This window comes from Acomys minous (genome assembly GCF_964271855.1).
Source record: "Acomys minous genome assembly, chromosome: 4".
Taxonomy (NCBI): Eukaryota; Metazoa; Chordata; class Mammalia; order Rodentia; family Muridae; genus Acomys; species Acomys minous.
Genome location: NC_140486.1, coordinates 43867308 through 44119205, shown reverse-complemented (window position 1 = coordinate 44119205; position 251898 = coordinate 43867308). Strand labels below are relative to the sequence as shown.

Here is a 251898-nt window from a genome sequence, read left to right as displayed (position 1 = left end):
GACTGAGGCTTTAAAACCAGAAAGAGCTGTGTAGAAGGTTCCATGCCAAGGCCAGACTGGGCTACATAGAAGACGTGTCTGTCTGTCTGTCTGTCTGTCTGTCTGTCTGTCTGTCTCTCTCTCTCTCTCTCTCTCTCTCTCTCTCTCTCTGTCTCTCTGTCTCTATCTCTCTCTGTGTCTCTCTCTGTCTCTCTGTCTCTGTCTGTCTGTCTGTCTGTCTCTCTCTCTCTCTTTCTCTCTCTCTCCCCCCCACACACGTGCGAGTGCGCGCCATTTTATCAGATATCATTGGCATCGTTACTGTCATAGTTTTCATAGCCACGGGCCTAGCAACTATTTTTATCATAGTGTCTACATAAAGTACAGCCAAGCGTTCGCCACTAAAAGGTTCACTGCTTTATTTTCAATTACTTTTCTTTCATTTGTCTGTGTTAAAGCAAAGTTGTATTGTTTCGTTGAACTAAGACTCGTGGGCAGTCATTAAATCAGTGAGATGCACTCCGAAGCAGTAACAGAACGTTGGAAAATATGCCCTCCTGGGAGCAGCCTTTGGACCTGGTGGGTAGAAAGCGGCATTTCTGGGGAGACGGACGGTTAGCAGTGGTTCTCAACTTGTAGGTAGCGACCCCTGGCAAACCTCTGCCTCCAAAGATAACTATATTACGATTCATAACAGTACCAACATTACAGATATGAACTAGCAATGAAAATAATTTTATGGTTGGGGGTCACCACAACATAAGAGACTGTATTAAAGGGTCGCAGCTTTAGGAAGCTTGAGAAACGCGGGGCTAGACGGTGAACACTGCCACCTGCAGGGAGGAGCGTGAACTGACGTTGAGTCACCGCAGAAGTGACTGCGGTTAGGACAAAGTGTTGGGAACTAAGCTACCGCCCCTCCTGGAAGATCACACACAGCCCTGAGCAAAGCTACCCAGAGGGCCCCTCTCCCAGGCAGAGTGTGCAGAAATGGGCAGAGTCAAGGAGGTGGGGAGCAGGCCTGGCAGCGACCAGCGGGCCAGAAGTATCCCTAGTCTAGTCCAAACCTCCTTCAACCTGTTCCGGCTAGCCGATCCAGGAAAATGTACCAAGGATGCCAATGTTTCCGAACACAAAGACTTCAAGTTTTCCAAAGTTTGTATTCATTTAGGTAGAAATCTACTTAAAAAGCACACAACTAAAACACAAATGTGCATCTTTCTCCGCAAACTGGACAAACAGACCATAAGGTTTTTTTTTTAAAGTCCCTTCATGATAGCAAAATAATAATAATTAATTGTTACTGTAAATCTAGACTCTATCCCTCCTGATGTCTCAGGCCTCATCCTGCTCTCTAACTAAGTTATATAGTAGTGAACTGAGGACACTGACATTGTTGAGGGATTGTGTCACATGACTTTAAGCATGTCTCCCATGTACCCTCATCACAACACTGGGAAGTACATGTTCAAATTATGTCCACTGTACACGTAAGATGTGTCCCAGGGTGCTGGAGGCCTATGCGATGAACTCTGGATTTGAACCCGGGGAAGTTTGTCCCAAGATCCTACGCTGTCAATCACATGCATTATGCAGCTTTGAATTGTAAATAAACTCCTACGTAGCCTAATGCCTGGGGATAATATAAATAGGTATTGACTAAAAAGTTCCAAACCTATTTATAGCAATGGGCACAGCTCTAAACATTGCTCCAAGCACAACACAGTGCTGGGACTAAAGCACAGCACCTCTATCACAGGAAAGTGGATCAAGGCCCTGAGAAAATAAAGCACAGCAGAGCTAATGCCATATCGCAAGTGGAAAACGGTCTTAAAGGTGTCAGATCCAAGCGTCCTGTTCATAGAGTCCAGAGCCTCTGCTGGAGAAATCTACATTGCCTTGTCGCTTTCTGACCCATCCCCCTCCACCGAAACTCAACTCCGTCTCTATCTCCCGTCTTCAAAACTCATTCCCTGTCATATATCAGAGCTGCCTCTGATGCCATCAAGAGATTGTAGGGCTATGGGGGAAAAAAAAAAGACTTGATTCTGAACCAAAACTACTAAGGGCTATACATTGAGCTTAATTGTAAAACTGCTGTATGGCTGAAGCAAGCATTCCGCCTCTTTGGGCCCTGTTTCTCAAAACGCTGTCTCTGAAATCTACCATCTGCCCCTGGTGGTGATGTGGGAGAGGCCAGGGATGGCTGTAGTGAAGCAGATCCCCTCCTCCCAGTCTCCGTTGTGATCAGTCAGAGATGCTTCTCCCGGGTAAGCACAGAACAGCTGCCTGGGCAGCAAAAGCCATCTGTTGCCCAAGAAACAAAATGGCCTGGGAAATGTTATAAAAAAAACTGCTTTGGGATTGGGGAAGTGCCACAGATTCACACCAAACAAGGAAAGCCACCGAGTCTGAGATCCCAAGTACTTTTCCCCTGTGGAAATTCTACAGCCTTTCCAAAGTGAGCCTGGCTTGGCTTACCCTGTGTGAGAAGTGCCACAGTGCGGGAAAAGCAGAGCACTTAAAGCTATGGGACAATGTCGTGCCTCACAGCCAGGGCCCTCCAGGCTTCCTCGTCAGGCACACACCCTACGCATCTCCATCAGCACTGAGGAAACCCAGCTATTGTGTCAGGATAGCAGCGCCTGTACCTGGATTCTGGCTGACAGTGGGCATGACCTCATCCTTGGAAATTATCTTTGGGCCTCAATTTCAGCATGTGTGAGAACACAAGGTTTGGGCTTGAGCTCTCTAGGTTTTCACAGTCAAAGGCCCCAGACACACAAGCACCTTCTCCTCCCAGGGGAGACAAGGCCACCTTTTGAGGTCTGCACCATGCTGTCGTGTGCCCACCCATCTGTCCCGCATTCCCCATACTCCTTGGGTGCCTCTCCCTCTGCTCTATGTGGAAGGAGGGAGAAGATAACCTTGCCTCGGTCACAGTCATTGGTTTGAAGTTAGGCAGAACAAAGCAAACACTTGCCCACCAAATGGCTTCCATAGGCCACCCTAGGCCGGAGCATCAGGCTGCTCGCCTACACGCTGCTCAAATGATCAAATGAGTCGGGGGGGGGGGGGGCGGGATGAGGGGGTGCACAGTCTTCAGGCCTTCTCTCTGTGGCTTGGGTTTTGAGTTGCATCCCTCCAGGCAAGTCCCAGTGTTCCGGCAGCTTGCCAGGCTTCTGTTCATGTCAAACCTAGAAACTTCCCACTGACCAAAGCAAGCAACAAGTCCAAGGTTAGAATTGGGAAGGAGGGAGTGAACAGGACAGTGAATACCAAAAGCATGGTTCTTGAGGGTCACAAATTAATCAATCCTTTCCTTTTCGTGACTAAGTTGGTTTGAGTTGATGTCACGTGCCATGAAATACCTGTAACTAATAGACTTAGTATTGGGTCTCCATCCAATTCTACCTTTGCGACTTTATTTCCTGTACAGCCAAAACGCTACTTGACTTATCAGAGATTCTATTTCTTTATTCTTAAAGTGAGGTTAATGCCCAGTTCAGATTACCATAATGCAAAATCAATAATACGTAAGACCCGAAAACATTTCACAAACCTAAGTGTCCTGTAACAAAACACACATCGTAGTCTTGATAAAGGAATGGAAAGCTGTTTTCTAATCCCTTAGGTCTATTACTTGTTCATTTCACAAGCATTTATAAGATTTTTACTGTGTGTATAACATACTCTAACTGCCTGGATGTGTAAGAAGTAATACCCAGTCCCTCAAAGAATGGAAAGCCCAGTGGGGAAGGCCTTATGCACACTTGTAACACAAATCCAAAAACACCCAACAAAGAGGTACCAAGAGAATAAGTAAAATATTATAGAGTGAGACAAAGAGATTGCATCCTTCTTAAGTGCACAGAGGGAAGGAGAAGACTTGACCTAGGCCATAGAGAGTGTGTTGGTTTCCACAGAGGGTGAAGGCACAGCACCTTCAAAGGAGCAGTCACTCACTCAGTGACTCCAACAGAGGCTTGGAGGCATACAGGAGGTGCCTAATGTTGTATACCAGATTCATGGATGAACAAGTGAAAGCCCCAGTGCTGAACTTTGCCCCAGTGTTTCTGATCAAAGAGAACTCAACAGGATATAGAGAGAGGCAAAGCTGGGGCAGGGAGTGGGGTGGGGGAAAGTAGGGGGGAGGGAAGGGGGCAGTGTAGACCCAGGCTCCATGAATCTGCTCCTGTGGCTTGGATGCCACACCAAGGATTTTGACCTTTATGCTGATAAGGAACCTTTTGTGGCTTGATTGCCAAAGGTCACCCACAGGTTCTTTCTGTGTTGGAATATTTGCTCGTTGGCAGGTGGCACTGTCTGGGGGGTTGTGGAAACTCTGGGGGGTAGGACATCTGGCTGGCAGAAGTACATCCCTGAGGGCAGGCCTTTGAGCCTCCCTTCCAGCCCCTGTGTTTTGGTCCTCCACCAAGCCACAAGCTCTCACCACAAACTTCTAGCCAAGCCACTCCACCATGCCTTCCACACTTAGAATGGACTGTGAAGCCGAGATAGGTCCTTTCAGAGTAAGGGTTCGATCTTTACTGCTTGTATTGTTCTTGGTTAGTGCAGTAATTAATAAAAATTTTTTTAAAAAGGTAAAAAAAAAAGATAGGCCCTTTCTTTCTTAAGTTGCTTCTGTCCACCATTTTGTCACAGCAATGAAAGAATAGCAGCACAGAGCCACCGAGGCTTCTGAAGTATAGGACCAGGCCAGAGCTATGTCCGCTAAAGGTCACTCTGATGTAATGAGTGAGCAGTGAACCTGCACTTGATGTCTCCATTTCTTCTTACAGAAGCACCCCTGGCCTGCTTCCTCTCTGTGATGGAGCCCCCATGTACCTGATGCCCCAACTTTCCCACCTGCTCCAGGGATAGCCCACTGATCCATCTTGGCCAGTGGTAGCATTTGCACCCAGTGGCTCAGCGTGGTCCTGGCCCCTGACTTGAGGCAGGCCAGTGAGAAGACTCCTAAATGAGAAGAAGTGCTTTCTCTCCCTACCATGCACTCCTGCCCCACCCACCTGCAAGCTCCTCAGTGCCTTCTGCTGTTAGTCCTGCCAGCGGCCTGTGGTGGCGATGAAAACCTGCCTGAGAAAGAAGCCGCCAGGGAGGACAGCAGACACAACAGGCACGCAAGCCAGGGGCTGATGGCTTCATTTACATTCCTGGATGGAGCTGCCCTTGGATTTCCAGGAGTCTTGGAAGCCATCCAGTCACATGGCTCTTCCACTCAAATTGGTTTTCTGTCTTTTTTTGTAACGGAATGGTTTTGGCTAAATATAATGAGACACTGTGTTGATGCCTTAGCGTTCATCCCTCTAATAAATATATTTAAGTGGCAGGTACGGATCAAGGCACCAAAAATGCATAGAACAGAAACTATCCTGGAGCTTATATTTGTTTTGTTTTGTTTCAAGACAGAATTTCTTGTGTGTAGCCCTGACTTTCCTGGACTCACTTTGTAGACGAGGCTGGCCTCGAACTCAAGGAGATCCACCTGCCTCTGCCTTCCAAGTGCAAGGATTAAAAGCATGCCCCACCACCACCACCCAGCTGGAGCTTACATTTATAAAAGTGACTTTTATTAGCCTGAATTAATTGCCATCTCTGAGGCTTACTGCCTCCGTCTGCTAACCTAGGCCTAGTCCTAGAAGCTTCTAGCCTCTGTACAATCTAATCCAGGCTTACAGTGTTTTCAGCCTGTGAGACTTACTGATGAATCAGCTCACCCTTTCTAACTCTTTCTCAACTCTGGCTGGCTGGTTCAACTCAGCTGTTCTGGCTCAGACTCCTCTCCAAGCTGACTGAGTCAATCTGGATCCTCTCCATTTCTCCCTGAATTGCTCAGCTTGGCCTCATACTAACTTTGGCAATCTGCTCTAATCTTCTGGCTCCTTCTCATTCTTTGGCTCATTCTGTCTTCACCTGTGTCTAGCTTGTCCTCTCTTCAACCTGGCTCTGTGAATCTCTCCTGTTAAAACTGCCTCTGAATTCCACGAACTGAACTGCCACAAACTCAACTCCACTGCACTGCCCTCAACTCACTGACTCCACTGAACTGCCTGAACATCACTGGCTAGAACTCAGAGATCTGCATGCCTCTGCCTTCTGATTGCTGGGATTAAAGGTGTGTATCACCATGCCTGAGGCTAAGCTTTTCTTTACCTGAAACTTGCTCTGTATCAGGCTGGCCTTGAACACAGAGATCTGCTTTCATCTATCTCCTGGATTAAAGGCGTGTTTGCATTCTAGCTGGATCACACAGACCTAGAAGGTCTTTGGATGTGATCTCTTGCCAGAACAGCGAACTTCTGAATTAAAATTCCTCTACATTCTAGTGGGGAGCTATGGCTTGAGGCAATAAACAGAACCATTAAGTAAACTATATAGTGTGTCAAAGGAGGACATATGTTCTGAGGGTGGGTATGGCCTGGGAGCTGATGCTGGGAAGGAACTCAAGGTCTTACACAGGATGATGAGGGGAGGCTTGACTGAGCAGGAACTTGCTGTGGCTAAGGGAGTCAGTTGTGATTAGGACAGAGTCTTCCTGGCGAAGGAACCCTCTTTCCCAAAAGCCTCTTTCTCTATAATAGATGGGGGAGCAGTGAAGAGAGCCAAATGGCTGAGGTTCAGTGAACAGTGAGATCAGCCAGGTGAAAGGAACAACGGGGAAGGGCAGGCATCTAGGAGGCCACCTTGAAAACTAACTTTGGGGGCTGCGTAGATGGCTCAGTGGTTAAAAGCCCTTGTTGTCCTTTGCAGAAAATCCAGGTTCAATTCCCAGCACCCACATGGAGGCCCGCAGCCATCTGTATCTCCAGTTCCTGGGAATGCAGTGCTCTTTTTTGGTCTCTGCCTGCACCAGGCCCACAGGTGGTACCAGCAAGCGTTCACACAATAAAGTAAAATAAGAATAAATTTAAACTAAAAAAAAAAAAATGAGTTTTAAGGCTGAGAGTGTAGGAGTGCTTCTAAGCATGCATGAACTACCGGGGCCCAGTTGTTATAAACAGGCAGTGTTCGTACACACTTGTAATCCCAGCACTCGGGAGGTGAGGGCAAGGGGATCAGAAGTTCAAGGTCATCCTCAACTACATAGGGAATACAAGACCACCCTGTCTCAAAAGTGCTTATCTCCCCTCCCCCCAAATATTGACCTTTCACCTTGAGAACCATCAAGCCATTGGAGAGCTTTGATAAAAGAGGGGTATTCACCAACACATTCAAGGATCTCACTTGACAAGAGTGAGATCGTGGGGCACTAAGGAAACTTCAGAAATGGGGGAAGGGCTGTCACCATTGAAGGTGGTGAGAACAGTCAGCCTCAGGATCTGTTTGTAAGGTGCTGGCTAACAGGTAACGCCAGGGACTGGAACACGGGACCGCCCAAGGAAAGAGAAGTGTTACAGAAGACTTTGCTTTCATGGGAGCACCTTCAAGGATGAAATTGTCACCAGCAAATGTGCAGAAGACAGTAAGCTGAGCAAATTTGAGAGAGAAGGCCAGACATTTGTTTTTATTTCACTGGGTTTAAAACACCTATTAGATTTGTAACAGGGGGACACAGGGTAGATGTTTGAATCAGAACCTCATGTCCACAGAGAACCAGAGCCATGGTTCCTTTCTTCTTCCTTCCTTCCTTCCTTCCTTTCTTGCTTGCTTTCTTCCTTCCTTCCTTCCTTCCTTTCTTGCTTGCTTTCTTCCTTCCTTCCTTTCTTGCTTGCTTTCTTCCTTCTTTCTATCCTGCCTTTCTTCCTTGCTTTCTTTCTTTCTTTTTTTTTCTTTTCTTTTCTTTTTGATATGGGGTTTCTCTGTGCAGTCCTGTCCTAGAACTGCTCTGGAGATCAGGTTGGCCTGAAACTCGGAGATCCACCTCCCTCTGCCTCTCAAGTGTTGGGGGATTAAAGGCATGTACCACCACCGCCCAGCCACACTCTACTGCTAAGCCTGCACCAACACCAGGGAAAGCTCAGAGCAGCTTGGGATATCCTTGTTGGTACTCCTTCCACGACACAATGTCCTTTCTCCACATGCAACTGTGATCACCTTGCAGGGCCATCAGCCCCTGGGCCTGTCATTCTGCCTCAGAGGTTGATTCTCAATCCCAACGATCCCAGCTAAGAAGTACAAGCCAACAAACTCTTCAAGAACAAAGATTCCTCCAGATAACCCAAAAATCTTGAGGACATGCACAGGGAGGCACAGGACAGGTGCAGACAGTAAGCAGCGCTGACAGGTGGCAGAGGCTGCAGATCCAGAATCCTGCGGGTCCCATCAGCTGACAGAACCAAAATGCTAGGAGGATCTTTTGCTTAAAATAGGAACAATGAATATGGAAAAAATCCTCTAAATGTTAATAGAAGCAGCGTTAAAGAAGAAAATTGGACCTATTGTTTTGCAAACAGCTGGATCTACTGGAGCAAATTCAGTGAGCACTTCTGAGGGCTCCTTTCAAAATACGCTTAATTATAATAAGCAAAACTCCAGGAGGCACACTCCAGGAGAAAGACCTGGGAATTTAAAATCAGGAGCTGTGGCTTCTAGCTCCAGTTCTGTGGCAGATTTCTGACTTCTGGGCATCATTCTAAACTATAGTTTCTGAAAATCACTCAAAATTGTAAAGCGAAGGAAAGGTAATCAATCCGTCTAATAAGGCTAGATACAGAAGCACAAAGGCTATCACACGCAGGCATCAGGTTAGACCTACGGCAGGCCCAGATCTGCAGGTTCTCTATCTGGGTGATGTGTGGGTGAAGCTGAGGCTTTGGAAGAAGGTTGCCTGGATTCAAATGTCATCTCTACCATCCTGTATCCTAAAGCAAGGTGTTCAGCCTGCCCACTTAGGAGGAATGCCTCCTACCTCTTGTAAAGGAGAGCATCAGATTACCTAAAGACAGCATGGTTCGCAACACTCTGTGGCAATTATTGGTAGTTATTGGTAGGCCACGCAATTCACGTGACAAGGCTACGAGGTTGAGATCGTTAGTGTTGCCACATTACAGCCATCCAATTAGAAGGATTGTGCATCCTGCACAAGGTCACATTGCTAATAAATAATAAGCACCATCAGTAAGTAGGGAGGAATGTAGAAGTGGGACTTTGTAGGGGATGAGGAGAAGGCAGAGAGATCCTAGAGGCTTCCTCTCACATTGCTTTCCTTTCAGGGCATCCATCCTCTTCCTTAGCTTGGATGCTTTCGACTTCCATCTCCGTGCAGCTGCCTCTGCCCAAATACCCAGCCAGTCACTCAATGTGCCACCATCTCAGAAAAGTCCTTCTCAATGGGCAGCCCATTGTCTGCATTCCCCTGACCACGAGGCAACATCCCACTGGGCTCTTTTGCTTTCTTTAAGGATTTTATTGGCGAGCTTGCTCATTTGGTCCCACAAATCTCCCACCAAAATGTGAGCTTTTTACAAACAAGAAATGTGGCTTCCTCTCTGTTCTACCTCAATTAGTGAATGACAGTTGACACTGACAGTTCTCACAGCCCTGATCTCAGCCTCTCGGCTGTGGCCTCACATTATTTCTCTCATAAATCCGTTTTATTAACCTTCGATTTTTGGCTCCGTTAACAAATAGCAGAAGAGCTGGAGAACTATCCCTGTGGTTTTTTTTTTTTTCTTTCTTTCTTCTTCCTCCTAAGCCGTTTTCCTCACTCATGCACATTTATTTACAAGGTGTGATGGCTCTCCTTGGTTGCCAACTTGACTATAGCTGGAATTAACTAAAACCGAAGCAGCTGGGTACACCTGTGAGCGATTTTTTTTTTCTTTCTGTAGTTAAATCATCTGAAGTGGGAAGGCCCCACTTTTAAGGCAGATCTTTTGATGCTGGGGAGATCCAGGTTTAGTCTGGGCCACACCTTCTGGTGGCCGACTGTCTAAGGACATGGAAGAAGGAGGCTCTTTCTCTTTGCCTGCTTTCTCTTGCTCATTCTGCCAAGTCCATTGGTTCAGTGGAATGAGAGCCTACTCCATCTGGATTCTGGAAGATACTGTAGGCCAGCTGAGACATCCAGCCTGGTGGACTGAACTACTACTGGATTCTTGGACTTTCCATTGGTGGACTGCCATTGTTGGACCAGCTGGACCACAGCCTACATGCCACTCTAATAGATCCCCTGCATCTACGAATTCTATCCATCCTCTTCCTCTAGAGAAGCCTGACTAATACACAGAGCTAACAACCAGTGTGATCAGCCAGGGTTTCCTCCTCTCCCAAAGGCTGGTGCTCAGTTCTGAGACTTAGCTGCATTCCTATTCATTCTCGCTGTCGTGCTGGGGCTGAGCCAATGTTGGGACGAACGTGACATGGGAGTTCACTTTGTCCCAACAGTGCTGTACCTGCAGACAGAGTTCTCTGGTGAGTTTGTTTTAATAATGAAATTCTATTGGGGAAAGGCCAGCTGAACTCACTACTAAAATCAGAACTGCTTGAACAGGCTAGGGTGCGAGAGGCTTTCTAGAAACTATCTTTTCAAACTCGATGTTCATCGCACACCGACAATCATGTGACTAGTTCTCTCAGCCAGGACCCCCAGATCACAACTTGACCTCTTATCTTTCCCCTTCAGGAAATAGGACTTGGTCATCTGGTATTTTCCTTCTTTTTTTCTAATACTTTTTGATAATTTTTTCGAATCACTTTTCCCCAGAAGTGATTAAAATGGCATAATTATTATCACATATATGCCAGCTCTGTATTGCCCACCTTTCTAGACCTAGAATACACCAAAGAGATGTGCAGCTGATCCTCCTACCTGCAGTCTAATCAGAGGATGACACAACCACATACACACACACACACACACACACACACACACACACACACACACACGTGACTTGACAGAGCTGTGGCCATTTTGTTCCTAATTGCCATTTTGCCTGTTAGGTTACCCATGCCAAGTCATCAAAAGAGTCAACCAAGTATGACATGCCAGCCAGCCATTTTGCTAACTGATATTAGTTCTGCTAATAGTGGTGTGTGTGTGTGTGTGTGTTCACAGAAATCTGCAGAGGCCAGAAAGGGGCATAGTATTCCCTAGAGCTAGAGTTACAGACAGTTATGGGTCACCCAACATGGGTGCTGGGAATCAAATTCCAGTCCTATAAAAGCAGTAAGCACTCAACCCCTGAGCCATTTCTCCAGGCTGTTAGCATTTTTAAAAGAAAGGCCAGGTGCATTCTGGTTAGCCACGGCTCATTTTGGCTAGCTAAGCCCATAGATCATTTCCTCTGCCCAGAGTGTGGCATCTATTCGCCTTGGCAGCTGCTTCTGTCTGCAAGTCCCAATAAATTTCACTTCATGAGATCCTGGGTCTGCCTGCTGCTTCCTTCCAAATCTCTACACCTTTTTCATTTGCCAGCTGGTTCTGGAGAGCAGGATCAAGTCTTCCTGAAATAGAACAATCATGACTTGTGATGAATGGCGTAAAGGATGTTCATATCGAGACAAAACTAAGAGAGGAAACCTATTTCAGGTAAAACAGTGAAATGCAGGCTAAGGTCAAAAGGATGAGACTGTCAGTCACAAACATGGGTGTTTCCCTGTGAGTAGCCACATCCCCCTTCTGTGGGTGAGGAGTCTTTGGCTCTGGTGAGATCTCCTACCAAAGGCCACCGACATGAGGCAGGAGGGTATGTGTGAGTGTTTGGTTTGCTTTGCTCTTTAAGACTAATAATAATAATAATAATAATAATAATAATAATAATAATAATAATAATAACATTATCATCATTATTATTACTTTACTGTGTGTGTGAGCATGAGAGGCATGAACACCATGATGTTCATGTGATAGTCAGAGGATCAGGTGGAAGTTTGTTCCCTTCTCTCACCACACAAGTTCCAGGGATCAAACTCAAGTCGTTAGGCAGACTCATCAGCAAGCATCTTTACCCGAGAGGCCATCTCCCCAGCCTGAGCTTTAACCTTAAAAGCTGCTTATTTTCTTCCCATTTTCAAACGAACACATAATAATTGCACTTATTTACAAGGTGCGATGTAGTAATTTTATGTGTAGCTATCACGTGTAATGACACAACCAAAGTAGTTAACATCACCCGTCTTTTTCGACACGTGTCATTACTTTGAACATTTCTCTTCAGGTTCTTTGCAAAATGCATAGTGAGATGAACGGTCATTTTGCTAAGCTGTAGAACACGAGAATCTATTTCTATCTGCGTTTAAGTACTTCTTGTCCAACCTCTCTCTCCGCTCCGCCCCCAAGTGCTTCCTCTAGTAATGTTATGGAGGGTTTGGAGAAGAAAACTCAAATGTGTCATAATCAGGGTTTATGATAAGCTGATTACATTCTATGTACTGGTTGCCACAGTGACATTAATGAACACATCCATCACCCCCCATAATTAGCATTTTTTTTCTCATTACTTTGCTCTTACTCCTGTTGCATAGTTTTTCTACGGTTCTTTTTTCTGCATTAAATAGGAGACAATGTCGGATGGATGCCCAACCAGAAGAAGGGGTCGGGTGTCAGCCCCTGATGTTACATGTACATGGCAGAGTGGCTACATGAGGTCCCCAGGTCTACACTTTGAAAGCAATTTAGGGAAGAAAGGGGCATGACAGAATGAAACAGAAAGAAGCCAGCAGGACCAGCAGGAGTTCTGATTTTTTAAAATGTGGCTGACAAAACAAACAAACAAACAAACCAAGGAAACACACAGAGGAAGAAAACTGGCCCAAAGCCAAGGCAGGCTGGGCTCACATGCACAGGTTTGCCTCTCCTCTGGGTCCACTCTGTGAGCAGTACTTAAACGCTGGCTGGCTGAATTTCTATGTTCATTTCTCATCTCATAACCAAACTGCTTTCTCCCAGTTCTGTTCTTATTCAGTCAAGAAGCAAATGCCAAGTGGGTCTGAATGCTCAGTCCCGTGTAATAAACGTTACTGGTAAATTGTCCTATGTTGTTTGCACTCACAAACCAGCTTGCTTGGGAAGAGGGCTTGGACCCCCTGCTTCAGACGGAAGCATGTTTGTCTCAAAGGATCTTCCAGTGGCCCCTGTCTGAAGGTGAGCTGTCACTGAAACTCTGGGACAGCGAGGGAAGAGACCAGCTCAAGAGCGAGGCCATTGTGTCCCTGGGAACCACTGAAAGAGCACACCCCAACAGAAGTTGCAATGGTTTATCCCACGCTACACCTGTACCTGCTGTGGGAAAGAGGAGCTGAAAGTACAGCCATGGGAAACGAGTACACGGAGGGAACGCGCAACCAGGAACTCCAGTTGGCTGCTTCAAGTTCCCAAGTCCATTTCCTGCTGCCGGTGTGAGCCTTGCTTTATGAGTTTATGGCCGTCTGCTGCTATCAGTTCAGTCATTTGAAAGGCTCACTCAGGGGTTCTCTGCTCCACGTAGGAAGCTCAGTCATGAAACCCAGTTCACTACCTCAGTGGTGCTATCCCAGTCCACTTCTGCTACATATCTTGTGCGCACAATTTGCTATCTGTCTATCTGTCTGTCTGTCTGTCTATCATCTATCTCTGTATCACCTACCATCTACCTATCCATCCATCTGATCTATTTACTTTTCTATATTTTTTTACTTTAGCTTCTTATGCACTTAATAAACACACGTTAAACCAAAAGTGTGGTTCTCATAGCCCATTTTCTGGAATGATATCACAGAGTTACAAGACAAGCATGAGCAAAGTGATGCATAACTCATCCCTAAACAAGCAAGTATCCAAGGTGGTGACTCTGGTGAGCTCCGTAGTGGTGATGGCCAGCTCCGGCCAAGTGTTGTCAGCTCAAGAAAATCATCCTGTCTACCAAAGCTCAAGGAGACAAGTCAACTGATGGCTAGAACCCTCAGAACAAGGTCTGTGTAGGTGGAGATGCCAAAAAGAAGACTCCTGACCCTACACGGGCATCAAAAGGCTTCCTGATAGAATATCTCTTCTTTTATCCATTCTGTGTGGACCCAGAAGCCACCCCAGGTAGTAAGGGGGGAACGGGAACTAACACTTGTGCCCTCCTGGAGCCAAAATCCCAGGGAGGAAAGAGACCCAAACAAATAAATAACAAGCAAACGAGTAGCTTACTAGTGGCTAGTGATAAGTGTTTGAGGAACACAGCTCAGAGGAAGGTGACATGGTGGAGAAGGGCAGGGCGCCTGCTGCAGAGTGAGCAGCAGCAGAGGTGCAGAAGAGCCTCGGATGCCACTATGAACAAAGCGAAACAAGGAAAAGGTCCCCAGGCAGGGCTGGTAGAAAGGCTTCAAGCAGATGGGTGCTCTGATCAGAACAAAAAAAAAAAAAAAAAAACTATAGGAAAGCCAGTGTGAACAGGCCAAGTAGAGAGCCGGGAGATGAGGTCAGGGTCACAAACATGAACAGTTATAAGAGCCTGGCACAGATTTGGGGTTTTTATCCACGGCGCCATGGGAAGCATTGGAAGGCTTCTGATGTCAGGCTTGTTGGAAAAAGCCTGTAACCCCAGCTACTTGGGAGGTTGATGTAAAGGATCAAAGTTCAAGGCCAGTCTGAGCCACTTAGAGAGACTCTGTTTCAACATGAAAAGTAAAAAGAGACCTGGAGACGTAAGCTCAATGGCAGAGCAACTTCCCTAGCATAAGTGAGGACCTGACTTCAAGGCCACTTCCCAAAAAGGATGCTGATGTAGCCTTGGATTGCAGGGGGGGGCGGGGAAAGGGGGTTGTTTTGTTTGTAAGCTGGGAATGGGACTCAGAGACCTTGAACATCATAAGCAAGCACAGTGCTGACCAGTAATGACAGACTTCAATTATATTATTAAAAGAAACTCTAGCCACATTGAATACAGATTACTGAACACACCTATTAACAATGGCTGTCTTTTTTTTTTTTTTTTTTTTTTTTTTTTTTTTTTTTGAGGCAGGGTTCAAGACAGAGTTTTTCTGTGCAATAGTTCTGGCTGTCCTGGAACTCACTCTGTAGACCAGGCTGTCCTCGAACTAACAGAGATCCACCTGCCTCTGCCTCTCAAGTGCTAAGATTAAAGGCATGTGCCACCACCACCTAGCCTGATGTCTGTCTTTTTAAATATTAAACTTTTTTCCTTTGGAATAATTCAAGACTATTAGGAAAGTGACAAAAGCAGGCCAGACACTTCCTCTAAGCTTGTTGCTGTCAACAGCTCTGTGGTAACACTTCTCACCCCAGAACGTTGGTGTGCGTGGATTAGTGTGACCCTGGTGGCAACACTGATTTTACCTATTTCTGTACATCCTTTTTCTGCTCCAGAATCCACTTTAGGATGATGTGATGTGCGCAGGGTTCACTTTTCTGGACAGCATCCTGATCCTGAAGGAAATGCCACTTCAGCTAAAATCCGACCCTTTCACGTAGAGCAGGAGTCCTCAACCTTCCTGCAGCTGCGGCCTTTTAATACAGTTCCACACATCATAATGACCCCAACCATAAACCTTGCTACTTAATAACTGCAACTTTGCTATAATTCATAACATAATTATGAACTATAATGTAAATATCTGTGTTCTCTGATGGTCTTAGGCGACCTCTGTGAAAGGGTCGTTCAACCTCCCCAAAAGAGGTTGCAACACACAGGTTGAGAACAACTGACCTACAACAGCCAGTCCTAGAAAAGAAGAGAGTAGCAGAGAGGGCAAGCAGCATGTGCAGGAGTGACTTCTATCATCAGGCTGGAGGTGAGGGCCTACAGAAGGACAGGTGATGCCCACCAAGTCAACACAGGCTTGCCAATTACTGACAACTCATATAATACAGGTGGTTTTAATATTCCAGACAATCTTTAGATCTTCACATCGAGTAAATATGGCTTTCTGAATTTTCTCATTTTTGTCTGAGAAGAAGGAAACTTCCTGTGACTATATATTGGTCCATGCCACAGATGCTCATTTAGAGAGATGGACCTTTAAGATCAAAAGTGGATTCATGGAATTACAATCAACAAACACTTCTGGGCATTTTCAATGTATCAGGCGCTAGGAAACCTACTTGTGAGAGACTCCTTTGCTGCCCTCAGAGAGGTCCCAGCCAGCATGGATGTCAGAAGCACGCTGGCTTCAGAAGCATTCTAAAGAAAGACCATATAGCAAATCAAATTGCTTGTTGCAGATTGGTGACATTTTAGGAACCAATGGAGCTGGTTAGGTTCAAAGCAATTTGATGTGTCAACACGGATGAAATATGAGCACAGCCGTCAGGGTAGATTGCTGAGGAGATCTTATCGAAACAGGCGAGACAGCCACTCCTCTTCTTGCAAACTAGGGACTTCCCACATGATTTATTCAGAGGAAACTGAGTTTGGAGATGCCGCCTACACAAGCAGCTTTCTTTCTAACCTGCCCTTGGTGCAGTTTGTCTTTCTTCCTCCTTTGCCCTCCTCAGTTCACTTGTTCTTCTAAGGGTCCCCTGGTAAGAAGATCTTAGAACAGGCAATAATCTCCATAGCCACTTGGAAATTAAAAATGAAAAGCAAACATTATTGAGCTTCTGAAAATACACACACACACACAGAGAGAGAGACAGAGACAGAGAGAGAGAGAGAGAGACAGAGACAGAGAGAGACAGAGACACAGAGACAGAGATAGAGACACAGAGACAGAGACAGAGAGAGAACAGAAAGGAAAGGCTGGACTCAGTCTTACTTGGCAGGAGCAGAATACTAAAACACAGTGACGGTGGAGGAGGAGAGCAGGGTCACAGGGCTTTGTGGCTGTTTGGGGCAAAGTCAACCACTGACCAACTGTGTCATTTGTTTCTTCTTCTTCTTCTTCTTCTTCTTCTTCTTCTTCTTCTTCTTCTTCTTCTTCTTCTTCTTCTTCTTCCTGGTGCTATACTCTGAAGATGAGTGGTGACTTTAAGCTGTGTCCTAGGAACTTCCATTAGGATGAGCAGAAATGCTTCATAAGATCTTAAAATCCTGGGTCCTTGTCCCAGACCACTGAATTGAAATTTCTAGGAGAGGTTTTTAGGATGGGGTCATAAGTATTCTCAGGATACTACCTGGGGAACAACTGTCCTCTGGGATTTTCCTATGTCCCCACGGAGGGTACATGAAAAAGAAGAATTAGCAGGAGCTTCAGTGAACTGGAAGGAATTCCTATAGGAAGACAGCAGTGAAAACAGACAAAGAGGATAATTTCAAGGAGGGCATTCCTGTCCTCAAGGAGGAAAGGTCATGTTTTGTAATGGTTCCTTGGTTTGGTGGTTGAAACAGGGTCTCACTATTTTTCCCAGGCTGGTCTTGAACTTGTGATCCTCCTACCCCACTCTGCTTCCCAAGAAGCTGATATCACCATCATTTTAGTAGTCTTAGACAGCCCAGATGCTCTGGGAGCATCCCCCCCTCTGGTTACTATGGTTGCATGGATTAACTGTTACCAAAATATTATGCAACTTGACTCTGCAGGGTCCTTTGGGCTGAAAACTTCAAAAACCAAAATTACACCCAACCTTTCTGACTTTCACACAGAGATATCCAAAAAGATCTCAAATGTTCTGGTTAAGAAGATCTGCTTTGGAGGAGGGAGTGATCAGAGGAAGGAAAGAGAATCGGGGAGAAATGATATGATTTTTATTTTATTTTTTCTTGAGGCAAGATCTCACTGTGTAGCTCTGGCTGTCCTGGAACTCACAATATAAACCAGGCTGACCTCAAACTCACAGCAATCCACTTGCCTCTGCCTCCCAAGTGCTGGGATTAAAACTGTGCACCGCTATGCCTGGCATGTATTTTATTTTAATGAGAGAGGAAAAAAAGATCAGCTCTAGAATGCAGGTACTAGAGGGCTATACATCCTTTGTGCCTCAGTTTCCTCATTTGACCATGGGGTTCTACCAGTCTCCATCTCTATCTAGTAGTGAATGAGAGTGTCTATTCAAAGTCCTTGATGTATGTCTTGGACAGAGAATGAAAGCAAGATGAGCATTCACACAAATGTGCAAGTTCTCAAAAATAGCTCAGAGACAACCCATCGCACAGTGACACAGAGTTCGTCCTGCAGAGGTGAGGGGTGAAAAGACATTGCCAGGGGGTGAAAAACAAACAAGCTTACTCCTGGGGGAACCAGTGATTTTTCTGTGGAGAACTCCAAAAAGCTGCTCCAGGCTGCGTGGGAGGCGTGGGAGGGAGGCGGGCACTACCCTGAAGCTCCTGGGTCGGCTGGAGGGAGTCGCATGTGACTGAAAGGAAGAGAAAAGAAAGCAAGTGACAAACTCTTTGTATGTGCCTCCGTCATGGCAGATGAGCAGTAGACATGGTAAGAATCCTCAAGGCAAGGCCATGTCATTCGAGTGGGGATGGAAAGGTCTCCTTATTAGAGAAATTCGATGCTATACAGTGAAGCCAGAGCTTTGAACAAAGCCCCTGACTGGCATTGTCCCTTGCTGGAGAAACTTGCTATACTGATGGTTGGTGACAGGCTTTGGGGTCTTGTGCTTTCTCTTATTTTGTTGTTTATCGCCACGTTTTCTTTACCAGCCCCCAGGTGGAATCCTGAGGGCGTGTATGAGGAAGCCCTTGGAGGGAGGGGAGGGGGGATGGTTTCGTGTCACTGAAAGCAGCCCTGCATTTTGAAGGGCTTGATTTGAACTGCTTAGAAAGTGCTTCAGTGCAACTCCTCATCAGCCCGTGGTACATTTTCAAAGAGCAGAAGACTGCGGGAGTTGGGTGGGGGTGGGGGTGGGGGTGGGGGGACAGCTCAGAAAGGGATGTTAAGGGAGCTGCCATACCTGAAGGTAGGCCAAGTTGAGTAGAGTGAGACTGGAGAAGTGCTTTGGGCCTTCTGGGTCCCCTTCCACATCTATGCAGTATTGGAAGAGATGCACAAATGTCATGCAGCAAGCCTTCAGGAAACTTGCCCAGGTATTATTATCATCATAGTTGTCACTGTCACTGCCAGCGTTGTTGTTACACCTAAGAGGTCATGGAAGCAACTTCAGGTCAAGCTGTCTGACCGTTAGAATCATAGCAGCATCACATGACACTGTTAACAATGGGAGCCGCCATCAGATTTATTTTGTGCATTCCCTGTTCATATTGAAAAACAAAACAAAAAAAAGCAGTGATTTTAGGGATGGGGATTCCCCAAGGGTCCACATCTCCTTTTAAGTCACATTGCTGTGTTGAGGCAACAGATTCCCTGCAGGATTTGCCCATTATTCCCACCCACCACTAGAAACTATTCCCAGGGTCTCTTTCCCTATCCTCAAGTCACGAAGAGCTCAGAGGAAAGAGCAATTCTCATTTCCTTGTCTCAGATTTTCCTGTGCTTTACATCCAAACATTTGAACTTCCGTATCCAATCTTCCGGGGCCGTGGATCACGATAGGGACACTTCAGAAAGAGTGCAGTTCTGAGAATGAGAGACAATGTGCAAACTACCAACAAGACCATAGTCCCAAGACAAGACCTCCTCCCAATGAGCCATCCTGCAAGCACCAAGGGTGCATCGGGAGGTATCTGGTCCCACACTGAGAGGACAACAGAGTGCTTTATGTAGAAGGTCACGGCCTGGAAGCCCTAGAGGCCTCAGTGGTGTGGAGAAAAGAGACCGACGATATTTCCTGCTGAGCTGATATCTGCAGACCCTCCTCAGGGCTGGGGTGTGAACACTCAATATATCTCATTCACTTTCCACCCCAGTGAAGGAGCATCCTAGGTTGAAAGCCACTGTCGCTTGCCATCAACCACGCCGAAAACCCCTGCCTCGGGTCTCTTAACAGAGCGTCATGCCTTATAAAAGGTTTCTGTTTAATGTCTGAGGGTAGACAAGCCATTTTGCTCTTGTCTTCTAGACGAGGGAGTAAAGGACTGGCCAGCAGCATCTGAGCTCAGAAGCATAAGAGCTCAGGGTGAACACGTATCTTCTGCCTAAGTGAAGCTATCAGCAAATCCATCTGAAGATCACCCAGCTTCCTGACCCCTGAGGCATGCTCTTTCCTCTCAAACGAAATCCTACAGGGCCCTGATGGAGGAAATAGATTTGGAGGAGTGCTCACACCCTGTACTGCACTCTTCAAAGAGCTCCGAGGAAGGAGGGTTCAGAGTTCTCACATGCTTCATTACCAGTGGCAGAGATCACCTCGGTCCTGAGGGCAGAGCAAAGGTCAAGATGTCCGGAGCACTGGGAACACTCAGTGGCTCCGGAATGCTGCCCACGTGTCCAGCCCCGTGCAGCCATTTCAGCGGCATCAGCGGATATCCGGACACCTTCTCCAACCTGTGCAACCTCAGCCTCCCTCAGCCTTACTGACTCCTGTCTCCGGAACAAGATGCCTTGTGTTCTTCATCAGTGTTTGCCTCTTGTCCATGTGTTCCTGTCAGAATTACCTTGTCCTCTCTCTTTTTGGGGTTTTGGGGGGTTTTGGTTTGGTTTGGTTTGGTTTGGTTTGGTTTGTGGGGGGTAGGGGTTTTGTTTGTTTTGTTTTGTTGTTGCTATTGTTTTTTTGGTTTTGGTTTTTTTTTTTTGAGACAGGTTTCTCTGTATATCCTTGGCTGTCGTGAATTCACACACTTTGTAGATCAGTCTGGCCTCAAACTCACAGAAATCCTCCTGCCTCTGCCTCCTGAGTGCTGGGATTAAAGGTGCATACCACCACCACCTGGCTGTGTGCTGTTTCTTATGGTCTCAAGCCCTGGAAATGGCACATAGAGTCGGGATCTCATCTGTCCTCACTGCACTACAGGGCACAACGCCATCTGCAAGCCCTTTCCGTACTTCTGCCTTATATTAGCCACCATGGTTATGGGCTACCCTTGCCACATCACCTGGGACTTAACTTGTGGCTCTAACACTTGCTTCCTAGGCACAAAGAATCTGTTCTTGGAACGGGTTGAGGCAGATTCTTCATAGAGCGTCCACCATCCATGTGTCCCCAGTCCTATAAAATGCAAGGTTTTTCTCTTCCAGCCCAAAGCCATATTAACAAGGCAAGGACACTAAAGGATCTGGGCCCTGCAAAGAAGCTGAACATTGCTGTATGTGTCTGGAAAAGAGGCAGCTGAGTCATGTGCAGGGTAGATCCCAGTAATGACGTCTTATACATCCTCTATGGTAATCTTTGTCCTTTAAAAAATTAATTAAAAATTTTTGTGTATATGTGTTTCTGTATACATGTATGCCACGTATGTGGTGTGTGTCCGTACGTGTAGAGGCTACATAAGGATATTGGCTTCCTTGGAGCTGGAGTTATAGGCAGCTGTGTACTACCAAACATGGGAGCTGGAAACTGAACTTAGGTCCCCTGAAAGAACAGAACAGGAAATGGCTCTTGGCTGCTGAACCAACCATCTCTTTGAGTCCTTTTTTTTTTTTTTTTTTTTTTTTTTTGTCTTTTTGTCTTTTTCTTTCTTTCTTTCTTTCTTTCTTTCTTTCTTTCTTTCTTTTTTCTTTGACTCCTAACATGCATAACTAATGAACACACCACTACTGTCCTCAATGACAGTAAGATCATGGCAGGCATGTTCTCTAAGACAGGAAGGGGAAAGTTCGTCCATCTTCCTGATCTTAGAACTCAGGCCCTTAACCCTGTCACAGCATTGTGACCGAGCCTTGCCCACCCCGGCTGCATTGACAGGGTTTGCAGATCCAGAGGATGTTTCTTGCTGCAGGATTTCGCTGAGAAACGATGACAAAGGAAGGTTTAGGTAACGGGTGGGTGGATGGTGGGAGTGGGGAGGAGAAGTCTGTTAATTTTAGATCTGTAATTCAGACAGCTCATTAAATAGCAGGGGTGTCACTGTACCCTTTTCTTCTCCAGTCACTTTCTGAACGAAGGAGTCAGAGCCTGGGATTTCTTGGGCAAGGAGATCTCTCCGTCCCATCCTTATAAACCCTGGCAATGGTGGGGCGTTTCCCAACTCACGCTGCCCTGTGAGTCTCCTGTCATTTACCCGGCTCTCCCCAAAGCATGCCTTCAACATCTAGTAGAGAGTTGCATTAAGCAGGACAGTTGACCAGGTGTCGTCTTTTACCCAGGCATTCTCATGGGGGCTAAATAGACAGAACTTCTCAGGTACTTGGTTAGCCAGGTGCCTCATTTCTACTTCCAGGTCGCTCAGACGCCCTTGGAAGTAATGACTGGTAATTCCTAGCTCCTCTACACACTAAATTACTCTTTATCCATGTTTGTGTTAGTTCTGCATACATTGAAAACCAAGTGATTACTTGCACAGCCAAAGTAAAGACCCCATAATCAGTATTACAACTCGGTATAGTATCTGTACCTCTGAAATATTATCATATTTTCTGTATGCCGGGCATATTTAAGTTGCCGTGGACTACCACAGGAGTGGCGCTTGACAGCTGCTCAGCATATTTATTCTCAGGCCATGCCCAGATCCTGAGTCACAACCCCTGCGGAATGGGCCCATGAGTGGGGACCTTAATAAAGCTTTCAAGACTGTTGTACCTTAAACTTGAGCGCCCTTATCTCATTATTGGGCATTACCGCTTACATTTTATAAAGAAGGACTATCGAGTCTTAAAAACATGGAGTGAGCTGCCCACAGTGAGTATCAGTAACTCCCAGGTGGGAACATAGTCCAAGTTCTTGCTTTCCTATTGGTGAACACTTGGCATGCCAAAGAACCAAGGAGACAAACAGCTATTTCTACGGAAACAACAAGAGTTTCAGCTCTTGTTGGAAGTAAACATTCACCAAACATGAGTTGTATGCCAGTCCCTATGCATCAAATGTCTGTGTCTCTTCAGATTCTTACATTGAAATTACAGCCCTCGAAGTAGTGGTATCAGATAGGAGATCATGGGGGTAGTTAGGGCAGCAGCCAGTCTTCATAAATGGAGTGAGTGCCCTTATTTGAAAAAAGTACTAGAAAGACTCCTCGCCCACTTCTTTCATCTTGTGTGGACAGCAACAAACTTCACTATGAATCGAGAAGCAGCTTCTTTTTGATCTCCCCATGAGATCTGCCAGTGTCTTGATCTTGGACTTCCAGCCTCCAGAACACTAGGAAAATACATTTTTGTTGCTTATAAGCCACCAGTTTGGGAGATGTTATAGTAACCTCCAAAGACCTTAAAGCACTGTGCATAGACGTGTCTTCTCATTTCATGCTTGTCATAGGCTGTGCCAGGTAAGCGTTTTGAAATCAGACCAGGGAGGACAAACAGCTCCCACTACTCAGTAAGTTGCAGAGAAGAAACTGAATCCTGCTTAGTCTCTCCCTAAACCCCTCACAGCTTCCCTGGGGCACATGTACACATTCAGCAAATCTATTCCTCCTTGTGGCAGAAAGGCCAGGAAGCCTAGGGTGAAGTCTTATGCATCAGCAAATGAGATCACTGTGCTCCGGGGCTGAAAGTCCATGTCTACAGCTCACCCAGCAACACCCCAGATTGTTCATCTTTCCCCTCCCTCTCCAAAAACACCAGCTTTCCCTTTTCTCCTCCTGAAACAGGGAAAACAAGTTCTTACCAAATTGGACATGTTGAGTCTCTCTCTTTTAATACCTTTCCAGGGAAGCAAGGCCTCAGTGCGTTGTGATGCCAGGAGAGAGATGAATTGCCAATTGGAAGCTTAGCAATATTCAATGAGGATTATCTTAATGCTATGGATGCCTTCAGCCAGCTCCCCATACAGAATGTGTACACACCCTCGAAACTGGCCTGGGATTACCAGCAACCATCCAAATCAATGGCTGAGTTGATTTGCAGGCTCTGTGTGATGCGTCATAAAATGTCTGGGAAGGCAGGCAGGAGAAGGCAAAAGACTGAGACCCATTTGTATGTTGTCTACAGTTAACCAGCCATCTCAATGTACTCTGTGTTTGTTAAATATTTTGCTATTTCTTTCCATTTAAGGACAGAACTTCTTTATGTCTTGATTTATAGATTCAAAGAGATATAAGGTAGAAACTCTAAGAATATTTATTGACATAAATATATAAGATGTGTTCAATCTAAAGGCAAGCTGTCACTCCCTAGTTTAAAACCTGTGAGTGGTTCTCAACTGCTTTTAGAATGGAGCTTGAAAGTCCCAGACTGGTTTACAAAGCATCTGTGGCCAGCCATCTTTCTGCCTCAGTGTCTGAGGCTCCTACTAGACACCTCTGCCCAGGTTAGGCAGTGCACAAGCATACCCAGAACATTCCAGATCTTCCCACACTCCATCCCTCTGCAACTGTTAGGTGCTCAGCCTAAAATCTGCCCTCCGCCCCCGCCCCTGCCTCAACTAACCAACTTCCTGTCATCCCTAAACATTTACCCCACTTGCCATTTCTTTCGGGAAGTATCCCTTGACTTCTATGGAGTATTCTCAAAAACTGACCCTTATAACACTACCTTTCACACTGGTTCCCAGAAGTCTACTTACTTCTGTGTCGCCTCCAAAGATAGGAGCTTCAACAAGGCCCACCACAGTGCTAGGCAAACAGTAAGTACTCACAGCATCATAGCTGCTGAATGAATGAATGAATGGTCATCTCAATTTGTTTGTTTATTGCACCATAGGGACTGAGTCCAGGATCTTGTGTGTTCTAGGCAAGAGTTATCCCACTGAACTAACATTTTATTTTTACCTTAGTTTGAGACAGTCTCACTAAGTCACCCACACTGCCCTGATACCTGGGACCCTTTTACCTCTGTTTATTCCCAGAAGCTAAGACTATAGACTTGGGTTACTTATGCTCAATATTTATATTCCCTGCAGGCTCTTGACAGAACCATGGAGATAAGAAATACATGGTTGTTCTCGCCAAATACTCTTGAAAAGCCAGTTCTACCCCCACAGACTCTTATGACTCAACAGGCTCAGAACATCTCAAGGTTTCCAAGCCCTTGTCCAAAACTTTATTTAGATGAGGCCATTTTCATTCTCTAGATAAGCCCAGCGATAGTCACCAGCCTCGAGGTTCTTGTGGTTAGTAATGAGGTTAGACCAAACTCTGGAATTAGTTCCAGGCTGGACCTGTCGGAAAACTCAGTTGTATTCAGAGCTTTCTAATATAAGACCATCTGTTCTGTATACTTGGACCCAGTGGGTGCATTACAGGAAACACAAAGGCAAATATAAACTAACAAAAATAGGTAGATGTGGTAGTTAGTGTTGATTTTCAATGGCAGGACCTGGACTTTTCTAGGTGACAACCTTCAGGCACCTATGAGGACTCACTAAGATTAGGCTAGTCTCTGAACAATCCTTTGAGAGATTATCTAGATTATTTGAGGTAGGAAGATTGACCCTAAAGGAGAGCAACAACACCCTGGGCTTGGGTCCTGAACTCCATAAAAAAGGAAGAAGTGACCCCTAAGGCTGGGGGAACATCACAGAAGAGGACATAGAAAGAACATAAGAGTCACCAGACAAAGATCAATGCTGTGAAATGCTGTCTTCTGGACACAGAATGGCCATTATACTCACGACCTCACTGCCGATATGGTTACCAACACCAAGCCAAGATCAGTCAACACTGTAACAGGCAGCAGTAATTGGACTCAGTGGGTCCAAGACAGATGGGGGGTTGGGGGGGTAGGAAGGGGAGGGGGAGAGACAGAACATGAAGGTGGAGGTGCCTAGAGGAATTGGGTAGATACGATCAAGCCACAATGCTTACATATATTAAATTGCCAAAGAATAAAATAAAGGGTGTTTTTAAAAGACAGGGAGGAGGCAAGATGAGCTTGAGGCACCGTTGCTCTCTGCTTCCTGATGATGGATGCAGTGTGAGCAGATCCTGTCACCAGGACTTCCATCATGGACCAGTCCTTCAAGCGGACGTTCCAAGTAAGCCCTTTCTCCCTTAAGTTGCTTTTGTCAAGATATTTTATCCCAGTGAGAAGAATGACTAACATGAACATGGAAGATGGTCCCCTAATACTGGCCACTAAGACAATTCTCCAGAGCCTGTTTGTAAGACCATCTTAGAATCCAGTATGAAGTGAGCCGTCAAGATAAAGCCATTTGCTGCTGACTACATACAAGGTATTATTTAAAATATTCCTATTTTAACCACTAAATAAACACTAAAGGTTTTCACATAACTGAAGGTCTTTTTGTGAGGCTTCCAGCTTCAGAGGTGACAGGGAAGTTAGCAGGCTATCACAGACCAAGAAATGAAAAGTTCTGTGGTTCCCAGCTGGTCTCAGAAAAATCTAAAGACCTGCCACTTCATTCACAATGATGCCTGAAACTGAGAGACGCCAGTCACTTGCCATGAAGCATGCCCTTAAGGTTCTCACAGTTCCAGCCCAGCCTACTAACAAAGCCAGTCTGGCCTCCATATGCTCCAGAATTTATAATTGCTGTGTGTGTCTTTACAAAGCTTTTCTAAAGGGCTGAGGAGATGGCCTAGATGGCTCAGTCAGTAAAGTGCTTGCCCTGAAACCATAAGGGCCTGAGTTTGGATCTCCAGGAACCACATAAATGCACATGTGTAGGTCTTCTGCATGCTGTCACAGAATCTGTGATGGTTCACGTGTGCATCAGTCGTGTTGCATTTATGTTGAAGTCAGAAGTCAATGTTCCTAAACCAGTCTTTTGATAGAACCTCTTTCTGAACTTGGAATTTCCTGGTTCAGCTAGATTGGCTAACATTAAAGATCCAGGGATCCTCCAGTCTCTATTTCCAAGTGAGGGGACTACAGGCATGTGCTGCTGTGCCCAGCTCTTTATGTGGTTATTGGGGATCCAAACTCAGGAGAAAGTTGGGGGGGGGTGAGAAGGAATGGAAGGATGAACAATCTGGGTTGTTGCTGGGTGAGCTGTAGACATGGACTTTCAGCCCCGGAGCACAGTGATCTCATATGCTGATGCATAAGACTTCACCCTAGGCTTCCTGGCCTTTCTGCCACAAGGAAGAGTGGATTTGCTGTGCATGTGCCCCAGGGAAGCTGTGAAGGGTTTAGAGAAAGATTAAGCAGGACTCAGTTTCTTCTCTGCAACTTACTGAGTAATGGGAGCTGTTTGTCCTTCCTGGTCTGATTTCAAAATGCTTACCTGGCACAGCCTATGGCAAGCATGAAATGAGAAGACACATCTATGCAGAGTACCTTAAGGTCTTTGGAGACTACTGTAACAGATCTTCTGAACTGGTGGCTTATAAGTTAAAAAAGAAAAAGTATTTTCCTGGTGTTCTGGAGGCTGGAAGTTCAAGATCAAGACACTGGCCGATCTCATATCGGGGATCAAAAAGAAGCTGCTTCTTGATTCGGTAGTCTCCGAATATTGTTTCCTTGGAATCATCCACCACCCCTAGCTTTTACAATCTATCTTTGTCTTCTTCTCCGTAGCTGTCTGAGCCTTGAGGGATAGGGTATAATGCAGATGTTCTACATAGGGCTGAGTGCTCCAAAGCCTCTCACCCTCTGCATGTTGTCCAGTTTTGGGTCTCTGTGTTAATTGTTATCTTCTGTAAAAAGGCGCTTCTCTGATGATGGTTCAATGCTGCCCTGGTATATAGGCATAGGAATATGTTATTAGGGGTAGTTTTACAGCTGTGCTCATTCAACAGAATAATAGTAATAGGCTTCATCTAAAACCTGTCTATTCTCAGGTTTTGAGCCTCATTAGTAGTGTCAGGTATGGTTTCCATGAAATCAAATCAAAAGGTGGTTGGTTACTTCTGTAACATCTGTGCCACTATTGCATAGGTGAGCACATCTTGCAGACAGGTCCAGCTTTCTGTTGTAGCTTACAAAGTTCATATCTGAATAATACTGAAGATTGCATTTCCCCTCTGGAGGCATGCATAGTGCCTTCCGGCACTATCAGTGCTGGTCAGTAGGAGTGAAGCTTCTAGTGGAGCACCCCCTTGACTTCTTCATGTTTAGTGACAAGTATGGGGCGTCTTCAGCAGTAGAATCTTGGTGTTATCTACGAAGGCCAATGACTCAAGAAGATGTAACCCATTCCTGTTACCAGGATTGTTATTTGGTACCATATGACGTCTACGTGGGGACATTGCCTCCCTCGTTCTATGGTGACTCTATATAAATTGCATTTGTGTGTGTGTGTGTGTGTGTGTGTGTGTGTGTGTGTGTCTGTGTGTGTGTGTGTGTCTGTGTGTGTGTGTCTGTGTGTGTGTCTGTGTGTGTGTGTCTGTGTGTGTGTTGTTGTGGTTGTGGTTGTTGTTGTTTTGTGAGACAGAACAAAATATTTTTGTAGCAGAACAAATAATTTTCGGACTTAAAGCTAAAAAGTAATTTACAGTAAACAAAAAAAAAATTAGACCAAAAAAAATGAGGTGATTCTGTTTACTTCTATAGGTCTATTTTTTAATTTAAAAGCAAATTAATTTTTTCCTTTTGTTTTTTGGGGAGTTTTTGTTTGTTTGTTTTTCAAGACAGGATTTCTCTGTGTAGCCTTGGCTGTCCTGGACTCGCTTTGTAGACCAGACTAGCCTCGAACTCATCGATGCACCTGCCTCTGTTTCTTGTAGTGCTGGGTTTAAAGGTGTATGCCTGGCCTAAAAGCAAATTAATTTTTATCCAAATGTATTATATCTACTAACATTTACTTTTCTGGCATAGCCCTCTGTTTTCTGAGACAGGATTTCCTGTGGTAGTCCTGATTGTCCTTTGACTCCCAGTCCTTCTGCCCCAGACTCCTGAGAGCTGAGGTGGCAAGTGTGCACGCCACACCCAGATATTCCTTCTGCATCCTCTCTCTTTCTCTTCCAGGCTTATTTCTCTTTCTTCTTGATATAAATTAACCTGAAGTTACTGTTACATTTCCATTTAGACTGAACTAAAATAAAAATCTGAGATCAAAGCTACTATAATAACATATCTTTTCATGTTACAGCTACAATAAATGGGCCACGGGAAGGTCAGGAGCACAAGCTGACTGGGTCTCAATTCTGGGTTCCCCTTTGCAGAAGCTGGAGCAACACACAACCTCTCTAGGACTTGAGTTCTAGATGAACTCCATGAAGTTATGATTCTTAGTTCAGAAACTGGCAAAATAATGATGATTGTTATTGTTTATTCTATCGTAACAGCCAACCCCACCCCTATGTAAGTTGTATAGAGTGCTGCAGTACCCAAGATCATGTAAGCCTCCAGGCAGCCACTCATTTGGCAAAGGCCAAATGAATAACAGCTTTGGTAAAAGCCAGAAGTTGGTCTCCATTTTAAACTGTACTTTAGATGTAGCATGATAAATAATAAGAGGCCAGGTATGGGGATAATGGGTAACCTTGACCGTGTGCTCACCCTGTGTCACAGTCTTTGAAGCACTTTATGAGCATCTTTTGTATGTATGTGCACAACAACCCCATAGGGTGTTATTATTGTCATCTTATATATCACACATGCCTGTTTAGACAGGGTCTCATGTAGCCCAGGGTGGCCCAGAGTTCACTATCTAGCCAAGGATGACCCTGGACTCCTAATCCTCCTACCTCTACCTCCAAAGTGCTGGCATTGCAGGAGTGTGCCACCGCACCCAGCTTTATGTCTCACTCTTATTTAATAAGATGGCCAGGGTCACCTGACTTGAGTGAAACACATGTGAGACAAAAAGAAAAACGCAGATGTCGCAACCAATATCTATTGAGCACTCACTATATGGTAGCTATTGCTCCAAGTGATACCAATACATATTAAGAAATGCGTTGCTCACAAGCCTGAGAAGTAGATGTTGTTGATTGCAACTTTTATGGGCAGGGCTTAGAAATGCTGAACACACAGGTCGCAGGGTGGTTGGTGGCAGATCGATGTATCCAAAGTCTCCAGATGCCCAGTCCTGAAGCTTCCCCTTAGGGATGCAGTGATATTAAATGTAGATGAGCCTTCCACAGTGCCCATCAGATAGTGATCTATTGGTGTGAGGCCTAGAAAGATCCACACAGCCATGGTTCCTGCTCCATGTTACAGAGACTATATAGGAGAAAAGTGAACACAGTAGCATTACTGAATGTTTAATTGGGACCACTAGGGAGCCCGTCAGAAGTATCTAATTGATTTGTCAAATGTTTCTTACATTCAGATATAGAAAAGTAATTTTATTTAATCTATAGTGTCCTTGAAGACCAGACTCAGGACAGACGTCCAGGGTTAATCATAGCATTCACCGTGACTCAGTTTTGCAGTTTCCCTGCCTATATAATCAAAACTGCAAGACTGTGGTTGCACAACAGCCTCGGCAAATCGTCAGCTTTTTGCATGAATCTGCTTATTGTATGAGTGAAGGCTGAATCCTGCTTGTGATTTTAAATCAAAGCATTTATTGATTTCCTCAGAAAGGAAACAGTGGAAGAAGAGAGAGTCCAGTTAGGAGTGGCGCGCCGGCCACAGCCTTTCCTTTTGCCAGGCGCTTACCAGTTCTGAATGGCCAGTGGCCGACTGTTCCTTCACAGCGCATGGGATTCATTATCTTAATGGTTATTTTACGTTGTATGGGCAGGCTGTTTGGACTTCCTGCTCCTCATTGCAAATGTTTTAGTAAATCTTTGATGATTTAAGCTATTTGGGGGACTTGGGGTGTGTGTGTGTGTGTGTGTGTGTGTGTGTGTGTGTGTGTGTGTGTGTGTTCATGTTCATGTGTTTTTAGGTGTACATGTAAGCATATATATGTAGTAGAGGCAGAAGTCAACTTTGCATATCACTCTTAAGAATAACCACCCTTGCTCTTTGAGACCGGGTCTCTCACAGGGATCAAGAACTTACGGAGTAGGCTAGGCTGGCTGGCCAGCGAGCCCTGGCAATCAGTCTCTGCCTCCTCGGATCTGAGATTACAAGCATGTGGCTCTTCAGATGGGTTATAAGGTCAAACTCAGGTCCTCATGTTTGTGTGCTAAGCACTCTACTATCAGCCCCTGTTTTGGCTTTTTGTTTGGTCAGTTTATTGGCTGGTTTGGGTTTGGGTTTGTTGCTTTTGTTTTGTTTTGTTTTTACTATTGTTTTTAGAAAAAACAGGTAGCTCAGACTAGCCACAAACTCACCATGTGTCATAGCTTGGCCTGAATTCATGATTCTCTTTGCTCACCTCCCCAAGAGCTTGTGTGTCACCATGGTCTGCTTTATTGTCAATATTAATATATATGTACACATACCATATATATCATGGTAGAACCATATGTTCATTATCTTTAAAAGATATAAAGATGCATAAGCAAACTAAAACCAATAAAAATCAACTAATAAGCTGACTTATCATTGTTAACTTTTGGCATATACTCTTCTAACCATACCACTGCATATCTGTGCACTTTTAAAAATAACCTGGACTCTGCAGGCATGGTGGCACACATTTGTCACCACAGCACTTGAGACACCGGGGCAAGAAGATTGCTACCCTGAGCTACAGTGTGAAACTCTGTCTCAATAAGCAAACAAAAGAACCCCTTCAAAAAAGAACAATAAATAAATAAAGTAAAACAGCCTGGAATCACATGACTTTCAAGTTTCTGTTCATGTGGCTGTGAATGTTCTTCATGACATAAAACATACCTCCCTCTATTACTGCTAATAGTCATATAGTTTTCACGTATCACATATGTTTAACCAGTTTCCCATTGTTTCATATTAAGGCTCTTCTTAACTGCTTGCTAGTGTAAGTAATGTGCTTGGGTACAAATGTTTTGCACCAGAATTAACTTTCTGGATGTGCTATAGCAGTGGGTGAACTGGGTATACTTATATGGCTATAACTATACATGGAATTTCTTTTTCACGAGAGTTTGCAGGAACAGCACAGAGAACTCCTTGCACACTTCCCACAGCCGCCTCAGTTACGGCATCTTATAAGGAATAACAGACATGAGACAACGGACATGGGCACGCAGTTGTCTGGGACTCAACAGCCGAGTCATTTTCTGCTATTGGCAGCATGGTAAGCTGCAGGCTTACCTAATTTTCCACGTTCTGCTCTCACAGGATGCCTTTAAACTTGCCTTCTGGTCTGTGGAGAAAACATGGCTGCACCTACCAAGCTGGTCTGCTGAAAATCAAGATGAAGACTGTCACCAAGATGGGCAAACCACTCCTGATGATACACAACGGGCAGGTTCCTTCAGTCACCCGCTTCCATACAAGGTGCTACAGTACAGAGTGTCCCGAAGCTGGATACCCTATCACAGAGTGGGTCTCTCTCAGTCTCAGGGTGACAAAGGCCTTCTTGCCTCATCCCTTAATTCCTGACTCTACCAAGGAAACTTCAGTCTAGAGTTAGTCTTTGACGCCATGCTAGAACTTGTCAACATTCCCCCTTTTTTTTCGGTCATAATTACACAAGCATTTGCTCTCACCTGTAAATTATAGCAAGTAAATCTGTTTGCAGAATTCTTTTCTGAAGTTTCCTTTTAAATGTAATTTTTATCAGAAAAAATGATTTAATGTCTTCAAAGTATATTACCATAACAAGAGGCATGAAAGTGGGTGTAACTGTGAGAACTGATAGGTGCATTGGGCATAGCATGCCAGTCGATAGAGAGCTGGCTGGTCACACATACTGGTGTGTTCTTCCTTTGGGTTAATTCCTTTGGGTTAATTCAGTTTAGAGTGAAAAGTCTTCAGCTCTCTCTCTCTTTTTTTTTTAATTTTTATGAAATCTGTTTACCAAAAAGGAAGGAAAAGAAGAGGAGGAGGAGAATCCTACATCTAGTAAGCAGTTGTTGTACGCATCAACAGACTCCTCGGAAAGAATTCATGAGGTGTACCCTATTAATAACCTCAGCCGATACATGAAGAAGAGAGGGATGAAGCAGGCTATGTGGTAACTGGCAGAGCTGGGACTCAAGTCAGGTCTGTAGGACTCCACAATCCTGCTCTTGACACGGATTGAAATTACCTCTCATTAAATTTAAGGACCGCAGGTCCTCCTGAGAACGTTAATAGTAACTCCTTGTCCTTGTCTGGGCCCTGGATCGTTTTACCTCATGCCTGATGATTCCATAGAAGGACCCTAAACTACACTCATCACCTGCAAACACCCTCTGATGGGAGACAAAATCCCTCAGTTAACTTCATTCCAGGCCTGCATCTTTCAGGAAAGACAGGCTGTTCAACAGCCAGCCAGACCACCCTTCTGCCTGCTTTCATGTCCACTGTTAGAAAGCTGCCGGTTTCCCACACTCAATCCACTCTCTGAAGCACACCAAAAGCTCCCAAGGACTCACTGGAAAATCAAATCGCAAGGGCTGACTCAACACCAGGAAACAGCAAATCTCTATTTAAATGTTTCAAATGCATATGCAAATTTATACTAGCCACTGAAGGAAGCCTGTGAGCAGTGTAAGCCTCCACCAGAATGCAGAAAGGTTGCCTGGAGTCAGGGCTCTCCTCGCTCGAGAGAGCTAGAGTTCATGGGAGCGCTCTTGAAGGATTTAAGGATTGATTATGAATGATTAGGTTTACAGTAGAGATCCTGAGATTATGAACGCCACGAGCAGAAAATGAAGATGATTTCCGTGGGTCAGTGAGATGGCTTCACAAACGAAAGCACTTGCTCCACAGGCCTGACCCCCTGAATCTAAGCCCTGGACTACTTGGTGGAAGAAGGGAATGGCTCCCAGGGGTTGTCTTCTGAGCCCCACATCTGTGCCATCACATACACACTTGCATCAGCACACAGACACACAGACACACAGACACAGAGAGACTATACCAAATAGTATGTTTTAGATGGCGTACCACTAAAATTATAATTCCAAAATTACATCCAAACCAACTGCACTTATTTTGTGATACAATTTTCAAGTTGGAAGAAACTCTCTTAATCTGAGAGAAAGGCTGGTTCCTCATAGGTAATTTATTCAGGGGCAGAAGTCAGAGGCACGCAATCTGTGTGGTGTCCCCTGTAGGTGAACCCTGCTCACCTCACAGGACTTTCTGACTCTCAGGAGCATCACCCTTGATAAATGAAAGAAGAGAGATGAGAACCTCCTCCAAAAGGTCCCTCACCTGAGAAGACTCCGGCTTCTGGGTCAGGTTGCCAAGGGTGACCCACATGGTACCACCAGACAACATCTGGCTCTGGGGGAAAGAAGTATATGCAAGATCTTGACTCAAGATACTGCCAAGTGGCATCTACCTGAATCTGGTGAAAATTCTTAGTGCAAATAAAAGGTGGAGCTCAGAACATTCAGTTTGACTCCAAAGATGCATCTGATCCAGTACAGGTTCGATGTATAGCGATCTAAATGTGATTTTGTTGATACAGTCTTTCAAGTTGAACTCACAACCCACAGCTTCTACATAGGCCACTATGCCTCAGTTCCGAGCACAACACGTTTCAAACGGTGTTTATTCATCCATACATTCATTCTTCCCCGCATAAGTCCATTCATACACATGTATCGGGCATCAACTACACACCGGGTCACATGGTTGGACAAGGACATGCTTTGCTCCCTTCTGCTTTGTGTGGGAGTATTAGACATTAATGGGTGGTTAAAATTCTGAGTTGCAACTGTGAAAGAAAAGGACAGGAGGACAAACTCGCTACTCACAGAGTCAAGACCTCCTCCCAGAAGAACGGACATTTGATCGAAGCTCAAAGTTACAGAGAACGTGGCCGGGGCAAAGAGGGAGCATGAGAGAAAGGAGGCTGAGGGGGAAAAGGCGATGCTTCTGGAATAGAGAGGGATGTGTTCGCACAAGCTCAGGCAGATAAGCCAGATCATGCACGATCTCACACGCCAGAAAAAAGACACTTGGATTTCAGCCTGATGCCAGAAAGAAGGATGTTGAGTAGGGGAACCAAACGATCAGATTTTCCTACATTTAGCATGAATTGACATGTAAAGGCAAGCAGCATAAACTCATAAGTACCGCACAGATATTAAACAAGCATGCAGCCTGGAGTGGTCTTGTAAAGAGTGTTGATGAACCGAATGCGGTCGGGGAGGGGGGGTGGAGGCTGGAGTCTGGGAAGGATGCAGAGGTCACCCTTCTGTTTGTTTTTTTAGGAACTGTTTGTCTGATTTGATGCCAAGGTAGTGTTTGGGAAAGCAAGAGTAAAATCCCCATCCAAATCCACCCATCTTCCAACAGTTCAAAAGAACAGGTCTACTTGAGACTTAACTCTCTGTGGGTGGTTAGGGACCACCTACAGGTATGTTTTGAGAGCCCTGCCCCCCACCCCCCACTCCTGGTTAATGTTAACTTTCTCTGTTCTACTCTAGTACCCAAAGCCTTCCATCTCACCCTGTGGTTTTGAATTGCCAAATGTACGAGGAAAGGGTAGCTCACTGCACTACCCTGCCTTCTTAGGGGAGCAGATGTGACTGAATTTTCTCAGGAATTGTGAGACCCCCTGACTCTGCAGAAATAGAAAGGGGCTGTGAGATCGGGTACACTGAAGAAGGTGGGAGTCAAAGCACCCCACTTTTCTTTATTTTTATTTTCATGGGCTGTTTCTGCAATCTGTTGATAGATACACAGCGGACTTCATGTGTAAAAGCATGTTGACTTACATAGTAAAAATACTTGAATAGACTCAGGGTATATAAAGGACTTTGTAACATGAAAAATCAGAATGAAGTCAAAAGTTTTGTAACTCTGAAAAAGTTACAGCACCTACCACCAAGAGTTCCTGGAAGACAAAATGAGACAATTTGCTTAAAGTTTTCTCACTGGTATCTGGCATACATTAGGTTGTCTGTAACATTTCTGTAATTGTTATACACGTATTATCTATGTACAAATGCTGTATACTTTTCTCATTCAAGCTTGTGTATGCATGTAGGTGCAGATGCAGGTTTGTCAGAGAGATAGAGCATGTTTAAGAATGAGAGAAGGGCATTCGGGAGGCAGAGGCAGGCGGATCGCTGTGAGTTCGAAGCCAGCCTGGTCTATAAAGTGAGTCCAGGACAGCCAAGGCTACACAGAGAAACCCTGTCTTGAAAGAGAGAGAGAGAGAGAGAGAGAGAGAGAGAGAGAGAGAGAGAGAGAGAGAGAGAGAGAGTATCAGAAAAGGCATTCCAAAGCCCTGCTACAGAAGTGCTATTGTTAAAGTGGTACTTTCTAGAAGGCAGGAGACTGCAGAGCAGTTCACAGAGGAGCTGAGCTTTCCTAAGAGGACATGGAAACGAAGACTCAGCAGAGACGTTCAAACTGACCCCATGGGCAGCACAGCAAAGTTGAATGGGATGGGATGCTGGTGAAGCTCAAGGGGCGATTGGCGGAGAGTTACAAGTGTTCTCTGAAATGAGCATGTGTGGAAATTAAGGCCTGAGAGGAGAAGAGGAGGCTGTGCCCGAGCCATTTAGACATCTCCTTCATTCTGAGCTTCATGTTTATTTAAATTTTTTTCTTTGTCTTTTTGGAATTGACATGGGAAAACACTGAAAGACAAAGCACCACAGGCTTCTAGATTCCCTCTTAAGATTTTCCAAGAAGTCATGTCAAAGTGACTTCCTCGTAGTAAAGAATTGTTATCAGGCAGATCGTTTAGGTCACTGATAAAGTCTTTTCTAGCAAGCAAGAAGCCCTAGGTTCAACCCCATCTCCCCTCCCCGCGAAAAGGAATTGTTACCCCTATGCTTAAACATACGAAGAGTAACTAGGTAGATAGACAGAAAGAGGGCAGGGGGGGGGAAAAAAAGAAAAGGAAAATTGATTTGTATTTAGGGTGGGGAGCAAAGTCTCACAATATAGCCCAGATAGATTCAAAGTCATGATCCTCCTGCCTCTGCTTTCCCACTACTGGGATTACAGGTGTGGACCACACACCCAGCCAGAAGATATAAGGAGGAGGAGGAACAGGAGGAAGAAGTAGAAGAGGAGGAAGAGGAGGAGGAGGAGAAGGAAAAGAAGGAGGAGGAGGAGGAGGAGCCAGTTTCTAGTTGCAGCTTTAAACTCACTCTGCAACTTGAGAGAATCTTTTGATCTCTTTAGGCATAGCTGCCTCATCTGCAAAGCATGCTGATTGGTCAGGCTAGGGCATTATCTTTTGACTTCTTGCCATCCTAGATAAGGGTGGGTGCCCTCAAACCCTCTCTTCTCTTAAAGCCTGCTCACTCCATGAGCAGAGTGCGTAGTTAAGAACACAGACCATCTACCTTCCATCTGATGCCACTTGTAGGGTGACCTGTTTTCCTGCCTGTCTTCGCGTCCTTATCTGAGTGAGTAAACCTTAGCTGCATTCTCATTGGTAAAAGGGAGAATGCAAATAAAGTATTTAGAATACTAGCTGACACAGACAGGGGCCACCCTGCTGTTATGTAACGTCATCACCTCCTTACTCAATCGACTGCCTCGCAACTTCACATAAAAAAAATTATTGATAAATCAGAAATGGAACTTTAGCATCATATAGATGTGTGGAATGTCTGCAGGAAATAAGACAGGTGCTGGGGGTTCATTACTTTGGCCTTTTTAAAAGATCTTCCTGAGCTTGGATTTTCAAAGTATGTGCATGTACACCCAACTCTTTTTTTAATTGGAAGAAACTGAGTCAAAGATTACTGAAGTCTCCCTTGTCTCAAAAATTCAAGGAGTGATTATCACTTTTAAGACCAGTATTTTACGAGAGACTGGCTTATCTTTGCACCACAGCTATCATTAATATGTTTGACCTTCTCAGGAAATCCTTATAAAAGTTTAAAAATAAGTAGGAGCACCTTGGCATGCTTCTAACTAAGCAAGTTTAAGCTGCCTGAATGAGGGCGAAAAATGAGGAGGTGGGTCCACAAACTCTTTGCTGCTTGGACCTACGCTGTGACATCAAGGATAGGTTAGCTGAGGTGTGGCTGACAGGCAGCAGCCGGCAGTGACAGTGTTAACAGGGCTGGGTAAGGTGATCCCTTGAAACTGGAAGTTTTCAAAGCTTGGCAGCTGTGCTGCCCAGCCCTTGAGAGGAAAGGAGGTTGGCCAGTTAGAAGGAGCACTCCCCAGCTGAGCCCAAAACCAGGAGAGCAGATTGCAACTGCAGTTATAGGCACCAGGTTAGTAGCCTCACGCACCTCTCCAGCATGCCAACAGCTCTGGAGAAGACACTCCCACCCCACCCCCACCGCCCCAACACTCTGGCTGTCTCAGTTTAGCTGTGCTAACTGCTGGGGGCCACAGGCCTTCCTGCCAAGTTCACAGGCCACTTCTGTCATCACTGTCACAGGAGCCTGGGCATAGCTGACTTTTACTGTGGGAAGACCTCTCCAAACTGGAGAGTTGGTTTCAGGCATCCGAAATGAAACTATTTCTAAAGCCAGGCTTGTTTTCGGAACACACACACACACACACACACACACACACACACACACACACACACACCCCTGCCTGTTCACTTATGCTGCTTCCTCTAAGTTTCTGTAGGCTGTGACCACAAGCCTGAACTCCTTTCTGCTTCAAGCAGAAACCCAGGACAATTGTCAAAGCAACTAAACAGGCCCTGGTAGGAGGAAAAGAAAGTCTCTGACACTAAACTACTCTGGAGTAAAGGAAGGCGGGGGGGGGGGGGGGGGAACAGGGGACAGAGTTTAGGGGAAACAATATTGGGGAGCAGGAATTTTTCTTATATATTGCGAGAACAAAACAGTGGAGGAAGCTCTACTGTGAGGGAAAGAAGTCTGCATCTGTATGGGAGTCAGTAAACATTTCTCCAAGCTCATCTGCTTAGGCGTAAGATAGGGGTGAGAGGAAGGGAAATTGCACTGTGAGGGCCTAAGTCTGAGCTGACAGACTGGGCTCCGGGAGGGAGAAAGGGCTCCTCCACTCTTTCCAGTAGAGAAGTAGCTCCCTGCCTCAGCGGGCCAGTCTTCTCTCCTTCGTAGGGCCCTCGGCTCAGAGGCAATGAGCAGCCAGTCACTGTGCAGACTTCCCGCGGATCCCTGCAGCAGGCACATTGAGCCTTCTAACCTCCTGTACTGAGGCAGAATGAGTCATCCGAAGCTCGCGGAACAAAGTACTTGCAGCTGCCTTTCAAGATACTGCCTCCATGTAGGTGGGACACACCTCTCAGGGCAGTCACACTTTTTTTTTTCCTCCTTCCTTCACACAGGCAAGGAATTCTTGATGCTCCCAAAAGACTGGCTCTACTCCTTCCGGGCTCGGCTGTCCCTACAATGTGGAGCCTGCTTCTTCAGGTCGGGACTGGCGTTTTAAAATAAAATGGATGATTTGACGTTACTTGATCTCCTGGAGTGCCCTGTGTGCTTTGAAAAGCTCGATGTCACAGCCAAAGTCCTCCCCTGCCAGCACACCTTCTGTAAACCATGTCTACAGAGGATTTTCAAGGCCCACAAGGAGCTGAGGTGCCCGGAATGCAGGACCCTGGTGTTCTGCAGCATCGAGGCTCTGCCTGCCAACCTGTTGCTGGTGCGTCTGCTGGATGGTGTGCGTTCCGGGCAGGGCCCGTGGAAAGGGGGCTCCTTTCGCAGCCCTCGAATACTGACCTTGCAGGACAACAGGAAAGCCAAAAGCAGCCCCAGAAGTCTACAGGCTAGCCCTTTCCGGCTGGTACCCAGCGTCAGGATCCACATGGATGGGGTAAGAGAAATCTTGCTTGCTGATATGATGTGCACATGGAAGTTGGCTAGGTGTATGCAGAGAGCGAGGGAACAGACTCCCACCGGAGTGCTGGAGACGATTCCCCAGAAATCAGATGGGTGAGCTGTGATGGCTTTACCAACACACAATGGGTACTCTCAGCCTATCTAACCGTCTCAGAACTTCAAGTGCGTGATACATTCTCTTTAGTGGTTGTCCAGAGGGAATTGAATGAGGAAAGGACTCGTAGATGATCGGTTTTTTTCGTTTTGTTTTTTTGTTTTGTTTTGTTTTGTTTTGTTTGTCTTTCATGTCTACTGCTAAGGGGCCAGACCAGTGTATGGGAAATTCCTCACCTGAGGGTGAGGAATAAAGAAAATAAATTCAGCTGCAGGTTGCTTTTGAGATTCCTGAGAAGCTTTCATATGGCAGGTGTTGCTTGAAATTTATCTACATCTGTCCTCCCATCCCTTGTCAGAAAGTGCTGTCATGATGACGCTCATTCAAAATCTGTACAAAGTAAATCTATCGAGATACACGTGACACCCGAAATCACTCAGGAGGGAAGTGTTTAGGTGGATGGACTGATTGATGGCAAAGGCATACAGATGTGTATAGGAACCCTGCTGGTGTGTGTCTACAAATCAAGAGAACACACAAAATACATGGTGTAGAGCCAGTCAAACCATACAGCTCCCATGCTCCTCTGTCTACCCCTGACAGCATATCCTGAGGAAGTTATCTGGCCTGCTATGTAAGAGCATGCCTCTGGAGGAGGACACAGTCCTGAGTCCACTGGGATTACGTGTGTTGTCATCCCTGGACCCTCAGAACCAAAATGGACACAAAGCCATGGCTTAGATTGTCAACATACTTAGGCAATCAAAGATGCAAGCTTTAATGCTGGCAACTGGGTCCCGACGCTGCCCTAAAGAGTATCAGTGGGTGCGAGCGTTTGGCACTGAGCTTCCTCCTCATACAGAAAATGCTTAAGGTGTACATTTACAACCCATTCCTAAGGTCTTTCTTTTAAGAGTTCAGTCTCTTGGGCGCTCAAGTCACCCATGTGGTAGGGTTGTGTGTGTAAACATTCAAAAATGAGAGCGGGAAGGTAGTGTAGTTTCTTCACTGAAGTTTTTCCTTTCTTTCTTTCTTTCTTTCTTTCTTTCTTTCTTTCTTTCTTTCTTTCTTTCTGTTGTGCTTGTGTGTGCACACACATTCCAGAAAAGGGATGGGCGCTCACTTCTCTGGAAGTCTCCTCAATCAATCAGAACCCACACAGGCCTGGGAAGGTAGAGTAGGGCGGAGCGCAAACTTTATTCAAACATGCCTTGCTAATAGAGAAAGCTATCCGTCTCTGGGTTGGCAAATCTCCCTTGAACTCCTAACACCTAGAAACCTCTTCTCCCCGCTTTCCTACAAAAGCCTGACTTAACCTTTCAGGAGAGGATCACCATTCACTACGGAACTGTTGCCTGGAAGAAGGCGGGTCCCCTGTAAGCTTTGCATATTTCTGTCCAGGTTTTCCTCTTTCCCCTATGCTGCTAAGAAAAGTGCATCGCTGGTTATCAGGGCATTGAACCATATGAGATTCGCAGAGTGCGCCTCCATGGGGTGGGGGAGCAGGGGGGATTGAGAGCAGATACGACAGAAGACATTAAGATAGTGGGTGTCCTTGGACCTCTTCTTGCGGACTTGGAACATGGGACAAGACAGACCCTGATGTGCCCAGTGCCCACTCACAAAGCTGTCGTGGACCTAGGTTTGTCATCCCACTGAAATAGACTGGAGGGCTTGTGCATTCAGACGGAATCCTAACTAATAAACATGATTTTCAAAGAGAGGAGCTGGCAGCCCACCACTGGCACCCCCTCCACTCATTCGTTTCTTTCTTTGAAGTGTTCACCTCATGCCTTTTGCCTCTTGATGTGGATTCGAACAAACCCATTCCCGGATGTTAATATGGTATCGTTCTGCAACGTGTTTCTGCTTGTAAAACTATAACTATCTTCCTGGTATGAAACCATCATGCCTCCCAGTTAAGGCATGGATGCTGCGCTCTGAGGATGGATTTGTAACATCAATCAAATCCCCTGGAGTTATTTGCCCTCTCTGCCTCAGTTTAGCCAACCAAGCCAACAGCTAGTAATATTTGCTACCCCCCTCCTTTCTCTAAGGCACTGTGAAATTATCTTTGCAGCATGCTGTATCACCATGGAAAACATCCGCCAGGGAAATGCAAAGCACCATCATTATCAGTAATTTAAACTCTCGGTGTGACTTTGGGCAAGCCACTTAAGTTAGCTGGGTCTCAATTTAAAATTCTGTAAAATGGGAAAATGTATTGTAAAAACAGAGAGCCGCCTTGACACCTAGCTAATTAGTGTTTGCAGAGCTCTCTGAGAGCCTCAGATGAAAGGCATTGGGAGATCGTTATCATAGTAAACATCACTATTGACTGTTTATTGTGCCCTGCCATTCTTGTGAGGCATTCTGCAAAACACAGGAGTTATAGCCCTTGCAGGAAAGCGGAGCAGGCATTGTTATTAAACATGACTCTGTGGTGAACCCAGACTGGAGTAATACTAAGCCTAAGTAGTCCCCTGAGCAGGGAAAATAATCTGTTGTCAGAGGGTAGCATTTTGTAAGGCACCTCTTTCATAGGCCTCCCTGATAGCCTGGCACTCTGAAGGAGTTCATTTAACTTCCTACCCACAAGTTGTTTAAGCCCCAAGTCTGTTCTGCTCGCCCAGGCTCATCCACCAAACAAGCTCATCAAGATCCTTCTTGTTGGCTCAAAGAGGCCTTGATGTCTGTTGTGCCAGCGAGTATCCTAGGGTGGAACCAATAGTCACACCTCACGCTGCCAGCCCAAGAGAGGGAAAAATTAGCCCATTGTGCCTACACATCTAAATCCCTCCCAAGCTGATTGTGTAAAAGAAAACCTGAGAAGTAGCTGCAGGCTTTTACAGCGTGCAATTCTTCCACCTAGATGACTGGCTCTGGTAGGCTCCTCGGAGTACAATTCCCTCTTCCTCACAAGTGCTGCCAACGCCAAGGAACTGGACCAGCCCTCAAAGTGCTATGAGTAGCTGAAGAGCTTATCTTTTCCCCCCTATTCTTTCAGTTTAAGAATATTTCTAAATTAGGGCAGGTAATAAAGGTTTTGAGAAACTGAAAATCCAAACCCGAGTCTGCTCAGTCAGTGGTTATGTACTTTGACTGAGTCACTTAAACCTCCGGGCCTTCAATTCTCCATCAGCAAATTGAAGATAATAGCAGTGCCTACCTCAGAGTGGTTGGTGAGATATGAATGAGATGATTCACACCCATTAACTCTTAGGGCGCTGACTGGCTCACGTTGGATGCTCAATAAATATTAGCTGTGATTGTTACTTAAGTGACTCAACACTTTCTACTCAAAATCACACGCCCTCTCTCGCCCCCTTGAGAATTAAGTGCCACCCCAAAATGATTCTTGGTGCCCTGGTGATCTGACTCCTCTGGTTTCCCCACCCCCACTCCCCAAAATGATCTACGTTATGGCCCATAATTCAGGTATGTGACTTCACAGTCTGTGCTGGCTTTGAAGTTCCATTTCAGACCCCCTTAGGGAGCTGTGGGTTGATGGTAGGAGAAAGCTCACAAACTTCACTTGTCTGAATAGTACAAGAAATTAATTAAAAATTTAAAACCACACATAGAAAGCAAGTATCTGGTTGACCTCCCAGGCAACACCAATTCTTCATTACCTTTGCAGTTTCTCTTTTCCCTGCCTCTCTCTCTCTCTCTCTCTCTCTCTCTTCCCCCACACAACTGTCACCAACCTCGGTCTCTCAGGGCTAGACTTTCTACCTGCACTGCTAAGCATTGTGACAATCGCACACCCTATCAGCGAGAACACACCTGCTGTCACCACACACAGACCAGGTGGCTTTGTCATAGAAACTCATTCAGCGGCTGTTGCAAGCACCTGAGGGGGGAACAAAAAAAGAGGTCAGAAAGCACTTGAGGGAGCTGAGGTCCAGCAGAAACCACGAAGTGGTTGTGCCCCTTTCTTGGGTCTCATGTGTGTTCCAAGCTGTAACACAGATGGTGGTTTTTGCTAAGTGTGCAAAGAGACTAAACTCATTCCAGGTCCTGAAAGCAGCAGGCAGGTGACACCTGGGACAACCATATGTAGCATGTAGAAGGATTCAAGCAGGTAGAGGCTGCGGGTGAGAAACGGGGAGAAAGGGTGGCCTTACTCATAGTTACTTGTAAACATCTTTGGGAAAACACAGGGCCCCGAATTTTACTATTGTCACCTACCATCAACACACCAATTCCTAGTTCTAGCCCACTCCCCTTTTCATTGCTGTGTTCCCAGATTTCAGGCCAGACGGAGCTGCCTTTGTGCTGGGATTTACTATTTGTTAGCTGTGAAGCTTTGGGCAAATTACTTAGCGCCTCCACTCCTCAGTTTCTCTATTGTAAAACGCAGATAATAATGGCATGCATACAGCGTAAGGTCATTACGAAGTTAAAATGTGATGATGACGCATATTGAGAGGTTAGCATATGCGCCTGGCATCCAACAGTAAATAATAAAGCACCGGGCATAGAAAAGTCTGCCGGTAGCAAGGCCCTCTAAAACAGCTGAGCAATGCTCATATTAACACAGAGACTGATGCAATCACAAGGTGTATGGGTCTGCATCAGGTCCTCTGCATATAAACGATAGATTTCAGTTTAGTGCTGTTATGAGACTCCCGAATGTGTGAACTCTTGTGCCTTCTCTTGGGGCTCTTTTATTCTTCTGTTGGCCTGTCCACCAACTTCGATATAATTTTTTTTTTCATTTTATCGTCATTCTTTATTTTGCCATGTTTTGATGTTACTGCCTAGAAGTGATACTGGAAAGGGAGTGCAGTCTGCACTTGGTACATGGTTCTTAGTGTTGCCCGATTCCCAGCTGGCCTCCTCTGATTTCCCTTCCCCTCAGTGTACAGATGGGAAGGACCCTGCCATCGCCTGCCTGATGATCAGAGTGATTCTTGCTAAGGGCTCCTCCCTGTTTTAGTGAGCCCAGTGTCCTGTGACCTGTTTTAAAGGTGTCTGGCTTATTCCCCATAGGAGGCCTCAGCTCTGAGGCAGGTGGGTGGGGCATGAAGTTCTCCCTAGCCAACAACAATTATCCACTGCCAGGGAAACACCACCTTGGGGATTAGCATATGCATATTTCTGGGTTGTTTTCCTTTCTGCAGATGAAAGGTTGCTACACCCATGTCTCATCATACTATAAAGAGGTTTGGGAGAGAAAGTATTCTAGTAGCTTGTGACCCGAGAAGAGCAGCCTCGTGTGACCCATTGCAGGGTTCTGCTCAAACCGGATAGAACACGCTACCAACCCGTTTCCTCCCCTATCTTTCACATTCTTTTCATCTTTGTTTACTTCGGAGACCAGCCTTTCACACTTGGGCACTATAAATCCTCAGTGGGTGGCCCACAGAGTTCCAGAGTCAACCCTCAAAACTATAAGCTTCTTTTCAGAACTCTATTGAGATTGCAGAAGACCTTAGCCTCTAATGGCCTGAGAATCTCCGAGTGGCAGATTGTACTAAAACCCGTTTCCCAAACTCTTCTTCCTCCTCCTGTTTGGTGCTGGGGATTGAACCTTGGGCTTGTACAAGCCTAGCAAGTGCTCTGTTACAGAACTACTTCCCCCAGCCCTTCCTGTTTCTTTCATTTTGTTTTTTGTTTTTTTTTTTTTAATTTGGGCAAGGGGATGGGGGGGGGGGAGGTCTTGATAAGTTGCCCAGCTTTTTTGAGTTTACTCTGACATCCAGATGGGCTGTGAGCATCAGTCCCCTTGCCCCAGCCTCCTGCTTTGGCAGCATTGTAGGCTTGTGGCTCTAGGGTAAACTCATTCCCCAAATCTCAACGACACTGCATCCCATTCTCCGGTCTCTTCTCAGGACTTCAGTAAGACAGCGAGTGCTGTCTCAGAGTTCACATGCTTAGTCATAACACAGACCTTATTTTTAAGCAACTCTGAAACCCGCTATCTCCATCTTCTGCAGAACTTAGTGTCTGCTGGTTTCTAGCCACAGTAACTATGGTAACCTACACAGCAAAGTAAGAATCTCACCTTCTCAGGGCTCAACCTTCAACTCTGACTGGCTGGAAACACAGCGATCAGCATACAAGATCACAAATCTGGGTATAACAGGTGTTTCTGTGTGTAGATCAGATATTGATTGTAATATGACATCATTAGAAGACATACTATCTGTGTGCTTATGACATATGGGGGGCAAGAAACATGGCCATATTGGCTACTCAATTGTAAGAAACATCTGACTTTAGGAATGTTGAGGTTTGCTAAAAGCAGCATCGCCCCGTTCCAATTATATAAAGCTCAAGAAAATACAAAATTATAAACTATAATTTGGAGGCTAGTGAAGATGTCTAATTTAATTGCATGTGAGTTTATCAAAATCCACAATCCTTTATACTTAAATGGATGAATCCCTATGTATGTTATAATCCAATAAAGTTGACTAAGACAAAGAAGACTTAGACTCAAGCATACTAGAAGAATGTGAGGTACTGGGTAGATCATTTTGAGGGGAATGAAGCTTGGCCAATACAAAGAAACTTTGTACAAGATAAGCACTTTTAAAGACTGAAAGTGGGTGGGGTCAAGGAACGGAAAGGGAGGGTCTGATCTGCGCATGGGCTACAAAGAAAGGCAGGAGAGAAGTGTGTTGAATTAGAACAGAAATTGGAATGGAGAAAACAGACAGGATGGAGGCCCAGAGTCCTGACTTCTTAGCAGGGTGGCTAACTACTTGGAAAGCACATGTCAGTTGCTCCCCGTAATAAAGCCACACCAAGAGCCATTGCAGACTGGCTACATGTCAGTGTGTGGCCTGTCAGCTCTATCGGTAGAGACTTGATGGACCAGTCACAGCTAAAGGACATAGGTGTGCTCCAAGGTGGTAACTAAGCACATTAGGAAGCAGAGAAGCAGCAGTCAGCAGAACCATTCTTTACCATCCATATGGGCAGGTCACCTAGCCAGCCCAGCACAGAGGAATTCCAGCCACAGCGCCCAAAGCAAGGGACAGAGCAGCATAAGACATGGTCCTTTGTAAGCAGCTTCCTGCAGCTTGGTCTTTGTTAGCAGTGATGCTGACAATACAACCCCAGAACCCCAGCTCGGTAGCCAGAGTACCCAATGCCTGCCACCCTGTTCCTCAGTGCCTGCCACACACAAGCCCTGTCCTGACAAGTCACCCCCAGGAACTTTTGCTGAATTCATGTCAGATATCTGTCAATCTTTCAGTCTTACTCCAAGACACTAAGAGAACACAGAACTCAGCTTTCAATACTGCACTCTGATCCCCTAGCCTATAGCCGAACCCATGCTAAGCTCTCCAAAATGTCTATTGAAAGGGTGAATAACTAAATGAGTACATGTTCCTGGTAGACTTCATGGAACCTTGGGCTAACCCCTCATGGGGCAGGAATGGCCCCTTTGTGAATTTAAACCATTACTGAGCTGTGTGGAATGACCTGCACACTATATTAGGGGCAAAGCACATGGTGCCTGAAATGCTCTTGACATGAGTCACCTCCTTAAATACCTTTTTGATGGATGAACATCTCTCTGCTAACAACATGGTGGGACAGGTTCACAAACCCTTGGGTCATGAATTGCTAATCCTAAGGCAGGAACCACCACCGTGCACAGAGCTAACCTCCTTTGTCAAGCACCACGAAGCCACACACACTCCTTGGTTCTTGGTAGGCACACTTGATCAGAGTTCATTGGCAGTTAGTCACAGACATGAATGGGTTCCAAAATGTTTTGCCTCCGAGTTACAAGCTGAGTTGGCATTACTCCCACTGTCACTGTGGACAGGAACATGGCTGGGGGACTCTGTTGCTGCCAAAATTCTAACTTCACCACATAATATTAAATCTGCCACGAGAGGCTTGCCGATGCTCGTTGCTCTGCTGCACTGAGTGCATTCATCCTTTGCCACTGTGATTACTGACCATCTCTAGAGCATTTTCATCTTCTCAACATGAAAATCTAGACCTGCTGCAACCTATGTACGTAGGTCTCCCCACAGTGTGTGTGTGTGTGTGTGTGTGTGTGTGTGTGTGTATCTGTCTGTATCTCTGTGTGTTTGTGAATAAAGGGAACAGATTCCTTTGTAGAGTTTTTAAAATATGTATCTCAACTTTCCTGCTACTTCTAATTAAACTTCCCATAAGATAAGCAAAGAATATAGTATTGTGACTCTGAAGAAAGGCCCCGGTTTGATATGTACTGACTGTGTGCTTCTGAGTAAGTTACTTAGCAACTCTGAGAAGTGTTGGTGTCAAGTAGAAATAGCAGGGCACACCTCACAGGATGGCTTGGAGAATTCAGTGAGACAGTAGTGTAAAGTATCCAGCCAGTGGTCTAGCTGCTGCACAGGTTAACCGTGTGCATACCCATCCAGGTAGCTGCACATATCTGCTGAAGAGCTACCCCACTTGCTGGTTCAGTGGCTATGTCCCTGCTATGAACATGGAAGTAAGCACTGTCCTGGAGGTTTAGGGAATGTTACATTTAGTAAAGCATTTGCCCTGCAAGTACAAAGTTCAATGGCCAGAACCTGTGTTGAAATGCTGAGCATGGTGGTGCACAGGGGAGGCAGAGGCACGAGACTCCCCAGGCTCACTGAACTGATTAGTGAGCTCCAGCCCATGAGCAGCTGTGTGTGTGTATGTGTGTGTGTGTAATTTTTACAGATTTTGTTTCCTGTACATTGTTGTGAGAATTGAATGCAGGTCCCCTGGAAGAGCAGCCAATGTTCTTAAACAGTGAGCCATCTCTCTAGTATAAGAGACCCTTTCTTAAAGGAAGTAGATGGCTTTCCTGAGGATGACACCTCAAGTTGTCCTCTGGCCTCCACATACATGCACAGGTACTCACCTGTACACTCACACATTAAATAAAATAACAATCCCTGTGCCACTTGGAGGATAAGTCAAGAAAAAGCCTAAGAATTTTCTAACGCAGGGCCTGTTGGATACTAAGTTCTTGTAGGCACTGGACTCTTTGTCTTCAGCTTCAGGGAAGATGAAAGCAAATGAAACATGACCTTTTTCCTCAAAGAGCCTTAAACGCTAACCACGAAGACGTGTTAATCAATCCTAAAAGTAGTGCAGTGTGCTAAGATAACAGGTGAAGGATGGGTCCACTCTGCCAACACAGTCCGTGTAGGGTGTGCCGCCTGAGCACCATTCTTGGGGTGAAACACTTCAACTCACAGACTCTGATATAGTGTGTTTTAAGTTTAAAAAACAAATTTACTATTATGTGCCTGGACACTTTACCTACATGTATGTCTGTGCACCATGGGCGTGCAGTCCCTACAAAGGCCAAGAGAGGCAATCAGATCCCCTGGAACTGGAGTTACAGACAGTTGTGAGCCACCATATAGGTTCTAGGAATTGAACCCAGGTCCTCTAGAAGAGCAGCCAGTGCTCTTAATCACTGACCCATCTCTCCAGCCCAAAGACTCTCAGTCTACATGCAGCCACTGACCTGAGTACCACTGGAATCTCCACGTTATACATAGCAGTCCCAGGCTCAGCTAGGGTTGAAAGTATTGTTTTGATAAGAGAATATGGTTATAGAATGTGGTTAGCATGCCTGTAGTAGCTGTGGGAGAGTTCGGGGAAGTGATTGAGTTGCATTTTTTTTTTTACATGCACATGGTCTGGGTCCCTAATCATCTAAGCATTGATGGATGACACTGAGCCTACACATTTCAGAATACACTGAGGCATACATGCTGAGTATTGAGTCCTGGACTCATGGCCCCAAGGCTGCTGATGGCTTTGGAAAATATATCACAGTCAACAGAAAGAGTCTCAGCAACTTAGAGTATTCAGTATCACCCCTTCCCCCAAAGGGCTACTAAGAGGACACTAGCCTGGAGAAGGAGACATAAAGCAGATAATCCCAGGGAGCTCGAAGCAGACCACCCACACTGAGGACATCCATCAAGGGGCCAGGCACAGGAAGGCAAGAATGAGGCAGTCTTCCTAAGCAGGAAGCTGGCCCCGCGTGGCTGGCTGAGACTCACTCTTGGGTCTGTGTTGCCTTCTGTCTTACACCCCAAGTCAGCCTTATGTGCTCCCTGAGATTCACAGGGTCCCCTCTTGCTTCTGACCCAGGCTCCATTAGCGCCTGTCAGCCTGCACTCTACTCTCTCCCATTGGCCCCTATCTCCATAGGGTAAGGAAGCGTCCGGTCTTCCTCTGTACCTAGCATAGCCTCTCAGCTGCAGCCAATACTTGCCAAATAGTTCTCTGAATGCCTGATATTTGCCACACTGTAAGAAGCCACAGTCAGATAAACCAGCTTCTGCGCTGAAGAGCTCCCTGAAGGCTGTCTGCGTTTCCTGAGGCCAGCAGAAAGTTAGCCATTTTGCTCCCAGAATCCTTGCCAGCCCCTTTCTGATTGACAAAGATGGTTCCTGACTTGGGGCCAGGTGTGCTAGGAATGGCATGTAAGCACTTGCAGAGGATTCAAAGGTAATTAGATTAGATTTCAGAAAGTAAAGAAGAAGAAGAAGAAGAAGAAGAAGAAGAAGAAGAAGAAGAAGAAGAAGAAGAAGAAGAAGAAGAAGAAGAAGTTGTTGAACCAGAATGGGGCAGATTGCAAGAAGAACGCCAGCCTGGCATGTCTTCTGAGTAGGTCATGCTGATTTTTTGCAGAGTTAGGAATGATACCGCCATACACATAAAAGTATTTTAATTGGTTACCAAGGCGATGTGACAGAATCATTGGGCACAGAACAAGAATAGAACCATGCAGAGCGGTGTTCAGGAACCGTGTTTATCTGAAATATTAACAAACTGCCTGCATATAAGAAAGCAGGGGTGACAACAAATTTTATTGGGGACTTTTGCTTAATAAATAAGAAATGGAGCAGAGACAGAGAAAAGCTCTTCTCCCTACTCTCTAGAGACGCAGCAGAGGCAGTCTTCCAAAACTCACGGGTCTCCTTGGAATGAGTTCCTGTGGACAGAGAAAATCCCAGGCGATCAGCTCTTTGCTTAAAGGAAGGTGGAAGTGGGTGAGAGTACGGAGAGAGAATGGAAGAAGACACCAGCACTGCCTTCCTCCTGAGAGAGAGGAAAGGATACAGGATACAGCAAAATGGTCCCATCCCTTCCTTTTGATTTTCCTTTATATTGGAAAAAGGAAGTATTTTTGTATTAAACACATTTCTTTTTTATTACCTCATTTTTGTTTTCTTTGAAGAGGAGAGAGTTCAAGACAAGGTTTCTCTGTGTAGCCCAGGCTGTCCTGGAACTTACTTTGTAGACCAAGCTAGGCCCTAACTCAGAGATTCGTCTAAGTCCGTCTCCGAAGTGCTGGGATTAAGGATGCCACCACTGTCCAGCTTCCTTTTTGTCATCCGTGGTCTGAGTTTCTTCCACAGCAAGCCAGGTTGCGGGTTGGGTGTGCTGCGTTCCTACAGTCCATCATTCACATCCCAGGACCTGGAGAGTAGAACAAAACTAGTCTAGGGGAGTGTTGGGTCTGATTGCACGAGCAACGGTAAGAGGGCCAGAAAAGGAAGCTGGGAAGGGGCATGGGCACCGTGATTAACTGTTACCTTGACAATGACTGGGACCACACAGCACGCACCGTATTCCAGGCAGTGTGCAAAATAAACCGATTTTTCTTTACTTCTTCCACTATTCCCTGGAGGCCTGCTGTATCTCTCTCTCTCTCTCTCTCTCTCTCTCTCTCTCTCTCTCTCTCTCTCTCTCTCTCTCTCTCTCTCTCTCTCTCTCACATGAAAACAAAACAAAACAAAAACAGCTAGTTAATGCAGGGCCAGGACTTGAACCTTATCTGCCTGAATCTAAGGCCTGGGCACAGGGCAGGGCAACCAAGGGGACCAGGACCAGGACCAGGATGTAACTCCATGGAGCCTGCACAAGCGGCTGTTGCTGGTCGCTTCCGGCTGCCGCCCATCTCTCCATGCCAATGATTCTGAGAAGCTCCCAGAGCATGGTTTAGCCCTCGGCTGTCTCAACTCCATAGTAAGGATGTGCTCCGTCTTTTTGTTTTTGTTTTGTTTTGTTTTGAGACAGGGTTTCTCTGTGTAGCCTTGGCTGTCCTGGACCCGCTTTGTAGACCAGGCTGGCCTTGAATTCACAGCGATTCACCTGCCTCTGCCTCCCAAGTGCTAGGATTATAGGCGGGATTGTCTGACCAGAAATTTAAGAATTTCAATCATTTTTTTTAATGAGTTTAGGTAAGTAGAGAAGGAGAGAAAAAAGGGAGATAAAGGAAAGAGAGAGGCAGGAAGAATACATGGGAGATATAGAGGTTGAGGGGCAGGGGAACACAGGCCTGAGGAGAGCAGAGAGAGAGAGACCAGTGGGAAATCAGATGTGCGCGGAGGGGAAATAGGCGGGCGATATTTTACCAGGAGTTATGACAAGCTGCGGTCCAGAACTAGTCTGCCTTCCCCCAAAATATAAACAGAGTCAGCGCGAAATATTTCCGTCCCATTCCCCGCAGAAACCTGTCGTCTGGGGCAGGCGGCAGAAAGCCAAGCCTGAACGTGAGGAAACTCAGTTTCCATCCGAGTCTCAGACGAGAAGCAACCGCGGACACGGAATTCATCCGAGTCCTTCCAAATCTTAGCAATGACTATGGCTCGGGGAAAAGTTTCAAACTCTCATTCTGAATATTCTAGCATTCCAAATTTAAGTTTTTCCCCTTCCAATTTTAGAGAATGTGCAGAAGAAACAGAAATATCCGCGTACATGTAATTTTAAGGAACTTTTTAATTTAAAGGTTCTCGGGGGCGGCGGGAGGGGGGTGGCGGGGGGAATAGCTGCCACCTCGAGGCCTTGAGGTTTTCAAGGGCCTGGAATGATTTAAGCCACAGAGCAATAGGGAAACTAAGGCTTGGGAGAAGGGAGAACCGTGTTCAAGGCCACTCACGTACGCTGACTCCAATGCCGCGTTCTACACAGGTGGTTCTCAACTGGTGGGTCGCGACCCCCTAACATCAACCCTTTTGCAAGTGTCGCCTAAGACAATCGGGAAACAGAGCTATTTATATTACCACTCATAACAGTAGTAAAATTACAGTTATGAAGCAGCGTCAAAAGTAGTTTTTTGTTGCGGGGGTGGGGGGTCAACACGACATGAGGACACAGCGTTAGGAAGGTTGAAAACCGCTGCTCTAGATCCTTACACAGGGTTCACAGTGAAGCCTGTCTGTGCAAATAGGATGCGTAGCACACAGCTGTTTACTTACCGTGCATTTATGTATTTCTCTCGTCTTGTTACTAGTTTAAATCTTGGTACCGTACTCCCAACCACACATTCAGGGTCTATGTAAGTCATCTTGTTCTTGTATTCTAGAATTTTTACATCTTAAAGGAGGTTTTGAGGGTCCTCTAACGCCCGGCTGGCTACCTGCCCCACACCTCAGTCCTCTCTTTGGCTTCCCAGAGAGAGATTCACCTCAGGGCCTGGGTGTCCTCTGTTCCCTCCACCTCTGGAGAACAATGGGAAATGTGTGACTGAAATCTAGTCACAAACCCCATCAGCCAGCCTCATCTCAAACAGGAGCCTGTGACTTTTTGAAGGCAACTCCAAGCAGGTGCGCTTTATTGTCAGCAATGTCTTAACTCTCAATCTCATTTTCCTCAACCCGAACGTTTCAGTGAGTTCACCCAAGGAGCAAGTTCTAAGTATTACTGACATGAGGGGCAGTATAGAGCAATGGTTAGAGCTGGGGGAGGGGGGAGATGCTTTAAAGTCATGATGGGCTGGGTTCACATTTCTGCTTCTCTTCCTCATTAAGAATAGGATGATACACACCCCACCACAAGTCGGTTCTCAGGAATAACCGATACATTCAAGGACTGATCCATGGTGATAATTTTTATTATTAGATTTTTAATGGCCATATCTCCTATAAAAGTATCCATCATGTTTTATCATGTGCAGCTGGCCTAAGGTCTAATTACTTACTGGTCAAACCACCCACACATAACTACCTGTGGTTTTGACTCCTGTGGCAACTCTGAGGTGGCCCCACACCAGGTGGAGCACACCGAGTTCCTCTAGCAAGAAGTGCCACACTCTTAAAAGGATCTTTCTTGACATCCTTTCCCAGGAAAGAGTCTCCAGCCATAACAAACTGTGCTAAGACAGCCCCTTGAGAGCAATGCTGTTCTTCAGAGCCTTTAAAGGGAAAATATTTTTAGCTTCCACTTTGGAAAACGTATTTCTGTGTGTGTGTGTGTGTGTGTGTGTGTGTGTGTGTGTGTGTGTGCACGCGCGCGCGTCTGCTCTAAATTAAGCTCAGTGAAATGAAGAAATTCTGCACTTCGATAACAGTAGCAACTGACATTCACAGGTTACAAAAATCTACACCGCGTACTCTCTGCAAACTGCACACGACACTTGGCACTAGGATGTAGCCACGAACGAGACAGATCGACATATGCTCTAGTAGGATAGGTAGAAAGAACGACAACAGTGCACACGCACGTGCGTGTGCGTGCACAACGCCTGTGGTCTTACTTGGGTCCTCGGGCACTGTCAGGGCAGTGGGGACATCAACTGGAAAACAGAGGATGAACAATAAGGATTACAGTGAGGCCAGCTGTCAGCTGGCACTGAAGCTTAGGCCTCCGGGTACAACTCTGGGAGATGGTTGGTAAATTCTAACAGGTGATAGATCTGGCGAGTTTACACCACCCCCACCACCCCCATCCCATCTATGAGCCATTGGTTAAGAGCCGTCTTTGGGAGCAATCCAGGTTCAAGAAAGAGAAGATTTCCAAGAACATCGCAGGTATTGGCCATAAAAAACGAGCTAACTCCTGCACACATGAGGTACAAGTAAATATATCTGGGACACAGACACATATGCATAAAAGAAATATTTGAAACAACAAATGTAATGTGAATAAAGTATGACTTTTAGTTAACAACTTGTAAATAGTGTTCCATTAATATTTATATTACTCTACCATCTGGATGTAAAACATTAGCCATAGGCGTAACAGGCTATACAAGAGGTTTTTTTTCAATTATCCTAGGTGTTTTTTATGAATCTAGATAGTAACAAAATAGAATATATAGAATGTAAGAAGATATAAATAAGGTATAAGCAAGAAAATAAGTGGCGTGGTGGTGGCACACACCTTTTATCCCAGCACTCAGCAGTCAGAGGCAGGTGGATCTTTGTTGAGGCCACCCTGGCCTACAGAGCTAGTTCCAGGATCCTAAACTTCTGTGTTAGGATTAAAACTTATTTACACAGTAGAGACTGCTATGCTGGTAATTGTTGACAGCTGTCAACTACGTTCTATTAATATAATTAATAATAGAATTTCCTCTACGTGCTCAAAACATTATTCTAAGCCTTTCTGATTTTCATTGGTGGTGTTAATAAATATGCAGTTGTCTGTTTTTATTACTCTTTTTAAGGTAACCTATATCTTCTTATCTGGCTCTATCAAATGTCACTCCTTTATATGTACTAGTCTGTGACTACTCAAGTGCTTGAGCTAGTGCAATTGTGTGTATGTGTGTGTGTGTGTGTGTGTTATTATCCTACTTAATGCGTATAGAGCCTCTTACATCTGTACATTGACATCTTTATCTCTGTAGGGAAGAAAATTTGCTACCCAAAGGTGTTCTTCTCTTCTTAGTCCCCTGTGGACAATCCATGTTAACACTGTAGATTAATTTAGGTCACTGATCAGATGACCCCATGTTGAAAAGATTGCCCTGGGATAGCCACGAGGACCTGATATAACCAACTGTTTACACAGTGGAAGAAGCAGACAGACAGGGGGTCACAATGACCTAGTGTTGAAAGCGAATAAAGGGGGCCCAGAAATGCAGGCAGCTCCTGAAAGCCGGAAGCTGCTGTGGAGATGAGTTCTCCCCTAACGTCTCCAGAAAGCGGTGCATGCTGCCCACATCTTGAATTCAGCCCAGAGATACTTTTGTAGAATTTCTGACTTCCAGGAACAGCAGACGCAAATCTGGTGCTCTAAGCCAGTAACTTGTTATGACAGCTACAGAGAGTTCACACAGTGCTTTCCAAGGGTCCTGGAAAATTCTTCAAATACAGTTCCTAAATACCAGCTTTTACGTGCATTCTATCCTTCATATCTCTTGACCAATTTTAAATATCTCATATCTTTTTACTTCAGGGTTTTTTAAAAAAAAAACTATTGGTGTTTGAGTCTACTGAAAGCTAACACATATATTTATCACTATTAACTAACTTGTCTATAAATGTAATTGAGTTATATTATTCATGCCTTTAAAAGAAATTTGTACTTCTACTCAGTATTTTATTTTATTTAGGCTTGAGGTTTCTATATTAGAGGTGCAATAAATTATTTTAATCAAAATTAAATTTTTATTTATTTTTTATACTTGTCTTGGGGTTACTGATGCTGTGATGAAATACCACCAAAACCAACTTCGGGAGAAAGGAGTTTATTTGGCTTATACTTACACATCACTGCTCATCACTGAAGGAGGTCAGGACAGGAACTCAAGCAAGCAGGAGCCTGGAGACAGGAGCTGACACAGAGGCCATGGAGGGTGCTGCTTACTGGCTTCCTCCTCATGGCCAGGGCCACCAGACCAACGATGTCACCACCCATAGTGAGCTTGGCCCTCATCCACAAATCACTAATTAAGAAAATACTTTATATCTGGATCTTATGAATGCGTTTTCTCAGTTGAAGATCCCTCCTCTCTGATGACTCTAGCTTGTGTCAATGTGACATAAAACTAGACAGCACAATAGTCATCTGTTGAAGTCACTTTTACTAGTTCTCTTCAGTCTATCAATCCAGTTCTGACTGAGCAAACATGCTATTAGAATCCTCTTAGGCTAACTAGTGTGATGCGTAAGGATTTTCTGATTATTGATAAATATGTATATATGTATTTATGTATATTTACTTAATTCTGTCTTGGAAACAATGACTGTTTGACTGGTTTTAATCTGATATTCCAAATGTCTCATGCTTTAGCCTCAATTATACTTCCATTAAAGTTAGTAGTTTTTAAAAAGAAAAAGAAAATAAGCTGACAGATGAAGGGCTCAAAAAAGATGTTAGTAGAACACCAAGAACATCACTTATTTATGTGCAAGCGCACGAGTGCACACATACACACATGCATGTGAACACACACACACACACACAGGAAATGATCACAACTTGTGATGTGTCTGCAGACATCTAGAGTCACAAAGTAGAAGACAAAAAGACTCTAGTTAAGAGTGGTCAAGTACATTTATGTTGACACCTGAGGAACGAGAGGCAAACAGCTCTATGAAGAGCAGAGAGCACGGGAGCAGAACTGCCTCCTTCAGGAAGAGCAGAGTGGCAGTGAAGTGAAGCCTCTCTCCTTGATCAGCTCGGGAGACTTCTCTCCAACGGCCTTGGGGGCCAGGCTATCTTCCAGGGAGAACTGGTTCAACCAAATTCCTCCCATGACTACCTGAGGCCCAGCCTACACTGAGTGTTGCAAGGGCAGTCTAAACCACATTCTCTGATAACTTTCCTTTAAAATGCACCTGATAAGGAGTCATAAAACATGGATGGTAAGAACGCTTAAAGAAGAGAAGGTAATAAAAAAGACATCTGCTCTGCTTACTCTACACATGTGGAGTATATGGTTTAATGAGCGAAACGGGGATTCCAAGGTCACAGCATTTGCAGCACATACAAGGAACAAACTGGAGGTTTTCCCACTCTCAGTCAGAGCTCTTCACATTTTCCAAACTGGCTTTGCCTCTTCCACAGAGGATTTGTTTGTCTCCAAAGCATGTGGCACCTTAGGGATATGCTTGAAATATGGATCTATGCAGATTATGGGTGACCCTTGGCAACAGGGTGTTCTCAGTCCTTCTGAGCTCAGCAAATAGGCGTTTATAGGGCCTTGTGGTTTGTACCAATTTTGAACCTCAAAGGGTAGTTTTCTAAGACTCCAGGAAAAGTGCAAGGGATAAGCTCCCCAGAGCAGCAGCAATAAAATTATCTTTAAAGTGTAATATAAGTGCCGGGAAGAAGGTAAACGTAAGCTGTTAGCGAATGCCTCTTTTTCTTCTAAATACACGCCTTGGTGATTTTTTTTTTTTAACATTTTAAATCATTTCCAAAGATTACAAAAAAAAAAAAGATGCAAAAGAGGTGAGCATTTTGAGACTTGGGACGTATTAATTTGCTTTCATTTCTGTTTGCCAAAACTCCTAACCGAAACCAGTTCAAAGGAGCTTATATGAATGTAGATATTTGCTAAGTGATCAAATAGAAAATTCAGTTGCACTGGTCTCAACGCCTTCAAGGACCCAAACAGTGGGAGAGGGTTAGTTTCCTGTGCCTTGACTCTACTTCCTGCACATAGGCACACCCTTCTCTCCCCTAGGCAGTCAGCTCCTCCCCCATTGAATCTGAGGACAGCAACTCTGCCAGGGTTTTTAGTGGAAAGTAAAAACCACTAGTAGAGGAGGAGGTTAAGCAAAGGCAGAATAAACAAAAAGAAGTTAGGCAGCCATGTGTTTTCAGGAGGCTTAGAAAACCTGTTTGGAGGCCACCCTATGAGGAACACTTGTTCCAAAAGACCCCTGCTGGCTTGCACGTGTGACCCTGCTCACATGGAGGACAAGACCGCCCTATGGTCCTCTACCCGCTGCTGTATTGGAGGCCAATGTGCTTGCTATAGGGTAGCATAGGGATGCAGTCCCCCCTGAAACTTCTTTTTTTTTTTTTTTTTTTTTTTTTTTTGCATCATTAGTTCCCATTTGAATGTCAAGCCAGGTGTATTGACACAGCCTAGATCCCTACCTAACAGTGACAGTCACGCAGTTGGCATGCTCAGCTTTTCAATACGGAAGCAGGTAGGTCCTACCAGCCACCAAAACATAGAAGGTGCTGGGTGAGTTACGGAAGCAAAAGAGGGCTTCCAGTGCCAGGCATTCAAAACAATCGCAAGCAAGTGAGAAAAAAAAGGGGGGGCATCAAAGGGCTGAGATTCACATGATTCCAGAACCACCACTCCAGAAAGGAAGCCTCATTCAGCATCGCCTAGCACTCCTTTGCATCTAAGACTGACAAAACTAAGAAGTTAAATCCTATCTCCCCAAGTTTCTTCATGTCTCTAATATCTGTTACTTAGACTCTTGATTCAAGATGGACAGCCTGACTCACCTCATTTGCATTTAACTTCTCTCATTTCTTTTTGTGAGCAGAAAACAAAATCAAAAACAAAAACCAACAAGTATATTATTATTATTATTTGTTGCTGTTGTTGTTGTTGTTGTTTTAAAGGAGGGGCACTGGTGTTTTTACCAAAGGAACTCTGATGAGATAGAAAATGAGATTCTTACCTTTGAAGAATAGTAACAGGATGTGAAATTGCTGTTGGCACTTAAAGATTCATTAGCAAGGTCAAAGCGTGGATCAAAAGAACCCAACAGGCAAAGCAGCTAGCAATACTCCATTTCGCTGGAAAACAGGGCAGGAATTTAAAATGCAATCCCTCAAAGAGCTTTCCCCAGGTAGTGTCATATTTGGTAAGCAGCAAGCAACTGATGGAAATTTTATTCAAATGCTGAAATGAATTTTGCTACCACATACTCCTACAGTGAACACAGCCCAACCTTGACTCTTGCCAAGTTGCCCATGGAGAGAAAATGAAGAGGGCAAATTGATAACATTCTTGAAGGCAGCGGGATTTTTTCAGGGACCGCTGACTTCCTGCATCCATTTTCATTTATTTACATCATGACAATCTCAAAGGAACTGTAGTGGGTGGAGCCCTGAGGGGTCATCTTCAGTTGTCACTGTGGCACTTTCCCTTTCTTGGCAACAGATAGAAGAAAGTAATGACTAGTTAGCAGTGTTTTGTTTCTCACAAACTTCTTTGTAAGAACCATTACCTCTTTCTGGCCTCGGGGAGACTAGAGAGCTTGAAGAGAGATGACATTTCGGAGGTGAAGTAACTATTCTCCGAATCTAGCTGTAGATCAGAAACTACTGGAGGATTCTTTGGAATGAAAGTTCTCGGATACCTAAAATACGGGGCACGGTCGGCATAATAAGTGGAAAGGAATCTTAGAAGCTCTGATTTAAAGAAATGTTAGCAGCTACTTGGACATAGACCGTAACCACAGGGGCTTTATCACGTTAACCGAAGTAATGAACTAAAGTGACCGATTCACACAGAAAGAAAGAAAAATCGTACAGGCCAGATGTTAATACCTATTAGGTCAACTTATGTAGAGACAATTTCTCTGTGTTGACACAGTTTATCAGCTCTATGTGGGAGGAATTTTTCTATTCCAATTCACAAAATTTCTCCTCAAGTTGACTTAAGGAGGGAGAAGATGGAGGAAGCGATCTTCAGATTGGCAGTTTCATGACATGGCTGAAGAACGGACCTTGGTTACATAATCTGGGTTCTGTCTGTCAGCTCCACCACTGTTGCTTTGTTCCTTCCCATCTGAGAACAAGATACCTACGTGTTCAAGTGTTTAGTTATAGAGAACCTGTGGTGTCTTCCAGGACAGCTCTACCAAGTGTCCTTGGGAGAGGACAAGTCTCTTTTTGCTGGGCTCTGTGCACTCTGGGAACCGTGCTGGATTTGAGGGGAATACTACGTTTTGTCAGAATAAAATCACCTGGTCACCTGTGAAGCTAAAATATGGTTTGTTAGTCCAACTGACACTCCATGAGCTAAATAGGACTTCTAAGAATAAATATAGAAAATAGTTCACAAAAGGAGGAAAGTCTGCACAGATGACCTCTCTCAGGAAAACATGGTTAAGTCCTGAATACGTCCAAGCGTTAGTAATACCGCAAAAGGAAACAGGACTTCCATGATGCCTTAACTGGCCTTCTATCCAACCCCTTTACCACCCCACAACTCAGTGCACTGAAATCCTGTGCACAGCTTTTAAGGTTCTGTGCAAACACCACCCAGCCAGAGAGGAACTCCTTTGGCCTGCCTGAGACGACTGTCTTCTCTCTCCTCAGATCCTAAAGCAGGAATCACCTAGTGCGTTGGCCTAGTCACTGCCCCGCCCTTCTTGTCTCATGCAGGTGTGGTTCTGCTCTTTGCCCTGACCCTCCCACCACCATCCATGTTATAAAATAAAATAGGGGAGCAACTGGAAAAAGAAAAAAAAAGGTCTGCCTGGGGCAGCATTTCTTCTATTGTAACAACTTATCTCCTTCTTATTTACTTTTTATTATGTGGTGTGGGGCCGGGAGTGGGAAGGTGGCTATGTTTCCACACAAACCATTCTGCTCTAGGGATGATTAGACTCCAGACCCTCCCAGCTGTAACTGGTTCCCATTCCTCCAAAGACACAGATCTGGCCTGTTGCCCTGGAGATGATTAGACCTCAGATTTATCCTACCGCCATTTGTAGCTGGTTTCCAATTCCCCCAAAGATGTGGCCCAAATAATGAGAAGGGGCTTACCCACCAGCCCTAGGGTTCCCTGGCGTTCATTCCCTTTACTTGCAGGGTTTTAGTATGCCTCCATATCACTAAGAAGCCCTGAAGTACAGTCTTCATTACATTGTGAGACTGTGAGCTGAGACACACCCTGGGCCCACTGCGACTGCGTCTCCTTCAGAGTCCACAGCAAACACACACACAAAACACACTCCTGTAAAAAGACATTTTCTTGTATGCTGGGAGAGCACTGAAAGAGAGTGGCAGACTCATTTTGTTATTTTGTTACTTCTGACAAGACTGTTAAAAATCAAACAGAAGAATTATCTTTCCATGACCAAGTGTATTGGTTTTTTAATATTTTTTTCCCAGTTTTCCTCCTAAAGATGGCATTGGCCTGCTTTGTCAGTGGTGTTTACCCTCAGGCTAAGTCTGATTCTGGAGACAGACATCAAACGAAGAGAGCTGTGGGCTCCTTTAGTTGTGTGGGTCTAAGTTAGCCACAGAGAAATGGGCAATTGACAGGTTGTGTTACAACGCAGAACTGTTCTGAGATACTGTCCTGTCACTGGCAGGAGCCATCATTGCTTTGGACTAAGGGTTATGGCAGTTTTCTATTAAACTAAGAAACAATAAAAATGGGGATTTGATTGTATTCATTTAAACAAACATTGCCTACTTTGTAAAGTGCTTAAGACTAGACATTGTGGGTTTTCAAAGTTGAAAAGTACTAAGATAATTATTATTTACACTAACTATTCTAAATGCCATTCACCTTTTTAACAAATATTTACTCATCAACCACCACCAGCTGCCAGACAGACTGTGAAGCCATGGGTAAACACAGAGAAAAGTAGAGATGTGGCTTGTCTCTGTTCTCATCATAGAACCACCTCATCATCTTAAAGTGTAGTTAGAAATGAGAAGGGAGTCAGGTGGTGGCAGCGCACGCCTTTAATCCCAGCACTCAAGAGGCAGAAGCAGATGGAGCTTTGTGAGTTCAAGGCCAGTCTGTCCTTCAGAGCCACTTTCAGGACAGCCAAGGTTACATAGAGAAACCCTGTCTGAAAAACAAAACAAAACAAAACAAAACAGAAAGTAATAGTAAGAAAAAGGGAAATGCCTGAGCACTCTGGTCTATTTCACAAGGAATATTTGGGGCAGGACTTAAGTAGGAAAGAATTAAAAGGTGAACTTCCTAAGGGATTGGGGATAGGTCAAATTGAGAACCAAAGAACTGGGCAGAAGTGTCCAAGACAAAGGGAGACGGAAAACAATCTCCAGGAATGGTACTGAGCTGTGAGAGGTTATGTCCTTCTGAAGAAGGAAAAGGGGTCATAGGGAAAGTGTGGGGCAACAAAACCTACATAGGTAAAAAAAAAAAATAGGGGTACCATTAAGTGGTTGTAAACATGAAGGCTATTACCCAATTTGCATTTTGTAAAGATCTTTCTAGTGACCTTCATGAAGAGGCTAAGTGTGGACAGGGAGACCTAGTGACATCTGAAGACTCGACTCTCAGCAGTGAAAATGGGAGCCCAGGGTTGTAGGAATAAGCCAACCAGGCATGCATGGCATTGAGCTCATGCCTGGCATCCTGTAAAACCTCCCGTAGATGCTCATGTTGGTGTTTTCAGGCCGGTGTGTATCACTTGCATAAAGTTTCACTTTTTCTCTTTTGAGAACCCCAAGAAATCAGTTCTAGTTCCTGAGAACAAAAATAGGCTTTCCTTATCCAGAACTGGTCCACCCACTGTGGGGGACCACGTGAGAGAGGGACGATGTGGTCTGGCACCCAGAACAACCTCAGAGAAACAAATAAAGAAACGATGGCTATTCTTTAGAAGCAATGATTTTCTAAGTAGAGACCCAACGAGCCATCAAAGCCTTTTGTAACTTAGTTCAGAATATTCTAATGTGACAGAAATTCTAATATGATCTGAGTACAAATTTAAGGCTTGTGTTTAGGTGGCTTCTTTAAAACAATGGGTAATGTGAAAAAAAAAAGGCTCTAAAAGTGTAAGTAAACTCCAAGTACATCTTTGATTCCTCTCGGCCAAACCTATGCATATTTTAATTTTTAAATTACTTTTTAAAATTTATTTGGGCAGTAAAGACATTTGTGTCATGACATACAGGTGGAAATCAGGTGAATTCTAGGGGTTAAATCCAGATCGGAAGGCTTGGCTCTGAGTGCCTTCACTCTTCAGAGACATCTCACTAGCCCTGTTTACATATTTTAAGTCAGTCTCAACTGTGTTCAGTTGACTCCATCAAGAAACAATGGTACAATGGGCGTGGTGGCACACATCTTTAATCCCTGTACTCGGGGAGGCAGAGGCAAGTGGACCTCTGTGAGTTTGAGGCAGCCTGGTCTGCAGATTGAATTCCAGGACAGTCAGGGCTGTTCCTCAGAGAAACCCTATATGGGGGGAGGGGAAGGTGCCTCAAGGGGGAAAAAATGACCAAAGTGCCAAAAAGGCAGCAACATTTACTCAGCATCTGTGGTGTGTGTGCCAGACCCCCTGAGGGAGGCATTTGTTCCTCTGCTTTAAGGAGGAGAAAATTGATGCTAAATGAGTCTTGGGTATGCCCACATGATTATAAGCACTGTGAGTGACAAGTGAGGATTGTGAGTCCATATTTGACAACTATACTATATGAGACTTGTTCTATCTTTTCTAGCCAATGATCATGTTACTTTTACAGTAAGATATTTCACTGGAAAAAGATCTTAACTGCTTTCAAGGTACCTCCTGACACCAAAGTCATGGAGAAGTTTGCCCTATGGCAGTTTCCTCAAAATACCCATAGTCTTCTTCAGAATTTCAAGATGGCCTATGTTCCCAAAATTTTAGAAAATTCAGTCTAATCTCTCAAGGCTTAAAGAATTTTACCTACTAATTTAGCAATGCCACTATGAAACACTAGAGAATGGTTTAGCAGGATTGTGCAAAGCCTTCACCATGACATTGCTCATGAAATAAAAAAGAAAATTTCAGAAGCATCCCAAGCCACATCTATAGGGATTTAAATAGTCTTGTATCTCTACTGCCATGTTCTAAATGAAGCTGACCTGGGTGTGCTATCAAAGTGTGTCCACACAGCACAGCTAAGCACAGAAAGCAAGTGTCAGGACACACTACAGATTGTTCTTCAAAACCATAATCATATGTGTGTTTGTGCACCTATGTGGGGTTTTCTGTCCATAGAGAAAATGTTAGAGCATGATTCTACTCTTAGTCCGTCACTGTGAGTCATTTGCATGATTTTACATTAGAACTAAAAAGATAGGCTGGGGAGATGGCTCAACCAATAAAGTATTTGCTATACAAACATAACCGGAGTGTGGATCTCAACACACACACACACACACACACACACACACACACACACACACACACACAATCCCAGCTCTGAGGAAACAGAAACAGACAGATTGAAGAGTCTTGCTGGGTGGCCAGCCTAGCTTCAAGTTTAGGAGATATTGGCATAAATTTTAATCTATTTTATTGGCTTCTTATATCACCTTTCTCCACCCCAATCCCTTCCAACACCCCAACATCAGGTAGGAGAGACAGAAGATTAGAAGAGAAAGGGGGGCTTAGGTCTCTTTAGACTACTTCCTGCTCATTAGGGTTGTCGGTTTCCTTGGGGGCAAGTCACATCTTTGTCCTGTCAGGATATCTCCAACTTCTTCTTGCCAAACAGCAACCAGGAGCAGCAGAGGGGGGCACCAGCCTCCTCCTCCTTCTTTGGAGCTCTCCCATCCCTCTCTGGGCTCTGGCATTTATTCTTTCTCCCAAATCCCCAGAATTAAGCTATCTGCAGCTGACACCTGCCTGCTAGTGCACGAGACAATCACAGTTACTGGCTGTAGACAAACTGAAGCAGCCCCATATCCCACACCTGGGGTTAAAGCAAAAATATATTCACATAACATAACCGGATGTTTAAAGAAACCAAAACTCTCACTACAAGGAGAAACCCTGTAACAAAAATCAAGTGGAGAGTGACTGAAAAAGACACAATACAAGTCTCTGTCTTTTACATGCACATAAGCACAAACACACAGTCACCTCCCAAATATGCACACACAGAGAGAGGGGGGAGGGACGGAGGGAGGGAGGGAAGGAGGGTGAGAGAGGGAGAGAAAGAGAGAGAGAGAGAGAGAGAGAGAGAGAGAGAGAGAGAGAGAGAGGGAGATCACTGGGCCCTATGCCTATAATCTCAGCATTTGGGAGGCTGAGGCAGGAAGATTGAGAGTTCAAGACCAGTCTGGGTATGTAGCAAGTTACAGGCCATCCTGGGATGCAAAGCAAAATCTGGTCTCAAACTAAGTAAATGTATAACCTATAGGAAAAAAGTGAAAGTAAGTTGTTGTTGTTTATTTTCATCAATCATACAAATAATTTTTCTATAATATCCCAGGGCAAACCGGTGAAACTTAGCAGTCCAGTTGCAGTGTGTGTGTAGGGGTCTGCTTCAGAGACCTGTGGGTCAGTGGCATTGGTGCGGAGTGCCAGGGTTCACAGTACAGCTTGTGACTCCATCATGCAAGTGGCTCTTCGTATGCATCACCAAGGGTCTTGGAGATGATGGGTGGGGTGGGGTGGGGAACTCCTCCTAGGCTTTAGGAAATTTCACTCTTCCTGATCAATGGTCTCTTTGGTCAGCAGGGTTTTCTTCTCCTGCGTCTCGGTTTTTTTTTTTTTTTCAGCTTGGCCTTATCAAAGCTGGCAATTTCCCCCATGTCTGGCTTGTCTGCCATTTTCTTGCAAACCCTGAAATCTCGTGCCGTGCTCATGCTCCAGGTATTCCCACTCACATTGATGCAGCAAGAGACCGTAAAATTAAATTTAAAGATATATTTTATTTCATCTGATTTGTCATGGTATTATTTTAACATAGAATCAATACAAAAACTATTAATGAGATATCTACTTTTTTTTTTAACCTTTAGTATAAAAATGCCTTCTGCCTTCAAAATCCAGTGGGAAAATTTCACCACAATACTGCAGTGACATGTGGTTGGCAGCCGCCATACTGGACAGTACGTGGCTAGAAGCACATGTGTCTAACTGTGGGTTCGGGTTGTCTCATGTGAGGATCATGAGATCAAAAGAAAAAAGCATCAGAGAAATCTCTTTTTTTCTGAAGCATTCTCTACCACAGTATTTCTCAACCTTCCTAATGCTGCAACCCTTTGACACAGTTCCTCATAGAATTAGGTTTGTTGCTACTTCATAACTGTAATTTTGCTACTACTACCATGAATCTTAATGCAAATGTCTGTGGTTTCTGATGGTCTTAGGTGAACCCTGTGAAAGGCTCTTTCAAGACACCCACCAAAGGAGTCACAACGCACAGTTGAGAACCAGTGCTCAAGTATCTAGTTTTCTTCCTACAGAACATTTTAAGGATCAGAAAGTGGAAGCTTAAGAACAGTCCATGGCTTGTTTCCTCACATTCCACTGCCTATAAGGGCTGACACTGGAATATCAACTGTGCCCTCTGTTCTACAAAACTGAAAAGATAGTAACTAAAAAAACAAGAAAATGTGTCTGCTTCCAGGCTACTACATGAATTCAGTGCTACAGGATAGTTTTTTTTTTCCGAAGGCAGAAATGAACAACATAGATTTGGGTGAATGTTAAAAAAAGTTCCAATGGCTTAAAAGTGTATAATTTTCACTGACATGGTTACAAATGCAATTTCATCTTCGCATTATTCCAAAGCAGTTAAAAATGGAAGAAAGCAATCTTGGGGTCATTTTGTAGTCATTGGGAGTATTAATGGATGCCATGTTCTGAAGCCTGTCGAGCCTAAGCACTCTGTAGCCTTTGGGGTTCCCTTAGATTGGACTGGTTCCTCTCTGGCCAGAGTTCGGCCTTCTCTGCTATGAAATTACAAATCCAGCCTAAAAGCAACCCGAGGCCATCACCTCCATTGCTGCCACATCCAGCATAAAGCAACCCGTGGCCATCACCTCCACTGCTGCCACATCCAGCCTAAAGCAACCCCCAGCCATCACCTCCACTGCTTCCACAGAGCTTGAAAGCTCTGCACATATTTGTTCTGTCTAAAAATTAAGGCCTTGGGCTTGGAATTTTTCTTTTCTACCACCAAAAGCAGACTGGTCAGGTTTATTGGTTTGTAAGAAGACGAAGCAACAAACCAAAAAACCAATAACCTGTCTACCACCTCCCTCCTGGATGACAGTGTCAGAAGCGCCCGCCCTGCTCTGGCTGTAGGAGCTAGTTGACAGAGGAGGTGAGGGATCAGGGAATGCACAGCATTTCACCTTCAGAATGGCAGCACCAAGATGGCAGGGAGGGAAACTGAAGTCTAGAGCAGACAGGTCGCCTTTCGTGATCTTCCAAACAGCTCCAAAGGTTGTGTTTATTATTGCTTAATACTGTGCTGATTGCTGGAGAGAGAGAGAGAGAGAGAGAGAGAGAGAGAGAGAGAGAGAGAGAGAGAGGCAGAAACAGAGAGAGAGACAGACAGAGACAGAGACAAAGAGACAGAGAGGGAGAGAGAGAGAGAGAGAGAGAGAGAGAGAGAGAGAGAGGGAGGGAGGGAGAGAGAGAGGCTAAACAGAAATATAATATAAAGTTCCCAGGTACCCATTCATCAGAATGATTGATGTTCAGACGCCCCCCCCATCAGTCAGCCCACAGCGATTGACAGATTGCCAGTCATTCCCTGCCATGTGCTAGGTACAGCAAGTCCCGAAGAAGCAAACTTTGTGGGTTTACCTGACACTTGCAGAGTGTCGGTTGTCAGAGCTTTCACATCTAGGATAGGTACACTAAGATACAAGGCCTGCAGTTAGGACCCGAGATGTACCTGCAGCTTGTGTAGACAGAGAAGCAGGAACACCAGGGGCTAAGAGAATGAATGTTTACTAAGTTCCAATCGTGAATACATGTACCTTCTTTCTCAGCCCTGTGAGAACAGCATACAATTAACATTATTATTCATAACTACCCACAATCCAATAACCTTGAGAATGCTATTTAATGTAACATCAACTCATCTGGAAAAGAAAATAAATCAAGGAAGGAAGAGAGGGAGGAAGGGAAGAGGAAGGGAAGGGAACACTCTAGCATCCTACCAGGATAGTAAAGGCTTCATTTCCACTTCGTTTCTACTCCTGTCATGTTGGTTTGCCACCTTCCAAGGGACTAAGTAGAAAAGCAAAGACGTCTGGAGAATGTGGGGGTACCACATTCTTTTTTTATGCTGTTTAACAAATCATCACAAATATAGAGATATTCAAGCTCACTGTTCCTACAGCCAGGAGTCCTGCAGCCTAACCAGCTGGATCCCCTGCAGTTAAGAGAGCAGTCAAGATGGTTTCTTATCTGAAAGCACAATGGAGAGGATTCATGATCAAACCTTCATATTGTAGAATCCATTTACGCACATCCATAACACTGAGGGCACAGACCTCTTGCTCCCAAGACCATCCTTAGCTCCTTGTCATACAGACATGCTAACAGACCACACACTTCTTCAAAGCCAACAATGAAGCTGTCTAGCAACCTAGTTCCAACAAGGTAGAATCCAGCGTGATGATATGTCCGTGAACTAACCCCAGCAGTCAGATCCCATGGCCTTCTCTTTGTTCTGATGCTGGAAACAATTCACAGTTCCTACCAACACCTGGGGGGAAGAGATCACACAATGGATGAACAATCATCTTTGCCGGGGGGGGGGGGGTGGAATGTGGGGGCCACCTTAGGGTCTGTCCTCCATAGACGACTAGGAATTGGAAGGAGGGGAAAGAACAAGGAGAAAACGAAAACAGAGAACGGAAATGTTATCTATGGACGCGTGATGTTCATTCATGGCACGCTGCTTGTAAAGCGTTCATTATATTCCCTCATCTAATCTCCTCCCAAAGCCTATGTGGCCATTTTATTATTATGACCACTTCACAAGAGACCAGCCCAACACTGAGACATTTCCCACAATCTCACATGTAAAAAGGGAAAACAGGGCCCATGCTTGTTTCCGTTAGACCATAAACAAAGCTTCCACTGCGTGCTTTAGTCGGAGATGTGAGGTAAATACAGGAAGAGAATGAATGACAGAGTGGAGGAAGGAACAGGAGAGAAGAAGGCTTCTAAGCCATTTGCAAACCCAGTCCTGAAAGACCTGGCAGTCGGGGCCCGGGATGGTCAGTGGCTAGAGTGCTCACCCCACATGCGAAAGGCCTCAAGGTCAATCCCAGGGCTCAGAGAAGGAAGCAGGAAGATCAGACATTCCAGATCAATACCAGCTACACAGTGAGCTGCAGGCCTGCTTGGACTACATGACACATTATGAAAAGTGGTAGAGAAAAGTGGCGGGAGGTGGGGGGTGGGGGAGGGAGAAGGAAGAAAAAGAAAACAGTTCATAGGTCCACAATGTATTGTCTAGTTCTGCACAAACCCAGCTAAACACATAAGTTCAAACCAGAGATGGTGGGAATCTGGATGAGGCTCTTGTTTCTGAACCTTCCTGGCCCACCTTAGTCCATCAGAACCTAGAGCCAAACACTGCAGCCAAGCAGTGTGCAGAAACTTGGATACCCAGTCCAGGCAGGCAGCGTCTTCCACGCACGTTCTGCCAAACTCCTGCAGAAACACATCTGGGCTCCAGCAACAGGGCCAAGGCCTGGGTTTGTTTTTCACAGCTCATTTGCGATGTCCCATTCTATTCCTGGACACTCTGTCCCTTCCCAAACTGACATTAGAGCTCAATTTCCCAATCGCTACTTTAACCGAGATGGCTCCAGACGTGCTGCTCGGCGTCAGCCCTGGGAAGCCAGCGTTTTCCAGCACCTGCTAGAAGAAAAATGGCTGGACACAGCGAGGCTCTGACTCCTCTCTTAGCTGGCTGAGCCTCTCTGTCTTAAAGGGATAGCTGCAGGTGCCATTGGGAAGCCTTGTGCAGACACGAGTGACTCACAGCCACGCAGGGGAAAGGGATTTGAAAATCAGTTCCCTCTTACACCAATCCAGAACAGCCAGGTCACCTAATCCAGCCCTCACCCTAACTGCCTTTACTCTAACATGGCCACACACCCCCACCCCACCCCACCCCCACTCCCCCTAGGCCCCCTCACTGGCTCCCTCCATGTCTATCTAGTTCACCCTCCAGAAGGAAAGCCCAGCAAAACTACATTCTGTGTTTCTCAGCCAGCCCTACTGGAGCTTAACCCACTGATAAACTTGGATTGAGTTCCAACATTATGGCAGTGCACTGAAACTTTAGCACAAAGAAAAGGAAACAGAAAGCATTGTGTTCTCATACCTGGGGTGGTGTCTGGCTCAGCCATTCTCTACTTGTGGGGCAACCAGTCAGTGCTGTTTTGTATTTCATGTCTCTCATCTGTCAAGGGGAGATAGCAAAAGATCCTCCATCATGGGCCAGTGTGAGGCTCAGACAAGGTACTTCATTACAATGGGGGCACAGCTACAGTCAGCCAGTAAGTGTGACTGTAGTAAGCACTGACAGGAACCATTGGCAAGAGGCTGATCCATAGCCTACAGCCAGCTTTCCTGAGAGGCAGTGTTACATCTGCGCACACCTTGTGCATGAGAATCCTGACTGCCTTACTCACTGACTAGCCCTGGCTTCTAGAGCAGTGTTGGCATACACAGGCACTTCGTAAATTTTGTGTGATCCTCACTTTACATGGAAACGGAGTATGGAAGAGGCTACAGATGATTTGTTTTCAAGTTATACACTATGGTTGGCCTATAGCTGGGATCTGAATGCAAAACACTCTGGCTATAAAGTCCTTACTTTTTATAGAATAGTATCTTGTTATTTATACACGTGGAAGGCAGAGGCAGGTGGATCTCTGTGAGTGCAAGGGCAGTCTGGTCTATAGAGTGAGTTCCGGGACAGCTAAGGCTACATAGTAAAACCCTGTCTCAAAAAAACCAAACAACAAACAAAGTCATAATTATTTGTTGAGTATATTTTACTTTTTGTGGGATTTGTGTGTGTGTGTTTTCAGTGTGTGTGTGTGTGTGTGTGTGTGTGTGTGTGTTGAGTTTATTTTCCAACTATGGGGTCAGGAACATGAGATTATAATAAAAAGTACTTCCTACTCTCAAAAAATTGAGATTCCAATTATCGGCATGAACTCTACTCCAGAACTGTGAGTACATCTCAGTGGTATGGTGCTTTGTACGTCCTGGGTTTGATCCCTAGAACTGGAAACAAACCAACAAACAAACAAATGCTGATTCTAAGCTCATATTTCTAGAATCATGTTCTCTGACTCCCTGCGTCCACACAGGCACGAATGAGAAAGCCCACTGGTACATTTTAAGCCAGTGGTGCCTTTTCAAGCTCCCAAACCGGAGATTATAAACAAGACCAGTGAAGCCCATCAAGCTGGTCCATCCTTGTTTGTCTAGGGTTAATGTAAGAGGACATTGTTGCAGGGAAAGTTAGCTGTAAAACCAGGGTGTCTGGTCACCTCTAAAGTGTTTCTAGCCCCATGGCCTTCCCAAAGGCAGTCTTCATGCATTTGCAAACAGAAGCTACTTAGAGGAGAATGTTGTTATGTTCAACACAGCCATCATCTCAGGAAACATGCTCAGATTAGAAGCAGCAACTCAGCGTTTATCTCATTTTCCTTCCTGGTTGTGTTACTATAAGATTTGTGAGCCAGAAGGAGTGTGTGTGTGTGTGTGTGTGTGTGTGTGTGTGTGTGTGTGTGTGTGTGTGTCTGTCTGACTGTCTATCTGTGTCTGTGTGTCTGTATGTGTGTGTCTGTGTTTGTGTGTTTGTGTCTGTGTGTCTGTATTTGTGTGTGTGTGTGTGTGTGTGTCTGTTTCTGTGTGTCTGTGTATCTGTACGTGTGTGTGCCTCTGTGTATATGTGTGTGTGTGTATGTATGTTTTAATGGGCTCTGAATTCATTTGTTGAATTCCACGGGACTGAGTGAGCAATCACATAATAATTCTACCTCAAAGGAGAGACGTTGTAACTAGTTCACTTGCGGTAATTATAGGGCCGCTTTCTGCCAGGCTTTAAAGATAGACTTTGAAATGTTTATTTTTTTCACTTGCCTACTGTTATGTGTAGAGCGAGGTTCCAGCTCCTGGGACACCTGCCAGAGTTAAATGAGGGCCAGCTACAGAGAGAGGCTTGGAGAGCTGGGTCTTAGCTTCCTGTGCTCAGACTTCTGGGGACACAGCTTTATCCTGCCACATGGGTTTCCACGGAAGCCCTGCATAGAATTATGGCAAGATGCACAACAATTAGAGGCATGATCCCCAGTCCAGCACCCACAGCTCTGGGAACTGCTTAAATGTGTGGATTTTGGGGTCCCACCTCAGACCTTCCTGAAGTTGAGAAGAAGCAATTTGTTTGGACAACTGCTCAAGATGATTCGGATGCTCTAAATTGTGAGCATCACTTCTCTATGGACATGAAGTTCAGCTATATAACTATGCCCCAAGATTTAACCAAGGAGGAACTAATTTAAATAAAGCCTATTCACACTTAGCCACACAATTTGTTTATGTCTGGCCACTGTGCAACCATGGAGCCCAAGACACGTTACCCAACTGACCTCAGTGTTTGAAAGTGTAACAAGTGGTTCAGAGGATCACCATGTCTGTGCATTTTCAAGGCATCAATCAATACATTTACTGCCTTCAAGCAGTCAACATGCTGTCAACCAACTGGAAATTTTCAAGAAAATTCAGCAATTGGCTCTCATAACCCCAGGGAAGTAGACTCCAATTCACCACCTGCTCTTTCAAAGACTTAACCTCTTCATCTATACTATGGTTAGAGGGTAACAGTATTTATTCACAGTAGTTTTCAGAAGATTGAAATGAGAACATAGGAAAGCTGCAAAGAAAATTACAGTAGCAAAAATGTATAGAGTGTGTTCCTCTTCTGGGTACTTAACATGCACTGTCTTGTTGAGATCTGACAGCTGTGATGAGAGTATTGATAATTCCTTTCACTTCATGTGTGAGGAACCTGGACTCAGATTACTAGTCCATAGTCACATGGTGTAGAGGATTTTTTTTTGTATTTTTTATTATACTTTATTTAGATTACATCCCATTTGTTATCCCTCCCTTTCTGTCAGAGGTAGGTGCAGAGGAATTTTAATTTAGAATATGACTGCTCTGGTAAGAGATCACATCCAAATACCTTCTAGGTCTGTGTGATTGGCTGGAACACACACACACACACACACACACACACACACACACACACACACACTCCTTGTAGCTCACAATTTTTATGGAAACGCAACCAGAAAGGAAAATGAGATAAACTTTGAGTTGATGCTTCTAATCTGAACATGTTTCCTGAGATGACGGCTGCGTGGAAAAGAACAACATTCTCTCCCAGGAGACAGAAGCAAGCAGATCGGAGTTCAAGGGCAGCCTGGAATAGAGCAAGTTTCAGGTAAAGAAAAACTTAGATCCAGGTGTGTTGGTACATGCCTTTAATCCCAAACAATGAAAGTAAACATAATTTGTAGAAGGAAGAATCCATGTTTGAAAGTGATGCTTAATTGAGTGGCAGAAAAAGTGGTGACTCAGAGAAGACTTGACAGAATAGGATATGTCCAAGAAGAAAAGGAAGTGACGTAAGGGGCAATACACAGGGAATGAAAGGAGAAGAGGCAGTTTTACCAGGACAGTAATAGAGACACAGGTTGCAGAGAAAGAACACAGGTGAAGATGGAATGAGTCAGAGAATGAGAAGGAGCCAGAAAATTAAAAATATTTCTGGAATTAGTTTGAGGCCAAGCAGAGAAATTCAGAGGCCAAGAGAAAAGCCAGATTAAATAAGTCAGCTGGGAGAGGAGTTCGAGTCAGAATACCTGAGCTGAACCAGCCGGCCCAGAGCTCAGTAAGAACAAGAAAAGGTGAGCTTATTAAGCAGTAAGTCTCAGAGGCTGAAAACCATTCTAGGCCTAGATTAGATTGTATGGAGGCTAGAAGCTTCCAGGACTAGGCCTAGGTTAGCAGATGGAGGCAGTTAGCCTCACAGACAACAACTAAAGCAGATAAATCACCAAAATGTTGTTAGAAAGAATGAAAATTCCAACTATTTGATTATACCAATGAAGACTCAGGAGCCAGATGCTGGGGTGAAAACCTGCTAGCTCAGGGAGGCAGAGAAAGCATCCATCTGACCTTCCTACTCAGCTCATGTCCCAAAGGAAAAGGCCAAAAGCCAAAACCAAAGCCCAAGGCCAAAAGCTTGCTATCTCAGCTAACAGCGAAGGAGGAGGAAGCCAAAAGCCCCAGAGCCCCAGGGCCGAAGATCTCCTTCCTCCTCTTCTTCTCCTTCTCCTTCTCCTTCTCCTTCTCCTTCTCCTTCTCCTCCTCCTCCTCCTCCTCCTCCTCCTCCTCCTCCTCCTTCTTCTCCACTCTATCTTAAATACACTTCAACTCACAGCCCCTCCTTTCTACTTAATCCCTGTCAGCTGGCTGCTTGCTCCACCTCTTGACCTATGGTTGATGTTATTAGATCCTGTTTACAAAAAGCTCTTGGATTAAAGGCATCTGCTAGGGCTCAACCACACCAAACAAAAGACAGGTTTTGACCGTTCACAATCTCAGGGTTCACAATGGGATGAAATATCCTTCAGCAACATGGGTAGCAAGTGGGAGAATGAGTGTGACTCTAAAACCCCGGGGTCAAAGGCATTCTAGGCCAGTTCACCAGTCTGGGCTCTCAGTCCACTGTTAAACAACCTGCTCTAAACAATTGTTTCCAGGAATTCTAGCATGAGTCTGTAAGGAAAAGTCATAAAACTGAGGCTACTTGGTCCATGGCAACACACAGTTTAGATGTTGTCTGATGTTCACAAATCACCATTGAGAAATTGTAAGCTCCCCGAATCCCGGAAGAGGGGTGTCTGTGCTGGTTTTCCTCTGATTTTTAGAAGCTTTTTGCTATCAACCTGAGATCTTTTCTGCACCATCTACACCTCATTCATCTTCTCCTCCAAGTAGAATGGAATCAAGGCATAGCCCACACATTCTAGTCTACCAGTATTTGAACAGCTACATTTCAAAGATAACGGTCTATTTTTTAACACAACTTACACGCCATGATTATGCCAAAATTCAGTCTTGGCATCAAATACCTTCACCCACTGGGCCATCTCACTGGCCCCTCATAAATTTTTTTGATGGATATTGTTTGAACCAGTATACACCAAGTTCTGTGTATTGTAGTTGGTCAATAAACCTCTTAAGTTTTTAAGTCTGTAGGTCCACCCCATGACAAGCCTATTTTTTTTCCACATGCAAGAATGAGATTTCCCCAAGACTCTCTAGCCCCCTGAATTTTTCCTACTGTATCCCTGGAGCATCTCTGGACATGCTCACCTACTGCATCTTGGGGTATCCCTGCATTTTGGTAGCAAACAGATACACACATATGCACCCTGTGTAGTAGCCACTAGCACATTTGTTCTGTCTTCAGTTACACTAATCTGAAGTAAATGAAATTTGAAATTCAGTTCCAGTGCTGCGCTAGCCGCATGGCAAATACTACTGACTGTATAGCAGGTTTCCCTCACGGTAGGAAGCTTATTGAACAGTGGTGCTTCCAGAAGTTTCAGTAGATCCCCCTGATGCCTGTCAGCTCCTTTTTGCCCATGCACACTAAAGAGCAAAGACGAACACCCTGCATTTAATTTCACATGCATGCTCAGGTCATATAAGGGAAGCGAGCAGTGTGTGCCAAATTCTATTCCTGCCTGTTTTGAGTGGCAGCATCTGTGTTTACAGAAGGTGATTAGATGCTATGAGGAGAGCTTTCCCTGTGTGATGAAAGGCCAGCAGCTCCTCAGCAGGCGAGCAGCCTGGTCCTTTCCTGCCTCCTCAGATGGAAACTGAGAGAATCTGTGTTACCTGTAAGATTCAGTGATTAGAAGCCTTGCTGCTTCCAGAATAGGCTTCCCTTGCAGGTGTCTCTGGGGGTTTCTTCCTTGCTGTATTTTTGTCTTGGCATGGGTGCAACCAGCACATTTCATAGCACACTAAGCAGGTTTCAGCTTGCTCCCATGGCACTATGCAAAGCCCAAGGGGGCCAGGGCATGACAGAGTGCATGAGCCACCCCATGGAGAATTCTAGCAGGAGCCTAACTACCTCCTAAAGAAACTTCAGCAAATGGGACTAGAGAGATGGCTCAGCAGCTATGAGCACTTACAGGAGCCAAGTTCAACTCCCTGCACCCATATAGGCCAGCTTAAAACCTCTAACACTTCAAGCTCCAAGAGATCTGACTTCCCTTTCTGGGACTCTCTCTCTCTCTCTCTCTCTCTCTCTCTCTCTCTCTCTCTCTCTCTCTCTCTCTCTCTTTCTCTCTCTCTCTCTCTCTCTCTCTCTCTCTCTCTCTTTCTCTCTCTCTCTCTCTCTCTCTCTCTCTCTCTCTCTCTCTCACACACACACAAATACAAAGAAATATTTTTTAAAAATAAATGAAACAAATCTCAACAAATTTATGGGGACTGGATATTTCAGGTTTGTGGTTGGAAAGAATATGGAAATATTGAGGTTAAGATGACATAATAAATGGATTCATTTGCTTTTTTAAAAAAACACATTTATTGGGCTAGATACTGTGTTAGACACTGGGAGCACTAAAGAGATAAAGCTTTCAGCCCCTGATAAATCTACAGTCTACTGGAAAAAAAGTAAATATACAAGCCACTTTAGTGCCCAGTTATCAATTTTAATGCCAATTGGCAAATGCCTTGGTGGAGACTGTCATCAAAGGAAGTGGACAGATCCTTAGTTCAGTGTGGCTGTTTAAGAATCTGAGGTTTAAGGCCTAAACAGCAAGTAGTAGTTGGGCAGTAGAGGAACAGAAGGGGAAGAATATTCTGGAAAACACTTAAGATGGAAGAACTTCTAAGGCGAGACTGCCATGGGCAGTGTGAGAGAAAGATGCTTGGGGATGGATACGAACAGAAGAGATCCAGCAGTGTTAGCTGAGGCAAGCCATGTGTCCTCGCGCCTCAGTTTCTTCCCCTGACAAGTAGGCATGATAATGTCTTACAGTGTTGCATCTAGAGCCCAGTGACAGCAGATACAAAAGTACAATGCAAACTGTATCTGGAAAGGCAATGGAGCTGGACCGTGGCAGTGTTTCACATCCCGAGTGTGAACTCACAGAGCCCTGCACAAGTATGCTAAAGCAGCTTCTACCCACTGCCTAGAGAAATAGTGCCCATCTCTTCCAAACACCACACTCAGTGACGTCATGCAGGTAAACAAGGTAGGGATGAATGCTCACACTGAAAAACTTGGCACATACTCTCAAGCCCAGCCTTTCTGTAAAGGTTAATTTACATACAGCGCTGAGTGTGAAAGGAGTGGAAAGAATAGAGACCCTGGGCACAGTTACCAAGGAATGCCCTCCCGCAACAAAGAGCAACACAGATCTGTTGTGACTTTTGAAGGAGCAAGGCTGCAACTCTGTCATATGAGACAGGCCCACCCAAAGCCAGAGCTCTGGGAGACGATGGGGAGGGCCTCTTCCTTGTGCCAACCTATTTCCTGACATGCCAGAAGAGTGTCAGTGACACCCAGCCCACGGAGAAGAGCTTGGAGCCTCTCAGGTTAACAGCTGCTGAGAACTGCTTTCTTTGGCACACATGGCTAGCAATAAATTGGATTTCAATGTTCTGAATAGACAGAAAAAGATAGCTCCTTGCTCTCGCCTGCTCCCTTCACAGCTCCCATCTGTCAGTTTTTGTCACTCAACATGGTCGCCTTCGTTGGAGATTAAGGACTTAATGCAGAGGGGCATACTGAGAAAGAAAATGTCCGCCACAAGCAAGAATCTCCAAGGCTGATGCCTCTGGAAAACCTGAAGCATAGACATAATCCAGAGCACACTTAAACGGATGACACCTTTTCAACAAGCAGGTTGTGAAATATGGAGTATTTATCCATGGTTGGCAAGTCTGATTGGTTCCCACTTTTAATGAAGTTATGGGGGAAAAAAGGAACATTTTAAAGATACTTCTGGACTCTTTCACCTTTAAAGAAAGTCCTGTCATCTTTAGAGTTGGAGGCAATAGTATTTTTTTTAATCACTTTTTTTTTTGGATCAGAAGAAACTGGGGTGCAGAGAATTTACTTCTTCATCCAAGGGCACGGCGCATGGTGTGTGAGCTGTGGATCCCATCTTGGGGCCACCTCTAGGCCTTCAGCCTGTACAGCCCTATGCTCAGGCCTGCTGTTTGCCTAGGCTGTGTTGCCATTCATTCGTTCCCCTTTCATCTCCAGACCCATCCACATGGAGAACAATTAAGTCAGGGGATAAAGCCAGAGGAGAACCGCCAGCGCACCCTTTCTTCTCAAGCTAGTGGGAGGGTGGTAGATAGCATGCCATTTGGCTTATTTCTCCTCACCTCTGCATGATGGGTTTGGCTCATTTCTCCGGCTGCCATGTACCACACCGATTGGGAAAGCTTCCTGTGGAAGCAGAAATGGTAGGAGAGAGTAGACCTGCCTCACAGGCTAAGGGAGGCGGTGCTCTCCCAATCTTCAGGCTGCATGCACCTCTTACCTTCCCACCCGTGCCTTTCTGCCCTCCTGAAATAAACTTGGGATTTTTGTGTTGTTTTCCATGCTGTAGGTTTGACATGCCTGCTAGATAGTCCAGGCTGGCAGAGTGACTAATTCTAATGAGATGGTGACAGAAATGCTTGGGTTTTTTTTTTTCTTTGAGAAGTCCGATGCTCTCTGTTTGAACATCTCCAGGACTTGGCAGGCAGCCCACTTCCAAAACAATCCTGAGCTATTGGCTGAGAACCAGCTTGAATTTGGAGCCTAGGATATGGCAGAAGACATCTCTGGTATTACCCTCAGTGGTAGATAAATGAAATGACTCCAATGCAAACTTAGGAAAGTGTTTCAGGAGAGGAGAGGAAAATAGACAAATGGCAGAGCTTAAAAGGCCGTAACAGATTTGAGTAGCCTACTTCCTACCCACGTGACACATCCCCTGTTTCCTTTCATCTTCTTCCTACTACAGGAGCCCAGGAAGTGGCAGGGATCAGGACAAGAGCATGTCATGCCCTGAGCACTTGACTGGTATCTTCTTGGAGTCAGAAGGAAGGATGCCATGTCTCTCAATGGCAGGAAATGAGTATGTTAAGGAGATCTGCGATGTTCCCGGTGCTAAAGTACAGGCTAGAACAAAGAGACTCAGACAAAAGACAGAGAGACACACACAGGAGTAGAGTGGAGGCTTAGACATGGATGTGAGACAACACTAATCTTCTTTGCACTTCGTCTCCTTCCTGTCTCAAGGACTCTTGTCCCCTGTTCTTTGCATCTATTAAATGTCCTCGAACCTGCCGTGCTATATTTATTTGTTATAAGCTGGCTTTGTTTGACCAAGCGGACTATAAGATCAATCAAACGCTTTGCACAATGCCTGACATGATGCATTCCCAAATTATATTTGTCGAAAGAAAAACCAATAAGTGAATGACCAGTAGATCTGAGAAAGTCAAGCCAGGAGCTGTTAACAGCAGGCTGGTTCCTTCTCTCTCCTCCTTCGGGCAAGCATTTCTAAGCATCCTGGTTTGTGTAGGATTTATTCTTGCACACACTCTACCACGCAGTCTGCATAATTTGCCTCATTAGTCCTCTCAACACGGCCATGAGGAAGTGTGCCCGAGAGCCCCAGGGCACCTTCAGATTCAACAAATCAATGGAAATGGGTAAATCTAGTCCATCCAGCTAAAGGATATGGATTAAAGTAAACGGTGAAAGGAGCGCATGAGACAGAACTCAAGAAGGGCCTGCTATAGTGCTTCCACATGCCCCGCCCACAAATTCGAGCAGGCAGCACCTGTACACCCATCAGTGGATGCTCACCTGAGACCTAGTATCCGGGAATCTCAGTGGAGGCCTGTCATGTACGTGTGACTGACCACCTATGATGTTTACCTTAGTCTCCAGCTGCCTCCAGAGATCAAGTTTCTCCTGCTCGCTCCTCTTTTCAGAATTAATCACTCTGCTAGCTGGGACTCTGTGGCAAGTATGTCAAATCTACGGCATGGAAACCAATACAAAATCCTAAGTTTATAAAATCTACCATGAGAGGGGTGTGTGTGTGTGTGTGTGTGTGTGTGTGTGTGTGTGTGTGTGTGTGTGTGTGTTTATGAGAGACGGGGAGAGACAGAGAGAGAGAGAGAGAGAGAGAGAGAGAGAGAGAGAGAGAGAGAGAGGGAGGGAGGGAGGGAGGGAGAGAGAGAGAGAGAGAGAGAGAGAGAGAGAGAGAGAGAGAGATTTTCTATTTGTTTTTCTATTTTGTAACTCAATTGCATGGTCCTCAAGTGTGAACTTTGTAGATGACAATGTCGTGTTATAAGGTAGAAGGTTGGACACACTGATGCTTATGTGACCTGAGGCCACCACATCTCTCTAGCCAAGCACTATAGTCTAATATCTAGAAGTTGCCTCTCATGGCAGAAGTCAGACCTTTTATTAGATTGTGCACGGTTTGGATAGTGCAGCTTGCTGCAGAGTGGTGAGTGTGGGGAAGTAAGGAATGCTGACCCCTTGATTTGGCCAAAGCTACAAAAGTCAGAATACAAACCAGTCTCTTACTCAGCAGAAACATATAAGCTCTTCTACCATATGATCCAGCCATACCATACTTGAGTTTGTACCCAACCACAGAAATAGTCACAAATCCATAATTACTGATTTTTTCAACACACACACACACATACACACACACAAAATCCAAGAAATGAAACCAGCCCAGATGTCTACTAACAGATGAATGAATAAAGAAAATATAGCATATATACAATGTGATCTTATTCAGTCATAAATAAAAATGAAATCATGGAATTTGCATAAAAATAGGTCAAACTATAAATTGTGTTAAGTGAAGGTATCCAGACAAAGAAAACTAAGTGCCACATGTATTCTTTCATATGTAGGGCCTATATTTTAATGTTTTATATTTGTGGAGATGGGGGATAGGTTATAAAGCTAGAAAGGGGGCCATGAGAAGAGAAAATGAGGTCCTTATGAGTAGGGAGATAGTAGGTACCTGTGAGAGAAAAGTAGACGGGAGGCTACTAGGAGAGAAGGAACAGCAATGGGGGAGCTCTCTCCACTCTGTCTGCTCTCTCTCGCCATGAGATGCCTTCTGTGTGTCATTACTCAGCCATAAGGCCTTAACCAGATGCTAAGAGAGGCCAAAACTGCATTCTTGAACTTCAAGAACCACAAGCTAAGTACTTTGGGCTTTTTATATAATTTTTTTTGTAACTGCTTTATAAATTACTGAGTTATTTTCAGTTATAGCAATGGGAAACAGACTAGCCATTCACTGTCTGTTTCACTTAATCTCTGGTTCAGGTGGTGCCCTGCAGCTTCTCTCAAGGAGGTGCATCTACCAGTTAAGGACTAGCACCACAATTTGTATACAAAATCAGGCCTGGAAGTTCGAAGGGCTACGAGAATAAGGTTCGTGATCCAAGTGAGAATTAGTCTTTCTCCATTTAAACAGCACTTCTCAAGAAAGACAATAGTTGGCCCCAAATGGTGCCCATGCCTGCCCCCACCATTAATTTTGTGGGGCAGCCGAATCTATTCTCTGACTGGCGGGTAAAGGCCCCATAACCCACTGTGTCATATGATGAGAGAGAACACCATCTTGCCCGCCAGAAGATGAAGACAAAGCAGAAAGTTCCTCAGACAGGCGATTGCTTCACAAAGAGCGACACAATGGCATTACTACTAACTCTACATGCCACGGTTCATTTCTGAGCTCTGTGCTTTGTCCACCCAGCTAAATCACAACCCTGGAGCGTCAAGCCACCTGAAAAGACAGCCAAAATAATGAGCCACAGGAACAGTCCCGAGCTTTTTGAATCTCAAAGGAATGTTCTTTAGGCACATATGAGCTCCCATTATAATACGAACCAGTCTTCTGTAACACCATGACATAGTTGGATAGGGACCTTTCAGTCCCCACTCTATTTTCCCCCCACCCCACCCCTCACCCCTGTACCCTGCCGAGACCAAAAGAAAATTTATGAGTGAAAAAAGCTGGTGCCAACCGCACAACGGTTAATAGCTGATGCAGAACTTGGAGTCATTTTCCCTGGAGGGAACAGTTGAGGACCGGATAGAATCAGCCATCTGAGACTCCTCAGGTGCTTAGCTTTTCTGTGAGGGCTCTGGAGTTCAATAATTCATGTGAATACAGCCAGCATCAAGCCAATTGCATTCACATTCCACTCAGATTTTGATTACTAAACAGACCCAGTGGCTTCTATGAAGAGGAAACACTCGGGTGACCTCAACTAGAATGGAAGGAGGGTGACAGAAGCACCAGGGCTTTGGGGTCAGGTGAGCCCAAGTCTTTCTTGGGCCTGGTATACACTGGCTACATATAGACTTTGTGTTATCTATAAAAATTAAGGCAGAAGATGGATGGTACCAGACAACAGATGTTATGTTATACAGAGTTTATTCAATGAGCATGGGGGGAGAAGGAAAGGGGGAAGGGATACTCCAGAGAGAGAGAGTGAGAGTAAAAAGAGAGGGCGGGGAGAGAGAGAGAGAGAGAGAGAGAGAGAGAGAGAGAGAGAGAGGGAGAGAGAGAGAGGGAGAAGGTAAAGAGAGGTAGAGAAAGAGAGTCCACATGGAGGATCTGTCTTTTATATGGCCCTGGACAGGGCCACGCCCCGGTGGCAAGTAAGCAGTGACGTCACAGGTAGGTGGGCTGAAGCAGAATCCTAACCCCTTGTCTGGTGACAGTTACCATCTCAGAATTTCTATTTCCTAATCAATAAAATAGGATGACGCCACTTAACTTCATAGGGCTGTGAGGCCATGAGGGAGATTAACAGATGAATAATTCAGAAACACAATAACATCAAAGAAACTTCCGCGGCCTGAAAGAACCCTGAAAAATGCCCGTGGAAGACAATGTTTTCTGTCTCTATAATGGGAGTACCAAGAATACCAGGGACACAGTGTCCAGAAGGACGAAGGGAGATGGAGAAGCCTTGTGCTGAATATAGAATCTGTAATTCGCATCCACGGCGCTTCCCTGTGTTGAGCGGGAACTTAGAAGCAGTGATGAAGACGAAGATGGACAATTAGTACCATCACAGAGTTTCAAAGTTTAGGCGGCTTCAAAGGAATTTAAGCACTTTTATACGGCTTCGCTTCGGCGCACTCTCTCAGTTCTCATTAAAACACGTATGCCGCTTGCACTAGAAATATCTTCCCGGAAGGAAAAGAAGAAAGTAGGTTAGTAATTTACAAGCTTATCGCAGATCTCCGTTGCCCCCATTTGACTTTGAAAAAAAAGATGTAGCTCAAATGAGTATCATCAAACCTGGATGGCAGGAAAGCGTCGTCAAAGTTAAAATGCAGCCACAACAAAAGAAGGCCTACGCCAAGAAAAACTGAGCAAGTAGTTCAGGACTGGGGTCTGGGATACCTCTTCAACTTCTTCCAGAGTTCTGATACAAGTATGCCACAAAGTTTATTTTGAGACATATGAGTTCAATTGTTAAGACTATGGAGCAAAGAGATTGCTATGTTCAAATCCTGAATCCACTTTCACCTACCTCGCTTTGTGATTTTGGGCAGCTTTTCTGATTTTGAGTTTCCTAAGTTTTGAAATTTATATATACTTCCAAAGTTGCAGTGAAAATTAAATAAAATACATTATGGAGTAATGGTACCTTGTATATATAAAAATAATATTGCTACTTATATATATCCATTATTGTGTAAAGGACTTGGATCCTTTTTCACTTTTATTTTTTATTTTTTGATACAGGGTTTCTCTTGTAGTCTTGCCTGCCCTAGACTTGCTTTGTAGACCAGGCTGGCCCCGAACTCACAGAGATGTGCCAGTCTCTGCCTCCCAAGTGCTGGGATTAAAGGTGTATACCACCATGCCCGGCTGGATTCTTTTTTTTTTTTTTTAATCATTTCATTTTTTTTCTTCTTATAAATGCAAAGGAATAATACATCAAAATAAAGGTTTGGGTAGTTTTCAAACAGAACTCTGGAAAGGATGTAGTCCAGCACAGTACAGGAGGACCTCTTTCCCCTGTTTAGAAGTGTCCTTCAGTCTCACTATTCAAAACGGCAGTCAGAGCTCCAGATGGGTCCCATACAGCAGGATGGAGCCAGGGAAGGGAAGACAGTCTCCTTCAGCAAAAACCTATCCGAAAGGTTCTTTCTACTCCATGGTCCAGAACTCATCTGCCAGGAAGACTGAAAAGTGTGGTCAACCAATAGTATTCCATGTAGTCATGTGCCCAGAAAACCATGGCTTGTGTTATGGTAAAATATTGGGAAGGAGGAATTTGAAAGGATAGGTATTGATCCCTAATGGCTCCAAAGCAGGATACCACACAGATTCAGGTTTTTCCTGGGGATCCTCTGGTCTCCTCCTGCTTTGTGCTGGTTTCTCACGCGACATCTCAACATGGGTCACAATTACTTCTCCCACTAATTTCCTTCCCAGATTCCTTCTATAGCTCCGCCCTTCTTTTTTATTATTTTATTTTATTTTGGTTTTTCAAAACAGGGTTTCTCTGTGTAGCCTTGGCTGTCCCGAAACTCTCTTTATAGACCAGGCTGGCCTCAAACTCACAGAGATCCACCTGCCTCTGCCTCCAAAGAGCTGGGATCAAAGGTGTGTGCCACCACCTCCCAGCTACTCGATTCTTCCCCTGCTCCCAAATTTTATCTAATTTTAATAAGCAGCACAATCATTTTGTTATAAAAGTTAAAAGCCAAAACTACACACTTAGGGAAAATTTTAATATTAAAAGACATTGCACCTTAGAAATAATCTCAGGATTTTGAGCTTCAGGTATCTAACATTTTCTGAAGCAATTTAACTAATATCTGATGATAATCTAGTCTACAGGACTATCTTTGACTTCTACTACACTGAACAGCATCTTTCGCGTGATGCTCCATGCTAAAGGGTCGACACTATCAGCTTTAATGACTACAGAGTTCTCGCCACGTGAACGTGTGGTTATGCTTTATTCAACTACTTCCTCATGCCTTGCTCACTTACCCTCCAGTTACCCAGGGCGAGCTGTGTCATTGCACGTCTCCAGGCTCCAGGATTTCCTTACAATATCCACAGCCCCGTTATCCCATCGCAAAAGGCATGTGAGATCTCTCTACAGTTGGCTTGGAATTGCGTGTTCAAATGAGCATTGTAGATGCAGAAAATCCTGACCTGAATTACACCCTTCCTACTCCCCTAGGAAACAGCAAGATATCCCAATGCAGGGTAAATTTTGGGTTAAAGTGTTTATGAGTAGGTTGGTGGTCCCCTCCCTCCACTAGGAGTCCTGTCTAGTTGGAGAATGTCCCCTTCAGTCTCCCTGACTCCTCCTACTAGGAGCCTCAGCTAGAGTCCCTCTCTTATACCCCAGGAGCCAGCCCTGTCTTACAACTCCAGCTTGTCGCAGAGATGCCTCTGTCCACTTCTCTTCTCTCTGCAGGCCCTCTGTCCTGCCGCCCACTTTCTCTCCCCAGGTCTGGTCTCTACCCTCAGTTTTCTTTGCCTTCCTTTTCCTACCTTGTTCTCTCTCTTCAACCATTTCCGCTGTCTATTCTATTTCCCCTTCCAAGTGATATTTAGTCATCCTCCCTTGTGTATATTCTGTACTATATAGCTAACCCACCTATTAGTCGGTATATATATACCATGCATGTCTTTCCGGGTCTGGGTGACTTCACTTGGGATGACCTTTTCTAGTTCCATCCATTTGTCTGAAAACTTCATGATTTCCTTGTTTTTAATATCTGAGTAGTTTTGTGGGAAAGTGGTGGGGGATAGGAGGGAGGACAGAAGGAGCTGGAGGTAACAAGAGCTCCACAAGAAGACCAACAGAGCCAACTAACTAACCAGGGGCTTGTGGAGACTGAAGCACCAACCAAGGACCATGCATAGACTGGACCTAGGCCCCCTACACAGATGTAGCAGATGGGCAGCTCAGGCTTCATGTGGGTCCCCTAGCAAGGGGAGCAGAGGCTGTCTCTGACATGGACTCAGTTGCCTGTTTTTGTTTTTGTTTTTGCTTTTTGTTTTTTTGTCACTCCCTCCTGGTGGGGCTGCCTAGCCAGGCCACAGAGGAAGATGATGTATTCAGCCCTGATGCAAATTGATGAGCTGAGGTGTATGAGTAAAGGGGGGTGGCTCCCATTTTCTGAGGAATAGGGAAGGGAGAGTGGGGCGGGGGAGAGAAGAAGGAGGGGGCTACGCTCTGAATGTAAAGTGAATAAGTAACTAAGTAAAATTTAGTTTAAAAAAAGACATCCCAATGCAAGGGAATTGTTTCATCCCACTGCTTAGGAAAGCACACACAAATATCTCAGGTGAGAGAAAGGTTTTTGTTGGAACCCGAGTTGTTAGAACTTTCAGTGTGCCAAGCCAAGCTCAAATAAAACCATATTGAGATCATTCCTGTGTGGAGAAACCAGTCTCAAATGGGGGGAGGGGAAAGTAAGAGCATTTGACTGTATTAATTATTTAGACATACAACTGATCTGACAAATGATGATTCACAAACTGATTTTTTTTCAAAAGCTATGATTGATTCCTGACTAATTGTTTTCCTTGTCTCAGTTGAGTTTCCTAATGATCCAAGCGCTCATGGGGTCTACAGTTTCTGAAGAAAGCTGTAGACAAATGATTCTGCTGTACGCTCACAAACCACTTCCTATTTGCAGGTGGTTTCCACTCCCGTTTTCTTCCCATCAATGCTGAGGAGTAGGCAGAACTGCTGTCATTAGTTCCCCATTATACATGACGCTAATAAAGGAAGACATTTCGCTGAGCACATAATATATTCTAGGCAAGATGTTAAAAGCATTATGGATATTGTTTATTGTTTGCAAAAGCCCTAATGAGGTAGACATTCTACTAATACCCTGTTTTATACATGAACATAGTTCAAAAAATATTAAACAATCCTAATCACACAAGTAGAAAGAGGTACAGCCAGAATGCAAAATCAATATGGACCCAGAGAGAATCACTGACTCACTATACTGGCTGGTTTTACATCAATTTGATACAAACTAAAAATCATCTGAGAGGAAAGAACCTCAATTGAGAAAATGCCTCCATAACATCAGGGCTGTAGGCAAGTCCATAGGACTTTTTCTTTGTGACTGATGGGGAAAGGCACAGCCCATGGTAGGTGGTGCCATGCTGGGCTGGTGATCCTGGGTTCTATTAAAAAAAAAAAAAAAAGCAGGCTGAGCAAGCCAGGGGAAGCAAGCCAATAAGCGGCACCCTGCATGGCCTCTGCATCAGCTCCTGCCTCGAGGTTCCTGCCCTGACTTCTTCAGTGATGAGCAGGGATAAGGAAGTGTAAGCCAAAGGGTTTATACCTTTTCCTCCCCAAGTTGCATTTGGTCAAAGTGTTGCACCACAGCAATAGTAAGCCTGACTAAGACACTCACTCAAACCCACATACCTGCGAGTCAAGTCTAACCTGTACTCCGGGTATCAGGATTGAGAACAAAAGCTCTAGATTCACGTAGCCTGGGTTCAGAGCTGATGTTTGCTATATTTACCGTTCCCTAACTGTGTCACCATATGCAAGTTACCAAACCACTGTCCGTCAGCATTTTTCAGTAAATTAGATGGCGAACTTCTATCTCAAAAGGGCACTGTATTCCTTCCATTTCCTAGACATTGTGAACACAGTAGCAATGCCCCACAACTGAGGTTTGATGAACATTGCAGATGAGGGGCAGGAAGATTGTAAGAGCCAGCAGATCAGGGAGTTTGCTGTGAGAGTGTGTCTCCTAGTGATAGCAGAAGCTATTTCCACGAAGTCTCACCAACATGCCACCCCAATACAAGCTGAATAAGGATGGCACTACTAGATTTTCCAGATAGCTTTGTGGTGAGATAAAAGAAACATGCATTTAAACATGATTTAAAATTTATATATATATTCTACAAAGTGTACAAATCTTATAAGTGGGAACAATCAACTATAGCCACAAACCCCCACAAGAAGGAAAGTATAAAACTAAGGTGTTGCTAAGGTGGATGGAGAAAAGTCTATGAGGCCTCGATCCTACAGAAAAGAACTACAGGCAACAGAGCAAAGCTGGGAACAGCTGCTTCAAGCTTCCTCTGCCATGCCTTCCCCCATCATGACGGGCACCCAGAACTGTGAGCCAAAATAAAGCCTTCCTCCCACCCACCCCCCCGAAAAAAAATTGTTTTTGTCAGAGTACTTCATCACAGAACAGGAAAAGAAACTAAGACAGCTATTTACACTATGTGGTAAACGGTCCACACACAGCCATCGTTAGTGGTTGGTATGAGACCTTCCGCCTCTAGCGCTAAGCTCAGTTCCTATTTTCTGGTCTTGTGTCACTTGCAGGTGCCTCGCGCCAAGGCCCTGTGCAACTACAGAGGGAAGAATCCTGGTGACCTGAAGTTTAACAAAGGAGATGTCATCCTCCTTCGGAGACAGCTTGACGAGAACTGGTACCAGGGGGAGATCAACGGGGTCAGCGGCATCTTCCCGGCCAGCTCTGTGGAAGTCATCAAGCAGCTGCCCCAGCCGCCCCCACTCTGCAGGGCCCTCTACAACTTTGACCTTCGAGACAAGGACAAGAGTGAGAACCAGGACTGCCTGACCTTCCTCAAGGTAAGAGTCACAGGCCGCATACAGACTATGGCAGAACCCAGAGCCCACTGCTTAATACTCACTGATTTTTAAAAAATAGTTTGCATTTTACATGTGAACACACAAGTGCATGTGTGTGTGTGCACATATGTAAACAATGTGTGTATATAATTTTAACTACATGGATACTGTCTCAGTCAATTTTCTATTGCTGTAAAGAGACACCACGACCATGGCAACACTTATTTAAAAAAAAAAATTCAATTAGGGCGTCAACTGCATTTTCAGAGGCTATTGTCCCATAGGTGTTCAAATCCTCTCATAGAAACCTGAGCTGGGGTAGCTAATGCTTTGCTGCTCTGGCATGTTAGCATGTGAGCACATGCCGTGCCACTCACTGCTATAATTCCTCAGCAAAAGTGTTTGTGGTTTGCTATTACGAGAAATGAGATTTTACCTCAGATTCCACCTAACTAAATCATCTCACTGCCCTGAAATGATGATGATCACCTTTATTTCCTTGGTTCCTCAGAATGGGAGTTCTAAGCAAGCTCAGTCTGTAACCTGAACTACAAGTTTCACACCTAGACGACAGTTAGAGAAAGTACAATGTCTCGAGTATCTATCGAGTATCAACTGTGTAGCAGATGTTACACACTGAGCTTGTGAGCAAAGCGTAGCATGAAACAGCATCTGCTTCCCTGACCTGTCCAGGGATTTGCATGCAGGGACAGGGTACCACACTCTTGTTCATTCCTTAAACTCATTATTTGAGAATGTCTTTTAAATATTTTTAATCTCTTTCCTATACACACACACACACACACACACACACACACACACACACACACACACGAGCCTGCGCGCGAGCAGGTATGCAGGCAGGTGTGTGTGTGCGTGTGTGTGTGTGTGTGTGTGTGTATGTGTGTGCTCTGCCCACATGCATGTCTGTGTACCATATGTGTGCCTGGTACCTGTGGAAACCAGAAGAGGGCACTTGAGTTACAGGTGGCTGTGGCCCACTGCATGAGTGCTGGGAATTAAACCTGGGTCCTCTGCAAGAGCAAGTGTGCTTAACTACTGAGTCCTTACCCCACCCCCACCCCCACCCGCATCTGACAATTCAGTCACTGGGAACAAAGTGATGAAGCAATGTCTCTCCTCTCACTCCTTTCATTGAACTGGGTGTCTGATGGACGGCCCATGTACGTCAGTGGCAAAGTGTGACAAAGACCACAGATCAGAGAGCTTTGTCCATTCTGTCACTGTAGAACACTGAAACTTCATTAGAAAAATCTAGGATAGTCCTAACTCTGGCATGTTCAAGTTCAACTAAAGATCTTCCCTCTGACAAATGTGGTGGCATGTATCTTTAATACTGAGGCAGGAGGGTCACTGAAGCCAGCCAGGGCTCCAGAGAAAGTTTATCTCAAAAAAACAAAAAGAGGGTGTGGTGGCTATGGAGGTGGCTCAGTAGGTAAAGGCACTTGCTGCCAAACCTGATGACTCAATCCGCAAACCACAAGGTTTAAGGAGAGCTACAACTCTCAAACGTTGTCCTCTGAGCTACACCTCTCACACATTGTCCTCTGAGCCACACACACACACACACACACACACACACACACACACACAAACACCATGGTACATGACACACATACCATGGTGCATGTCCCACACATGGTCTGGGGCAGAGGATAACAAAAAGTGTTTCTATTGAGGTATTAAGTATGACATAATTTGTATGAAGTAGAAAAGTAACAAAATGAATGGACAATATTAGAGGTCAGCGATCACAACGCTAGAGTGTGCGAAAATGCACAAAGAGGAGCTAAGTTTTATATTTCGATTTGCATCAGGGTGCGTAGATATAGTTGATTGGTCCAGCTTATTTCCAGGATTTATGGACTTTATTGACTGCATCTATGTATGTCTTGAAAAGTATGTAAATCAATATTTATACACGTATATCTTTTGTTTTACTATAAAAGCATCTAGAAAAAAAAACCATGTCAACAGCTCTATTAGAAGCAGCTGTTGTACCTACACCGTGGTGGATAGAATCCACTTGTTTTTCTTATCAGCATTTTAACTGCAACTGTGTTTACAATCTTCCGTAGTTAGAACATTTTGAGAGAAAGCTGCTTTATTTTTGACATATTAAAACTGAGGTTCTGAAACTTTTAATATGTCAAAGTGGTTCCTGCTGCCAAGCTAGAGCTGCGTCTCCTGTGGCTTCCCTCTTGACTTCTGCATCAGGTTAATTTAAATGAGAACCATAGACCCTACTAGTGATTGGACTTTCCGGAGGTTTCCGACCAGGTTCCATTGGTCCTCAAATCACTTCCATTCCTCTTGAAAAATCTTATGACCCAAACACTACCCTTTATGATGACAGACATATTTCCCACATAACCTACTCAAGAGCTACACCTTTGCTCCTTGCTATAAACAGATCTCCATGGAAGCTTTTATCACCTGAAAGTGGAGGGTAAAGCTGACACGAGGCCTTCTCTTTCAGGATGACATCATCACAGTGATCAGCAGAGTGGATGAGAACTGGGCAGAAGGAAAGCTAGGAGATAAAGTGGGCATCTTCCCCATCTTGTTCGTAGAGGTATGTGAGTCTCCCGTCCACATGGGAATCAAGCTTGCTCAGAAGGGGGTGTGTGCCCCTGGGTTGCCTGAGGGCAGTTCCTGCAGGACATGAGGCTTAAAGTCACTGGAGCCCTAGAAAGGCTCAGTCCACACATTGACACCTAACTCTGGTGAATGTTGCGGGCATGGGGGTGGGGGGCGGAATGGGGCTTTTTTGTTCTGTTCCTTGAGTGTAAAGTCGTGAAATTTCACAAATCAAAATGTAAATTCACCTATATTTAAAGCAAAAACAAAAACAAAAACAAAAAAAAACTCTGCACTCCCTGTATACTCAGGTAATTAATTATATTCCTTCTCAAGTCTCTGATGGGGTTGAAGACCAGATAGTTTAGTTTTACAATTAAATTTAGTTGTTTAGGGGTTAAGATGTTTTTAGGTCTAGACAGATGTTTTAAGTTGATAATGATGAGTTATGATAGATATTGATTTACATTCAGAATTTTAGCCTCACCAGGATAAGAAAAATGTTTCTTTCAAGGCTGCCAAATACAAATAGGCAAAACACTATGAATGTAACATATATATAATTTCTGATTGTTTCATAGTTCTTCTTGCTGTAGGTAATTTATTGTATACATGTGTGATAACATAAAGGTATATATAAAAATATTTTATTTAAAAATTGTAATAAAAAAACCTTAAAGTCTACACCATTTTATGTTAACAATCCCACATCTGAGGATTGATTATAAGGAAATATTTTTTAAAACATGTAAAATTGTTTGTACAAAATATTCAAAATGTTCACCACAGCATTGTATGTAAAGATGAAAATGTGGAAATAATCTAAACACTAAGGACTCACTTTGTGAGGGAGGGACAGGGTCTCACTGTGTAGACCAGAAGCTAGACTCAAATTCACGTAGATTCACCTGCCTTTGTCTCCTGAGTGCTAGGATTAAAGGCATGTGCCACCATGCCTGGCTTAGAAAAATTTTATATATAACACTTAAAATGTTAAAGAATAATATTGTAGAGAACTTGAAAGTATGGGAAAATATATGATTTATTGTTGAGTTGATAAATCAATGGAATGAGTACAGATTTTCAAATGCCCAAGATGAGAAAGTTCTGGTGCTCTTCCGATGACGACGTGAGTGCACTTAATACTGCTGAACTCGACACTTCAGTGGATGAAATGGTGTCACAGGTATTTTCTACCACCATAAAGTAAAGCTGAGCTAAGTTGAAAGGAGCCCTCCCTATAAGGATGTGTTTGTGCATAGAATCGAGAAAGGGACTGCAATAACACGCACCGACATACACCAACATATTGGCAGCAGTGACCTCTAGATGGTAAAATTCCGGATGGAAGCCAGCGGTTGGCATCAGGTGTCTTCCTCTACAGCTCTCTGTATTATTTTTGAGAGTCTTTCAATGAACCTGGAGCTTGTTTTCTTGCTGATTAATGGCCAACAAGCACCCAAAGATCTGCCAGTTGCCATGCCTTCACCACCATAACTGGGGGGTTCAGGCCTGTGCTACCACACTCAGCCGTTATGCAGGGTCTGGGGGGCTCCAAACACAGGTCCAAGAGCAAGCAGTTAGCCTCCTGAGCTACTTCTCCAGCCATACTCCCCCCCCCAAAAAAAATATCTATCTCTCCAGTATAATTATCCAACCTCTAGTCGCTAACCTCACTAGCCATGAGCCTCACCCTAGCTCCAAGCAAGTCATTGCAAATTCAAAGAGTTTTCATTGTTTAACTGCATTCACTTGGTGCTTACCACGCATAAAAGTATTAAAAGTCAGAAGTATCGAGAGCTATAAAAGAAGTACAAGGCAGTGTCCCCACCCTCCAGAGGGTGGGGGAACAGAACTGAGACATAGCTGGGGAGAAGAAGCCAATTGTTCCCTGCACGAAAGCCAGAGCAGGTTCTGCAATGAAGGGTGTGTCCTCAGCACTGCCCAGCATGTTGGGTATGTCCTCTGCCAGTCAAAGTAACAGTGGAGGGAAGGGTGGAGGGAAAGCAGTGCAGAACAGCTGTGTTTTAGAGTAATGCTCACTCGAAGGTACTGTCATTCCTTGTGTCTTGTCTCTTCTCCTGGCACACCTGCCTTGTGCTTCCTACCTATTCAAATGTCACCTGTTTTATGAGGCTCTGCTGGGAAAAAGAAATTTCCAGAACATTTCAGTAGCCACACGAACATTGGTTGATTTCTGTCTTCTCTAAATATGTGACAGGTGCACCTTTCGGTTAGACTTTACAAGCCAGCTAACACAGAACAGGCTCTCCACTTAAAAAAAAAAATAGTTTGCCCAGTTTATGTAAGGCCTTGGGATCCAATAATAATACAACAGTTTTTAAAGCATTAAAATGAATAAATGAAAACCTATTTGGAGGTGGTTAGAAAAAGATAAATCAACCATTCGCTCTGACTCTGTCCTGTACACTCATTTATTTAATCATTCATTGACACTTGCTCTACATTAAATTCTAAAGATACGGTATAGATATGGGTCCCTAATCCCAGAGATCACAGAGTCAGGCACTGAAGTAATTAATTATCAGGATGATGGATGATGCAAAGAGTGAAGTACAGGGAATTGTTAGGGGGGGGTTGTGATGCGCAACTTAATCTGGGAGGTCAGCAATCGCCATCTGAGCCAACTGAGAAGCAATTAAGGTTAGGAGTGTATGAACGGAGGGAAAAGCAATTGGGGCCATAGACGTGGTGCACCATGAGGACCCAGAGACAACTATAGGCAAAGCTAAGTCACCAAGCCAAAGAAGAAAATTGTAGTAAATGACGAACCATTTTGTAAACAGTCAGAAAAGGCTAGGGGATGCTCTGATGCAGAACAGTCCCAAAGTCTCAGTGGCTTAACAAAGAATATGGTGATTCCTCACCTACACTGTATGTTCAGCTTACGATGATGCTTCATGGCTCTACCCACAGCCACCTGGAAACCCACAGTAACAAGGCTGGGCCACCTTATAGCTGCGACAACTGGAACACTTGTTCCCTGCATAGTTCCCATGGGACGGGAGAGTGGACTGTGCTTATGTTCATAGTTGCGGGCCTCTGATGGACCACTGCCCATATTCACCTACTGCCCATCAGCCTGAACAGTCACATGGCTCCAAGTGGACAGATAAGAGGGGACCCCATGGAACCACATAGTGGAGAGTCTCGACACATGCTATAATAAATTTGGATTTGACCCAGAGATCCGTTGAAGCCATAAAAGGCTCTTAGCAAAGCAGTGACTTGATCGGGCTTGTTTTGTTTTGTTCAAGTGTTGTTTTTCAATTGTGTTGTTCAATTGTAGGTTGATTGGTTGGTTGGTTGGTTGGTTGGTTGGTTGGTTGGTTGGAGTTCATTTGTTTATTCTGTTATAAGACAGGGACTCATTGTTAATCTGGCCTAAAACTGAATGTACAGCTCAGCTAGCCCCAACCTTCCTCAGCCTCCCAAGATCTCTGATTACAGATATGAACCATCAGGCCCAGATGCAGGTTTCCAGGATGCAGTGGAAAGAATAAATACAAAAAAGGAGAGAGAAACACAGAAAGACGCACGAGCAGGCTGAGGCATGCATGGCTACATGGCTCCATTAGGAAATGGTTCGACTTTGACTGCTAGACTGGAAACAAACGGGCAATTCTGGAACAAATTCAAATTCTAGCTCTTCTGAGCCATCTGGGGACTGCAGAGGTGGAGGACATGGGAAAGAGGAAGTGGCCTGGGGCATCTCCACTCTATGATTCGTGTGCCTGGGTCAGGGGTGGAGCCATTTTCTAAGCAGAAACAATAAAGATGTTAGGAAGACCATGTTAGCTCCCCCAGGACCTGTATTTGGTACCTAAGTAACACATTGGAGGTGGGAGACTTTGGCCTGATCTCCTGTGTTATTTTGAGATGCTTCTTCATAGCTCTGGGGTGAAGGGGTAAGCATTAATTTTATTACCCGTCTTCTGAAAACTGGTTTTTCCCCCAAAAAAACTTCTGTATTTAATGACTATTCATTTGGATACTCTCACTACCAATTTACCTCTAAAATTAGTAATTACAAGAACCCTCAAAATCATCATTAAACTGGCCATTGCTTCATTTGTTCCCCTAATTGCTAGGAGGGGGAAGAAGATAATCAAGTGGTTTGTCTAATTGGGAACCTGCTTTTCAAACATTACTTCAAATCTAAATTGAGCTTTTTAAAGCAGTACTTAAAGTTTTGACTCCAGTAATTTCATTAGCACCAGCGTGTGCTAAAGAACTCTTGAAGTGTGTGCTGCCAGCGCTAAGTGTGTAGAGAAACTAAATGGAAGGCTTTCTTATAAGGATAACATGGATTGTGTGTGTGTGTGTGTGTGTGTGTGTGTGTGTGTGTGTGTGTGTGTGTTGTGCACATAAATAAGATTTTTTTCTGTTACTGCATCATTTGATTTATTGAGCTGCACCTGCACAAAAGGTGGTAAAACAGGAGCCAAGCCTCTGCCCATTCTGGTCTGGACTTTTCCACAGGGCAGCCTCAGTTATGTGAACCTCATCCAGCCCAACCAACTTCAAGGATATTGTTTCAAATGAGTGCAAACGGAAGAGCCCTGCAGTCCTGCCCAGCTGAGCTAGCGGCTATACCAGAGGACGGCAGGGCAAAAGCAGTCTCAGGAGGCCTTCTGTTTGGTTTACTGATTTTTAAATTTTTGAAAAGGTGATGGTGGTGCCCACCTGGACACAGAAAAGGCAGGGCAAGTAAGAAAGAATTAGCGTGTGCCATTATAGTTTCAGATGGCTGTGAAGAGCATCACTCATTCAATTTGAAAGATATCAGCTGTCCTCTTCTTGTGAAACCATGGAGGGGCAGGTGCTGTGGGGCCTTGCAAGGCATTGTCCTTAGTCCAAACCACCATTAGAGCTGCGGAAACAAAGTCAATGCCTTCCTAATTGGTCTCCCTACTTATTGTCATCACTTCTGGGTAACATTAATAATGAGATTTTCATTTGTATGGAGTAATATCTTTTTGCTTTTTTATATATCCGTCTATCTGTTTTGATAAACATATATAATTATATAAACACACTATGGTCAATTTATAGAAAAGTTCCAGCATGTCCTCCCTAAATTTTTTATGCCACACCCTCTTGTCTATTCCTTCCCAGACCCCCAATGCCTAGTAACCAGTGATCTATTTTCCGCCCCTATGGCTTTCTTTTCCTAGAGTGTTCTATAAATAGAACACCATAGAGCCTGGCTTCCTTCACGTTGCTTAGCACATTTGAGATAAGTCTGTGTTGTGTTATGTGTCCATAGCTGTTTTTCTTTTTTATTAGTGAACAGTGTCTCAAAGCACAGATGTCCCAGAGTTACTATTTTTTAACATTTAAAAGACCTCGGCACCTGGAAAGATAGTTCAGCCTGTAAAGTCTTACTGTACAAGAACCTGAGTTCAACCACAGAATCCAAGTTGAAAACAGAAAAAAAAAACCACTTACGATGGCACACACTTGTCTTCCCACCGTTGGGGAGGTGGAGACTCGGGGAGCTCAATAGCCAGCCAGCCAGCCTCATTGGCAAGCTCTAGGCCAGTGAGAAACCCTGCCTAAAATCCATACTGGGCAGCTCCTGAGGAACAACAACAAAAGGTGGCCTCTGGCCTCCACATGCACACAGACAAACCATCAGTCAGTCGATCAGTAGTAAATGACATTCAGGTTGTTTCCTGTTGTTGGCAGCCCTAAATAAAACCATGGTTTAAGCACGCATTTTTTTTCTTCTTTCTTCCTTCGAGTAAGTACCCAGAAGCAGGCTTGCTGGATCAGATGCTCAGTATGTGTTTAGCTATGAGAAACTGCCAAACCGTAACATGAGCTTCAAAAAGCATAAATCAGATCCAGTCTCTCCTCTTCCCAGACCCTGCCAGGAGCTTCCTGTTACACTGAAAATAAGTCAGAGCCTCCCGAGTTGGTGCGATCTAGTGCCTGCCAACCCTGCGGCCACCTCTCCCTGTCTCCTCACCTGTCCCCCTTCCGTCCTTCTCTAGTTCTTTCTCTCTGGCCTGTTCACATCCTCATTTCCACACAACCATCTCTTTCTCGCCACTTGTCTCAGCTTAAATGTCACCTTCCTGAAGGCTCTTCCTTGATCTGTCCCCCCACCAATTTAAAGTAGCCACTCCCCTACTCCCTGTTATACTGAAAGATATTAGCGTCGATGGTCTCTTGTTTAACTAGCTTAACATGGGCTCTATCACTTATGACACTTATATAGGGCCTCAGCTTCCTTATCTTTGAAATGAACTTTTTTTTAAAGGGCTCTGGGGAGATGGCTCAGTAGAGCACTTTATAAATAAGCTCCAGGAGAATGAGAGACTTTGCCAGAAAATACAAGGGGACCACCCCTGAGAAATCACAGTAGAGATTGACCTTTGCCTTTTGCACATATGTGTGTGCACACACAAATATGAACATAACAACACTAATTCCCCACTTGAGCTTTTCACAAGATGGCAAGCTTTTTTTAGACAAGAATTACCTCTTCTTCAAAGTTTTCTATCTTAGCTATTTTAATCCTCTGCACATTGTCATCTTAAAAAGTTCTTAAATGGGAATATTCTTTTTTATGTCTCTAGTTGAATTTCTAAATTAGAATGAGATGTGTGGCTTTGGAGAACAAATGGTGACTAATATAATAATAGGAATTTAACTAATGGCCCTGAGATTGAAGAGTTGATTCATAGGGACCATCATTTTTTCAACCAATTTCATATTTCCAAAGGCTATGAGTCTGTAGGGGCCCTTAATGAAGGGAGTTGGATGATGGGAGGTAAGGCTACAGTGACACAGCAATCTAGCACTGGGCTGGCTGGCACCAGATCAGACACACCATTTGTTACGTTCCCAGAATTTGTACTAACCAGCTGTTAAACCACTGGTTTATCAATAACACTGCCCACCAGGGCTTTTCCACCCTTTTTCCCCCTAGCTAATTTGCCAGAACAACTGATTTGAGAGACAAAGAACAGGAAAGGAAAGTGAAGAGATGGCAGCTTGAAATAGGAGAAAACAGGATGAGCAGAAGGACGTTGTCAATTTTCTGAATGTATGCATACTGTCTCAAACACTTAACCAAATGTATGAACTCCACATGGATAAGAGATATAATTATTGTACTGACCCTTCTGAGCCAGTGCCTGAGGGGATAGCATCAGCAGCCAATGAACATGAGACTTAGCTACTGTAGGGTCTCAGAGGGAGTAACTCTCTTCCATGCTCTTATCTTTGCAGCCAAACCTCACGGCAAGACACCTCCTAGGGAAGAACAAAGGGAATCAGCTATCACGCACAAAAAACCTGTCCCTGATGTCCTCACCGTCCAGAGACAAAGCCACCAACATATCCACCCTCCGAAAGAGCCCAGGGTCCAGGAGGAAGGGGTCTGGGCCGTTATCCATCACGACAGCTTTGAACACACTCAACCGCATGGTCCATTCTCCTGACGGTCACCAGGTGGTGGAAATCAGCACTCCCATGCTCATTAGCTCTAGCGGTCCCTCTGTGTTCACCCAGCATGGGGACAAGACGGACTTCCCTGCCTGCTCTACAGGACAGGTAGGGAGAAAAGCCACTGGCACTGGGGTGGTAAGCGAGAAAGCTTTACCATGTCACAAGCACTGTTGTATGCTGACTACCTGCCAGGCACTCAGGATACATGAATATTACCTGCATATTGACTGTCAGATATTTGCGATCTCATTTTATCCTTAAGCACCCTGCCTATGATTATTATTAGCCCGATTTTACAGGAAAGGAAACTGAGAGTTCAAAGGGTTAAACAGCTTGCCCAAATTCCCAAATATTTCCCCCTTTTCTGTCCCAAGGTAAGTATAATTGCCTGTTCACCAGAAAACTTCTAAGGAGATGTTGGGCAGCCATTTTCTAGACAGAGTTTGGGCATCATGTGTCATACCTTCTGCAGTAGCCTGGTTATCATATAGAATGTAAGTAATAGGACCTGTGGGTTAGCAGGTGTTTCTCAGGATGATGATATAATTTGTGGGTCCGATGCCTATTTCTGTATTTTTGCATTTTGTCATTGTATTTGATGCAAGCCGCTTGCTCAAAAAATGGTTAAGAATTTCAAGACAGTAACAGCAGCACATTAAATCAAGTGATGGCCCCGAGTGACTACACAAGGCTCACACCCATGGAGCCAGCTTGGATGCTTTCACAGTGGGTACCTAATGAGGTAATGGGCATAAAATGCCTGCTGTAAGGATGTCTGCGCATGTTAAGCTCCCAGTCAGCACTGGCCCGCTGAACTATTTTTTGTTATTAGTCCTGCTCACTGAGATGCTGAGAAGAGCTAAGCCAAGGTGAGTTGTAGCAGTCCAGAAGCTAAAGTATTTCTGACAGCATGTGGCTATTTAGGCTGAAGGGCACTTTAAAAAATAAAGGAGGAGATGCATGAGGCAAGGTAATTAAGAAGAGTGCCGTGTTGGGTGCTCAGCTAAAAACACTCTTTAGAGCCATGCAGGTGGCGACTTGAAAGGACAAACCTCGACTTGCACTGATGCTAAGAAGCTGTAAATCTTGTTTTTAAACATGAATTTCTACCTTGAGATTAAATGGCTTAATTGGACTCTAATCCCCTTATAACAAGACAGGAAAGAAGAAAGTCAAGGGCTCCTCAAAGACCTGTGTGCTGGTCTGCAAGGAAAACAATCACCTCCACTAATGCTCTACCTTACACCATGGCCTGCATTGCTAAGAGGGAAGTCTCCCACCTAACTGTATCCCCACCTACACTACACTACACACACACACACACACACACACACACACACACACACACATTCTCTCTCTCTCTCTCTCTCTCTCTCTCTCTCTCTCTCTCTCTCTCTCTCTCTCTCCCCATATATATATTTCCGATGTGCATTCTAAACACATTTTTATAAGTATATACATGCTATGTGCCCAGAGTTGTTCTAACACACACATACACGAACACATGAACACTCTAAAATAGGAACGTGATGACTAACGTGAAGTTGAAAAGTCAGCAATGTCTAAAGCGTTCTTTATATAGAGCCATGGGTATATAAAGTGCAGCCCACACTCTGTTTAAAAAAAAATAAGCGAGTGAGCTCAGCTGGAAGTGGGCTCCTCAAAAGACGTATCCAAGAGACATGTTCTCCATGCCTTTGAAGTTCTTATTCCTGGACATTTACCTCATCTGCTAAGAGGATGAGCCCGAGTGGGAGAACCGCAGTAGCACTCAAAACAAACCTTATTCTTTCCAAGAGTGCACAAAGAATAAGAATTCCAAAACGCAGCATTCAAGGGGAATCACTGGGCCATAGCAATAGCTTTTCATGGATGCAGATGGTTATAAGCGATGACTATTTCTGTGTGCATGGCACAGGTAGTCAGAACATACCCAGAAACCCCATGTACAAGCTCTATCTAAAGATAAGTAAGACATTGAAATCTCTCTCTCTCTCTCTCTCTCTCTCTCTCTCTCTCTCTCTCTCTGTGTGTGTGTGTGTGTGTGTGTGTGTGTGTGTGTGTCTGTCTCTCTCTCTCTCTCTGTCTCTGTCTCTCTCTCTGTCTCTGTCTCTCTGTCTCTGTCTCTCTCTGTCTCTCCCTCTCTCTCTCTCTCTCTCTCTCTGTCTCTCTCTCTGTCTCTCTCTCTCTCTCTCTCTCTCTCTCTCTCTCTCTCTCTCTCCCTCCCTCCCTTCCTCCCTCTCCTTATTCCTCTACAATTGTTGAGAACCTGGGATGGGCCTACCCCACCAATTTCTCCCTACTTTTCCTACCCCATACCCTCACACAATGCTCAGACCCAACTAAGAGTTCTAGAAATCAAAATCAAATAATCAAAAGTTTTTATTAAGTATCTGGGCAGGTGGCAGCACATACATAGGGAAACATGAAAGAGAGAACAAACCTCTTGTAGGCCTCACAGATTACTAGAACTCTTTCAACTAACAAATATCCAGAGTGTGTACAGTGCACTAGTAGCCATACTGAGTGAAGAGATCCTGCTCCAAAAACAAGGCAGTGATAATAATCTAAAATATTTTGAAACCAGTACGAGACAGGTGGGTGAGGTGGGTGGTTAGATGATAGAAGCTTGGAAGGAGAGAGACAGACAGACAGACAGACAGAGACAGAGAGAGAGAGACAGAGAGAGAGACAGAGACAGACAGAGAGACACAGAGAGAGAGATGATACATACATGATGAATACATAGATGATTGACTAATATGATATAGATAAATTATAGAAGATAGATGAACATATTAGACAGATAGACACATAAACAGACAGACAGACAATGATATATAGATAAAGATCAACAGATACATGATATCCTCTTATAGGACAGGTCCAGGCTCCAAAGCCCTGCTCTCCACCCTACAAAAGTGGTAAGAACCTTTGTGGGTAAGTTATAAACCACTTTGCATCAAGGTAATTAAAGACCCAGAAGAAAAATGCCTTGGCCAAGTTCTCATAGTTGTAGAGTTTGCTTTCTTTGATCTTAGTACTGTCTAGTGCTAGAGCATCATTGGCATTACACTGTGCCGCCAGCAAAGAGCACCTGAGCATCATCAAGTTAGTGTGATTTGCCTTAAGTTTACATCTTCCTTCTCCTCCTCCTCCTCCTCCTCCTCCTCCTCCTCCTCTTTCTCCTTTTTTTTTTTTTTTAATTCTTCCAGGCAAGATTTCTCTGTATAGCCTTGGCTGTCCTGGACTTGCTTTATAGACCAGGCCGGCCTCAAACTCAGATTCACCTGCTTCTGCCTCCCCAGGTGCTAGGATTACATGCATGTGCCACCGCACCTGGCTTACATCCTCTCTTCTCGGTTGCCTTTGTTTGTCTCCTCTTTGACTACAAGGCTTTCCACCACTCTTCCCCCATGTACCTCCCAGTGAAGAGATCGCCCTGTCTCCTCTCTACCTAACAGCTTTCATTTGCTGCCACTTTGTTCCTTAAAAACTGCCAATTGTGTCCAAGCATTCATGGTGTATGTTGGTAAGGGCATGAAGAATACATTGCTATCAAGGAAGAATTCACAATCTAGCAGAGATTCAAAACTCAGTGGCTAGCTATAGCAGAGACCAGGCTCCCTAAAGTGAGATGAGAACCCTGGTGTCCCCCACACTGCCTTAGGTGGTTTAGGGACCCAGAAATTATTAACACAAAATAACAGGCTGAAAACCACATTCCTTTTACAGGGTTCAACACGGTGCTCCATGGGATGCTCCATGGGGTGTTTTTAGGATAACAAAGTCTCAGATCTGTTTCAGTCTATCTGTGCCACCCCTCAAGCCTTAGCTACTCCCCCTAAATAAAGAAAAGAGAGAACAGCCTCAGATCCTGTAGGAAGTTACTACCTCGCTTCTAAGTTGAAAATACCCTGTGTCTATTATGTTGTGTGTGAGTAACTCTCTTAATTGTATAAGTAATATTAATTTTATGTTCACAGAGTGTTTGGACACTTAATTTAAATTTTCCCTATTTAAAGACCAGTAAGTTAATAATAAGGGATGTGTTGCATAGACATGGAAAAATAACTATGAAGGTGGGATTCGATGCAGATTAGACCCTGCTGAACCTGAGTGAATATGTGGGTAATCAGAGCATGCACACATGGCTGTCGACACGGATAGGAAGAAAACTGTTGAGTTTAACCTTCTCCCTGGCAGAAGAATATTTGAATTTTTTTGAGACAAAGTTTCACCGTATAGTCCTAGAACTCACTATGTAAACCAGACTGCTTTGAGCTAACGGAGATATGCCTGCCTCTGCCTCCTAAGCGCAGGTTAAAAGTGTGCCCCCACTATGTCCTGACAACAATAGTTGAGTATTATTTTGTTATGTGATTGTCTAGTGAAAGGTCCAGGAAATTTCTTTTAGGGAGGTTGCAAACCATTTCTTTTAGGGAGGGTGGGGCAATCCAGGTCCCACCAACAAGATAAAAGGGAGGTTGGATAACAAGAAGGCATTTTGCAAAATCACCATAGAGGCCATCCTAGTGAAGAGCCCTGATGCCCTCTGTGAGGAAACAAGGCTAGAGCTGCCCAGGTCTCCATTATGTAATTGTTACCATCACACCAAGGAGCCAGAGAAAGGGGTTGAGTTTTCTCATTGTCTCTCTGTCTTCCTGCCTGTTGGAAACCACTTGCCAGTCCTGGGTTAGACTATGCTGTAATAACCTCAAAGATACACTGTAACTATGGGCTGGAAACAACTGCACTTGAAAATGACTCGGAGTCAGACCTGAGCACTTGGAGCAAGTTCTGCGGAACCTTTGATGGGGGAGGTCAAGTGGGCATCTTGGCACTAACACACTTGGTCTTAAGGAAAGCCTGAGACTTCTGTCTAGGACCAGGACCTAGGAAGGAAGGAAGCCTCAGAAGGAGAAAACAAAGTCAAGTGTATGACATGAAGTTACAAAAGAAGTCCCTTGGTAGTCATGAGTACACAGTCCTTCCTGCCCCTGTGATTCAGGATGTGGGACCTCTCTGCCACACTCACAGAACAATTAAGCAGGCTCCTATTTCTGCAATACAATGACCTGCTCCTCTGGCATCTCTTCCTCTTTTCTCTCCATCCCACTTCCAGTTTGGTAAACCCCCCTTCTTAGCCTCCCTCATCCTAGATGTCCAACCCATAGTACTAGAATTGCAATTTTTTAAAAAATCCTTTCCTAGCCAATCACAGTGACGCATGCCTTTAATTCCAACACTCGGCAGAGGCGGGGCAAACGCAGGCAAAGCTCGGTGGGTTCAGGGCCAGCCTGGTCTACAAAGTGAGTCCAGGACAGCCAGGTCCTTGTTAAAAAGAGAAACTTGTCAAAACAAAGGCAAAAACAACTCCTGACCTTCTACATGCAGCTAGTTGGAAAGTCCACTTGCCAGCAAAGCAGTCACTGTGCCTGTCCCTTCTCACTTTCTTAGTCTTGAACTTTTGTCTCTTGCCTAGACTATAGATAGTTCCAGCCTCTTTCCTGGCCACCTAGAACCACGCTCCATCACTTCACCCAGCCCAGCCTCTCCCACAATCCCTTGTTTGTACAACCATGATTTTGTAATGACTGTGAACTTTTAAATCCTTTCAGCCATTTCTGTTTCCCAAATCTCCAGTGGTCCCTGAAAACCCGAAGAAATGGTAATATCTGCCATTTGTTAAGTGGCGACTAAAAGCAGGAGAAAAAGATTGGGTAACTTGTCTCATGGCTAGAAACAAAACCAAAGTTTGAGTGTAACTCATTCTCTCCCCTTAAAAAAAAAAATTCTTAAGTACAGCACCATAGAGTGGCCACAGTCTGGCTACAATTCACCTTCCAGCAGCCTCGGCTCATTACGCTGTCGTAAGGACCCATGTGCCCAGCCCACGTTCACACAGACGGTAGAGTTTATCTACATGTGGCAGCACTCCTAATCTCAACACTCGGGAGATGGAGGCAGGAGAATCAGGAATTAGGTGTGATCCTTGTCTACATAATAAGTTTGAAACCAGCCTGGGACTGACAGCATGAGCTTTTGTCTCAAAGCATACTCCCCTGCATACACACGACAGTCCTCTGCTCCACGCCCTAAGGACAATACACACTCAGCCTCCTCAATCACTTTTGTCCTTGTACCCCTCACCAAGGCCTGAGTTATTCTGGACAATGAACAAATTTACGTTGGCAAGATGGCGCAGTTCCCTCGGTCATCTGTTCCAGTAATGCCCATCCCTTAAGCCTTAAATACGGCTTCTTCAAGGAAGCTCTTGTCAGTCATCCTCTGTGAGGATTAGTCTCTCCTCTGTGTTAGCTGCACACTATTTATACTCTTGTACAACATGTTGTTATAAGCAGCATGTTAGAACACCAGTAAATAAAGACTGCGTGTCCATCTTATTACATTGCTCAATGGGTTGGAAGTTTCTCAGGGTTAGGAATTTGGTTTTATTCACTTATGTCACTGGAGAATATCCGAAGCCCTCTTGTTTCTGTTATACAGACAGTGTAGAGAAGACAGAGGGCAAAGACAAGTTAGCATGAAGGATGAAATTTCTACTCCCACCTCTGCCTGGCTGATAGCACCCAGGCTCAGCATCTTTGAGTTCCTAGAGAAATGGGCTAGCATGGGTCTTGGAGAATTCTAAGCTCTATAAAGATGACCCTCCCTTTTAGCCCTTATCTGGAATATTATGAAGCAGTTTCTAGAACTACTATAAGTCCAGACCCACTCTATGGGTGTCCCATCTTCCGCTAGGGACTCTCAGCCTAACTTGGTGCTCAGGCTGCATGAGAGATGATTTTTACTGAGTATGAAGATCATCAAACCTAGTGCAGTGACTCGTGCCTGTAATCAAAGCACTTGGCGAGGCAGGAGCAGGAAGATCTCTGTGAGTTCGAGACCAGCCTGATCTACAACACAAGTCCAGGACAGCCAAGGTTAAACAGAGAAACCCTGTCTCGGAGGGGGGAAAAGATAATTTCCCTCCTTGTACTGACTCTGTCTGTCTGTCTGTCTTCTCTTCTCTTCTCTTCTCTTCTCTTCTCTTCTCTTCTCTTCTCTCTCTCTCTCTCTCTCTCTCTCTCTCTCTCTCTCTCTCTTTTTCTCTGTAAATGTATGCTTAAGATTCTTAGCTAACTCCACTCTCTAAGATAATTTTTAGAAAGAAATGATGCTAGTATTCCCTAAGTTGATATCTCCCCAATATAAATTTCATTCATTCAATGATTCTCACTCCACAGATGCGCACTCAAAAATTATGTATGTAGATCATATTAGAATTGTGTAGTCTTGAAGAGTTTTAGGAAAAGAGAAGAAAGTCCACATTGAATGGACACTCTCCATCAAACATTCTATTACATACTACCATTACCTGTCCAGAACACCTTTTATGAGGCTTCATGGGTATTTTAGATATGTTTGTTAGCTTTTTGTAAACACGTCCATGGGTAGAGCTATATCCTCAAAGTATTCTCATGGATTATCAGTTAATGCCTTAGAAGGAGATCACTGGCAGGCATCTGAAAGCAAGAAAGGAACCAGATCCCCACCTGTCTCTCTTCCACCGGAGCCCACAAGGAAAAAAACAACCATGGACCAACTAGCAAGTGGTTCTGAGTCTGAGAAGCCATGCCAGCCTTGAACCCAGGACCCTCTCCTCATCCTAGGACTGAGGCTTCAGATAAGCACACTGACCTCCAGTCTCCCACGCTTGGAGTTGGGTAATCTATGTGGGAGCTTGTCCTTGGAAAAAACTGGTGCCCTCCTCTCTCAGCAGCCAATAACCACTCTTCATCTAAAGGTGGGACCTTCTAGAAATTCCCCTGTCCACATCGCTGAGATCTTATGGGTGCAGCTATCCAATCCAATGGGCTCAGGCATGGACACACGTACATTCAGAGAAGACTAGATGGCTTCCATAAATATTACTTACACACACACACACACACACACACACACACACACACACACACACGGGGCAGGGAGAAAGGGGCATAGATGTAAGAATAATAATGAGGGAGAAAACAGGAGTAGAAACAGTGTAGAAGCAGTGCTCATGTATGAGGTTCTCATAAAATAAAGTAATTAAATAATTTAAACATTTAATTTTTTTTAATGAGTATACTCTGATTCACAAGCTTGCTGGGGAAATCAAAAGATGGTAAATGTACTTGGCCCCCAATTGTGTTTCTTTTAAGTTTTCGAAGTCAAAATTTTTAGTAATAATTTGCTATATTGCTGTCCAATCTTTCCTATACTTTTTTTTAACTTTTTGCAATAAAAAATTCAGATCTATATAAAAATTAAAAGAATATTATAATGAACACACTCTTGGGACAATTTATCCCTGCCCCATTCCTCCATGGGATAAACTGAAGCCCAGACATTGGGTCAAAGTATCTATTATAGTAACTGTGTCTTTTAAAATATTTTAGCACCATGCATAATAAAATAAAAAATAATAGATAAATAAATAATGTAAAAAATTTTAGCACTATCATAATATTATCAAACAGCAAACAAAATTGCCTTTTATACTCTCGAGATCCCATGCTTGCATTTCTACATTTGCCTTATAAACCTCCTCCTCACCTGAGGTACAGGTGAAGGGAGCACTCTGCATTGCTTGATGCATCCCCTAGTTTTCTTGCATTCTATACACTCACCGACCTTCTCATCCCTTGCACTGTACAAGTCATTTGTCTCTTGAATTCAAAAACCTCCGGATACTGACAGTTGCGTCTTCCAGTGGCTTTGGATTATTGTTTGCTTTATTTTGTTTTGTGACAGTTTCGTGTTGTCCATGTTTCCAAGTTTATCTATATAAGAAGCCTGTATTCGTGCTTTATTCCTCTTTATGGACAAATCGCATTCCAGTAAGTGGAAATGCCATAAGATTTAGTTAACCCTTCATCAACTGGTAGGCATTCGGGTAGTTTCTATTTGTCCATTGCCAACAATATTGCTAGGGCATTTGCGTGCAAGCTCTTGTCTAGGTGCATTTCCACATGCATATAAACCTAGGAATGGAGCAGACCGTTCATATAGTGGTTCTCTTTCACAAAGTTCTGTTTGCAAAACTCACAGCTATTTTCCAAACTGAATGCACATCTGACATTTACATCAATACATTACAATGATTCTAATTTTTTTTTCATTTTTTTACCAACATGTATTTACTGTCTGCTTATGGACAATAGCCACCCTAGTGTATATGAAGCGTAGTATCTCACTGTAAATTTTTTGTTTGTATGTGTCTGGTTTTCCTGGGTTTTGCTTTTTGTTTTGAGGCAGGATCTCACTGTACAACCCGGTTGGTCTTGGACCCACTGCCCTCCTGCCTCAACCTCCCAAGTGCTGAGATTACAGGCACACAACACCACTGTGTCTTATGGCGGTTTTAGTTTGCACTTCTGTTGATTAATGACAGGGACACCTGTTCACAAGTTTACTGAGCAAGTATTCTTTGGAAAAAGGACTGTTTGTGTGTGTTGTCTATATTTTAGTTGGGTTATTTGTCTCCTTTTAATTGACTTGCAAAAGAGTTCTTCACTTATTCTACAGAAGTCTCAGATCAGATATATGACTTGCAAAACTTTCCCATTCCATGGGCTGCCTTTCCACTTTCCCCATAGTTATTTAAAGCTCAAAATGTTTTCATTATGGTGGAATGTAGTTTATCTACTCTAGGAAACTGTGCCTAACCAAAATGTAAACATAGCCTTATTTTTTCTTCTATGGTGTTTTACATTTTTATCTTTTACATTTGTGTCCAGGACCCAGCTGCAGTTGATTTTTGTATGTTATGAGATTGGGGTTCAAATTCATTCTTATGCATGTAGATATCTAGTTGTCCCTGCAGCATTTATTTAAAAGGCCACCACAGCTCCATTTTGTTAACTTGACACTCTGGTTAAAACTTAAATACTTATCACGACACATGTGGAGGCTCAAAATGTTTGTCTGCACCTCCTTTCGCATTAAAATGTTCCTGTTAAGGCGTCACCTGCCTGCTCCACCAGTTACTAAATTCCCCATCAGTCTTTCTTCCTAAGGACTTGAGCATCACTTTATTCTGGGAGGCAAAATGGTGGCATTCCAAATCCATCCTTCCTGCGGATTTCTTTGTAAATTGCACTATTGACTTCTGTGCTATTGGCTTCTGCTTCCAAGAGCACCTCATGTGTCAGACAGGACAGAGAGCTTTCTCTGGGCTACACGCTGGGATCCCGCACCTCATACGTCAGGGTCTCCCAAAGCTCATATCCTGGATCACTCCCTGTCTCCCCCATTTGTTCCAGAGCACTCTCTAGTTCAAAAACAGGACTCATTTCTCACCAGTGTCCTGCCTGGAATGTTTGCCACCACGGAACTGCTAAACCCTTTTTCCACTGGCTGCTGCCAGCTGGACTGGCGTTGCCCTGAGTGTCTCTGCCAGTCTCCTTGTTTACATCCTTATCATTGTCCTCAGGATGGCCCAAGTGTCCCAGGTCCCTTGGCTGTGTGCTCACTCCTTTACCCTCCCCAAGGTCTAGTTTCCACACTTGGGCCAAGTCTAGGAGAAGGAGGCCTGCGCTTGCGCAATCTGGAGAAGGAATGGCTTCAAGGTTGATGTGGGGGATGAGCGGTGACTCTTTATTTCCCCAATGTGGCTTCTGCACATTAGAATTGCCTTCCAGTGTTCAGAATCAAAAGGGAACATACATCCAAGTATCCAGGCCCTGGGAACATACAATGAGAAAGCTCTCGTATCCCATGGACTGGTCGACACTGCATACTGAAAGCACCAGATGAACCTGTACATCTGCTACTATTGTGTTTCAGTTTGGTTTTCAACTGTAAGGAATTATAAGTAAAGGTTTTGACTCAGTCAGAGCTCCTTATTGTGGCTTGTCCATCTAATAACCAAACATTGGACTAATATGATTAGTCCCAGTGCTCTCATTTGCAAAATGCACTAAGTCTTTCCTTGAAGAGTCTCTGCAAAGGTCTGCAGTGGCTCAACAAGCTGTAGCCGTTGTTCTTCCCCAAAACCAAGCTTTTAGAACATCATTTGTAAGATCCAAGAGGTCCCTAACTACTGCCAGCAAAGGGGTGGGGCTTAATCTTGCTTTATAAGTAAGAAAGCTGGCAGGAAGTGGTCCCTCCTTAACAGACTCAGGCCTCCCCTACTCATCAAATAGACACTGGATTGCAATTTAAAGCAGAAATAAGAGCCCTAGTGTGTAAAATTTGGCATCTGGCCCTTGAGCTGCATGATCCCAGGTGATGGTGGTGACGGATGCGACACCAGTCAGGCCTAAGAGAAGTGGGATCCTGCTCAGTGTGTGGCCCTCCAGGTGTCCAGCCTGTCCAGGTCTCAGTTTCCTGGTCTACTAAGGAGACCAGTGGAACCGAGTTGACAGAGAATGATTCAGCTGGACTACTTAACAGCGCATTCTGAAGACAGACACCAAGGGGCGGGGGCTGCTACTGTTATCTAGTTTAGGATGGCCATTGTTCGGACCCTCCTCTCCCCTCCTCACACACACACACACACACACCTTCACACACAGTCACATCTGATTCTGTTCCAGCTACTGTATAGTACATTATTCTTTCTGAGCAGAAGGACTTTGGGAAAGGTAGTTCCTCCCTCGGAGCCTCAGTTTTCCATGTACAGGAGATAATGGCCTGGGTTTAGCCATGGTAACTGACCCAGTCAATGTCCCCTCTGTTGTTTTTATTAGGTCGAACCAGGAAGCTATAAGGCTCCTCTCTACCCCTGCCCCAGGGCTGACCTGTACAGACCAGCCCTTGTCCAGCTCCCCAAGGAACTCTAGAGGAGGTCTTTTGGTTTCTGGTGACTAAAGCAAGTTCTGTAATTAACCTTGCTTGCTTCCTTAATTCAGCACTTCTCGAGCGAGTGGTTAAACTTTACATCATCACTTTGCCCAATTAATTCTGGCCGGTGAACCACTAAGGAGACCCAACCCTGTCTGGGTGAAAGAGGGAGCGGCCTAGCCTGCACCTCAGCATTTTAACAGAGATTCTTGAGCTCTGGGGCTGAGTGCCAGGCTCACTGACATCCTCGAGGACCTGAGAATTACACACCTTCTCTCTGTGGACCCGGTCACCCTGTTGTAGGAGTAAAAAATGTCTCCAGACATTGTCAGACATCCCCTGGACTCAGAGTCTCCCCACCTGAAAGTCGCAGATGTACAAAGTACGGACCAGACACATGCCTAATGGGATATATATATAGCAACTAAGAGTAAGGCCTGTGTGGAGACAGTGACCTATCTGAATGCCCTACCAAGCTATGCTTCTCAAATACACACTGGGAGACTGAGGGGGCTTTGTAAAAGCCTGGAAACTTCCAAAGGTAGGGGCAAATAGGTTTGTCAGTGTCGTGCAAGCAGGCTACTCTGGCCCTGAAAAAAAATCTGGAGAGTGAGTTACCACTTTCCATTTCAGCTCAACCCAGAGGAAAGGACACTCGTTTTGTGACAGATCCAGTGCTAGGATCCTAAACACCACCACAACCTCTGCCTGTTGCTGATTGTGTTGCTTCCATTTTAAATGGAGGAGCTGGGGCTTAATAATTAGCTCAGCATTACTCACTTCAAACAGTGGATCAGAGATCAGGATTGGCTGTCTGCCTGGTATTTCCCTTCACCAGCAGCAGAAGTGGGGATCTCAACTGTCCGCAGAAATGGTTTAAGAGTAATTCTTGTGAAGTAGACAGACATGGTAAGAAGAAATTATGGCATTTGATTAGTAATGTCTGTCATGCCTGGGCATGTGAAATGAGGCACAGGCACCATGTGACACATCTACGATCTAAGATTCTGCAACTCTTCAATTATTTCATTTGTCATTTGGGGGTACAGTTAGGGGTAAAACCAAGTTTGTTTAGCAAGCAAGCTACTCTGTTCAGTCCTTCTTCAAGGGTGTAGTTTCTACGGGAGACAAAGATGGAGACAAACTTTTTATTGTTTCCATCGAAAAGCAAAATGTGTTCTCCATCACAGCCCCTTATTACCAACTTAGCAATTTTACTTTCGGTGAGTAACAATAGTCTAAGAAGAAAGAAAAAAAAAAACAATAGAGAAAATTCCCAGAAAACAGGGCATTTTCTTTCATTAAAAAAAAAAAACTTCTTATCACATTTCAAAGTCCAAGTAGAAGAGATAAAATAACATACTCTTCTGCCTCTCTTCTTACCCCCAACAATCAAGCAACTAATGGGTAATTGGACAGCTTTGTGCACAGTAAAAATCTGCTTACATAGCAAAAAATGTTGCAAACACCAGTGTATCTGTTTCCAAGATGTCTTTCCCAACCTGATTGCTAGGTAGGTCACTAAGGACACAGAGGCCAAGGACAGAAAGGAGACCAACTCTTTACCATTGGCAGCATGTGTGGCTCAGCTCAAGTGCCCTTTGGTGCTTTCTAAGCCAGACTAGCTAAGAATACTTGCTTCTATTCACAAACATGATGGCCTGCCATGTGCGAGTCATTTACTCATCTGGGTACAAGTGAGTGAAGCCTGGCTGCCTGCCATGCTTGGATGTGCAGTCAGGAAGCAAGTTCTAGACTGATGTGAGTCAGTTATGCCCTGGATCCCAGAGAATTGCTCACCTGCCTTATCTCAAGTGGTAGAGCACAAGCAGGGACTGCCTGGCCTTCATTCCTGGGCCTGATATTAGACAGACTGCAGCCACCAACCTAAAGAAAGCAGTCTCCAGGAAAGGACTGCTCACCCCACTGTTGTGCCTAGAGATCATCTTCCTTTCACTTGTCTCTTTGACCTAAAACAATACTGACAATCTACAGCCTACGGGCCAAAGTGCTGCCTGCTCCTTAGTTTGGAATTGGGGTTGGAGGAGATCAAACGAGTAGTTAGTGCTATAACAGGCAAGAATTATATCTTTCAGTTTCAGTGTTCAAAAATAAAGTTTATTGTCACACAGGTAGGCTCCCTCTCTGAGTATTATCCGTGGCCTATTTCACACTACAATGATAGAGTTGGGGTTATTTTGACTGAAACTGAATGTAAAACCTAAAATACTTACTCTCTGATCCTTTACAGAAAAAGCTGGTTGGCCCTTGATCTTTCCTCTTTTGTAAGGCTTTGTGAGCATGTGTGTCTGGTCACTTTGAGGCCTGTAGGGAGGAAGGAACACTCAATACTTGATGCCCCACCACACACAGGCTGACTATCATGCAGGGGACCTCTCTTAGTTCCCTCCTTGTTTGGGAGGTTGCCTAAGTGCCACCTTACTGTTTATAACTGCACAAGGCCAGGGTAAGTGGGGCCCTGTGCCATCCCAGCGTTAAGTGCAGCCGAGCCTGGCAAGGTGAGAAATGCAGTAAACGCTGGTTGAATACACAAATGGGCACAGGAGTGAAGCCTCTCGAATGTATCTGTGCCTGTGTGTGTGCAAGCCACTGGCCGTGAGCAAGAGACAGGATGAATAAACGCTTCGGTGGTGGAGGGATTCGATAAAAGAAAGACATAGGTGAGGGAATCGCTGTACAGATGAGGAGCTGAATAAGAGGTAGTGAATGAAGGAAAGGAGTCTCCAGAGCGCATGAGTGACACGTGAACGTAGGCTTCGCGGGCCACACACAGGAGACAAAGGGTGCTGTTGACACATCCTGCCTAGTTCATCATTCTGCCTTCTTGGCTCACACTTGGCTAGCTTAACCGATGCCCTCCCTTGAGGACGGGGTACCCATGCTTTCATGCTTTCTTTGGGCTCTGACCCCAGATGGACAAAGTCACCTGCAACCCTGAGCATCAGGCCAGGCTGCCATGCTTCCTAGAGCATGGCCTCCTGTATATAGGAAGAATTGTTCCCAACACCAGTTCCTTCCATGTACGTAAGTGGGCGGGATGGACCCCAAAATGTAAGCGACCCCACAAAAGCACACATTCCATTTACAAGGGAAGGGCGATGTGTTGCTTGTGGAAGAGCTTCATAGCCACGTTCATTCTAGCCAGATAGCCAAGCAGTCAAAAAGCAAAAGGCCATCAGGAACACTGCTCATCAACTCTCCGTCTTCAGTTCCTTTAGAGCAAGCATTTGACAAGCCCTTGTCCCTCCTAGCTGTGTTTGTTGTGTTTCCTGCACTCTCTAGAGTTCAGGCACCATGAGGACAGAGACACGCACAGGGAAAGCCCCTGAGGATTTGTTAGGAATAAATGTAACAGCCTGGAAAGCAAAGACATCACCTGCTCCAACCAGCTCCCCAGACATGGTCCCTCCCCCACGTGGTAAGCCTGGCCTGGCTGATGTGAAACCCACCAGCAGCCGTCACCATCCGGCTTGCCATCTTTGGGTCTATTCCAGCTCTCACATACTAGGATTCGAAAACCAGAGGCTGGGGCTGGAGGTATGGCTCAGTGGTTATGGCTATTTCCTGCAGAGGACCTGAGTTTAGTTCCAGAACCCACGTTGTACAGCTCACAACCATCTGTAACATCCTCCTCTGGCCTCCGTGAGCACCTGTACGCACACATGTGCCCAAATACAAACATACATATACGTAAACAATAAAACCTTTTAAAAAAATAATAAAACCAGGGGCTTCAGGTTTTTCAAGATTCATATAATTAATAAAAACCAAAGGCTCTTGGCCACAACTCTTAAAAATAATATTTGACTATTAGACAGGGAATGACTATGTAACCTGGCCTTGACCAATGACCATTGTGTGTGAACCAGAACAAATGCCGTGACCGCTCTCCCTCGGGCTCTGCTCTGTTGCCTACACCCTGTGAAATCCATAAAGTGCACTCATAAAACCTAGAGGAGAGAGGTGGCTGGGAAATTTCTCAGATGCCTTTGCAGGTCTCTCAGACTCTGGGCAGACCCGTCCTGGCTTAGCCTAGCAAATAAGGAAAAGTGAGCTAGTGAAGCTGTTGCCTGTGGTTCCAGCCTTCTCTGTTGCCTGTCCCCTGAGAACCCGCCAGCCTTATCACGGGCACACTTGATCCTACCTCCAAGATGCACATGCTGCCTTCAGCATGGCGGCTGGGGCTGAAAAAGCAGACTCTGTGTCAGACTGTTCAAGCTAGGATCCTACCTCTGACGCCTACCTGATCCTGTGGCCCTAGACAAATTGCTGTATTCTGTGTTTGCTTTAGCCATCTTGTCGGCAAGACGAGAATGAGAAACACTTAGTCTGGAACACCAGAGGAGCAGTCACAGGTGGGTCCCTGGAGCTCCCTGGCCAAACAGCTTAGCCCACTGGACCAGCTTCAGATCAATGAGAGATCCTGACTAAAAGAGAGATGGCATGGTTTCTGAGATCTAACACCAAAGTTTGATCTCAGGCCTCCACACGAAGATGTATGCACACCCACGTGCACCAACACAAGCACTCATATATGTGTGCACACTCACACAAATCACTTGGTTTCTTTTTTTCTTTTTTTTTTTTACTTACTATGGAGATTACATGAGAAAATAAAACATTCAGGAATGTGTGGCCTCTGTGGAATATTCTGTGAGCACGAGCTCTTGTCCGGGTTCCACTGTAGCAGGAGCAGTTGCTGACTGGAAGGGATCAGACATGCCCAAACGATGCTCGGTGTTATCAAATGCCTGCCTTTCGGAATCCTTGATTACCGGACCAGATCCCACTGAGGGAAATAATATCTGGATTTGTGGGAAGTCATCCACTGGAAAAAGATACTGAGTTAGGGAATAGCAAAGAGAAAATAATAAAAACAAAAACCGACAGTGCCTAACTTCTAATACACCTCAAGTCCCTGGGGTTGCCGAATCCTTCATGCTGATGGAAGGAAGAGCTGAGTAAGAGAATCCATCTCTTCACATCTCTCCCAGCTGGTTTAGACATGATTCTTCTTGGAAGAACTCAGTGAACACTTGTGGGGTGCTTGGGTGTGCTCTGAAAGCTGGGGTACAAACAACAAAGCTACAGATCTGTTCTATAAGGTTCCCCCTCTTTAATCAGATCAGCGTTTCCATGCCTTTTTAGCACAGTGAGATAAAAAACTGTCAGGACATTTGGAAACAGACAGTCTGAGGTGTTCCAGGCTCTCTTTTCCCCTATCGAGTGCCGAACAACTCCGGAAGGTGAGAGGGAGCCATCCTTGTGAGGAGCCTTGGGCTCTGAGCTTATGTGGTTGACTCGGTGACAGAGCAGGACAGCAGAAGTTTACCTTCAGGGCAACTGAAATTCTTCAGTTGCTACAGGCTCCACCATCTAGGGAGGGCCTGGGGGCCTGGGGGCCTGGGGGCCTGTGGGCCTGGGGGCCTATGGGACAGGCAATTCAGGCTGCTAAAATCCAGTTAGGAACATGGAGAATGGGTTTCACCTTTCCTTCAGAGTCACACAAAACCAGCATCGCGCTTCCAGAAAGAGGCTTTTAAGAGACACCTTTGGAGAAAATACTGTAAAGGCCGTCCACAAATACAGCCTGGGCTTGTCTCTAGGGAGGGTGGCAGGCTGCTGCTGGGCCTTGCATGCATGCTCTGTTATTCCCAGAGGGAGAAAAGAGTCCATGACCAACCAGTGCCTCAGCCTGAGTGTGAGATGTCTTTCTAATGGTATCCCATATAATAATTCAAAAGGGAAAGCTGTCCTGCCGCTTTTTTGCAAGCAGCTTTTGATTGGCCTGGGGAAGCTGAGTCTGTGAGTTCTAAGGCTATGAGCTCACTTGTATTGAGGAACTCAAGTGCCCCCAAGGGAACAGGGACAAGTCATTTGATAGTGTACAGAGTCATGGTTGTTGGGAGGGGTTTTCTCTTCCCTCTGCTCCTTTTCAAAGGGTAGGGGAGTGAGGAAAAATCTCATGCTATGCAGCACAGGCAGACTTCAAAATCACAATCACTAGATATTCTGACGCATCATATCTTGGGATTGTCCTGTCTGGAAAATGTGAGGGCAGGACTCCACTGCAGGCAGATGGCGCATTAGCACACAGCCAACCATGTACATGAGAATATGACCCTGTCAAGAGTCTCCATGACCTAGCACATCCTTACCAATCACATTTTATGAATAAACACCAGTAGGGCACTCTCCTTGTTGAAATGTTGTGGTTACGCTACAAATCAGAACTCTTCAAGTGGACAAAGGGCCAGACGGTGGTGGTGCATGCCTTTAATCCCAGCACTTGGGAGGTAGAGGTAGGCAGATCTCTAAGTTCAAAGCCAGCCTGATCTACAGAGTGAGTTCCAAGACAACCAGGGCTACACAGAGAAACCTTGTCTCAAAAATAAAAGAAACAACAACAACAAAAAGGAACGAATGTTATAATTAAGGATTTGGTATGTTTTTGTCTTTCAAAAGTACTTTTAGAAATATAGCACCTACCCTTTTCCTTGGGACCCAAGTCTTGCTTTAAAGGCAGCAGATACTTAGGCTGAAAGAAGCCTAAGACAATGGCAAAGGATGGAGGTGGCATGGCATGGCAGAAGATGCTCTGTACCTAAGCAAATGAGCTGGCTCAGGGGAGAGGATTTTGTCTTTGTGGTTTGAGTTGGGGGTTGGATTTGGGCCCCTTTCCACATACACTGAAGCAAACCGCAGCTGTAGAGAAGCACCGGACCCCAACTTTCTCGGAAGCCCAAGATGCATAAGAATAGCCCATTCTTGCATCAAGGAAAGATCCCTCTATTCATGTTCCTAGACAGGAGGTCAGCTGCCCATCACTGGGCCTTCTCTAAGGGAGTTGGATCTGCTATGATTGACTCCTGGCCTTAGAGATAAATCTCCCTTTAAAGTTTGGTCCTACTGAGGAATCTCTCTCTCTCTCTCTCTCTCTCTCTCTCTCTCTCTCTCTCTCTCTCTCTCTCCCTCTCTCTCTCTCTCCCTCTCTCTCTCTCTCTCTCTCCCTCCCTCTCCCTCTCCCTCTCCCTCTCCCTCTCCCTCTCCCTCTCCCTCTCCCTCTCCCTCTCCCTCTCCCCCTCTCTCTGTCTTTCTCACTCTGTGTGTGTGTGCATGCATGTATATGATGTTCATCCTGGACATCTTTTAGCATAATATAACCATTAAAGACAGTGATTGAAGACAAGTGCATGCCTACTGCATCAACACCATGGAAGTCAAAATGAACTGTCTCGAGTTTGAGGCTAGCCTGGACTACATAGCCAGACCCTTTCAGAGAGAAAAGAAAGAAAATAGGCAGGAAAGAAGCAAGGGAATTGAATTTTTTAAGGGGGTGGGGGCAGGGGCAGGGGCGCACATCTGTAATCCCAGAACTCAGGGGGCAGAGGCAGGCAGATCTCTGTGAGTTCAAGGCTAGCCTGGTCTACAAAGCAAGTGCAGGATAGTCAAGGCTACACAGAGAAACCCTGTCTTGAAAATCCAAAATAAATAAATAAATAATTTTTTTAAAAAAATGTGAAACCCAGAGAAGTATATATTTAATTTTATTCACAATTTTGAGGAGATAGTGTTTAAACTCTTCCAAACATGAAAAGAAAAAATATCTGTATGTATTTCATGGGGCCTGGGATGTTTTTTATATTAAAAATAAAATAAAAATAAAAACATGGGGTTGGAGAAATGGCTGTTGCAGAGAATGTGAGTTCAATTCCCACCACTTCCATGGTGGCTAACATCTACCTGTAACTCCAGTTGCAGAAGACATGATGCCCTCTTCTGAGGCCTAAGGGAACTGAATGCACATGGTGCACAGACACGCGAGCACAACACCCATACATATAAAATAAAAATAGACAAAAATTAAAAGAAAATTAATTCCACTAATAAATCATGTTAACAGGTTAAAGAGGAAAGCCTTTATAACATTTAAAATAATATAAAGAAAACATAGTATGGAATAATAATATATGTGGAAATATTACATAGAATTCTATATCTATTTATTATATATTAGAACATTTATTAAGCTAGGAATAAAATCCTTTACAGAATTCAGTGAGAGAAATATATCTAAAATCTACAGCAAACGTCTTGCTTAATGGTGAAATAATGGACTCTTTACAGTTAGAACAGGGTCCTGCCATGTTTCTGTCTAGGGGCCAACAGACCAAGCAAGAAATAATAAAGGCTGAATATTTGAAGGTTAAAAATATCATTGCATGAATATTTACTAATGTTTATATAGAAAACTCAAAAGAATACAAAATACACTGAGAATAGGTATGCTCCTATCAAGGTTACCAGTCTCGAATCAGTATTTGTAAACGCAACTGCATGTCTATACACCAAAAAGAAAACTAGGAAGGTAATTTTATTTTGATTTCTATTTTGTTTTGTTTTGTTTTGTTTTGTTTTCAGCATCTCATTCTCTGGCTCAGGCTGACTTGGAACTCACCATGCTATCTATGTTGCTCTCAAATTGATGGCAATCCTCCTGCCTCAGCCTGCCAATTACTGCATGTAAGTTACAGGCTTTATAGTGTAATTGTCTTTCCAGAGACAGGGTCTCATGTAGTCCAGGTTGGCCTTGAACTTGAAAAGTGGTAGAATATGACCTTGAACTTGAACTTCTGACCTTCCTGCCTCTATTTTCCCAGTTCTGAGATTACAGTCAGGCACCATCCTGTCAAGTTTTCTGCAGTTCTTAGGACCAAAAAACAGAAAACAGATGATGAATTGTGTCAAGATTTTACAAGGGGAAAAATTAATATCTATCTTTAAACCATGTCTCACCCAGGTGTGGTGGCCCAAGGGTGTTGTTATTCTACCACTCAGGAGGCTGCCGTGTGTAACCAGCATGGTCACATGGCAGGGTCCAGCCCATCCAGAAGTACCTTGTCTCAAAAAATTAAATAAAGGAAAGCAGAAGGGAGGGGAGAGGAGAGGGGAGACGAGGTGGGGAGGGGGGAGGGGAGACGAGGTGGGGAGGGGGGAGGGGAGGGGAGGTGGGGAGGGGAGAAGGGAGGAGAAGAGAGGGGAAGGGAGAGGAGAGGAGGGGGGAGAGGCCTGGCCTGGCCTTCAGTCATGATCCTCCTTACCTCACCACACACACATTTCAATCTCTTAACGTTGTTATTCTTGCCTCCATGCCCCCCCCATGAAAATTGTGCACAAATTCAACAGCTCTAGAGTTTGTTTTCATAAAACTCAAAAAGTAACTCTAAGGTTCAAGTGGAGCATTAAAAAGCCAGAGGCCAAAAGACTTCTGAAGAGAAGGGGCGGGGTTTGTTGGCGGTGAAGCATTAGGCCTACTGATCAGATTTGCATCTTAAGTCAAAACTGCAGTAACTAACAAGACTCAGACTTTGCTCCAGCTTCTTTCAAACCAATGGAACACACTAGAAAACCTGGAAACAGACAGTGTGGAGACATGATTTATGGCAAACAGCTCCACAGGTTAGAAGGGAAGAATGAACTATGACGCTGGGCTAATTGGGGATCTGTGTGGGAAAGGATGAAATTGGATTCCTCCATCATCAAAAAGCAATTCCACGTGGACTAAAGGGCTCACGTATGAAAGGTAAAACTATAAACTTTCAAAAGGCAACATAGAGGCATACCTCATGATCTTGAGATCAAAAGGCATTTTAACCAAGATTTTTCAAAAGTGAGACCTGTGTAGGAATAATTTATATAACTACTTTCATCCATTCAAAGGATACCACAGAATTTTTTTAAAGTTACACAGAATTTGTATATAAAAATAATAGAATTCCACAACTTAGTATAAAATAATAAAAACCCAAGTGCTTTAGAGACAAAGGGTCTGAACAGGCATTTCACAGAATAAGAGTGGTCGGTAAGCATTTGAAAACAGGGAAAAAAGAATAAACTCAGATTCATTGGCATTCAGAGACGAGGATGCAAAACCACAGTGAGTTAGCATTTCATACTAGCACATGAGCAGATATTAAAGAGCTGAGTGTTACCCCATGCTGGCAAGACTAAAATAACAGGAACTGTCATGTGTTGCTGGCAGGCATGTGCATTGTTACAGCCACACTGGGCAACAATTTGTTATTACCTAATAAAACTGAACAAGCTCCTACCCCACGGCCCATCAATCCCATTCCTAGGTGTATATCCCGGGGAAACTCTTGAACACAGGCACGGGGGACATGTACAGGAATGTTCATAGCAACACCGTTCATAACAGCCCCAAACTAAAAGCTGCCCAGATGACACATAAACGACAGAATAGTCCCATGGTGGCATATTTCTGCTATGAACCACAAATACACAGCAAAGCTCCATGACTCAGAATGTACTTACTGCGTGTGCTTTCCTGTGATGTTCATGGCAGACAAAACAGAGACGGGTGTGTAAGGCTGTGTGCCAGGGTGGGAGACACTACCCAGAAAAGCCCTGGGATGCTTAGCTCACAGTTGAGCACTGTGGTTACCTCTACTGCAGTGGTTCTCAACCTTCCTAATGCTATGACCCCTTAATACAGTTCCTTACATTGTGGTGACCCCCAACCATAAAATTACTTCATTGCTGCTTTCTATAATTTTGCTACTGTAATGTATATATGATACGCATGATATCTGACATGTCACCACAGACGGGTTGCAACCCACAGGTTGAGAACTGCCGCTCTAGAGGAAAGGAAGGCACGTGGTTATTGAGGAAGATGCAGAGAACTGCTCAGTAAGATATCCACTTTCTATCTGTATTCTGAGTTGAGTGGTATGGATACACACATCACTTATACTATTATGTAAGCAATGCATAAAATTATGTAGACACTTGCTGTGCACATGATGTATTGATGATCTATTTTTAATAGAAAATAGAAGTAACAAGAGGTGAGGTCAAATGATGAGCATGGCATGGCCAAAGAGATCGCACGGCTGAGAGGAAAGCAGGAGTAGATGGCCCACACAGACTCATAGAGTTCAATGCTTAGGGATTGGCATTGGGAAGTGTAGCCTTGCTCAAGTAGGTGTGGCCTCGTTGGAGGGAGTGCGTCACTGGGGGGTGGGCTTTGGGGTTCCATATGCCCAAGCCAGGCCCAGTGGTTGGCTCCCTTCCTGCTGCATGCAGATCCGGATGTAGAACTGTTACCTCTCCAGCACCATGTCTGCCATGCTTCCCAACGCAACGATAATGGATAAACCTCTGAACTGTAAGCCACGCCCAGTTAAATGCTTTCTTTTAGGAGTTGCCATGGTCATGGCATCTCTTCACAACAATCAAACCCTGAGACAGAAGTCGGTACCAGGATTGTGGGGTATTGCCATGACAGACTTGACAATGTTTTTAGGAGGATTATTGGAAGGACTTCGGAACTTTGGGCTGGACAAGCCATTGAGTATTGAGGACTTCTGAGATTCCAGAGGGAAGCAAAGACTCTACAGGGCCATTTGTGTGAAGAGTCTGTGATTCTGGTCACTTGGGGCTGAAGAATCAGCAGTGATAAACAATAGACCAGAACCACTAAATCATCTTTATTTTACTGGAATAATTGTGCTGGTTAGCTGAAGCTGAGAAATTAGTGGTGATTAAGAAGAGAACAGCATCACTGATGCAAAATCTTCTGGAAAGTGTCTCCTGAGAGTCAGCACACAGAAGCTATAGAAATGGCCATAGTTGTACCTGAGCTGGCAGCCAAACTTGGTAGTGTAAGAGTCACGCAAGTGGTATTATTTTGAAGGCACGAAGGGGTCATGGAGAGCAGCTGAGTCTTGGCACTGTGAGAGGGGCCAGGAAAGGCCATTGTTCAAGATGCGGCCTCAATAGCAGCTGAAGGCTCAGGCTAGAAGGGGCCATACAGAAAAGGTGAGGGGTCTGACACCACGAAGAAAGTCCAGGAGAGGCTATTGGTGAAAGTGCCACCCAGTTATAGCAGAAAAACCCAGCATTTTGGAGATGCCAGTACCATGAAACAACCATCAAGAACAGCAACAGTGGGGAGTGGATCCTACCCAAGCTCAGAAGACAAGCTGTGTGTGATGCAGAGGGCAGAGCTAGGGAAGTGACGAGTTTTTTGAAGGAGCCCAGATATTGGACATTGCTTTGACTTAATGTGACTGTGTCCTGGTAGGTCTCTCTTGGAGTCGAAGTGTTATTTATTTTTTTATTTTACAGGATCCTGCAGCTGAGAGACTAAATTTTAAGAGAGTCAAGGCTTTAAAAGAAACCTTGATTTTTTTTTTTTAAGAAACTGAACTTTAAGTGTTTGAATTTGTAAAGTCTATGGGACATTTTAGGTTTGTAAAATGTATTATGTTGTGATACTGTTATTGTGTCATCTTGGGATGAACAAAAAAAAAGGAAAAGTTGTGGCTTAACAGTGACATGTTTGTGTGTCAAATTGACAAGGGGGTCAGTTGTGCTGGGGAGTTTTATATGAACTTGACACAAGCTAAAGTCATTTGAGAGGAGGGAACTTCAATTAAGGCAATGCCTCCATAAGATCAGGGCTGTAGGAAAGCCTGTAGGGCATTTTCTTTAGTGATTGATGTGAAAGGGCCAACCTTATTGTGGGTGGTACTATCCCTGGCCTGGTGGTCCTGGGTTCTATAAGAAAGCAGGCTGAGATAGCCATGAGGAATAAGCCAGTAAACAGCATCCCTCCATGGTCTTTGCATCGGTTCCTTCTTCAGATTCCTGCCATGTTTGAGTATGGTCCTGATTTCCTTCAATGATGAACAGTGATGTGGGAGGATAAGCCAAATCAGCTCTTTCCTCCCCACCTTGTTTGTTGGTCACAGTGTTGTTGTTTTGTTTTTTTTCTGTTTTTTTTTTTCAGCAATAGAAACCCTAAGACAGAAGAAAAGGTTGGAAAGGAAAGCAGGAAAATAGTCTGAGGTAGCTTAGCCTTTCAAATGCTTGTCCCACAAGGAGGATTCAATTCAATCCCAAGAATACACATAAAATATGCAGTGGTGTGTTCTTGTGATCACAGAGATGGCTCACTGGCTGGCCAGCCTTTGTGATCAGCAAGCTCCAGGTCCAAATGAGAGTCTGTCTCAAAAAAGAATGGGAAAGGGAGGGAAAACATAGGGCTGATGAGATGGTAAAGGTGCTTGCTGCCAAGCCTGATGGTGATCTGAGTCCTAAGTTCTATCCCCAGGACCTATAGGAACTGATTCCTATAATTCATTCTCTAACCTGCACACACTCTGACATACAGAGAGAGAGGAGGGGGGTGGGAGAGAGAGAGAGAGAGAGAAAGAAGGAGAAGGAGGAGGAAGAAAAAGGAGAGAGAAGAGAGAGAGGATAGATAGATAGATAGATAGATAGATAGATAGATAGATAGATAGATACATACATACATACATACATACATACATACATACATACATAGATACATGGAGTCACTTTTTTCTTTAGAAGAATCCTAGGAGAGCAGGCAGAGGTCAGAGGCTTCTATCATTGCCATTCTGGTTTTATCTGGGAAAATCAAAGGGGTTCAGACTCATGTTCTGTAAGTTATTGAATAACCTGTAAAATGTGTGTGTGTGTGTGTGTGTGCGTGTGTGTGTGTGCTTAATACTATTCAGTAGTTAATGAGCAGGTAAGCTCATATTCTAGACTTAATTTTAAGTTGTGTTTGTCCTAGTTAAGTAACTCTTGTCCCCCATGGTGTCTCCTTTAATTAATAAGCTACTAAACTTGTTGATAGTTATAAGGAATTTAAAAGTGTGGGGCAGGCTAAGTCCTGAGTTCCTGTTAGTGGTCTTGTTTTCCACATATAGCTTCTCACACAGGGATGAGACCTGGGTGGGGTGGGACAGAGGAGGAAGCTCACAGCCCTGCAGGCTCTAAGTTGACAGCCTGCCGTACTCTGCTGCATTCCTTTGGGAACCCAGCCCTGGTACCTTACCCTGGACAGGACATAAGATATCTGGCTCCACCTCACTCTACCCAAAGCCGCAAACCAGAGAAAGGGCTGGGCGGGCAGTGCTAGGCATGCCTGTTGGTTTTCAGCTGCTTCAAGCTGTTCTGTGGCTTGCTCACACACCTGGCTTGTAGTGCTCACCAGTTGGCTGTCTCTTCTCCTGTGTAGGTCAGCACTTCTCACCCTGCACCTGCCTCCCCAGGACATTCCACAGCCATGGTCAGTGTGCCCAGCTCCCAGCAACACCTCTCAGCTAACATGTGAGTAAAGAGCTCTGCGCCACCCTCGCAGCTTCTGGCACAGAGGTCTCATCTTTGCAGCCCTCTGCTACGAAGTCTCCACGCCCAAACCATACCATGCAAACAGCTAATGACCTCCTTCCTTTCACACCGCCTGTGGGGATGAGCACAGATGAGAAAAGCACAGATCCAAAAGCACAACATTGCTAAGAGATTGAGTGGGTATTGAGGAGTCTCTGTTGTCTCACTTCATGTTTAAAACATTGGGTCATAAATTAATATTGACTTACTATATTCAGTTAAAAAATAGATTCAGCATTGGGCTAAGGAAAACACAAATAAGGACCACTCTGATAAAGAGTTTAGGAGTGTCTCCACAGTCCGTAGGATCTTAAAGGGCCACTGGGCATGTCCAACCTGCAACCTACATAAGACCAAACGTAGCTATGGAGGCAGCCCAACACAAAATTATAAGCTAACTTAAAACATAATCAGATCTATTTTTGCTTTTTTTTTTTTTGTAATCTCAATTATACAGTTCTGGGGCATAAATTTTGTAGATGACACATTATCTCACGATGTCAAAAGCTTGGACACGCCTGGCTGAGATGACCTCGAATCCAGTACGGCAATTAAGTTCCTCCTTCAGTGCCTCTCATAAGGCAGCTGTTCTCATGTCCTCAGCCTCGCTGTTCCCTCTTGCCCTCGCTTACAGTGACTCATACCTGGATGCCACCTATCTGACTCCTGTGTGAACTTTAGAATACAGTGTCTTTCTTCTCACTCACATGTTTGCATGATATGAACTGGTCCACCCACCTGTCAACCAGTGGAATCATTATGTGCTAAAATAACAGTGATAATCACGGCTGCCTGCTACTTCCCAGTGTACACTTTACACTTGACATACAGCTATCTCCCAGGTCGTTCCTGGAAGTCAAACAAGCCTCTACTCTTAGTCCAAAGAGTGTTTCAGAGAGGTTTCCTGACTCTGGTAACCCTGAGCCTTCCTGTCTTCGAAACCACAGCCGACAGCACTGAGAAGGCACTAACTGTCACACCCCTCCACTACTCATCCCGGCCTTCAAGTCTTTTCGATGCTGGATGCCAGTTCCCCATTGTCACAGTGCCCACCTTGGCCTATCCACGATTTCCAGCTATGCAGAGCCTTATAGAGTGGAGAGAAAAAGGTAGTGTACTTCCTCCTCCACTGGCACTGCAGTCAGGTTATTCCACTTCTGTCTGCTTTCATGTTTAAGTTTCTGTTTTTAATGATTTTGTTGCTGCTGCTGCTGCTGCTGCTGCTAGGTGCTGACAGGAGAGCTATGGGGCCTGGCCTCCCCTCAGCCCCTCATCAGCTCTGCTTCTTCCTCCTTCATGCTCTGCTTCCCTTACGAGCTCCCTGTGTTTCCAGGTTCGTAGCCCTGCACTCTTACTCAGCCCGTGGACCTGAGGAGCTGGACCTGCAGAAGGGGGAAGGCATCAGAGTCCTGGGGAAGTACCAGGATGGCTGGCTGAGGGGCCTCTCCTTAGTCACCGGGCGAACTGGCATCTTTCCAAGCGACTATGTCATCCCCGTCTTCAGGTATGTCTCCAGGGTCCCTCTGTGCATTCAACTGGTGGAGGGCTCTGTGCCTTTTCAGAGTGTAAGCCAAGAAATAGCGTTTTTTTTCTTCATGACCCATTAACTTACACACAAAATATTTCTAACTTTCCCCCCCAGAGGTCCCACTGTGTATTTACAGGGCTGACCTGGAGCTTAGCCAAGTTGGCCGCAGACTTTCAGTCCCCCGCCTCAGACACCCATATGCTAGGACTGCAGGTGTGACCCACAGTGCCCAGCTTTGCCTCACGTAATCTCCCAGCCGTGCCGAGGAGCCTGGCATGCATTATTCTTCTAAAGGAGGCACTTAGATGCAGCGAAATGACTTCCTTAGGATTGCGTTTGAGGCTTTCTGCTGCTGAGTCCCAGATTTCCCACATCACATCTGACACCAAAACAATACCATCGATGGAACTAATTGGAAAATGTGACCAGATGCCTCCCTGGGGCATCTTAGAAAGGTTCTCAGGACACTCAAACATGAGGCAGAATTTCCATAGGTTCAGACTGATACTTGTCCAGCCATGCCCCAGGTCCAAGACCAGTCACACCGAAGGAGCCTTTCCCTCCCAGCATTCCCAGCGACGTACCTAATCAATGCCACTGACTGACTAGCAGTTTGCCCCGCCTCCTCAACACAGTGCCCATAAATTCACACAGACCGCAAATCTATTACAACCCCTCCTACCTACCTCTGCCCCCAACCCACACAGCTATGATGAGGCAGTGAGGCCTTTGTCACACATCAAACCCTGTCTTTGTGACATGCCAGAGGGGTCACGGGCTCCAGGAAAGTGAGAGGCTCAGTGAGCATCAAGCCTGAAGCCACCTTGGCAGACCTTCATTTAGGTGGGACACTGTGTCCGAAGGAGGGTGACAACAATGGTGAGACAAGAGCGAAGTGCAGCATGGGAGAAACTGATGACGTAGGGTCGTTTAGCCTGTGGAGAACAAAGGACAAGGGGCTCATGAGTGGCTGTGTACCACAGGAGCCATGAGTGGCAGCACAGGAGAACGGGGCATGCAACTTAAGACGGTCCAGCTTCAATAAAAGGCTACATCTTCTAACACATAGATTTTCCTCTACATGGCTGGCTGGCGTGGTAGAAGGGCCCTGTTTAGGAAAAGCACAGGCAAAATGAGGTCCTCAAGAACTTCCAGGGCTTTTTTTTTTAATGTGACAGAAGTTGGGATAAGACAGAAAACTATTCCTTTTAATGTAAGGTACTTAGAATTTGTTGGAAGAATGGCAAACTAAAAGTATGTGTAATTGACGCTCTCATCTCTTCACACATATTGAACTTGTTTAAAGATTTATTTTATATGTATGTTTGGTCTGTGTGTATGTGTGTGCACTGTGTGCAGCTCTGGTGCCCTCGGAGACTAGAAGAGGGCATGAGATCTGGAGCTGGAGTTACAGAACCACATGGGTTCTACGGACCAAACTCAAGGTGTCTGCAAGAGCAACAAGTGCTTTTAACTGCTGAACCATCTTTCCAGTCCTTTAATGTTAACTGTATGTGAGATACCATACCTTCCCTGTACCTGGGGAAATATCAGTAAACACGCACACACACACACACACACCCCTACACCTGTGAAAGGATTTGGTCTTACTGAGAAGAAAGTAGAATGAGGGAAATGAGGAAGTAAGCCAAGCCAATCTTGGAGAGAAGTACATTCCAGGCCACAGGAACAGCAAGTTCACAGTCCCTGGGGTAGGAATGTATCTGACATGAAAACCAACTGGTCTAGGTTAGAGCAAATGAGGTGGAGAGCAGGAGAAGATGAGGTCAGAATGGTAAACAGGGCCAATTCATCTAGAATTCTTCGGTCATAATGAAGGGTTTGGCTTTAATTCCACAGCACAGTTTTGAGCAGAAGAGTGATACGATCTAACCTATGTTTAACCATAATCTCTCTGTTTCCTGGGTCGAAAATAAAATGTAGAGAAGAAAGGGTAGAGACAGAAAATCTAGCTAAGAGAAGACCATAGCAACCCTACAGAGAGGGCAAGCCATCACGTTGTCAGCATAGGGAGGGGTAGCTTGAAGATGTAGATTCCACAAATACCTTAAAGCTAGAGGCATCAGGGTCTTTTCTGACATTAACTATTAGGTGTGAAGGCATAGAGGACTCAAGGTGAGTGTGAGGTTTTTTTTTCCCCCAAAACTTTTTAACCAAACCAAACAAAACTTTTTACCCAAAAGAGAGTGCCTGCTTTATTAGGAGGGCAGTGTAGAAAACACTAGCAGATGGGTTTGAGCTGTGGGCAAACAAACACTTACTTCACAGCAGATTAAGTGTGAGGTGCCTAATAGTAACACAAGTAAAGGTGCTGGTGAGCCACAGGGTATACAAGTCCAGCGTTGAAGAGAGAGCCCTGGTCTTGAGATGCTATTTAAGACCATGAGATTAGATGACATCATTGTGATATGACGAGGAGCCAGAAGCAAAACTCCTCAAGGAATAAGAGGAGAGACAGACCTAGAGGGTAGGGGATTGCAACAACTGCCGTGGATGGTAGAATCTAATAAGATGAGCCAAAGCTAGAAGGTATTGAAAAGGCTGTGGGATAACCATGAAGGATCAGGGAGGGGCAAGGACCCACAGGCATATTCTTCCAAGGGACCTGACCTAAGTCCACAGCCCACACTGACTACCAACTTCTTTGCTTATATACCAGCCTTAGCCTAGAGTCCAGGATGAGCTATCGAAGTATTAGTCTGAATAAGAGTGATCACATATTTACCATCTATACATGAATATTTTTTGAGGAAATATGAACTATAAAGAAATTCCTCAGTTTCCTGGCCCAATCGGGGATGTGTGGTCACCCTGTGTGTGTCTGAATGCAGCTTCCTACTGCTACTGCTTCCGTTCTCCCTTCCTTGGTTTTCTCTTGGGTAGACACCCAGTGCCCTCAAGCAGGTCACGCCTATCTGTGCTCACCCCTCTGAAACGGCTGAATGCCAGACAGTGCTGGGGTTCCGGCACCGCACACTAACAGTAAGATGACCCCCCTCATCCCCAAGTCCACGGAAATCTGAACATTAGCAGATAATGAGGTGCTAAGGCTGGGGCATAGTTTTCTCCTGGGGAAGTGGCATTCCAAAAAGCAAGCCCTTCTGTTCCTATTGGGTTACAGAGGACCCAAGTGTTTCCTTGATGTTTATTTCTCATACAAAGAAAGCTCCCGTCTCCACAAACCTTAATGGTGAATGGTACATGCCAGCTTTGTCCAGCTGGGTACAGCTAGGCCCTGTTCTTACCCTCCCTTCCACGATGTTAAGTTTCACCCTTCCCTTCTCACAACTGAAAAATACTGTCCTTTGTCAGCTTTGTGTCTTGCTATGATTACCAAGTGAGAACTGAGTGGGTCAGATAACACATGCAAGGCTCCTTTCTTCTCCTCGACACCTCCCTTGTCTGTTTGCTATTTACAATGCTGGCTCTGTAGTGCTGTTAGCTCCTTTGATGTAGAATGCCAATAGACGGGGCTCAGAGATGTAAGATGCCTCCTGGATTCTGAAACCTTTGCTCTTATAGCATCATGACCTACAAACTGAGACAGAGTTTAGGGATTAACTATAGATAAGAACTGGCCAGAGCTGGGCATTGTAGCACATGCCTGTGATCCCAGCACTCCGGGGGGCAAAGATAAGAGGATTGGCATGAGTTTGAGAAAAGGCCAGGCTATATAGTGGATATCAAGCCAGCCAGGGCTACAAAGCAAGACTGTCTTTTTTAAATGACCAAAATAGCAAGGTTTCTATTTAAGATTCAGTAAGTGGGACTTTTTAACTACTTGTAGTGAAGGAAAAAAAAATATATATATATATATACTCCAGCTGCCAACATGTCTAGCTCCTATTAACCACAGGTAAACCTCTGCTTCTACGAAGTCTCTTCTCCTCCCAAACCCAGGCTCAGGCTTACAGAGCAGTTGTCAAGTGTTTTTCTGTCCAGCCTCCAAACCCATCTTAACATCCACTTGAGTCTTTTTTCCAGTGTGCTCTCTGTAGGTGGCGGTCCTCCAGTTTCTCCTCATGCCATCCACCCCTAATTTTCTTTTCTTGTGGGTTGACGGTGCATGAGACAAGGCCACAGGTAACAACACAGGGTGGCCTTGAACTTGCCGCATAGATTGAAGCTGACCTTAAGTTCCTAATTGTGATGGCTGGAATGAAGATGCCCCCCAATAGGTCTCTAGGGAGTGGTACTATTAGAAGGTGTGGCCTTGGTGGAGGAAGTGTGTCCCTGGGAGGTAGACTTTGAGGTTTCCAATGCCAGGCCCAGGGTCTCTTGCTCTTCCTGCAGCCTGAGGATCCAGACATAGAACTCTCAGCTGCTTCTGCAGCGTCATGTCTGCCTGTGCACCACCATGTATCCTACCATGATGGTAGTAGACTAAGACTCGGAAACTGTAAACGAGCCCCAGTTAAATGTTTTCCTTTATAAGTGTCATGGTGTCTTCTCCACAGCGGTAGAAACCCTAACGAAGACACTTTAACCTCCAACTTCTATCTCCCAAGTGCTGGGATTGCAGGTGTATGCCACCGTGCCAGGTTAGCTTGGCCAACCCTGCAGTTTTACTTGGGACTTTGAACCGGAGCCAGGGAGGAAAGAATTCAGAAAAGCTGAAGATCATTATGGTAAGGCCAGGAGTAACATCGTATCTATATTTTTGCCTCAGATCCCCCAACCAAAGCTTCAGGTGCCCACTCACATCCTGCGCCCAGGTCCTCTCCACCTGGCTCCTGTCCTCCCAATAAAACCCCTTCTGTGTAAATATGCAGGATGGTTCTTTATTGTCAGCTTCACAGACACGTATGCCTGTCTTGTGCCTTATGGGCGGAGGAAAGTGACAAGGGGCCATCACTGCCTGGCCTTTTATTCTCCACACAGACACTACAAAGATGGTAAAGCTTCAACCTTTGTTTTTCACAGGAGGCTGCTTCTGCAGTGGCAAGCCCAGCAGAAGGGCTGTGTGAATGCCCTCTTTGAAAACAGGATAAGTTCTAATACCACAGACAGAAAAGGACACAGGGACCTGTAGGCGCAGCAAATCAGAATATCCACTCCTCCTGCTTAAGCCCAGAGTGTCTTTTAGTCTCCTCTGGAAAACAAGGATCATAATGTCTTCAGGTTTAAGGTTTCCTGGGAATTAATTAATACATGTTAGCTAAGTGCTTAGATGCTGGAAGAAAACGCTAGGTAAGTGCTAAGCTTTATGCCGAAAGACAAAGAGGGAGTCAGCACTGGGCGGGAAATCACAATTTAGGAGTTCCTGGAATCGAGCCCGGTGCTGAGCTTACACCGGGGCCATAAACAGTCGTTCAGAGCAGGGACCAGTGGATAAGTCTGACTTGAGCCTAATTAGCTATACTCTGTCCTTGCTTCTGTCGCTCCTGCTGGAAACAATCTGGGGACTAGTCTTGCCTTATTGCCGATGCACTTTGCAGCGAACAACTCCAAGAGGCCTCTTGTTCAAAAGACAGACAGCTGCACTCCGCTGGGGAAGGCTGGTTTTGGAGCTCTTCAGTACTCAGGCCTCCTCTCTGGAATGTGGTCTCATTTTCTCACTGGTAGACTACTTCATTTTTTATTGACCACACACCATAGGGACTAGAGCAGGTTGACAGCTCTGGATAGGTCTCTTGCAGGAGGCATCAGCTCCTAGAGCACGTGGCAGCCTATGCTTCTTGAGCAGCCGTGGGCACAGTTAAATAATAGGTTGCCCACCTTCATATAGCACTGACACGTTACTAGAATATGTGCTGCGTTTCTTATCAGCAGAATAGAGGAAAAGAGGATGAGGAGAAAGAGTCTAAGGAAAACCCTGGAGGACACTGCAAGGCAGGATGCCACGAGGGCTTTCTACAACCGGGCCCTGGGGGAATTCATTATTTCTGTGGACTTCTCAGAGGCTATTTCATCAACAGAGTGATGGGGTGATTGGTGGGCTGCACGTAGGAGACAGGATGCCAGGTTTGGGTCAGTGAGAGGGAGAGAAAGGCATGCTAAGTACCAGCTACTGACGTGCACTTCACGGGGGTTGCAGTTGGGAAACAGTGGCTATGAGCTTGTCGTTTATAAAACTTTAGTACTGTTGGTGACATCACAGGCCAAGGCTGAAGCATTAGCATCTTACAAAGTCACTTCGGGGCTACCAGCCTGGTGTTGGTATAGTTCAGAAGCAGGGTAGAGAGCTAGCTTAGACCTGGCTTCAATGTAGTCTGGTGGCTGCTTGGACAAGTAACCATGAATCTGTCTGTCTGCCTCTCTGTCTCTCTCTGTCTCTCTCTCTGTCTCTGTCTCTGTCTCTCTCTCTCTGTCTCTCTGTCTCTGTCTCTCTCTGTCTCTCTGTCTCTCTCTACCCCCTCTCTCTCCGTCTCTCTCTGTCTCCGTCTCTCTCTGTCTCTCAGTCTCTCTCTTTCTCTGTCTCTGTCTCTCTCTGTCTGTCTCTCTGTCTCTCTCTCTGTTTCTCTGTGTGTGTGTGTATGTGTATGTATGTGTGTGAGTGTGTGTGTATAAGGGGATGCACATGTATGTGCAAGTGGGTGTGAAGGCCAGAGGTCAACTTCAAGTGCCGTCCCTTTGAAAATCATTCACCTTATCTTTAGAGGCAGGGTCTCTCACTGGGACCTAGGACTCACCAATTAGGCTAGGCTGGCTGGCTAGCAAGCTCCAAGGAACCTGCTTGCATCCACCTCCCCTGACCTAGGATTACAGCTGGATTTTTGAATTTGGATGCTGGAGACTGAACTTGAGTCCCCATTGTTTCACAGCAAGCACTTTACCCGCTGAGCTCTCACTCCAGTTCCATGAAGTCTGTGTAATCTTTACATCTACAAAGCCATGGCAACAATGGCGCTACGTCAGAAGCCTGTTATAAAGGACTCACATTAACATGGGAGAGGTATCTGGCCAGCGTCTGGTGTCCAGTTAGCACTCAACACCTGTTAGCTAAATTGACTAGAAGGAGTGCTGAAAGCATCGAGGCAGCCATTCAACAAGCACGTGCATCAGCAGTCCAGGCAGAACGCAGAGGCTGTAAAAGAAGCCTTTGAAACCTCCACCTTCAAAGTGTCCTTAGCATCTAGCGGGGAAATCCTGAATGAGCAAAGGCTTAGTGAGCAAAATAAACAAAGAGCAGGGAACCCGGGCAAGGCCGGTGCCATGAACTCGGGCTGATGGAGTGTGGCATGAGGGGTGACGGGAGAATCCAGAAGTTTGGGTGTACACATTCTACCAAGACCTCATGAGCCCTTCTCCCTACTGTCAGGACCCACATCATTATTAAGATACAGGGATGTGGGATCAACTTAGCCACATCTGTGGGTGGCAAAAAGAACAGGGGTGGGTAATTGAGAGGCTACATTCACATGGGGGCGCTGACTTAAAAAACAAAAAGGAGTAGGAGTCCTGACTGATCATTTTCTTTTTCCATTTCTTCTCTTTTGTAACAAATAGTTCAACAGCTAGAAAGACGTCTAATTTTCCAGATTCCCGGAGCCCCACTGTCTACACCACATGGGCGTTATCCACCCCCTCTGTGTCCTCCCAGGGTAGTTTTTCAGAAGGTGATAACCAGCAAAGCCGACCCTTCAAATCTGTCTTTGTGCCCACTGCCGTAGTTAACCCTGAGCGGAGCACAGCTGGCCCAGGGACTTCTGGACAAGGGTCTCTTCGGAAAGGGCGGAACAGCATGAGAAAGAGTAAGTATATGAATAAATTAATAAAAAAAAAAGAATTGCAAAAAGAAAAAAGGCCTGAACCAAAAAAAAAAAAAGATTAGATGCGCCAAAATAGGAAAGATGTTTTCTTCAAGGCTGGCAAATACAAATAGCCAAAACACTTAATGTAACATTTATATAATTCCTGATTGTGTCATGGTTCTTCTTGCTATAGGTAGTTTATTGTATATATGTGTGATAATATAAATGTATATGTAAACAATTTTAAAAGTTTAAAAAAAAAAAGTAAGTGGTGACAGATAAGGACGTGCCTAGAGCTAACAATGGGGGTTCCAACCGGGACACACTGGAAGTTTCTCACAAGAACAACAGGTTATTTTTGAGCTCAGCCTTTGCAAAGGATAAGTCCCAAGGGATGAGTGCTTTTATTGAGTGTAGCCTAGGCCAAGTAAAGGCCACCGTCTGGGCCTATTCATACACACATGGTGAATAAGGTGATACCAAGCTGAGTGGCAGCTTGTAATTGGATTTTCGCCAAGAAGATGATGCTTGTTGTTGTTGTTGTTTTGCTTTTTTGTTTTTCAAGTCAGAGTTTCTCTGGGTAGCCTTGGCTGTCCTGGACTCACTTTGTACACCAGGCAGGACTTGAACTTACAGAGATTCACCTGCCTCTGCCTCCCAAGTGCTGTGCACCAACAAGTGCAGCTTGGGGGTGATGCTTTTATTTAATAAATTTAAAAAAACAAACAAACAAACAAAAGGCTAGTATTACTGGCCCAGTGATTCTCTAGACTGTTCTAGGGACACCCCTGAGAGGGCATGACCTGGGGTTCAAAGATGAGATTCTGGAGACAGTACTAAAAACCCCTCTTTTCTGCGATGCTGTTTGTGTGATGCTTGCAGAGAGGTGGTTCTTTAAAGGGTGATGCAAAAGCAGGGCGAGCATCCTGACCCCACCAGGCCCAAAGTTCTCAAGATTGATGGAGACACCTGGCAGCCACACTCCCTGCACTGTCCCATGACTTTCTTTTCCCCCTATATAACATCCACGCTGAGCGCACGGCAGCATATGCAGACCTCTCATTAATACCGTACCGTTATTAGTACCTTAACATCTTAAGCCTCTGCATGACATTTCATTTTCGGGGATTCGAGAAAGATCTCAAAAGCTCATTGGACAAAGCAACATGATTCCTTCCTGTCACAGTCCAAGTGTGGGATGTCCCTCCACAAATCCGGTCCTGTAGTGTCTCTTGCAGTCTCAACAAATGACCGAACGCGAGCTGCAACACTGCTGATGGAAGAGTAGCATATTGGACAGCATGCCACAAGGAACTTCCCCAAGAACGAAAGAAAGCAAATGTCTTATGTGTGCCCACTTTTTGTACCCCATAATATGAATAGCCTCTTAAACGTGTCCAGCTGTACCTCCTTCTTCAGCTTTCAACCCCTTCTTTTCTGTCCCTGCCCCCCCCCCATTTCACTATAACAACCTTGTACAAGTTGCCACCCTCTTTATTTTCCTCATTGGTAAGATGTAAATAATAATCATCTTATAATCTCTTTGTTATACAGCGTTAGCATAGTATTCCTATGAAACTTAACTAATAGACAAATTTAACATGTAACAATACAATGTCTACCACAAAATAAGCTGCCAAGAATATGGCTACTTTAAAAAAAAGTTATTTTATTGATAAAGAAACTTTAATTATTACTAAATAAATCATTTTAGTACTACTGCAACCAGGTTATCTTTGGTCCATCTACATCATGAATTTATTTGGGGTTGAAATGTTCCCTCAGCCTAGACCACTTAGCAATGCAGAGAATTGCACTTCCACTTATGCTAGCTTGCATTTTTTAGCACACGCCCTCTGTATTGCTTCGTAACTCTTGATTGACCTGGACCTTTGTCTGCTTAGGTTATAAGCACACGTAATAAGAGAGCATTATATCTTGAAAATTGGAAACAGACATGATAAACAGATAGGCAAGAAGCCAAATTTCCCACATATCCATGGGTGCCGAGGACACAACTCCCAGTTGCTGTTGCCTTCCCTAGTTCCAGAGACTTTCCTTCCTTTTTCAAGGTGAGGCAGGTCAAGCGGTCAGTCTCCCTGTGCCACTCAAGGGGCTGTCAGTGAAAAACAAATGTCTAAATAGAGAGGTCAGACTGAAAAACTGGCAGCATGCTTGTAGCAAACAGCCAAGAGGACACCTGGGCTCACTGTCCACACCGCCTTCCTGTTTGGTGACGGTTCACAACCACAACAGTGAGTGTGGACTTGGCTCAGGTCCTCTACGCCAGACACAAATGACCAGCTCAGACATGTGTCCAAGAAGGGTCAGGAAAGACCATAGTGGATAATGTTTGCTCTCTAAATGCTTGGAAACCCTTTGAGAACTGGCCCCCAATGCTTTGCAAGACTAACTCCCAATCTCTTCCCCAAAGGCAGGTAACCTCGATCCCCTTGGTCACCTATAGAATTTATGCCTAAAGGATGAGGCCTCCTCCTTAGAGTCTCTCAGGGAGAACTTGGAGGAAGGACTGTCTCAGTAAAGCACAAACCCATACTGTCAGAATGTGTTGCCAGGGTGCGTTGCTGTCCTTCACATAGCCATGACAGCCAGCGAGCATCAGTGCTGTCCGGCAGTTTGTGTAGCTTGTAAGATGCAATCCACACTCTGTGGTAGTTGTGAGCCTTCATTGAGCAGGAAATAAACACAGACAATGCACACAGGTGATTCTCAGCGGCTGCCCCTCCCCCATGCCTAACGTTTCTATTAGCAATTTCTTCTTCGGCAAGCAGATGGTAACGTCCTCTCCCTGTTTGGCTTTCCTCCTCCGTTGTCTGCTCGCTTTACGTCCCTCAGTTTCACCTTCCTCTTTGGCCTGTCTGCCTCTGTGTCTGCTTCGCACTGCGAAACTTTGTGCGTTTGTCTCCCTAGCCATCCTAAAGGGCTAGAGGGAGAGAACAGGAGAGAGTGGGAGAGCGGAGAAAGAGAAATGTAAATTGAAGCAATGTACCTTCAGACACCTCACACAGCATTCAGCTAGAGGGTTAGCTGCTGCCAGCATCCCCAAATGGCACAAAAATAAATAAATAAATAAATAAATAAATAAATAAATATAATTTTTTTAAAAAGCTCACCTTTGAAAGACTCCAGGGGACTGTGAGCACAGTCACATCACATTAGGGAAGCACTTCTCTACCTATTCTGGGATATTGGGGTACACCGCATACTCAACCCACATGCAAACTGTTGTCAGCCATCCTATTGCTGATAACTGCTCTGTCATCCCCCCAGATGGATCCCTGCAGAGACCAGTCCAATCTGGGATTCCCACCTTCATGGTGGGCTCCCTCAGGCGCGGTCCCACCATGGTGATCCGGCCTCAGAAGTTCCAGTTCTATCAGCCACAGATGATGACCTCTTCCACCACACCGATGATGGTGGAGATGGGGTCCAGACCCATTTCCACGGGGGAGCCTGCCCTGACCTGCATCAACAGAGGTAGCAAGACCAGGATCCACTCAGCAGCCAGCTCTCTCATCATGGAAGGCAAAGAAATACCCATCAAGAGTGAGCCTCCACCCAAGCCACCAGCATCTGCCCCACCCTCCATCCTAGTGAAACCAGAAAATTCAAAAAATGGCACCGAAAAGGTAGGAATGGAGTGGCGCCGGGAGCCTGACTCTTTAGCCTCCCAGCTTTGCACATCATGAGACTGTCATGCTGGTGAGCATGGCCAACCACACTGGCAGCCTCCAATGAGAGCTTCACACAGGACACACCCCCGTCCCACCCACACCGTGCATGCCTTTTCCTTTCCCACCTCCATCCTTTTATACATGCTTCTTTTGATATGCAGAGACAGCCGGGAGAAAGCATGGCTTGATTTGGCGGCTCCAGTCAAAAAGCTTCACCCTTTTGGGGCTTTGTTTATTAATTCATTATTTACTTATTTGCCTAAACCATAGAAATAATAATACAGGGATGGTTATATTATTTAATATGTAATATAGCCATAAAATAATAGAGATGGCTGAGCAGTAAAGAGTACTTGTTCCTCTTATAGAGGACCTGGGTCCAGTTCCTAGCACCCCCATGGTGACTCATGGCCACCCACAACTCCAGTTCCAGGAGATTTGATGCCCTTTTTCTGACTTCTACGGGTACACACATGGGGTGCATACAGACATGCAAACAAAACACACCCATATACAAAAAAAATCAAAACAATGTTAAGTAAATAATAATAATGGCCATGCATAGGCTGGGGGATGAGATTAAATGATGTGAGCTCTGTGAAACGCTTACACGGGGCTTGACACATACTTTCTCAGATGACAGGAACAACTAAGACACAGGAGAAATTAGGTGACATCAAAGTCACATCGAATGATAATTGTAACCGCTAACTTATTGTGACCTCTGTGGCATCCATCGTCAGGTCTGTTACCATCTAGTCTGGAGATTTTTTACACTAGAAGGCATGAATTTTTTATAAGATCCCTGAAGTAAGAGATGGTTAAAAGGAGAGAGTGACATTAAAGGAATCATGTGATGTTCATCACAGTCCTTCTGCTTAGTGGGCATCACCACACCCATCAATCATACCACACACTAGTGCCTTCGCCACCGTCGCACCATCCCCATGTCCTATAAACAAATGGGATGGCACATCCTTCTCTTTGTTAAGCCTTGTATTAAATATGAAATATGCTAGCAGACACCATGCACAGTACCCTATGTGTTCCATCTCATTTAGCCCTGATCACAACCCTCTGGGTAGGTAGTATTTTCATCCTCATTTACAGTGAGTTAAACAACATGTGCAAAGCCACCAGCTGACATCTGTATCCGATCCGAAAGCCCAGGCTTTTCTGCTAAGCTCGTCAGGAAATACATGTGGAAAAGTTAATGGCGATTGACAGAAGGTTGGGAGGGCTTTACTCCAGCTTCCAATGTTATGTAATCTAAGTAATTCCCTGCCTCAGATGTCTAATACCCCCAAGTCATTTAGCCAGTCCCAAGGTCCCACTGGAAACAGTGAGACTCAGAAAGTACGGGATACACTTGGAAACAGAAAGGGTAGGACTGCATGGAACAAAAGAAGCAAAGCTCGGGAAGTGCCAGAGAAGAGTGCTTTATGAAGCCCTGGAGTAGTGGTTGGCTAAAAGAAACACCTGCAATTGCCAAGCAAGATACATGGCCACCTCAGAGACATGAGAAGGAAACAGAGAGAGAGGTCCTCAGCACAGCCAGGAGCTGCTAGAACTGACATAGGCCCAGAGTCCCAGATCTTAGATTTCTGAGGTTGGATTTTAGGTTTTACTTTGGTTTTGAGACAGATTTTTCACTATCTAGTGCAAGCTGACCTCAAACTCACAATGCCCCGGCCTCAGCCTCGAAGTGCTGGTGCTACCTGACTCTGAATCTCCCGTCTTTTAAAAAGACACAGGAGATGCTGGCCTGCGTGTTTCATCTCATGGTCTTAATGAGTGGGGAGGTCGGTCAACATCTGGAAGGCTAGCTGGCAGCAGGTGCCCAAGAACCAGCTCTGTGATGAACTAGGGTGACTATAGAGACCTCAGAGTGGGGTCATCGGGGGAGGCCGTGAGGAAGAGCCAGGCATTGAGAGAGACCTTAAGGAAAAGCAGAGCGGACAGGGGAAAGGTGACTGTTCCTTTTCCAAGACTACTGCCAACCCCACTTCTCCCAAGTTATGCATCATTATTCTGAAATCCTTCCGCCTCAAGAAAGGCCTCCCTGGCTGCCTATTAGGAGCTACTCCCCTGCCTCGGCAGAATACTCTTCTCCCATCACAGGCGGTGTTTACAATTTCCTGTTGGGCGGCGTGGGTTTGTTCACGCTCGGATCAACGGCCCCTGACAGGGCATGTCACATCATGCACAGTAGACACAAATACTTGCTGAGTGAACACCACATAAATGAGACATTTTAGTAGCGAGACGACAACAAGGGCTTGGGCATGGGGCACACAGCTCACCCATGATTTTTTGTTCTTCTATTTTTTCAGCAAGTCAAGACAGTGAGATTCCAGAATTACAGCCCTCCTCCCGCCAAGCATTGTGCCTCCCACCCCACCTCTGGAAAGCTGGATCAGCCAGCCACCGTGAAGGGGTCCCAGCCTGAAGCAGTCCCCTCCAGTGGAGAGATGACCATTCTATTCGCCCACCGAAGTGGCTGTCACTCTGGACAACAGACAGACCTTCGGAGGAAGTCGGCTTTTGGCAAGACCATGCTCCCAGCGTCCACTGCTTCAGCCACACAGACCATAGTTCCCAGCAAATGATTCTTCAGGTGGCTTTGCTTAAGACACAAAGAGGTGATTTGCATGTAAATACCATCTGCCTCCACTAATACAGGCATCCTACTGTTCTTTGAAGGATAACATCTCCTTGATCTCCCATTTTAACCTGCCAGTATGGGAAGGCAGGAATTCTGGGTTGGCCTTCTCCTTTCTTTTTAGCTCTGGCTATCCTGGAACTCAATCTGTAGACCAGGCTGGCCTCGAACTCAGAGATCTGCCTGCCTCTACCTCCCAAGTGCTGGGATTAAAGGTGTGCTCCACCACCGCCCAGCATGTTTCTAAACCTAGTGATTTCATACAGCCAAGCCAAAGAATAGGGACAGTGTCAATGCCTGTGCCTTCAGCATGCAGGGTGTGGCCTCTCTTCCTATGCGATCACACTATGGTGGTGGTGAAACTGACCTCATGGCCATCCCCTTCTCTTCTCATCACACTAGAACAGCCTCAGCCATCCTCTGAAGCCATAGCTTTTTCCCTCCAGTGTCACAACTCTAGAAGCAAAGTGAGAATTTGGGGGAATGGTATGAGAACAGACCATTTTGAAAATTCGGAGAGCCCACTAAAACTGAAGGGAGTTATTTTCTGAGTGTATTGCAAACAGGGCCAGAGAGAATGTTAACTACCAAACGCCAAAGGATTATCATGAGTTAAGCCTCTTGGCCTGTTTCTTCCCAACATTTCTACCCAGTAGATAAGCAGGGAGCCCGGGAAGGCAGATAAGGGACATGGAACGGTGTTAGAGACTTTTCATCCTTCCCTTCAAAGCAAGATGTGCTTGAAAGCAACTTTGGATGGGCAGTGTGTTTACATCTGTATTCTGCTTGCATTCCAGCATTTTGTTCTCTCTGGTTCCTAGCCATCTGGGGCAGATGACTAGTTTCCCCTATAGGACAGTAGGGAAGGGCAGGACCGGCTACTGCTTAGAGGAGAGCTGCTGTCAAAGAAAGTGGACAGAGAAGGCTGGAGACAAAAAGAGAGACCAAAATAAAGGAAGAATGATTCACGAAACAAATATAGAGGAGGAGGGGCGGGAAGGAGGGAAGAATGAGTGGCTGGGGGAAGAATAAAACAGGTGTGGTAGAAGCAACGTTTCCACTACTCACAGAAGAGGGAAAAAAAGACAAGAGTCTGCCATGGAAAAAGGGTCGAAACTAGGCGACTCCACACAGATGGGCTCCAGTGAGCAGGGTCCAGCCAAGGGAGCCTTGTCAACAGGGCAGGGGAGCAGTGGGAGGCAGCTCTGAAAGCCGGGGCCATGCTCTAAGACGGCCCATTAGTTCTCATTAAATGTAATTGTTGTGACTTAACATTCATCACATGCCCATCAATGTGGACCCTTTGATGCATAAATGCCATTTGTTACCAGGGCTGGGTGCCACTTAAAAAAAAGAAGAAGAAGAAGAAAAAGAAAAAGCAGGTCTAATTAGACATTTCCCGCAGACAGTTCTTGTAGGTCTCTAGATTTCGAACATACATCTTTTACCTGCCCACGCACTTGGCAAACTGAATTATCTGTAGGCTTTTCCAGACCTTAATAGAATACATCAAAACTGTAATCTTGCCAAGGAATACGACATATGTACTAGAGTTTTGGGAGTGGTGGGGTTCACAATATCGTGTTCTTGCCTTTCCATATGACAGTGGTTCATGTAGACGACATGGAACCAGCCTACTGGACTGCACCTTCTTGAACTTAGGATGGCTATCCAGTTGGAGAAGTGGGACAGTCACAAGGACAGAAACACACTATGATTTGTCCAAGTATGAGCCTCACCTTTACCCCAGAAAAGCATTCTCACAAGGAGTAGTAGCCATGTAGCGTAATGAGCCAACTGAATGTCCAGCCCATTCTTCGACAGCAACAGGTCTAGTTGATTTTTTTTTTGTAATGTTGTGGCTATCAAATAGGTCATTTAAAGGACAACAGAGAGGAATGCTCATGAGATGGAAATGAATATGGAACATGAAACAGAAAAGTTTCCCCATACACTATGTGTATAGGGTAACATCCCTACAGAATGAGCATTGTTCCAAGGACCGCCACCTTCATGGCAGCAAACCCTTCATCCATTCCCAGAATCCAATGCCTCCCCAAAGCATAGCGCATCTTGTAGAGCTTTGTGAGTGCTTGAACTGGGTAGGCTGATAGTTCCAAGTGAAAGTTGATTTCACGAGCACCTTTTGCTCCTCTATTCCATGGATATGTGTCTTGACATTTACCTCTGTGCTGGATACAGGGATGGGAGCCATGCATTGATATTTTTGTCCACTTCCTGTAAAACTTTGTAGGGCAACCATAGCTTTTCCTGTTATAGGGCCAAGGAAATGGAAGCTTGAAAATTGGCCACAGACTGGCTGAGGCAAGGATGGGAACCCAAACGATCTGACAGCAAAGCTATCAGCAAAGGGGACCATGTGAGCCAAAAGGCTACCCTTGACGCCAGAGCAATGAGGCCCAACTGCTACAAGGCAACATAGTTCAACTGTGGCTACAGATTCAGAAAAGGCCAGCAGGCCTGGCTGAACAGGGTTCAGGTCTCTAGGCCATGCTACTTAACCAGGCAGGTATTCCTTTGTGTAAATACAGTAATCGTACCCGCCTCACTGGACAATTGTGGGGGATTACCTGAGATAACAAAACAAACAATGCTTAATGGATACTTACAAGTACTTGACTTGGTTGCTTTAAAAAAAAAAAAATAGGACTGCTGCACATAGTGGCTTATAGCTGTAATCCCAGCACTTGGAAATGGGGGTGGGGCAGGATGTGGGAGGATCTCTATATGAGTTTGAAACTAACCTGGTCTACATAGAAAGTTCCAGACCAGCCAAGGCTACATAGTAAAACCCATTCTCAAAAAAAAAAAAAAAAAAAAAAAAAAAAGACTTTAAAATCTATGATGAGAATTTTCAAAACAAAGATCTGTCCAGCACTGTGGAGTTAAAAGGGAACCCCGCCCCTGCCCCCGCCCCCTCCCCCCCCCCCCCAGCACTCAGGAGGCAGAAGCAGGCAGATCACTGTGAGTTTGAGACCTGGTTTACAGATAAACTCCAGGACAACCAAGGCTAACACAGAGAGACCCTATCTCGAAACACACACACACACACACACACACACACACACACACACACACACACACACACCATAAAAAAAGGGGGGCCAGGTGGCAGGGGTGGGGGGATCCCTTCTAGTCTCAGGTCAAAAACACAGTCTGAATCCTAAAGGGAAAACAAGAGTCAGACAAAAAGCTTTGGCAGTTGGGCTTAAATGTAGCAGTCAAGATATGTTCCACCAACAAGTCTACTCCTTAGTAGAACATTGCGGAGACCCAGCACTCCAAGTCTGAAGTGAAAATCCCCTCCCAGCTAAGGCATGCAGGCCCTGGAACATGCACCATTGCTTCAGGCTAAGACCCTGGCACCAAAGGGGTTAACAGTAGGGTTTGTTTGGAGGAAATGAGAGGACAGCAGGGTGCCACCACCACCGGAGGACCACACTGAGAAAAGGGACCAAGCATCATCAAGATCCTCCATCAGAGCTCACCTCCTTGCTTTCTTGCATGGGTTCCCCCTCGCCCCCCAACCCTTCACCCAATTCTTGGAGCAGAGGACTTTGAAGTAGTGTCAACTTGGTGAGTCCAGAAACGGACCCAATGACTCTGAGCCTCAACGTCCCTTGAAAAAAAGTCGGGATGTCCATCCACACCAGATCGACTTCCTGGTGCTGCGGCCGCCTGAAACAGCTGGGTCAGGATCAAATCAGCCACAGGTCTGTCAGCTTGCCAGTCCCACAGGCCAGATCCACTCATGCACGTGACCCATGCTTGGCTGAGGCACACTTGCCCTTCAGACTCCATCTCTCAAGTCATAGCCCTCCTCCAAAGTTAGAGCTGGCTCACTAAAGATGACTTGTCCTGGGGTTCTCAGATTTAGTATATCGGTCTTAATCTGGAAACTTGGGGCTTCGATGATCTTTAGGTGAAAACCAGGCTCTCTTAAGTTTTTAACAAGCCTCCCCCCACCCCCAAAATGGCTCAGAAGCACCTAAACTATAAGGACCTCATCTCTCACTATCATGGGCAGAACAGAAATGCCATTCAGCAGGAGTGTGGCTCACTGGTTCTTAGAATATTGAAGTAGGTCTGTACTAGTAAGTGAACTGCAGGTTCTCAGAGCTCTTTGCAGCTTCTCCCATCCCACAGCCAGGTCTCCACCCCCACCCCTCCAGATCCCTCTCCTTCACTCTACCACCCAGTAGCTAGACAGATACAAGGAGAAAAGCCCTTCTTCATTCTGATTGGCTAGTGCCCCATGTCTGCTCACTGACAGTCTGACTGTTGCCCCATGATACAGAACAGGGCCAATGAGGTCACTCAAAAGCAGAGAGGACTGCCAGAAGGGCCTGGATTCTTCCCAGCCCTATCCTGGCTCAGGAAAGGAGATGACTGGGTGAAGATGGCCTACGCCACTGAGCCTGCGCCCTCCAGCTGACACTTCCAATAAGCATAAGCAATGCTGGCCTGCAGGCTTCCCGTTTCCTCCTCACACACGGTATTGTCTCACAGAGATCACTAGACACCCACCTTTATCCTTTCACCCCTGCCAGCCACAGGCCTGCCACACACCTCTGGATCCCTTCCTGGGACAAGAAGCATAGCTAAGGTGCCCTCACGGCTCCCCTGCCAAGACCTCACATCTAACAGGCTGGCCCATGCAGCCCCAGGGGTGCCAAGGCTTCCCTTGTTCATGCCTGGAAAGGAAAGTCTCCAGTCTGCCCTTTTGTTAAGAGAAGAGACTGTTCACAGCTCCAGCAGCTTCTGACGTGGCTGGGAAGGACAGTGGCTTAGGGTATGCGTTTAGGAGGAAAGACCGGACCAGTTCATGGTGAAGATTGTTGCTGCAGGTTGGTGTCATTGGGAATAAATCACACAAGGACATTTTGCTTAAAATAGAGCAATCGTAAATGATCAAGCTGTCTGCCAGAGTTATGTCCTAGACCAGAGCAGAAACAAAATGTTCCCAGGAGGCCCTCAGTCCACTGATCTACACTTTGACAAATAGAAAACAGCAGAGCAGAGGTGGTATCCAGGGTACACATTCCAATCACACACCAGGGAAGTGGGGAGCAGGAGACAGTGTGGCAGACGGTGAAGTTATCCATCAGTCAATTTGGGGGAGGCCTTAGAAGTGACAGGGACACACTAGTTAACAGGAGGCAAAATAGCATGGGATTTCTTGATATTTCTCAGGGGCTTCTCTTGCTGTTTCCCCTTTTACTTATCAAATGTTACATATATATAAAACATACTTAAATAGTTTCATGATTACATGATACCATAAAATAACTATATCTGGCACACAGCTTTTTAAAGAACAGGAAATAACAACGCTATTGAGGTCCTACTGTGTGCCTCTCCCCCTCCACTATTCCTGCCAACCACAGTTCTGAATTCCATGTTCATCTTTGCCTTGAGCTGTTCCCACATGTGGGCTGTATGGAAATCTCATACATTCCCTGCAGAGATGCTCAGTAAACAGTCAAGTGAGTGCTGCGACACCATGCTGTGGACACTCTGAGTATTTGCAACCTCATCTGGCTCCTGCTGCTGGGATTCCGTAGCTTTGATTTGCTGCTGGGAACAGATTAACCGACGTGTCTGATTTTGACATGATGCTAGCTGCAGGAATTTTTCAAGAACTCTTCCAAGAACAGCTGTTTGTTGCTTCTAAGTGGAGGCCATGCCTAAACTGTTGGAGGATGGGATTTTTAATTTATTCTTATTTTTATTTTTGGCACCTCCATTCTGAGCCATTGCCTAGCACCTCTGAGTAGCCAACTATGGAAACCAAGATGGCGTGTTGAAATCTGAAACTTAAAGTGTCTTGGTAGTGGTGCAGCTGAGATGCTCCTGCTGATGACGACAACAAGACCATGGTCATGCTGAGATCAATGATGGTGACTATGACAATGACAAATTCCCATAAGAGCCCTGTGTAGCATGCTGAGAACATGTATTTTGGTTCCCAAACTGCAGCTCAGAAAACAGACTCAGAATGTTGTGGTTCCAACAAAATCAGTTGGATGTGGAGTAGAAACTAAAAGGCAAAAAACCAAAATAAGACCAAACAAACAAAGGTATCTAGTGAAAGAATCTCCACCATCATTTACTCAGCACCAACAACGTGCCAACGGCTCTACATGTTTCATGCATTCCATCTAAATCAGCCCTGCTCTGTGAGACCTGTTGCTTTGATATCACACCATTGTAGAGAGTGGAATTAAGGCCCAGAGTTCAACTGACTTGTTCAAGGCCACAGGAACCACAATCCGTACATAACTCTACACCAAAACCTCAGTCTTAAATCAGAGCGGCTATAAGCAAACGTCTAATGTGGTTGAGGTTGGAAAGGATAGACCAAGGGGCTAGGGTTGCTGGATCGCTAGGATTGGGTCAGAGTCAGGCACAGGGTACATCTCAGCAGGGAAAGCCTTCCCAGAAAAACAAAGTAAGATCTTGTCCCAGGGGCAGGAGTGAGGCGGGGCAGTGGTGGAACAACAGTGAGCATGGCTGCCTTCTAAGAAGTCTGGGCTGGAAGGACGTTAACTGACAGGGTTCTGCCTGGAGAAATCCTGAAGCAAAGCTGCCCCTCCTGTACGAGCTGCCAGCCACAGCCGAGCCCACGCGACAGAACGGACCTCAAAGCACAGAGGTCATTTTGCATTCCCCAAATCACTCCCTCTCCCCAACATTATCCCGGCCTTGCCTGTCCTCTCACTAAACGACACAAAGCAGATTCCCAGAACAAGAGGGACATGATTTCCAAAGGATTCCTACTTTTCTCTCCTCCGGGAACAAGATGGATCACAGAGGTACCATGTTCCAGCATCCCATGCCGTGCTTAGTTCAAAGGCAGCCCCCCACAGATGCAAGCTGATTACGCAAACGGGGTCACTGCTGGTGGACAAGAACTGCAGCATGCTAAGGACAGAGGGGATGTCAGCCGGGACCGACGAGACTGACGGAGACACAAGAGGCATTTGCAGAAGCTACTTTGTGCATGGTGTGAAGTTTGTGTGGCCACCTTGGAGCCAATACTAGGTTGATGGACACACGTAACGGGAGCCACTGTGATGTCAGGGTTTGACTGCCATAGATCACGCGGGTCCTGCATGCCAGAGGCATTCCCACAGGCCTTCCCATTGAAACTAAAGGTTCCTAGACCACATGAGGAGATTGTCAAAGCTATTTATTGGCATTCAGGACAAATAAGCACACAGGAAGCCTAAGGAGACAGCCATGAACAGCCTGGTGGGGATTAAATAAGGTAATGGGCCTAATGTCAGTAGCCCTGTGCCCAGCACACAAAGAGTGCTCTGTAATGCTCTCATTATTATCCACATGCATTTTTTTTCACTTAATCCTCAGACTCACCCCATGGGTTAAGTACCATGTTCCCTCTTCACAGATCAAACAAGTGAAAGAGATAAACCATTCGTTCATCTAAGGTCACAGTTAGGAAGCAGCAGGTGACCTCATTTTACCTCTGAGATAAGCTGGTGAATTCATGAGGCTAGCAGTAATAGGACAGTTATTCCGGAATGAATTTAACACTGTAGCCTTCACCAGTCTTTTCTATCTATGCTCCATCCCCACATCATTTGATGGAGGTTTAATGTCTAGGGCTATCTGTAGCCCCAAATGCAACTAATAGGTTCACTGGTGGTGTCTCCCCTAGGGACTTGCAGCTTTATAGGGCTAACAAGACTTAGTAAAGGTCCATTCTGATTTGCAAATGGGTCTGACAGGACAAGCGTCCAGCTGGCTGATGATTTTAGTAGCAACTCCTCCTCCTACTCCTCTTTGATGCCAAGTAACAGAAATCAAATGTCTGTGACACCCTGCATAGCTCAGAAAATTCATGCGCCCACCAGTTAACCGCTGCTGGACATGCCATCACCGTGGCCTACGGAATCTGGGCTGAAATGTGAAGGCCAGAAAGGAGCTAGATTTGCAGTGTGGAAAAGAGGGTAGGAGTTAACCCCACAGTGCCAGGAAGATCCCGGGCTGGGTTCCACTGACCGTCCTCCATTCAGCAAGCACCTTTGATCACACAGTAATGATTGCTTTTGAAACGAGGTCTCTCTATGTAGCCCAGGCCATCCTAGAACTCTGTATGTAGACCAAGCTGGCCTTTAACTCATAAAGATCTTCCTGACTCTGCCTCCTGAGTGCTGGGATTAAAAGTGGGCACTACCACCGCCTGACTGCAGTAATTATTTCCTGAAAGGACAGTGGGAAAGGAGACCAATCTCTTTGCTGACCATAGAGACCTCTGTAGGAAGACTGGGCCCTGAAGATGCTCACTGAGTTACCCTGGCAACACAAAAGTTGTGTCCCTTTTCTTCCTGCCTCCCCCCATCTCTAACCCATTCTTGTCCCCATCTCTAAAACAAGAGGTGTGGCTTGAGCACCAGAATTCCAGAACCTCAGGGTCTTAGGTGCTCATTTCCCAAAGGAACCAGCTCTCAAGGCTAAGGCAATGACTGTTGGGGGGCGGGGGTGGGGATGGGGGTCAGAAAGTCCAAAACGGCTTTTAGAATTGTGTAGCCAGGTATGGAATGTCATCTGTTTCTTGTCGCCAGGATGAATGTTCCCCACCCACCACTGCACTCAGAAAATGCTCGGTGATGAGTGTCTGCCCTTCCTCGCCTTTCTCCTTTTCTCTCTTTCTCCTCTTTCCCTTTCTGGCATTGCCCAGGCTGTAAAACTGGAAAACCTGGATTTATACAAAGTATTACTTGCTGTGTGACCTCGGACAGTCACTTTATATCTCTGACAGTTCTCTCATCGACGTAAGGGAATTAATAATACCGACGTGTGTGTGTGTGTGTGTGTGTGTGTGTGTGTGTGTGTGTGTGTGTGTACCTAGCTGTTGTTATTCTGTCCTATAAGTTAAAATGTGTGACTTTAAGAAGTCTAGGAAGGGCTGGAGAGACGGCTCAGAGGTTAAGAGCACTGACTGCTCTTCTAAAGGTCCTGAGTTCAGTTCCCAGCAACCACATGGTGGCTCACAACCGTCTATAATGTGACCTGATGCCCTCTTCTGGCATGCCGGCGTACATGCAGATAGGACACTGTATCCATAATAAATAAAGGAATCTCTTTTTTTAAATAACTCTAGGAACACTAACAAAGGATGTTTTCTTTTTAGTGGCGAAAAGAACACTAGTTAGCCACGTCACAAGGACCACTTAGTGATCTGTCCCCGTATATGGGATTTTCCATTCCTTAATCAAGAAGTAAGATGATGACGAGCAGCCTTCAAGGAGCATCTTCCACATATAATAATGTCTTCGAGCCAATAATTCTAGAAACATTGCCAGTGGGCAATCTTCTGTTCTTAGATTGACTCTTTAAAATTCTTCCCATAGCAAAGTACACAGTCTTCATGTTCCCAGCAGGGACTCTTAGGACTACAAAGATTAGCATCTACAGCATCACAGGTTGGCGACTGATGGAGTTCAGGGGACGATAAAAAGCAATCTGAATCCAGTGTGTGCCTGCTAACTGCTCGCCATCTCATCTAAACGGTCAGTGATAAGTTTGCCTCAGACATCAGGGCTTTCCTCTTCCCATAGGTTTGTCTTCTGTGCCCTCAGTAAGGAAAGCATCACTACCTGCCTAATGCTGACCCCCCTGGCCTGTAGCACCAACCAGGGCAGCTTCGCAGTCCTTCCCGATTCTAGCCGAGGAAAATGTACCTCTCCTCTAATAATGGGGTTTTCAGGTGCCTATTAAAATGTCAATTGCTCTCAGAGTCAGAATTCTTTCTACATCATTTGCTACAACCTGGAATATCAGATTAATGTGGCAGTGGCCTTCCCTTGACAGTCAATCCTTGCTTATGGCTTCCCAGGCCTTGCACTAGCTCTCAGAAGCACTACATCACAGCCAATGTCGTTAAAAGGGCTAACAAACCAGCACTATTTTCATGGGAGTCACACACAGTGATCTCAAGTAACCTTGCCTTCCCTCCCAGAGGGACAGTCCTCTTGGCTGGCCTCCCCTTCCCTCCCTCCCCCCACCCCCACCCCACCCTGTCTGCTCCCAACCCCCCACTCCCCCAGCTAACACCAGGACTAACTTGGAGACCACAGTGGACATTTTCTGGGTTGGGGGCATCTGGCTCTTTACTGACAAAAGCCCAGCATGGATGCCAGATACCACCTTAAAGTTAAGATGTACCTGAGACAGACTGCGTTCTTCTCTAAGAGATAAAATTCACTGGGTGTGGTGGTACATGTCTTTAATACCAGCACTCAGGAGGCAGAGGCAGAGGCAGGCGGGTCTATCTGAGTTCAAGCCCAGCCCTATCTACAATGTGAGTTCGGGGACAGCCAGGGCTGTTATACAGAGAAACCCTGCCTTGAGAAAAAAAAAAGAAAAGTAAAAGACAACTCAGCACCAACTCCGTGTGACTCAGCAGCGACACCGTGATACAGCATTCAGCCGGGGACACGGAGGTTTTGTTTCACACATGCTCCTTCTGCTAAATGTGAAGCCACCTACCTGGCACGAGTGTTGGTTCAAGTCGCCATTGCGCTGAGTGGAGCATGTTTGCTGATGAGGAACGGCTGCACTAGGCATGCAGCCCCCTGAGAACTCTGAGAAGCTCGGCTTTGAGGCCAGAAGAACCTTTCTGGAGCTCGGGTTCCGTTACGTCTTCCAATTTCCGGTTCCACAGATTACAGTTCTTTAGAGACATGGTATTTGGGTTAGGGCCCCAATTTTGGCGTGGTAAGACCCCACAAACATCGCTTACAACATCTATCTGCCCTCGCTACATCTTCCAAAATTAAGCCAAACTAGCCTGCTTGAATCCCTGGTCGGAAGTCAGGCATTTGGTGAAAGTAGGCAGGGGCATGGAAAACAATTTCTACTTAATTCCAGTTTTACTGGCTTTTCTTGGACACTCGTGAGTAAGCTGAAGCTGAGTGTGTAAGAAGGCAAGCCTTAGAATTGGTCAGACTGTTTCTGCTCGTATTTTCAGTTTAGTCAATTTGGACTTCATTTGCACTGCAGATCTTAAGCAATTGCCCTATTAGGTTTTCATTGTTGCTTTCAAGTGTCCTGTTTTCCTTTGTTGTGCATCCTGGGAATGGTCCTCCATATCAGCTGATTCCTTCTGTGCCCATTCAGGCCACTTGTCCTCTCTGCTAAGAGGACACCACAAGTGCATGGTGGCGCTTTCTCCTAAGGAAAAGTCTCAAAGACTGGGCAGCAAAGGGAGAGTCAGCGGAGCCCACTTGGCTGCACGAGGACGGCTAGGGTGCAGGTTGGGTTTGGTGTTCAAAATAAAACTCTTGAGGCCTCGGGGAAATTCTAGGAGCTCATGAATTTTAACTTATTTCCAAAATAATTTCAGACTTACATAAATGTTTCCTAAAATTGTACAAAGTATCCCCGTGCACCCTGGCAGTAGGTTCCCCAAACGTTAACATGTTACTGTGCTGGTTTTGATTCCCCCCCCCCCCACCATTGAAGAGGAGATTCAGAAACAAATGGCAAGTTATGGCTGTACATGTCAGAGTTCATTTCCCTAAAGACAAGGGTGTGCTCATAACAAGACCTCAACGCAACTAGGGAAATCAGGGCATCGGCTTTGTATAATACTATTAACTAGTCTGTAGGCCTTATTCAGTTGGTGTACTAGTTTTTTTTTTAATTGTCCTATTTTCCTTTATAGAAAATCTTTACAAAATTCTTGTCTAGGATCCTTTCCAGATCCACGTATGGAGCATGACTGTCGCAGCTCTCCATTCTCTTTCAATCTGGAACAGCTCAAGATGATCTTGGTATTTTGAAAAATATCAATTTTTTAAATAGGATGTCTCTCAGGGTGTGTCGTCTATGTCTTCATCATTAGGCACAGTCATTCACTTTGGACGGTAACAGGCTAATCCAAAGGATCAAATGTGATCTCTATATCCATGCTGATACGAAGGGAGAAATGTGTCGCTACAGAATACAAGTGCTAATGGTAGAGAAGCTGGTAGAATTAAGACACGACTGCTTGGCAGCCACTACATTAATAATTGGCTCAGACAAGAACCATCAGTGAATGCTAACACCAGGTGGGCGACAGCTTGAAGAAGCAGGGAGCATCTCCTCACAAGATGTTTATTAATCACAAAGGGGGAGGTGACAACTTCATAGTTGAGGGATCAAAAGGTCCATGAGTGGCACCAGCCCAGGGAACACATGATCCAAAGCACTCCCTGAAAAGACAGATGGAACATAGCCTTTCCTGCCCAGAGTGTTTGGGTTTTAAAGAACTGCAGTTCTTCTTCCAGGCTGCACCCTGCCCTAATGGATTCTGCAATCTTGTTTTCATTTTCACAGAGCCTGTCTTGGCAATCAGCTCTGGAAAAGCTAGGAACATTTAGGATGCGGAAGGAAGCAAACAACCTGCTGGATAGAAGATGCTCAATGAAAGACTATGGGCCATGCAAGATTCTTCGAACAACAGGGATGGCACCGGAAGACCAAGAGTCCGGCCTCCAAGACAGGGAGACATGTCTTTAGCCCCTGAGCCAGAAGGCAGGAGAACAAGAGATCCACATGCTGTTGTAGGTCACACATCCTGTTTTGCTCGGCCTGTTGTCAAAGGCATATGTGACCTTGTCAGTCACCAATGCTTGGCACTTCACCAACAAATGAACAACCCTCATCCTAGGCCTTCCAGCCCTGCGGCTGCCTGTTTCTTCAGCTCGTGACTGAGGGCAGTGCAAGGCTGACATGACTTTCTGCTCTCAGGTTTGATCCAGAGAGGTTGCTGCTTAAACACAGTGTCTTCTAGGCTTTACCCCTCCCAAGACTCCCTACCATGAAGCCAGCATGTTACCCCGCCCCCATCTTTTCCTGTGATACCGTCTGACTCAGAAGGTATCTGTTAGAACAGCGCTTTGTGAACCTTTTCCACTTGAAACCTCTTTGCTTGAAAAATGTTTATGTAACTTTGGGTAGATAGGTAACTTTTAAAAGGAATATAAATCAAATACTAATAAATCATAAAAAATGTATTTTAAAACTTCTTTGGTATACATATAATTTTACCATTTATTAAAGGCTAAAGCAAATTTGCATACTAATTAGATAGATGTGTTCTTTGATTGCTACATAAAGAATTGAATTTTACCAGGCATAGTGGCACATGCCTGTCATCCCAGAACCTGGGAAGTGAAAGGACCTGGAGCATTGGGAGTTCAAGGTTGTACTCAGCTACATAATGAGAGTTAAGTCCAGTCTGGAATATATGACATCCTGTCTTAAAAACAACACAAAATTTTGGATAAGAGCTTGATACTGAGTGGCATAAAGTATATTCATTGTTTTCAGAGTTGGTCAATATTTTGATTTTATGATCATCAAGGCTGAGTGTTGCTTTGCAAAAATATATAGTATATAGTGACAGAACTATATTTAGAGCCATTTTATAAACTATTAGAAATGATGACCTAATCCTGAACCAAAATTAATTTAATGATTTTTAAGAAACTATCAGCAACCCACTGAACAATTTTTAAATGAAACATTCTAACACAATACAACCCAAAGGCATGCTGATTTGATGCTCACATACTCAAGAAGGATGATACGAAAACAAAAGTCTTTGTTTTCCATAATCAACAGGAGCAGAGAATTTTGCATGCGAATTAAACATGACGAGATTCGCCGATACTCTCTAAGCCACGGTGCTCACACAGCCGCCATCCATGGGCATCATCACATAGCGTGTGTGCACACTCAGCACACACTCACATGTCCAAACCTGCAGCCACACTGAAGCCATGCAAAGGATGCATCACGAGCGTGGAAACCATTTGTGTTTGCATAACCCCTGACACTTATTTATGGAAGCCCAGGCAGGGTGGCAACCAACAGCTTAAGAAGCTGCGTGTTACAGCACGGTGGTAAAGGAAATGAAAAACTGTGCCCAAAAACCTCAGATAGGAAACCCCAGGCTCACAAGACAGATAACACAGAGAATCATATCTACAGACAATGGGCTGTTGAAGTAGAAACAACTGTCTAAAAATCAAGCCATTGGAAGACAGTCTATTCCTCTCTCTCTCTCTCTCTCTCTCTCTGTGTGTGTGTGTGTGTGTGTGTGTGTGTGTGTGTGTGTGTCTATAATCTAAAACACAAATTTCAAATTACTCATGCTAACCTGAGGGAACCGTTGCCCAGAAAAGTGGAATTCATAAACAGTCCTGAGGTTATTTTAAGCCGTACATTTCCATGCCCTCCTTTCAAGACATTGCTAAGAATTGTTCTTAAAAATGACACAGCACCCTAGTCAGAGGTGATGATGGAGTACATTGGTTGTTTTAAAGTTCGGGATCATAATTTGACATTGAAACATCCCCTGCTCACTCTTCCATCTGGTCCTACTTGTAAACAGGAGCGAGCACAGGCCAAATTGAGGCTAAGGGAAGAGATAGACCTTCAATGACGCGGCAGCTGTGAGCCACCAATACCTGACTCTCAGTGAGTGTGCTTGCCAGGGTTACCATCACAGAACTCCACATTTGGAAGGAATTTCAATTTGATAAATAGTATATTAAAAAGTTGAATGTAGGGCTGGAGAGATGGTTCAGAGGTTAAGAGCACTATCTGTTCTTCCAAAGGTCCTGAGTTCAATTCCCAGCAACCACATGGTGGCTCATAGCCATGTACAATGAGATCGGTGCCCTCTTCTGGCATGCGGGCAGAATACTGTATAAATAATAAATAAATCTTTATTTTTTAAAAAGTTGAGCATAAATGAGCTGTCTACATAAAAATTAGGAGCCAGTAACCATATGTCTACATATTGTCCACATCCCCTAGTTCACTTGAAACAAAGATGTTCTCCAACTGTCAACCACGTGCACAACAGAAATTTGTTCCACATTGTTGGTGTAATCTTTTAACCTATTCTATTGGGTTCTTATACCTACCACCCTTTCAACGCATGTTCCACTCTAATCCCTTCTAATCCCCCAATATTAGGTAAAAGAAGAAGAAGATTAGAGGGAAAGGGTGTGTAGACCTCTGTGGACCATTTCCTGTTGGTTAGGGCTATGGGTTCCTTGGGGCACGTCCATTCTTCATTGTCAGGCTAGCTCCAACATCTGCTCTTCAAACTGCAGCAACAGCAGCGAGCAGCAGCTGCAGGGGACACTCCTTCTTCAGCCCCTCCCCCTCCCCCCCCCCCCGGGGCTCTCACATTTATACCCTCTCCAGAGTCCCCAGAAAGCCAAATATAAACTATCTGCAGCTGGCAGAACCACGCCCCTGCTAATGCATGAGGCAAATCACAATCACCTGCTGTGAAGCAGCCTATTATCCCACACCCAGGATTAAAACAAAAACAAATTCATATAACATAACTGGGTTTTTGAAGGAGCCAAAATTCTCACTACCCCACATTTTTATGCATGCTGTTGTTTTGTTTGTGGAAACATTCTATGGCTCTTAAGAAGGGTTTCATGAGGATCTAGCTCATCTTTTGAACTTGGTTATGCAGAAGACCAAAATATGTGACACAAAAGATGAGTTAGCCACTCATTCCTAGCCAAATCTAGTATCTTAGAAAAACCTCCTCACTTTCTAAAGTACTCATGTCTCGACTCAGTTCCATTATACAGATTACTAGTAATCATTGGTCAAAATATGGTAGGGTGACACAGCACAGCAAAGGGGTATGTTTGAATATTATAACAAAGTCAAGCCCATAGTTTGGCCTATGATAAATTTCTAATTATGAAAGTCTGAGTTCCATCTAAGATCATTGATTCTTAGTTCTGCATTAAGAGCAGTGACACGTAGGTGGAAAATAAACCAAGAACATAGACTGGGAGAAATATTAATTTCTCTGCAGAAATTTAAACAGAAATACTATAGCGTTCTATCTTACTTTTTTAAAAAACCTAGTGTTTTTTTTTTATGGTTTTTTGAGACAGGGTTTCTCTGTGTAGCCTTGGCTGTCCTGGACTCACTTTGTAGACCAGGCTGGCCTTGAACTCACAGCAATCCACCTGCCTCTGCCTCCCGAGTGCTGGGATTAAAGGCGTGCACCACCATGCCCATCTTAAAACTTAGTGTTTTTAAAAGGCCAAAAGAAGATATTTCTGAGTTAATATATTTGCAAATAATGTTCATAACTGGGGTATCACGCAAAAGTCATTACAGAATGTTAAATAAATTCTAGCTACATAAAATATATAAACAGATAAAAATGATTTCACAGGAAAATGGACACTTAAAGACATCCAAACTTTGCACACATTTGTTCCAAAAAAAAATTAGAGTATTCCAGAAATGCAACTATTGTCCTCAGTTTATTCTGTAAGTAGAAGAGCACCAGGAAGCTTTCTGTTGGCTTGTGTCCTGGGGTTTGTGACGCATGACATTCTGTTCAGGTGACTTTGGAACTTCTTTTGCCTGTGTGTTGGTATCACAGACCCACAGGGAGTCATCAGAGCTTTGCTGCAGTTGGCATCCCAGTAAGCCAAAAGGAACTTCTCTAATACAATAAGCAGGCTGTGCCTTCACCACTGGGTAATTTTCAGATTTGTACCACAAATTTCACAGGCATCACAGATTGATTGCTCAGAGTTGGGAAGTTCTTGTCTTGTGTCCTCAGTCCACCTGACAGATAGAAAAAAGCCAATTGTAGCACCAGCCAATCTATATACACTGTCCCCTAGGGCCATGCCAGGGTCTCTGCTCTGCCCAACTCACACAGCTGGTAGGCAGATGCAGCTGATGGATGTTTAATATCAGTTTTTATCTGTCATGTGAGTGTCTGGTATTGGATAATGGTGCTCATAGGGAGCACACATTTTTGTCAGGTTCCTTTTCTTGGCCTTGACATGTTCTTTTAGAGAAAATCATAACTTATGGCCTGAAGCCATCTCCCTTCAGGATCACTCTGTACTATGTGCAAAAACAAGTGTCCTATCAATTCTGTTTTGTGTTCTATGATCCTAAGGTAGACATGGTATTTTCAGATCCCAGAGTTTGACTTGCCTGGACCTGTCTCTAATGAAACAGTTTGTTATTTATTGATCAGAAGCAGCAAATGGATAGGGGGCTCCCTCCATGAGAGGGACACACACACACACACACACACACACACACACACACACACACACACACACACACATACACTCACACACACTTTATATCAGCCAAGAGGTAGACTGGACCAGAGACTTGTGCATGAGCCGCCATCTTTGTTTACTTCAGACAGGATCCATTGTGTGAAAAGTGCAGAGATTACTTCAGGCTTCTTTGCCAAGACTAAGTATTGCTGCTCATCTGAGCCTGTATGTGGTTTAGCACAAAACAATTTTAAAAATGGGTTTATTTTCATTTAACCATCTTGTCCACCAGGCATGATTTTTTTTCAGTTGTTGGTTGATCATCATGGAGCATTTAAAATTTTTTCCCCAAGAGGTCTCTCCTAGCAACTGCTCTGAGCATCCAGAAGTGATTTTTATGGAAATGATTAGGGACAGGGACAAGGACAAGTAGCACTGTCAAGGCTGACCATGTCGGATTCACCTCTGTAGAAAGAGCTCTGGTTTGAACAACCATGTGGGTTCAAAAGGGCTAAGAGCCCCTGAAAAAGTCACTTGCATTTTTGTGGCTTGGACCTCTTTTTTGAAGTGCTCCCCAGGAAGCAATGTTGAGGATTGAATAGCTCAGAATATGAGGAGCACTTTAAACTTGTTAGCGTTAGGCCATTGAGATGGCTCAATCAATAAAAAACACTTGCTGTACATACCTGATGATTTGACCCCTGTAACCCATGGTAAAAGGAGAAAACTGACTCCCAAAAGTTGCCCTCTGATCTCCTAATGCACTCCACACAAACACCATGAGTAAACATACGACACACTACACAAGAGTGTTTGCTACATCCACATACCAGCTATCCTAGTAACTGATTTTATTTTCAATGATGGCAGGTCTCCTGCCTCAGTCCCCCAAGTGCTGGGGTGTAGGTATGAACTATCATTCCTCTTTAACTGTTTTGACCTTGTGATTAGAACACGCTCTTCAGCACTGAGCTGTTGACCTGGCAAGACCTAGAGGGCATACACACTTCACAAGGTAGGCGGCTGCCACACTAGCCTTTTAGGGCTTGTGTACAAATTGTCACAGACTTGGTGTCTTGAAACAACAGAAACTTATTCTGTCACATTTCTAGAGCCTGAAGTCCAACAGCAGGATAACGGCAGGACCAGGTCTTTTCCAGACTCCTGTGGGGGAAGATTCTCTCCCTCGCCTCTTCCAGCTTCAGCATCCCTTAAGCAGTCCTCACCTGGTAGCATCAGTACCCCAGTCTCCAGCCCTGACCTTACACATGACTGTCTTCCTGTGTGTCTCAACTCTACCTCTTCTTTACAGGATACCCCTATGCCGGATTAGGTCCTACCATACTGACCTCATCTTAATTTCATCACATTGGCAAAAAAAAAAAAAAAAAGATTTCCAGGTAAGATTTCCCTTCACGGCACAAGAGGTTGGGTTTCAACTCACTTTTTTGTGGAGTGTAGGAAAAGCAGAGAACACAATTTCACCCACAACAGTTGCCCAATTATGCTTTTGAGCCTGGAGTAAGGAGCCTGGAGAAAGGAGACCACAAGTGTTGGAGAAGAGTTCAAGGTCAGCATGAACTTCAGACTTTCTACTTGTGCAACTAAGACAGAAGGAGCTGGGCCAGGGGAAGAGTGAGACTCCCTGTTTCACAAGTATTGGTGCCTAGTTACTCACGCCCTACCCATCACTAATACTATGAGGAAAGTGGATTGATACAATAGATACAGAGTAATTTTTCCTGCCTCACAGGCAGCTCTCATGAAAGGAAGGCATCAGAAAGCTAGGAGAGACGTTATCCCAAAACCCAGGGGGAGAAAATACACACCACTCACCTCTAGAATGTACTGTGCATGGCTGGACTAAAAGAGTAAAGTCAGAAAATGCTCAACACCCCAGAGAAATCATAATGCAACAGAGACACTTGTGAGCAAATCATTTATTCTCCTATTCCAGCAAAAACCTATGGAACACAAAAGAACAATCTTTCTGAGACAGGTTTTGGAGGAAGGTGTAAGAGAGTGAGGGAGAGGAGGAGAGCTATCAAACCAGGCTGTCCTTGGGTACAGGGACTTCACAGATTTCGTAGAGTTTGGAGGCTCTTATCTTGAGTTCTCGAGCCACCTGACAGAGAGAGAAAGGCCAGCAGCAATGCACCACCATCCAGTCTTCACAGAGGGTCCCCTAAGGCAAGATCAAATTATACAGGACCATTTCTGTTTCTCAGGAACCTGTGTTATGTTCCTAACCGGCCCACCCCACCCTCTGTTTCCAAGAGCCCCAAACACTTAAGTCAACACTTAGGACACTGGACAGCCCAAGTGCCAAGCAGTGGCTGGTCAGTACCTACAGTTCATAGCTGTGCCCCTTCATTTTTGACAAGTGTCTCTTACTAAAACCTTCAATTTTTCTTTAAGGTGTCATTTAGATCCAATGTGTGTGTGTGTGTGTGTGTGTGTGTGTGTGTGTATGAGTAGGTAATAAACTAAAATGGCGCCAAAACCCCATAGTCATAAGGAAAAGTAAAAGGTAAACCTCACCTCCTCTCCCCTCCCCTTCTGTCCTCTCCCTTCGCCTCCCATCCCCCAGAGCTAGCCACAGCCACTCAACTACCTGCCTAGAGATAATCATTGGCTACCAGCTATATTTCCAGGCAAACTTTGCCAGCCTAAACATTATACATGTACCATCATTTTATATGAATAGTTACATAGGTCTGTGTCTTGTTTTATTTACATAAAAAGATATTTTAGAGATCATCCCACAATATACCTAGATACTGAGGAGAGAGGGGAGAGAGGAGAGAGAGGAGAGAGAGGAGGAGAGAGACTGAGCGTGTGTCTCTGTGCCCAATGCAAAATGTTCCTTTTTGAAAACCATCTGTGTCTATGTCTACGCCACCCAGCTCTCCTCACCCTCTCATGGACTTCAGTCTTGGCTTTACTGAAATTTAAGGACCTCAGGGAACCTCCTGAGTAAAATCTACATGTATCACATGGGCTACAGTTAAGGTCAGACCTCACAAGTACATCCTCCAAATTAAGTTTGATTCCATCTGCTATGTCTTGAAGTAATAAGAGACATATGTGTGGTTTTATTTCTGTAGATGGAAAGGGATAGAAGCTATAACCTCTTATTTCTATACATCAAAGCACATCTCAGGAAGCATAAATTGGCAGTGATTGGACCAAGCCTATGGACCAATAGCCTTCATTATAATTTCTTCTTGGAAACATCTTTCACTATACAGCATTTTAGCTAAGTAATAACTCCTAGTAAATAATGAAACCAGAACTTTTGTCCCCCACAGGTTTCCATTAAGTGTGAACATTTTAAGCATCTTCACCAATACAACCATCGCCACCCCCTCTCGCGTGTCACTTTGGGGAATCATAGGTTTGGGAAGCATCCAAGTTCTCATAAAGACTGAGAATCATACATACTTCAATTGCCCTTACCTGTATCTTATGTCTCTCTCTGGTGCCAATTCTCAGTGCAAAGGTAGACCCTGGTAACAGTGGCCAACAAAGACACTCTCCATAATGCCTGGCAATGTCACACTCAAGACACATGGGACAAAACAGACCACAGAAACCTGTCAATTGCACATAAAAGAAAATCAGCTTTCTCAGATATTCAGGGAATGGCTTCACATCTTAAATAGATTCACAACCCTGTGCTGTCAATTTCAACACTGCATTGTCTGCCTAAAACCAGAGACGGGGAATGAATAGACAATTCTTAAAACTCAGAGTTAGAAAATTGCCATTCCTTAGCCGCATCAAAATTGTGTTCTTTTGTTAAGTATTGCCAAAGCTGAACCTGACACAATTCTGTCAGCATTGACTATGGTAACTGTTTTTTTTTCCCCCTGTCAAAAATGGTAAGTAATTTTTGAATAATAATTGATGCTTGTTGTGTTCATCTGTCTGATTTCAGTGCATAGCATGGACCTAGAATACCAGAATACGCTTGAATAACAGACCTCCCTTTCTATAATAACGATAGAAAAACACACTGACTCTGTTTCTTACTCTTATCAGGGTTTTATTCTATTTCTCAAATCAGAGGTTATTCTTATTTTTGTTAGCTTCACAGAGCCACTGACATTTGTTCATTTTTATCTGTAAACTATTAGGGAATCGGACCCTTGAGTGTCAACTGGAAACGGCTTCCTCTTATGAGTTCATTGGCTGTTAGCTATTGATATGGGTTGCCACACAGCCTAAATGGACTTTCTAACAGGAATTCTATCCTAAAGACATTTGAGGCCACAGAGCCTTTTGAGAATGTAATGGCAGTTGGGAACTTGGTCCAGAAGAGAAAAGAAAATGCATGCACACGGGCAGGAAATTGTGCATTCCCATCCATGGAGTCCACGGAATCACTAAAACCTCTTAGTGGGATAGCACCAGATAGATTTCCAAAGTGGCTGTACTAGTTTGCATTCCCACCAGCAATGAAGGAGTGTTCCTCTCTTCCCACATCCTCGCCAGCATGTGGTGTCGCTTGAATTTTTGATCTTAGCCATTCTGATGGGTGTAAGATGGAATCTCAGAGTTGTTTTGATTTGCATTTCCCTGATGACTAAGGAGGTTGAGCATTTCTTTAAGTGTTTCTCAGCCATTTGATATTCCTCTGTTGAGAATTCTGTTTAGTTCCAAGCCCCATTTCTCAATTGGGTTATTTGGTTTGGTGGTGTTTAATTTCTTGAGTTCTTTATATATTTTGGATATTAGACCTTTGTCAGATGTAGGGTTGGTGAAGATCTTTTCCCAGTCTGTAGGCTGTCACTTTGTTCTCTTGACAGTGTCTCCTGCTCACTTATATCTGCATACTAGCCCAAGGGGCATGTCCCACGAAAGCCCTCACTTACCAGGAAACTGGGACAGAGGGGAGGACATCCTAATGGGACTCTAGATGAGAGAAGCATGGGAGAATAGCAAAGTAGAAGGATCCAGAGGGACCTAGAAACCTACAAGTAGAACATTATGATAGACAGATTTGGGCACAGGGGTCCCGCTGAAACTAAGGCACCAGCCAAGGACAATACAGGCGGTAAACTTTAAACCCCTACCCAGATCTAGCCAATGGTTAGAACATTCTCCACAGTTGAGTGGAGAGTGGGGTATGACTTTCTCACGTACTCTGGTGCCTCACATTTGACTATGTCCCCTGGAGGGGGAGACCTGGTGGCACTCAGAGGAAGGATAGCAGGTTACCAAGAAGAGACTTGATACCCTATGAGCATATACAGGGGGAGGTAATCCCCCTCAGGAACAGTCATAGGGGAGGGGAATAAGGAGAAAATGAGAGGGAGGAAAGAATGGGAGGATACAAGGGATGAGATAACCATTGATATATAACAAGAATAAATTAATAAAAAGAAAAAGAAAAAAGAAAAAAAAACCTCTTAGTGGGCCACAAGTTAAGAGCACCTGACATGCAGTTTGGATGTTATATCATCTAATACTGTGAAAAGATGACAGCCCTGATGATTTCAAATGATTAGGGCTGTGAAGAAAAAAAGTGTCATGATGACCAGTCTTTGGAAATACACCACCTTAGGGTTATCATTGCTGTGATGAAAAACCATGACCAAGCCAACTTGGGGATTAAAGGGTTTATTTGCCTTTGTTTTCAAATAACTGCTCATCAGTGAAGGAAGTTGGGACAAGAACTCAAACAGGGCAGGCACCTGGAGACAGCAGCTGATGCCAAGGCCATGGAGGAGCTCTACTTACATACAGGCTTGCTTCCTCTGGCTTGCTCAGCCTAATTTCTTATAGAACCCAGAACCACCAGCCCAGGGGCGGTCTCACCCACAATGCTCTGGGCCCTTGTCAATCTATTACTAATTAAGAAAATGCTCTACGAGCTTGTCTGTAGCCCTGATCTTATGTAGGCATTTTCTTAATTGAGGTTCCCTCCTCTCAAGATGATTTTAGCTTGTGTCAAGTTGACATAAAACTAGCCAGCGCACACACTAAACATTTTAATCAAGGGTAATTTTATATTCACAAATGAACAAATCTTAAGTGTTCACCTTGGGTGAGTTTAATAATTGCATTCACCTATATGTCAGGAGATGTGGGATGCCGCCCTCACACAGCGTTTGTCGAGTTTCTATAAAGTAAATCCCACCCTTCCCACCCTTATCCTAAGGGAAACACAGCCATGACTTCTATCACTATACGCAAATTTTTCCCCTGCCTATCTCTCATCTCAAGAGAATCACATTTACTTGTATAACTATTTTGCTTTTGCGCAATACCATGGTTTTTGGTTTGTTTGTTTTAGATTTACTCATGTTATATGAACCTGTAGTTCTTAGTGTTGAATAAATAGCATTTCACTGTATGATTATTCCACAAACCATCTATTCTCCCACTAATCAACATTTCATAGCTCCATTTTTTATATTAATACCACTATGATTTATGTTTAGTCATATAATTCTTTTGTTTGTTTTATTTTGTGATACAAGGTTTCTCTACCTAGTCTTGGCTGTCCTAGACTCGCTTTGTAGACCAGGCTGGCCTCAAACTCACAGAGATCTGCCTGCTTCTGCCTCCCCAAGTGCTGGGATTACAGGTGTGTATCACCATGTCCAACTCTTATTTATATAATTTTTATATGGACATTTAAGTCTATATATGGACATGCCTCTAATTCTTTTTTTAAATAATAAATGCCTTCATTTTATTTTATTTTTGCTTAGAAAGCTTTTCTTTTATTTTTTCTATTCTTTTTTAATTAATTAATTTTTAAAAATAATTTATTCAGATTACATCTAAATTGTTATCCCCTCACTTGTATCTTCTCATCCCCCCCCTCCCTTTTTCACCCTATTTCCCTCGCCTAGACCTGTGACAAAAGGGAACCTCCTCCCCCTCCATATGATCACAGCCTATCAGGTCTCATGCGGATAGCCTGCTTCCCTTTCCTCTATGTGCTGCCAGGCCTCCCCACCAAGGGGAAGTGGTCAAATAGGGAGTACCTATGTCAGAGTCAGTCCCTGCCCTCCACCCAGTTAAGAAATGGGGTTCAAAGCTAAATAGAGAATTCTCAACAGAGGAATATCGAATGGTTGAGAAACCCTTAAAGAAATGCCCAACATCCTTAGTCATCAGAGAAATGAAAATCAAAACGACTCTGAGATTCCATCTTACACTCATCAGAATGGCTAAGATCAAAAACTCAAGTGACAACACATGCTGACGAGGATATGGAGAAAGGGGAACACTCCTTCGTTGCTGTTGGGAGTGCAAACTTATACAACAACTTTGGAAATCAATCTGGCGCTTTCTCAGAAAATTTGGAATAATTCAACCTCAAGACCCAGCAATACAACTGCTGGGCAGATACCTGAAAGATGCTCCACCACACAACAAGGACATTTGCTCAACTATGTTCATAGCAGCCTTATTCATAATAGCCAGAATCTGGAAACAACCTAGATGTCCCTCAACCGAAGAATGGATAAAGAAACTCTGGTACATTTACACTATGGAATACTACTCAGCTATCAAAAACAAGGGAATCTTGAAATTTGCAAACATGCCTCTAATTCTATGTGTGGACATACACTTTCATTTTATTTGAGTAGTCTCCTGATAGTGGAGTTGTTAGGCCATATGTCTACTTCTACAAATAAAGACAAATAATTGTCCAAAGGGTTTGAACCATTCTGTACCCTCTCCTCCATCAACGTTCAAGACTTCTAATGGTTTCACATCCTCGCCAGCACTTGCTATTGCCAGACTTTTTATTTTAACCACTGTAGCACGTATACAGTGTTAGTCACCGCAGCTTCCGGTGTGTCAGAAGCAAAGGTACAGTAGGTTCCATGTAGCTGAAAGCAGAATGAGTGTAGCCTCAAGTAATCCTGAGACATTTTAATCTGAATTTTTTTAAAAAAAATCCTGACTCTAAGCATTTAAATGATATGGCTCCCCAGAAGTAGTGTGTTTGCCTAGAATGCGCCAGGATCAGGCCCCAGCACTGAAAAATAATTCCCAAGCAGACAGGGACAGTTAGTCTGAACAATTTTGAAAACAGCAAAATTTACAGCAAGCACAGAGGTCTCCTAGCATATGCAACCTTGAATTAGGGCAATTTGAAATCATGGCACGTTCAATGAAGATTATAAAATACTGTAAATTTCCACAAATAAAGCAATTAATGAAATTTTACCTAGTTGTGAAGCTGGCAGTCAAACACCTGATCGATTCTGTTTACATGCCTCTGTCCGCATTCTGTAAGGAAGCTGATTGTGCCTTGCTTGGCGCTTCTGTGCCATATTTTCAGGGCCCACATGGCTGCTCTTTTTATTATTATTTTGTTCAATCTTTCTATCAGATAACCACGCTACTATAAGTGTGCTTTTTAGATATTTGTCTTGCTTTTTTACTGAGGTGACAAAACACCATGACCTCAGCAACTTATAAAAGAATTTGGAGGCTCATGGTTCCAGAGGGCTGAAGTCCATGGCCATCATGGTGGGAGCATGGTGGCAGACAGGCAAACACGTGCTAGAGCAACACCTCACAGCTCACAGCTGATCCACAAACAAGAGGCAGAGAGAGCTAACTGGGAATGCTGCAGGTTTTTGAAACCTCAAAGCCCACTCCCTAAAACCAAGTGGCACCTCCAGCAAGGCCACGCCTCCTAATCCTTCCTAAACAGTTCCACCAACTGGTGGGGGGGAGGGGCAGGGGGAGGGCAAGCATTTAAACATGTGAGCCTATGGGGGGGCACTCAAACCACAACACTCAAATTTAATCACTTTGAAATAGAATTCAGCTGTAGGGGTTTTTTTTTTTTGACCAAGTTTTGAAGCTTAAACTTTTATTTCGTAATAGCCAACATGTAATCAGAGTTCACTGTGTGCCAAGCTCTTGCTGAAAGCATTTTGTACATGTTAGTTCATACAATCTTTGAAATAATCATACAAACTAGATGCTTTCAAGGCCTACATAATAACCACAGTGTTTGTGGGACTGAAATAACAGGATCATGAGTTCAAGGGCAGCCTGGGAGACACAGGAAATGCTAACACAGCCTGTGCTTACTAAGACCCTATCTCAGAAAACCAATCCACGAATAAAACGGGTCCTCTTACTATACCCACTCTACAATTAGTTCACCTAATTCCCAGAAGAATTAAGTAACTCCCCCTAAGTTTATAACATTACTAGTAATGGACAGGGACCAGACTTGCATTCCAGGAGTCTGTCCCCCAAAAGCCTACTACTACATGTATGTCCATATGTTCTCATGTTTTACATTTCTGTCCTGCCATAACACATGTGGGTTTGTGTGTTCCAGGACAGTATGCCCGTTATCACTACACTTATCCCTGTGGGATGGTCTGAATTCATGTGAATCCTTTCGGAAGGACCCTCTGAGTCACGTGTCACACTGGTCCGCCTGGTGAGGCGTGTAGTTGGTGATGAGAATGCTGAGACTCGAGCCCAGGAAGGGATGTACAAGAGCAGAAGGAGGATGGCATCCTTTTCCTAAAGGGGAGGCTGTGCAGTGATGTCTAAGGCCAGCGTTGGTATGTAGAATATTGGAAGGGCTCTTTAAAAAGAACCATATGCAAAAGAAGACAAAAGAGAGGGAAATGGCGCAGTGCATGAGCGGGTAGCCTGCTGAAAAGGAGATGCCAATGGGCAACAGTAATGTCATTTGAAAGGCATATGGATCCATCCATATCCACTACCCACTCACAGGAAACGCCCTTTTCTAACATATGCTTGGGGACATGGCGTAACAATATGTGCATGCGGAAAGTGGCCTAGTCGCATTAAATGTAGCTTTGCACCATCCATTAAGATTTAAAGCCCTCCAAAAATGAATACTTTCACCTATCAGCACCTAGAGTACTGCTTAAGCAACTGCACACAAAGGGACCTGCAAGGATAGTCGCTGCAGCACTGTCTGTATCATTAAATGTAAACGCTTAAGTGTTCTTCAGTGGGCTAAAGACCCAATAAAGCGCGAGTGTGCAGCCACTAAGAGGAGGTCAAAGGACTAGAGAGATGGCTCAGTGGTTAGGAGTGCCTGCTGTGCAGCCACCTGAGGTTGGACCCCAAGCCAGCATGCATACCTGAAACACCGGGACTGCAGCAGACGGAGACAAGAGGAGCGCTGGGGCTTGAGGACTGCCAGCAGGCTCTGGGGTCATCGACAGACCCACTCTCAAAAGGGAAAAGAGGAGCGTAATGGAGGAGGCTATCAGAAGCCCTCCACTGCCCCCTGCGCATGCACAGTGGGTACACTGCACACTTGCACACACACCATGCACACACATAAACTTTTTTCTAAAAGGACGTGGCAAAAGATCAAATACCAATATAGCTAAGTATCTAAGACTAATTTGAATTTTAAAAATTAGATTGTATAATGGGTACAGTTTAATACCATTTATGCTCCGCTTAAAGAGCTACAAAGCAATAGCCTATATTGTTAATGGATACACAGGTAAATATAGAGAAAATACCTGGAGGGAAATGTTCCAAATTGATTTTTGTTGTTGCTCTAGTTTACAAGCACAAATTGGTTTTTACAAAGAGACATGGATCCTTTTTCAGTAACTTCTCATTTTTTTATAATGTGAATGTATGGATGGGTAATTAGTCATATATTTTCCTCTTTAACAGAGCTCAAGGTCAATAGGGGTTTGTGGCATACTTTCAGCCTTTTCTTTTTTACACCTACAAGTTTGGTGGTTACCCAAGCTCCCTCAGCCTGCCTAAACCCAGGCCTATTCTCTACCTTTGGGTGTGGAATTCCATCCTTCTGGCTCACAGGCAAAAGACAAGAAGCTGTGGTGTGGAGGCCCAGCGAGCAAGAGGAGGGTCGGTGGGTGGAAACTTGAGCTCGGCACATTTCAGTTCTGTTGTTGCAAAGGTCTGGAACCTTCCTTCTGATAATTACATACTTTAGAGAGGAATGGAGCATGCGCATGTGTTGCCAGTAGAAGTGTAAATTAGTTCACCTTCCAGAAGGAAAGCTGCTGGGCAACACCTACCATGATTTAAAGAGGCATGCTCCATTTGGCCAACAAGTTTAGCCATTAGCACTTACCCAAGGCAGAGATCCTCACACCACGCAAAAAGGACATCTGGACAAGCATATTCACACAACATTGGTTTGAATGAACCGCATAAAGGTCCACCAGCAGGGCTTTCTGTGTAAACAAACTTTGGTACAAGGGGACTCATAAAGCAATTTAAGAAATTAGCTCCAGTTGTGCTTATGTGGTATTCATGACCTAAATGTGTGATGAAATTAAAGCAGAGATGTAAAGTAATGTGTATTTACGATTCTTCCATTTGTGTAAATTATGTACACACCTAAGTTAAGGAATCTGGGGGGGGAGGGTGCACTAAAATACCCACTATGTGGACTCCATCTGGACTCATAATGTAAGACTAGCTACCTCTAGGAAGAGCAAGGTGGGCAGAAAGTGGAACATAATACTCGCTTCCCCTGGGGCCTGGGGCCCCCGATACATGGCAGCTGAGCTCAGCACTGCCTCCATGTGCTTTTGCTCTAAGCCAGAGGTCCGTCATGGATCTAGAACCTCTGGACAACTGAACTAGTGCCAGAAAAGATCTCAGTCTACAAGGCGGCGGGGTGGGGGGGGGGCTCTCCTTTTATATCATTCTCGTCGTTATAAGAGCAACACATAGGGACTGGAGAGATGGCTCAGAGGTTGAGAGCACTGACTGCTTTCCTAAAGGTCCTGAGTTCAATTCCCAGCAACCACATGGTGGCTCACAGCCATCTATAATGTGATCTGATTACACAGAGAAACCTTGTCTCAAAACAAGCAAACAAACAAACAACAACCACAAAAAAAAAAGAGTAATACATATTCTTCACATGGAGATATAAAGAGCTAATTAAAAATTAAGCATATTTGTTAGCCTGCCATCTGGAGACTTCTGCTGTAAATGTTTGTATTTGGATCCTTCTATACTTTATTTCTAAATGCTTTCACCTCCTCCAGATGGAAACTAATGAGCACAGATTTGCATTCATTTGGCTTCTTGAATCCAAAACCACATGTGAGCCAGATGTGGTACCATGCACCTTTAGTCCCAGCAGTCAAGAGGCAGAGGCAGGTGGATGTCTATGAGTTCCAGACCAGCCAGGGAAATGTAGTGAGACCCTGCCTCAGAAAATAATAGTTGAATAAAAATAAAACTGTACACAAAAGATATTTTTACCCATTAAATGGTACTCTGCTTCGTGACTTTTCACGGCTGTATAATTCAGTGGATGGTGCGATATGTCTGCTGTTCCAAGCTCTCCTACAGTAACCAGGGCTGCAGTTTTAATGCTCCTGGTAAATTTTGCAGAGAATTTATTGCATTAGATTGAGGTCCTAGAAAGCTATCATAACCCTTGAGGTTCTCCTCTACCAGTTCACACTGTTACTTCTAGTGGATGAGGGAAGTTATTTTATGTGTCTTTGTCAACCATGAATTCTATCATTAAAAAAAAAAACCTTTGAAAATACCACTTAGGTTATGAATGTGCCTACATTGTTGAAAAGCACAATTTTTTTCCAACTAAGGAGACACTAGCTTTCGGGAATCATTTACTTTCTGACCTTGCACTGGAACAGCTTTTCCATGTACTGACACCTTGGGAGAGAACATGGTAAGGAAGGGTTGAAGTGAAAAGGAAGCCCGTACAGATTTTCCTGTCCCTGCAGACACTGAAGAGGCCGGTGCTCCAGTCCCCACCAGTCGGAACAATGGCCGTGACCGTGGTCCTGCCACTGGCTCCTCCGCGGGTTGGCTGCTTCACCACGACACCAGCTGGTACAAGTCTCCTGGGAAGTGAAGGATGATTAACTTAACAAAGGTGCTGCAGAATGACAGCCATTGATAAAGACAAAACAATATAGAGGAGAGCAGAGACCCAGGGTGCCAAGGGGCTCTCATTCATAATCCAGGCTGACTCCGCCAACTCCCTCTTACAGCATGCCTTCTCTAGGGGCTTTTTTTTTTTTTTTTTTTTTTTTTTTGTCCCATTAAAGAGCAACCTGTCACTCAAGTTCAATGTCCCACCTACCACTTCGGTGTTTGCCAGCGTTTCGTAATAGTTAAATTCACAAACTTGAAACAAAGGACATCAGGTCAGATCCCAGGATGCCCCTTCATGGTGGCATGACCTCAGCTAAGTGTCCTGGGGCTTACTGTGTCAACTGAAAGCATACAATTAGCTTACTGTCTGTCCCCAGAGGGAACACCATAAGGTGAGGCAGGCTATAATCCAAGAGTGGTATGCCTCTATTAAAGAGAGGATGACAGGGAGCTGGGCTGAGTGAGCCGCCGGTAACCTGAGCAGGCTACTGGAAGTCTCGGTGCAGAACGTCCCAAAGTGCACCATGAGTTTAACTTGGAGTTGATTTTCCCTGAAAAGGAATGGATAATTCTGCTTTCTGTACTTCTAAATTAGGAACCAAAGGCTCAAGGGACTGAGCTGCAACAGTGAGGTGTGGGGTGGGAGGGGGATCAGGGGGAGGGGGAAATCCCTCTTTCTGTGGTAGAAAACTTTGCCTGAATTTCAGCCATGGAAATGGCACCAGGCATTCCGGTAGATGAAGGTAAGCTGCTTCAAGTTTCATGGGAAAGTCAGGTCAACTTGGAGTCAGTGGCACCTAGAATGAGTCTGAGCCTGTACTGTGTTGCCTCTCCTACAGCAAGCCCCATGAAGTGTTTGCACCTGATCTCTGATGTGCGACAAAATAACCAAGACACCATTTCCCCAGGCACCAGTGTTCCAGTAGGTCACCAGGCTCTAGATGCCCTAGAAGTCAAAGTGAAACGTGTCTGAGCAATCATAAGATTTTGTTGCTCTGGGGAGCCCTTTTGGACCTCTGAATTGGAGAGATAAAATCAATGAGATGTTATGATGTCGTGATATGTCTTTTCCATCACACCAGTGCTGCTTGCTAGGGTTGAACATGAAATGTCCCCCAACAGACTTCGGTTGAAGGTCTCCAGATGATGGTGTGATTTGGGGACAGTCTGGAAACTTTAGGTGGTAAGGGCTATTTGGAAGAAGTGTTTCATTTGGGATCAATGCCTTTGCAAGTTGCCTTGTGAAGGGGCCAGTCATGCTTTTGCAGGTTGCTTTTGTAGGGGCCAGGGACCAGCCCCTTCCTCCTCCTCTGTTTCCTGTCTACCCTAAAGTACACACTATCTTCCTTCATATATTTCCACCATATGATCTCAACATGAGCCCATAATCAACGGGGCTAAAAATATGAGTTGAAATCTCCGTAACCATAAGCCAAAACACAAAATTCTTCTTTTCAGTTGTTTATCTCATACATCCTGTCACAGTGACAAGAAAGCTAACAGCTCCCCCAAGCACTACCAAACAAGACAGCTTGTTGAAACAAGTTCCAAAGCCTTGTCCCAGACCAACTGCACAGGTCTCCAAAGAGGAGATCCAGAAGTCAGCACCATTTCAGGTTCCTAAGTCTTAAGGAAGCATTCTGCTACCACCTAACACCTTGTGCAGCGAACCTGGAGGCCACCAGTGACTCACCAGCTCGATGTCCATGTAACAGAAATGGCAAGGAAACAGGACAGGAGGTAAGCGAGAAGGGAGGATGCTTGAAACACACCTGGACCAAAGATCCGATGAATCATCTGGAGGATGCTAAGCAAAGAGCTGGGAATGCTACCCAAGAGCTCAGAAGGAAGGCTGGGCTGGAGTCACTGCTCCAGAACTGTGCATCTCTAGCCATTTATCTGGTAGGCATTACAGATGATATGCAGGGTCCAATTAGCAATTTAAGTCTGGACATGTTCTCGAGCCTTTGAAAAAGTGTAAAACATAAACTAATGCTAAATCAAACACTAACAGTTAGCATTATGTCCATTTCATTGTAAAATAGAACTCATGAATCCCGCTGTTGTTTGGTGCATTGGTTTTGGTTTTGAGACAGGGTTTCACTATACAGTCTTGGCTGGCCTCTGCCTACTGAGTGCTGGTTTATGTCACCATACTCAGTCTAACTTGCAAATAATTTACTACATTTGAAAACACGTTTGAGTTTTGTTTCTCAAAAAAAATTCCCAGAGGTATGGCTGCTGAAAAGCAGCAGCCAGTGGCTAATTGGTTACTTATAACCAGTTAACTTCAAACCAGACTTATAAAATACCCTTTCATTTGCCACTCAGATCCATGTGAAGAAAAAGAGAATTATGGCATGTGTATATGCTTTTGTTTGTTCTGAAGGGAGTTGGGGGTTGTTTCTGTGGACTGATATGTTCCCCGAAATGCATATTGAGCTCCTAGCCCCCAGTGTGGCTATATAATGCTGAGAACTCATAGGAAGTGAAGTTCATTGGGTCAGCAAGGAGGGATCCTCGGCTAATGAGACTGACCAAGGGAAAGATCTCTGCCATATACAGAAAAAAAAAACAGGAAAGCATCCTGTGAGTTGGGAGAGGCCTCACAGAACCCAACCACACTCCCCCAAGCCCAGACTTTCAACCTCCAGAACTGAGGAAATTGGTTCTCATTAACTCCACCTGACCTAGGGTCTTTTGCCACAACCACTGATGAACATTTGAAACTGGTCCTGAAGCATCTGCTTTTGTACCAGCCCTATCCCATCTCTCTCCGCGTGAGCTCCTTGTTGCCAGGAGCACATGCTGCTGTTCCTCTTTGCGTGCCCAGCATCCAGCACACTGCTCTGAAACTGAGTGCGTACCGATAAATATTTGCTGATTGGATCAAACGGATTCACTGTCTCTTCTATTGTATTTGAGTCTTTCTCAAATCCAGCTCCTCTGAGCTAAACTATGCTACTTGAACTGTGTTTCAATTCTGTAGTAGAGGACATAACTCTCAGGTGTGAGCTGATGAAATAAAAGCAGAGGGGAGCCTGAAAAGCTTTCTACATCGCTCTACACAATCCAAGCATTTCCTTCCCGACATGATGCCTACCACTGAGGCTTCCATCATTATGCTAAGAGCTTCAATCATCTCTGATTTTAGTGGAGGGATTTCTGAGGGCTGAGCACCTGGATAAGAATTTTCCCTGAAATGAACCATTTACAGCTTGCAGCCCTAGACAAGAATTTTTTTGCTTCTCTCTTAAAATTATGTGTATAACACCTTTTATCACAGCAAGGAAGCCAGTCTTCTATCTACTCCAAATCAAGTAACTAAAAAGGTAACTTTTACTTGTTGGAAAAAATTACTCTGTGTGTGTGTGTGTGTGTGTGTGTGTGTGTGTGTGTGTGTGTGTGCGCCTAATTTTGAACTCAATAAGCACTCTACTCTAATACTCTAAATCTTTTGGTGATCTTACATTAAAATGTTTAGATTTATAGATGCTGGCTAAGATATTTCAGTTTAAGCTTACTGCTCATCTGTTATAATTAAAATAACAACACCAGCCCTTCCCTGGGCCCTTTCTATGTGACAGGCATTTAGTGGCCCCATTAAGAATCTAGGTATGACAATGCACACCTGTAATCCAGCACCTTGGAAAATAAGGCAGGAGAATTTAAGACCATCCAGGTCTGCATCACAAAATCTATCCTAAGAGAACAAGGGGCAGTGAGGGGGGAGGGGGGAGGGGGAAGGAGGGAGAGTCAAAGCAAGAGCAAGGGGGAGGGGTGGCTTATCTTATTCTGGGGCTGCTATAGATGAAAGTACTGTAGCTTCTTGGGCAGCTTGTCTGCCTATAACCCCCAAGGGATGCTTATGCCACAATGAAAACAGGAACAAGCTCGGACATGATGGATGCAGCTGATGCCCACAGCACTGTGCTAGTCAGAGAAGTTGTCCATTCACAGGCAGAAAGAGCAGGTTTGTGCTCACTGAATCTTGAATCTCAAATCTGGCTCAGCTACATTCTAGTTCTAAGTCTAAGAAAGACTCCATCACTGCCCTCAGCTCTGGCCTCGCCCTTCTTCTCCAACTGTGTCTGAAGAACTCTCGCTCTTGGTTGTCATGAGCACTCAACAATATCATGTACTGTGCATGGTAGGCATGCAACTGATGGCAGCTACTGTTAACATGACTTCAGCATACAGGGTGCAACATGGGCATTCTTTGCTTTCCCTGAGGAACAAAGAAGGCAGAGAAATCTGGGTCAGTCTTGTTTTGTTGTTGGTTTTTTTTTTTTTCAGTTGATGTATGTGCTATCCTTGAAATATAGTCAGAATGAACAACCATCTCAATTTTGCAGGATAGAGATTTTACTAGGATAAAAATACTAGGTGCCAAAAGCAAGATGGCATTGAGAAACTGGAGCGAGATGGCAACTCTGCTTGTCAAAAGCAGAGAGAAGCTTTAGGGAGTGGGGAAGGGGAGGGGAGGTGCTGGCAGCAGTCAGTTTCATCTGCTACTCCTAACTAGTAATGCTGGCAGATTGGTAAAGTATGCCCTCCCGCTTTCCGGCTTCACAGGTTGAGTAGGCCAGTCTGGGCAGTTTCTGCTAATTCTTTAATCAAATTCACAATGCTATGGGTTTATTGTGCCTTCTACGCAAGCCTCCTTGTTTACTTCAAATTCTTTTTAATTTGTTTGGTTTTTCTTTCTTCTTTCTTTTTGTTTGTTTTTGTTTTTGTTTTTTCGAGACAGGGTTTCTCTGTGTAGCCTTGGCTGTCCTGGACTCACTTTGTAGACCAGGCTGTCCTTGAACTCACAGAGCTCCACCTGCCTCTGCCTCTAGAATGCTGGGATTAAAGGTGTGCACCACCATGCCCAGCCTTGTTTTTGGTTTTTCAAGACAGGGTTTCTCAGTGTAGCCTTGGCTATCCCGGACTCACTTTGTAGACCAGGCTGACCTGGAACTTACAGAAATCCACCTGCCTCTGCCTCCTGAGTGCTGTGATTAAAGGCGTGTGTCAAATCTCTGATATTTTTATGTCAAAGGAATGGAAATTATGGGCAGCTACCCCCCACTGGAAAAAAAAAAGTTTCACTTGGCTAGGATGGGATGTTTGAAATTGAGAATGAAGAAAATTCCTTTAACTCAAGTGGCTCTTCTCCTTCCATAAGCCAAACACAGTTGCCCCCTTTTCAGGTACACATAGCAGTAGGTAACTCCCACTTTCCCCGCAGGTCACTCTCCTTTCCCTGGCTCCTTTTACAAAAAGATGGCTAGACGGTCCAACTAACAACAAAACCTGGGTGAAAAGCCACCTAACTTCCTACCTCAAGTTCGAGATCAAATGCTCGTCTTCAGATGACAGGAGTGAGAAGAGCGGTGTGTGTGTACTAGGTAAGGAAGTGTCCTTGTGCCACCTGGAGAAGTGACGTCTGAGCCAGTTCATTGTGAGAAGTGTCTTGTCATCCGGCTACCCTTTCCCTTGGACAATAAGACTGACTCTAAGCTCAGCTTCACACCAATGTGAAGGATGCCTTTAAAAGAATGTTACCTTGCTATTCTGGAACCTGAGGTCATAGCAGTCTAAGAGACATTGTATCTTTTTAAAGAGGAGTATGGTACCTAAAGGAGGTCTGTCCTTTTTTTCTAATTTGAAGGGAGAGACTGCTGGAGCTACAACATAAACACAGAATTTAAAACAAGGGACCCATCTTTAATAGGACAATGCTTTAAGAGCTTTACTCTACTAAGCGCCTTCTTACCCACCATGTCTCCTGTCACAGAAGCTGCTCTTGTCTACCCTACTAGGCAGCAAGTGGGTAAACCCTGAAAGATGAGGCAATTCCATACTTTATCCAAAAGCAGGGACAGAAAGGTCTTCCAGCTTGAAGACCAAGAAAAAAGGTCTTCAAAGGATCAGAAAACCATTAAGACAAAAGATTAAGGATAGACTATCCCCAACATAGAGATGCATTGAACCATATAATTACAAAGGGAGAAGGGACCATATCATACATCCCTGGAAGAATCTAGAAGTATCCAAAATGTGTCTGCAAGTTTTGAGAATGATTTTAGAAAAAAGGGAAGTGGCCTGCACAGATAGCTCCAGAAATGATGTCCAGGAAGATGCTTCTGAAACAAAATGCTTGGGATGCTGTCATCACCATTAACAAGGGGGAATTTCTAGGATTTATCAAGTTTAGAAATGGAATAAACAGATAATTTATTTTCAAATGGCACAAAAAGTATGTTTAGCCTGAATTTCAACAAATCTCTAGACGTGCTGCAAACTGTGAGCTATCTTAACTGTTGTTAGCCAAGTGAAACAAAAAGTAATAATAATCAGATGAACTTAACCCAATATATTCAAGACAATAATTTGGCACAATCATTTTTTTAAAAAATGTTTGATTTTATGTGTGGGTGCTGTGACATGAATGTCTGTGTGTCATGAGCATGCCTGGTGCCCACAAGGCCAGGAGAGTGTCAGATCCCCTGGGATCAGACTCACTGACAGTTGTGACCCACCATGTGTGTGCTGAAAATAGAGCCAGGTTCTCTGGAAGGGCAGCCAGTGTTCTTAATCACTGAGCCATCGATCCAGAACTGCCAACTATTATTTTAAAATTATTATTAAGATATCTTGCATTCTTTTTGCATGCCGTGCCTCTATAAACTCTAGAACATAAACTACCATTACAGCACACCATGATCTGGTCCAGCTACAATTCAAGTGCTCTGAAGACTCCTGTGGCTAGTGGCAAAGCCCTGAGCAGCACACCTCTGAATTTCCTATCCCAAAAAACGTTGAGAGGAACGAATTACCACCTCCAACTGCAAACTGAAAATGTGGTAAGTACTTCTTTATTACATTCTTTTAGATCCTTAGAAGGGTCATGTTCTATCCTGGGTTTGGGTTGTCTTTCTCACATGCACTTATTATAATGTGTACAGCACACCAGTGAACAATGAGAAACTTAATTGAAATACCCCAGTTTAGGGGTATTCTAACAATGGTTCTCAACCCATGGGTTGTGATCCCTTTGGGATCAAATCACCCTTTCAGATATTCACATTATGATTCATAAGAGCAGCAAAATTACAGTTATGAAGCAGCAATGAAAATGATTTTAGGGCTGGGGGTCACCACAGCATTAGGAAGGTTGAGAACCATTGCTCTAAGGTAAATGTAATGTTCAAGACACTAAAGAGAACAGTGAATAAGCAATTAGTGTTAAATCCATACATTCTTAAGCATGTAAAATGAATATATTTTTAAGAACTATATCAAAATATATTTTTAAAATTAAGCCATTAACTAAAGGTGGTGCACACCTTTAATCCTAATGTTTGGGAAGCAGGGGCAGGCAGATCTCTGAATTTGAGGTCAGCCTCGTCTACAGAATTCCAAGCCAGCTTGGATTACACAGAGAAACCCTATCTTATAAAACCAAAAATAAAATATAAAAGTAAAAATATATTTACTTCGAAAATGTATAGTGACTATTAAAAATGCCCAGATTTACCCTGAAATCCAAGAGCTCCTATGAGAAGGCCCCATCTAATTACCTGCGTCCAATTCCCTTCTCATTCCTAATCATAAACATCCCGTATTGAGCACCATGTTCAGAGCAAGCAGGGTCCGCAGCCGTTACCACAGATTCTTATCTGCAAGCCTCAGGAGCTGGGAGTGGGGCCCTGCTCTCCTTCAGCTGCTCATTCAATCCCATCCTCGTCCTCTTTCTTCTCACACTGGTCTGTGAAGTCTCACCTGACTGCAGTGTAGGTAACATCCGCCCACCCCATGTTCCTCTCGTCTCCAGGCCTGTCTCGTGAGGTCCCCTTGCTCTTTACTGCTCCCACATGTAGCTACACGCCCCTCTCAGATCCTTGGTATTAGCTGCTCCCAGGTACCTGCTAACAGGAGTACAGGAACATATACCCTTGAACCTGTAAGCTAGCTCACTTCTACAAATTTGCTCTGGTTATACACTTCCAAAACTATGCACCACATATTCATAAGGTTATTTGCCATGTTTCCTTTCTTCTCAGAGTTATTTTCACATGTCTGTGTGTGCCTGTATCAATTTATGCATACTATGTGCACTTAGGAGCCCAAGTAGGGCAGAAAAGAGTTGTCAGGCCCCCTGAAACTGGAGTTATAGGTGGTTGTGAGCCATGATGTGGGTGCCAAGAACCAACCCTGGGTCCTACAAGAGCAGCAGGTACGCGTAGCTGCTGGATGATGCTCCCCTCTAGCCTCTCACTACATATTCTTAACAGAGTCTACAGAGTAGTACCTGCAAACAGCCTCAGTGTCTATTCTAGGAGCCTAGGCAAGTCCCCCTTCACACCATTATGCAGTAGGGTGGAAGGAAGGAGAAGAGGGGCAGGGCGGGGGGGGGGGGGGGGGCGGGACAGGGCGGGGCAGGGCAGGGCGGGGGGGGGGGGGGCGGGACAGGGCGGGGCAGGGGGGGGGCGGTGGAGAGAAGCATGAAAGACAATGCTCATAACAATGTAACCTGAATATGTTGTTAGCGTTTAAGAAACCAAGTACAAAAAAAAAAAAGAAACCAAGTACAAAATGATTGTATATATAATTCTATAGAAAGATATTTACATATAACTTTATAGAAAAATATTTTCTCTTACTATTCATATTAGAAAAAATTGAAATATAAATTAACTGCCTGTTTTGGAAAGAAAAACAGAAGATATAACCAAGAAATTAAATATTAATGTTTAGCCATTAAGTGGAAATGTGGTATAAAACGTTTGTGAATGAATAGTTTTGACTTCAAACCATGTATTTTACTTATTTAAAGAAAGAAGGAGGTAGAGAGATAGTTCAACTGTTAAGAACACTTGCTTCAGGGCTGGAGAGATGGCTCAGCGGTTAAGAGCACTGACTGCTCCTCCAGAGGTCCTGAGTTCAATTCCCAGAAACCACATGGTGGCTCACAACCATCTATAATGGGGTTTGGTGCCCTCTTCTGTCATACATGCAAATAGAACACTCATATAAATAGATAAATAATAAATAATTTAAAAAAAAAAAAGAACACTTGCTTCTCTTGCAGGGGACCTGAGTTCAATATCTAGAACTGGCTCCCAATGGCCTTAACTCCTACTCCAAGGAAATGAAGCCTTCTTCTTCTTCTTCTTCTTCTGGCCTCCAAGCTCCATTAGGTCAGCTAATGTGAGACCCTGTCTGAAACACAAAAATGGACCAAGAAGGAAGGAACCTGGCACTTCTGTGTAAAGACTAAAAACTCCTAGGAAACAGCTATTATTTGTTTAAAAAAAAAAAAACAGACATGGTACAAGCCATTCCTCTTAGAGGCCAAAAGTTGAAAAAAATGCAAGTTTATTAGATTAGGAATCAAAGGTGAGTTGGTATAATTATGATTACACGCAGAAGCCAAGAGCACCTGGATTAGAGAAGAAGTCTATTTAGATCTAGTTTGAGATTCTCAGAGCAGAGGTTTTCTAGAAACCATATTAAATCTCCAATCTGCACGAGCTCAGTGAACCAGATAGACCATCGTGTCACCGATATCCGCGCGTAGCCCGTTCTCAGTCAGGTGAACTTTCTTGCCCACTAGGTCCACATGGAAAACAGCATTCTCAGATATGGGTGTCTTCTCGCTGTGCTCTCTTCCTAGCACTGGAACTCGTCGAGGCCCCAACAGAGGATCGTCAAACCTCATCAGTTTCACTTTGGAAAGATCTACAGCAGAAGAGATCACCAACGTGAGCATTTTACATACAGTCCTTGGCACAGCCTAGTTCTAACAGCCACACACAAGCATTTTCATTAGATTCTTCTTCTTTTTTTTTTTTTTTTTTGAGACAGGGTTTCTCTGTATAGCTGTCCTGGAACTCATTTTGTAGACCAGGCTGGCCTCGAACGTAGAGAGGTCCACTTGCCTTTGCCTCCTGAGTGCCAGGATTACAGGCATGTGCCACCACTCCTGGTGCATTTTCATCAGATTCTTAAGACCCAGTGTCAGAAGCAAAGCTAGCATCTAGTAAACCTCATCCTCTTCCAGCTTTACACCCGAGCCAAAACAGATTCTGTGTAACAAAGCTGCAATGTCAAACCATAGGGAGGAAGAACAGTGTCTTTTTAAGTGCAGACCTATGGTCTAAATCATCATTACACGCTTCAACAAAGCCCTGGTGCTCCTGGATGTGCTCAGCTTGGGAAAGGACCTTCTTTGAGCTATTTTTGGAGAAGTCACAATCACTGTGAGAAATGGAACTACCTGTTTCTTCTTCTGCTCAGGAGGCAAGAAGTGTTTGTGGCACGTGCTGGTGAGAGTCAGAAGGAGGGGCAGCTCTGAGGTGAGCTCTAACCTGACTGCCTTTGGTCGACTGTTGTGCAAGCTGGTAATATGGCTCCTGACACACACACACACGCACACACACACACACACACACACACACACACACACACACACCAGCCCAATACCAAACAAGCACTTGTCCTATGAATAAATTGGTGTTTTAACAATCAGGTTGACAACTATTTAAGTAATTCTGAGACTTCTCAACATCAAACAATTTTGTTTTTATAGGGTAGGAAAATACAGACACAAATGCTCATTCTGGGTCTATGTCCTTCTAAGCACAGTGTGGCCATTTGTGCTTCACCTGCCCCTCCCCAAAAGACATTTCCTATACTACTTCTAAGCTTTTTCTAAAACAGATTGCTGGGTGGTCTGTGAGCTACATTCCTTCTCGGTGTCTCAAGAGGACACAGCTTGGCTTTGTAAGAGGTACGGAGATAAAGTAAGACATTAATGCAGCTGGCAGCCAGACCCAGAATACAGCCTTCCAGGCATTCTGTTCTCTCTGGGAAACAAAGACTGAAAGGCTGAAGTTTAGAGAAGAGCTCTTGGAGCTTACAGAGAGATTACCTGCATCGGCCATAAAAGCGAGCTCTGCCTGGGAGTGTTCAGTCTCTGCAGAGACCATACACAGCCTGCTCCAAGACAAAGCACAGCCCTGACAAGTAAGATAGGAGAGAGACCGGCAGTCTCCACCATGGCCTTCATCTTATTTGAGTAGATACAATTCACTGTCACAACTACTGCGATTTCACCTGTGCATCAGGGGCACCAAATATTTTGCTACAGACGTAGTAACAAGTTCTGCCAGCAGGTTTTATACATTCACTGCAGCCCTCTCTAACAGTCTTCCTCCATCACTTCAACCAATTCTAATTCAAATTATTTCAAAGAAAGCTTAACACTCAGTAAGGCTTCTATGTGACAAAACACATTTGCTTTGATGTTTTACCATGTAGTTCATTACTGCCAATAAATTTATAGGGCTTTCTTAGTGGCCTTCCCATCTATTCTTATCCCAGATCTCTCTCATCACTAAAAACGTTGAAATTTTAAGTTTGAAACGGCACAAGATTTAAGGCACTTAGAGGAAAGATAAGAGTGACTGAAAGCCCCTAGGGACTGATAATATGACATGAAGCCTCTCACCTCCAAGTTATTAGTTCATACGTGGCATGGGTATGAGTGATTTAAAGTCATTATCATCAAGACTTGCTCAGTGGCCTTTGTAGAGTGAAATGATGGTTTGAGTCGAGTTCATCCTGGTCCTAGATCATAATCACCCGCAATACAATTGGAACTAATTGGACTGCTCGCTGGCTGGTGCAGCAGACCGACTGTGAAGTGTGTATTGAACTGCTTTTCTATCTCATATACTCAATATATTCATATCAGAGCAACTCAGGGCCCATGGAAAGCATCAAGGTTAGATCTCATCTCTGGATTCTCACACAAATGTCAATTTCAAACTTTGCTAATGCTTCTATCCATTTTACAAAATTTACAGCAGTTATTAAGACCAGACTTAAAACACGGTATGATAGGGCTGGAGCGATGGCTCAGTGGTTAAGGGCACTGACTGCTCTGAATGTTCTTTTAGCGGACCAGAGTTCAAATCCTAGCACCCACATGGCAGCTCACCATTCTCACATAAACATATATGTAGCCAAGACACCAATGCACATAAAATAAAGGTAAATAATTTTTTTTAAAAACACAGTATGATATTATCCACAGCTGGTATGAGTAAAGACAGGAACTATGCCAGAGGTTCCATGAGAAAAGACAGCAGAGAGAAACAATGCCAGCACATCTAGGAGCAACTCAGCTCTCTGAGTGTCTTAAATAGAAATGCTAGTTTAACATCTTTGGGGGGGGGGGGGCTACATTTATTTATTTTGTGAGTGTGAATGTATACACATGCCATAGCGTGCATGTGTAAGTCAGAGGACTCTCTTCTTCCACCACACCATGGACACCAAACTCCCATCAGCTTGGCAACAAATGCCTTAACTCACTGAGGCATCTCACTGCCCCTGATTTAACACCTCACATACAGTTTTCAATGTAGAGATAGATCCTCTAGGATACCACAATCTAGGGTCCACACAAAATCCATTTTCTTTAAAATCCACTCTAGTCTTTCAGGGCTACACATTCTTTCTATTACAAAATCTGATTAAGATTGAACATAAGCAATACAATATAAAGAGGCATAGCATGGCTTCCTAGATATTCATTTTTCCAAATTTTCCAGTCCTGCTTATTTGTTCCAAAGGCATTTCTACCATTCTGTGGTATTTCACTAAGAAAACATAATAAATACCTATATGGGCTAGAGAGATGGCTCAATGCTTAAGACACTCCCTGCTCTTGAAGAAGACCCTGGTTCAGTTCCCAGCACCCATGTTGAGTGTCTCCAGTTACATCTCTTTCTGGCCTCCATGGACATCTGCACTGGTGAACATACATACCCTCGAGCAGATACATATACACATAAAATAAAACATATACCTTTAAGAACATGGATGGATCTTGGAAAACACTGTGTGTGTGTGTGTGTGTGTGTGTGTGTGTGTGTGTGTGTGTGTGTGTGCTGTATATGTACACACTGGTACACTCACATGTGCACACGTATGTGGTGGAGGACAGAGGTCAACGCCGGGTGTCTTCCTCCATCACTCTCCACTCTACTATTTATAAAGGGTCTCCTCTGAACCTGAGCTTGCTGCTTCAGCCAGATTAGCTGCCTACGTGGGACCCACCTGTCTACACACACCCCTAGGGATTGGGGTTACAGGCATCGCACCTGGGTTTGCTTGTATGAATGTAAGTGCTGGGGATTCAAATTGAGACCTTTATGTCTGCACAAGCACTTTATAAACTGAGCCATCTCCCCACACCAACCCGTTCTGCTTAGTGAAATAAGCTTAAGAAGAAAGAAAAAAATAGCTGGGAGGCGGTGAATTCAATGCCAACCTGGTCTACAGAGTAACTTCTAGGTTAGCCAGGGATATACAGAGAAACCCTGACTTGAAAAACAAAAATAGAAGGGAAAAAAAAGAAGGAAGGAAGGAAGGGAGGGAGGGAGGAAATAAGGAAGAAAGGAAGGAAGGAAGAGAGAGAGAGAGGGAGGAAGGGAGGGAGGGAAGAAGAAAGAAAGAAAGAAAGAAAGAAAGAAAGAAAGAAAGAAAGAAAGAAAGAAAAAGAAAATATTGCTGGGTAATATTTCTAGCTACTCAGGAGACCAGGCAGGAAAAGTGTTTAAGTTTGCTCAGGGCTAGAGTGAGCTATCATATCTTTTAAAAAAATGAAAAGCTTACATCTTAAAAAACAAAACAACAACAAATTATTAATAAAGTGTATCTAATCTTTAAAATAAACTATAGATATGCCGTGAAGTACCCAGAATAGGTTGAGAGGTAAGGAGTGGTCGCGTGAGACTAGAGGGAAGAGGCACAGGGCTTCAGTTGGGAATAAGGGAAGCTCTGTAGGCTGGACAATATGAACACACTCAGTGACCTGAAAAGTGACTCCAACAGCCAAGCATGGTGGGCCACACTTATAACCCAGCACTCAGGAGGCTTGGAAATCCAAGGCCAGCCTGAGCTACACTGAGTGACTATCTCAAACAAACAAACCAAAAGAGAAAAAGAAAACTGGCATATTTTATATTTCTCAACATTGTACTATAATTTAAAGCCATGTTTATAAATCATAAGCCCCTCACCTAGTCTTCTCCGTTTAATGATTACGTATGGTGAAACACACTTGCCTCCATTTCACAAGGCCCATCCAAGCAGCATCAGCTCCATAGTGTGTCTGTAATCAGCACAGCTGGAGCTCTCACTCCCTATGGCCTGCACGGAAGCTTCCCTTTTCTTACAGACTCAGTAGTTTCTTCTTCCATTACAGATTAAGTGCTCCAATAGTTCACTCCCCTACCCTTTCACTACATGCAGCTCCTACAGTGCTCAGTGGAATCTTCAAAACCGCAAGATATACAGGATATATACTGTTTCTACACACCACCCAAGGTCGACTCTCAACAGATGTCCAAAAGACAGCAAAAGACAGAGCAGAACACAAAACACATCCACATCCAAGAGTGGATTGCAGTTCCTGGTTTAACAGAATCACCGCTCTGCATACAGTTCAGTACATCGGGCTGCTGTAGAGATTTACAAATATCTTTAGTATTTATGCTGGTGTTTATGCTGGGCTGGTAGGATGGGCACACTGGGTGGGTGAACTCCCAGACCTGGCAACCTGAGCTTCATCCTCAGAAGCCATGTAACTGTGAGAGCAAGAACTAGCTCTACACACCACACACATGCCCCGCCTCGTCACATCACACAACTCCACACATTACATACATGCCCCACCTCGTCACATCACACAACTCCACACACCACACACATGTCCCGCCTCGTCACATCACACAACTCCACACACCACACAAATGCCCTGCCTTGTCACATCACACAACTCCACACACACACACATGCCCCGCCTTGTCACATCACACAACTCCACACACACACACATGTCCCGCCTTGTCACATCACACAACTCCACACACCACACACATGTCCCGCCTTGTCACATCACACAACTCCACACACCACACACATGCCCCGCCTTGTCACATCACACAACTCCACACACCACACACATGCCCCGCCTTGTCACATCACACAACTCCCCACACACACACACATGTCCCGCCTTGTCACATCACACAACTCCACACACCACACACATGTCCCGCCTCGTCACATCACACAACTCCACACACCACACACATGTCCCGCCTTGTCACATCACACAACTCCACACACCACACACATGCCCTGCCTTGTCATATCATACAACTCCACACATTACACACACGCCGCGCCTTGTCACATCACACAACTCCACACACCACACACATGCCCCGCCTTGTCATATCACACAACTCCACACACCACACACATGCCCCGCCTTGTCACATCACACAACTCCACACACCACACACATGCCCTGCCTTGTCACATCACACAACTCCACACACCACACACATGCCCCGCCTCATCACATCACACAACTCCACACACCACACACATGCCCTGCCTTGTCATATCACACAACTCCACACACCACACACATGTCCCGCCTCGTCACATCACACAACTCCACACACCACACACACATGCCCTGCCTTGTCACATCACACAACTCCACACACCACACACACATGCCCTGCCTTGTCATATCATACAACTCCACACATTACACACATGCCGCGCCTTATCACATCACACAATACAACTCCACACACCACACACGTTCCGCCTCATCATATCACACAATAAAAGACAAATTTTACACCAATGGAAAATAATCCAATTCTTTTTTCTGAGACAGGATCGCACTGTGTATCCTAGGCTGGTCTCTAGATTGGCCTCAAACTTTTGGTCATCCTACTTCAGTCTCCCAAATGCTGGGACTATAGACATGTGACGCCAAGCCCAGACTCAGTCACTTTTAATTACAATTTAAAAAAAAAAGAAGGCCACCAAGATGGCTCAATAGGCACAAGCCTGATGACCTGACAGCTGTCCTCTGAAGTACATGCATGTGCATATAAACACATAAATAACGAATAAAAGTGATTAAAAATTATTTTAAAAGAAAAGTGCTAAAGATATAATTCAGTAGGAGACCTCTTGCCTAGCATATACAGAAACCTGTATACAAAACTGCAAAGAAATGAATTTTTAAAAATTTAAATGAGAAGGCCACACACTTGTAATTCTATCAGTTAGGAAGCAGAGGCAGAATTGCCACAAGTTTAAAGTCAGTCTGGTCTACATAAGGAGTTCTAAGTTACCTAGGGCTTCACACACAAAGCAAAGGGGAAGGAAAGTCATAGACAGCGTGACCGGCCTCTCATCTTCCTGGCAGGACCAGGTCAGAGTGATGGCTACTTTTCATTAATTTGACTGCATTAAGATCAAGGAAGCACAGATCTGGTTATGTTTGCAAGAGCATCTCCAAAGAGGTTTAACTTAGGAGAGAAGACCTACTGTGAATGTGAGGCACCACGCCATGGACTAGGGTCCCAGACTGACTAGGAAGGAGAAGAGGAAGACAGCTGGGCACCAGTGTCCTGCCTTCTGATTCCTGACAGCAAATGTACTGTGACCAGCACTTCAAGACCCCATGGCAGCAGCAGAGGGCTGCCCTCGCTATCAGGCTTTGCCATCATGGACTACATATACCCTCAAGCTGGGAGCCAAAAACCAACCCTTCCTCTCTTAAGCTGTTACTTGTCAGGTCTCTTTTCATAGCCACAAGAAAAGCAGCTAATACACTGGGCCCTGGAAAGGGAAGCCACAGCACTCAGGCAGCAGACGCAGGCAGGTCTCCCTGGGTTTCAGCCAGCCTAGCTGCCATGTAAGACTCTGCGGAGACTGAAACGGACATTTATGTTGAATTTAATCACAGAACATATATCTTAATCTAGAGCAGAAATTGAGGTTATTTATGGATTTTGCCTGGATAAACACTGTTTGAAAGAAAAAATTATTAGCTTTGGTGTCAGATGTTTTGATTTCTAAATGGCTTGAAATTTTCCAGCTAAACAAACTTTACAAGTTACTTAACCTTTGTGAACCTCCATTTCATTATGGAATAATGATAATGGTACTTACATTGAAAATTGTAAAAAGATTAAAAAGCTAATGCCTGGAAAGCACTCAAAACTCTTATTCTATTTCTCCTCTTTCCCTAGGAAGAGACCCAGATGGACAGTTTAGTCTAGAATACTAAAGAGTATTCTAATTCTGAATTATCTCTAAGAGACATAACTCATTTATTGTAAAATTTAGAACCAGTATACCAGGATTCTGAAAAAATGTCTAATTCACTGTACTGACGACACTGAAAGAGAATCTCCTTGGCACTTATGTGACACAGCAAAGTTACCTAGCTACCTAGCCCCAAACAAGCCCAAAAGAATCTAGGTTTCCAGTTCTGGGCCAATTCTTCTCCCATGGTGTTACACTGCTGTCCTTAAGCAAGTCTTCTCTGTGCCCACTTACAACTAACGCGTCAATACAGGCGCTAACACTAAGTGGGAGTTTCAAGGAAACCATTTTACCTTTGATTCCTCGGTCCATTTTCATCAAGCGTCTGATTATAGAGTCACAGCTATCTCCTTGCCTGATATCGATTTTGGCTGAGAAGTGGCCATTGGATGGCTGTGGATTTACTAGGGAAACTGGCACACCAGGCTAGGAGAGCAAAAATGTAAGTTATGATGTATCAAACTTGAATAGTGCCAAAAACAAGGGTAATCTCTACTATACTTCAATACTCACTAAAAGCATTTCTAATTCTGTGTTGTAAAATCATGACCAAGGTACAGTCAAATATGAAACAGTGTAAAAACTGTGTAAGTTCATGTTTTCACCCACATGCCTTGGTAAAGCAGATTACAACTGCATGTATCAATGCTGATGACAGACTATAAGAATAGCAGTATTTTTTCTTCAACAACTACCATATTTGTTCAACTTTTATACTACAGGTCAGGCACGGAAGACACACTTTCTAGACATGACTTCCGTATCACCAAAGAGATTATTACAGCTGCATAAAGAACTTCATTTACTCATTGCTGCCATCCAAGTGGCTGCACTTTTGCTAGCCACACTGTGAGACAATGAGAGAATCTTTACAAGATGAGAAACTCAGAAGGTCTCCATAACTGATTACCTTTCTCTTTCAAAACAAAGCACCGTGGCCAAAGAAACAACATTCCTAAGTTGTCTAGTAGGACAGTATGGAGTCATAAATGTAGTCCAAATATGAAATGATTCTTGGAGGCTAAACAGAATGTGTAAGACCTTTATACTTATACCAATAATGACCAAAAAGGTAGGGCACAATTCCACAGTAATTAAGATGATGCATCTGCCTGGCTTACACAAAAAAGCAAACAGCCTTGCATAACAGTTAAATAGTCAGAATGGGACATTTGAAAGCTTTGTCACTATTTAAAAGTCATAGACACATCTAGTTTCTTTTAAGAAAAACCAGGTCCAGAACATCTTACTTTGTTTTTTAAAACTACAAATACTAATACTGCATAGGAATAAAGTAGGGGATGGCCAGCATGGCACAACCCAGACCATTAGGACACCTCAAGTCTTGCCTAGGCCTAAGAGGCAATGATTCAATGTAGCTCCTTCAACTTACTTCTGTTCTGAAGACATTAAGCGGCTTCCCGGGACAGCAATCTTCCCTGACTTTATCTTCAGCTTCAGAGGCAAACTTGACTTCTATATGTTCCAGCTAAGTGGATGGAACCAGAAGTTGTCAGTAGCACTTAACACAACCACCTCATCTCATTAAAAGCAAACTGGTTTTTCCACTTAATATGAAATGATCTATACAACTGTACTGTTTTCCTTATAAATGTTAAGTGAAATCTACAATGTTATCAACATTCATCCTAGCTGTCTCATGCCATGGCTCCTTATACAGTCGTGGGTGGTCCTCTCTATTTCAGAGTCTGGTGTCTACCTGCCTTCCACCTAAACAAGTTACATAAGTAGAAGGCAAGTTCAGTAACCTAACATGTGCAGATCCCAGTACATGCCTCTGCCCTGTGCCTACTGTCCACATGGAAGACCCAAGCAGAGTCTCTGTATATAGATGAGCCTTTAGAGATAGACATAAGACAGATGTCTATTAATCTTTGACCTCATAATCAACAGGCTTAGCAAGCAGGAGGCTGTGGGGTCAATGACCAGCACCAAATGCACAGTACTAATGAATAAAACAGCTTGTCATGTAGAAGTCTCCTTATCTCTGTGTTCCATGACAGAGTTCTCAGTCACTGTAAACCTGCGTGGGTTTTGTGCCTTCTTATCCTTACAGCCACATTCTGAGTCTTCTACCAGTACTCTAAAGCAACTTAGTTTCCCTTTTGCCTGGGCTAAGGGAAAGCATTCTTGGACTCTGTGTAAGTTGTGACTGAGACTGCACCTACATTTCAGTCTACATATTACAATTAAGCCAATTCTGTGACTCTGAGGGCTGAGGGTGGGACAATTCAGAATGCAGCATGACAGGAAAATTTTTAAGGCATCTAAATACAAAGTGTCACTCTGGTTTGGGGGCTTTGGGTTTTTTTTATTTTGTTTGAGTCTGTGCCCACTAGGAATTCTCTTGACTGATTTAAAGACAATTTAGGGAGAATCCCAAGGCCACACTGACCATGTTTTAATGTATAAGGTAACTGATAAATGAATAAGGTAAGAAATCTGTAACTTTTATATCCATTCATCTGCTTTCATCTCAAAAACATTTATTAATTATTCATTTGGTAAAATTACTAAACATAGAAGAAGTTTATGAAAAATATCCTAGCTATAGATTAGACGGTGCTTTTTATGGAAACCACAGTAATTAACTACAATCCCTGGCCCTCTTACCTCAAGAGAATTCGTTAGGTAGACTATATTCTCCATAAGTACTGCCTGCTCATCAAATTCCAACTGTAAATCCAAGACTCGAGGCCCTTTCTTCTCCATGTTTTCCTAATAGACAAATGGTTTTGAAAAACAAAATCACATTAAAGACATGTTAAAAAATAATCTATTTTTCCTAGGTAACCATTCTCTCAATTGATAAAATCTTTACATTTCAGCAGGTAAAGGAAAGGCCTTTGACTCATGGTCTCTTTACCTGTGTTTGCTTGTTAATCAAATTACTTGCTCAGAATAATTGGCATTTACAATAAAATGAGATTTAAGGCAGTACTGAAAAGACTAGAGATGTGGAGTTTTCAGATGTTGAAAAATAAATGTGGATTTACAACTGTTTATTTAGATGATTTACTGTACAAATAAAAAAAATTTTAAAGTATTGAAAAAACTCCCTTGGAGAATTAACATAATAAAAATGGCCATCCTACCAAAAGCAATCTACAGATTCCATGCAATCCCTATCAAAATACCTACACAATTTTTTAAAGACATTGAAAGTTCAATTCTGAACTTCATATGGAAAAACAAAAAACCCAGAATAGCTAAAACAATCTTGTACAATAAAAGGTGTCCGGAGGAGTCTCCATACCTGATCTCAAACTGTACTATAAAGCAATAGTAATTAAAACAGCATGGTACTGGCACAGCAACAGGCTGGTTGATCAGTGAAATCAAATCGAAGACCCAGATATGAATCCACACACATATGGTCACTTGATTTTCGACAAAGAAGCCAAATCCATTCGATGGAAAAGGGATAGCATCTTCAACAAATGGTGCTGGTCTAACTGGATGTCTATGTGTAAAAAAATGCAACTGGACCCATATTTGTCACTTTGTACAAAACTCAAATCCAAGTGGATTAAAGACCTCAACATAAAACCAGAGACACTAAGTCACTTAGAAGAAAAAGTGGGGAAGAGCCTGGAACATATTGGCACAGGAGACAACTTCCTGAACAGAACACCAACAGCCCAAACATTAATGTCAACAATTAATAAATGGGACCTCATGAGGCTTGAGAAGCTTCTGTAAGGCAGGAGACACTGTCAAGAGAACAAAGGGACAGCCTACAGACTGGGAAAAGATCTTCACCAACCCTACATCTGACAAAGGTCTAATATCCAAAATATATAAAGAACTCAAGAAATTAAACACCACCAAACCAAATAACCCAATTGAGAAATGGGGCTTGGAACTAAACAGAGAATTCTCAACAGAGGAATATCAAATGGCTGAGAAACACTTAAAGAAATGCTCAACCTCCTTAATCACCAGGGAAATGCAAATCAAAACAACTCTGAGATTCCATCTTACACCCATCAGAATGGCTAAGATCAAAAATTCAAGCAACACCACATGCTGGCGAGGATGTGGGGAGAGAGGAACACTCCTTCATTGCTGGTGGGAATGCAAACTAGTACAACCACTTTGGAAATCTATCTGGTGCTATCTCAGAAAAATGGGAATAGGGCTTCCTCAAGACCCAGCTATTCCACTCCTTGGAATATACCCAGAAGATGCTCCAGCACACAACAAGAAAATTTGCTCAACCATGTTCATAGCAGCCTTATTCATAATAGCCAGAACATGGAAACAGCCTAAGTGTCCCTCAATAGAAGAATGGATAAAGAAACTGTGGTACATATACACTATGGAATACTATTCAGCTATTAAAAACAAGGAATTCCCGAAATTTGTGGATAAATGGATTGAGCTAGAAATGATCATAATGAGTGAGTTAACCCAGAAGCAGAAAGACTCAAATGGTATATACTCACTTATATCTGCATATTAGCCCAAGGGGCATGTCCCACAAAAGCCTTCACTTACCAGGAAACTGAGACAGAGGGGAGGACATTCTAGTGGGACTCTAGATGAGAGAATCATGGGAGAATGGCAAAGTAGAAGGATCCAGAGGGTCCTAGAAGCCTACAAGTAGAACATTATGATAGGCAGATTTGGGCACAGGGGTCCTGCTCAAACTAAGGCACCAGCCAAGGACAATACAGGCGGTAAACCTTAAACCCCTACCCAGATCTAGTCAATGGACAGAACACTCTCCACAGTAGAGTGGAGAGTGGGATATGACTTTCTCACATACTCTGGTGCCTCACCTTTGACCATGTCCCCTGGAGGGGGAGACATGGTGGCACTCAGAGGAAGGACAGCAGGTTACCAAGAAGAGACTTGATACCCTATGAACATATACAGGGGGAGGTAATCCCCCTCAGGAACAGTCATAGGGGAGGGGAATAAGGGGAAAATGGGAGGGAGAGAAGAATGGGAGGATACAAGGATGGGATAACCAGTGAGATGTAACAAGAATAAATTAATAAAGGAGAAAAAAATGAAGAAAAAAAAAAGAAAAAGAAAAAACTCCCTTGATCTAATTTTTTTAAATTTTATAAGATAGCAAATATTAAAATTCTCAAAGATATTCCTGCAAAGCTTACAGAAATCTGACACTGTCATTCTATATAGGTATTCAGATAATCTTGTGATATTCAACAAACAACTTCTTATTCTTAATTTTCTTCAACATTAAATATTGCTGCTGAAAGCATAACCTTAGTGGCCCAACTTCATAAGCACAGCTACAGCTGTGCAATATAGTGTGCTCCATTCATGGGACAGTGGCCCCACACTGTTCCACCTGTCCACTGCTTTACTTTACCATCTGCAGTAGGTCCGTGCCTTTGTATAAGGAGTGTCAGTTACTGACCCATGCATACTGCAGGTGCTCCTCACCTGCCCTTCTCTTGTGGGACACAGCACACCAGGCAGGTGCCAGTACTAGTCTTTGCTTCTCTACCTATAGAAGCACAACCCAAACAAACTCCCAGTGTTTATACAAATTATCCAGCCTTGGCTAGGGATGTCACATGGTGGCAGGATGCTTCCCTAACATTTGCAAAGCACTACATCGAAATGCTAATGGGGGGAGGGGGTGCAGGGGGGGGAGGGTCATCCAGTCTGTGGTACTCTGTTATAGCAGCAGAAAATGGAGTAAGACATCACCTATGTTCTGTCTCCTTTCCCATAAAAGTACTAGAAAGTCAATTTCTTTAGACGGCTCTCGTGTAAACCACATTGGTTTTCAAATTACTATGTAATTACTTGAAATTTTTATCCCCCTGCCTCCACTAACCATGTACTGGAATTATAGGTATGCAGCGAATCTGGTTTAATGTGGTGCTAGGGATCAGACCCAGAGCTTTGGGCATGCTAGGTCTACAAAGGGAGTTCCAGGACAGCAAGAACTACACAGAGAAACCCTCTCTGTGTAGTCTCAGACAGAGGAAAAAAAAAAAAAAGAGGCAGAGGCAGATCTCTGTGAGCTTGAGGACAACCTGATCTACAGCCAGGCATAGATGCGCACACCTTTAATCCCAGCACTTGGGAAGCAGAGGCAGGTGGATCACTGTGAGTTTAAGGCCAGCCTGGTCTACAAAGTGAGTCCAGGACAGCCAAGGCTACACAGAGAAACTGTCTCAAAAAACAAAAACAAACCAAACAACAACAACAACAACAAAAAACCTGATCTACATAGAGAGTTCCAGGCTAGCCAGGACTACATAATGAGACCTGTTTCAAAAAAATAATTAATTAATTAAAAAGAAAAGAAAAATCTGACACTGAGCTTAAAAGATCAATAGTCACAGATCTATCCACTAACCCAGCTCTAAGCAATATTACTGTAATTCATGCTGCTCAGCTAAGGCCATAGAAATGTACAAGCATGGTTCCAGTCCCAGGATCTACTGATGATACCCTAACATAAGCCAAAAGAATGCATTTCTTCCCCAAAATTGGAAAGGAAGGAACGCAGAGCATGGGAATAATTCGGTGCAGCCTCTAGGTTAACTTTCTTCTGGAATACTTATTTTCACATAGTCAGCAGTTCTACAGGTAAATTCAAAATCTGACCATTCCTGTCTCACAATCACTAACTGAAAAGTGCTACTGTAGCACGTCACTGAGGGAGACTGTGCCCAAGGCTTTTTGCTTTCCCTCTCCTGTCCTAGCTAACCATTTCTCAAGTGGCCGCAGCTGTCCAGTGTATATACCCACTTACCTTAATCATGGCGACAAATGGCATAACTTTCTTCATGTATTTCTTCAGTTCTGGTAAATTGCCTAGTTCACAGGCAATGACTTTGTTATCAGGCAATTTTCCACCATTGGCCTAAAAATAGGAGCAGGAGAGGGGTGTAAAGAGACTTATTTAAAATGTGATGAAAGACCACGGGTATGCCTGCAGGGACTACAGACACAGAGGGTGGCCTCGGCCAGCTGTTACAGAAGGGTGCTCAGCCTGGCAGCATCAAGTGAGAGTTCGGCTGCTGATGCAGAAAGGCCTTCCTCTCCGAACCAGAGATGCATGCTTGTCAGTCCAAATGAGAAACAGCGCGGTGCACTGAGTATTTATCTTCCTTAGTGAAGGCAGCCCTTCAGGGAGACACATTTACCTGGTAAAAGACTGACACAGTCTTATAAAGAGCTTGTCTTCAAGTCCAAAAAGCTTATCATTTCATTGGTCATATTAAAATGGAAGAGCAATGCATTTCCTTTTTTGTTTATAAAGGGGTTTATTGTTGTTCTGTAATACTGGGACGTGAACCCGAGTCCTCACCCATGCTAGGGGAGCTCCTACCTCTAAGCTTTGCCCCACCTCACACCCTGTAATACATATAACTACTTCCCCCCAACTGTGTGTGTGTGTGTGTGTGTGTGTGTGTGTGTGTGTGTGTGTGTGTGTACACCCATGGAGGTAAGGGGCTCCCCTGGAGCTAGCAGGCAGTTGTGAGCAGCCAGCCAAAGGTGCTAAGAACCAAATCTGGGTCCTTGGCAAAAGCCATCTCTCTAGCCCTAAAATATGATTACTTTGTTAGGGCTGGAGAGATGGGTCAGTGGTTAAGAGCACTGGCTGCTTTTCCAGAGGTTCTGAGTCCAGTGCCCAGGAATTACATGACAACTCACAACTATCTATAATGGGATCTGATGCCATCTTCTGGTGTGCAGGCATGCGTGCAGACAAGCCTTAAAATACAGCAGTAAATAAATCTTTATTTAAAAGAAAAGAAAAATATGCTCCTTTACAAATGTGAAAAAAAAAGACTGTCTAGAGTTTCTGATGCTAAAAATAGTATCATTTCTATCTACTCCAAAAAAAGAAGAAAAACAAACCATTTATCATATGTCACCAATGTATAGGCTCGTATATGGTGCACAGACATACACACATAGAGGTAACATATAGTTAAAATTATATACATATACAAACTTTAATCATACACATAAAATAATTAATTTTTTTTTAAGAAAAGTTAGAGCTGGGTGGTGGTGGCTCACATCTTTAATCCCAACACTCGGGAGGAAGGACTCTCTGTGAACTTGAGGTTTGTTTTGTCTACTAAACAAGCTCTTAGCTGGGCAGTACTACACAGTAAGACCCTGTCTCGAAAGCAACAACAAACAAACAAACAAAAAAGCAAAAGGTTAAAACTAAGTTTAAACATTGAGCCTCCTACAAACAGAACTATCTCATTTCACAGTCATCCTTAAGAGACTGTCCCATCAGCAATTACAAAATAAGCATCAATTTCTTAAACTGTAAAGAGCAAAGCTTCAATTTACTCCAAATGTTGTAAGAGCTGAGCTTCATAAATTCAATCACTGTTAAAGTCTGAATAAGTTCAAAAGGTAAATTCCATCCCTGTGCTTCGTCATTCTAACTATACATGCAAAGAAAAATTAATTACAAACAACTAAGCTTGCTACATTTTTTTTGTAAGACAGCTTCAGAAATGTTGAAAAGGGTAGCATTCCTCTCGGCATCCAGTATAAGCTACCAAGGACACCCTCTGCCTGGAGAGAATTGAAAAAGGCCACCTGCCTGCTCCCTCCCCATCACTGCTAACATTCTAAAACCAAAGCAAAAATAGCCTCAGCAGACAACAATACTGAGGGAAATCAACATCACCTCAAAGTGGCTTCGCAGGACCGACAAGGTGACATGCTGCCAGAGAGGGTAGTTCTTTGCCACATAGATGGTGCAGTGTGAGGGCCTCTGTGGTGGCTGCTTGTCAGTCTTCTGCACAGGAGAAAAGAAAAGCACAGGTTCTTGTGTGAACCAAAGATAAGAACACTCAGCTCCTAGACCATCACCCTTAACAGTTAGAACATATGTGCTCCAGACCTGTAACAGAACACATATGCTCCAGACCTGGAACAGTTAGAACATACGTGCTCCAGACCTGTAACAGAACACATATGGCTCCAGACCTGGAACAGTTAGAACATAGGTGCTCCAGACCTGTAACAGTTAGAACACATATGCTCCAGACATTTAACAGTTAGAACATATGTGCTCCAAACCTTTAACTATTAGAACACATATGTTCCAGACCTTTAAAAGTTAGAACATACATTCTCCAGACATTTAACATTATAACATACATGCTCCAGACCTGTTACAGAACATACATGTTCTAGACCCTTAACAGTTAGAACATACATGCTCCAGACTCTTAACAGATAGAACATACATGCTTCAGACCTCTAAGTTAGAATGTACACGCTTTGGAGCTGAATCCACAGTACACACAGCACTACCCATTTTAATCACTTAGTTTTCAGGAGTTTGCTATGTGACAACATATCCTAAAGAATGATCTTTTTTAAAAACTGTTTAAAAGATGACTTCACCTTCCCTTTAGGTGGCATCATGTAATTCTTAAGCCGTAATCTAAGGTCATGTGCTACTTCCATGAGGTACTGTGAGGAACGGATCAAGGATTCATCCACAGGACCTGCCACAGGCCATGAGGCATGCATAATTGAATCAGGCTGGAAAAAAAAAAAAGATTGAGTGAGATTAAACAACACTTGCTTTCCAGGCCTTGCTTACAGTTTTACACCACAGCTACCATCTGTAATCGAGTGCCCCAAGTTCAAACCTGACTACACATAGCACACTTCCACAGTCCCTGATCTAATGTTCCCTGGAACTCAAGCTGTGAAGTCTGACTCTACATTCTTAATTAGCATCCATTTGTACAAGCATATTAATACCCACACACATATGCTCACTTTCAAAGAAAATTATGTAATGCTAATTTGCCTAAATTTAATCATTATTATATAAATTATGCACGCTCTCCGCTTTTATCCTATTAATACATCCAGTATTAAAAGTATGGCTATTCAGCACCTAGATCACTAGAACATTTCTGCATGTGTTTATAGACTGAAAAACACAAATGCCTGGTTAAGGAGACTGGAAAGAAACACAAGACAGGCCAACCTACTGATCTGCAAGCCTAGGAGAAATAACTGAATTTATCTTCACACTATGAATGCTGACATAGCATCCTTGCTCTATACATAAGCCCTATATATGCTAGGAGTTTTACATAAAACAAGAACGTTTATATAAACATACCCTTATATTTTTGTTTATAAGCACTTTGCTCTGTTATTTATAGGTCTCTTTCTAAAATATTTCTACCCTTTTAACCACTGGAAGAACAATATTACACAAGCATTCAAATGTATATCTGAACATACTCAAACAGTAGAAAACATGCATAGTATCATATACAAATGTATATGTATATATACAACCACAAATATAGTATCTGTCCTGTACGGATCTTTCTTTCTTTTTATTATTATTAATTTATTCATATTACACCTCGATTGTTAGCCCTTCCCTTGTTTCCTCCTATTCCTCCCTCCCTCCCACATCCCCCCTTCTCCCCTCCCCTTTGTCTGTGATTGAGGGAGACCTCCTCCCCCTATATATGCTCTTAGAATATCGAGTCTCTTCTTGGTAACTTGCTATCATTCCTCTGGGTGCCGCCAGTCCTCCCCGTCCAGGGGATATGGTCAGAAAAGGGGCACCAGAGTTCGTGTGAGAGTCAGAACTCACTCTTCACTCAACGGTGGAGAATAAAAAAAAATTTTTTTAATTGCTGTTTTGTCTGTATGTCTATGTGAGGGTATTAGATCCTGGAGTTACAAATAGTTGTGAGCTGCCATGTGGGTGCTGGGAACTGAACTCAGGTCCTCTGGAAGAGCAGTCAGTGCTCTTAACCACTGAGCCATCTCTCCAGCCCCTGTACGGATCTTTCAAACTATTAGAATTATGATGATAAATCTCCTATTATTATTCCTGAACTTCTCATAAGTAACAACATTATCGCAACACTTATTTACTAAGGCCAAACCATACCTCCCAGGACAGTTTAAACCCAATGGTGTACCTTTCCCAGCAGTGTCCAGATGTGCTCACACAAATGTGGACAGAATGGAGCCAGAAGGATTGTCTGAACTTCAATAAACCGGAACACAAGCTCTCTGTGCATCCCTTCTGTGGCCAGTTCACGGTATTTGTCTTTAGCTGCCTACACAAAATTTCAAACGTTTTGTCATTTTCCTCATCTTCTTTAAAATAAAGGTAAAAAATTCATTTTCTTGGTTTTAATGCATTAAAGAATAGTCTTTTAAAAGCTATAAAAATTTCACATTATTTTTAAAACTCTATAATATAAAAACAATCTTTATCCAGAGAATATTATCTTTATATTAATAATCTCAAGAAAGGCTAGGAATGTAGTTGAGTAGCAAGCCTACATGTCTAGCACATGCAAGGCCCTGGATTGAAAATAAACCAGAAAATTGTTCCAATTGTTCCAATTTTCTTGATCTCAAGGGGAAAAAAAAGTCTCAGAATTTTTCGGATTTCTGAGACAGGGTTTTACAATGTATTCTAGGCCTGCCCAGCCTCCATTTTTATGAGCATGCTCTTTTTTTTTTTTTTTTAAACGAGCATGCTCTTTGATCCCGGCTAACCTCAAACTCATAGCAATCTTCCCGTGTTACTCTTCCAAGTCCTGGGATTACAGGCAGGAGCCCACATGCTCAGCTAACTTGTTCTTCCCTCTTTGTTTCTTTTTCTTTTTCTTTTCTTTTCTTTTTTTTCCTAAGGCATGTTTATGTCAGTGTGATGTAAAGCTAGATCTCTGAACTATTTTCTATGGTCAGGCTTTGAGCAGTGCCCAGAGCAACAGCGACATAAAGGAGTATGAATGCAAAATTTCTATGCTCAGCATTTGGCCTTATTTAACCACATCTGAAAACCAAGTTACATAAATCCCAATGTGACATTTTACAAAACTGATTGAGTAAAGCTACATGTGGCCCTTGAAATGCCAAACTTGGAGAAATACTGACACCTAGTGGACTTTCAGGATGATGGCAACCAATTTTACACCTTTGCCTTGGTACTTATCCATTTAAAATGCTTTTGTGCATCAGGACATGGTGTGCCTAAGTGGAGACAGGAGGACCTCTCCTTATCGCCCAGGAGTAAAATAAGAGCAGTTTTCTACCTAAATAGATACATAGACATAATGTCAAAGAAAACTACTTTAAAACTACAATTTAACAGAAAACTTAGAAACTCATTGAAAAGATTTTCAGTCTTTACTTTAGACATGCAATTATTTCATAGCAAGAAGAAAAAGAAGGAAATACACTGAATTAATGCTCACATGTTTTAGACACCAAAAGAATAGCATACCTGAAACTCAAAAAAACCTGTTTTCAAAGCTTCTTTAAACATCATCTTTTCATAGTTTTGATCTGTTTTTATAATTCCTGCATTCATTTCACTATTGAATAGGGAAAGAAAATCTATTCAGTTTAAAGGCAACTATATGTTTTATGTATTTCATATTATCATATATTTTACTTATGTTATATAAAACTGCCACATAGATGAATAACCAACAAAATGAATATGACACCAAAACATTACAAATTGTTGAATACAAGGACCAGAGAGCTGGCTCAGTGAGTAAAGTGTCTGCTGTACAAGCCTAAGGGCTTGAGTTCAAATGCCAAGCCAACTGACGCAGAGGCTGTGGTGCACACCTGTGCTATCAGTGCACCAGGGAGAGATGGGAAGCCAAAACAGGAAAATTCCAGGAAGCCCCCTGTCCAGCTGGCCTGGCTTACCCAGAAGGCCCTGTCTCAGACAAGGTGCAAACCAAGCACCAAATCCCGAGGTTGTTTTCTCTTCCTCACATACAGAGACTTTTAAAATTTTTGGTTAAAAAAAAAATGCCTAAGACAAAACTGCTGCTTTGTCCTCCCTAAAACTGTAGTCTATTTGTCTATCTATTTGTATGCAATGCCGGCTTTTACTACTCAGTACTCCTATTTATAAAAACACACTTAACAGTATTTTGTTGTTGTCTGTTAGGTTTCTTGGTAGAGCTGGGCATGGTGGCCTGTAATCCAGGTACTTGGAGAGGCTGAGGCAGGAAGGCCAACCTAGGGTAGTGTGAGACCTTGTATCCTCCAAACACTTTCTCCAAGAAAACAATGTTAATGATGCTTAAACAAACTATTATAGGACTGGAGAGATGGCTCAGTGGTTAAGGGCACTGTCTGCTCTTCCAGAGATTGAGTATCGTTCCCAGAAACCACATGGTGGTTCATATCCATCTGTAATGAGACTGGGTGTCCTCTTCTGGTGGGCAAGCACACATGCAGGCAGAACATTGTATATATAATGAATAAATAAATCTTAAAAATTAAAAAAAAAAAAAAGAAAGAGCTGGGCATGGTGGCACATACCCTTAATCCCAGCACTCAGGAAGGACAGGCAGGTGGATCTCTGTGAGTTCGAGGCCAGCCTGGTTTACAAAGAGAGGTCCAGGACAGCCAGAGGTGTAACAGAGAGAGACCCAGGATGGGGGAGAACATGACACACTATAATAATCACCTGACTAAGGTGACACCATGTTAAGTAATGGATACCAGCTATTAGGAAACACATCTCTCATCATCCCAAATTTAATTTGACCTGACCTGGCTCTGGTATCTTTTATTTTTTTGTCTCTGACCTACATATACTGTACTTCGAATACCTTCTCTTGCCAGGGATTATGTTTTCTCCTTTCCTTGTAAAACTACTGTCTACTTCTTCAAGAAACCCAGAATTCTCATATCTCCCCTGAATCCTCCTTATACCTATTACTGAATTCACAGCTAGTGTCACAAGTCTTACTCATCTTTTAGCACCAGCACTGAAAATCCTTCCTGGCACAAGGCCAGCAGATATCTTGAATGTTTGTAGAAGGTATGTCTCCTTTTCTCTTAACCTGTTTTTCTTGTCACCATTTTACCCCACTGTAATGTGAGACAGCGAAGAGGTTTTGGAGATACAGACAAATTCACACCCCAAGTTTCCTTCACTGCATCAAGGCATTCATCTCTAAAGCTGAGGCAGCTATGCTGTTAGTACACAGGGTTGCTTTGAGGCCAGAGTTAGAAAAAAGTACTTAGCACAGGTAAGTCCGAGACAAATAGCAACTGTTTCTATTATTTAACTTATTTTAGGATAAAGGAAAAACAGACCCCTGGAAACCAGACTCGGCAACTCCCATGGCATAGCGCTGGCCCAGGATTACCTAGCAAACACACGATCATTGAATGAATTGGCAGGTCCACTTCTGAGGCTGCTGCAGTTGGCGAGCATTTCTTTGACCCACTCTACCCATGTGTACAGACGGAGGATACCTGCATCTGCCATGGCTTCCACAAAGTTGGCATCTTCTACAGTGTCACCAGCATCAGCCAAAGCCAGGCGCATTCCTGAAAGAAAACAAAATCAGTCACTTAAAAACATGGTTACTGAAGCAGGCGTGGTGGCACACACCTTTAATCCCAGCACTGGGGAGGCAGAGGCAGGCAGGTCTTTATAAGTTCAAGGCCAGCCTGGTCTACCAAGTGAATCCAGGACAGCCAGGGCTATTACACAGAGAAACTCTGTCTCGAAAAAAACAAAAACAAAAACAAAAACAAAACACACTTGGTTACTGACCAGGTAGTGATGGAACACACCTTTAATCCCAGCACTTGGGAGGCAGGCAGATGTCTGTGAGTTAAGAGGCCAGCCTGGTCATCAGAGTGAATTATAGGACAGCCAGAAACTCTGTGTATGAAAAACCAAATATATATAATTACATATATATGGCCAGGTATGGTAGCAAGCACCTGTAATCCCAGCATTTGGGAGCTAGACGCAGAAGTTCTTGGCCACATAGAAAGTCTGAAGGCATCCCAAGCTATGATGTAATGTCTCAAAACAGACCAAAAAAAAAAAAAACCAACCCACACACTCACATTCTAGGAAAAAATTATGCATCCAGTTGGTACACTGCAATCCTTACATATAAATTAGGAAGTAACAAATGTTATATATGATTGTCCTGGACCAACAGCAAAACTAAGACTCTCCACTACTTGAATTACTTTTTCTCCTTTGTATCACATTTGTATTATTTGTGTGCATTTGTACCAGTTTGCCCACGCTCAGTACAATGTGTTTCTTCCCAGGCATGTTGAGATGATAATGTTACTGAGGCCTGGTTCTTGCTCTGAGTAGTGAGACAAGCAACTAAGGCTGAGCCTTCAGGATTAAGAGCATCTGTGGGAGGAATCCCAGGGTGGCAGTCTTCATTTATATTGTATGGGATGATGTGCCTGCTTGATGAGTGGGTGTCCCACATGAATATGGAGATGCCCTGCAAACAGTTACAGGGTTAGAGGGAATTTTGCAGTCTTTAAGATTAGTGTTCAAGAGTCGAGATTATCAGCAGCAGTGGTAGAGGTTGCCTGGCCTCTGCTGTGTGTACTGAGAAACACATCTGAGGCCAAGATGGCAGCCACGCAGGAAGCCGCTTGTATAAAGGAGCAACTGTAACAAGAAAGGGAGATGGCAGCAGCAGCATTTGTGTTAGCCTCTTTTCTGGAAATAAATTAGAAAAAACGAGAGGATGAGATGAAGGTACAGGCTTGCCACATCTGAAAGCTTGAAGGACAGAAGAAAAGATTAGATCTATGCTCAAAAGTTCTTGGGTCTAACAACCTGGAACCCATGGGAAGGTTCACAGTGAGGAGGATGGGCAGAACATGGTAAAAAAAAAAAAACAATAAAAGATACCCCTCAAATCCAATCTTTTGTAGAAAAAAGGAAAACCTGAAATCTAGTGTGCAGATGGGAGCATGTGATCCAGAAATTCTCAGCTCTTGAACTGCTGAGAGCTCAAATTTTGGGAGATTTTTTAAAACAAGCAATGACAGCCTGTCTTGCCCTGGCTTATGAAGCTGCAAGACATGGGAGCAGACGGGACCAGTCTGCGTGCTGTGGAGGCAGAAAATGAGTAATGTGATCTCCCATCCCTGCTAAGGCACAGGCTACATAACCTGTGGCAGTGTGAGGGCAATTAGTCCCTGGTGGACTGGCCAATGAAAGCCGTTATAAAGACTTGCTTATCTCCATCTCAAGTCCCCATAAATATCAGCAATAGGAGAACCGCAGAGGAGGAGGGGCAGACACCATTAAGAAGGTAGGAATGAAAGGAGCTGTATTTGAACTCCAGTTCACTGGGCCAGATAGAACTGTGTTCACAGAGGAGTAAAGAAAGGGCTAGTCAAACATGGACCTCAAGGCTGGTCTGGAGCTGAGTCCTTTGGTGGCTTTGGCAGCTCTTGGTGACTTAGACCAGCATAGAAAGGTACCGTAAGAACAAGCAAGAGAAATAAGAAAAAGGTAAAGCAGAAGGCAGAGGTCTGTCAGGGCTACTCAAAGACAAATGCGGCAAGATTAGCACTGAGATGGAGTTCCTGAGGAAAGAGTTGACAGAAGCCAAACTGTGCGAAGGAGCAGTTCACAAAAGACATCCATGATATAACAATACAAGTAAACACAACCAAGCCTGTCCCAGGGGTAGGTCATTATCCTCCCAGCCTAGGGATGGTACATTTCCCACCAGAAAACAGTTATACTAGGGGTAGAGACGGTTTGCCCAGTCAGGAACTTCCCCAGTGGCCAGGTGTGGTGAATGGAGAGCCAACAAGCCACTATGCCAACTCAGGGCCACTCTTACCAAGGGAGCCAGTAGGTACACCACGGGAAAGCAGGGCCACATTGACCTTGGCCTCCAAGTCAGTCTAAGCAGATCAAGTCAGGACCACTGAGTGTATTAGGTGTAGAAAAAAGTAGAAAGGCTCCATGGGAGAGCTCCAGGATGTGGACATATAGTGGCTCAGAGAGAATGACTAGGGGATGGAGGGAGCTAATTAAGTCAGCATCTCTCTCCTATCCATGCTCTGTACCCAACATTCATCTGTGGAGCAAGCAGTTGATCCAAATGGAATCTTTCCATGCAGTCTTAGAGCCTGCTTAAGTTTGACTTCTTAGTTATGAACTTCTGGGCTCACCTGACACTCGCTAAGGACAGATGACAACAGAATTCAGAGTGCTTCACCAAGGTCATCTTTGTAACCTCACTCTCTGTCACATGATGGTGGCTCAAGACGTTGCCTTATCCTGTCTACCCTCTGGTTTTGTTATATAGATGACTTAACGCTAACCTGAGTGTTTGGCAGGTTGGAGAGACAACCAGGCATAATAGTGCTTCTAACTACTCTGTACCCAGCTGGGCCTGGGTTAATTAAAAGACAGAAGATGCATACATGGTTGACTCTCCCACGGGCCATAGGTTATTGAATAAAAACCCCAGTGCCCGGGATGGGCTACCTTCCTGTGACTTGTTGACCAGGGAAGCCCCTGAGGCCCCACACGCCATTAAAGCTATTGCTACTGCTGTTGGTGTACGCCAGGACTAGATGTTAAGACCTCATGGCCAAAGACACCACATATACATGCTTTGACTGTAGGACATGCAGATGTGAGTTGGGAATGAACTGAGAACTCATACCCTGCTGGCTGCTGGTGGAACACTGTCTCCAGCACTCCTCCTTGTGTATGGACTCTGTGTGCTGAGACACCGGCACGCCAGGCAAGGCCTGCCTGCTTGTGCAATACTGGCTCAGCTGTCACGGGTAAGATCAACAGCCTTCCAGCTGGATTTAAGGCCTGCTCTAAAAGAGGAAATTCATGTCTGGTACTTTAAGCCAGGACAAAACCTGTCGCTGGAAAGGTCATAAGTCCCAATGGGAAAGAAACTTCTATGGTTTTACTAGATGGATCAGATGTGCATGTCAAACTACCTTCTAAACATGTTCACACCCATAGATCACTGTTATCAGCCTCAACTCATAACCTCTGGTAAAGCTTCTGAAAATTCAGGAGAATCACCCACAAGTTTGCCAGCCAGCTAGTCTGAAGCAGAGTGGAAAAATAAGAAAGACCTTGCCTCAAAGCAAGGTGAAGAAAGAATCAACTCCAAAAAACTGTCATCTGTTCACTGTAAACAATGTTGTTGGGGGGGGCAGGGGTTGTCATCTGACCCCCACATAAGTAGGCACCACAGTACGAGCATGCTCACATTCAGACATACATCAGATACAAATGCACAAAACATTAACATTTTTAAAGTCTCTAAACACATTTAGTTTTTTCTTGAATAGATTTTATCAGCAATTCTCATGTTTTAACTTAAATACTGTACAGCTTAGCCACAAAGAAAACATGAGTACTTAAATTTTTGTTAAAAGAAAAAGAACAAGCAACAATTTCAACTGATCTTCTGCAGCCCTATCTGAGTAGCAGTGAGGATGAAAATGTGTCCTCACCATCAGCTGAAAATTTGTCAACAGCTTGGCTCAAAGTGAGGAAGTTGCCTGTAGATTTTGACATCTGAAGGGGAAAAAAAAGGTAATGGTCAGGCATTAATAACAGCATACATAATTAAAACAATCCAAATCAAGTTAACCAGACTGGTCACGATGGCTTAAAAGCAGAAGACTCTGAAGTGGGGAGGCTAAGGAGGGTGACAGGACTGAAGAGAGGCAAGCCCTGACCCTGAGGCTATCAAGTAACTGTCTAGGTTCCCAGGCTCCAAGCAGCTAGGACAGGGTCTCACTAAACCTCCATAAGGCTGGGCTAGCCAGAACTGACTCGCATGTAACAGGGAACACTGGCTGCTTACAGAGAGAAGAGGCTTGCTGACCCAGAGTCATCAGCAAAATAGATTCACTCCTGAGGGTAGAGTGAGGCTTTCAGGACCTTCAGCAGCACTTAGAGAAGCAGCAGTCGCAGCAGACTTAGGAAATGCCCTATTCTAAAAGGGCCTCTGTGGGAAAGATTAAGCTTTGTCGCAGGTAGAAGCAGTCTTGGCGGGCTTTACCCTTGGGGCACACCATGAATACCTTGTGAGAGACTGTTTGGAGCCTTCCTGGGCTTGGAATTCAGGAAGCCTACCTAGGAACCCCACCGTGGCTATTGTTGTCCTAATTGACCCTCAAAGGGAGAAGGGACCGCCCTTTACATATGACTGAGAAGGTGGGGGAGAGAAAAACAAGAGGTAGAAGGAGAAAAGGAGAAGGCGCGGAGAGAGAGGAAGGAACTGGACCAGCTCGTGGGACAGAGACACCTAAAGACCCGTCCTGCCAAAGGATTCCAAGAGGTTTATTCTTCTATCCCTTTAACCTTTTTTTCCTTCTTGTATATGCTAGTTGGGTTGTATAATAAAGTTTAATTGTTAATAAACTAAGCCAACAGGCCTCACTATGTAGGCCTGGCGGGCAGGGAGCTCTTTAAGAGCTGTAAGTCACAGTATCAAGATGCCAGGCACTCTCTCCACTTGTTAAGAGGCATGTGAAAGGTCACAGTTCTAAGATCTTTATGCTTCCTGTCCTTAGCTTCTTTCATCTCTCTCCTCCATCCTAATTTGTATCATCCTCAATACCAACATCATAACAAACCCAGTACTATCTGTTTTGTTTACTCAAAGATTAAAATTTAGTTTATGCTATTAGTCCTAGAGAGTTTACGTTTTTTTTTTCTTAATTTGAACTAACTCATATTTCTATATCTTTTTTTCCTCAGCTGAAAAGCCTTGCCCAGAGCCTCACCTTCTCTGAGTTGAGCAGCAGGTGTCCATTTGCTCGAACAGCCACAGGCCACTTATCACTTCACAGGCACATGTCGCAACACAGAAAATAAAAAGTAAACAAAGTTGCAGTTTCTCATGATACCCTAAAGTAAATGTTAACAATGAGCAGTTTGTTGAGACAAGGCCATGTAGTATAATTGCAGGTGGCTTTGCTTTGCAGTTCTAGAGCTCATCCCACAGAAGTGCTCCCTGTGCTGTGCTCCTGATTTCAACAGGAAGCAACAGAAAGGAACCAAAGGACTGTCTCTGTGAGGTATGAAGACAAATATAGCAACTATTTTAAGCCATAGACAGGACTCAAGTATGAACACCAGAAGATCTTGAAAATATGCTATTATGCAAAAGAAACGAAAGATCATTATGGTTACCTTTGCATGAATAAAAATACATAGCTTTCAACTCCCAGAATATGCATAAGTGTTTGTTCCAAAAGAAAATAGAAAACAAAACAGTATAGCAAAGTGGAGGGGAGTAAGTACAATGGTGGGTGAAAGGTCACAAGCAGTCTTTTATCTTTACACACTGCATTATGCACTCTACAACCTGTCTTAGGATTGCTGCATTACTTCACCAAGCAGATTACTAGGCCCTGGTGACCTGAAATATAGAGCATACTCTTTGGGCTGTTGGTATAAGACAGGAGAAGGCACACATTCTGCATTAATGCATGCTGGACAAATCCAGCTAACCCCTCCTTAGCCATTCCTTTAGACTTGAAGCCTTAAGATGCCCTTATTGACCATCAATAAATGCACCCACACAGACTAAGCATTCACCTTTGTTCCGGCCACATGGCCACATGGTTGTAAATGTAATACGAGAGGTGATTTGGAATCAGATCCTTGCCAGAGGCTCGAAGGTCCACTGGATACCAGAACTCAAACTCCTGCTTCAACTGATCCAGCTTTTCCTTTGGGATCTGAGTCTTAGGAAATGGAGCATCCTTGAAGAACACATAATCCCAAACATCCTTAGTCATCTGCTGGGGTCTGCGTTGAAATAAAGTGAACCAACACAGTATTATTTTGAAAGAATCAGAATTTTCACCTAATCATGAATTAAGATTGAAATTAGTTACAATATCAAACAAGAACAAACAGATCCTAAGAATGGAGAAGGCATGGGGTGGGGAGCTTAATCAGCTTTCTCAATTGCACAGCAAAAAAAGCAAAACATAACAAAAAATTGCTAAGCAAACTCTTTTTTTTTTAAAGACAGGATCTCACTATGTAGACCAACCTGGCCTGCAACTCTTAGAATGGCCACCTCTGCCTCCTAAATTCTGGGATTAAAGTGAATGCCTCTTGCTAGCCAAATTCTTGAGAAAAATAAAGACAAAAGAATGGATTTCTAAATACATAAACCAAAATGTCACAACATGTGCAGTTGAACCACTTCTTTTCCTCAGCTATGTACCAACCTGATGCCCAGTGGAGACTCGGCCTGCCCGTGCAGGTCACCCCCCTGCAACAGGTGTGCAACTGTGTAAAACGCCATGTAAATGGTGGAATCGGAGAGTGACTCAATCAGCCACTGCTCGTCCCAAGGCAGGCGAGTGCCTGCAACACAAAGAAAAAGATTCATGTTGACCGAAGCCAAGAGACGGCCACTGGTAGACGCCACATCTTCAGGGCTGCTTACCTAGGAAGCTCTACTGCTGTTGTGGGTGTGGTGTTTGTCGTTTAGCTTTGTTGGTGATGCTAGGACTTGAGCCCTGGGTCTTGCATACTGTAGACAAGCACTCTACCACTGAGCTACATCCAACACTAAGAAGCCCTAAACTCTCCTTTAATAATTTATAAAGATAAAAGAAGTGCACAAAACCAAAACTAGGTGAACGCCTGGAGTGCTTTAGTAAAAAAATGTCACACAGGGGTAGAGAGAGTTCTTTAAGTAAGAACACTTGCTGCACACACATAGAAGCCAGAATCTGGAACACAGCACCCATGTAGAATCCTGAATCCCCTGGCCCTGGCACTATAGGGGGAGCCAGGAGGGTCAATGGGACTCTGGCTGTTGGCCTGGCTCCAGGATCAGCAAGAGTCTGTCTCAAAGAAGTCAGGTGAAAGTGATGGAACATGACCAGGCATCCTCCACTGGCCTCCACACGTGCACAGGCATGTACACCCTCCTCATAAATGTGTACATACCATATACATACACCATGCGTGCACATACAAACAGATCATAATATAAAAGCCATGTGGATCAGAAGGGCTATATCTAACATTAGGTAGATTACAGAGAATCACATCCTAGTTTTCCTCATCTTCTAACCAAAGCCTATCACTTCCAACGTAGCAAACACCAGGAGAAAGGGGGAAGAAAGGCAAGGAAAAGGGTGTTTTCTGTCTATCTGACAGAAGTATGGGGAGTCTGCTGACCTAAGCCGTAAGTTCTTGAGCAAGCATGTTCTTGTAGCCAGTCTAAGGATGCTTCAAAGTTCTTCCTGCTCTCCTCGCAGAACCTAAGAAGAACAAAGGCCACGGTGTGTCCTCTCCTCCATCAGCCTCACTCCCTGTCCCGCTTATTTTCTCCCGTCTTACGTTTCCATGTTCTTCAAGCCCTGAAAGGTCTGTTTCTTCCAGTTCTCTTCTCCATAATCCAAGTACCTGGGAATGAACAAAGTAAACTTCTCTTAATGTCAGAAACGACCAAAGTGACTCAGGGAATTTTCTTGTGGTAACAGGGACTAACCACTGGTCACACAGGGCCACAACACACTCGTCTGCAGACCGCGACAGCACTTGTTTTTCTGGCTCCATGTAGATAAGTGCATCTCCCTAAATGAAGGAAATAAAGACATGGCAGCTGTCACATCCAATCAAGCTGTCCCCTCCCCAGGCCCGGTGCTGCCTTTCCCTGCAACACCTGCTTTCTAAACACTTCATCAAGTGGACCACTGTGCAAGCTGCTCACCATGTTAGCACTTTCTAATCAGGACTGAGAGTTGGGCTATCCTATCTTTGTTATAAAAATACAAACAAACAAAAAACTAAATGCACGACACCAGTTCTTAAAAGAAAAATAAATATACAGATTAAACATGAAAAACCTTATTATAAGATTTAGAGCAATAAAAAAATTCAGTTCCAAATAGAAAATTGACCAATTTATTTACTCTTGGTTTTTTGAAGCAAAGGTTTCATTTGGCCCAGGCTAGCCTCAAACATGCTATGTAGCAGAGGTCGATCCTGAACCTCTGTTCCTCTACACTACAACGTGGGCTCTACAATATGAACTACAACGTGGTTCTTATTTATTTTTACTTGATGTAAACATCTCTCTTTTTTCTTTTAAGGCTTTTGAGACAGGGTTTCTCTGTGTAACAGTCCTGGCTATCCTGGACTTTCTTTTGTAGACCAGGCTGGCCTCGAACTCATAGGGATCTGCCTACTTCTGCCTCCCAAGTACTCGGATTAAAGGCGTGTGCGACCGCGCCCCGCGTAAATATCTCTTAATACAGTGTAAAGCCAAACACTTATGCTAGGATAATTTTTAAAACTAAAATCCAATATTATTTATAAAAGGACTCACTACTCTGTACTTACAATGCAATTCTTCAATCTAAATTAAATAGCTATACTTTTGGTCTGCAAACAGTGAATCAGAAATAGACATTTAACTCCCTCTAAAAACTCCAATAGCTGACAATAAAGAAGATGAAGGATGGACTAACTCTACAGAGACCAGTAGAATGGGAAAAGAAAAGGCTAAGTGAATAACTGTTTCAACAGAAATAAAGGCAGCTGAAGCTGGGCATGGAGCTCTGTAGGAGAGGGGTTGTAACTATGTTCAAGGCCCTGGGTTCAAGCCCAGGCAAAGCTAGCTGAATCTTAACCAGAAGAAAAAGCTGAGGAGAAACCGCACTTGCACTGGAGAGTCTCCAAAAGCTCAGGAATGAATGTTATGGCATGATTTTGCAACTGGAAAAAGATGACACTGAAAAGAGGACAGACCAATGTTTAAAAAAACAAAGTGTACTGATTAGTTTGTATTGTCAATTTAACACATGCTAGAGTCGCCCAGGAAGAAGGAACGTCGACTGGGGAATTCTGTACATCAGGCCGGCCTGTAGGCTGTCTCTGGGTAGCACCATCCCTAGGCAGGTGGGCCTGAGTTATGTAAGAAAGCTGGCTGAGCATGAGCCAGTAACCTTCCTCCACAGTCCTACCTCTGTCCCTGCTTCAGTTCCTGCCCTGACTTCCCTCAGTGTTGGACTATTACTTGGAAGTGCAAGTTAAAATAAACCCTTTCCTCCTCAGGTTGCTTGGTCATGGTGTTTATCTCAGCCACAGAAAGCAAACTAGGACACTCGCCATGTAGACAGTAACTGCCCCCAAGCCCATGCCAGCAGTATGTCAAAGGCCTATTATCTGGGGCAAATCTCTAAACTATAGGGCAAAGTTGAGAACACAGAAAAATTAGAGGATTACTTGAAAGGAGCACATCAGCTGCTGGTACCATATCTACCAATCTCCCATTCAACTTAAAGAACTGGATTTATAAAAATAAAAAAATAAAAAAGAATTGGATTTATGTTTACCAGAAAGCTACTAGAGACATAACTTTATTACAATAAGCAGGGAAAACAGAAGAGGAGCCACGGAATTAAAGCAAAGAGACTAGATTCGAGTTTTAAAATAGGTTGTTAAGTACATGGGCAACTACTAATTCTAAGGGAAAACAAAAACTGGAGAAGAAAATACTATATATCACAGTCGGATTAGCCTGTCTCAAAAACAATGGTGACTAATCCAGTATACATTATAAACAGCTGGGCATGGTGGGACATGCCTGCAATACCAGCTCTCAGGGAGGGCCTGAGTTCAATTCCAAGCAACCACAAGGTGGCACAAAACTGTCTGTAATAGGATCTGATGCCCTGTTCTGGTATACATGAAGACAGAGCACTCATTTATACGAAATAAATAAATAAATCTGTTTTAAAAATTAAAATCTTGATAGTAGGAAGTCAGTGGTTGACAAATACACCTAAGGAAACATCAAAACAAAACTACACTCTGGCAGGTGTGGTAGCACAGCTACAGTCCCAGCCACAGAAGGCTGAAGTGGGAAAAAGACGGTTTTAGTGCCTGGGCTACACTGAGAGACCCTGCCTCAAAAAAGCAAAATAAAGTCAGATGGTGGCGTGCGCCTTTAATCCCAGCACTCGGGAAGCAGAATTGGTGGCTCTCTATGAGTTCAAGGCCAGCCTGACCTACAGAGTTCCAGGACAATTAGAGCTATCACACAGGCTGTCTCTGGAAAAATCAAAAATCAAAACAACAACAACAAAATACACTATAAGCATTTAGATTAGAGATCTAATAGCGAAAGCTGGGCATAATGGCTCATATCAATAATCCCAACACCTGAGAGGCTGAAGCAAGAAAATTTCCAAAAGTTTGTTGCCAGCCTAGACTACAAAGTGAGACCATGTCCCAGAAAAAGAAGAGAGAAACAGAGATAAAGGCAGAAACACAGAAGTATGACAGCTGAAAAATCAGTATTAATAAGTTGAAAGCTGTCCTCTCCAATGGGAAGTTAAAAAGAACATGAAAGGACAGAGTAAATGGCTTTCTGTTAACTGTGTGTGTGTGTGTGTGTGTGTGTGTGTGTGTTCATGTATATGTATGTGCATGTGCATATAAAAGCCAAACACCATCTTTAGGTGCCATCTATCTTTTTTCCCATTGAGGCAGGGTCTCTCCCTGGCCTGGCGCTGATTAAGCAGGCTGGTGACGTGAACCTGGGATCTGCCTGTCTCCACTTCCTCGGCACTGGCTATCAAGCACGCGCCATCACACAATGTGGGATGCAGGGCTGGAATTCCAGCCTGCTGCTTTGTCTTCTCCAACCTGTTGTGTTATGGAGCCAGCATCTAGGCTGGTGGTGCACTCATACTCCTCAAGCCTCTGCCTCCTGGGCACAGATAGCAGCTGTGTTTTTTGAATTTAGTAAGCATAAATAACACTGTCTCTGAATCAGGGGTCAATATGACTGTCGAAAGTCAAAACTTCAAGGGGTAAGGAGCAAAGCAGAGTTCTATCAAAGGAAGACTAAGAAAGGGAAAAAGGATGCAGCCACAGTGCCAAATCCTAAAATGGCCATTGCTGAACCATCCCCAAAGTTTTCTGCACACAGCAGCTTTGCTTTTTATTTTTCTTGTTGTGCGGGAGGAGCTCTGCTGAGACAGAGTCTGTGTAGCCCAGGCTAGCCATGAAGTTGAGAGCTCCCTACCTCTACCTCCTAAACACCGAAATGGCAGGCATGCACCACCACACACACGTAGGCCTTAGGGCACAACCTCATCCCTATTACAGGGCACGGAAGTTAAATGAGCTGCCAACAGGCCGATTTCCTGCCATAAACTCTACTGTCTTTTTACACAGTGCTCTACTACAGAATGTGCTGCTAATAATATTCTTAGGTCTATTAGTTAACTGCTCCTCCCCAACAGCCTCCCGAGGACAGGCCACCACATACAGTGTCAATCATGTTCTTCTGAATAGTCTTCTTCACATTTTGGATCTTCTGTCCTTTAAATCCATCTACCAGCATTATCTACAAGGACAAGGGGAGGAAACATACAAAATAATTAAAATTTGCTTCAAGTTCCCCTGTGTAGGATCGATCATGGAGCATAGCCGCCAACTCTGAATCCCAGTTCTGCCACCCGCTAGCTGGCTGGCCCCGAGTAAACCAATACTCATTGTGCTTTCATTTCCTCGCCTGTATCTGGAGGCGATACTGCCCCCTTTACAGCATTGTTCTGTGAATTAAGTAAGTTAAATACTGGATCTGGGCAGACGGCTCAGCAGTGAAGAGCCCTTGTTGCTCTTACAGAGGACCTGGGTTCAGTTCCCAGCACCCACATGGGAGCTCACAGGCATCTGTAACTGCAGTTTCTGAAGATCTGACCTCCAAGGACACTGAGCACATATGTGGTGCACATACAGACATGCAAAATAATCGTACACATAATAAATACATATTTTTAAGTAATTTAAGTGTTGGCTCCTAATATCATTCAAAATACTTCCATGGTTTGAAAAAGAATGGTCCTCATAGGCTTGTATATGTGAATGCTTAGTCATCAGGGAAAGGCTTGAGAAGCAATAGGAGGTGTGGCCTTGCTGGAGTACATGTGGCCTTACTGGAGGAAGCGCGTCACTGCTGGTGGGCTCTGAGGTTTCAATAGCCCAAGACAAGCCCAGAGTCTTTGTCAGCCATCAGATCAGATACAAAACTCTCAGCTACAGGCTGGAGAGATAGCTGAGAGGTTAAGTGTACTAGCTGCTCTTCCACAGGTCCTGAGTTCAATTCTCAGCAACCACATGGTAGCTCATAACCATCTATAATGAGATCTGGTGCCCTCTTCTGGCATGCAGGTAGAACACAGTTCATAATAAATTAATCTTTAAAAAAGAAAGCCTCTCAGCTACTTCTCCAATACCACACTGCCTGCATGCCACCACACTCCCCATGAGAATGGACTAAACCTCTAACACTGTAAGCAATCCCCAATTAAATGCTTTCTTTATTAAGAGTTGCCTTGGTTGGCTGGGCGGTGATGGCGCACCCCTTTAGGAGGCAGAGGCAGGTGAATCTCTGTGAGTTCAAGGCTAACCTGGTCCACAAAGCAAGTCCAGGACAGGCAAGGTTATATATACAGAGAAACCCTGTCTCGAAAAGCAAACAATAACAACAACAACAAAAAGTTGCCTTGGTCATGGTATCTCTCCACAGCAATAGAGCACTTACAAAGACAGTACACAATTGACTTAAAAAAAAAATTAAGTATTTTTTGTTTATCTAGGAAAGGAGAAATATAAAAACAAAAAACACTTGCCAGGTGGTGGTGGCACACGCCTGTCATCCCAGCACTCAGGAGGCAAAGGCAGGTAGATCCCTGTGAGTTCGAGGCCAGCCTGGTCTACAATGTGAGTCCAGGACAACAAAGGCTACACAGAGAAACTCTGTCTCGAAAAACAAAAAAACAAAAAACAAAAAAACCCACTCATTGATGTCCTTAAAAACATTCATTTCGGGCTGGAGAGAGGGCTCAGCAGTTAAGAGCACTGACTGTTCTTCCAGAGGTCATGAGTTCAATTCCCAGCAACCACATGGTGGCTCACAGCCATCTATAATGTGATCTGATGCCTTCTTCTGGCCTACAGGTGTACATGCAGGCAGAGCTCTACATACATAATAATAAATAAATAAATCTTTAAAAAAAACCATTCATTTCAATTGTAAGTGGCTAACATGTGACATTTAGCCTCCCCATGGAAATCTAAGGCACATCAGCATGGGCAGAACTGAGAGAGGAGGCTCAGAACAGCTATGTTGTCCTCACCTGGCACTTAGTAGGCATCAACAAGTAAATTAATAGACTGAACAAAGCTTATAAGTGCTGGGCATGGTGGCACACGCCTTTAATCCCAGCACTCAGGACGCAGACGCAGGCAGATCATTGTGAGTTCAAGGCCAGCCTGGTCTACAAAGGGAGTCCAGGACAGCTAAGGCTACACAGAGAAACCCTGTCTTGAAAAACCAACACACAAAACTGATAAGCAAATAATGAAATGCCATCTCTCCAGTCCTGGAAAAGGTTTTTGGTTTCGGTTTTGATTTTCAAGACTGGGTTTCTCTGTGTAGCTTTGGCTGTCCTGAAACTCACTCTGTAGGCCAGGCTGCCCTCAAACTCAGAGATCTGCCTGCCTCTGCTTCCCAAGTGCTGGGATTACAGCAGTGTAGCACCACGCCCAGCAGAAAAGGCATTCTTGATGCAGTCAACCTTTAGAGTTGTAGTGTGTAATAACAGGAAATTTTAAGTATCTCAAGAAACTCATTTCTTAGAGGTCCCCAAAGCACAAAAATAAATAAATAAATAATATTTTTGGAAATGTTTCCAGAAAGGACGTGATAAAAACTGCAAATAGAATAAAATGTGTTTGTCTCTTTCAAGTTAACATGCTACAAAAAACTATGTTGAATTTTTCTTGTTCTTTTCTTTTTAAGTTAAAACTAATAGAAGGAACACCAGAGCATACAACTACAAATAAAAACAATAAAATTATTACTTACACCATCATAAAACCCTCTCAAATACAATTTCTCCTTTGCTTCAGCAAGTTTTTCCCGGTCATTCTGGCTCTGAATTTTCAGCTCATCACAAATGGTCACAGCAGGAAGATTTCCAATCCCTGGGATTTCAAGGACTGGCACCTGCAGAGACCAGGAACACCAGAATGTATTCATGCTGAAAGGCAGACACAAATGAGCTGTGTGGATGTGGTCCCTTTGCCATCAATGCTCTGTAAAGTCGCCTTGGATGTTACTATTACCAGGCAGTGACACACACTCAGTGTTTACAGGCACTAGCTCCCTTCCCTCACCCCCTGCCTCACAGGTCACTGAATAACTAAGGCTGCAAGAAGCAAAACAATGTGAACTATTTTTATAGATGGCTTCAAGTTTATATTAAACTCTCCAGTCTTTCCCCCCCCCCCCCCCCGAGGATCGCATCCAGGGAATTGAGCATGCCCAAGCTCAGTCTTCTAGACTGTTCATCAAAGCCATTTGCTAGTACTAACAGGAAAACAAGAAACACCAGGCAGCCCTGCAAGGTGGCAAAATAAACATCCACAAGTTTGGTACTGCTCAACGTGAACTTTACAATGCAGGAATTAACCATACTAAGGAAACAGGCTTAGTGTGAAACTGATGAGGCTAAGGGCTGTTTGTTCCTGAATTACAGGTACCAGGTGGGAAGAAAATGTATATTGTTAATTTTTCTTTTGCTGTTAATTTACAACAGTAAATTATCAATTAAAGTAAGAAAATTCCTTCTTTCATTTTGAAACTCTACCAGCTGTTATTTTGTTACAATCATGTAAGTGTCACTTTTTTCCCTCTGGTAAAGATGTGTGAAGCCTGAAAAACACTCACATACTCACCGGCTCAAACGGCAAGACCATGTCATCTCTAATTCCATACTTTGTTCGTAAGGCCTACAGAAAATTCATAAATAAATGTTAATGCTCAATTTTGTTACTGATATAATAATAAGAAAAGCAAATTCAATTTTTTTTTTCCTGAGGCAAAACCTTACTATGTAGCCTATGCTGGCCTCACACCCATGATCTTCCTGCCTCAACCTCCCTCTTTCCCGACTTCAAACTTCTCTTCCGTCAGTTGTTCTGCCCACACAGAACAATGCTTACCGCATACCTCAAGAAGGGACCTGTGACCCTTTAACACTCAATAGTTTACTCTAATGTGAATGGCCTTTAGGTGTGTCCAATATTTTGCCACTGTAATACAACTTGCTACCCATATTTAGTTCCCATTAATAGCTACGCAATCAACTTACAAAGAAAATTTGTTTTAAATGAGTTTGTGATTTTTCCCACTAAGCCTCATGCACAGCTATCCTGTGACACATGAAATCCACAGGCCACAGGTTGAACAAGCCTGTAGGAACTGCAGTCAACTGCCACAATGCACACAGACACCAAGACGTCACTCCAGTTAAGGGTAACTCTCGGCTGTAATGAAAATCTACATATAAGAAGTTTTTCCAGGGCGGGGAGAATGAGTCAGTGGGTGAGAGAACTTGCTACACAGCATGAGGCACCTATGTGAGAAGCCGGGCATCCTTGTAATCCCAGAGCTGCAGAGGACAAGAGAATCCTCTGGGACTTGCCGGCTACCAATCTAGTTCCGGGTTTTGTGAGTGACTGTCTCAAGAGTAAAGTGGAGAGTGGTAGAGCAGAACACCGAATGTGCTGAGCTGTCCTCTGTGTGGTGGTGCATACAGCACACACACAAGCTTCTCAAGTCTGTCCTAGAACTAAACTCCAACCGCAGAAACACAAACCCTGAAAAGCAGGCTAGAGACAAACATGTATGTGCTTAGCCTTGCCACACAGTCTAGAGACAAACATATATGTGCTTAGCCTTGCCGCACAGTCTAGAGACAAACATGTATGTGCTTAGCCTTGCCGCACAGTCTAGAGACAAACATGTATGTGCTTAGCCTTGCCGCACAGTCGCTCAGCAGCACCTCACTGATACCGTGCTGGATTTAAAAACGATGACATAAAACAGGCACTTACTTGCTTTTTCTTCAAGTCTCTGAGTGCTGCAAGATCATCCGGGGAATCAGAAGGGACGCTCGTGACCACGCCAGTGCCTTATAAAACAGAGTGAAACCAATTGACACAACAGAATGCGATTAGGGAAGCACTCTAAGAGCAAAGTCTGTACCTTTATCCTCCTTAATGGTGAGCATGGGGAGAACGTAGACCACCTTATAGCACGTCAGGGGAGCAGAAAGGGAAGCCCCGAGGATTTCCTGTGTAAAAGAACAGCAAGAAGATGTAGAAATACAGCCATAGTGACAAAAAGTTAAGATAACATTCAAATTTTAAGGTCAAGAAGCTTCTGCTGAAAACAATACAGGAGTAAGCTCCCAAGATCTACCTCTGTACAAAGCAGCTGCTACAGTTAATGACATGGTGAAAATCACAATGATTTTAGATGTTCTTACAACAAAAATGGGACGTCTGTGAGGTACTTACTGTTTGTTAATTAGCTTTAGCTGGTCATTCTACCATGTAATATTGATATGATAATATATCATATTTCAAAACGTAAGTGTACACAACTTCTGTACTAAGTAAACAAAATAAAATATAGAAAAAGCAAAATCTAGTCTATGATTTTAAACAAATGTTCAAAAATAATTTTAAATTATTATAATACCAAACTCAAGCATGTGATATACTAACATATGCAGTGCTTGTGACATTGTATTTCTTGAGAAAAACAGTACCCAAATGGGCCAGCAAGATAGCTCAGCAGGTGAAGGAACTTGCCACACAAGCCTGACAACCTGAGCTCAATCCCTAGAATCTGTATAAGATGGAAAGAGGGAACTGACTCCACAAAGCTGTCCTCTGACCTCTGTGTGTACTGTGGAACGTGCACCTATGTCCCACCTCATACACCAACAATTATAAATAATTGTTTAAAATACTCATTTCCCTTTTCTTTAAGAAATATGAGGGCCAGTGAGATGGCTCAGCAGATGAAGGCATTGCCAGCAAGCCGGACAACCTTCATTGAATCTCTAGGATCCACATGGTAGGAAAAAGTAACTTCCAAAAGCTGTTCTCCATACACACTGCATGACACGCCTTACGCACATGCATGCACAAAACAAGCAACATGAAAAAGGAAGAAACCTGCCAAACACTAAGTTACTTAACACTAGTAAAACGCTAATGCAGCAGTTCTCAACCTTCCTAATGCTTTGACTCTTTAATACAGTTCTTCATGTTGTGGGGACACCATAAAATTATTTCATTGCTATTTTATAACTATAATTTTGCTACTGTTATGAATCATAATATAAATATGTGACATTCAGAATATCTGATATGGGACCCACCCAAAGGGGTCTCACTCAGGTTGAGAACTGGTACATGAAACCTCTTTCTTTCTTTCTTTTTCTGGTATTGTGTTTTTCTTGTAGTTCTGGCTGTCCTGGACTCACTTTGTAAACCAGACTTGTCTTGAACTCACTGAGATCCACCTGGGTGCTGGGGAAAGCATCTTCAATGACAGAAAAATTAGGTAATAAAAAAAAATACACATCAAGGGCTGGAGAGATGGCTCAGCGGTTAAAAGCACTCACTGTCTGCTCTTCCAGAGGTCCTGAGTTCAATTCCCAGCAACCACATAGTGGCTCACAATCACCTACACTGGGATCTGATGCCCTCTTCTGGCATGCAATCACACATGCAGACAGAGCACTCATATACATAAAACAAATAAAATCTTAAAAGAAAAAAGAAAGTAAAATTCTGCATTTCTGTATAATATAATTATGAATTCAAGTTGAGGTAAAAAACGATATTCCTATTGCCTCAAAAAAAATTAGAAGATGTCACAACACTGGGCCTATCTCCTTCTTTTAGAATATCTCATATCTCACCCTGTAGCTCAGGCTACTGTAGAACTCACAGTGAACCTCCTGCCTCCAATCCTATGAAACTTACTGGGTCACAAAAACATGAACATAGAAGAGGGATGAGGAAGGGCATCATTGGAAAGGGGAGGGGCAGGGAGGCTCAATATGATTGACAATAACTGGCATAATGAAATTTATTATTATGTATAGTTAAGACATGCTAATTTAAAAAATAGCAACAATCCCATACCCAGTGAGTGGTACAGTGTGTAATTCCAACAGCTCAGGAGACTAAGGCACAAGGATCCCAATGTCAGGGAAAATCAGAGGTTGCTCAAACCATCCTGGCGAAGTTAGTGAAAGCATGTTTCAAAGTAGAAGAACTAGAGCACAGCTCAGTGAAGGAGCACCTGTGGAGCACTACTCAGTGACGGAGCACCTGTGGGGCACAGCTCAGTGATGGAGCACCTGTGGGGCACAGCTCAGTGACGGAGCACCTGTGGGGCACAGCTCAGTGATGGAGCACCTCTGGAGCACAGCTCAGTGACGGAGCACCTGTGGGGCACAGCTCAGTGAAGGAGCACCTGTGGGGCACAGCTCAGTGATGGAGCACCTATGGGGCACAGCTCAGTGACAGAGCACCTGTGGGGCACAGCTCAGTGACGGAGTACCTGTGGGGCACAGCTCAGTGACGGAGCACCTGTGGAGCACAGCTCAGTGACGGAGCACCTGTGGAGCACTGCTCAGTGACGGAGCACTGCTCAGTGACGGAGCACTTGTGGGGCACAACTCAGTGATGGAGCACCTGTGGGGCACAGCTCAGTGATGGAGCACCTGTGGGGCACAGCTCAGTGATGGAACACCTGTGGAGCACAGCTCAGTGATGGAGCACCTGTGGGGCACAGCTCAGTGATGGAGCACCTGTGGGGCACAGCTCAGTGAAGGAGCACCTGTGGGGCACAGCTCAGTGATGGAGCACTTGTGGGGCACAGCTCAGTGATGGAGCACCTGTGGAGCACAGCTCAGTGAAGGAGCACCTGTGGGGCACAGCTCAGTGATGGAGCACCTGTGGGGCACAGCTCAGTGATGGAGCACCTATGGAGCACTGCTCAGTGACGGAGCACTTGTGGAGCACAACTCAGTGACGGAGCACCTGTGGGGCACAGCTCAGTGAAGGAGCACCTGTGGGGCACAGCTCAGTGATGGAGCACCTGTGGACCACAGCTCAGTGATGGAGCACCTGTGGACCACAGCTCAGTGATGGAGCACCTGCTTAGCACGAGCAAGAACCTATGGTCAATCCATAGTACTTAAGGAACCAAAAGGGAAGAACAGGTGGGCCACAAGCAGGTCCTGGAAAAAAGTACTTATAGTTCAAGGCCGATGTCCTGAGTTCAATCCCACTCCCATGGTGGAAGGAGAGAACAGACTCCTGAAAGCTGTCCTGTAATTTCCATACATGAGCTATGGCACGCGCATGCGCATGTGCACGTGCACACACACAGACACACACACACTAATAAATTAAAACTAAAAAGAGGGAGCCAGGCGTGGTGCACGCCTTTAATCCCAGCACTCGGGAGGCAGAGGCAGGCGGATTGCTGTGAGTTCAAGGCCAGCCTGGTCTACAAAGTGAGTCTAGGACAGTCAAGGCTTCACAGAGAAACCCTGTCTCGAAAAAAATAAAAATAAAAATAAAAATAAATAAATAAATAAATAAATAAAACTAAAAAGAGGAAGAGCAGGAAACAATGTGCTGTTAATACTGTTTCTAAGAACTTCTCAGACAAAATAAAAACTGATGAGATGTGTGAAAACTGTGCAGTTATAAGCAATCACAAGGAAGCTGGCTGGGTACTGACTGCCAAATCACAGCAAAATATCCTATGCATTTGCGTGTGATATATGCATTGCTGAACCATGAAAATATTTCTGGAAGAGCACACAGGACACAGACATCTTTGAATACATCTGAAAAGGAAACTGTGAGTAAGCATGGCTGTCAGCTACCCATGATGGTGCTGTGGACTGACATCATTAACAAGCCAGGACTCATAGCACTAACAAGCTCTCTGCTGACTTGAAGAGGTACCATTCTTATTTTTCTGTCTTTTGACTTTTGAATCTTGTAAAAGCTTGCAAAATATTAGGTAAGGATAGTGGCTATAATCCCAGGACTTAGCAGGCTGAGCTGGAGAACTATCACATGTTCAAGGCCACAATAGGCTACAGGATAAGACTTTTTTTTTTTTTTTTTTTTTTTGGTTTTTTGAGACAGGGTTTCTCAGTATAGGTTTGGGTGTCCCGGACCAGGCTGGCTTCGAACTCACAGAGATCTGCCTGCCTCTGCCTCCCAAGTGATTAAAGGCATATACCACCACACCCAGCTAGGTTAAGACATCTTACAAAACCAAAAGAAAAACAAAATGGCTAGGACTATAGCCCAGTTGGTACAGTGCTTGCCCAGCATGTACGATGCCCTGGGTTCAATCCCTAGCATCACATAAAACTGGGTGTCATGGCACATGCCTGTGATTCCAGCACTCAGGGATAATGCAGAGACTACTATACAGTAAATACAAAGGGGCAACTACACATAATACATATAAAGCATGCAAACTGAATGCTGGGTTTGGCTGGACACAGAGAATGAATCCTTAGGTCAAGTTCAAGAGCAGTATTTATCACGGGTGAAGTTGGAGCAGAGGGCCCATTGGAGGGCTGAGCTCAGATTCCACATGGCAGGGCCTTCTGGAGAACCCTCGGACAGTTTGTGCCCGAGGGGGGTGTGGCTTAAGTTAATGCACATGTGAGAAGTCAGCAAAACACAAACACCCAGCACACATTATCTAATGTCTACTCTAATTACAAGGGATCCTCATGTTTTTCTAGCTACACTGCTAAGACCTTCCCCAGATTATACAATGAAAATCGAGAGTCTGTTCCCAACTTACCTCTCCCATTAACTCCTTCACAACAGGCACCACTCCATTGTCCTTGGTGAAGCCTTGGTACGACATATTCCTGGCTGCCCTCTGGGTACAGATGAATATGTCACCATTTGCTGTCTCAAACCCAATGTATTTCATATCAGGCCGAACCCAGCAGTTTGTCTGTCCAAACATAGTCTCCGGTCTGAGGGTGGCAGCTACTAAGAAGATATTTTTCCCTTTCAGGCCACTAAGAAGAAAAAGTACATGTTTATATTAAAAATGTGGATCCTCTCAGGACTACCTGATTGTTCGGAAGTGACAGTGGCACCTGCAATCTCAGGACTCAGGAGGCTGAGGCAAGAGCACTAGGCTGCAAGACAAATCCTGTCTCCATGAGGAGAAAAAAAAAAAAGCAAAGAATGCCAGTGTGGTGGCGCACGCCTGTAATCCCAGAACTCTAGGAGGCAGAGGCAGGTGGATTTCTGTAAATTTAAGGCCAGCCTGGTCTACAAAGCAAGACCAAGACAGCCAAGGCTACATAGGGAGCCCTGTCTCGCAAAACAAAAGAGCAAAGGCTGGAGAGATGGCTCAGCGGTTAAGAGCACTGTCTGCTCTTCCAGAGGTCCCGAGTTCAATTTTCAACAACCACTTGTGAAATGAGATCTGGTGCCCTCTTCTGGCATGCAGGCATACATGAGGGTGAAATACTGTATACATAATAAATAAATAAATCTTAAAAAGAAAAACAAACAAGCAAAAAAGCAAAGAGAAAAAGAAAATAGACCATGAAGCAAGAATTTTTAGCAAACCTACCTTAATTTTGATGGGTATGGCTCAAGCACCTTCAGTTTGACTAGGGTATATTCCTGAGGTCCAACACCCTAAACAAATAAACAAGGGAAAGATCTAAGCAAAAGATGTGGACTCAACTAGCTAACCTATGCAGAGATCTGCTTCAGATTTCTGACATGGATTCTTGTACATAGGAATTAATTCTTCCTTCCAACGAAGAACCCTTGATGCGGCCGTACTAAAGAGTATCACAGTGAGGGGGCAGTGGTGGCGCACACCTTTGGTCGCAGCACTCAGGAGGCAAGGTTGGCAATCTCTATGAGTTCAAGGCCAGCCTGGTCTACAGAGTGAGTTCCAGAACAGCTAAGACTACACGCAGAGAAACTCTGATTTGGAGAACAAACAAACAAAAAAAAGTATTACAGTGGCTGGTGTCCCAGATAATCACCTCTCCAGTTTGTCTGTCATGATCCATGCAAGGCTGTCCATCTTTTGGGGAATAGATGGTGTACCTGAAAGAAAGAAAGAAAGAAAGAAAGAAAGAAAGAAAGAAAGAAAGAAAGAAAGAAAGAAAGAAAATACTGTTATATTTCAAGTTATACCATAATCTATCAGTCGGCAATAGACTACAACCCTCAACTGAGCCATTGTCTAAATCTATCACTTAGGCTTTGGTCAGTATTTCTGCAAATGTAGTTATTAAAGTCTCCCCCTTCAAGAAGCGGAACACTAGTGAAAACTACAGATTAACTTTAGCCTTGTGGTAATGAAACAAGACTATGAGATAAATTCACATATGAAGAGTAAGTCATTTTTACTTGATCTACATAATCAAGGTAGAATTTTAACAATTTGTAGAAGTATAAGCTAAAACACAAATAAAATCATTTTGTTAGTGGTTTGCTAGGAATACTGAACAGAATCATCCCATTCTCTCAGAGAAATTAAGACACCAACCAGCAAGAAACTGGGAATGTAGCTCAGTGACAAAATACCTATCAAGGGGACACAAGGCCCTAAGTCCAACACACACACACACAAAAAAGGAAAATAGAAAAATAAAAGACACTGGCAAGGTTAAAGGAAAACAAAAGACATAACACAATAAAAAGAGAATGAAGAAAAAAGAGCAAAAAGATAAGACAGACAGATGATGGATGGATAGATAGATAGGGAATAAGAAAAAATAGGATACAGGTACGGAATTGTAATGCAAGAATTATGACTTTTAGTTTATTATACTGAAACAAAACAAACTCACCGCTTCCCAAATTTAATTTTATTTCTTTCTCTTAATGTTAAAAACTGCCACCTGACAAAAGAATCATAGTAAGGGTTCACATCTGTGGTGATGAAGGAACGCCGCCAGTCTACCTATAGAAAGAAAAGGCAAAGATAAGTTTTATAAGCAAGAATTGTTATGAGTCAATCACTTACCTTTCTACTAAAAGTAATTATTTTCCTTTCTACTTAAAATTAGTTCAACTATTTTAAAAATTCCAGCTATATATTAAATACATATAAATCATTAAAATAATTTGTTTAACTAATAGGCTTTAAAATACACATACTTGCTGGGTGGTAGTGGCCGCACACACCTTTGATCAACACTCAGGAGGCAAAGACGGGCGGATCTCTGAGTTTGAGGCCAGCCTGGTGGTTTACAGAGTGAGTTCTAGGACAGCCAGGGCTACTCATAGAAACCCTGTCTCAAAAACAAAAACAAAAAAACAAAACTACTCTTACACATTAGCTAACATATAACATTTATAATAAATGTAAAAGAAATAGGAAATATGGCCAACATACTCCATTTAAACTTTAGTATCTTCATATTCTTTAAGTAAAATCTCCTTCTACCAATTGTTGATAAATGTATTCTAATAAGACAAATATTAAAGGTTTTTTTCCTCACATTAAATCCCACTAGTTGCCAATCTAACCCAACTTTCTGGTGACATTCAGCCAGAATATACTGTTGTAAGTTTAACCATATCTCTTAAAATGATACAAAGTAAATGCCTTTTACGTTTAACATTGAGGGTGAGGGCATACCTTCAAACCTATTTTCTTCAGATCCTGAACAGCCAGTGGTGGGAAATAATCAAGCCAGTGCTCTGCCTCGGAAAACTTGACGATGTCTTCATCAGAGAGCCCGAGGGACTTCATAATGTCCCACTGGTACTTAGAAGATCCTGTTTTGGCGGCAGCTTTACTCTAAAAACAAACACAAAGTGCATTAAAGCACACCCAGCAACTGCTCAGCATCCCAGGACCGCAGCAACTCTAATTTAGTAATCCCATCTGGAAATGCTGTCTTTCTTTTTAAGAAAGGGTCTCACTGTGTAGCCCTAGCTAGCCTATGTAGACCAGGATCTCTCCTAGGGATCCGCCTGCTCTGCCTCATAAAACACCACCACAGGACTGGGGATAGTGCTGTGCCCACTAGAGGTCCACGAGGAAACTGACACCAGTAACAAGAACCACCGTCGTGACACACTTAGCGCCAAACTCTCTATTTCCTTTCTTCTAATAGCACACACGCCTTTCTTAGCTAAAAATAACTACTCCTGATGCCTCTCTTTTGCAGAGGACCTGGGTTCAGTTCGCACCACCCAGGTGGCTCACAGCCAACCACAACTCAAGCTCCAGGGGATTCAATGCAGTCTTCTGATCTCTGTAGGCATCACACATTCATGCAGGCAAAATGCTTATAAACATAAAAAGAAGTAAATACATCTAAACTTTTTTAAAGAAAAATGAAATTAAAATGACAAGCTGTAGACACTGCCGGCCGACGGGTGTGTTGGGTGAGATGGAATTGTTCTGCATGACAACGGTGACAGGAGCACAGCTTTGCACTGTTCAAAATCTAACTATATATACTTAAAATGAAAGAATTTTACTATATGTAAATTTAATTCAAGAAAGATTTGGAGGGAATATAGAATGCAGAGCTTAAGAAATGTATCTATCTATATTACAAATATCTGACATGGCCATACTAAAAGGGTTGAGGAAAGAGGCAATCTAAACAATTTTGGAAATATTGTGTTAATGAGAATTTAAGGATAAAAGTAACTATACACAAACACTGAATATCATTTAGTTAATAAAACTGTTTCTCTCAAACATCTAAGGTAGCAATTTTGAAACTATTTTATAAGTCCAGTAGGACTGAACAAATAAGTAAACACATGGGATGCAGTGAGAGCCAGGTGCCTTACTGCTGTAGTAAGGAGTCTCAGACTGTAATGACCTCCATGCTGCTACCCTGAGGCCACAGACTGTCACTGTGAATTCACTCGCTTTTTTTTTTCCCTTGGTTTTTCAAGACAGCTCTGTGTAGCCTTGGCTGTCCTGGACTCGCTTTGTAGACCAGCCTGGCCTCGAACTCACAGCAATCCACCTGCTTCTGCCTCCTGAGTGCTGGGACTAAAGGTGTGCGCCACCACGCCCAGCTCAAATTCCCTTACTTTTATGCAAACAGACAGATATAATGTATATACATATATATACATGAAGACTAGGATTAGAATAGAAATGAGTAGTATAGAGGAGAAAAATATATATGAATAATTTCCTTGGTCTTTTCCACAGAAAGGCACAGAAGCAGAAATTCCACAGTAACAATGAGCACACCTCACACTCAGACCTCAGTTTCTAAATACTATTCTTCAGTACAAAAAAATAAAGGCTCCTTGTAGTGAGGGTTTTGGTGTGTTTAAAAGTTCAGTAGTTAGGTAAACCTGTTTTTGTTTTAATCGCAGGTGTAGGATATAAGACTGCTTCAGCAGACTATTTGCCTTGTGCAGGCTCTGAGGAGGCGTGACTTTGCCAGCTGCAGATAGTTTTATTCTGAGGACTGAGAGCCTGGGGTGGGGTGGGGTGGGGTGGGGTGGGGTGAGGGATCCCCCTTGCTGCTCCTGGTGGCTGTTGAAGCAGTCGGATGGAGAACCCTGACTATGAAGAACAGAACCCAATGACCCTGAGGAGCAGCAAGTAGTCAAAAAAGAACTACACCCCCTTTCCCCACTAACCTTCTTTCTCTCCTACCTGGAGTTTGGATGCTGGAAGGGGTTGGGGGGAAAGAAGGTAGAGGCATAAGAAACCAAATAAAATAGATTGAAAAAGTACGCCAACAGCAGCTGATGGTAGAGCTTAGAGCACCTGGTGAGAATATGCACATTCCTGTCACAGGCAGGAGAATGACACGGTCACAGCTGGCCTAGGCTGCGTGCTAAGACCCTGTCAGAATACCAAATTAAATAAGTGAATATATACAAGGAAGAAGAGAGGCAGGCAGGCATAGAGCTCCTACCAATAAGAGATACAACTCGAATAACAACACACATCTGATAAGCCAAAGAATAAACACCCATGAATCCAGGCAGCTACAAAGTCCCTGACCAAGAACTCGAGTTAATAAGCACAGGGAGAATGAGATGGCTCAGAGGAACTCCTGCGTTATGGACAGGCATGAACTACTGTGTGGGTGCTGGAAATCACACCTGGATCCTCTGCAGGAGCAACATGTGTTCCCAACTGCTAAGCCATCTCTCCAGCCTATCCAGCCCCTGAACCCCCCACCCCACCCCAATAGGACATTAAGAGAAAGATGGATAAGACTTCAAATGAGAGGCCAGCAAGAGGGCTTAGTCAGTAGAGGTGCTTGTGTCCAGACCTGACAGCCCAAGGTGCAGCTGCCATCCCACAAGAGCGGCAGCAAAGAACTTCCAAGGTTGTCCACTGACCTCTATAAGTATGCACATACTGGTAAGCTTACTACACACACACAAACATTTTCCAATTCAATTAAGAAGGCTGGCTAGACAGCTCAGCAATTAAGAGTGCATACTCAGTTCCCAGCAACCCCACCAGGCTGCTCACAATTGCCTGTAACTGCAGTTCCAGGGGACCTAACACTTCCTTCCAGACTCTACACACCTGCACATTCCCAAAGACTCACATGAAAATAAAAATAAAATAAATCTTTTTACAAAGTCCTTTTTTGTTTTGTTTTTCTTTTCTTTTTTTTTTTTTAAGATTATTTATTATTATTTAGATAGTATTCTGCCAGTATATGAGCCAACAGGCCAGAAGAAGGCACCAGATCTCATTGTAGATGGTTGTGAGCCACCATGTGGTTGCTGGAAATTGAACTCAAGATCTTTGGACGAAAAGCCAGTGCTCTTAACCTCTGAGTCATCTCTCCAGCCCTTGTTTTGTCTTTCAAGACAGGGTTTCTCTTGTAGCCTTGGCTGTCCTGGTTTCGCTTTGTAGACCAGGCTGGCCTTGTACTCAGAGATCCGCCTGCCTCTGCCTCCCAGTGCTGGGATTAAAGGCGTGCACCCAGCAAAAAGTCCTCTTCTTAAAAACACTTGCAGTGAACTCTACACTTAGCACTGCACTAATGCTGGCTGCTTAGAGAGAATGACTATATCATAGTTGAGAAAGAGTAACATTGGGAGAAGTAGACAAAGGTTATGTTACAATGCTGTGCTATCTTGAAACTCCTTTAAATCAAAAATATAAGAAATTAAAAGTGGAAAAATAATAAAGCCAGACAATATTTTCATTTGATGGGTTTCTTTTTTAATTTTTATGTATATGGGTGTTTTGCCTGCATATATGTCTGTGTACCATGTGCATGCAGGTATTCAGAGACATCAGATGTCCTGGGACTGGAGTTACAGTGACCATGAGCCACCACTTGGGAACTGGGAATGGAACACTGGTCCTTTGTAAGAGGAGCCAGTGCTGCTAACTGCCAGTCCATCTCTCCAGCCCGACTTGGTGTACTTGTCATCTTCCTGAGTATATATGCAATGTATGTTTGGGTACATGCTCATCAGTATCTGTGGTGCATATGTGGAGGTCAGGACAACCTTGGGTAGCATTTCTCACCTTCCAGCTTGTTTGAGACAAGGTCTGACTGTTGTCCAGACTCGCTGGCCCAAAGCGTCTGCCTCTAACTCCCAGTTCAACAATGGCATGCTGGGATGGAGATGCAGTGCTTGCCCTGAGAGTCCTTCACCCACGGAACCACCTAAACAGCCTTGACCTGATACTGTCTTTAAGTTCCCAGTACATCTCATGCGCCAGGCACAGTGGCAGTGTCGGGCATGTACAATTAAGCAGACAGGTGACAACATTCACCAGAACAACTGAAGCGTAAATAACCACCACACCTTTTTCCCTTTGGCTTTATCCTTCATTATTACATCTCCAGGTTTAACACTGCTTTCTTCCTCTTCCTCTTCTTCCTCTGGAAAATCAGGAGGGCAGCCATACAGCTCTATTTCTCTTTTCAGCTTGTCAGCACATGCCTATAGCACAACGTTAGAGAGAGCCAAGTTCAGACCCCAAGGAAATAATACTGCTCCCAAAACCAACTAAATTTGGCTTTCCAAAATTTTGTTCAATGTCCATACATACATTCCATTACATATATATCACCACAGAAAACACAAATGATACAAATCACATACCTCAAAATCCACTGATATAGTTTGTATTTTATTCAGTATCTACAGTACTCAGGGTTAGGGTTAGCATACTGTTGCAGTACACAGTAGAAATGCAAAGATACATAAAACACAGTATGCCATTTTGATCTATATGAGTTCCAGAACAGCTACAGTCACAAAGACCCTGTCTTAGTGGGGGGAAAAAAGTTTTTCAAATCTAGTTTTCTGATCCATTTTAATTGAGAATTACCTCTAAAATAAGCTTTTGTTTTGTTTTGTTTTTGAGAGAATCTCACTATGTAGATCTGGCTGGCCTGTAACTCACTCTGTAAACTAGTAGAGTAGGCTGACTGCAAACTCAGAGCTCCCCCCTGCCTCTGCTTCCTGAGTGCTAGGATTGTTTGCTTTTTTGAGACAGGGTCTCACTACACAGACTTGACTGACTTGGAAGTCTCTGTGTAGATCATGCTGGCCTCAGACTCGCAGATGTCCATCAGTACTTACCTCTTGAATGCTGAGGTTAAAAATGTGCATGACCATGCACCGGCAACAAACGAAGACATGACCTTTGCAAATATGATCAAACTATGATGTGTATTATTTGCTTGGTCTGTGTATACAAACGTATACATCATTGTACATTTTACTTGTTAGAAATTACCCAATTCCAATAGATATGAAAATATAAATTATTCAAAACACATTAGAAATAACATAGAAATCACTTGTGCATTACTGTGTGTTTTGTGTTTTTCCTTTTCCCTGAAACAGGGTCTCACAGTGTAGTGCAGATTGGTTCACACTTTCAGTCCTCTGCATCAGCCTCTGAAGAACCGGGACTACTGCCCTGATGCACCTGGCTAATGTACACTTTTCCTTAAACCCTTCCTCAAATATTTTGTGTGAGCACATGCATGAGCATACGTGAGGAAGTCTGTCAGACCTGGCTTCTACCTTGAGGCAGGGTCTCTTGTCCACTGCTCCATAAGGCAGGCTAGCTGACCCTGGGCTTCCGGCCATCGTCCAGTTCCCCCTCCTGGTGGAGCACACTGAGATTACACATTTGCCTGCTCTACTGTGTCTGGGTTTTAGGTGGACTCTGGAACTCCAAACCATGAAGCCACCTCTCTAGTGCTTCAGGTTAATTTTCACTATAGCAAATTCAACTCATTTCACAGAACATTTTAATGTAATATGGCACAATGTGAAAACCCAATTCCTAGACCACATCGGGTATTACTATTAATCTGGCCTAAAGAGTGGAATCAATGGTCTAAGCAATCTTACCTTAATAGGCATCCCGGTACAGTGTAATCCAAAGGGAAACAGACAGATTTTCCCTTTTAACCTCTGGTATCCTACTGCAAACTACAGGAAGAAAATCAAGTTTCAATTATAAATATAGATGATACATGTACAAAAAAAAAATGCTAACTTTTAACAATAGCACTAATTTCTCTCTTCCCAGCTTTAGAACTTTAGATATTCTGTCAGTGCAAAATTCGAGTATACTTTTTTTATAGTTTTTCACTAACACAGAAATTCTGAACATGCACGCGTCTAGAATTCTGAACAAAAATGCATACAAATAAAACTATAAAATTCAAACAATCAAAATTATTCTTTAAAAGTAATTCCTTTAGTAGGAAATAAATTTTAAACACAGAATTTTCTTTAACCTGGTATTTATTATAGACTCTTATATTTATTTATTATAGACATCTTAATAAACACAAGAATTTTACCTCACACTTGGATAAGGAAAACGTGTGTCCCAAATGAAGGCGTCCATTCATGTATGGATATGGGAAGGTGACAAAGTATTTGCCCTTGCTGAAAAATAGTCATGTAAAAAAGAGAGTACAAAAAAGAAAATGTTAAATTTCTTCCACAATAAACAATGGGATGGAAAGGATGCTTGGTTATGTAAGTGTTCTGTTTAAAGTCTAGTTATTTAAGGAGCTGGGGAGATGTTCACTGTTTACGAGGACCCAGGCTTGGTTCCCAGCACCCACATGACAACTAAACTGATTTGTGACTCTTCTGAAGTCTGCAGGCCTTGCAACTCACGGGACACTCATATACTGGCAAAACAGCGCATGTACATACCTTTTAAAAACAAAATAAAGGCTGGTTCTGGTGGCGCAGGCCGGTAGGATTTGCTGAAGGAGGCAGAGGCAGGAGGATCTGGAGTTCAAGGCCAGCCTGGGATACACATTTTAGAAAAAAAATAAAAAATAAAAAAATAAAGGCTGGGCGCAGTGGTGCACGCCTATAATCCCAGCACTTAGGAAGGCAGAGGCAGGTAGATCTTTGAGAGTTTGAGGCCAGCCTGGTCTACAAAGTTGAGTCCAGTACAGCCAAGGCTACACAGAGAAACCTTGTCTCGAAGAACAAACCAAAACAAAATCTTTAAATCTGTATGGGCTATCAAGATGGCTCAGCAGACAAAGGCTCAAAGTCAATCCTCGGAACACATGGTAGCAAAGAACTGACTACTCCAAGTTGTCCTCTGTAACACGCAACACACACATACACACACACACACATACACACACACACACACACACACACACACACACACACGCATCTTTTTTTAAAATCTTAATATGAACCAATTCTAGGAAATCTGTAGAGAGAGACTGACCTGACTACACAGTGGAAGTCAGCTCCTTCAGCCCACTTCAGACACTGGCTACACCTCCCTCATCCTGGGCAGGTAGCGCGAGGCTCTTCACAGACTCACCTGCTCTGCTTCTGCTTCTCCACGGGAGATGCATTGACCTGGAACACTTTCTCAGCTTCCCACTTCTGCTGGACTTCTTTCTCAATCTTCTTCAAGAAGTCGACTTTGGCTGTTCCTTTTCTCTCCTATTGAATACAGAAAGACAGAATGGTGTGCTTTAAAAAATAAGAGCCAGGGATGCTACCACATGCCTGTAGCCCCAGCACCTGGGAGTTGGAAGCCAAAGGATCAAAACTTCAAGTTCACTCTCAGCCACACAGCAAGTTAAAGGCCAGCCTAGGCTACATAAGATCCTGTGTGAAAAACTAAGAGGAAAAAAAAAGTTAGGTTTACAAAGAACTGAGCTGTTCACTGACAGCTCAAAGTCCCCATGCCTATTTAAAATGTAATTTTTTAAAAAAAAGATTTATTTATTATGTGCTCTGTACAGTGCTCTGCCTGCATGTACACCTGCATGCTAGAAAAGGGCATCAGATCACATTATAGGTGGTTGTGAGCCACCATGTGGTTGCTGGAATTGAACTCAGGACCTCTGGAAGAGCAGTCAGTGTTCTTAACCTCTGAGCCATCTATCTCTCCAGCCTTTAAAATGCACATTTAACAAGATCAAAAAGCAGGTATTGAGCCACGCAGTTATTAATCCAAGAACTCAGAAGGCAGAGGCAAGCTGACCTCTGTTGAGTTCAAGGCCAGCCTGGTCCACATAGTGAGTTCCAGGACAGCCAGGGTGGTTACACAAAGAGACCCTGTCTCAGGAGAAGAAGAAAGAAAAATAAGAATCCGTGTCTCAATAAACCAAAATAGTATACTAGACTCACAACAACAAACTAGGGGAAAGGGACAGACTGCTGTCACTATTATAAAGTAGCTATGTATGAGGAAATAGATGTTCACCTGATCACAATGTATGCATGCAATAAGACACCATATGGTGCTTCATTAATATACAGAAATCTAGAAATCAAGTAAGACGGTGTTTTAATTGAAAAAAAAAAAACAGGCAAGAGATAATATTCAAGTTGTGTTTAGCATCTCCACCAAACACTTTTTACCTAATCTGTGGGCTCAACTTTCAGAGTACATCATGACTTAAATCACGTCATTTAACAGGGCGTGACCCAGAGGATGTTCAAGAAAGTTCGGCTTGTACAGAAAAAGAATATTAGAGTTATTATCCATCTACTTCAAATCAATATGTAAAAATGTTGAAATATCTTTTTAAAAATAAATACAAGCACACACTTATAATCCTAGCACTCAGCAGGAGGCTGAGGCAGGAGGATCACCTTGAGTTTGAGGCCAGCCTTAGCTATGTGGCACAGTGCAGAACAGCTAGTGTTACAAAGAGAGACATTATCCCAGATAGACAGACAGACTAACAGATGGACAGATGGACAAAATTAGACACTGTAATTTAATACTGTCACTATAATGTTCCTATCTAATTAGACCATATGAATACTTCAAAGTATTGATGAAAGTAAGTCACTTCTACCTGGCTCCTAAATTGCAATTAAGGGCAACTTATTTTAAGGCTTGTAAAAATGTTAACAGTATCTCTTATTATCAAGAGGAAAAAAAAAAACCTGATTTTTGAGGCCAAATTATGCACTAACATTTGCGCCAGGTTTTGCTTTCAGGACTACCTGGCACAGGGAGGATATATTTAAAGCATATTGTTAGGTCCTGCTGCAGGGCGTGGCCAGCATAGCCGGCCCTCTACCTAGGGGCGGGGCTTCCCCTCTCCCAGAGATTCACTATGTAAAGCAGACATTTTGGTTTCACTGGCCTCTTTTGCCCCGTTTTGCCCACCTCCCTGCCCTCTCTTTCCCTTCCCCTACCCATCCAGTGCCGAGGCCAATAAACTTGCATTTATATATTATAGCTTTGTCGCCAAGTAGTTCATTCCAATTATTTAATCAATCACATATGTTATTCTACTCAGGATGCACTAGTTGCACACTCCTAGTTGTGACAATTGTGTCTCCAGGCCAGACCTGGTGACAAAGAACTACTTGGGAGACTAAGGCACAAAGGACAGCAAGTTCCAGGCCTGTGCGGGATATAGAGCAAGTTCAAGGACAGCTGAGCAACTCAGCAAGTCTGCATCACAAATTTAAAAAAAAAAAATCAAGAAAAGGGGGAGGTGGAAAACTGGCCCAGGTGTTAAGGGCACTGATTCCTTTTCCAGAGGACCTGAGTTCAGTTCCCAGCACCACATGGCAGCTCACAGCAACCTGTTAACTCCAGTTCCGTGGCGCCAACATCTCCCTCTGGCCTCCATGGGCAGCAGACACATACATAGTGCGGACAAACATACAGGCAACATCCCGTACATATAAAGTAATAAGATAAAGAACTTTAAATTTTAAAATAATCAAGATGAGGGCTGGAGATACAGCTCTGTAGCGGATTCTTAGCTTCATAAGCATAACAAAGTGGATTCCATCCCCAGCAATAAAAAGGTCTCTGCATAGCAGCAAAGGTCCTCCAGGAGATAGCCAACCCCCACCCCAAAAGAATCACTGAAACGGGTAATAGATTGTTTCTTTTTTTTTTTTTTTTTGACAGTTTCTCTGTGTAGCCTGCCTCTGCCTCCTGAGTGCTGGGATTAAAGGCGTGCACCACCACACCCAGCTAATAAATTATTTCTTATTCAAAGTATCCTACAATTCTTAGTTTTTAGGTTTTTTTCTTCTTCTTCTTCTTTGTGGTTTGGGTTTTCTGTTGTTGTTTTGGTTTGGAAAGGAGGTCTCACTATGAGGCCCTGGCTGTCCTAGAAGTCACTATGCAGGCCAGCCTGCCCTCAAACTCTGCCATGTTGGGACTGAGGTGTGTGGCACCATGCCCTAGCATCCTACAGTTACTAGGACACCTTTCTAAACATAGTGAGTTTCAAGCCCACCTGGCCTACAGAAGACTAAGTCAAAAAAGATAAAAAATAAAAAATAAAATTCTACCTGCCAAAATTCTTCAATCCTATAGGGGCTGTCTACTGATCTGGATTCCCTTTTCAGCAATCCTCAGCCTGCCAGCCTACCCACTCCTCCGTGTTCATAGCATCTCCACATCCACCTGTGCAATCATTTCCGGGTCTAGTTACTCTTCCGTCACTGTTCTCACCTGGAAATACCCTTCCCAGTCATCTGGGCTCCTCCACCTGGGTAGGCGGACGAGAGAGGAGGGAACAGCGCTTGTTTCTAAACTCGCGACCACCACGTTCAAGAGGCTCTAAATTCTGAAAGCCAGGTGCTCCTTCCTGCTAAGCTATTTAATTCCCCCCCCCAAAACCCCCCAGTACTGAAGACTGAATCCAGGGCCTTGATCATGCTTGATAAAAACTCTACCACTGAGCTATCTCCCCGTCCCTTTTCACTTTTTATTTTGAGTCTTGCCAAATTATTCGAGTTGGCTTTGAATTCATTCTGTAGCCTAGGCAAGCCTTTAACGTTCAGTTCTCTCGTCTCAGTCTACAAAACAGCTGAGACTACTAGGCCTGTGTCAGCGGGTCAGCTGCTTAAGTTTAAATTAAGGCTGTATTTAAAAGTCAGTACTTCAGAGGCACCAGACACACTCACAGTGAGATGCCCGATTGTTGCTGATGTTGAAACAGTACACATTCTTCTCTACCTCTATTTTTTATTAAAAACATGATGAAATTCCGTATTCGGAAATCAAATAGTCAATGTACAGAGCAGACACTAAGTTCCTGGCTCAACTATCGAGAAAAGCAAATGTTTCTCCAGGAAAGCTCTGCCTCTAAGCGAGGGAAAGGCGTCTTTCAGAAAGGGATGCTACCCTTCTCGGCGACAGGCAGCATGTGGAGATCCCCGGAGTTCCAGGGCCCGAACCTAAGGACGCTCTTTCCGCCCAAACTCACCGCCATGGCGCCGCCCAAACGACTCAAGATCTAGCTCAGTGGCCCCAGTGATTTCCTTAGGGAAGTGGGTCCAACTTTTTGCTCCCACTCGTGGAAACCTTGCTTTCCAGGATACCAAAGCACACACTTCACACTCGCTGAGGCAATCGCACAGCTCACTGACTACAGCCGGGTGCATCTCGCGGGCAGCAGGGAGTTGTAGTTCCCAGACCATGAGTACTGAAGTCCAACAGGAGCCTGTGGACTACAATTCCCAGAAGACAACGGTAATACCGGAAGTCATATGTAGCCATAGGCCTACTCCCCGGTGACACCGGCAGTGATGTCACCTGTACGTTGAACTACAAGATCCGTGATGCAGTTCGGGATGCACTTGCGTCCTAAAGGAGGTGGGATTAGGAGCTTGGACCTTCTCACCCGGTGGAGCAGTCCTTCTGTCAGGGTGCCAGAATGCAGAATTGATTTCTATTCAGTGAGTGAGGTGCTAATTATTCTTGTCATTGTGCACATGTATTTATTACTACCGGTGACATTCAAAAGCTCAGCATGGAGACATTTAATAGCACTTACCAAACAATCTGCACCTTTAGGCGAGAGATCAGAAAACTTACCTTGTTTCCCAGGCTCAGACCACGCCCAAGCCACATTTCAAGTATTCATCCGTCTATGTAACTATATTGGTTGGATGTAAATATGCTAAAATACTCTGTCAGCACAAAAATACCCTATTGGACAGACCTAATGATAGATGGGTTTTACTCTGTAGTGTTCAGATTAATATCCACTAATCCAGTAAACAGTAAGCATCTACAAAGCACTTTAAGAGAGGCAAACAGCTCAAACATGTGGCTGCCAACAGTACTTAAGAATTTTTTTCACAAGTAGTTGTAGAAAAACATAAAATTTAATGACGGCATAATACATGCCTGGTGTATGATATGAGCGCAAAAAAAAAAAAATGTTGGATGAAAAAGAAAAGGAGCCGGGCGTGGTGGCACACGCCTTTAATCCCAGCACTTGGGAGGCAGAGGCAGGCGTATCGCTGTGAGTTCGAGGCCAGCCTGGTCTACAAAGTGAGTCCAGGACAGCCAAGGCTACACAGAGAGATTCTGTCTCGGAAAAAAAAAAAGGAAAAAGAAAAAGAAAAAGAAAAAGAAAAGGAGCCTTAAGCTACAAAGAAGAAAGCTCTGGTTTTCTCAAATAGGGGCTCTGCACACATAAATAGACTCCATCATTTTCCACACCTTCTTGTAACTAGCAACAGTTTAGAAATCACATCCTAACACTCCACATCTGGGTTAAATGTCTCCTATCTATTCCCTGAAGTGCTCTGTTCTTTCTCCCCCCTTTAGAAGTAGAAATAAAATAAAATAAAAACAAAAAACCTAACTAAACGTAATTGCCTGTTTATCACCAGACTTCAAGCTGTATGATAGTAGGACTATGCCTAGCAGTATCTGGCATATGGTAGGTACTTTATAATAGTTTTGAATGAGTGAGAGAATCTCATAACTGATGTCGTAGTTTCCTGTTATAATTGTAACCTAGCGTGTACTATTTGTCATCACAAATCACATTGGTAATTGAAATCTCTCATGTAGCAAATACTTAAGCTCTTCCCATGAACTTGACAGAACTAGAACACGGTGGGGAATAAAACAGACATAGTTGCTGTCTTGTAGAGCAGGTCATTTAACGGACATGAGACATCACAGCAGAAAGTAAGCATGTGCGGGCTGGGGAGAAGGCTCAGCAGTTATGAACACAGCTTGTTCTAGTCGGAGAACCAAAGAACCCGAGTTGGATTCCCAGTGTCCACGAGGCTCTTCATAAGAATCTCTAAGACCGGTTTCAGTGGATACAATCTCTCAGAAATCCAGGGGGTTAGGGGTGGGGAAAGGATGTACAGAAATGGAACCAAAAAAAAAAAAAAAAGAAAGAAAGAAAGTGTGTGCTTTGGCATCTATAAACTATGCAAAACTACCTTCGTGCCTCCAAATTCATCCTTATTTCCCATTTAAATGACTGAAATCTATCTTTCTAAAGGGGATTAGGGTTAAGCGCTTGCTTAGCATACGCCCTGTCCCAGGTCTCATCCGTAGCTTCACAAAAGAGATCATTTGGATTCTGTTCACCCAGCAACATTCACCTAGCATCTTTTACATACATGGCACCCTCCTCATGGCTGGAGAGACCCTTAAACAAAGACAGACATAGTTGTATCCTTCATGGAGAGTGGAGAGTAAAAGGGAAAGGCTGACATGAAATGGCAGGAGCCGTGAGAGCCCACTCAGGGAGGGGCATTAAGCAGCAAAGGAATGTGGTTCTATTTATGTGTTCTGAAGATCATTCTAAAGTAGAGTGGAAAAGAATAAGAGTTGAAAACAGGAAGCTATGACTGCTGTTCAGAAGTGATGGTATCTTTGACGATAGAAGCATCTGTTAAGAAGGAGAAAGAAATTAAGAAAATAAAGCGTGGAGAGGGGAGGAAGCCCTGGGCGAGTGGGTGATAAGAGTTGCCTCCCTCCCTCAAGGGTGAGGCCTGAAGGGATAATAAAGCCTTCCTCGTCCGTGTGCAGATGTTGATAGTGTGTGCAGAGAACACCCACCATAACTTCCTCCCCGCCCCCTTGGAAATTTACTGTCTAAAGCCTGCTTCCCTACAGAGATTACCTACAAGATTAGCTAAACCTGCCTCCATGTTCAGCTGTGTATAATATGTAATAAACATGGTAAATTATGCTTCGTGTCTTCATCAGAGGAGCCCAGCATGCCCAAGCCCAGGTCGTGTGTGTGTGTGTGTGTGTGTGTGTGTGTGTGTGTGTGTGTGTGTGTGTCTGTTTTCTTCATTCCTTGGCTACTTACAGTCAGGCCAAGTCCCCAGGAACCAAGTGAGGTCTCACAATAAAAGAGCTGAGGATAAGCCGGGCATGGTGGTGCACGCCTATAATCCCAGCACTCGGGAGGCAGAGGCAGGTGGATCGTTGTGAGTTCGAGGCCAGCCTGGTCTACAAAGTGGGTCCAGGACAGCCAAGGCTACACAGAGAAACCCTGTCTCAAAAAACCAAAAAAAAAAAAAAAAAGAGCTGAGGATATGGCTCAATGACCAAGAGAATTTGCATATTTATTTTTTGTTTGTTCATTTTTGAGACAGGGTCTTTCTGTGTGGACTTTGCTGTCCTGGAACTTACTCTGTAAACTAGGCTGGCCTTCAACTCATAAAGATCCTCCTGCCTCTATCTCCTGAATGCTGGGATTAAAGGCATGTGCCACCACCACACTGCTTTTTTGTTTTGTTTTGTTTCAGTTTTTATTTTTTTGGTTTTTGGGTTTTGTTTTGTTTTGTTTTGTTTTGTTTTGTTTTGTAGACAGGATTTCTTTATGTAGTCCTTACTATCCTGAGCTCTCTGTGTAGACCAGACTGGCCTCAAGCTCACTGAGATCATCCTGCCTCTGCCTCCTGAGTGCTGGGATTAAAGGTGTGCATGACAACACTAAGAATTTTTTTTTTTTTGGCCAGGGGGCAGGTGTTGGGGGTGGGGGGCCTCAAGCTCACTGAGATCATCCTGCCTCTGCCTCCTGAGTGCTGGGATTAAAGGTGTGCATGACGACACTAAGAATTTTTTTTTTTTTGGCCAGGGGGCAGGTGTTGGGGGTGGGGGGAAGACAGAGTACTTGCTACTCTTGCAGAGCACCAGGGTCCAGTTCCCAGTACCTATATGATGGCTCGCAACTATCCGTAACCCCAATTCTAGAAAAATCAAACACCCTCTTCTGGTCTCTAAGGGCACCAGGCATGTATATGATACACAAACATATGTTCAAGCAAACATCCATACACATCAAATAAAAAAATTAAAGAAAATTTAAATATTAGTGAGTAGTAATATGACTTTTTGACTGGGAATTATTAATTCCTTGCTAGGTCATATGGCCTACCCTCTATCTGTAAAAGCTCTCCAGCTACAAGTTAAACAGATCAAAGTCATCATTTCCAGAGGGCACAACTAACTACTCTTTAAAGGTAATAATAACACGTACCTCATCGGGTTGCTATGAGGATGAAAGAAGTGATGCGTTCATGGACCCTATTTCTGTATGGACATGTGTCTGTAAGCACTTTAAAATGTTAGCTATTTATGGCATTAGGAAAATAAGTCTGGAAACATTAGTCCAATTTAATGGAAAAAGCTTTACTTATGCTTCTAAGACTCCCTTCCCTAGGCTAATTAAGCTGGTTATGATCATATGATTGTGTCCTATGCCTTTATGGTTTCCAAACCATCTAATACTCATACTCCAAAACTCATAATAGAACTCAACTTCTCCCTGTTTTTCCCACCCAAACTTGCCTCACTGGTTACTGCATTCAATTTAGTACATTTTCTAAATTTAGATCCGTAAGGCTATACTTAATTTTGGCTTGTCTTTGAGTCCTTCTGTGCCATTGTTTTTCATGCCTATTTACCTGACTTCTTTATCTTGAAATGACAAAGGATCATGAGGGAAGAACCATGCCTCCTTCTCCAGACGGATGCCCAGGCACATGGGGCTCAGTGACTACTCTGCTATTAGACAGCTTTAGTTTATAAGTGCTTTTCTTCTCTTCCATTCACGTAAAGTCCATTCTCTTTACACTTTTCCAATTGATTGCCTCACTCTGCAACCCAGGCTGGCCTCCAGATCACTTTGTAGCCAAGGCTAGCCAAGAACACATGATCCTCCTCCTTCAACCAGCCTGGGGCTAGGATCACAGGTGTAAATCATCTCATACAACCCAACTTTTTTTTTTTCATGATCCAAGCAATAAGAAAAATAAAGAGAAGGAAGAATAATCTTTTTTAGGGCTTATAAGCTCAACTGATGACAACATTATTCTGTGTGCAACTTCCAGCACAATTCATGAGTCAGCTGAGGTTGGGGGGTGTGGACAGTGGTTATGTTTATGGGCTTTTGAATCAGGTGCCAACGTTTGAATTGAGGCTTGCCTATCTCTGTGACTTTAGGCAACTTCCTTCAACCTGGGACCTCTGAGTCCTCAGTGTAAAGCGTAGATAATGATCAGACTTGCCTCCTTTGCTTGCTGAGAGAATATGAGCATGTGCCACACAGGGGTAATATTTACCAGTGTTTGGTGCATAGCTAAGTGCTCAAGAAAGATGAAGGAGGCAAGCAAGCAAGACCAATAAATGCTACAGAAAGCCAGTTTCATCAGTTAGTGGAAACTCTAGGCCTAATTGCCACAAGCTGGGAACACTCCTTAAATTCATGGAAAGTGCTTTTTATTTTAGACAAATGCAGCCAACTTGGGGAAACTGTCATCCCCAGGAACAAAATGTTTAAACACCTTACCTACATTTCTTTTAAATTGGTGATGCCTGTAACTCTCAGGGACTAGAGACCAGTCACTATGCAATGACTCCCGATTCAGCATACACAGGGTGCAGCTGCCATCTTGTGTATGCTGAGTCTGACATTCCACGGAGCACAGGGAGCTACACCACGAGCTTCTACTCGCAAAGTGACACCTGAGTCACTAAACACTGCTTTTGAGCCTGATGTGGTGGTACAGGTCTGTCATCTAGCAGGAGAGGCAGAGGCAGGAGGTGTGGAGTTCTAGGTCAGTCTAGACTACAAAGCTAAGATAAGACTCTGTGTTGAAACAAAATTTAAAAATCAGGGCCTAATAGCATAGGCCTATAATCCCAGCTGCTCAGGAGGCTGGGGAAGTGCAAACCCAAGGCCTGCCTGGGCCTTGCGCTAAGTTCAGAGCAGTCTAGGCAACTTGGTAAGAAATTCACTTAAAATGTAAAGTTTTAAAATGGCTTCAGATATATCTCAGGAGTAGTGATTACCTATTTCTATCCCCAAGATAGGGAAGAAGGAGCAACAAACAAACAAACAAACAAAAAACCAACCTCTTTCCACCTAAAAAAATTACCCTAAACCTTATTGGTTTAAAATGACAAAACGCCGGGCGTGGTGGCGCACGCCTTTAATCCCAGCACTCGGGAGGCAGAGGCAGGCGGATCGCTGTGAGTTCGAGGCCAGCCTGGTCTAAAAAGCAAGTCCAGGACAGCCAAGGCCACACAGAGAGACCCTGTCTCAAAAAACCAAAAAAATAAAATAAAATAAAATAAAATAAAATAAAATAAAATAAAATAAAATGACAAACCACTTATTATCTCCCAGGGTTCCTGTGAGTCAGGAATTCAGTGTGGCTAGGCTAGCTTGGATGCTCTCAGGAGTATGTAATCAGAGTATATAATACAATTGGAGCTGCAGAGCAGTGAGTTTGTCGTTGTTTGGTTTTGTTCTCTGGCTTTTTTTTTTTTAAAGATATATAGTCTTGATATATAGCTCAGGCTAGCCAGGAACTTTCATTCGTCCTCCCCAGCCTCCAGAGAACAGACATTTGCCACCATGCCCAGCCCTACAAGCCATTCTTTAAACCTGTTTTCCCCATTCCAGGCCAGTTGCTCAGGCCAAACACTCTGGTGTCAGTCTTGACTCATATCTGTCTTCAATACCCAAATTAATCTGTCACCAAAACAAATTGGCTTAATCTTCAACATACATCCACAGTCCAACCTCTCATCACTCAGCTAGTCCAAAATGCCATTCTCTCTTCTTGCCCAGATTATTCCACCAGCTTCCTAGCCAGTTTTCCTGCCTCCCCTTATGCCCCATCTAGTTTGACACACATGAAACAGTCACAGTGACTCTATTTTTTTTAAATTAACTTTATATTTTGTTTGTGATATGTATATGTGTATGCGTGCACTTATACACACAGGCATGACTGCTGGTGGCACAACACACATGTAGGGGGGCACAATAGAAATGTTGAGTGTGAGTTCTTTTCTTCCACTTTGCGGGTCCTGAGGACTGAATTCAGGTCTTTTGGCTTAGCTGTAAAGAGTCTTTGTTGGGTGAACCATCTGGACAGCCCATGACTCCTTTTAGGTTTGCTTGTTTGGATTTTTTATTCATTTGTTAAGATTAAGACCATATTTATTTATTTGTATGTGTTTGTATAGGTCTATGTGAGCGTATGCCACCTGTGTGTGGGTATCCATGCAGGCAGGAAGAGACAGTCTGGACCCCTGGTGAGATGTTTGATTTAGGTGCTGGGAATAGAACCTGGGTGCTCTGGTGGGGGGCAGGGAGGGGCCAGAAGGCACCCTTAACTACTGAGCCATCTATCCAGGCCCCTGTTTTGTGTGTGTGTGTGTGTGTGTGTGTGTGTGTGTGTGTGTGTGTGTGTGTGTGTTTACTGGCCAAGGTGACTCAGCAGGTAATCCAGTATCAGTTACTATTAAGGTGACTCAGCAGGTAATCCAGTATCAGTTACTATTAAGGTGACTCAGCAGGTAATCCAGTATCAGTTACTATTATTTGATATGCCCAAATTTCAAATGATTTGTTCAGTCTTGTTCTCCAAAAGGAGAAAGGACCGTCCTTACATCAAAAAGACAACTAGAGGGAGCTGACTTCCCGTCAGTCTCCTGCCAATGATGTTCTGCTCCTTCCCAGAATGCCATGGAAGCAGAGCCTCACACACTTCTCAATGCTTTTCCTGTCTGCAAAGGTATCAGATACTCATCCGGGTCCAGCAGGGGCCCACAGAGTTTGGAGAATGCGGGGTTGGGAGTGGGGAGCGGCAAGAATTGTTCCTAGTGCCCAGATACCAAAAGGGTCTCATGTACCCCAGGCTGCGCTCAGACTCACTATGTAGCAGAAGAGGACCTCGAACTTCTGACCTGCCTGCCTCTACCCACTAAAAATGAGGATGGTAGTTGGACGTATACTCAGAGACACTAATTTCAATGTTTTCTTCTGCTAATGCGCTCTCTCTCTCTCTCTCTCTCTCTCTCTCTCTCTCTCTCTCTCTCTCTCTCTCTCCTCTCTCCCTCCCTTCCTTCTTGTGATCCTTGTAGTGAAAAGTCAACTTAAAAATAAGGTAGGCCGAACCCTTGCACATATTCCCTAATGTCCTCCAGCAGTTACATTTTGCAAAACTGTAGCATCACAAGCAGAATCCTAACTCTGATTTCATCTTTACTAGTACTCATTTTTATACACACAGTGTTGTTCTTTTATTTAATGTGTGTGTGTGTGTGTGTGTGTCTGTGGGTGTCCAGATGTCCTTGTGTGTCTGTGGAAGTCAGAAGAGGGTGTCACATCCCCTGGAGCTGGAATTAAAGCAGTTGTGAACCCACCCAAACCCTGATCCTCTGGGACAAGCAGCAAGCACTCTTACCCACTGAGTCATTTCTCCAATCCAGCTTGTCAATTTTATCCACCACCCCAATCGAGGTACACAAAGGTGGCACTACCAACTGAACAACCTGTCCTCCTCCGAGTTTTTGTTTGTTTGTTTTTCTACATATGATAACCTTGGCTGTCCTGGACTCACTTTATAGATCAGGCTGACCTGGAACTCACAGTTATTCACCTGCCTCTGCCTCCCAACTGCTAGGAAGACTAAAGGTGTGTGCCATCACACCTGGCTTGCCCTCCATTTTAAAAATTATGCTATTTTTCAAACATTATACAAATAGAAGCAGAAAGTATGTAAATTTTGGAGACTGGCTTTGTTGCTGAGTGTAATCCATACAAGTTGTTGCATGAATAAATGGGTCGGTCCTCTTCATAGTGGGTAGTTTTCTATTACTATATGCACTACACTTTTTTTTTTTAACCATCCACTTGTTAAATGGCATTCTGGCTGGCTCCATGTTTTTGCAAATACAAATAAAGACATACTATTTCATTTTCATTTCTCCAGAATATATGCCCAGGAGTGCAATTACAAATAAATTCATATTGAATTAATAGATTTAGTGTTCTGTTGCTTGCTTGTTTGTTTGGGATTTGGTTTGATTTTTTTTTGAGACAATCTCATGTAACCTAGACTGGCCTGAAACTGTAACCTAGCATGGCATAATCCCCCTGCCTCCACTTCTCAAGTGCTGGGATTACAGGTGTGTGCTACACATCCAGCAACAGGTTTAATTTTTAAGAAAGTGTCAAACTTCTTTTCAAAGAGGCTTTCTTGGTTTACATCACGATCAACAAGGTGTAAATGGTTCAATTCCACCCTATATCCACCGTGTCATTTCGTATTATACATTCACACACACAAACATATACATGTTTTAAAACATCTATGTGTATATTGAACCCCTTAAAACCGAGTTCTCCCAGAGAAACAAATCTGTCTTCAGAGCTAAGGCACTCAATAAAGGCACACAATTTGACTCATAATTTGTCTACCAAATCACCTTCCATTTACATAACTAAAATTTGAACTACTCTTATTAAAATGACTTTTTTTTTTCCTGAGTCAGATGAGTTGATCCAGGTGACCCAGACTGAGGACAAACTGATACCTTAAGAAAAAAAATTTAGAGTTTCGTGTATAAGTGCTGTCTTTATACCATTTCTCCTTTTCTCCTTCCCTCCCCTCCCTCCAGCCCCCTTCCCCCACCATAATGCGTCCTCACTTTCAAACTTACAGACTCTTTTTAAAAAATTTTTATTGTCTTACACACACACACACACACACACACACACACACACACACACACACACACAAATACAACCTGCTGAGACCATTTACTGTTGTTTATATGTATGTATATGCTTTTAGGGCTGGCCAATTAGGGAACTCATTGCTAAGGGAAGACTGATTCTTTCCCCACTCAGCAACTATTAATTGCCTGAGCCTCTTTATCTATGAGCGGGGCCTGTGAGATTTCACCCCATCCGTGTTGACTTGAGCTTCACCTTTTCTAGGAAATTGTATTGTTGAGCTCGCATCAGTCCAGCTTCCCTGTCATATAAAGAGAACACGGTATCTCAGCAGAGGTCCTGGCCCTCTGACTCTTACAGCGTTTCTGCCCCCTCTTCCGACATGTTCCCTAGGTGTCAGGTGTGTGGGAGTTTTGCTGTAAATCTACCAGCTGGGGATGAACACCCCACGGTTAGTTGTTCCCTTCACTTTGACCAGTTGTGGTATTCTGTAACGGCCTCATTCTATTGTATAAATAAGCTTCCTTGATGAGGAGTGAGAGCGACACTTGTCTGTGGGTGGAAGGGTAAGTTGAAGCTTACGCTGGTTTAGGGAAGTGCCAGGGATGGGTTCTTCTCTAGATACAAAGTAGTAGACATGAATTCCCTCCTGTTGGGGGGGGGAGCCTTAGACCAATTAGGCAGCTCTTGGTCACCCTTGAGACAATGGTGCCACTGGTGGAGCTCTGTGGGCATCTCATGCTGGTCACTGTTGGGGTTTTGGTATCATGGCTGGGTAGGACTGCTCATTATGTTTCTCCCTTGGCAGCTTCCGTAGCACCTTCCAGTGCTATGAAAGCTGGTCCTCAGAAGAAGGCTTCCAGGTCAGATACAGCTCAGGTCCTATACGCAAAGCATGTGGTGGTGTTTTCAGCAATAGGGACTTTTCTTCAAATTCTGGGAGCCAACCAAAGGCAATAACACTAACCTATATATTGTTTGTGGGAATATTTGTGGGTTTTTGTTTTTGGTTTTTTTGGTTTTTTGTTTTGTTTTGTTTTGTTTTTTTGGCTTTTAGAGACAGGGTTTCTCTATGTTATCTTGGCCATCCTGGACTCACTTTGTAGACCAGGCTGGCCTCAAACTCACTGTGATCCACCTGCCTCTGCCTCCTCCCAAGGGCTGGGATTAAAGGCTCCCAGCCAATTTGGGGGAATCTCTTGAACTCACCTGACCAACTCCAAAGAAATTTTCTCATGTCTGGTTCTGGTATTTTTGTTAGATAAGTCTATAGCTCTTGAAAGAAGCATTATCACCATAAGTGGCATAACTTCAGTTAAAATGTATTTGTGTGTTTATACATGCACACATACATATTGCATGTATTATATAAACATAAAATTATATAATTCTCTTTGGCTTTTCCCAAACTGACATTTTGATGAGGATGCTGTTAATTTGTACACATAAGCTCCCTTCTTTGAAAGTGTATAACAGTTCAGTTTAAGGAAGCAGTTATTTGTAAATTTCACAGAGAAAACACAAATGACTCCCTTCCCTCCAATTCAGGGTTTCTCAGTGTGTAGCCTTGGCTGTCCTGGAACTCACTCTGTAGACCAGGCTGGCCTTGAACTCACAGAGCTCTGCCTGCCTCTGGCACCTGAGAGCTGAGATTAAAGGTGTGCGCCACCACTGCCTGGTCACAGAAATGGGTTTCAGTTTCTCTCTTACTGCTCAGCTGGCTCAGTTCTTAGCCACAAGGTAGCCGATTAGGACAAGTATCTTATTTGCTAACATAATCTGCCCTGGTTCAGAAGTGACTATCCACTTTTGTCAACCTTTGTATGAAACACTGGTGTTGAAGTTCTTCCAGGTTAAGGCCTCACTGTGAAAAGGAAGTAGTTAGAGTGAAAATGATCCAAGTGTCTAGTGGCACAGTAGCCCGGTGGCATGCTCCCTTAATCCCACCACTCAGGAAGCAGAGGCAAGAGGTTCATGAGTTCGAGGCCCTCCTTGGATCCACAGTGAGTTTGTAGCTATCCAGGGCCAGATGAGACCCAGCCTCCAGAAAAAGCTTTGGCGACTAGACAAGTAGACTCCGTGCCTAGCACGGGTTTGATGGGGTTGATTCCCAGCACCCGTGTTAATGGAATATGGTGGTGCCCATTTGTAATCCTGGAAGACAGAAGCAGCTAGATCAGGAAGTCAAGGTCACCTTCTTCAGCTCCAAAGTGAATTTGAGGCCGATGTGGGTGGGCTACAGGAGGCTTGTCTCAACAACACCAACAAAAATGTCTGAGAGCATAATGTCAACCTTTGGTAAGTACCCACCTCAACAAAGAAAACAAAACTTATTTACAATCAATGTTACTCTCTCGTTACCCAAAAACTATAGCTAATGGGATGGCAGTGTGTTCAGTCCACAGACTACGAAATGTTGAATCAATTTGAACCAACCACACAGCTCACGTTTTCATGTTTATTATCAAGATATCTTAGTGACAGTTAAAGGTCTGAGCTCTGGGCATCGTTGAGGCTGGATCCTTGTATTCATTATTTTGTAGACTTTATGGGTTGCAGTTTTCTTGCCTGTGGATAATGCTCATATATTTAGGGGTAGTGTGAGAATGAGGGATTATAACAGTGTAATGAAACAGTGGACTTCTCACAGGGCTGCTGTAAAGTATGGGACTTGCTTCTACAAGTCTATTTGTGTCACTGTCTCTTCATCTTTGGTATTGGAGATTGAACCCAGAGCCTTATGTATGGGTAAGTGTTCTACACACACACACACACACACACACACACACACACACACACACACACACAGTGCAGAGTCAGGCCAGGCTAGCCCAATAAGTGCACGTCTGGAGTAAGTGCACCATCCATTCATGGACTGCAGGTGAGTCAGTTCTTTATATGCAATGCACGCTACTGAAGAAAATCAATGGAGACATTCTGGCTGACAGCTCCTGAGCCATGTGGCAAATTCCGTGAGCCGAACATGGAGGTAGAATTTACTACATTGGGCAGACTTACTTCTGAAAGAGCAACTCTTCTTTTCACAAAACCATTTATGGATTTACTCTGTGTGTGTGTGTGTGTGTGTGTGTGTGTGTGTGTGTGTGTGAGAGAGAGAGAGAGAGAGAGAAAGAGAGAGAGAGAGAGAGAGAGAGAGAGAGAGAGGGAGGGAGAGAGAGAGCATGAGCATGCTCCATGGTGTGTACGTGCAGGTCAGAAGGCAATGTGCAGGAGCAAGCTACACACACACACACACACACACACACACACACACACACACACACACACACCAGGTCTATATACATGTACAAAATGTCCTAAATTCACAAAGTAGTTATGATAACATTGAAGTAGAAGAAAGGGAAAAAAGTTGCTCTGGGTATCCTACCACCACAGTTATGACTGTGCATGCTGTAGTGTCCTTAGTCAAGCAATAACACTGGTCATGAGGAAGCTGAGAAGTTAATATTTACCTATGAGATTAGACCTATAAATTTGTCCAATAAACGCATTAAGCATCTTTAGAAGAAATATTTGATTTGTTTTATGTGGGTGAGTGTTTTGCTTGCGTACATACATGAGTACCATGTGAATGCCTGATGCCACAAGCATCAGAAGAAGGCGTCAGATTTCCTGGATCTGGAGTCACAGCTGAACGTGAGCCACCGTGTGGGTGCTGGGAATCAAACCAGGGTCCTCTCTAGCAAGTGTGCTTACCGGATTTGCCAACCTCCCTCGCCCTCATTTGCCATTCTGGCAAAGCCATTACTCACAGTGATAGGCAACACCTGTTCTGTTTCTACTGTGCAGTCCAGTTTGTGTGGTTTTGGTTGTTTTGTTTTTCGTTCTGGAGACAGGGTCTAACTATATAGCTCTGGCTGTCCTGGAACTTGTTATGAGACCTGATTAGGCCTGAGTTCACAAAGATCTGCCTGCCTCTGCCTCCCAAGTGTTGGGATTAAAGGTGTGTGTCATTATGTATTTTTTTTTAAAAGATTGATTTATTTTTATGTGCATGTCTGTCTGTCTGCGTCTCTGTATATGCACTAGGCACATGACTTGTGGCCCTAGAGTTCAGAAGGCCGAACACCTGGGACTGGAGTTACAGGCAGCTGGGAGTCACCAGCATAGGTGCTTGGAACTGCCCCTGGTTCTCTCTGGTAGAGGAGCAAACACTCTTGCACACTTTTTTTTTTCTCCTGAGACAGGGTTTCTCTGTGTAGCTCTTGTTGTCTTGGAACTCCCTCTGTAGACCAGGCTGGCCTCGAACTCACAGAGATTGCCTGCCTCTGCCTCCTGAGTGCTGGGATTAAACGTGTGCACTGCCACTGCTCAGCATACTCTTGCACTCTTAACTGGTGTACGCTGTTGTGGGTGTTTTACTTCTTTCTTTCTTTCTTTCTTTCTTTCTTTCTTTCTTTCTTTCTTGTTTTTGTTTGATTTTTTTTCAAGACACAATTTCTCTGTGTAACCCTGACAGTTGTGGAACTCCCTCTGTAGGCCAGGCTGGCCTCAAACTCAAAGACCCACCTGTCTCTGCCTCTGGAGTGCAGAGATTAAAGGTGTGCTACCATTGCCCAGCTTTTGTTTATTTTCCCTTTTTAAAAATCTATTACACGTGTGTGTGTGTGTGTGCGTGTGTGTGTGTGTGTGTGTGTGTGTGTGTGTGTGTGCGCGCGCGCGCATGCATGCATATGCTTGGGTATGTGGTGTCACAGTAGACATGTGTAGGAGTCAGTTCTCTCTTCCACCACGAGTCCAGGTGGAATTGAACTCAGGTCCCCAGGCTCAGCAGCAGGCGTCTTTACCTGCTGAGCCACCTCTCCAGCCTAGCTGTTGTGGCTTTTATTTTTTTTTTTTTCCTTATGATGTTCTGGCTGTCCTGGAATTCTATAGGTAGACCAGACTGTCTTCAAACTAGCAGAGATCCACCTGCTTCTGATTTCCAAGTGCTGGGATAGAAGGGATGTGTGTCGCCACACAGCTTGTTGGTTGGCTTTGTAGCCCATCAAGGAACTGGCCTGAAACTAATTCTGCTGCCTCTGCCTCCAGGTGGTGGAATTACAGGCATGAACCACCATACCCTGCTTATACTGTCAAGTTATATGGTTAGAACTAGGCCTAATCTCTGGGTGTGGTGGCGCACGCCTTTAATCCCAGCACTGGGGAGGCAGAGGCAGGTGGATGTCTATGAGTTCGAGGCCAGTCTGGTCTACAAAGCGAGTCCAGGACAGTCAAGGCTAACACAGAGAAGGCCTGTCTTGAAAAGCCAAAACCAAAAGTAATTAGGTCTAATTAAAATATTATTTATTTGTTTATTTCTTTTTTGGGGGGTTTTA

The 251898-nt window shown here is 44.1% G+C and overlaps 3 protein-coding genes across 9 annotated transcripts; 1 reads left to right on the top strand and 2 right to left on the bottom strand.

Moving 5' to 3' along the window:
• The first annotated feature begins 36914 nt into the window (after positions 1-36914).
• SH3RF2 (SH3 domain containing ring finger 2) lies at positions 36915-153496 on the top strand. 6 transcript variants are annotated; one of them, XM_084778196.1, is made up of 11 exons: positions 36915-37001; positions 38876-39363; positions 88344-88613; positions 91114-91209; positions 98478-98801; positions 124627-124718; positions 126112-126282; positions 133777-134021; positions 137313-137671; positions 140050-140358; positions 152748-153494. In XM_084778196.1, the coding sequence occupies exons 2-10, from the start codon at positions 38986-38988 to the stop codon at positions 140323-140325; spliced, it is 2211 nt and encodes a 736-aa protein (XP_084634322.1). In that variant the 5' UTR covers positions 36915-37001; positions 38876-38985; the 3' UTR covers positions 140326-140358; positions 152748-153494. The 6 variants fall into 6 exon arrangements, 5 of the variants coding, with proteins under 5 accessions (XP_084634322.1, XP_084634321.1, XP_084634323.1 ...); XM_084778195.1 differs by lacking the exon at positions 36915-37001 and adding an exon at positions 37710-37823; XR_014778459.1 differs by lacking the exon at positions 36915-37001 and adding an exon at positions 142659-142758 and having other exon boundaries at positions 38800-39363; positions 152748-153496.
• Positions 153497-159425: 5929 nt separating this feature from the next.
• Positions 159426-175923, bottom strand: PLAC8L1 (PLAC8 like 1). 2 transcript variants are annotated; one of them, XM_084779250.1, is made up of 4 exons: positions 175710-175923; positions 170210-170349; positions 160955-161091; positions 159426-159680 (listed from the first exon to the last, which is right to left on the bottom strand). In XM_084779250.1, exons 1-4 carry the CDS (start codon positions 175826-175828, stop codon positions 159540-159542), a joined length of 537 nt encoding a protein of 178 aa, XP_084635376.1. In that variant the 5' UTR covers positions 175829-175923; the 3' UTR covers positions 159426-159539. The 2 variants fall into 2 exon arrangements, with proteins under 2 accessions (XP_084635376.1, XP_084635377.1); XM_084779251.1 differs by having other exon boundaries at positions 159426-159620.
• Positions 175924-179732: 3809 nt separating this feature from the next.
• Positions 179733-237216, bottom strand: LARS1 (leucyl-tRNA synthetase 1). The gene is made up of 32 exons (XM_084778191.1): positions 237023-237216; positions 233143-233267; positions 232142-232229; positions 231684-231764; positions 230118-230255; positions 225982-226143; positions 225188-225300; positions 224375-224438; positions 223948-224015; positions 223156-223381; positions 218494-218581; positions 218343-218419; positions 217182-217235; positions 216310-216450; positions 213706-213783; positions 209914-209999; positions 209763-209828; positions 209601-209683; positions 208637-208775; positions 207993-208205; positions 207176-207233; positions 205895-205958; positions 201763-201946; positions 199866-199956; positions 198547-198687; positions 196988-197128; positions 196263-196373; positions 194355-194465; positions 190223-190327; positions 188982-189077; positions 187882-188014; positions 179733-180112 (listed from the first exon to the last, which is right to left on the bottom strand). Exons 1-32 carry the CDS (start codon positions 237026-237028, stop codon positions 179907-179909), a joined length of 3537 nt encoding a protein of 1178 aa, XP_084634317.1. The 5' UTR covers positions 237029-237216; the 3' UTR covers positions 179733-179906.
• Between the last annotated feature and the right edge of the window lie 14682 nt (positions 237217-251898).

Excerpts from the sequence above, each read along its gene's own strand:
- SH3RF2 (XM_084778196.1), top strand. The coding sequence starts at position 38,986 with ATGGATGATTTGACGTTACTTGATCTCCTGGAGTGCCCTGTGTGCTTT. Across the intron at positions 88,614-91,113 it reads ACTGCCTGACCTTCCTCAAG|GATGACATCATCACAGTGAT; the intron begins GTAAGAGTCACA and ends CTTCTCTTTCAG. Across the intron at positions 98,802-124,626 it reads CTGCCTGCTCTACAGGACAG|GTCAGCACTTCTCACCCTGC; the intron begins GTAGGGAGAAAA and ends TCTCCTGTGTAG.
- PLAC8L1 (XM_084779250.1), bottom strand. The coding sequence starts at position 175,828 with ATGAACTGGCTCAGACGTCACTTCTCCAGGTGGCACAAGGACACTTCC. Across the intron at positions 170,350-175,709 it reads CATTTGATCTCGAACTTGAG|GAGACTTGTACCAGCTGGTG; the intron begins GTAGGAAGTTAG and ends TTCACTTCCCAG. Across the intron at positions 161,092-170,209 it reads CTGCAGGGACAGGAAAATCT|GTTTCTGTGGTCTGTTTTGT; the intron begins GTACGGGCTTCC and ends TGCAATTGACAG.
- LARS1 (XM_084778191.1), bottom strand. Across the intron at positions 209,684-209,762 it reads GGCTTGAAGAACATGGAAAC|GTTCTGCGAGGAGAGCAGGA; the intron begins GTAAGACGGGAG and ends TGTTCTTCTTAG. Across the intron at positions 197,129-198,546 it reads TCTGGACACTGCTGGGAAAG|CCTGATTCAATTATGCATGC; the intron begins GTACACCATTGG and ends TTTTTTTTCCAG.